We start from the raw sequence: 276,936 nt of genomic DNA, 5'->3' as shown, positions 1-276,936 counted from the left end.
TGAGTCTTGTCAATATGAAACTCATTAATCATGTGGCATCCTGCACAAGCCTTAAGGGTGAAAACAGTCATGATTTATTTGATATTCACAGCCAGGTATTACCCCCAAATACATATTGATCAGTCCTCTTTCAAAGCTCTGGAAAGTTTCCTTTGAAGCGTTTGGCTGTGTTTGAACAGGTTTTTACAGTTTTTCTCGATTGCTAACACACAAAAATGGTATGTGTAAGCCATCCCCACAAAACCCTTTGCCAAATCCCAGCAGAAAGACCATGTACCCCAATCTTTAAACACAATTTACCCTTTTTGACACATTTCTCAGGTTCATTCACACTTCTTTGCAAAAGTCTAAACACACCTCTTACTTTAAGACACAATTATCACCATTATGTCATTCAGAAAACACTGCCATTTGATAAGTAAACCCAAAACAGCGCAATTCAAATACCCTTACCAACCAATTATCCATGTGTAAGCACTAACAAGCAAATATACTCAACAAGCAATCAGGGGTTTGGAATGAATACAAAGGTAAGCTCATCTGTACTTTGAAATCATGGATGAAAATATCAGAAGAAAAGGAAGAATTGTCCAAATGAGAGGAGGTGGACAAGGGAGAGGAAGAGGAAGAGGAAGAAGAACAACAATCTCAAATGAGATCCATGCCACACTATGACAGAAATCCCTATGATGATTTGTTTATTTCCTTGTTTTCTTAGCCTTTGTTCCCCAAATTACAATTTACAGCAATACATTTGTGTTGTTGACTAACAGTACTACTATTTGTATACTGTGACTACTACAGTAACAAGAGCTCAAAATGCAATTGCTGTATAATAGAAAATAAACAGCCTGTAAGAAGGACAATTGCAGTAATTGTGAGTTTTATGATTTACATCATGTCAAACTCATGAGGTGGAACTAAAATTCAGGGACACGTTATAGTCAATGGTTCTTGAAAACCTTTTTATAATAGTGTTTTCAATTCCTCCCAGCAGTGTCTAAAAGGTATTCAGAAGGTTGAATTTATTTGAGGGCTTTGTGTGTATTTTGAATGCAAAGTTAGGTTTATACGACAGATAATATGGTTTTGACTACAGTGTTTGATTTTGGGTCAAAAGTCAAGGGTTTGGCCAAAACAGTGTAAGTATGAAGATGTGTGTTTAGAGTTTGGAGAAAACACAGTACACATTCAAGAAATGTGTCTTAGCAATTGAGAAAAACTGTAAATGGCGTTGAACCCTGTAGACTGAGATACACCACTTACCCTGCTCATGTCCTCAACCTTATCGTCTCAAGAACCTAAGACAGGGGTCCCCAAACCTTTTTCTGCGAGGGCCAGATAATTGTTCAATTTTTGGGACCGGTCGGTCTGTTACAGAAATTACATGGGCCGGAGTGACTACCAGTCTTATTGTGGAGATTTTATTATGATTTTAAATATATTTATTATGCTAGATTAGTTTATTATTTAGTTATGCACCGTACATATCAAGCGATTTGTTTACGTTAATAATTATAGTTAATAACTAAGGGAAATTTGTATAGGTAATAACTAAGGGAAATTTTAGTTTGAAAGCCAACCTTCATTATCAAATACAGATCTATGATTAAAACATATAGGCCTATTTAAAATACAATTTTTAAAATATGTCTCTGGCATTGTTTAGAGGGCCGGTCCAGATGTGTGGGCGGGGAATATTCGGCCGGCAGGCTGTAGTTTGGGGACCCCTGACTCAAGACAACAAAAGTCCTTTATGATTGATTGATAGCCTGACCAACCAGTCCAGGCAAGGTAGCATTATAGAGATTATAGGAATCCAACCCTGCTTTTCACTTGAGAAAAAAAAGAAAAGAAGAAAAATAAATCTTTTTTCATTGATGCCCTTTTGAAATGGAAGCTTTTTGCTCAGGTAAGTCCAATCATGAAAATGTGAACTCAACTTTCTGAAAAGACTTTTGAGGAGAATTCATCTCTTGTTGCATGAAAGCTGTCAAGGGGTTCTGGGTTCAACACAAAACACTTTTTAAACTGCTTGTTTATTGTGACCGTGTCGAATAGCAAAATACCAAATACCAAATCTTAATCTCTTCACTACAGCCTCAAGTGCACAATCAAATACATGTACTCATTTATCTTTGCGCAAACATGATGTACGGTCCCAGCCCTTTGGTTTTTATTATGTGGATGTTTCCAATACTTCAATCATATCTGCATTACTATTGAATTCAAAAGGAACTTGATGGATGTTGACATTTGACAAAGTAAAGTAGTTGGTGGTGGAGCAGATGTTTATTCATTTCAACAAGTAGCCTTGTTCACATCACTCTTTCATCAGTACGACAGATTGCATAATAATAATCCTCTCATGAACAATTTGACTCGACTTGTAATAAAAAAGCTCATTATTTACTTTAGAGAGACATCCATCCATCAGAGGTTATTGACTTTTGGACACAAGCACTATGAGTGTTGTTCTGAATTATTGATATTCAGCTCTCTCTTCACAGAAGGTATCCTGTGGGATCTGCCAGAAGAGAAAGGAAATGATGCTACTGATGAATGCTTAAAAGACCGCAGGAATAACTCCAACAGGACAGCTGTCTAAATGTCACAGTCCACAGTCCAGAACCTGGTCCTCTCGCACTGGGACAGCAGGGACCACATGTGGGAGTTGGAAATGTCAATTATCTCTGACTTTCAGATATTCTTTCCTTGTTTGTTCTCTCTCGCGTCTTCGGACTATCGGGTGTTTCACGCTCGGATTTGGAAAACAGATTCAATAGGCCTACTTGTGGTCTGGATTCTGGTACGCACCTCGTCACCTGTTCTGTTGATCATCTGCAGACTCAAATGAAATCTGAGTCATGTCATGAGTGAAAGTGATTTTAAATATCACCGCACACATGCTCCCCAACCAAGCGTCACAAAACAAAACGCAGCTGAAGTGAATCTCATCTTTATATTGACGGCAGAGTTGCATCCTCAGGATTACCGTACTGGGTCAAATATTACAGTGTTTGAATTATTCCTTGATTTTTGGCCTTTTGTGCTTCTGCATATAGTGTAGTTTTGGAGTTTAATGCTCTTAATGTATTCCCTTTCATGCTTTGATGTGAGAGAAAGCCTTGATCGCATGGTTATTGTTAATGGAGAGATGCTCCTTATTCAAGTCCTAAGACGACGGCACAGGAACAAGGCTGAGCTATTTATCATTTCCCCCCCCCCCCCCCCCCCCCCACACACACACACTTTTGTGTTTGCGGGTAAGCAATTAAAATAAGTGGGTCACGGCTTTATTGAGCTCGCACTTTAACGCAGGAGAGCAGGGGTGCGGTGTGAGATCTGATCTCTGCTGGATCCTGCTTCTCTCGATCCCGCACGAGAGGAAGGGAACCTAATGAGGTGATGACAGAACGAGATCTGATGTTTACTGTTCGGCTAATCCTCACAAACAAGGAAATGAAAGTGTGTAGTTTGCACTTTCGAGGCCTTCTGTGGCTCGGCGTGCACGCCCCTCTGAAAGGCGGGTTTGTTTGCATGTGCTCCCAACGCTGTGTCTAACTAAGTAAACATGTTCAATACATAATTCCGATGGGGAACAGTGATGAAACCAAACTCACGCTGGGATACATAGGATCTAACTAAACTGATCGGAAAATCTATCTAACAAAAAAAACGTGTCAATTGTGCGATCCCTTAATCTTCTGTAACTATGCACGTCACACAGACACGAGCTTAGATACGGAACTCCAACAAATGATTGGCTGTCTGGGCGATTGACAGTCAGTCAGCCCAGTAAAATATCCCCGGATGAGCGGGTTCCCGCCCCCATCAGTTGGAGGACTGTCAATGTTATTGAGAAGCTGTCAAGCTGACTCTAAGTGCCGTCCAAATCAACAGTAAATATTAGTCCTTGCAGGGCCGCTGGGAGCGTTGAACATCCCCTCTTATTAACCTCCTAACCCTGCTGTTTGATGTTAAATAATTACACTCAGCTCTCTGGGGGGACAGAACAGGCCTCGCTCAGTGTCTGGACGGCAGCTTGAGGTCCTCGCCGGAACACACCCACATGACAGGGCTTTCTGGTACATACAGACATGGAGGCCACAGAGTGATTTATGCTTAGCCGTTTTTAATTAAGTCGGCTTGGAGGGGTTTGCACGGCGAACACCGCGAACTCTCAGGTTGATGATGCCGGGTGTGTGATTCATGTATACGGCGGAGTGTGCAGCGGCGTGGAGCGTGTAGCAGGGGGAGGACTGACAGGAGGACTGAAGGGTGGGCGGGGGGGCGAGGGGGGGGGGGGACCCAGCTGTAAACACCAACACGCCTGAATAATTTACAATGTTGGTTATTGTTTCTTCATCCAGCTGGGATATAGAAACAGCCTCGCAGCTGAGGGTGTATGAGGCTGATCCTGCCCTCCTACATACACTGAACACCCTCACACTAATAGCACCCCCAAGAACCCCAGCCAAGGTGTCTGGAGTCCGGGCAGCATCTTCGGCTGATATCCAAACAAACAGGAGCTTACATCCCTCGCCCTGCTTCCTGTCTCACAGCCTTGTTTCCAAGGTAACCGTGTCAGATGAGACGAGGAGGGCTCCGGCTCCCTCCGGAGGGCCAATCCTCTCTCATCCAAAGTTTGTCTCACTTTGGGGTCATGTGACACCTGTTCCCATGACAACCAGGTTGGAGGGCAGTCTGGGTTGTCTCTTTGATCAGGGGAAAACACGGTACATGCCAACGATCCTGCCCAAAGACTAGGAGAAGATGTAGAATCTCAACAGCTGTTCTTTATAGGAGAATGCATTAAGCCTGTGTGAGACACCTGGTCAAATTCATTGTTCACATCAGTGGCAGTATTGCTTTTTTAGCAGGAAAATTTAATTTAATAATTGCACGGAGATTAGAGGGCAACGTAAATCAAATGAATTTTGATCAGAGCTTCAGGTGGAGATTTAACTGGCGGCAGAAGGTGCAGCGTCACCATGGTTACCAGGCAGGGGTGGGCTTTGATGGTCGTTGGAAATGAGGGCTGAACCCCAAAAAAAGAAAAGAGGGTTGTGGGGGTGAAGGGAGGGGAGGGAGAGGAGGGGAGGGGGGGACTGGGTGGGGTTTGGAAGTCGTCTTTCAAAAGTATGTGATCATTATGACATCACCATATTAAGTAGGATTGAGGGGGTGGGGGGGTGGAGTGAGGTGGGGGGTGGAGTGAGGGGGGGTGGAGTGAGGGGGGGTGGAGTGAGGGGGGTGGAGTGAGGGGGGGTGGAGTGAGGGGGGGTGGCGTGGGATGGGGGGTGGAGTGAGGGGGGGTGCTGTGAGGTGGGGGGTCGAAATGAGGGGTGGGGGTCGAATGAGGGGGGGTGGAGTGAGGGGGGGGTGGCGTGAGGTGGGTGTGGTCTCCCTCTCTCGACGCAGTTGATTATCAGCCACGGCCCTGTCACATCACAGATGTTCGCCTGTGACCTTTAAGGCCTTTTGGTCCGTGATTTACATGTGGCCTTTCCAAGCCTTTCAGCCCCTGCAAACAAAGCCCCCTCTGCCAGACCACAGGGACGGAGGTAAACGGCTGACTTTTCCAAGGCTTTTAGCCAGTCCAAAGCTGTTGGAAGGTTTCCATCAGATAAGGGAGCCCCATGGGCATACTCTGGATGAAGAGTGTCTCTGGCATCCACCCATCCCTTCTTCCCTGCTCCTAGGAGCCCCAGACACCTGGCCTGCACTGGGAGGCTCGTCCCTTCTTCCCTGCTCCTAGGAGCCCCAGACACCTGGCCTGCACTGGGAGGCTCGTCCCTTCTTCCCTGCTCCTAGGAGCCCCAGACACCTGGCCTGCACTGGGAGGCTCGTCCCTTCTTCCCTGCTCCTAGGAGCCCCAGACACCTGGCCTGCACTGGGAGGCTCGTCCCTTCTTCCCTGCTCCTAGGAGCCCCAGACACCTGGCCTGCACTGGGAGGCTCGTCCCTTCTTCCCTGCTCCTAGGAGCCCCAGACACCTGGCCTGCACTGGGAGGCTCGTCCCTTCTTCCCTGCTCCTAGGAGCCCCAGACACCTGGCCTGCACTGGGAGGCTCGTCCCTTCTTCCCTGCTCCTAGGAGCCCCAGACACCTGGCCTGCACTGGGAGGCCCGTCCCTTCTTCCCTGCTCCTAGGAGCCCCAGACACCTGGCCTGCACTGGGAGGCTCGTCCCTTCTTCCCTGCTCCTAGGAGCCCCAGACACCTGGCCTGCACTGGGAGGCTCGTCCCTTCTTACATTTTACATTTACATTTAGTCATTTAGCAGACGCTCTTATCCAGAGCGACTTACAGTAAGTACAGGGACATTCCCCCGAGGCAAGTAGGGTGAAGTGCCTTGCCCAAGGACACAACGTCATTTGGCATGACCGGGAATCGAACTGGCAACCTTCGGATTACTAGCCCGACTCCCTCACCGCTCAGCCAACTGACTCCCTGACTCTTCCCTGCACCCGCTCCCCACAGCCATCCGGCACCATTGATCCACTTAGCGACAAGGACACATGTCTGTCTCCCTTTGCCATCGACTGCACTGGGGTCTGCAACCCAATGTCTACTGAAGCTCTATGCTGGAGCGTGAACTATCCAAGGCTTTTACTGACGCCGAGGCAATAATTCTCACCCCGCTTAAACGTAACAGGCACACAGAAACGCTGGCAGAAACACACACACACACACAAACACACACACAAACACTTACTGCAGACTGTGTCGGCCGCAGGTCCATTTATTTATTAAGTAAATAAACAGTGCTCCATGTTACTGCGCACTTATTTGTGATACATAATGTAAGGTGTAATTCATTGTTAAAGAGCTGTTATCCACTCACTTATGGGGACAGTAATACAGTTTGAACTTGCTTGCTCTTCCAGGTAGGTGCAAGAGTGTTAACTGTCAGCACAATTTTACTGGCAAACAAATCACAATACTCCGCAGTTAAAAGCGGATGAATGTAATTTCCTGCATCTTCCAATTTCACATCTAGCCATTGGCTTTGATTTATAATCCACTGAATTCCTGTCGCACCCATCCATAGATCACGAAGATTCACTGCCGGGTTGCTGAGGAGACTTACCTTCCTGGTGGACCGGCGCTGATGACTAGGAATGTGAGGTCACACATAACTCCAGCGTGTGTGTTTACGAGCCCATCCCCTCACCGGGAATCCTGGGTAGAACCCGTCTGATCCATCAGGCGCGGCCCTGACTCAGCACACCTCTCTCCCGAGCAGGGAGCCTGCCGTGGGCTCCCTGGCCCACCTGAGGGACGTGAGATATGGCCGCCACAACATCCCCCGTGAGCTGCCAATCAGGGGAGGTTACCCCGCGCCCCTCTCCCCACCCCCTGTCCCGCCCCCCCCCCCCTCCACCCCCCCTGTCCCCCCCTCCACGCCCCCCCCCACCCCCACGGAACAACAGAGTGCGTGAGTCACGAAGCCCGGCAGATGAAATGGAAATACAAACTGCAGTGTCAGGGCTCGATAAATCTAGGACAGGCCTATTCCTGGTCTGTCTCTCTCTCTGTCCTACTCTGTGATCAGTGTAACCTCCCTGTGGCCTCTCCCACAAGCCTCCCCCCCTCCCCCCCCCTCTCCCTAGCTCCGTCTCTGCATCAGGGACGTGACCCCAGTCTGAGGGGGCAGGTAGGCTGAAATTATATGCTAATCGTCGCACATCTCGCCTGAAATATCACCGTGGGAGAGTGATGCGGCTATTTCGATGGCGGATCATTTGCCTTGGTGATATGAACTCACGAATGTGTGTAGCGGCATGCGATGACAGTATTGTGTAGCCTGTCTGGTTTATGTAAGGTGCATGAATGCTACGTAGCTCTGAAGTAAAGACTGAAGCGATAATTTTTTGGTCCTAGAGCTAGTCTTGTTAACAGGATTGGCAATTTTTTACCCTAATGTCAGTTCTCATGTAAATAATCTTGGTTTCATCATAGACTTGGTGAGGTAAGCAGATTGACTCAGTGGTGAAAACTATTTTTATCAGTTACGACTGATTTCTAAGTTTAAATCCGCATTGTCTTTTAAAGACCTTGAAACTGTTATTCATGTTTTTATCACCTCTCTCCCATCTTCAGATGGTGCAGAATGCTGCTGCCAGAATACTTTCATCCACTAGGAAGTTTGATCACAGTCTTGGCCTCTTTGCACTGGCTTCCTGTCCAGTATAAAATACATTTAAAAATGTTATTGTTTGTTTTTAAAGCTCTTAATGGACAGGCCCCCAATTACACGCACCCATTAGGTCACTGAGGTCTGCGGACAAACTACTTTTATACACTCCTCGGTCACGCTGCATACGTACAGGTGATAGAGCCTTCGGAGTTGCTGGTCCTCAGCTGTGGATTCAACTTCTCCTTTCTATCAGGCAGGCTCCTTCATTGTCTGTTTTTAAATCCGAACTTAAAACACACTTATATGCACTAGCGTTTCGCACTACCTCTTGAGTTGTAATGTTACTTATTTTACTGTTATTGACTGTTTATATTTTGTTTTTACTATGTATTTTATGGTATTTTTTGTGTTTTTCTTTCGGCACCTCGGTCAGCCTTGCTGTGTTAGAGTGCGCTTTATAAATAACATTTACTTACTTACTAGGGAGGGAGTCAGGTGGCTGAGCGGTTAGGGAATCGGGCTAGTAATCTGAAGGTTGCCAGTTCGATTCCCGGCCGTGCCAAATGATGTTGTGTCCTTGGGCAAGGCACTTCACCCTACTTGCCTCAGGGGGAATGTTCCTGTACTTACTGTAAGTCGCTCTGGATAAGAGCGTCTGCTAAATGACTAAATGTAAATGTACTAACTCCATGTAGCCACTACCGCTTTAAAGAGTATTCATATTCAAATGCAAATAGCTTTAGGGCATATTGTGCTCCGATGGGTACTTATCCAATATTTACACCCCCGAAGGAATTAAGAAAGTATGCAACTATGGTTATGGTTCATAAATGAGATATCAGAGAAGGTGTATAAGTGTGAATCAGCATTGCGGTTCATGTGGTATTGCTCTAATGACACAGTGTTGCATCGGTGGAGGTCGTTTTTTTCCACAGTGATTACTGAATGTCCAATGCAGGGATTTGAAATCTGTGTCTTGTGACAGATGCAGCGCTGCAGACTAAGATAGCATTAGAGCTCCCCAGAGGATTAAAAGGAAAGGATTGAATTAGTATCGGACCACACTGTCCGATTCATCAGCATGTCAACCGGTTCTGTATTCATGTTGACAAGTTGAGAATAACATTAAATTAGAGCCGTCAACCTTTTGTTTTGATATCACATCCCCCTGGGCACTGACACATGTTTTTTTTTAAAGAGCTCTTCTATGTAGTGACACCAGTATCATCAGATACTTCAATTGTAAGTTCCTTTGGTGTCAAAGCCTTTAGAGTAGTACAGCATGAGTCCAGGCCGCCTCTCCTAGATGCTATGTTTAAACCAATGAGTGGACGGAAATGTGATCCTCATTGTGTGAGACTGGGGTGTTAATGAGAGAGGCATGAATAATACATCAGCTAACTAATAACCAAGTCATTATTAAGCCCCAAATGTTCATTAGGAAGCGCTCCCGGCCTTGGCGCCAGCAAGGGCTGCTAACGCCGACCCTGAAGGCTGAACCAGAAAGAACACCCACCGAGAACCAAGATGGACGCCCACGCCGGTGCTTGTTTTGTCTGAGACTTTCATACTCTGGCGTTCATCGATCGACAAAGATACTTTTCATCCAAGTCCCCACGTCCACTAATCTCGGGCGTTATTGCGTCTCTGTAAATGTCATACATTTGCTTCTCATCTGAAAGGCTTTTCATCATGAACAAACAGAGAGACTAGAGAGAGGTAATGAAGTTCTTAGGCGAGCATGGCTGAGAGGGGAAGGGGGGTGGGGGGCTGAGGGGGGGGGGGGTGTCTTAGTGCCGTGGAAGAGGAGGCTGGAGACTGCGGGTACAGAGACGGCAGGGTCAGACGACAGTGCGTTGTCTCTGTCTCTGAACTCTAAGATGAATGGCCGTCTCCACCGTCAACTCCCCAGCCTTCTCCCGTGGACACTGGGTATATCTCACCTAACTGGGAATCAATATCCTTCAACATCCAGCACACGAATGGCTATTCATCTTAGCATCAAACAAGTCTGTGGCCTTATGCTCTGCAACACCGCCCAGAGTGGTCTGGAATCCAGGACTAAGACATACCTCCAGTGAGGTGCTCACATAACCCGCTCGCATGCCTCCAGGGCACTGCATTGAAGGTACATTACATGCACATTCAGAATAACAATTGGGCTTGGTTCTAGTCTTCTGGCTGACTCAAACCCACCAGCTTGTCACTGGCATCCCCTGCCTTTCTCTTCCAGATGTCCTGGGTGGGTAGAAAGACTATAGAAATAACGCCTCTGTCGACTCAGCTCATCAAATCAAGAACTGGAATGGAAGGCTGTGAAAAGACAGAGAAGGGAGGGAGGGAGGGAGGGAGGGAGGGAGGGAGGGAGGGAGGGAGGGAGGGAGGGAGGGAGGGAGGGAGGGAGGGAGGGAGGGAGGGAGGGAGGGAGGGAGGGAGGGAGGGAGGGAGGGAGGGAGGGAGGGAGGGAGGGAGGGAGGGAGGGAGGGAGGGAGGTGTTTTCCAAGGCAATCACATTTTTAATTATCTTCAGTGAAGCAAATGTGTAGTCTGCCTTTTTTCCCTGAATTCAGCGAGACTATTTACTAAACACCCTCCGAGGTCGCGGGGGCAGCCCGCTGTCGGAGCTGCGTTTCTGTGAGAGCAGGGTGAGACGCGTGCTCTCTCTCCCCCCTCCCCCCCCCTCCCTCCCCTCCCTCCCCTCCCTCCCCTCCCTCGTCAGGGTGAGACGCTTCCCCCTCCCTCCCCTCCCTCCTACTCCTCCTGCCACCCCCCAGATCCCTGTATAGCTTTCTCCTCTCCATGCAAACAGCTGCATCACTGCCTCGCTCCTGCTAATTACGTCTGCGTCCGTCTGACGAGAGCCGCGGCTGTCAGGCCTCTCCACGCTCTCAATAAATCACCGCTCCGCAGGCCGGCTTTATCTGATTGGACGAGGAGGGGTGCCTGAAACTCCCCTATCTGCAGGACTCAGACACTCTCCCCTGCTCTCGGCTGGCGCGGCTAATCTCTCTCTCTCTCACTCTCTAACTCTCTCTCTCTCTCAAACTCTCTCGCTCTCTGTCTATTCTGCCCGCCGCCATCTCCGGCGGGTCGCGTGTGGCCCCCCCCAATCTGCGACGTCGCCCCAAATTGAATTCTCTGCGGCGGCGGCGGCGGCGGTGGCGGCGAGGTGGTTACCACACAAGCGGTCCCTGAGCCCCTGCTGTGCTGAGCGAGCAGGCGACAGGCCAGCAACACTGCTGCTGCTCTCACCTTAAAGTTCCCTGGAAGTGGGGATTTTATGCATTGTTGAACCTCCCTCTCAGAATAAGACAATGCGCACTTATAGATGCAGGGTTATGGTGTGTGCGTGCGCAGTTCCACGGGCTGGATCACACGCGTGTGTAAGCTGCCAATTCTGTGCATGAGCGTGGAATTTACTGATCTCTCAGATGAGACGTGAGACTTTGCAGAGAAGGTACATTATCTCAATTCATCATAGCGAGGGTTCTGCTGAAACCAGGGAAGAGGAGGTGCGTTCATCATGGGACCAATCAGGACTTTATCGCTAAATAAAGACATGCACTGTTTGCACGTGTGAGTGGTGAATGGTTGTTCTATGATTTCAAACTTCTAGAAAGGTCTTGAACTAATCATTTGGTCATTCCAAACTGAAATGAACTCAGGGAAGCTTGACAGTCCTCTCATTCTATCCCTGGAGATGACCAATCACATATCAGGATAACACAGTCGGGATACATTATTACCGTCTAAAATACAGCAAGATTCAATCTAGATTAGAAATACACGAAGCCAGGATCTGGGATTGTGTTTGGGTTTCATTTCACCCACAGACTCCAGGCTTCTCCAGCAACATGAGACACACAAGAGGCACTGCAGTCGCTGTAAGAAGAGAACAGAGATGCATGGCAGTCTAATAGACACTCTCACAAACACACACACACACAAATATGAGTACATAAACACTACCTCCCCCCACCACCCCCCCCCCCCCTCCCCCACCTCCCCCATCCACCCTCTCACTCTCCCCGCGGCAAAGAACCTTGTTACGAGAGGCTCAGTCATTATTACAGCGGTTTCCATGGCAACCCCGCGGCGCCAGGAGAACAATGCTATTGAATGCCAATCGAAGACCTTTAGAAGAAGTTGGCTCGCATCCCTCTTGGCATGTCAATAAAAACAATTTAAATCATAATCATACATCTATTCTTTGAGAGTTTGGACGAGGAAGGAACCCTCTTGGAACACGGAGGTAATTGCTTTCCCCTAATCTGGATTCTTTTGACACAGTCTTACATTTAATTACAGAGTTTGTATAAGCAAGGTGCCTCTTCACTGTACCAGAGACTCAGAGGATAGCAGTTCATTCAGTTGTAAAGAGAAAGCACGATGTAAATTAAGATTGAGATCGTTCATTGATATGCAAATACGACTACACTGATATCTAACTTGTATTTGTTTGCATGAGCAACTTTGATATGAGGGAGTAAAAGTAAAAAAAAAACAATTGCATGAATGTGTCGAAATTTCAACTTGTATGTATTAGAAAGATCTATATCAACTAACAACATAGCCCTGTGATCTAAACAGGGTCTAGGCTGGAACATGAAACATTTTCCCTTTGGTTAGCTGCACCAGATACTGGATATGTGGGATTAAATCCAAATGTTGAGTAAAGAGGCAGGGACAGAAGACTGACACACTGACCACAGAGGCTCATATTGATCTCCGGTTTGTCCATGACTCGGCTGTCAGTCCGACTCCGTTGCCCCCTCATGCACCCAGATATCCTACCGCAGGGGAGGGCGTCTCCTGGGGTGAGGGCGACGGGCCGAGGACGCTGATCATTTCCCTCGGATGGCCCGGCTCCCCTTCCTCCAGCGGAGCTGAAGAAGCCTGGAAATAACCGCGCCCGCTGAGCCTGCACACAACAACAACAGGAGTGGGATGGGGAGGGGCCGCAGCGATACACCTGCCAATCAAACAGCACGCTTGCCCAGCCCGGATCGAGTTCAGCAAAGCCCGACTCCTCACGCACCCAACGGAAGGCTGCTCCACTGGAGCATGTGATGTGGATTACAAGGCTTTGTTCTATTGAGCAGACTCAGGGTAGGTCTCTACAGGCTAAAACACTTTGGCCTTGGCATGCTTCAACTCCAAAGCACCTCTTGACCTCCTGTAACAAGGCCGGAGCAGCAGCTAAAGGCACGCGGGTTCGGCTGGTACTCTTCCTCCTCTCGGTTTGAGAGGGCAACTCCTCCAAGCCTCAGGTGACGTGTGACTCTCTGTTTCTTTCCCCTCGGTCCCTTCATGCTCTTTTTCCTCTACCGCTGTATCTCTCTCTCTGTTCATCTGTTCTTCTAGCTCTCTTTTCTTTGTCTCCCTCCCTATTTCTCTCATTCCTCTCTCCCTCCTCCTCTCACTGCCTCTCCCTCTCTCTCTCTACCTTACTCCCTTTCTCTCTCTCTCCTGCGTGCATCCTCCATCTCTCCTTAAGAGAGTGTCTGTTTGTTACATCTGTTTTCAGAGCGTGGGAGATCACAGTAACAAGTTGTGTCTGAGCTCAGCTAACCTCCTTTGCCCACACAAGCAGTGGGTGACTGTGAAGTGGCAGGCATGTTGGAGCCAACTGGATGCAGTGTTTATGTTAAACTCACCATGCATGGAGACAGCCACTGTGGAAGAAATTGGATTTTCATGTGCGATTCTGTTAATCATAATGAGTAGAACTAGTCGTTAAATGACTATATACACTCCCTGTTCACTTATACTATTATTTGATCGGTGTCCATTGTACAGGCATGAGAAGTTGCACACAGCTGTCTGAGAAACACCTGGTTTTGGGTGCTAAAATACCTTCTACAAGACCCACTGTGAAGCCTACTTTCCTTCATCACCACCAAACCAAAATATGCCACTGGTCAGTGAGAGAAATCAATATACAGAATGGAAGGATTGAATATTAAAGTTTACTATCAATCAGAGACCAACCTTTCTCATGACACAATGTGTTTTCACATCCACAGTCGGTCCTCATATGAATACTTAATCCCCATTACAATATACGTTCAAGACTAAGAAGGAATGTTTAGGTTCGGTAACTAACTAACTCACTGCTGAATGAGCATTCAAAGCCTTGTCTGGTTGGATTGTGTGAAACTTGTTCAATAGCAGTTCCTCTGGGCATCAATTACAAGCACAGTGATATAGAGCTGGAGCACTGAGTGTCTCTCAAGCAGAAATTCAGTATCTGGGTGAACTGACACTGTTACTATAAAGAACCGCAACACATACATAGAACCCCCCCGGTCCCCCAGAACCTGATGTAAAACCTGTGCACGGTTCTCAACTAATTACTTTGTTGGACATCTAGCAGGCTGCTGCAGTCAGGTGTTCCTTTTCCTATCTAGACCTGTACTGAGATACACTGATAATTGAAAATGTAACTTCCAAATTAATGGTCTGTTTTTCAAATATATTAGCAGGTTACTGGGTTTCATTATAAATGTGTCACTTTTAAATTCACGATCGAAGGAGCGCGTGTCCTCCGCCGAACACCTGCAATTATTCTTCAGCCTTCCTCTTCCTCCTCTTGTCACAAGCTTTTAAGTTATAGTTTGTCAAAGTCGGAGTCAGGTGCATGGGAATAAGTGGCCTGTTTCCCAGGCCCTTAGATCCTACCGCGTGACACGTGACAACTTGTGACAACGCGTCCCCTAGCACTCTTTTGTCATCGAGCGCCAGAAGACAGGACAAAAGAAGAGTTGCGCTGCGATTCGCCTGATGGGAGTGGTAACCTAAGGTAGAACTGCCATTCATTTTACTTGGGGGTATTTGTTGTTGCCCTAGGGAAGACAGAGATGCTGTTTGACGTCTGAGCTACAAAGCAGAGCCACCTCGCCCTCGTTTTAGACTGAGCCTCAAACAGATGAGAATAATCACGTTTTACCTTCCTCTAGATCACACCTGTCCCACACTCTGGCAGAAGGTCCAACCTATTTCCTTCATGAGCCGAGCCAATGAAAAGAGTCGAGGACGGATCCTGGCGGGATTCGCTGCTGACTGAACAAGGGGATCCACTTGACTGTGGTTGATGTGTTCATGTTTTTTCTCCACGCGCTCTTATGCAATCTAGGCGTTTACAAGGTTACAAGAGCCTTGTGCTTCGTGTGGTTAAATAGATCACTCCACAGGAGGGGGGGGGGGGGTTGAGGGAGGAGAGGGTTAGGGATGATTGGCAGCGTGCCAGCAACATACTATATCAAAGACCCACGCAAATGAACCAGGCCTCCGTCTTAGTTCTGGACGGAGGTGGGAGGGTTGAGGACTTTGATATCATGTCTGTGTATACAGTAAGTCCATGATTTCAACTGCAAGTGACCCAGCCCATTGATCATAGGCAGGATTAAGCTGTACAAGGCGGAGGGGAAGATACAGGGGTTTCCTACCCTGAGCAAACATCCCCACCCTACGGCTCTACCCCTCAGAATCTGCCCAAACCCTGCCCAGATCCACACACATCTGAGAGGGGATTATTTGGGGACCTGAGAACAAGGTCAAAGACTTACGGAGGAACACAGAGCAAGTTAAGTTTAACTTCCACTTCATCCCTGAGCCCCTGAAAATACTTGGGAGATAGTTGACGCTGCCGTTGGTGAAAGCTTCCCTGCAGGCACGCAAGGCTTTACTTTTGATGTTAATTCCTTGAAAGCTGTTTCTTTAGCTGGGGATTAGTGAATGGAGAGCTGGGCTTACCATGCTCGGGCTAATAAAGATGACACATCTAACACAGGTACTCTTACCCTTACACCCGCCTGGGAACGCTGCTTATAAAGTTCCTCTAATTATCAGCAACTCACTCTGCTTCAGTAAGAGTAAGAATAGGCAGGCATTTGTACTTTAGAAAAAATTCGGTTCGGTTATTTGACGGTGAAAATCCCTGGTATTCTTCAAACACAAGAATTAGACGTCTTTCGGCTCGTGCATATTCAGATCATGAATGCGCGCTCGGATGGAAACGAACACGTAAGGATTCTGAATCATGCAAGACTTATTCTCCTTCACCCACGCATCATCCAAGTTCATGGCACATTTTTATATAACGCTCTGCGTTCGATCTCCCAGGCCTTACTACCCCTTCACCATATCACGAGAGAGTGACAGTTATGAAGTGTGTCCATTAAAGACCATAAACGTCCATTACAGTTACTGATTAGACTCCTCGAACAAGTTAGCTCCGGGGACTGTTGTAGCTAATGATTCCATGGAAACCTGCATACAGAACTGACATCGCGATTCATCTGCAAGGCCCAAGTCCTTAAGATTAATAGGTATTTCAGTTGAACACTCGCTCCTCTAAATGTTTGAAATGATTCCCCACCATCTTCAATTTCCCAGTAAGGATAGCTAAAGGAGTATCTAATCTAGCTTTACATTCTTCCTCCTTTTCTGTAAAGACTGGGGGGGGATACACCAACTGAATTTCAACCACCTGTTATATTTAGTTTATTGTTGATAAGAACAGTAGCGCATACAGGTCAGGTTAAAGGCTATATGATATGGTTTGATTGGTCTTAATTGTGAAGAGAAAGCCAAAGTCATTTTAATATACCTGTAGTTTCATGGTTTAAAGTTTAAATTCAACAATAAAAAAAAAATACTAGATTTACATACATTTTTCATAGGGTCAACGGGGCAACAATAGTTTTACTAATTTAAAGTTCTAACTCATCAAAATACAACCATAAACACACACAGTAAAAATGGAATTAAAAAAGAATCAGGAGGGGCCAGCTGCCTATATTTCAAATCACCTCAAAATATTCCGATTTAGAAACCACAATTTTTAACCAAAGCCCGATGTGTGGTCTGCCTACGTCAACAAATACTGTGTGAGTTTCAGGACGGAAGGAAGTCGAAGAGAACATGTGCGATTTCTCGCTGCACCATTTCCCTTCTGCTTTCCCTGTGTTGTATAGAAGAATTAAGCACATTGCCAAATGTTGGGTACAATCCAACACAAGGAAGAATGTGATTGTAAAGGTACAATAAGGTAGAGTAAGTATTTCCTGTAGGGCTATATACTGAAGCCAAACACCGAAATAAATCAAAATGACAGCAGTGATGGAAAACAACAGCAATCCGATTTTTAAGCGTTACTATGTTTTTTTTTCCGCCAGTATCAGCAAACTTCTGAAACTTGAATTTTTTGTCAGGGACCCAAAAAGATGAACAATTCCCCATATCAGTCCAGGGCAGCTTAATTGACTAAATCAGCATATAGTGCAGCTGGCTCTGTCCAGCGCTGTCTAACCAGCCAAGTGGAGAGCATGCACTAAAGCTTGGACCTGATCACGTTCTCTCGGTTCCTCCTGGAACCTCCTGATGTCGTGGTGCATTGTGGGTAGAATCCTGAGACAAAGTCCCAGATGCTTGGACCGCAGACGTAGGTGTAACAATCTCAGTTTTCTTTTCCTTTCTGTCCTTTAAATACATTTTCTCCTATTGGGACATTTAGATAGCGTAACTGTAGAAGAGAAGTGAGCTACTTTTACCGACAGGATGTCTGCCTCTAAGAAACGCATGAGATCACATGTGGATTGCAGCTTCCACATTCACTGGACACAGACACAGCACTCATCCCAGTCCAGGTGTAGAGAGCTGGCTAAGGACAGTCCTTAATCTGACAGGATTGACCGGTGTCTCAGTGAAGCATGCTCGATGTTAACAAATGAACCATAGCGCTTAAAGTATCAGCAGAACCACACCAACTATTTGTTCTCAACCACGCGCTGAGGCCAGAGACGATCTAGATCTTTATCAACAGCACTACAAACCGGAATTGCATTTTGCGGGCGTGTAAAGATCAAGTTCGGGTCCCTGTGATTATGGACAAGCTCTAACCCAGTCAACTTCCATAGGAAATGAATTCACTGGGGAGGGGGTTGTGGTCTGCCTGCTAACATGTCACATTTGAGTTACATCACAGCGCCGGTTACCTTGGAGACGGTTCCTACCTGTGTGCTGTTGTGATGTGTCACATCCAATGTGATGAACAACAAATCATATTGTGGTGCTACTGCAACATTGTTATCATTCCACTTGAGACATTCATTGTAAAGAGAGCTTTCTTTTGTAGCTCTGGGTTTAAGACAGCATCTACCAGCTGTAGAGTATGGTCTACCGTTTACTGTAACAAGAATGGGAGAATGTCCCTGTACTTACTGTAAGTCGCTCTGGATAAGAGTGTCTGCTAAATGACTAAATGTAAATGTAAGAAACCCCCAGTACAGTTATAACGATACTGAAGAGGCCATGGGTGTCTCTCAACAAGGTGATATGCCGTGGGCGCAGAGAGAAGAAACTCAAAAGCAATTGTGCATATTCCACACAGTTAAGAGGACCACACGCATAAATTGTTAAGACGTTGAGAAGCACATAAGAGGCCAAAACTAGAACCTTGGGGTTATTGAAACAGGAAGGAAGAGGAGAATGTAGTATCTGTAGCTGCTGAGCTGTTAATAAAGAGCGATCTTGACATAGCACTTTAGGGATTTCTCTTCATTATTTGTATTTTTTTCCAAAGGGTTTAATTCATTGCTCTGTGTTGCATCACATGAGACTAAGCCCCGACCCTGCCCAACACTGCTGCCCCAACCCCCACCGCCCGTTAAAAACAAGAAGAAGAAAACCATACACGAAAGAAAAAAACAAGACTAAACAAACAACAACAAAACAAACAAGTAAGGGTGTTGGGTTACTGGGCGATGTCATCAGATGTGATGCTAGAGAATGCAGCCAGTAGGTAGGGGGTGGAGCAATGAGGGTGGGGAGGAGAGCTTGTGTTACTGGGACATGTCATCAGCAGGCTGGATACAACGGCTCAGGTACCCGCCCCCTTCCTCTCTGCTGGGCCTCTGTGGCCCTTAGGGGCCACGGGGCCCTGATACACATCTGATATGTCCCAACAAAACAAGTTTAATGAGAGACAGACATACACAAGGTCAGCGGTAACGAGACTATCTGCTGAGTTATCGTTCACAGGCTTTTAGAAAATGTGCCGGTGGGGTGGATGTGTGTTTGCGAGTGTGTGGAGGTGTGTGTGTGCGCGTGTGGATGTGTGTGTGCGCGTGTGGAGGTGTGTGTGCGCGTGTGGAGGTGTGTGTGAGGAATTTATCACATAAAAGTATGGTTTTGTGTAAGATTTTACATTCGGATGGGAGACGTTTTATAATTTAATTTCTTACACCGGGTCTAAGTCTCTGGTTGCTGTTTAATTAGCTCATAAATCAATACCAACCTGTGGTTGAACTCCTTGAGGAGTGACACCATACAAAGTGTGCATGTCTATTTACTGAAACACACCGAGTCTGAAGAGTGAAGCTCACCAGAATTGAATTTAGTGTGAAATGACTCAAAATGAAAACACATTAAATGCCTTCCTGCTTCCTGAAAGAGGACTCTAATTAGATTACGATTGTGAATTTGTGGTTTTTCTTAGAAAGGATTATCATGCAGATTCTTACCATCTGTGGGCGGTACCAAGTCATGTCAGGATTACAAGAATAACTGAATTAGCACTACAAATACTTCATAAACAAACACTAATTTCCTAGTTTTAGTAGCAGAATGAAGTTGTTATCACTACACTAAATTGAAATCATGTTTGGTCTGCCTGCTTGTATTCAACCGCAGAGATATTAAAACCTCAACGGTCTGGAAGTCAGATTGAGTGCAATGTCACAGTGCCCTCTGTAGGCTGGTAGTGGTATAATACCAAGATATCTCACATGGCCTGAGAACAAGGCTGTATGTAGGAAGAACATTAATTCCCAATCTTTTAAATCCCGCCCATCAACATCACCACCATTATTTCCACCAACTCTGTCTCCATCTCTATTTATTTCCCATTGCCAGTTCACACACCACTGACATCAATTCTCTCACTGTGTCCCTACCGACCACCATCATTGATTTACTGACCTTCCTTGACCACTCGCAAACCACCTTAAACTGTTCCAATACTCCTCCATCTCAGTCTGCCACAATCACCCTCCCATATGCATAGCAGCACTCAATCCGAACCCCCCCCCCCCAACCCCCTCCCCTCCCCCCCTCCCCTGACCACTTCCACCACCACTGTCGGTTTCCCTTCACCTCATTTTGTCAGCTCATCCTCTGGTTCTCTCTCTTCACCTTATTATCCTCTCCTCTTCACGGTCTATGGAAATGATCCCCTCTCCAACGCCCAACCCCCACTGCTGAAACGATGCCTCGCTGTAGCATCTTCCCAGAGAAGCAGAACCCCACTGTCTGATCTGAAACAGCCCTCTACGGGTGTCTACTATAATGCCATCATTTTTCCGGAGCCCTTAGATTGCATGCTAGCATCTTATTTATAAGCCCCCTCATTTGGTGAATCAATTTTCAATTAACTTTCAAAGCATAATGAGTATGATCATAATGTACCTCCCACTGAGAATGAAATAACAAGCGAGGGAGACAGACAGCGCTGGCCATGGCTGAATGAAGAGTGACAAGGGAGGAAAATAAAAGTGTTTTTCTCAGGGAGAGCAACAGAAAAAGGACAACAACTTAAAAAAAAAAAAAAACTCTTTCAAGACATTAAAGTCTTGACACCAAAGCGTTTACAGAGAGAGGGGGGAGGACTGTCTGGGCGAGACTCGAGCTAGTAGCAGCCAAACACAGACAACAGATACCTCCCACTCCCATGGTCATAGAGTCTGTCACACAATCAACAAACACCCACAGTATCTTCAAAGTGCTGGTATCACACTGAAAGGCAAGTTTAGATGGACATTGTTAGACATAGACACATGTCCCTACCAACTGATCCTCATCTCTCATACACACACTCAAACACATAAGTAAACACACACACACACATAAGCAGACACACACACACACTAAGGTTAACATTTTATCAAAGTAATAAGTGGAAAGCCTAACATTGTTCTTCCTAACACAGAGGTGGTAAACAAAAGGATTAATGTTCATATTTCAGGCAACTACAAACACTAAATTACTAAATTATTCTGTGTTTTGACTGTTGCGTCAACACTTCTGTTGGAATGCCAAAATGAACATAACACATGCTTCAGTGATAATGTCGCATTCTTTCAAAAAACTATTTTCAAATAAAATCCTTCTTCATTGTTACGTTTCGCAGTGATCCCTGTCATTACCAATACAGGTTAACTGGAAAAGTTTCGTAATTACATCTTTCAAACGAGTGTTGGCAAAGCACTCACGTCCTTGCTACTTCTCAGCTTGGTATGGGCTAGAGAGAATCGCACAGACTTGATGAGTTCCTTTGTGTTTTAAATTGCTAGTTTAATATTAAACTATTAATTTGCCATAATAATGTACTCCTCCTCGTAGTCAGTCATGAGAAATGAGATGGTTGTAATAAATCAGGGATGCATTAGTAATATCGCGGCCTGAAATATTGATGAGAAAAGGACAGGCCAGAGAAGGAACCGTTGGAGAGGTGTCATAGCCACTTTCACACAGCCAGACGTGTCCAGGGAAGATCTAGGTTGCTCTGGGAACATGACAACAGGATGTGGGCCTATATAGAGTTAGTTTTACTGTGTATAACCATTTCTGTATGTTATTGTTGTTATTGAGTTTCATATGTAAGCACGTATAGTGGGGATTCTGAATATTTTCCAAATATTTTGTCATATTTATTGTTTACATATTCAGTTTCGTTTACCAATGCCATGTGAGAATGGATCATATAGCAGGTCTTGCGAAGCTGTTTCAACCAGGAAGTTCTCAAGGACATCGTGTTTCAGTGGTATACCGTATTGTGGTTTTTAATGGTGTATATGTTTAGGGTACTGACGATTGCACACACCCTGTTTCTAGGCCACACTGGGCTGGGACTCATCGATTTCACAGGGATTGCTCTTTCCCCTTCTCTGCGAAGGAGAGAAGATAGCAGAAATACGAGCATGCTAGATAGCTGGGAGTGAGTCAAATTGAGCTAGCCATGTAACTGGCTTTCACCCTGTCATCTCTGTAATAGAGCCAAATCATGAGAAGTGCCTTTGATTGATTCAACACTCTTTCTCCCCATGCTTTTGATTTCCCCCATTAGGTGAATAGAGAAGGTGAACCCATTATCCGCAAGCTCACAATTTAAGGATACTTCTCTTATCATACAGGTTGTGGTGCACTATAAGCCAGCAGAGTGTGTGTGTGTGTGGGGGTGGGGGAGGGCACATAAGTAGTGTGCATGAGAAAGAAGTGAATATGGGGCGAGAGAGAGACAGAAAGAGAACAAAACAAAAAGGACTACAGTTCTCAACTGGAAATATCGACAGGCTCCAACGAGAAGGAGCTCGGTCTTGTTAGCCAGCCATGCGCACGCACGCACACACACACTAACACACACACTCTCTTCAGCAGTGACATTTAGGATCGAGCAGTGAATTACGAGTCGTCACCAACTATCTCCGATATTTGGTATTTCAAACTTTAAATCCTACAAACGAGATGCTTAGCATTCTCCAAGAGTGTTATCTGGACTGAGCACTGGTAAAGAGGAGTCTGAATCGTAATCTCTATGCAGTGTCATCAGAGCCCAGAAACAGACCATATGTCACTCCAAGATAAATCAAAGAGTTTCAATTCTGAGCCTCCAACCACAGAAACTCCCGTTTTGTTCACTCGAATGAGAAAGCTAAGCAGGGGGCTATTTCCGAGCACTGGAGACACTGGATGGGGAAGCTGTGAGAAGAAATGTAGTTGGATCTACTTTCAAATCCCACATTTCTCCTTATGATATGTAAATCAGGTAATCTGCAGAATGTGTGAGGTTGTCGGTTTCATCCCTGTTCTAGTACGTTTGAAAGGGACGACTTGACAATCCTGTGAGCGCTTCTCGATGAATTGTTAAATATTCATAAATGTTTCGATCAGTAACCCCTTTTGATGCTAATAACAGCTCTGTCCACGGGGGATTTGCAGAGGGCGTCTTTCTAATGTATCTGTAATACATTTTACTTAAATGAGGGGACTGGAGCAATGAATAACCACAGGGTAGCGTGGATACACACTGACCTCTAGTGTTTCGATTTGTACTAACATTTTTGCAATGGAACGTTGGTAGGAGTGGAGGAGAAAGAACCAACATCAACCGTCAACTTTCGATATACTGGATGGGAGAAGTAACAGCCAGTCTGAAAAATAGTTTTAAAAAGGCTGTTCAGCTGACCTGCTCATGTTACTTTTTCTTTCTTTCTGACACAAGTAGAAGAGTTCAAGGCAGATCAAGATCAGACGAGACGCCTGAGGAGCGAGGCACACGTTTCTGCTGACAAACAGCGAGCCTGACATCTGGACTCGGCCTCCAGAACTGAAAGCTGCAATGAAGGATTTGGGACCAGTGGCACTGGAGCAACGGAGCACAAAACAGAGCTGACAGGTCCCAAATGACTACCCTGGAACTGGGAGGAGAGCGACAGGAGAGCTGTGAGGGTGGGGTGGGGAGAGGGAGAGAGCAAATGGAAAAAAGAGTGGAGGAAAGGAGAAAGAGGATGACAGGATATGGAGAGAATACGTGCGGTGGAGGAGACCTATGTCCACAAGGCTGTTAAGTGTCAGTTACTCTGAATTGAAGACACTGCTGACAGAAATGTTGTCCATGTCTGAGTTAACATTAATGAAAAATCAATTAGAAGTAATGATTTGAGCCAGCTTCGTCAATTGCTTTGGCAGACATTTCTGTATTTTATAATTTAACCAGTTGAGAAATAGTCCAACCTGTGATCAGAGACCATCATTTAACATGATCCATGCGATTAAGACCAGGATTCCCACTTAAGACTTAGGCAAGTATTAGAATAATTGTGGTGGATAAGAACTCAAATTACACTTGAAAACACATTTAGGAACCTCATTAACATTGTACTGATGTTTCCTTGTCGGTAAATGCCTCATTTCAGCAGATTCAATACTTCAGGCTGGTCTAGCCCCCTTTAAAGAACATAGTAAATTTTAGAAAATTAGACTCCTTAATGTCAGAAAGTCAGTCTGGCTGATCCAAATGTCCCCCCTAGTGCCAACAGCAAAACCTCAGATCCACTGCCTGTCTGTTATTCCTACATCTCTCCACCAGAGGTCTCCCTTCAAATGGCTGTCATGCAGTGCATTGAGCACATGTTCTCAAGAGACCATTACAATAACTGAAGTTTATTACAAATAACATTTATTTGGTAATGTTGTCACATTATAGACAAATCTCTTTAGACACGTTAAGCCTCAATTCAGAGGCTTTGATCAGGAACAGCTGCTCAGTGTTCCAAGATAAACGTGTCTTCTCCCATCCTGGAAGAAAACAACATACTGAAGAACAAACCCCAAAATCCCTCAAGGTGAACACAGCAGGGCGAAGCTTTGTTTTCAAATATGGGCAGAACAGTCTTTTTTTTTTTATAACCGAGGATGGCGGCCATTAGATATTTTCTTAAAAGTGAGGGGTCAGATTTGTAATTTCAGTGGAAGTGACATGTCCCCGACATGTGATGAAACCCCCCCACCCCCGACACAGAAACCACCATGTTGATCCAGCCCACCTGGTGCTCTTCCAGTTGTCTGCAGGGCTCAGGGCCATGGAGCGAAGCATCCACAAGGTCTTCAGGACTCTCTTTCCGTCTGGCAGAGGGAAACACTGACCTACCCAGGAGCTGCAGGACCCTGCCCAGAGACATAGACAACCAATTAAAATCACACCGGGAGCCTGTGACCCGCCAGGAACGTCCAGTGAGAACGAATGTCACATTCACTAGGAGGTTTGAGACAGCCATTCCGGAAATAAGTGATTAGTATCACCGTTCTGGTTTGCAGAGTCACAATTTGATGTAAAAATACAGGCAACAGACATTTAATTATCAACTAAAAACACACGCGCTTACCGGTCTCCCATAACACAGAGAATGCAACGGAGGTTTGTTGGTCGTGATGGCTGACAACACCCACTAGTTTGCCCCGTTGGTCTGGCCCCGATTCTTGCGAACTGACCCCTACTTTAGTCTGGTACATACCCGTCAGCTCTGACCCGACAGCCTGGACATGCAATGTCGAGCCCAGCTCATTTTGCCACAGGCCTGTCATATTACACGACTGGACCTGAGGGAAAACATATGCATGAGCTTCTCCTCGCTCATTAACGTACACGTATTCTGCGTTCAGTTATAAAACAACGAATGGGTGATGACTGCTTGTGAGTAAGTTCAGCCAAACGTTTTTCAACCTTACCTGAAGAACAAGAGTAGGCAAAATAAAGGCATAAAAAAAGAGCTTCTTTGTGGTAGAATGCATGATATTTCTAATCTTCTCGAAATGTTGTTTCCTGGAAGATATATGCACTGACCAGCTGTTCGCCTCGTTATTCACTAAACAGAAGCAGGTGGGATAGCCAGTGTTAATTGGTTGATATAGTAGGCCTACTCAAAAAATTAAATATTCACACTTAATAGGAGACATGGCCCTTAAATATCTGTAAAAAGTCTAAATGTAAATTAGTATTTAACACAAATCAGGCGTTGAATTGTAACATCACAAAACTTAAAATTGCACGTAATAGGCCTACGTCATTATATTAATTCCAACATACAGAACATTATCCTCTAGAGGGGGCTGTTTCACTGTGTACCTGCAGACGTCCTCGTGTTCAGGGAGTGGCAACTGTGATTGGCCAACAGCTGCCATTAAATCAACAGAAGAAGAGTTGTCGGTCCCATTTAAAGAAGTCTCTCGGGATAACGGTTTAGTGCCCCCAGATGCACCCCGCCAGGAAAAGCCCCCTCGCGGTAATGCGCTCACAAACTACTCGAAGCAAAAAGTAAACCAAAAAGTTCTTAAACCTTTTGAAACTGTTTTTTATTTAAAAAAAATCAAAAATATGTTTTCAACCTTTCGAAAATATGTTTTCAACCTGATGACAGCTATCAAAATATTCAGGGCTGTGTTGGGCCTTGCCATGAAATGCATCCCCTGCTAACTTTGACTAGGAAAGTGCCAGATGGCTGAAACCTACTGTGGTTACTGTGGTTACTCATAGTCCCCTCAATATACAGTAAAAAGTATTTGATGCTAGGATATACAGAACAGAAATTATAGGGGGAGGGGGGGCACTTTCAGGGCAGGGCTGAATTGGGCCTTCCCACAAAATGTACCGGGACGACAATCAGGTCCAGATGCGGGGAAAAAAGTTTTGAAGAAGAAGTTTCAAAACTTTTGGGGGGAAAATATCTTTAAACATTTTAAAACTGTTTTTTCTAAACTTTCTTTCAAAAATATTTGTTCAACCTTTTTCAACCTGATGACAGCTATCAAAATATGGGCTGTGTTGATCCTTGCCATGAAATGCACCCTCAGCTAACTTTGACTAGGAAAGTTTGAGGTGCCTGAAACCTAGTAGGCCCCTCAATATACAGTAAGAATGATTTGATGATATAGGATATACATACAAAATAAAGTATAAAAATAAAGTATGGAAGATTTATATCACATTTGTATTTTGCCACTGTTGTGTTGGTAGGTCTATTTATCTTTTACTAGAAATAAGACACTGTAGAGCAAGTAATTAAAGTAGATATGGGTAGTGGAGAAAAATAATACATGTATGCTATTCAGATGTGGTGTGTGTATACGTAGTCTACTTCATGCCACCCCTGCAAAAATCAGTGACCCACTTGGGCCACCCCAGTCAAAAAAAGTCTGGACAAGCCACTGCTACAGGGGACAAATGAAATATATTTATTATATTCTCTTCCTATTTTTTGGCCTATATTCTTGCTGAAGTCGAACAAATCCGTCAGTCTGGCGGGTGCAGAAATTCTAATCTAGGTGAAAGGAGGTTTAACTCAGATTAAATCCTCCAAGGCTAGGCTACATCAATTGTTTCCTCACCTCATTTACAGGAGGTGGTTATTTCTGGCAGTTTATCCAATATTAAAATTACTCTTTTGTGAACAGAGTCTAACTTTTCATATTTTTTCATAGGAGACCTAACCGTAGAAATATTTCTAGAGAATAGCCTAGAATGCTAATGTCGCACATTCAGTTGGCCAAACACTTAAAATGTTAATTAATATAGGCTATAGCCTAGGCTACTGTCTAAATGCAAATGTGGAACACCTTGGCGTTATGGTCATACAGATAAAAACCCTCAACAAATTTTAATTACGGCAAACACTGGGCTGTATGCTTTTCTTGTTTACATAAGGTGTGTGTTAGTTATTAGTTTACGCAGGGTAGGCTATGCCACATAGTCCTAGGGAAGGCCTATTCTCTTTCGGTTAGGCCTACTTGTCTGAAACGCATTTACTTAACCGAATGTTATTAATCAAGTTAAAATCGATATTACTTTACTATAAAACTACACGTTTACATATTGTCCAGTAGGCTAGGCGACCTAACAGCATGTGATATTGACCATTAATTCTGTTGAACGCGACTAGCCTGTCCGTTAAGAGTGATGGATTTGGACTAAATGAATGTGCTGCACAAACAGTGAGTCTTGAGTCAGTCAAAGACTGACTCAACAAGTAATCTGTCGCTGTCACAATTTATTTGGAATCATTTAATTTCTTAATAGCAACTCAGATAAGATGCATTGTATGTCAAATAGGGCTATGATGTGTGTGTGCACACGTGTGTGTCAAGGAGCGAGTGAATGAGAATGCAAGGGGAGAACGAAAGAGTGCAGAGAAAGGAAGAACAAAACGATATAATTGTCACCGAGCAGCTTTCACAACAGCAATGGACCTTTTAACAACAACAAAATAAAAAGAAACAAAATAAATGCGCCTTAAATGTTAGCATGTAGTGAATGAAATTCACGCAGTGCAAGTCCTGTCTGTTTTCTTTTGACAGTGAATAGAGGTTGACTGCTTTCAATCAAACACAATTGCGTTAGCTAGAAGATTGCATTGTGTGCAGGCACATTGAATTATCCGAGTCCGAGGCACCTGCACTCAGAGAGAACTCTCATCTTTTTGCTCCTTTGAAGTGGATCAAAGCCGGAAGCAGAGACCAAAGCTGCTCATTTATCACAGAATACTGCCTTCACGTGATTGCTGGGGAAACCACATTTTAATGTGAATGTTTTACAGTGACATGATGGTCTGGTCCGGAAAAGGCGGACCATAAACTATATCATTTGGTGAATGTGTGTGTGTGTGTATCTGAGAGAGAGAGAGACAGAGAGAGAGAGAGAGAGAGAGAGAGAGAGAGAGAGAGAGAGAGAGAGAGAGAGAGAGAGAGAGAGAGAGAGAGAGAGAGGAGGGGGAGAGGGAGAGGGAGAGGGAGAGGGAGAGTCTCATAACTTGTTACGCCTCCTCCCGTGAGAACAGACACAAAGATTTCATGCTTGTGATTCAAGACAGAGTGAACTGGACGATATAGCCGGAGGCTATTTCAAATGCAACATTCGCGATGAGGACAGCTGCCGTTTACTCATCGCCCAGTCGATGTTGCAAAGAAACAGCGCCTGAGGAGTGGGAGACCGAACATCTACCAGCAGAAACATCTGGCTGCGGTAATACGCCACCGTCGTTGGCACGCTCCATGACGATTCCTGATACTTCGTACCGACAACGACAAGGAAATTTGGGGGACGAACGGTATGATCACGCAGTTTACCGCACCGATCCCCGCGGACACAACGGTGCGTTTCAGTCTCAAGAACATATTCCCTGGAACACGGATGATGGAGATGACAATTTCAACAGCCAGTGGGTCCATTCCGAATCTCAGCCGAGCATCTCACCTCAGAAAACGTAAGTGCAACCGTGATATCGATCTTTTACATTGAGGAAATGATTGGAAAACGGCCTTTGTCAACATATTGGCCTGTAGGCTATTCGAAGAAGGTGGCACACATTTTGGTTTGTGCCACAGATTTAGGTGTGAAATAGCCTAGCTTACGGCTTAAGACTTAGTTTATTTTTAATCCTCTATCAATCATTTAAATCTTTCTCATAACGGCATTAAGTTTGATTGCATCACAGTGGTAGACCGAGTGGGACGTGCAATTACAGAAATGGATATTGAAGCTCATATTATAAACATTTAACAAAGACAATTCCCAACTAATGAAAATCTAATTTTAATTAATAATATAATTAGGCCAAACTGGACTAAAGGTGCGGGAACATGAATCCCAAGTTCTTAACTTAATCCTGTTTTCCACTTAAACTTTACCATGTTACCATGTCTCATTTCACTAAACAGTTAAGTAAGGAGCTCTTCAAATGATGAAAGGGTTTCATGTAAATATGGCTGTCAAAATACCCTCTCAGTCATCTTTCGCCCTCTCTCCATCCAGGGTTGAAACCATGCACCACAGACGCGTCACTCTCCGGGAGAAGACCCGCCGGCAAGCTATCCGGGGCCCGGCGTACATGTTCAGCGAGCGGGGTACCAACCTCACTGCAGAGGAGGAGCGCTTCCTGGATGCTGCCGAGTACGGCAACATCCCTGTGGTGCGCAAGATGCTGGAGGAATCCAAGACCCTGAACGTCAACTGTGTGGACTACATGGGCCAGAATGCACTGCAGCTGGCTGTGGGGAACGAGCACCTGGAGGTGACAGAGCTACTGTTGAAGAAGGAGGGGCTGGCGCGAGTGGGCGACGGCCTCCTGCTGGCCATCAGTAAGGGCTACGTCCGCATCGTGGAGGCTATCCTGGCCCACCCCGCGTTCGGGGGCGGGCTGCGCCTCACCCTCAGCCCCCTGGAGCAGGAGCTGCGCGACGACGACTTTTACGCCTACGACGAAGACGGCACCCGCTTCTCTCACGACGTGACCCCCGTCATCCTGGCGGCCCACTGCCAGGAGTACGAGATCGTCCACACACTGCTGATGAAGGGGGCTCGCATCGAGAAGCCTCACGACTACTTCTGCAAGTGCCACGAGTGCGCGGAGAAGCAGTGCAGGGATTCGTTCAGCCACTCCCGCTCCAGGATGAACGCCTACAAAGGCCTGGCCAGCGCTGCCTATCTGTCCCTGTCCAGCGAGGACCCTGTCCTCACGGCCCTGGAGCTCAGCAACGAGCTGGCCCGACTCGCTAACATTGAGACTGAGTTCAAGGTGAGGACCACAGCTGCACAGGCAGGCGGGAGGACAGTGTATGGCGAGGAGAGGATTTTGATGACACACATAGCATTTTCTTGATTGATTGTGCAAAAAAATCCAGCCAGGCATGGTGTATATGCCCACTTCCCCAAATTGCAGTCTGCTTATAATACAGCCTGATAATGGAATGAGTGATTAGCTGTCGGCCGGCTCTTGGTGGAAAATGATTAGGTTTCCGCCCGTCCTGCACAACATTCATCATATTCAATACTGCCTGCAACATAATAATCTATGTTGTTTGTGCTGGATAGATTTTTTTTCCCTTCAGTTTACACAACATGTCCAATTAAGTTGAAAAGAGCATTTAGCATGCCTGATGTTCATTTCTAAATGTCAATCATTTAAATCATGTGCTCTTCTGTGTAAGATAAACAGCCAAACTGCCAAAATAGAACACAGTCTATCACTGAGAGAGAACAAGTATAATCAGGGATTTCCATAACTATTAATATTGTTTGGGTGAGCTTTTAATTGAAAAAGAACTACCCAGGGATTTCTTTGTCTTTGTATTTTCTTATCTTCCAATTAGAGACATCTAAGAGTTTAGTCTGAGACTACAGAAAGAAGCGCACTTAAGAATACACACTGTACCTTTACATGTCCTTCTACCTGTGGTTAGGGTGTGAGGACCATAGATATATATAAAGACTACATGTCTTACGGCGGAGTCTAGAACATCCACACATGGCGGCCATCTTGCTACAGTCAACTCGCTCACCCATAACATTGTGTTGATGCTACATGTACTTTTTAAATGACCATAACTTGCTCAATTTTCAACCGATTTTTAAACGGTTTGGTTTGTTATCAACGTCAGAGATGTCGTTATGCCACTGCGTACTTCTATTCTATATATATATAAAAAAACATAATTATTCATAAGTATGCAGTGGCATACCGACATCTCTGACGTTGATAACAAACCAAACCGTTTCAAAATCTGTTGAAAATTGAGCAAGTTATGGTCATTTATGTTATGGGTGAGCGAGTTGACCGTAACAAGATGGCTGCCATGTGCGGACGTTCGACTCCGTTGTCCGGCAACGCGGACGAGACATCTACCCTTTATATATATCTATGGTGAGGACCATGTTGGTGCTTGAGTGGTTCCCCGTCCTTACACCCTGATTCTCTGACTCTCTCGTCTCCCTGTTGTGTCTGTAAAGAACGACTACAGGAAGCTGTCTATGCAGTGCAAGGACTTTGTGGTTGGGGTCTTGGACTTGTGCAGAGACACAGAGGAGGTGGAGGCCATTTTGAATGGCGACGTGGACCAAGCTCTGCCTGAAGATCCCAGCAGGCCGGGCTTGAGTCGGGTCAAGTTGGCCATTAAGTATGAGGTCAAAAAGGTTAGTCCACTTTCTTGGTTCAGCAGTTTTGGCACACAACTCTGTGTGTATGAGTGTGTGCATACGTGTGTGTGTGTCATAATAACCCAAACAAGCCGAAGGACAAAATGACAAACACTGAAGATTGTTGTTGTCTTCCAAATTCCTCTCCTCTAATAGAACAGAAAAATTTATTGTTCACCGAGATGGAACTTTTCCTGCAATACTTAAAGGGACTTTTATACTATAATTAAAATGAAACATACCTCATTCATCCACAGTATAAATATCTACACACAACAACACAGCACACAGACACTCAGGTCCACTTCAGTTCCTTCCTCTTGCCTCTTTCCACCTTGGTGTTAGTCGTTGTTCTGTTTCCTCTCCAGTTTGTGGCTCATCCTAACTGCCAGCAACAGCTGCTGACCCTTTGGTACGAAAACCTGGCTGGCCTGAGGCAGCAGTCTGTCGGGGTCAAATGCTGGATAGTCCTGGGAGTGACATTTGGTCTTCCTTTCCTTGCCATTGCGTACTGGATAATGCCCTGTAGTAAGGTAGAGTACACACATTTTCTCCCGACTTATTTAATTGCTTAACATAATAATGTATATACAGTATACAGTACAGTTTGAATTTTCAATTCAAGAGAGTAATCAAGATCAAGTCAATATCTTACGTTGTTTTGTTTCCTTCAACAGCTGAGTCGGATTCTCCGCAGTCCCTTCATGAAGTTTGTGGCCCATGCAGTGTCGTTCACCATCTTCCTCGGACTCCTGGTGCTGAATGCTTCTGACCGCTTCGAGGGGGTGAAGAACCTTCCTAACGAGACCATAACTGACCACCCTCACCAGGTGTTCAGGGTGAAAACCACCCAGTTCTCCTGGACGGAGATGCTGATAATGAATTGGGTACTTGGTGAGTCACTTGTGTGATTTTGAAAACAACTTATGTAACTTAACAGACATGTTCCCAGACATGTATTTATTTTGTCCAATTGAGAGGACATCCTTGGGTTGCTAATGATGTCTTAAATGTAAACAACCACAGCAAAAGCCATGTCATTCTAGTTGTTACAGATACATAACTATAACAAATAAGAAAACTGTTCCTTACCTTTTCCTTTTTTTTTTTTTTCCAAAAGTACATGTTATGTAAAAAGTAAACATTCAATTATGTTTGTGTCATCAGGTATGATCTGGTCAGAGTGTAAGGAGATATGGGTGGACGGGCCACGGGAGTACGCCATGCACCTGTGGAACGTTCTGGACTTTGGCATGCTGTCCATCTTCGTGGCTTCGTTCACAGCTCGCCTCATGGCCTTCCTGCAGGCCACCCAGGCCCAGGTGTACGTGGACCTGCACGTGCCCAACACAGACCTGAGCACAGCATCTCTGCCTGCGGACGTAGCCTACTTCACCTACGGTAAGTGTTAGCTGGAGCTGTGAGCAGCTGGGAGTAATTAGATTGGCAGTCGTCTGCCATACTTCCAAAAGGCGCTATTCGTACATCGCTTCGGACGAAAGCGTCTGCTAAATGAATAAAATGTGAACGCGTCCAACCATTCCTGGGAGTCAGGTGGCTGAGCGGTTAGGGAGTCAGGCTAGTAATCTGAAGGTTACCGGTTCGATTCTTGGCTGTGCAAAATGACGTTGTGTCCTTGGGCAAGGCACTTCACCCTACTTGCCTCGGGGGAATGTCCCTGTACTTACTGTAAGTCGCTCTGGATAAGAGCGTCTGCTAAATGACTAAATGTAATTCCTGTGCTCCTTTCCCTCCCAGCCAGGAACAGGTGGCTCCCGTCAGACCCCCAGCTGATATCCGAGGGCTTGTACTCCATCGCCGTGGTGCTCAGTTTCTCCCGCATCGCCTACATCCTGCCCGCCAATGAGAGCTTCGGGCCCCTGCAGATCTCCCTCGGACGCACTGTCAAGGACATCTTCAAATTCATGGTCATCTTCATCATGGTCTTCTTGGCTTTCATGATCGGAATGTTCAACCTGTATTCTTACTACCTTGGAGCCAAGTACAACCCAGCCTTTACTACGTGAGTTTAAAATGTTTGGGACAATTTAACCGTATTGTGTGTGGGCCTGCCTTGTACACAAATCCATGTTTGTGCGTCTGTATTTATGTCCGTTTGTGTTTGTCTGTGTCTACAGGGTGGAGGAGAGCTTTAAGACTCTGTTCTGGTCCATCTTTGGCCTGTCCGAGGTTATTTCTGTTGTTCTGAAATACGACCACAAATTCATTGAGAATATCGGTTATGTTCTGTTTGGAGTCTACAATGTAACCATGGTAATCGTACTGCTAAACATGCTGATTGCAATGATCAACCACTCGTACCAGGAAATTGAGGTGAGCCCAAGAATCAATGAACCACCTGGGGTTGGGTTGAAAATCAATCACTTGTAGCAAAGATCACAGATGAAACAAGGAAAAACAAGACAACATCGCCACACAATCTCTGTTACTCGATTACCTCAACAGGGGTTCAATTTCCCGTTGCTGAACTCATCTTGGCTTCCCCCTCCCTCGTCTTGTTTCCAACAGGAGGATGCAGATGTGGAGTGGAAGTTTGCCCGGTCTAAACTGTGGCTCTCTTACTTTGACGAGGGCAGGACGTTACCACCTCCGTTCAACCTGATCCCCAGCCCCAAATCCTTCTACTACTTGGTCCTGCGCTCCAGGGCCTGCCTCAAGAAGCTGTGCAAGGCCAAAGCACGTCACCACGACAACCAGCGAGAGATGGGCATGATTAACATGCGATTTAAGGTCAGCGAGTTTCTGGGAAAACTTATGGATTTTTTTCAGACTGTGGGTCGTCAGCTCAGCTAACGGGAAGGCTTGCTTGTGTTTCAGTTTAATCAGTACGCCCGAGCACAAGGCGACCCCGCTGTACGAAAGACAATACAACACCCTACTCGATACCAGGTAGACTATACTTTCTCCTAATTAAAAGGTGTCCAGTATTAGATGATTCATTTCATTCATCATGCACACAGTTTTGACTGTCCAATAGACATGGAGATGTTTGATGAATTTGTTGTTACTTTTTGTCTAAAGAAACTAATGAAGAGGCTGATAAAGAGATATGTGCTCAAAGCTCAAGTTGACAGCGAGAACGATGAGATCAACGAAGGTAAGAATGTTTCGCTTTAGAATCAGAAAGAGCCCTTATTCAGTCTCATAGCTAAACGTTTGCGGAAATTGTTTTTGTTTGCTCCATGTGTAACAAATGAATTTGTTCTGATCTTTCCAGGTGAGCTGAAGGAGATTAAACAGGACATTTCCAGTCTGCGCTATGAGCTCTTAGAGGAGAAGTCACAGGCCACTGAGGAACTTGCTGATTTGATACAACAGCTTGGTGACAAGCTCAGCAAGAATGTCAAAAAACCGAGGGATACAGACAAAGATTAGAAGGTTTGTTAAACAATGTGGAATAGGGTTAGTGTATTGATTCTTGAATATTAGGAGACTCCTTTGGTAGATGCCAGTAAACATGCGGCTGCCCATAATTAAATTAAATAACATTTGACTGTGAAACAGTGTAGTTATAGAAATATATTTTATGTGCCAGATTTTTGTTTTTGTCGGGAACTTAATATTTTAGCTTAAAATATATAATGTAATTGATGCTTTGTCCAACAAATAGATAATAAAGAAGTAATATCACATACATGAACTCTATTGTTTTAACTATACATACCCACTGAATTCACATCATCATCCTAAAAATTACGCTCTTGCAAGAAATATGCAATTGTTGGGGCAAGGAAGGCAGAGTTTTCTAAGTTCCACCCATCCAACGTTGTGGCCCAATAGGAAAGTTCCCTGTAGTGTTTCCAGGAAGTAGTTTGTAGCTTGCTTAGCTACCAGCGTGCTAGCGACACTGGCACATTATGAAGGTTTTTTTTTGTTATTAAAAAGATGATCATGTAATGACTAACTTGACAGCTAGCTCTCTCCCCTGCTCTAGTATCAATGTGATTTTTGTCTTAATTTGAACCATTTAACATATGTCGTAAGTTATTTTAGCTAGTCAACTCGTTCTCGCTGTCCATATTTCCATGGCATGGTGCTAACGTTAGCACTAGCTCTAGCTACACTCGAGGTCCACAGCACAGACATAGAAAAAAATGGCGGACGACACCAGCGCAGCAGCGGACAGGAACGTGGAGATATGGAAGATAAAGAAGTTGATCAAAAGTCTGGAAGCAGCCAGAGGGTAGGCATTGAAGTACTGTGATAAGTAATTTGTTTTATCACTGCCAAATAATATATTGTGAAGCCAACATTACCTGTAGTCTGTAGGGAAACGTCAGCTAACCCATCGAGGTCTTAACCGATGTAGTTAAGCTAGCTTCCGTTCAAGCAAGCTAGCTCGGCTCCACATGAATAGTATTGAATCAGCATGCGTCTGTGTGCGCCTACTGACATAAACCGTGTGGAACTTTAAGCTAGCTAGCTAGCTACAGCTAGCCTAAAAGCGCAACACGATGAACACAAAACCCCTTGCTAGCTCTGATTTCACGTCATTTTAAACGTTTCTGTAGGTATCAAAGACACTTGATAGCTGCCTTATTGTAGCATGTCCTTCTGCCTGTACCAAAAGTCAGCTAGCTAGCCAGTTAGCTTGCTAGCTAGTTATCTGATTGAAAGTAGGTCTGATATGATCGCCCCTCGAGGATCGAGAATGACCTCGCAACATTTCCAAGTATAAATGGTTCTCTCGACAGTGTACCCAATTACCACGCTCACCGCGTAAACGTGTGTAGTTTGGCGTGTGCTGCTATTACGCAAGCTAACTTAAATAGCCATACCTTAAAAGTTTGCCCTGGAACTAGCTAGTATCATCCACATGACTTGGCATATATCAAGCACGTCTCGTAGGGAGCGGTACATTAGGCCATGAATGCTTCATCACAGGACTGAATTGCGCCATCAAATTGTACACATCACAGCAGATTTGTTGTAAATCATAAATAATAGTGAAGTGTCAAAAGACCAGCCATCTCCTTGAGATCTCGGTCCTCATACCTAAAGCCATGTCGTTTTTTTAATCTCTTCAGGAATGGCACGAGTATGATTTCCCTTATCATCCCGCCGAAAGACCAGATCTCCAGAGTGGCTAAGATGCTGGCCGATGAGTTTGGCACAGCCTCCAACATCAAGAGCAGAGTCAACCGCCTGTCAGTTCTGGGTGCCATCACGTCTGTCCAGCAGAGACTTAAGCTCTATAACAAAGGTACGTTGTGAGTTTCCTCCATGTTTGTTGACCTTTGCTTTGGATCAAAGGCAACTGTTTGTGCTTTCCTGTTAATGGACCGGGGAAGTTGTTAAAGGGTGGTCGCAAAATGGAGAATTTCTCACTTCATCGTGAAGGTCCTTGTTCGTTCTTTCCCAACAGTGCCTTCCAATGGCTTAGTTGTCTACTGCGGAACTATAGTGACCGAGGAGGGCAAAGAGAAGAAAGTGAATATTGACTTTGAGCCTTTCAAACCTATCAACACCTCACTTTATCTTTGCGACAACAAATTCCATACAGAGGTGAGACTTCGAAATGTGCAAAACCATTCGAATCACTTGTAGGCTTGTGATGTGCAAATATGTTTAGACTACTCAAGTTACACGCTATCAACATAATTATTTTCATATTTTTGTGTGTTTACCTAGGCTCTCACCGCTTTGCTATCAGACGATAGCAAGTTTGGTTTCATTGTAATTGACGGAAGTGGCGCGCTCTTCGGGACCCTACAGGGCAACACCAGAGAAGTGCTCCACAAGTTCACCGTGGACCTACCGAAAAAGCACGGTAATACGCCCTACACACCTGCGAACACTCAAGCTTGAATGAACGTGTATTTTAAAGGGAGGCTGTGAACAATTGTGGGGGGGGGGGGGGGGGGGTCAGATGGCTGAGCGGTTAGGGAATCGAGCTATTAATCAGAAGGTTGCCAGTTCGATTCCCGGCCGTGCCAAATGAGGTGCCCTTGGGCAAGGCACTTCACCCTACTTGCCTCGTGGGGAATGTCCCTGTACTTACTGTAAGTCGCTCTGGATAAGAGCGTCTGCTAAATGTTATGTAAATAGACAAACATTCCCCTTTCCCCACCCAGGCAGAGGAGGCCAGTCCGCCCTGCGTTTTGCTCGCCTGCGCATGGAGAAGAGACACAACTACGTGCGTAAGGTGGCGGAGACTGCAGTCCAGCTCTTTGTCTCTAACGACAAAGTCAACGTAGCCGGCATGGTCCTGGCCGGTTCGGCTGACTTCAAAACAGAGCTCAGCCAGTCGGACATGTTTGACCCGGTAAGTAGCCGGACATGTTAGCCCTGCCCCGGTTGCTAATATTGTGTAGGAGTTGCAAAGCGGTCTGGTGACTGATTGGTATGATCTCATGTGTCCACACAGAGGTTACAAGCAAAGGTGTTGAAGCTCGTGGATATCTCATACGGAGGAGAGAACGGCTTCAACCAGGCCATCGAGTTGTCAGCTGAAGTGCTGTCCAATGTGAAATTCATTCAGGAGAAGAAACTAATAGGTAAGTCCATTTTAGATGGGCTGAATGTGTCGCGTAGGTATTCATTCATCTCCTTTTGTGGGTAATTGTTCCGTTGTAATTCCGTTGTATTTTTTTATTTATTTAAGGACGATACTTTGACGAGATCAGCCAGGACACAGGCAAGTACTGCTTTGGGGTAGAAGACACTCTAAAAGCCCTGGAGATGGGAGCTGTTGAGATTCTCATTGTCTACGAGAACCTGGACACGATGAGATACATCCTTCGCTGCCATGGTGCAGAGGGATTGGCAATGGAAAACGGTATGCCCCCCCCACACACACACAAAAAATAACAACTTTAAAGCAAAGACACAAAGGACATACTTGTTAAGTAACCATTGTGGTTTTAATGGTTTGCATACCTCATATTCTTCTCTCCTAGATGAGAAGACTTTGTATTTAACGCCGGAACAAGAGAAAGACAAATCTCACTTCACAGACAAAGAGGTAAGGGGCAGCTATACTGGTTTATATCCCAACAAAGGGGCAATGAGGGGGCAGTTTATTGCTATTTTCAATGGTAGTTCAGGTCTCATTATAAAGATGTGTGTGTGTGTGTGTGTATACGTGTGTGTGTGTGTACACACTGAAAGTTTATATACAACTTGTTTATATACATGTGCATACTAATGTGTTTTGGAATTACCACATTTCCATAGACAGGACAAGAACATGAGCTGATTGAGAGCATGCCATTGCTCGAGTGGTTTGCCAACAACTATAAGAAGTTTGGAGCTACTCTTGAGATTGTTACAGACAAGAGCCAGGAGGGATCCCAGTTTGTAAAAGGTTTTGGTGGAATTGGAGGTAAGGGTTTGATGGTCTGTTGGTGCCTGATTGTAATTATGATCTAACGTAGAAGTCTAAAATGAAACACAATTAAGCTGAACGTTTTTCCTTATTATTTTTGTAGGGATCTTGCGGTACAGGGTCGATTTTCAAGGCATGGACTATCAAGGAGAGGATGATGAATTGTTTGATTTGGATGACTACTAGGTAGTCAAGACTGACTGTTGGAGGCAAAGAAAAATTAGGAAAATAAAAGCCTTTCACTGACGTGAGAGACTGAGTGGAGAAAAGCAAGGACCAAGCAGGAGGGCCAGAACACCAAGCAAGTGACATTTATGTGAAAATGTACAGTACATGAACATATCCCTTACTCTGAACAGGGACTCTCTCCTGGGCAGTCGAGCATGGCCCTGGCTTGTTGTTCTCACCACATGAATGACACATTAAGTGACTTGACAAATAAATACAAAAAAAAGAAAAACTATTTCTGACTGCTTGACCACTGAAAAAAAATATATTTTTTATCTATGATGTTCCCCTCCTTCCTTCCCCACTTTCGATGTCCCTTTTTTATTGATTCCTGATGCTGTTGAATTCTACGACATACGGATGATGATCATTTGTCTCACTAATCAAACATATGTGGAGAGCTGGATTAATCATTAAATTTCCCGCATACAGTCTACAGCCTCTTGCTCTCCTAATTCCAGATCCATTTACTTTCATTTTGCTGTGTTCTTCACATGAGATGTCATCCTCGCTGTATTTAGTGAGTACACATATAAATTAGGTAAAACATTGTCTGCACTGTAGTGTGTAATAGAAAGTTTACATTTGAGTTACCAACTACGTAATGAGCCGTACCCTCATGCATAATGTTATAAAGTTTCAACCCACAACAGTAAGAAAAACGGCAGGTGGTTTGACTGTGAAGAAAGATTCTAAATGTTGCATAAATTACTAGATGGCTAGTGTTATAAAAAAAAAAATCTTAATAGGGTTTGATGAGAATAGGTGGATGGTAGATGAGCATTATTAAAAGGTTATGTGTTCTTCAGCAATGTGCAAACAGTTGCCATATTGTATGAATTGCACAATGACGTAATCCGCTGTACTTTTTACTATGCACTTCCTGTTACAACCAGTAGGTGAGATAAGGTCGAGGGTTAAAATCATTCAAGTTACAACAATCAAGTTGCTGCTTTGAATATGAAATATGGTTCATGCTGACGATACACTAAGCTACTCTTAGAAAAATCATGCAGCCTGTGAAAAACAACGTGCTTTTGCTGCCAATGCAGGCCAACAACCGTGCACTATCTATGTACCAGACTTGTGATGTTACATTATCTATTCCGTTCTTGAGGTATTGATATAAGGGCGTTGGCAATTGTTCGTTTCATAATTCATGCTTCTTTAATTTGTTATTGATCCTTTTATATGAGACAGTAAATGTGTTACATAAGATGCATGCATTAGAAACATTATTTTACAGTCGAAGTGTTGGGGATGGGCTCTAACAATGGTATAGTATGGACCTGCCTTACTAGAAATATGTACTTTTAATCCATTTTCGGTGCATGGTGGATGGTCGGAATAAAACACCCAAAGAACAGTCAAATTGATGCTCTCAATGTCCTCAAGTCCTATTGTTTTAGAATAGCAACTGGCGACGAGAGTAGATCGCTCCAACCCGAAAATTGAGAGGGCGTTCAGTTCGCCTTAGCAGCAGAAAATAACCAATCGAGGAACAGCAACGGATGACAACAACGGCTTCTTTGTTATTTCTGACCAATCCCAGTGCGTCTGCCGGATTCAGTGGATTTCAGCTCCACCCCCCACTCCCAGTTGTGCCCTGTGACGTCACATCAGCTGCGGCTCGCCGCCGACGCAGGGCTGGGTTTCCATTTTCATAGCGAGCAAGTTTCAGATAGGGAACAACAATATGGAGCCGGAGATGGAGGACAAGACATTGGATCTTATGGTGAGTTTCAGACGAGTACTTTGTTAACGAACGTCTCGGAAAAAGGGTACTCTCGCAATTGAGTCAGGAGATGGATTGAATGAGGACAGAACTGTATTGGTTGACCAGCTACAAAAGCTAGCTAGCAAGCTAAATGCGGTAGGCTAGCGCTGATGTAGACAAATAGCTGGCTAACATTTGTTAGCTTGCTTAGGAGGGCCGTTGTAGCTAGGCTAACTCAATAGCCAGTTAATATGCCAGTTAATTAGATCCTGATTTAACATTAGTGTAATTTTATTCTCGGCAATATTGAGAACTGTAATAGTCCCCGTCTGACTTAATCATGTGGAATCCCTCATGTGGAATATGGCATAAAGAGCCAACTTATGCCAAACCTGCATACTAGCCAAGGCAGCGAGCTAATAGCCGGTCTCTAAGCACGAGCAACGGGCACAACACGGGAAGGGTATGCGCCAATCCGTTTGTTTAGTTCGAGATTATTAGCCTGCTAGACTAGCTAGTTGGTTTGTAATTTAATTTGATCAGACAGTCATCGATATATCCAGCTAGGTACAGTCAGGACGAAGGACGTAATATCGTTGTGTTTAAGTAGCTAGCTAGTCTAGCTGTCTGTGAGGTAAATTAGATCGTAGCCAGTCCTCAAGTGCAGATTTGACTGTTCAAAAAGGCAGCCAGCCCGTATAGCTAGCTATCCAGGCCTAGCGGTTAGCTAACACTTTAACTAGCAATTTAGCAGATAGCTAACGGTGGCTAACTCTCCCATAAGCGAGCTGTTAAATGGCATTTCAATCTGCGTAGAAGGAAGTGGTTCGCTAGCCAGACACTATTTAGCATACCGAGTGTCAGATTTTACACACACACAGGAATGAAAACTGCGGTACTGATTCAAGTGTGTAACCTTAACTAGAAAGTTAAGTTAAGTTAGTTACAAGTAACCAAGCCGGCACTAGCAGGCTAGTCGAGCTAGCAAAACTAGCGTTATATGACACTTTAGTTACACCATAACGTTAGCTAAGCGGTTCAGTGGCAGGGTACGCATTCACATTATTACATGAGCAAAGTTCAGTTAAATCTCTCTCTTCGTGATGATGACATAGTCAGTCATATTCAGAAGTTAGATATTTGATATTGTTTAGTATGCTAATCGTGTAGCTACAGTATTTTCTCTGTGCCTACACAACACCCCCAACACAACTTACACACATACAGTGACCTCCACCTGCTGTGTACGGCAGGGAGACCCAAGACAACTGCTGCATAGCCAAGACCCAACTGTTCACAGTGGACTTTGTCACAGCCTTTACATTTAAGCTGGTACAGGGAAAATTGATCAGTTTTGAACATGTGTTTTGTGTTTAAATTCCAACCTGAAAGACGATGATGGTGGTGTCAGATTGTGGGTGTGCTGGGGGGAGAACAGGCAACTGTTGGAACAGCCATGCCCCCCCACCCCCAAATCCAACTAGCCTATACACTGAAAACAATTGGTTTACTTGACATTACTATTGGCCCAATGTCATTGGTAAATGTAATATTGTGATTGGCATCAGTAAAGTGTGTTGAAACACTGTCTTGGTCTTTTGAATTCTCATCATTGCAGATATTTCTTCTAACTCTCTCGCTTTGGGAAAAAGCATATGCAAAAATGTTTATTTTTTTAACTGCACATTCACTAATGAATGTTCACTCCCTCTTTTCCATCCCCTTCAGAACAACACCTTCATGGATTCGCAAACAGACGAGCTCTCATCAAAGAAGACGACAGTGTTCAAGGTTTGCACCACACAGTCACATAACCCAGTCTTTGAAAAACATGAAAAGAAGTCAGCCCACAAGGTTTATTGACACATTAACACTTTGTTGTGTTCCAGCAGTCGGTTTTGACAGCAATTTCCCTGTCAAAACCGATTACAAATCAAAACATTTGTAAAGTTCATCCAGAAGACTTATTTAAAAGCATGAACCATATATGTTGTCTTAGCCTTGTCAGTCTGTCAATTTTATTGAATATGAAACAAGACATTACGCCACACTATTTAGTAATGTACATACAATATGAAATTGCACAACTTAACTCAACAGTACCACCTAGCTGGATCCACAAACTGTTCACCTCAAGGGCACCTCTACAGCAGGTGATAGCCATGCTGGCTGTTCATGCCAGCAGCTGTGTAATAGATAGTTTGACTGCCCAGGTAAACTGCAGGCTCGGACGTCCTTATCACATTCGATGGTGACCTCATTTGACCCCCCTCCCCCAAACGTCTTCTGCCTTCAGATCACAAACGGTCCGATGACGGGCTCTCGGAAGCGCCCATCGGAAGGGAACTACGACAAGGAGAAGGATGTTTGCATCCAGCTGTTCGACCAGTGGTCCGAGGCTGAGCAGGTGGAGTTTGTGGAGCACCTCATCTCACGTATGTGTCACTACCAACACGGCCACATCAACTCCTACCTTAAACCCATGCTCCAAAGAGACTTCATCACTGCACTGCCAGGTAACTTATTCACACCGTCAGTCTGTAGTATACTTTACTATTTACCAAATATATTTTTGAAATTAAAAAAACGGTGCTTACAAGGTCATCCACTACAAACCAAGGGAAGCCACTCACTCTTGGGGGGGTTAATCTCAGGCCGTGATGTGCCCAGTGGTGTTGATGTGTGGTTGTCGTCCTCTGGACTCCAGCTCAGGGCCTTGACCACATAGCGGAGAACATCCTGTCATTCCTGGACGCGCGGTCGCTGTGTTCGGCCGAGCTGGTGTGTAAGGAGTGGCAGAGGGTGATCTCCGAGGGCATGCTGTGGAAGAAGCTGATCGAGCGCATGGTCCGCACCGACCCCCTGTGGAAGGGCCTGTCGGAGAGGCACCAGTGGTGAGTACCGTCGGAGATCACCCTGGTCCAGGGAGCCCACTCACAGAACCTGCCATAACCCTAGTCCTGATCCAGGGGGCCCACTCACAGAACCTGCCATAACCCTGGTCCTGATCCAGGGGGCCTACTCACAGAACCTGTCATAACCTTATGTTCTGGCATAGAAGACATGCTCGTACGATAAGTCAACCATTTATGAATCTGAAAAAAAAAACCTTGGTCTGGTTATCAACTTTTTCCCCTCCCTGCTTTGACACTAATCTTCACCCGATACAGTGCTTCACCTGATACAGTGCATCCAAGCATGCTGATCTTGGGCTTGAGGAATGATGAGATTGATTTATGTCTTCTCTCTTTAGGGAAAAGTACCTTTTCAAGAATCGAACCACAGAAGTTCCGCCAAACTCCTACTACCGCTCCCTCTACCCCAAAATCATCCAGGACATAGAGGTGGGTAGTCCTCCCCCCAGCCGTCTCTCCAGTTTGATAGATGAATAGATAAGCCGCGTTTCCACTGCAAGTACTGGAACCAGTCAGAAATGTTCTACGCTGTAAGATCCACCCCCAAAGTTACTGTGTTTTGAAAAGTACTACCCCTGGAGTAGACCCGGTTCCTGTGATGGAAATGCGGACAGTTCCAGGGGACAGTTCCTAGCTCCGGGGGAAAGTTCCTGCGATGGAAACGCGGCCATAGACGGGTACTTGACTCATCCCAGAGGGGAAGTTGTGTCACAGTTTGTCGTGGTTTGTCGGCTCATCCTCCTCCTCCTCTCTCTGACGCCAGACCATCGAGGCCAACTGGCGGTGTGGCCGCCACAACCTGCAGAGGATCCAGTGTCGCTCGGAGAACAGCAAGGGGGTTTACTGTCTGCAGTACGACGACGACAAGATCATCAGCGGCCTTCGAGACAACTCCATCAAGGTGGGTCTGAGTCTGCGTGGGAGCCCATGTCATCGCCCCTTCTGTGTGGGGGGGTGTTCTTGACCAGCTGTGTGTGTGTGTGTGTGTGTGTGTGTACAGATCTGGGACAAACAGTCTCTGGAGTGTTTGAAGATCCTTACAGGGCACACGGGCTCGGTGCTGTGTCTGCAGTACGACGAGCGGGTCATCGTCACCGGATCCTCCGACTCCACTGTCAGGTCAGCAGCTGCTCTGCCTCTCCTCCTACCCCTCCCTTCCTCTGGCTCATCTCCACCTCCTCCTTCACCTCCACATTCTGTGGATCTCAAGATGTCTTCGTCTCAGTTGATCGCTATGCAACACAAAGGCTTTTGCTCAGTGCTTATTCTCTCTCTCTCTCTCCCCCTCTGTTTCTCTCTCTCTTTATGTCTCTCTCTCTCTGTCCCTGTCTCTCTCTGTCTCAGGGTGTGGGATGTGAACACAGGCGAGGTGCTGAACACTCTGATCCACCACAACGAGGCGGTGCTCCACCTGCGCTTCTGCAACGGCCTGATGGTCACCTGCTCCAAGGACCGCTCCATCGCCGTGTGGGACATGGCCTCGCCCACGGACATCAGCCTGCGCCGGGTGCTGGTGGGACACAGGGCCGCCGTCAACGTGGTGGACTTCGACGACAAGTACATCGTGTCTGCGTCCGGGGACCGCACCATCAAGGCAAGCTTCCGTCACCGTCTCCTAGAGACCAGTGGTTCCCAACCCTGCTCCTCAGGGAACACCTGTCCTGCATGTTTTCGATGTTTCCCTGCTCCAACACACTTGATTCAAATGAATGGTCATAAGCCAGCTTCTGTGGAGCTGGATAACATCCCATTCATTAGAATCAGGTGTGTTGGAGCAGGGAAACATCTAAAACATGCAGGACAGGTGTTCCCTGAGGATTGGGAACCACTGTCCTAGACTGCTCGTGTGGGTGTCAGTGCGTGAGAGAGCGCGCACGCACGTTGGCCTGTCCCCTTCCGAGACGTCTGTTCGAACGCCCCCCCAGTAGGGAGCAGCACAGAGCGGGTCTTGATCCGAGTCCAGGCCCGGGTGTCAGATGGTCAGCCTGGCCGTCTCCTCACCTCTCCCTGTCCCGGGCCTCTGTCTTCCAGACGCAGGATTTGTGGCTAGCCAGGATTCCAGAAACAAAGCCACCGTAGCCAGCCCACCCATCGTCCTGGGAACAGGGCCAAGGCATTCCGCACCCAGCCGGCTCCTGCACTCTACGCCCCAGTTCTCTGAAAACATTCCCAGAGTAACAAGGGAGGGTCCACAGACGTGTGTGTGTGTGTGTGTGTGAGAGAAAGTCATCGAGTTTGCTCTGGATCCTACATAAATTATGGTTACCATTAGCAGTGCGTGTGTGTCAACGCCGGTGTGTTCACTGGCTCGCAGAAGTGGCACCCTCGAACGCGCGATAGCCTTCAGAACGGATTTATCGTGACCGCGAAGGCTGTTGCCGTAGAAACCTCGCCGCCCCGGTCTAGACGATGATTAATAGTGAGGTGGCTACAGAGAATGGGAAGCAAAGACATTTACGGAATGTTGCATTCATGCCCCCCCTCCCCTGTGGTGTCCTTGCTGACCTCTGTATGTGTGTGTGACCTCTGTGTGTATGTGTGTGTGACCTCTGTGTGTGTGTGTGTGTGACCTCTGTTGACCCCCCAGGTGTGGAGCACCAGCACGTGTGAGTTTGTGCGCACGCTGAACGGACACAAAAGGGGCATCGCTTGTCTGCAGTACCGGGACAGACTGGTGGTCAGTGGTTCCTCGGACAACACTATCCGGTCAGTGTGTGCTCCTGTGAGAGAGAGTGTGTGTGTGTGTGTGTGTGTGAGAGCGAGAGAGAGAAGAGAAGAAAAAGAGGTGGAATTGTATCCCCCCCCCACGTCTTGTTTCAAGCGAGCCACAAATCTCCTCTGACGTTGTGGGTCTTACCCGTGTCTCCCCTCCCAGGCTGTGGGACATAGAGTGCGGGGCGTGTCTGAGGGTGCTGGAAGGCCACGAGGAGCTGGTCCGCTGCATCCGCTTCGACAACAAGAGGATCGTGAGCGGAGCCTACGACGGGTCAGTCTGATCCCTCCTCCCAGGGCTCTGGGGCTTGGCCCGGGCTGGGCCGGGGCTGTGTACCCCCTGATTTGATGACTTGGCTAATGGGGATCTGTCTCCCTGCTAATGTGTTTTATTGGGGACAGATAATCCCATACTTGGGCATGGTTAATTCTTGTTATTCTCTGACTGTTAATCTTGCACTCAGTGTCCGATTCGTAATCCTTGCCTCGGCCCCTTGGTTCGACTTAATCTGTTAGACTGTTAGTCAATCTTGGCCCAGGGGTAAGGGATCCCCGCTTATCCAGTAATGTGATTTCGGACGACGGTTGGTACTAATTGTTGGTGTTGTTTTGTCACTGGTCTATAGTAATACCCCCCCCCCTCTTCCCTGCTGTTTCATTGTAGCAAAATCAAAGTGTGGGACCTCCAGGCTGCTCTGGACCCCCGCGCCCCAGCAAGCACACTCTGTCTGCGCACACTAGTGGTGAGTCTGGCCCCTGGCCTGGAACCCGGCCCCTAACCCTGGAGCTCTCAGAGCACAGGGATGCAGCCATGCTAGCGACAGCGGCTTTTGCTTGATACCGACTCTCCTAACCCCTCTTTCAGGAGCACTCTGGGCGTGTGTTCCGGCTACAGTTTGATGAATTCCAGATCATCAGCAGTTCCCATGACGACACCATCCTCATCTGGGATTTCCTGAACGTGTCCACCAATGGGCAGACAGAGGGCAGGTCGCCCTCCCGCACGTATACCTACATCTCCAGATAGCAGGTACCTACATCTCCAGATGGATATGTATCGATTTAGCTTGCGCTTTTATCCAAAGCGTTGCACAAGGGAGATTTCAACCTTTAGAATTGCAGTCGGATGCTCTTAACCACTAAGCTGTCTTCCGTGTCCTCAGGGTGGAGCCAGTGGAACGTGGCGTGTCTTTGGGGACAGTACCGGTGGCCAAGTCTCTGTGTCAGTGTGTCGGAGTCAGAGGTCGAGGAAAGGACTCCCCCTCTTCTGAGTACTCCACCCTCCTCTCTGTGCCATCTCTCCACCGTTCTCCTGCTGCTGCCCACCCCCTCCCCTCCGCCCAGCGCCTCCAAATCCTCCTCTCAGCACTGGCACCCCCCCCCCTCCTCCTCCCTATACCCCCACAGAACAGTCACACAGAGACCCCCCCCAGTACCTTTTTAATCTGTTCAGCAAAGACAGAGGGGAAAGCATGGACATGAAGGAGCTCAACCAAGTGGATATAGCGAGCGAGTGGAGTTACCCTGAAGAGGGGGTGGGGGTGGAGGAACGGTCCCAGACTCGGTTCTCTCCCCACCCGCCCGTGACCCAGGCCTACTCACCCGGGCCAAAAGACTATCAATCTTGTTCTTATCTCTTTTTTTTCTTTTTATAGTTTTTTCTTTTTTTTTGGTGGCAGAAAAAAAAGAGACTTTGAAAGAGAGGTCAACATGTATATATCCTCCCAGAGGACTGTACTGCATGGATGAATGATGGGATAATATTGTGTGATTGTGACCTATTTCTGTTTTTCTATCTTTTTTTTTTTTAATTTCTTTGTCAGTTTTTATTTTATTTGGGATTGTCTTTTTGTTTCTTTTTTTGGGGGGGGGGTTCATTTGCCCATCTTTGTTACATTGTACTAAAATTGTAGTTTGTTTTTTTTTCTCTCCCAAAACCCCTTTAAACCTGTCTGTCTGTCTGTCTTGTTCAGCCCCTCTTGCTGTCTGCCTGTCTAGGTTCTGAATGAGCTGAAATTAGTTGTAAACAGAAGTGTCTTGTCTAAAATGGTGTTGTATATTGAAATGATTTTTTAAAGAAAAAAAAAAAAACATTATTATTAATAAGAATAAAGTACTTGACTGTGAAGAAGTGTTAAACAGTGGTGTGTGTGTGTGTGTGTGTGTGTGTGTGTGTGTGTGTTACACGGTTCGAAACCCAGCTGGTTGCAATGATGATGCTGATCATGGCACTGGTTTAGAAGCCACCACCCAGATATTTCACCATCTTTTCTCTGGAATTGTCTTCATTCTCTGTAGTCTTTTAGCAGATGCTGTTATCCACGCTTTCGTGGCCGAAGATGTTCATGAAGAGCAACAGTCATGTTGTAGTTCTCTGCATGAGTTAAATGTTACATTTATGTTCAGTGACCACCAGAGGGCATTTGTTCTCCAGAGGAACCCTGTACTGATTTACATAACCTATTCTATTATATGGGAGGACAAAGGTCTCTCAGCACAATTTTGAAAATTGTAAATATGCTTTTTTTTGTTTTGCTTTTGCTGCTCAAAAGCACATAGCCTCTTTATAGAAACAACCGGGTTACAACAACAAGCAAAATAAATAACTTTTAATATCATAATCCATAAGCAACGTAAGATCGTCTGGGTCAGTAAGAAGCTAAGAAATATTACAGATACTGTTCTAGTTTGTACGACAGCCTTACATGTGAAGTGAAAAGTCAGGGGCACAGAAAATGTGGACTTGGTAGTAAAAAGTTGCCACACAAAGTGTAAAGACTGAAAAGAACATGACAAGTTCTCTTTTCTTGATTTCTGTACTAAACATTGTTCAGTTGTCTATGGAAGGGTTTGGAGGTTTTTGAGATCGTGAAATGCAGATCAGATGTCTTTGGAGTATTCATTGTTGAACGAACCTTATATTGTTCGGTTGTCTTGAGTGTTGAAGGACTTAGTGTGTAGATCAATATCAGTTTCTTGTAAGTGTAACTAACATTGCATTTAGTCATCTTGAATTGTACACCACCGTAGTCAGTCTTGGTGTCTATCGACGTGTTCACTAGTTTCTGTCTTCGGAGGGTGTTCTGAATTCTGAATTGGTTAGCTGTAGGGCTCAGAGTCCACTGCTATGAGGGAGACAGAATTTCAGAGGATCTTGGTGTCGGTTTGGGTGTTTCAGCCCTGCTACGAGAAAGCCAGGGTCTCTGAGGAGATGTGTGTCGGTTTGGGTGTTTCAGCCCTGCTACGAGAAAGCCAGGGTCTCTGAGGAGATGTGTGTCGGTTTGGGTGTTTCAGCCCTGCTACGAGAAAGCCAGGGTCTCTGAGGAGATGTGTGTCGGTTTGGGTGTTTCAGCCCTGCTACGAGAAAGCCAGGGTCTCTGAGGAGATGTGTGTCGGTTTGGGTGTTTCAGCTCCAGGTCTTCTCTGCTACGAGGGAGCCAGGGTCTCTGTGGGGCCGGGCGTATGAGTGGGTCTGATCCCTCTCACCTTCTTCCTCTTGCTGACGGGGGTGAAGCGGAACGGCTGAAGGTCTGGCTGCCCCCCCATGGGGGGGCGTTTCAGGAAGTGGACGTCCTGCTGGTTGGGGAGTGTCTGTGACCCGCGCCGGGGCCGACCCCTCTTGGTGAAGCCCACGTACCAGCCGGGGTAGCAAGCTGACAGGAGGGCTGTGTAGTGGTTCTCCAACACCATCTCTATGAAGACGCAGTCGGCACTGCGATTGCTCGCCCTCTGAAACACACAAACAGGAGACGACTTAATAATAATATTTATTTTTTTCAATCAACGGATGCTTTGAACCAAGGGTGGATTTGAACCTGTGACTTCTTGATTTGCTGTCAAACGCACCGGTACTGAGCTATCCCCCGTAGTACCTAACAGATTCACCGGTAAGGGAAAAAACCATTGCAATCACAGCCGAGGAGGGAGTTTGTCAAATTAAAGTCACATTACGTACTGTATGCTAATTTTCTCACCTTTCCAATAAGCTTGCCTCGACGGTTCATGCAGAGGTAGAAGTCGGTCTCTCTTCCACGGATTCTCACCTGGCTACCGAACGTGTCTGCCTCCACAACTAACTGGGCTTCAAAACACCAGCACACAAAAACAAAGGATGAACAGGGGAATCGAAATATTCCACTCAAAGTGTTGATATTGTATAGGGTCATGCCTTGGTGTATGTGTTCTGTATGTATGCCTGGTGAACATGAAATAGATAAATGGATAGAAATACTAGACAGACAGATAGGTTGACAGTGTTAGGTGTCGGGTGCACGGTACCATATTTGTCCCCATCCTCTCCCTCGGCGCTGATCCTCCTCCCCAGAACCTGGACATGTTTCCCGCTGGTCCTGCTGTACAGCTGGTACACCCTGTGGTGACGTCGACTCATCGTGTCTCGCACCCGGGTCTCATTCTCCACGTGGACCCCAAAGTTAACGTTGTCCGCCGCTAACACCTGCAATAAGAAGACCAGGCAGAGCGTGAGACAGTATTAGTCGTTATGTGGGTATATTTGTGTTTATTAATTATAGGCAAGCTAGCCCATTTATGATGTTTGTGTATGTATTCACCTCCAGGGGACTGCAAACCACCCACAAAGCCTGGACAGATCTGAGAACAAGAGAATATTATTCACTACACCTCCTCTATCCATCCATCCACCCCATCCATCCATCCACCACTTCCTCTCTCCTCCATCTTGGTAAACCGTGCACGCACAGCTTCAGTCATGTCCATGAATTAGTAACGCTGAGCCTGGCCCTAGCTAGGGAAAGGGAGAGACTTTGGTTCTATCCAACGTTTCATCTCCACCCCATAGCCTCCTGGCGGTGTGCTCATTAGGGAGGCCTGCCTGGTTCCTACCCCCCGCGCTCTCCAGATGTATGCCTGGAATGTAGCCTACAGCTGGGCCAAAGCAGACACAGATGTCTGCTCTACTTCCACTGCAGTCTACTTCTGTACAGCCTCGGTTTTACCTCTGAGACAAACGTGGTCAAATCAGATGGTGTCTCTGTTGACTAGGATTTGGGGGAGATGGTGAGGAAGGGGAAGCTGGGAACGGGGAAACTTCTCGTAATAAAGCGGTGTTCATTTACCGGCATACCTGCTTCAGGCTTAGCCACGCAGACGTCTGTGGATGCCAAATTAAAAGTGGGGATTTGCATATCACGGAAAGCCAAACATAATCAAAAACAGCTTCAACCTATAAGACTTCTACACAGACTCTTGTCGATTAAATAAACTGCCAACGAATCCGTACACATTGCGAAAGAATAATTATGACATGGATTGACGTCAATGTGAGTCCACCTTTAAGCACATTTTCTCACTTGTAACTTAGACAAAGGCAACAGTAAAGGTATCTAGTATTTTACCACGCAAAAGTTGATATTTTTACGCTCGCTGCTAGTAAATAACTATGTCACCAGAATGCATATGGAATCTGTATAATGTCTGAGCTATACAACGCGCGAGAAACCACACCTGCTGCGCCCACATGGCTACCCTATGGCCCAACTACAAACACATGCGCGCGTCTCACACACAGAACCTCACACGTGGATGATAACGGAACTGCATTTTCATTCGACTTCAACATGCAGATATCATGTAAGTCCAGGGCTAAACTGTAACAGTTTCAAGAAAACTCCACGTGTCGAGTTCCATTAAGGCACATTTCACTTACAACAGGACCAGAGTTGAGAGGATATAAGTCATCGCTTGAGCGTAGCTGCCGTGACCAAGCCGCTATCCAGGCCAGGGAAAGTCAGGCACTTTGACCGGGGATTCCTCCACAGATCCGCTCGTTGAAGGATGGATCGGGGAAGAGCAACAATCCGTGCGGGCATCAGCAGCACACACCGGGCACATTGATCAGGAAGGATGCTGGCGGAGAGGAATGGGTTTAGTGATGTCACTGTAGCCAAAAAGTGAACGCGGATTTATAGACTACACAATGTCCCGAGTCCCGTCCTACTCCGGATGATGTTAATGACGAGGATGAAAAGGTGAGGGGAATTAACGTGCTGGTAGACTAGGCGTTCTCCATCCTGTTTGAGTTTTGAGTTGCTTTTTTGAGGTTAGGCTTTTGGTATTGTCTTATCCTTTCATTCTCTTTCCTTCTCTTGACTTGTAAATGCAGCAGTTGTTTTCCGTGTGCGTTTGTTCAGGCTTCGGGGTGAGATTCAGGTGGAGAAAAGTTACAGGATGCGGTGTCACCTAATCTCAGTCATTTGCAGCGCTAGTTCGAGATAATGAATACGTAAGAAATGATTGAACGTTACTGATATAAAGATATAACTCAATTGGAATGTTGTCTTTCAGTCATGTCTGTGTCTGTCAAATTTGTGCTTAGCCTTACAGAAAGTTTGAGGTTAGAAAAGCGGAGTTCCGTGGAGTTGCGCATGAGGGTATGTGGAAACGTTCACACCCCTATAAACCTACGGTACATGTATGAACCGCAGACGCCCAATGAACCTGCTCTCTGAAGACGGTAGGCTTACATTAATATTTTGCTTTAGGTTCCTACAAGTGACCGTACAAACAAAGTCCTTTCCCCTCTCGCCGGTCGTTTTAGCCCGCCGGACTGTGCCTGTGTGATACGGCCGCCGCCACATCCGATGTGGGTAGTTTGCAGCCGACCTGTGGTCTGTCACATTTGGAATTAGGCGTATGTGTTCCGTTGGCCTTTCCGTTTCACATGTCTGGGTAGTGTTCAGGCAAACTTGAAACGAAACTTCAATTGAGAAGACTAATGAAAAGCGTAAGAGAATGAGACATATAAGGAAATAAGGGAGGGAGTTCGCGTGGTATGTAAGCAGAGACGGGGATCCAAAATGAACATTTTTTGGAGATTCAACAATACCACGAGCTCCCCACTCCTCTCGCCGCCTTGGAACCGCAGACGAACCGGCCAGCCAAAGGCCCCCTCTCTCTCTCTCTCTCTCTCTCTCTCTCTCTCTCTCTCTCTCTCTCTCTCTCTCTCTCTCTCTCTCTCTCTCTCTCTCTCTCTCTCTCTCTCTCTCTCTCTCTCTCTCTCTCTCTCTCTCCCTCCCTCCTTCTCATTCTCTCTCTCCCTCTTTCTCTCCCTCCTACCCTCCAAAACACACAGCATGCCTTATGATAAACTTGATAGATGACCCTCACAGGGAGAGGTCAAATCATTGTCACTGATCGACTTCCTCATCACTGCTGTTTTGCAGGCTATAGGCCCTAACACAGTATAAGGGTGAGCATTGTTAGACAGGGCTAACAGGTTCCATACGAGGCCACTGAACCTGGCCAAAAAGACCTGTTTCACAGTACTGGGCCTGGTACAACAAACCCACACTCTGCCTAACTTCATTTGAGCTTTTGACTTGACGCTTTTGCTGTGATTGGATAACCTCCTGCTCCAGTGAACACAGGATGCCTCTCTCCACTCTGGGTTAAGATGTGAGGAAAAACAGAGTTAAGCTGTGAAGTCCCCCATTTGCAGTGTGGTTCAAGGTTGTAGTCAGTGTGTAAGCACTACTGTGTCTATTGTAAATCTATTCTGCAGAGGCTGTCATGGTGTAAATACAGTAGAACTTGTCGTGAAGGTCTTTTATCATGACTTACATCTTGTCACACAAAACATATCCTAAGAGTTGCTCTCTCCCTCCCCTTCTCTCTCCCTCTCTCACTTGCCCTCCTTCCCCCCTCTCTCTTTCTCTCCCTCTCTCTCTATATATCCCTCTCTCTCTCCCTCTTTCCCCCTCTCCCTCTTTCCCTCTCACCCTCTCTTTCTCTAACTCTCTCTATATATATCCCTCTCTCTCTCTCTCCCTCTCTCTTTCTCTCCCTCTCTCTCTATATATCCCTCTCTCTCTCTCTCCATCTTTCCCTCTCTCCCTCTTTCCCTCTCTCCCTCTCTCTTTCTCTAACTCTCTCTATATATCCTTCTCTCTCTCTCTCTCCCTCTCTCTCTCTCTGACGCTCAGACAGTCAGACAAACAGTCTGTCTTGGCTCATCCTTTGCCTTTCCTGACTTTGAAAGCAGTTCAGACGTAATGTAAGACAGGTCCCCACCACAACAAAAGGTCTAACTTTGAGTTAGAATAAACAATGTATTTCTCTCCCAGGCTCCCACCCTTTCTGTCTGTCTCCCACTCCAATTTTTCCTCTCGCTTTATTATTTCACTCTTGGCGCGAGGAGAAGTATGTGCACTTGTTATGCGCTTTCCACCGTTGCTTTTTCTCTGGAATAGATTATCTGCTGGGAGTGTTGAACAAGTGAGAGAGAAAGAGAGAGAGAGGGACAGGGAGAGAGAGAGAGCAAGAGAAAGGAAGAGAAAGAGAGCGATGGAGAGAGAACAAGAGAAAGAAAGAGGGATAGGGCGAGGGAGCAAGAGAAAGGAAGAGAGAGAGGGGGAGTGAGCAATAGACTGTGTGTGAGAGAAAGACAGGGATAGAGAGCGAGACAGTGTGTGTGTTTGTGTGTGTGAGAGAGACAAGGATAGAGTAAGTGAGAGGTGGAGAAAGAGAGGGAGAGAGAGGGAGAGACATAATGAGGTTAAAGGAGAAGGCTAGAAGAAGTTCACTGACTACTTGTAGTACAGCACACATTGTCCCTAAGTTGTAATAAAAACTAAATTGGTTTAAAGGTTAAAGTTGTGTTGAAGGTAGAATCCACCTTTCCCCTAACTACATACAGATGACATGTTGTTTCTGTGAGAGATATAAAACGTACTGGTTTGGGTGAACTGCATGAGAACATGGGCTGCCAGTGCATGTGCCTCTGAATTAACTATTTGAAGGTTAGTAAACCACAAAGAGCTTGAAGAGATTTTTTAAAACAACAGAACCATATTTAGTGGAAAGACTTGACCTGAATATCGCTGTCGTAGACTGTATTGGAGTAACTTTAGACTAAAACACAGTATTTGTATGGGACACATCAGACAGCCGTGGCCTTCTGCTTGAGCCTCCTGTCACTCATACCAAAGCTGCAACGTGATTGGAGGAAACCTGTCCATTACAGGAAGTTGTCTCCCAGGATTGGCGGTTGTCAGGGACCTGAAGTGTGAGGTTGTGTTGGAGGTCTGTGTTGTGGAACATGGTTTCCCTGAGCCTGTCAGACAGGGTGATGGTGCCGAACCTGGGGTAGAGAGGCTGGAGGGACGCACAGTTGTGTGACAAACACTCCAGTGTCATCGCAGAAGTAAACTAAACGAACGGCGAGAAGGATACACGATGGACTGAGAAGTGCATTGAAATGAGAGTACCAGATCGATCGCCACAATCACAACATTAATTACATTAATAAAGATTGTGGATGAAGAATCAAATAGTTGCAGTGTTATGAATAAATAACACTCACGTATTAATATAGTTTGAACTTTTAGCAGAATAATGCCCCATTATCTGTGTCTCGTGGACTGAAAAAAAACAATGGGGTTTCAGTGTGAATGTACTTATTATTGTACTCATTTCTGTTTCTCACACACGCGCACACACACACACACACACACCTGTTCACACACACACCAAGGTCACCTTTTGATCCTCTGCCACACTTAGCCAAAGGCAGAGAAAGAAAGAGTTGTGTGATGTGTTCGTTTGTGCTGCTCCAGGTGGCAGGCTGGTGTTTGTCCTTGGCTCTGCTAGCTTGACTCAAGCTCTTGTTATCCTCTTATTCACAGATATTGTCTGTATCTCTGGTGTTATCAAGCTACACCTGCATGTGGGGCAGCAGAGCAAACTCAACTGATATGTTACGCAAATGACAACATGCAGCTGTTAGATGTGATGTCGACAGTGCTGCCTCCATGTGGCTCATGGTGGAACTTCACACTGAGTCTTGTTAAGATTCACATCTTACATTTACATTACATTTACATTTAGTCATTTAGCAGACGCTCTTATCCAGAGCGACTTACAGTAAGTACAGGGACATTCCCCCGAGGCAAGTAGGGTGAAGTGCCTTGCCCAAGGACACAACGTCAGTTGGCGTGACCGGGAATCGAACTGGCAACCTTTGGATTACTAGCCCGACTCCCTCACCGCTCAGCCAACTGACTCCCACATCTTGGAGACAGGTTGGTATACCTCAGTCGCAGAACATTTGACTGCAGACCAAGAGGTTGCATATTCAAAAGAATCTCTAGCCCCCCCTCAGTTCCCGTATATCACTGGATAAAAGTTCAGATGAGTGATTTGATTCATTCATTCACCTCTTAAGAGCTTTGTCCTTATTCTTCCATGTCGTATTCATATGTTGGTTGTATCTTCAAGTCTGTGGTTTCTGTAGGTGTTTTGAAACCACGTTTTTTAACATATGTTCTGCGTCCAGGTGCAAGCCAGGACTCTTGACTGCGGCATTTTCCTACTCGGGTCTGTGTTGCTTTTCCGAGGGAATCATGATGTTTACACAGCTGATTAACAGGTGCTGTAGCTGCCACGGTAGTTCTCCTTAGATCCCCTTTCTATCTCTCTCTCTCATTCTCTCCCCCTCTCTATCTGTTTCTCTTGCTCGCTCTCTACCTCTCTCTTCCGCTCTCTCTGTGTCTCACTTTCTGTTTCTCACCCACCCACCCCTCTATCTCTCTCTTCCTGTAGCTCACTCTCTTTTACTCTCTCTCGCTCTCTCCATCTCTCTCGCTCTCTCTATCCTTCCTGTGGCCCACACTGAGTGTGTTTGATTAGTATTTTATCCCCCTGCCGTTGTTTCTCCATTGCATAGACTGGTTGAATCTGCCCTCATCCAGATTGATGGATGTTCCAGACATGCACACAACTCTGCCTGACCTCATACATGTTTGTGTATGCTGTGCTGGGAGGGAGAGATAGAGAGGGAGAAAGAGTGGGAGAGAGATGGAAAGAGAGAGACAGAGAGGAGGAGAGATGGAAATAGAGAGAGGAGAGAGTTGCAGGGAGATAGCATTGAACACATTCCTGGCATTCTGTGTCTGTGGCACCCAGCACCATCTCTGGAAGTCAGGTGGCTGAGCGGTTAGGGAGTCGGACTCGTAATCTGAAGGTTACCGGTTCGATTCCTGGCTGTGCCAAATGACGTTGTGTCCTTGGGCACTTCACCCTACTTGCCTCGGGGGAATGTCCCTGTACTTACTGTAAGTCGCTCTGGATAAGAGCGTCTGCTAAATGACTAAAATGTAAATGTAAAATGGAATGGGAGGAGTGGTTGGTGAACAGGCATTTTGGACAAATGGATAGAGACAAATAGAGACCATAGTTGACTCAGGTAATTCAGGCTAATATTGAGAGTTTGCCTCCCTCTACTGGCACTGTGAAACACTGATAAAAGTTGGTTTTAATCATTTCTTGGCTTTCTCTTCTCATAACCATGGTGGCGTGTAACTTTCACATTTCGTAACGGTTAGCTGATTTAATAGGATACCTGAAATTGCCTCTGCATAAGCCAATGTGGCACGCGTAGGCTATGAAGCTATATCTGGAACCAGGTTAAATCTGATAACTGCCCTATATAATCTACTGTGCCGTATGCACATCTGTCGTTTCACAGCTTTACTTTGGTCTGTAAATAAAACCACGTTCGAATGGATTATGTGGGGCATTTATATAGGCCTATAGTGAATGTGTGTGTGTTGTAATCTCTTTGTATTTTTTATCCGTTAATGTGTTTGTTCTGAAATGACCGGCCACTTAGCAGTCTAGTTATGTTTCCACTTTGGGTTAAATAACGTTGAGAATGCACTTAAGGCGGTTTTTAAGCAGGTCAATGTAACTACCAGCACGTGCATCCCACGGATAGCCACGGGATTATTTCTCACAAAATATCTTAATTCTTCTGTTCGCTATAACGATCCTGGATAAATGCCCTCTAATCCCCACTCCATTAATTAAAAAGAGCACGAGCCCAAGGAGAACCTCGCCATCTGCCGCGATTTCATTCCTATAGACAGATTGTGTTTTGATCTTATTTAAAACAAGGGGATTGGACTGAATTTGACAGCGGTGCAGTGTGATGGAGGGATGAAAGAATGACCTATCCCCGGCGAGGAGACGGAATGTCGAAACCCCGGCCTCTTCCTATAACGAATCCGTCTTAAAATGTGTTTAAAGAAACCTTTTTTTCCTCAGACATGTTGTAAAAGAAAGCTGGATTAATGAAACAGGAGAAAGCTGTGCTGAAAGGAGCCTGTTCCTGTCAACAACAAAAAAATAATGCATTTTATTTTCCTCGTTGGAGGATAGTTTTGTTAATGTGTGGTTTTAGTCTCCTATTTGTAAACGTTTGGCGCTTGTGATGAGTTTGATTTTTGCTAAAAATTACTGTGTTGCAATTGAAATGGGTTTAAGAACAGATGTCGATTTTTGTTTTGGGATGCTGGGATTGAGCCAATAAACACGCACACACGCGCGCTCACACAGACAGAGCACAACAAAGCTAATCAGTGCGAGCCGCCTCCAAACCCTCCCTCGCTCCTCTCCTCTTCACTCACAATGTTCGTAGACATTCACTCGGATGGCACGAGACTGACCACTGCGTCAGCTTCAAGTTTTGGATGCAGTCCGTCCGTCAGATTAGATTCAGTTTAATGTTTGTGTTACATTTACTTTAAATGTATAGACTTCTTGACAGGTTTCTAGAAACGTTATTTTATGGCACTGTTCCAGCATTTGTTTAATTAATCCGGATTTGGCTTTGTGCAAATGGACCTACGAGGTGCGAAGAGACGACTGTCGCGAAAATGGCAGGTGACCTGTCTGGCACTAGCGTGCGTCCTGGATTTAGTTTGGGGACAAATTCGCTACTCAATCCCCGAGGATCTGGAGCACGGGGCTTTTGTTGGAAATATTGCGGAAGACCTGGGCTTAGATGTCGAGAGACTTTCTGCTCGCAGGTTTCGAATTGTGTCAGGTGCAAAAAAACAGTACCTGGAGGTGAATTTAGAAAACGGAGTTTTGTTTGTTAATGAAAGAATAGATCGCGAGGAACTCTGTGAGCAAAGCATTTCGTGCTCCTTTCATCTGCAAGTGGTCATAGAAAACCCTTTAGAACTCTACAGAGTAGAGGTAGAGATTTTAGACGTGAATGACAATTCTCCCAGTTTTCCGTGGGGCGAGTTTAATTTGGACATATCCGAGTCCGCGGTTACCGGATCACGCTTTCCTTTGGAGAGCGCGCAGGACCTGGATGTCGGCAGCAATTCCCTGCGCTCATATTTGTTAAGTGTGAACGAACATTTTGTTTTGGACATTCAGACGCGAAGTGATGGCAGCAAATTTGCGGAATTAGTTCTGGAGAACTCGCTGGACAGAGAGCAGCAGAAAACACACCAGATGGTTCTGACTGCTGTGGACGGAGGCTCGCCCGAGCGCTCTGGAACTGCACAGATCAACATAACAGTGTTGGATGCAAATGACAACGCGCCGGTGTTCGACCAGTCGTTTTACAGAGTGAGGCTTGTGGAAAATGCACCTAAAGGCACAGTGGTGATTAAGCTAAATGCCTCAGATCTTGATGAGGGTCCAAACGCTGATATCACGTACTCATTCAGTGGGCATGCTCCCATGAAGGTGCGCGAGCTTTTCAGCGTTGACTCGGGAACCGGAGAGATCAAAGTCAAAGGACTAATTGATTATGAGAAGGCTCGAATGCACGAGATATATGTTCAAGCTAAAGATAAGGGTCCATCGGCCGTGGCTGTTCACTGTAAAGTGCTGGTTAATATCTTAGACGTGAATGACAACCTTCCCGAGGTGATTTTAACGTCCGTCTCTACACCTGTCCAAGAGGACGCGCCTCCAGGAACGGTCATAGCCGTTATCAGCGTAATGGACAAGGACTCCGGTGAAAATGGGAATGTTGACTGTGAAATTCCGCATCACGTCCCTTTCCAGCTCCATTCCTCTTTTAAGAACTACTACACATTAGTCACTAGTGACTTTCTTGACAGAGAGAGAGTGCCCGAGTATAATATCACACTCACCGCGAGAGACATGGGTGCGCCTCCTCTATTTACAAGGAAAACAATACTCGTCGAAGTGTCAGACATGAATGACAACGCGCCCCGATTCAAGCAGCCTTCCTACACAGTGTATTTGACGGAGAATAACGCACCAGGAGCCTCGATTTGCTCCATAACGGCCATTGATCCAGATTCGGACCAAAACTCATATCTCTCCTACTCTATCCTGGAGGGCGACATACAGGGGATGCCCGTGTCCACCTACGTGTCCATAAACTCTGACAACGGCAACATTTACGCGCTGCGTTCATTCGACCACGAGCAGCTAAGAAACTTTCAGATTTTGGTCAAAGCGCAAGATGCCGGCTTCCCTCCACTGAGCAGCAACGTTACTGTAAACGTGTTTATTCTGGACCAAAATGACAATGTTCCTGTCATCGTATCACCTGTACCAGTAAACGGCACGGCGGCAACTGCAGTGGTGCCCAGAACAGTGGATGCTGGTTACCTTGTGACGAAAATCACTGCGACGGACTCAGACGCAGGTCAAAACTCGCGTCTTTTCTATCAGGTGCTGCAGGCTACAGACCCCAGTTTGTTCAGCGTTGCCCTGTACACGGGTGAAATCAGGACGATTCGCCGTTTGGTTGATAAAGACCCCATAAGGCAAAGGCTGGACATCCTGGTCAAGGACAACGGTCATCCGCCGCTGTCGGCCACAGTTTCCATCATCCTGTCAGTTGTTGACAGCGTGCCAGAATTGCAGCCTGATTTCGGCGACCTCGCGTTGAGCCCCCAGTACCGCTCTAACCTTACTTTGTACTTAATAGTATCCCTGGGCGCCATCTCGTTCACGTTTCTGGTGGCTATTATTGTCCTGGCAACGATAAAGGGTTACAGGGACAGACATTCCATTCGAGGTTACAGTTCGTCTGTCAGCACTTGCTGCGGGTTTCCGTCAGAAGAGTCCGCCACGGACGTGTACAAGAAGTCCAATCTTAACGTGCAGATATCCACAGGCACCAAAGGAAGCACGAAGTGCGTGGAGCCCGGTAGCAGCGGCCCGCTGTCCCAGGCATACTGCTACAAGATGTGTCTGACCCCGGAATCCTCCAAAAGTGATTTCATGTTCCTGAAGCCATGCAGCCCGATAACTGAAGCGCCGCAGAACAACACCAAGACCAGCGAGTACCTCGTCTCTGCATGGAACTTACACGACAGCAGGCAGCTCGTCAACAACGGAGCTACAAGTCCAAACGAGGTAAATGTTACATCAAGGGACCAACGTTTTCAAATATGTTATTATTTTTTGATATGTATTTAAAATGATAATGTCATTATAATACATGAGAATAACTATCAAACTTGTGTTTAGTGTTCGGAATAAAATGAATGCCTTTCACGCCCCATTACGCACGATCGTTTTGCATACAGGACGTCCTATATATAACTAAAACTAGTGCCAATATGAAATAAAATAAAATAACAATTTGAAATAATCGTTGAAATACAAATATAACAGGTCGATGAACGGTATCGTCTCGTATTATGTTATTTGTTTCTTTGTTTTTTTTTACCTCATCCAAATAGGTGCAGCCTGTGCTGTATTCTGTTCGCGCGCCTAAATGCTAAACGATGTAGCCTAAATAATATGGGCTAAATTATTTAACTGTCTACATACTTACATACTTAAAGGGATGCATTCTTTATGTGGCGTTTAAAATTGTACGTTACATCACACCACATGGGGGCAACACAACAATCACAGTGCATTTAGTGAATGATTAGGCTACTGTGGATGAGCTGTCCCTTAATCACATATCTGCTATGTTATTCTATGTCTCATAGTTTTGCCTGTATGCTATTTTTCCAGCTCAAGCAAGCAAACAAGGACTGGACATTGACAAAAAATCAACGGAATTCAGCACACAAGAGGTGAACCCCACCACCACACACACACACACACACACACACACACACACACACACACACACACACACACACACACACACACACACACACACACACACACACACACACACACACACACACACACACACTTCCAGTCGTCGTCGTCCCCACGTGCACAAATACGAGGCCCCCTTGGTGTACATTTTGTAAATGTGCGACTTTTTTCCATTTCCTCTCCAAAGCTTCAGCTCTGTGAACATGGAGCGGACCCTTCCACTGAGGCCCAGGCAGGATCCAGATGGCTTCTCCTGCCCTGCACCCCCTCAGTACTGGACTTGGGGAAGCCACGCCCGGGGTACGTACCACACCACGGACCACCTCCACTTTTTTCGTTTTCCTGCCACTAATAGACAAACCACTGAAAGCCACAGCCCCCTAAATTAATAAACAGTCTTGTAATCATCGCAGAAAATCATCTAATGACGTGATTTGCTATGGTAACAGACTACAAGATGCCCCAGCAAGGAGTCGGGGGGGTCCCAACCCATTCCTGGACCCCGAGGTACACGCAGCCCCCCTCAGCCCAGCCTCCACTGGACTATCAGCACAACGTTTACATACCCGGCACGCCGTCTGGATACTGCACGCTAAAGCCAGCCCTGAGAGGGGAGCTGGACGTCTACAACTCATTCTCCACCTTTGGGAAGAAGAGGAGGCTGGTCTCTCATTACGAGCAGGGTCTGGAGAGAGAGCATGCCCTGATCAACAACCACTTCTTCAAATGAGGGACACTGAACCTTTAGAGACTGAACACTGAACCATTCTACCGTTTGAGAACTCCTTCGACTGTCAGTGGCGATTTATTTATGTCTTCATTCAACCTTCCTGTTGTGTTTGTTTCATGTTTATTCATTCTGTGTTCCCGGTCCAAAATGATCGTACCATTAAAGCTGATTATAAATCTATAATTCATGCTTTTTTTATCACCTGGTGTTGTGTTAGATGTTTTTCATCAACTTAAATTCTTACAAGGTTTGATTTTTTGTCGCCAATTATGGCCTGTAGGCCTCATTAACCAGAACTCATAATTCTTTTTTAAAATAGAAATTTTATTTTCTGTTTTTAGATTTCTTGTTTGGACGAAGTCATGAAACCTTATGACAATCAGACTTACAACATTTCAGAGAGAAAATTTAATTGGTCTGATTCACCAGGAACATAAGAGGAAGGTGTGATTATTAACCCAAAATAGTTATTATCAGTCTATTTCAAAATACCTGATTTCCCGAAGAGAAAGCTAAAACATAGCCTACTGATTTAACCTCATCCATACAGCCGTGTTTGAGATCATTTTGCATCAATTATATATTTTCATTTCATAATTCTGGTTATGCTGCCAATAATAATAGGAGATTTCAAAAATACACACAAAAATATCTGTACTTGTACTTGAGTGAAGGATCCTTGAGTGAAGGATCACACAAGTAGAAGTACAGATAGTCATGTTTAAAAAGACTGGTCAAAGTTGAAGATCTGACTACAATTTTTCACTCAAGTTAAAGTAGGCTGAAGAAATATGGGCTCTGACATACATGTAAAAACTAGTCGTTACTACTTGCTTTTTTAATGTTTTAATACACGTGTCTTAACAGTATTACCACAGTGTAATAACATAACAGTGTAACAACAGGTTAATGTTAAATCAGTTATAGTTTTTGACAAGGCTCGGATTCTTTTTCACTTCAATCTTTTTGTTCTAAATGTAGATGTAAATCTAGATGTGCAACAATTATATTTCAGATTTTTTTTACTTATCACAAGCCTTAGCAGGTAGGCAATTTTTTCCTGACTTTTTGAGCTTAATATATTTTTTGTTGTTTTCCAAAACAAAATTTGTGGGTAGGGTATTGAAATCACTTTTCAATAATTTCAGTAAGCCTAGGCAATTTACAGTTGACTGAAACACGACCTTGCAAACGGCACTATGAGGAGCTGTCTACACTCTGTGGTGCTGATATTGTTGCTTTGATTTTGTGTTGGCTTTACCGACCCTACTTTAAAACACTCTGAACATAACAGTGGTTCATAAAATAAGTGAATTATAGTCAACTTTAAATTTGAATTTGACAAGAGACAGGACTATAGTTTATAGATAAACGTATTATTTATAGATTAATTAATTTGATCAGTGTGGGTCTTTGATTGTGTGAAAATGTCACGGGCCAGTATGAGTGCCCAGATGGCGATGTTAAACTATTTTGAATGGTACAGCAAGTGTATTCCATCGCAAGTGACGACTACAGAAGACGTCATCAAGATTTAGGACACAACGCCTAGGCTACGCTACCTCAGCTGTGCCGCGTGGAGGCTCGACATGAATTTCGCAAGGCGGAAGAGAATGGCTGCGATCGAACAGCATATCGACACCAGTCTACAGATGTGAAGACAACCATTTTTAAGTAAATAGAAACGATTCAAATTTATTTTGCACTATAATCTTTCTATCATGGCGCGAATTATGTCGTTCAAACGGTCAGGGTGGGTCGCGGCTCTCTTTGTGTTCTGTGGGATGTGGGGGGCTGCTTTGTCCGTCACTCGGTACTCCATTCCAGAGGAAATGCAAGAGGGTTCCGTTGTGGCGAACTTGGCTACAGATTTGGGACTTGATGTTCGCAGTCTGGTAAGACGCAAGGCAAAGCTTGATATCATCCACAGTAAAAAATACCTTGATATCAACAAAGAAACCGGCGATCTGTACATTATAGAGAGGATAGACAGAGAAAACATATGTACGAGCAAGACAACATCTTGCTTTTTGAAAATGGATGTCATATTTGAAAACCCTATTCGCATTTTTAATGTTGAACTGGAAATTATGGACATAAATGACAACGCGCCGATTTTTCGAAGGGAGACCATGCAATTGGACATATCAGAATCCACTGCTCCCGGAGAGAGGTTCTCGTTGACAAATGCAGTGGATGCAGATGTTGGTGCAAATTCTATCAAGACGTATTATCTAAGCGAAAGCAAATCTTTTACAATTGATATACAGACAGGAAGCGGTGGCTCTAAATACGTAGATTTAGTTCTCAATAGCCATTTAGACCGAGAAGAACAGGGAATTCACAATCTGATATTAACCGCTGTAGATGGAGGAGTCCCTGCGCGCTCGGGCACAGCCAGCATAATTATTAGGGTTCTGGATATCAATGACAACGCCCCCTTCTTTAATCAGGAGGTATACGCAGTTAATATAAAAGAGAACTCCCCCATTGGAACAGTAGTCATTAAGTTGAACGCAACAGACTTTGACGAAGGCACAAACGCAGAGATAACGTATTCCTACACATTGTACACATCAGAGAAAACGCAAGAAATGTTCTCTCTCAATCCGAACACTGGAGAGATCAAGGTGAAGGGCGTGATTGATTTTGAGGAAAGTCAAAGTTTTGAAATGCACATACAGGCCAAAGACAAAGGCCCAAATGCATTATCAGGAGAATGCAGAGTGATGGTATCTGTTACCGACATGAATGACAACCATCCCGAGATAACCGTCAAATCTTTCAAAAGTACAGTCAAAGAAGATGTCACCGTAGGAACGATAATTGCCGTTATCAGCACCCGCGACAGAGACTCCGGGAGAAACGGAGAAGTTGAGCTTACTTTTAATCAACAAGCACATCTACCCTTTGTTCTCAACAAATCCTCAGATGAGTTCTTTGCACTCCTCGTTTCAAAGCCCCTGGACAGAGAAATGATCCCCCGATATGACATCACTTTTAAAGTCACAGACAGGGGCACGCCTCCTCTTTCTGATAATGAAACCATCACCTTGGAGATTCTTGACGTCAACGACAACGTACCAGTGTTTCCACAGTCTCTCTACACCATCCACGTCATGGAGAACAACGTCCCTGGTGCGCTGTTGACCACCCTCACCGCCTTTGACCCAGACCTCCACGAGAACCAGTATCTGGTCTATTTCATCATGGAGAAAGAGATCCTAAACACCTCCATATCGATGCTGTTCTCCATCAACCCGGAGAACGGCAACCTTTACGCTCTGAAGACCTTCGACTTTGAGAGAGAGAGGGAGTTCCTGTTTCACATCGAGGCCCGGGACTCGGGCGTTCCTGCTCTCAGCAGCAACGTCACGGTCCACATCGTCATCCTGGACCAAAACGACAACACGCCCGCCATCGTGGCGCCGTGGCGCGCCCAGGGTTCCGTCATCGAGGAGGTGATCCCGAGGTCCACCGACAAAGGTCACCTGGTCGCCAAAGTCATCGCCATCGACTCGGACTCGGAGCAGAACGCGCGCGTCACCTACCAGCTCCTGCAGATCAGCGACCCAACGCTTTTCAGCTTGGACCAGTACAACGGCGAGATCCGCACCACCCGGATGTTCAGCTACAGGGACCCTCGCCACCAGCGCCTGGTCGTCGTCGCCAAGGACAACGGAGAGCCGTCCCTCTCCGCCACGGTGACCATCAAGATCACGACGGTAGAGCACATGGTGACGTCGTTCTCCGAGACGACCGAGGAACCCTTCGAGTACGATATGTTCTCCGACCTCAACCTGTACCTGGTCATCGGCCTGGGCTCCGTCTCCTTCCTGCTGCTCATCACCATCCTGGTGATCATCGTGATCAAGTGCCAGAAGCCCAAACCCAAGCCCATGAAGATCCCACCACCCAACAGGAACAGCTACGTCAGCAGGAACAGCTACGTCAGCCAGAGAAGCTCCACCATAGCAGACTCCACTCTGATCTCCAGCGACGCCTACTGGTACAGCCTGTTCTTGGCTGAGACCCGGAAAGGGAAGGTGGTGGTGAGGCAGCCCATTGTGCCCAAGGGAGCCGGGTACTTTGTCTCCAGTATACCCAGGAGCATAGGCCCCACGGAGACCAGCGACTCCAGGGCATCCACACTACAGGTAGGCTGACACCACTCAGACAGACAGTTTTGTCTTTTATTTCCAAACTTTTGCCGTGACTTATTTCTGCTTGTACCTGTGATGCTGCTGGATTGATTTGACAAATGCTGGGGTGGTCTGGTGTTACAAGAGATGAAGGAAGCTATACCTTGTTTAAATAAGTTCTACAGGACAACACATTCCTCAGTCCTCACTTCACTCAGTCGGATTAGATGGCAACATGGCTTGACCATTCGTTTACTAAGCAATACAAATACGGGATCTTGAGGAATGTGGCAGTACGCTGTAAATGGTGTATGATCTTCATTTTCCCCTAATATATAAACTGGCGATGTGACAGTGTGACACACTTTACAATGTCTGCCATCCCTCGAGATCACTGACCTTCCATTTCCTTATGGAAAAATTAAATTCTGCCGGTCATGTCAGACAGGTCAACTACTGGGTAAAACCATAGGCAAAACCATGGGCATTATAACATAAAGAAACGTCAGACTGTGATGTTAACTTAGTCACTTTGTGTGTTATGGCTGGAAATCACTGTGTGGTTATTGAAGACTCCTAGAGCATAAAAACTGTTTGAGTTTCGTTTGCCTTGGAGTCATTCACAGTGTAGGGACTCGCCTTGCCTGGCTGTATTAAATAATCAAGTGAATTCACAGCCGGTTGGATGCCACTTAGACTCTCACAGTGTGCATGCAGAACATGCAATATTGATGACAAAGTGTTTTTTCTAAGAAAGTATGTTTTCATTTGTTATGGATATTACTTCACTAGCTAAGTTATCTTCAACATCCAAGGTGATCCGAGGACAGCAACCCTGACTAATTCTACTACTTGACTTTTCTACCACAAGGTCTTTTTTTGGGCATGATATTTTTTGGTCTTTTTTCTTTCAGGATGCTGTTTCCAAATAAGGATTTATGTTTCTGATGTACCTTATGTCAATGTTTATGTTAAGTTTTTGGGATAGGGGTTATTTAAAAAAAGTAAAATGAATAATTAACATCAATTTACTTTTAATTTGGTTTTTAAATATCATTTCAAAGGTGGGTGTATGTGTGTGTGTTTGTATCTGTGTGCGTGTGGGTTGGTGGGCGTGAAATGACCATTGAAACTGTCTTTTCTTTATTCTTAAGTACTCAAAATGAAAGGAAGTCCATTCTACAACTGGAGGTATGCTGGTTGCTGAATACATGTTATAGGACCGGTGTGATTTGTGTAAAAGAAATTCGCGTTTCTCCTGTTTTTGGTCCAGTTCCATTAGTCCTATTCAAAAAATTGGATTGTTGGAAATTCAAAACCAAAAAGAAACGAGACCTTTGCCTGTGATTACTTAGTTCTAACCCTTTTCTAAGAAAGACTCTTTGCAAGGAGCCCTTATGCAATGGAAGGAGATGCAGAGAGAAAAAAAAAGCATAATTCCCGAGCTCTCTTCTCTCTCAATCTCTCAGTCTCCTCCCCTGACGCACACTGCTCTCTCTCTGACCTTCACCACAGCACTCCTGTGAGCTATGAATATTAGATTGGCAAATCTTTCCACAGAGGAACCAATCTCTCTCAGACAGTTGAGATTAGGCCCGTAGAGTCTGCCAGGTCAGAACAGTAATTGTGACACAGGGTTTGCCTGGGTAGAAGAACAGGGCAAAGGCCTGACACAGATGAAAAAGAGGATTATAGCGTGTCCTGACTGGCCCTCGGTTTGATCACCTGCTTTAAAACAGCAGCTCTCACTGTCAGAAGCACACATTAGACTCATCATTGGTTAGGGAGAGCAGATGGAGAAATAATTGACGATAGACATACTATGGGGATCAGTACTTGGGTACATACATGCATGTACACACACACACACACACAAACCTACCAACTACACACTGCGATGTGCATGTCTCCTGTCTCCTCTTTTTTTTGTTACCCTGGTCTTGTCACTTGTTTAGTTTTATTCAAATTTCAATTGCTTGCTTTTTAATCTGGCCTCAATTCAGGTGATTGAAGCTCTGTGATTCGGCCTACTTACAGTCTTACTGTGGAGAACATTAAAAGGTTCTGAAAGTTCTATCGAATTCACAAAGCAAACCTCCTTTCATAAAACCGAGGCTTGGGATTTACTTACTGTAGAAAGTAAGCAAACCAGCTGAAATCCATCTCTGTTTGACTGATGGTGACAGTAACCAGTCAGGCCCCGGTTGAGGAAACTCTGTCACTGCATGAGTTGTGGCATTGTGGCTGTCGGTCAGGTTCACCTTCCACATTAATGATGCTAACGCTTTATTCTTGTTTCTGTCCAATGGCAGGAGTCCAGCAGTGACCTGCCATGACTTCCCGGACGGGTTGAGAACTTTCTACAACTTCCACAGGACATCAAAGACGTTCAAAGACACAACCACACCCCCCTTCCTCCCACCCCCTAACCCCACCCCCCAGCTCTCTATCAATAAGATCCAACAGTGAGCTCCCTCTGCGGGCATCTCTTGGACCCTTCTTCCCAAACACCAACCTCACACCAGTGACCTCTTCTGATGTAAACTACCTTCAACTCCATCAATCAAGCATGAATCTGCATGGCCACGCTACCAGGTGCTTGAGCTTTATCGTCACGGAGAAGAAGGAGTCTCCGCTGAGGATGCTGGGACTGAATCGGAGCGCTGTCGTTTTTGGGGGATGTTGCTGATGACTTTGAACCTAACGGCAGGTATGGACATTCCATTTCCTGTTCCTCCAGGAAGGATGCGATGCAGGAGATGAAAGTGTTCCACGTGTTCTACTTGGGGTTTTCTGTCATGCTTTGCCATGTCATCACAGGCTTGTTGTATAGTGTGTTAAGATGTTTTTATTTGCTAGTCCAAATAGCCTTTTTTTAAACTAAAAACACTCAGAAAAAAAAGCGTGCATTTTAGATTTGTCATTTTCCATACAACTGTTCAGCAGCTATGATAAACATAAGGCGTAGATTTGAGAATTCTTAACTTTGCAACGATTCACCGTGAAGCATAAAGCACAGATCAACTGCAATAGAGACAACATCCTTCTGAAGGTAGCGTCTCCCTGCTTGAGCAGAGTCTTCAGGTTGTAGCAGACACTGGACCGTCTATGTAGCAGGCCTGTTCCCATGATCAGGATGCCCCGTTGCACCATATCCTGTCTCCAGTCCATCCCAGCTCCCTCAAGCTAACCCTCACAGCCCGGTAACAGGGGCTCACTACCGTGACCATCCACTCAGAAGGCCACTGTGAAAGCTAGGTAAAAACGGGAATTCAAATACAAAAAAAACCTAAAACAAATAAACTGTTGGTGAAAAAAGACCAGACAGTTGTATTCTGTAGAACGATTTGACTATTTTCACTTTAAAGAATAGGACTGTTTATTGGAAAAAAATATATACAAATTATATTTATGTCAGGCATGGTGCAATTCAATACTCTGGCCATGTTTCAAAAGTTGAATTATGATGATTGAATAGAACTTTATGAGATAGTTTTTTTTTTATTCAACCATTTGATATAACTACTCTTATTGCAGCTTTTTTGTGACTTATTCAAGTGCATTTTGTGTTTTATGATATTCGTAGTGCAATACATGATTTGTTCTTTCTTTGATAGTGTACAGACATTCAGATCTAATTCAGCACTGAGTCCACTACTGGATATGAAGCCAAATGGTCGACATCAACACCTCCTAAGCCATTTCAGCAGGGCTCAGATAACTTAACGTCAGGCATTATCTTTCAGAAATGAGAACCAAAAGAGGGATGGAAGAGAAGAGAAGGCACAGACAGAGAGAGAGATATAACCAGATATTTTTAATGACAGGTCGGCTCTTGATTGTATCAATCATGTGCTCACAATTCACTCAGTGTTTTAATTCCAAACAGACCATACCCAAAATTCAAACCCTCTCTCTAAAGACCTTCAACATGTAAAGGGATAAGTAAAGAGGCTCAATCTGTTCATTGTGTATCTGCCAATGGATTCACTATTATTAGATCTATCTCCCTTGAAACCCTCTCTCTACATGTTGCATGACCTCACCTCTCTCTGTGGTCTGATGAGGTTAGCCTTAGCTGCTCTGACACACAAACAAACACACACACACACACACACACACACAGCTGTCTGTGCCACACCCACGATGAAATTCGTGGAGGACATGCCACATGGTCATAGTGTGAGGCGAGCAATATATAATACTTAACCATATACATACTTAACTGTAGGATAATGGTAAAGCAGTGGTATTCTGAGCGGTGCCATATGCATCACCACAAAGCATGTGACTTGGAAAAGAATGAGATAATGGTGCTTAATCCAGATTTTCAAGTCATGATTATTGCCAGGGCTGAGATGCCATCTGGACTGACTTACTTCCCTGACTTTTGACAACCGGTGCCAATCATCGGGTCTGGTGATGTGACCCGGCGTCAAAGTATTACTAGTATTATTTGAACAGATGTGCTGTAAGAACCGTTAAAAAAAAAACAATGGGATGGGTTGAAACCAGGCTTGATATAACTACTTTTTACTTTGTGTGTTTTGATACGATTCTGTACAATTTTGATATCAGTTGTATTCGCTGTGGTGTGTTGGAGGGCACCTTGGAGTGTTCATGCTGCTTGCTTGGTAATGTGTGTTTGTCTGTTTTAGTGTTTAGTGCTTATTCCTGCATTTTACTTCTGCTTTTAGACTGTTTCTTGAGTCCCAGAGATTCTCTCTGTGTGGCTCGTTACCTAACCGACATGGGATGCCCTGTGTTCAGCACCGTCCAGACAGACCGCCCCCCTGGCTGTTAGTTCAGATACAAATGGAGTGAGAGAGAATGGCCTTGCAGATTTTTTTTTTGTGTCTTTTTGCTCTAATGTTCTGCCAGAAGATGCAATCTGAATAAAGTTTGGAGATCTGAGTCCTTGGTTTTAGCTCTGGCGTCTTTTGTGAATGGCTAAATATGTAGATATTATCACTAGTGATAGGATTTCTCCCTCTCTATCTCTCTCCTTCCCTCTCTTTCTATCTCTGTCATTCTCTCTCTCTCTCAATCCACACGCAGACATACACACACGGGTACGCATGCTGACCCAGTTTCCGACTCAACTGTTCCGTGCTAATGCAGGGTGATTGAGCTTTTGTAGAGAGTTGAGTCTGCAGATCACATCACATTGAGCTGGTCCAAACATTCTCCTCCAGGTGGTCTTCTGATCTTGACTGCCTGGTTGCCAGTGATGGATGGCCCCCCGTCAAGACGGCACAGAGCCCTCACCCTGCACTCCGCAGCAGCGACGGGGGGTGGAGGGTGGGGGGTGGGCGGCTCGGCCGACACAAAGTACTCGGCGCCTAGGAAACGGTTGCCGCGGCAACCGCGCCACATTTCCAGGCGAACGTGGAGGAGGGGGGATTACGCCGCCGCTCTCACGTCTTTCACCTTGTTTCCCCGTTGCTCCCTCTCTCCTCAGCTCTGCGGGAGTCCTCTCCATCTCTCTCTACCCCTCTCTCTCTTTCTCTCTCTCTCTCTCTCTCTCTCTCTCTCTCTCTCTCTGTCCCTCTACCAGTCACTGCTGTGGGTGGGGATCCTGTGCACAATCAATCTATCCGTATATTGTTGAAGGGCTTGAATTTGGAATTATAAACCTTCAAGCATCTTAGCATCCTCGTGTGTGTCAGTGTGTGTGTGTGTCAGTGTGTGTGTGTCAGTGTGTGTGTGTCAGTGTGTGTGTGTCAGTGTGTGTGTGTGTCAGTGTGTGTGTGTCAGTGTGTGTGTGTCAGTGTGTGTGTGTCTGTGTGTGTGTCAGTGTGTGTGTGTCAGTGTGTGTGTGTCAGTGTGTGTGTGTGTCAGTGTGTGTGTGGGAAAGACCGATAGCAGGATGTACACGTTTGGATGTGCCTAATAAAGATATGTGTGGGAAGAACTACACAAACAGTCATAAGAGAAGATTCCTAATGTCTTGACAGATGAGGGTGTCAGTAGGGAGGTTGCTGCAGTGTGCTCCAGTTTCACCAGTCTCAGCAACCTCTATTTGCAGAGACAACCCCCGCAACCCTCTCTTATCTCCTGCCCCTCCCTGCCTCATGCCCCTCTCTACCTCCCTGCCTATATCTCTCTCTCTCTTGCTTTCTATATCTCTGTAACTCTCTCTCTCTCTGTCTTGCTTTCTATATCTATGTAACCGTCTCTCTCCCTCTCTTTCTCTCTCTCTATGCTTTTCTCTCTCTCTGTCCCTCTGCTTTTCTCTCTCTCTCTCTCTCTCTCTCTTTCTCTCTCTCTCTCTCTCTCTCTCTCTCTCTCTCTCTCTCTCTCTCTCTCTCCCCCTCCCCCTCCCTCTCTCTCTCTCTCTCTTTCACCCTCTCTTTCTCTCTCTCTCCGCCAGCAGAACGTTTCTCATTGACTAAATCAGTTCTCACTGTTAAGCACGATGGACAGCGACTTGGCTCAGCGCTGTATCGCCATGGAGACGGTCTCCTTTTCTGTAGGCTACAGTACTGCAGTGGAGAGAGCGAGACAACAATACCTGTATGGTCCACTAGAGGGAAGCTTTAATCAAAACCAGGGATTATTACGATGATAGTAATAGCAATACCAGCATTAACATGATTTATTATCATTATTTGTATTATTTCACACAATTACTATTGCTTGATTGTCTTGTATTTTCGTCTACCTAAGTAACGGAAATAGTACCAGGTCATTATTTTATCCAAAGGCATAAACAGGGGGGATTTCAACCTGCAACCTCTTGATCTGCAGTCAAATGCTCCACCTCTGATCTGGACCCATCGCTTAAAAGATAATGAATTCTAAATTATTCTAAATATTTAACGATATTGGGGTAGTTGAGAATTATAGTTGCAGAAGTATTTAATTGAGTAAATCTCAGCATCTGGGATCCTCACGTGGGTACTGAGTGGTTTATAGAGTTAGCGGTGAGGTCGTGATCTCACCAAGGTAGACCACAGGGGAAAAGCAGTTGCACATTTTCAACACCACTCTCTTCTCTGCCTGTAAATTATTCACGTCATCGTACCCTGGCATATGGCTCTTTCATCTGCATCCCCTCCTGTCATTATCAGAGCACTCAGCTGAGAATGCAGTCTGTGCGTGGCAGTCCTGTTTGGAGACGTCAACTAGGTTCAACCACCAGAGGGCGATCTGTAGCTGGAACACACGAGTGCTTAAGGCTTTGCTGTTAATGCTGAACTTAATGTGAGCACATTTCCAGGCTCTCATGCAGGACATTGGGTTATTGAGTTAACTATCGAAGGGCAGTTCACTTAACGTTAATGGGTTGTTGTGAGTTAAAAGGGGGAGAAAAAACTCCCAGTGGTTGATGTGTTGTTCTGGACTGACCTCCCTCTCCTCTGTCACTATTGATGAGTCAGCTCATGACCTGGACGTGTGGAACCCTGGGTGCTGGGAAGGGACGCTTGTGTCCACATTTATGTCGCATTCGCATTTGTCTAGACCATGTCTCTCTCTCTCTCTCTCTCTCTCCTCTCTCTCTCTCTCTCTCTCTCTCTCTCTCTCTCTCTCTCTCTCTCTCTCTCTCTCTCTATCCTCTCTATTTCTCTAATCTCTCTCCTCTTTATCTCTCTCATCTCTTTCTCACTCACCTCTCTATCCTCTCTATCTCTCTCCTCTTTCTTTCACATCTCCCTCTCTCTCTCAATTGTCTCAAATGCCTTCTTTGTTTTTCTTTTTTCTTACTGCCTCTCTCTCTGTCTCTATCATTCTATTCTCTCAGTTTTAATATTCAATTTCAAGTGGCATTGGTAAGAGGTATTTCAAATGTTGCCAAAACAAACATACTGCACAGTATATATACATACACATAGGCTACATGTGCATCTACGTGTACTGTACATATGTACACATATTCATAAACACGGACACTGAACATTAAAATTGTCACTGCATTTTGCCTGTTGTTTCCTAAGTTCTGTCTCCACCTCTCACTGTGGGCGGCGTGCGAGCAGCTTTTCTTCGTTACTGCCTCCCGCCCTCTCCCTCCCTACACGGCTCCCTCTCCCTCCCTACACGGCTCCCTCTCCCTCTCCCTCCGCCTCTCCCTCCTTACACGGCTCCCTCTCCCTCCGTCTCTCCCTCCCTACACGGCTCTCTCTCCCTCCGTCTCTCCCTCTCTCCGCCTCTCTCTGTCTGTGTGCGGGGTTGCCGACTGGCGATGACCTGCTCCGACCGGCAGAAAGGGGAGTTGTCCATGGTGCTGAAATCCTGTTTTTTTCCTCTCTCCGTCTCCCTTTGTGTGTTGAATTTGGAATTCCTATTTCTACCGACATTAGCCACGTATTTTCGTTTCCACCCACTATTTCACATATCAATTATATTTTCACGGTATAAACATTCGTCTCTTGTACCGAATATGTATTCAATTCAGAGCACGCTTATGATATCCGTGACGTAGTATACGTAGCGTCACAAAAAAATGATGCTCTGCATCTGTTCGTGCTATTCTCCACGCGGTGTCACTGTGCACTAACAATACAGGGATCTCGTTTTTATCTCCACCCATGAATATGTAGGCAGACTAAGGCATTCGTCACTATACAATTGAGTAAACTGAGATTGGGTTGCGAACGGGACATGAGGATTATGTGTGTGTTTTCATAGCAGAAACATTGTGGATTGTTTTGCAGACGCATGTTATTTATGTCACAATGCGTGCATTCTAAAAAGGACTTCTGAACAATGGCTGTGTTCGAGAAGCGCATTTGGATTGTAAATCTGTTTTGCCTGTCGCTTTGTCTCCAGGATGTTGCATTTGGACAAATTACCTATTCCGTTTCAGAAGAGGTTCGCCCGGGAACGGTTGTTGGGAATTTAGCAAAGGATTTGAATCTTAAAGTGACTGAACTTGAGACGCGAATGTTCCACATCGAATCAGGATCGTCCAAGAAACATTTTGAGGTAAATTTAAGGACCGGAGCTATCTTCGTTAGCGAGGCTATAGATAGAGAAGAGCTTTGTCCCAACAGCTTGGTTTGCACCGAAAGCTTGGAAGCAATCGTTAATTATCCTTTAAGACTGTACAGTGTTGAGGTAACCATACTTGACGTGAACGACAATGCTCCGGTATTTTCTGAGAAATCACAGATCATTAGTATTGCTGAACATACATCCCCTGGAGCTAAATTCCCTATGCCCTCGGCAGATGATCCAGATGTAGGCAGCAATTCAGTTGACGCGTATAAACTGTCCCCAAATGCTTTCTTCAGACTCGACGTACATAGGCCTTCTGAGCCTGACCGTGGTCCTTCATCAGAGTTAGTGCTACAGAAGCCTTTAGACCGGGAGAAGCAGGCTGTGATCACGCTTATTTTAACGGCAGTTGATGGAGGAAAGCCTCCAAGATCCGGTACGACTGAAATTACTATTAACGTGCTGGATGCGAACGATAACGCCCCTGTCTTTTCCAAGGCTCTATACAAAGCTAAAGTCTCAGAGACTGCGCCGGTTGGCACTACGATATTGAGGATTAACGCCACAGATCTGGATGACGGTCAAAACGCAGAAGTTATTTATTTGTTCAGCCAACAGGGCCAACGGGGAGCCTATGACATATTTGCAATAAATCAGAGTACGGGGGAAATAACGGTGGCGAGGCCGTTGGATTTTGAAACGACGAGTGCCTACGAGATCCGCGTTGAGGCCCAGGATCGAGGCAGCACGCCTTTAGCCTCCCATGCTAAGGTGCTGGTAGAGGTAGTGGATGTAAATGACAACGCTCCTGAAATCAAACTGTCCTCTCTTTCGGAGAGCGTGAGAGAGGACGCCAAAAAGGGCACCGCGATTGCGCTGATCACTGTTCTTGACAAGGACTGGGGTAGAAACGGTCACGTGCGTTGCACCATATCCGAAGGGACGCCGTTTCTGCTGGAGTCATCTCAAGGCAAATATTACTCCCTCGTCCTTGGAGATATGCTCGACAGGGAAATCCACTTCGCGTATAATGTCACTATCATAGCTACTGACGATGGTACTCCTCCCCTCTCCAGCACGAGCGTTTTTACTATTCACGTTTCTGACGTCAATGACAATGCGCCGCAGTTCCCGGAACCTATATTCAACTTGTACCTAAAAGAAAACAGCCCCACGGGATCCTTGATATGTTCTGTGACCGCTTTAGATCCGGACCAGGAGGCAAACGCTCAAATATCATATTCTTTAGAGCCTATAACGACAGCTACAGAGTCATCTGTTGCTGTCAATGTAAATTCTTTAACTGGAGAAATTTACAGTCTGCAGTCGTTTAACTATGAGGAAATGAAACGATTCCAGTTCCAAGTTCAGGCCACAGACGGTGGTGTTCCTCCTCTGAGCAGCAACGTGACTGTGAACGTTTTTATCCTGGATGAGAATGACAACACTCCTGTTATTCTTCCACCCTATTCTGACCAAGGCTCTGTCAACTCTGAGAACATTCCCTACTCTGCTGAAGCGGGCTACTTTGTGGCCAAGATCAGGGCTGTAGACGCAGACTCTGGTTACAATGCGCTGCTCTCTTATCACATCTCTGAGCCAAAGGGGCCGAATCTGTTCAGAATTGGAAGCAGCAATGGAGAGATCAGGACTAAGAGACGCATGAGTGACAATGACTTAAAAACTCACCCGCTGGTCGTAGTGGTGTCTGACAATGGAGACCCTTCCCTGTCTGCCACTGTGTCTATTGATGTTGTGGTGGTTGAAAGTACAGGTGACATGCAGACAGCTTTCAGACAGTTACCAGTGAAGGAGGAGAGTTTCTCAGATCTAAACCTGTATCTGCTCATCTCCATAGCCTCAGTATCAGTGATATTTCTACTGAGCCTCATCAGTTTAATAGCGGTAAAATGCCACAAGACAGACGGCAGTTTCAGCAGGTACAGCGCCCCAATGATAACCACCCACCCTGACGGGAGCTGGTCTTACTCCAAATCTACTCAGCAGTATGACGTGTGTTTTAGCTCAGACACAATGAAGAGTGACGTGGTAGTTTTCCCCACGTCGTTTCCACCTGGTGACGGGGAGCTGATCAGTATCAATGGAGGAGACACTTTCAGTAGGACTCAAACTCTGCCCACCTGCGAAAAGGTAAGGAGATTGCATACTTCTAAAAGAAAATAGCAGAATGCAACGTCAATGCTATTGGGTATAAAACTTATGGTGATTAACGATTGGTAGTGTGTGTTGGTGTCGTGATGAACCTATTTGGGACTGTTTGTTCAAAAAGCGGTAGTTTATTCTTTGCTTCATTGTGATCAACACTGTTGAATATATTATAGAACATATGAACACGTGGTGTCGCTGCAGACCGTGGATATTTTCATCAGATTTCTCTTTATTGTAACTCCTCCTTCTTAAGCGTCTAATATTGATTAACGGTATTGTCAGAAGGGCTCTGGTGAAGCACGGAACGCAGACGACATAGGCCTCAGTAGAAACACGTATTTAGATATTATCTTTGGATAAATGTTATAATTTTTGGGAAGTATCCGATCTCCACAAACTCACGGATATTAAGTGATCCTTGGATAACGATGGATGTTTCCGTGTGGATTCTGTTCCCTCTGCTTTGTTTATGGGAGGTATCATCCGGTCAGATTTCTTACTCGGTCTCAGAGGAGGTGAACAAGGGAACCGCTGTTGGAAATATCGCTAAAGACCTCAATCTCAATGTTCAGGAACTGGAGTCTCGTATGTTTCAGGTTGTATTTGAATCGAGCAAGAAGTATTTTGATGTGAACCTGAAGTCCGGTGTTTTGTTCGTGAATGAGAGAATCGACCGAGAGGAGCTTTGTGGGACCAGTGAGAAATGCTCTCTGAGTGTACAGGCAATTGCGCACAATCCCACGAGCATCTTTCGCATTGAAATTAACATCCTCGATATAAATGACAACGCACCTTTGTTCTCCGTTAATTCACTGATTGTAAATGTTACTGAAATAGCAGCAGCTGGAGAGCGTTTTTTTCTACCGTTAGCCCAAGATACAGATGTAGGCATTAACTCTGTCAAGACCTACAAGCTGAGTCCAAATGAACACTTCTCTCTGGATGTGCAGAGCGGAGGAGAGCAGAGTGTGTCCGCTGAGTTGGTGCTACAGAAACCCTTAGACCGAGAGAAACAGGCTGTGATTCATCTCGTACTGACTGCTGTAGACGGAGGAAAACCTCCCAGATCCGGGACTCTTCAGATCGTAGTGAATGTGTTAGATATAAATGACAATAGCCCGCTTTTTAGCAAATCATTATACAAAGTAAAAGTTGCAGAGAATGCTAAAATTGGATCGAAGATAATAACTCTCTCTGCAACAGATATAGATGAAGGTTTGAATAGTAAAATTCTGTACTCTTTGGTTGGACACCGTAATGCTAAAGAATACGAACTTTTTTCTGTTAATGCTACTTCAGGGGAAATATCAGTGATAGGTGAACTTGATTATGAGCTAAACGTTGGCATTGAGTTGCGCGTGCAAGCGGCCGATCAGGGCCATTATCCTAAAACTACCCAATGCAAAGTTTTAATAGAAGTACTTGATATGAACGATAATGCGCCACAAATATCAACGACGTCAATTATGACCACAGTTAGGGAAGATGCTGAATTAGGGGCTGCGGTAGCGTTAGTAATGTTGTCTGATAAAGATGGCGGTAAAAATGGAGTTGTAAACGGTCACATCAGCGGAACTGTTCCGTTTAAACTTCAGTCGTCTTATAAAAACCAGTACTCTCTGGTAGTGGACGGACCTTTAGATAGAGAGCGTCACCCCCAGTACAACATCACCATCACAGCCGTAGATGAGGGAACCCCCCCTCTCTCTAGCACCAGTGTTGTTACTGTGCACATTTCTGATGTGAACGACAACCCACCTCGCTTCCCAGAGCCCATTGTCAACGTGTATTTAAAAGAAAATAGTCCAGTTGGAAACCTGGTAGTTAGCGTAAATGCGCATGATGCGGATGAAAAAGACAACGCGCATGTATCATATTCTCTGAAAGGTAGTGCTATGGCTTCATCGTTAATCAACATTAATGATTTGACGGGCGAAATACACAGTCTGCAGTCGTTTAACTATGAGGAAATGAAACGATTACAGTTCCAAGTTCAGGCCACAGACGGTGGTGTTCCTCCTCTGAGCAGCAACGTGACTGTGAACGTTTTTATCCTGGATGAGAATGACAACACTCCTGTTATTCTCCCGCCCTATTCTGACCAAGGCTCTGTCAACTCTGAGAACATTCCCTACTCTGCTGAAGCGGGCTACTTTGTGGCCAAGATCAGGGCTGTAGACGCAGACTCTGGTTACAATGCGCTGCTCTCTTATCACATCTCTGAACCAAAGGGGCCAAATCTGTTCAGAATTGGAAGCAGCAATGGAGAGATCAGGACTAAGAGACGCATGAGTGACAATGACTTAAAAACTCACCCGCTGGTCATAGTGGTGTCTGACAATGGAGACCCTTCCCTGTCTGCCACTGTGTCTATTGATGTTGTGGTGGTTGAAAGTACAGGTGACATGCAGACAACGTTCAGACAGCTACCAGTGAAGGAGGAGAGTTTCTCAGATCTGAACCTGTATCTGCTCATCTCCATAGCCTCAGTATCAGTGATATTTCTACTGAGCCTCATCATTTTAATAGCGGTAAAATGCCACAAGACAGACGGCAGTTTCAGCAGGTACAGCGCCCCAATGATAACCACCCACCCTGACGGGAGCTGGTCTTACTCCAAATCTACACAGCAGTATGACGTGTGTTTTAGCTCAGACACAATGAAGAGTGACGTGGTAGTTTTCCCCACGTCGTTTCCACCTGGTGACGGGGAGCTGATCAGTATCAATGGAGGAGACACTTTCAGTAGGACTCAAACTCTGCCCACCTGCGAAAAGGTAAGGAGATTGCATTCTTCTAAAAGAAAATAGCAGAATGCAACGTCAATGTTATTGAGTATAGTTTTTTATTTAATTGTGTTGAGTAACGCTTGGTAGGGTGTGTTGGTGTCGGAATGAACGTATTTGGGACTGTTTGTTCAAAAAGCGGTAGTTTATTATTTTCTGCATTGTGATCAACACTGTTGAATATATTAGAGAAAATATGAACACGTGGTGTCGCTGCAGACCGTGGATATTTTCATCTGATTTCTCTTTATTGTAACTCCTCCTTCTTAAGCGTCTAATATTGTTTATCGGTATTGTCAGAGGGACTCTGGTGAAGCACGGTACGCAGACGACAAAGGCCTCAATAGGAACACGTATTTAGATATTATCTTTGGATAAATGTGCTAATTTTGGGGAAGTAACTGATCTCCACAAACTCACGGATATTAAGTGATACTTGGATAACGATGGATGTTTCCGTGTGGATTCTGTTCCCTCTGCTTTGTTTATGGGAGGTATCATCCGGTCAGATTTCTTACTCGGTCTCAGAGGAGGTGAACAAGGGAACCGCTGTTGGAAATATCGCTAAAGATCTCAATCTCAATGTTCAGGAACTGGAGTCTCGTATGTTTCAGGTTGTATCTGAATCGAGCAAGAAGTATTTTGATGTGAACCTGAAGTCTGGTGTTTTGTTCGTGAACGAGAGAATCGACCGAGAGGATCTTTGTGGGACCAGTGAGAAATGCTCTCTGAGTGTACAGGCTGTGGCGCACAATCCCACGAGCATCTTTCGTGTTGAAATGAATATACTCGATATAAACGACAATGCACCTTCGTTCTCCGTTAGTTCACTAACATTAAATATAACGGAAAACGCAGTGGCAGGAGAACGATTTCTTCTGCCGGTTGCTGAGGACATTGATGTCGGCATTAACTCAGTCAAGACCTACAAGCTGAGTCCAAATGAACACTTCTCTCTGGATGTGCAGAGCGGAGGAGAGCAGAGTGTGTCTGCTGAGTTGGTGCTACAGAAACCTTTAGACCGAGAGAAACAGGCTGTAATTCAACTCGTACTGACTGCTGTAGACGGAGGAAAACCTCCAAGATCCGGTACTTTAGAGATTGTGGTGCATGTCATGGATATCAATGACAATAATCCAGTGTTTAGTAAATCCTTATACAAAGTGAAAGTTGCAGAAAATATTAATATTGGATCTAAAATACTACGTGTCTCCGCAACAGATAAAGATGAAGGTATGAACGGCGAAATTATTTACTCTTTCGTTGGACACGGAAATGCTAAAGGTTATGACATATTCTCTATCGATCCTCATTCAGGTGAAATATCAGTGATAGGTGAACTTGATTATGAGGTAAACGTTGGTATTGAGTTGCGCGTGCAGGCGGCCGATCAAGGCCAGTATCCTAAAACTACCCATTGCAAAGTTTTAGTAGAAGTACTTGACTTGAATGACAATGCGCCACAGATATCTACGACTTCTCTAATGAGCACTGTGAAAGAAAATGCTGAATCTGGTACTGGCATTGCTTTAATAATGTTGTCTGATAAAGATGGCGGTAAAAATGGAGTTGTGAACGGCCACATCAGCGGAACTGTTCCGTTTAAACTGCAGTCGTCTTATAAAAACCAGTACTCTCTGGTAGTGGACGGACCTTTAGATAGAGAGCGTCACCCCCAGTACAACATCACCATCACAGCCGTAGATGAGGGAACCCCCCCTCTCTCTAGCACCAGTGTTGTTACTGTGCACATTTCTGATGTGAACGACAACCCACCCCGCTTCCCAGAGCCCATTGTCAACGTGTATTTAAAAGAAAATAGTCCTGTTGGAGACCTGGTAGTTAGCGTGCATGCACATGATACTGATGAAAACGACAACGCGCGTGTCTCATATTCTGTGAAAAGTACTTCATCGCTAATCAACATTAATGATTTAACGGGCGAAATACACAGTCTGCAGTCGTTTGACTACGAGGAAATGAAACGATTCCAGTTCCAAGTTCAGGCCACAGACGGTGGTGTTCCTCCTCTGGGAAGCAACGTGACCGTGAACGTTTTTATCCTGGATGAGAATGACAACACTCCTGTTATTCTCCCGCCCTATTCTGACCAAGGCTCTGTCAACTCTGAGAACATTCCCTACTCTGCTGAAGCGGGCTACTTTGTGGCCAAGATCAGGGCTGTAGACTCAGACTCTGGTTACAATGCGCTGCTCTCTTATCACATCTCTGAACCAAAGGGGCCGAATCTGTTCAGAATTGGAAGCAGCAATGGAGAGATCAGGACTAAGAGACGCATGAGTGACAATGACTTAAAAACTCACCCGCTGGTCATAGTGGTGTCTGACAATGGAGACCCTTCCCTGTCTGCCACTGTGTCTATTGATGTTGTGGTGGTTGAAAGTACAGGTGACATGCAGACAACTTTCAGACAGCTACCAGTAAAGGAGGAGAGTTTCTCAGATCTAAACCTGTATCTGCTCATCTCCATAGCCTCAGTATCAGTGATATTTCTACTGAGCCTCATCAGTTTAATAGCGGTAAAATGCCACAAGACAGACAGCAGTTTCAGCAGGTACAGCGCCCCAATGATAACCACCCACCCTGACGGGAGCTGGTCTTACTCCAAATCTACTCAGCAGTATGACGTGTGTTTTAGCTCAGACACAATGAAGAGTGACGTGGTAGTTTTCCCCACGTCGTTTCCACCTGGTGACGGGGAGCTGATCAGTATCAATGGAGGAGACACTTTCAGTAGGACTCAAACTCTGCCCACCTGCGAGAAGGTAAGGAGATTTCATACCACTAAAAGGAAATTGCATAATGCAACGTTAATGCCATTGGCTATTGTCTCTTTTCGACTTCAGTTTTTTAAAATTTGTTAACTTTTATTCATTATGGTTGATTACACGGCATTGTATTATTATCAAGTTAGCGTTCAGCACCGCTGAACTGGACAGCGAAACTGCAAAATTGTTATTCCCCTCTTTGAATTCACAATTATGTCTGGAATTGTAGTTTAATAAAAATAAAAATAATTTTTCTGGCACTTGTAGATCTTTAGGATTCCTCTATGAATATTAGGTATAGTGAGAGCTGTCAGGGACCTAACTTTAAGTTCTAGAAACTGGATTGAAGAGTGCGCTCTCACTTCTGTAGACACAAGGCGTCGCTATAGACCAAGATTTAAAACGCAGTCTGATCACTAATCTATTATTACAAACTCCTCCTTTCTCTCCTGGCCTCCATTGCGCGTATTGCTTTGTCAGTGTTGCACGATACCATACCTCTGAGGAACACGTATTACGAAGATTATGCTTGCATTTGAAACAACTGTGCTTATTTTTTTTTTAAGTAACTGATCGCCACAAACTCACGGATATTTAATAATCCTTGGATAACGATGGATGTTTCCGTGTGGATTCTGTTCCCTCTGCTTTGTTTATGGGAGGTATCATCCGGTCAGATTTCTTACTCCGTCTCAGAGGAGGTGAACAAGGGAACCGCTGTTGGAAATATCGCTAAAGATCTCAATCTCAATGTTCAGGAACTGGAGTCTCGTATGTTTCAGGTTGTATCTGAATCGAGCAAAAAGTATTTTGATGTGAATCTGAAATCCGGTGTTTTGTTCGTGAACGAGAGAATCGACCGAGAGGATCTTTGTGGGACCAGTGAGAAATGCTCTCTGAGTGTAGAGGCTGTGGCGCACAATCCCATGAGCATCTTTCGTGTTGAAATGAATATACTCGATATAAACGACAATGCACCTTCGTTCTCCGTTAGTTCACTAACATTAAACATAACGGAAATCGCAGCAGCGGGAGAACGATTTCTTCTTCCGGTTGCTGAGGACATTGATGTCGGCATTAACTCAGTCAAGACCTACAAGCTGAGTCCAAATGAACATTTCTCTCTGGATGTGCAGAGCGGAGGAGAGCAGAGTGTGTCTGCTGAGTTGGTGCTACAGAAACCTTTGGACCGAGAGAAACAGGCTGTGATTCACCTCGTACTGACTGCTGTAGACGGAGGAAAACCTAATAGATCCGGTACTTTAGAGATTGTGGTGCATGTCATGGACATCAATGACAATAATCCAGTGTTTAGTAAATCCTTATATAAAGTGAAAGTTGCAGAAAATATCAATATTGGATCTAAAATACTACTTGTCTCAGCAACAGATAAAGATGAAGGTATGAACGGTGATATTATTTACTCTTTCGTTGGACACGGAAATGCTAAAGGTTATGACATATTCTCTATCGATCCTCATTCAGGGGAAATATCAGTGATAGGTGATCTTGATTATGAGGTAAACGTTGGTATTGAGTTGCGAGTTCAGGCGGCCGATCAAGGACAGTATCCTAAAACCACCCATTGCAAAGTTTTAGTAGAAGTTCTTGACTTGAATGACAATGCTCCTCAAATATCAACGACTTCACTTCTGAGCACAGTTAGAGAGGATTCTGAATCAAATACTGCGGTTGCATTGATAAGACTCTCTGATAAAGATGGTGGTAAAAATGGAATTGTGAACGGCCACATCAGCGGAACTGTTCCGTTTAAACTGCAGTCGTCTTATAAAAACCAATACTCTCTGGTAGTGGACGGACCTTTAGATAGAGAGCGTCACCCCCAGTACAACATCACCATCACAGCCGTAGATGAGGGAACCCCCCCTCTCTCTAGCACCAGTGTTGTTACTGTGCACATTTCCGATGTGAACGACAACCCACCTCGCTTCCCAGAGCCCATTGTCAACGTGTATTTAAAAGAAAATAGTCCAGTTGGAGACCTGGTAGTAAGCGTGCATGCGCATGATACTGATGAAAACGACAACGCGCATGTCTCATATTCTCTGAAAAGTACTTCATCGCAAATCAACATTAACGATTTGACGGGCGAAATATACAGCCTGCAGTCGTTTAACTACGAAGAAACTAAACGATTCCAGTTCCAAGTTCAGGCCACAGACGGTGGTGTTCCTCCTCTGAGCAGCAACGTGACTGTGAACGTTTTTATCCTGGATGAGAATGACAACACTCCTGTTATTCTCCCGCCCTATTCTGACCAAGGATCTGTCAACTCTGAGAACATTCCCTACTCTGCTGAAGCGGGCTACTTTGTGGCCAAGATCAGGGCTGTAGACGCAGACTCTGGTTACAATGCGCTGCTGTCTTATCACATCGCTGAACCAAATGGGCCGAATCTGTTCAGAATTGGAAGCAGCAATGGAGAGATCAGGACTAAGAGGCGCATGAGTGACAATGACTTAAAAACTCACCCGCTGGTCATAGTGGTGTCTGACAATGGAGACCCTTCCCTGTCTGCCACTGTGTCCATTGATGTTGTGGTGGTTGAAAGTACAGGTGACATGCAGACAACTTTCAGGCAACTACCAGTGAAGGAGGACAGTTTCTCCGATCTAAACCTGTATTTGCTCATCTCCATAGCCTCAGTATCAGTAATATTTCTACTGAGCCTCATCAGTTTAATAGCGGTAAAGTGCCACAAGACAGACGGCAGTTTCAGCAGGTACAGCGCCCCAATGATAACCACCCACCCTGACGGGAGCTGGTCTTACTCCAAATCTACTCAGCAGTATGACGTGTGTTTTAGCTCAGACACAATGAAGAGTGACGTAGTAGTTTTCCCCACGTCGTTTCCACCTGGTGACGGGGAGCTGATCAGTATCAATGGAGGAGACACTTTCAGTAGGACTCAAACTCTGCCCACCTGCGAGAAGGTAAGGAGATTGCATACTTCTAAAGGAAAATTGCAGAATGCAACGTCAATGCTATTGGGTATAGTTTATTTTTGACTTGTGGTTATTATTAATAATCAACGATTGTTGACAATGGTTGATCAAGCTGCATTGCAATGGTATGAAGTTCGTGTTCAGCACCGTTGTGCTGGACAGCGACATCTCAAATTAGGTACTCCCCTCTTTGAAACAATCATGACTGGAATTATAGTTTAACAAGAGGAAAATAAATATTGCTGGAATGCTTAGATTTGCAGGATGCCTCTTTAAATATCACTACGACTTATAAGGAACCATTCTTTACTTTAAGTCCTAGAACCTGGATATAAGAGTGCGCTCTCACTTCTGTGGACACAGGGCGTCGCTATAGACCGTGATTTGAAACGCAGTGTGTTCACTAATCTATTATTACAAACTCCTCCTTTCTCTACTGGCCTCCATTGCGCGTATAGTGCTTTGTTAGTGTCGCACGATATCAAATGTGTTGGGAAGGTCTTTGAAAAAAAGAGGTGGCGTATATTTTTGTATGCCGTCTTTCATTGACGCCATCAAGGTTTTTACTATCTGTGGATAGCGATGGGTCTCTCTATCCTCGGATGCTTCTGCTGTGGTGCTCTGCTGTTGCTTTGTTTGGTGGATTTATCTTCATGTCAGATCGTCTATTCAGTCTCAGAGGAAGTGAACAAGGGAACCGTAGTTGGAAATATCGCCAAAGATCTAAATCTTAATGTTCAGGAACTGGAATCCCGCATGTTTCAGATTGTGTCTGGATCCAAGACGAAATATTTCGAGGTAAATCGTAAAACGGGCGCCCTTTTTGTCAGTGAAAGAATCGACAGAGAGGAGATGTGTGGGACTAGCAAGAAATGTTCCTTAAATGTAGAGGCAATGGCACAAAATCCCCATAGTCTTTATCGGATTGAAATAGATATACTAGACATTAACGATAATGTTCCGTTTTTCTCAGTGAACAAACTGACCCTGAATATAACAGAGATCGCTATTGCAGGAGACAAGTTTCTCTTGCCCGTCGCCAAAGATCCGGATATGGGCAGTAACTCAGTGAAAGCCTACAAGCTGAGTCCAAATGAACACTTCTCTCTGGATGTGCAAAGCGGAGGAGAGCAGAGTGTGTCTGCTGAGTTGGTGCTACAGAAACCTTTAGACCGAGAGAAACAGGCTGTGATTCAGCTCGTACTGACTGCTGTGGATGGAGGAAAACCTCCCAGATCCGGTACCCTCCAGATCGTAGTGAATGTTATGGATATAAATGACAATTTTCCCGTTTTCAGTCAGACTCTATACAAAGTCAAAATTAAAGAGAATACGGCAAAAGATACTAAGATCGTTTCAGTTCTAGCAACGGATTTAGATGAAGGAGTGAACGGTGAAATAACATATTCTTTAGTAAGAGACGGCACCGAAGATGGGCCAGATTTATTCACCATTAATCCCGAGACAGGAGTCATTGAGGTAACGGGACTTATTGACCATGAAGAAACTCCTGCAATTGAGCTAAGAGTCCAAGCTAAAGATAGAGGTGTTCCTCCCAGAAGCACCCATTGTAAAGTTTTAGTTGAAGTTGTCGATGAAAATGACAACGCGCCTGCCATCTCAGTAACGTCCCTCATAGACACAGTACAGGAGGACGTGAAAGCGGGCACCGCTGTAGCTTTGGTCACCGTGACCGATGGCGACGGAGGTAAAAACGGAGCGGTGCAGTGTAGCATTGCTACAGCTGTTCCCTTCAAGCTGCAGCCATCATACAAAAACTATTACTCGCTTGTGGTCGACGGGCCGTTGGACAAGGAACTAGCATCCCAGTATAATGTGACAATTCTAGCCGTGGATGAAGGGACTCCACCTCTCTCTAGCTCCAGTGTCGTTACCGTTCTCATCTCTGATGTGAACGACAATTCACCTCGTTTTTCAGACGGCGTCATAAGCGTTTATTTGAAAGAGAATAGTCCCGTGGGGTTTCCTATTGCCACGCTGACTGCGCATGATTCTGACATGAATGAAAATGCACAGATTTCTTATTCATTGATTGAAGAAGGGAATACCACACCGGTATCCAAAATGGTAAATATGAACTCTTTAACTGGGGAACTATACACCTTGCAGTCGTTTAACTACGAGGAAATGAAACGATTCCAGTTCCAAGTTCAGGCCACAGACGGTGGTGTTCCACCTCTGAGCAGCAACGTGACTGTGAACGTTTTCATCCTGGATGAGAATGACAACACTCCTGTTATTCTCCAGCCCTATTCTGACCAAGGCTCTGTCAACTCTGAGAACATTCCCTACTCTGCTGAAGCGGGCTACTTTGTGACCAAGATCAGGGCTGTAGATGCAGACTCTGGTTACAATGCGCTGCTCTCTTATCACATCTCTGAACCAAAGGGGCCGAATCTGTTCAGAATTGGAAGCAGCAATGGAGAGATCAGGACTAAGAGACGCATGAGTGACAATGACTTAAAAACTCACCCGCTGGTCATAGTGGTGTCTGACAATGGAGACCCTTCCCTGTCTGCCACTGTGTCTATTGATGTTGTGGTGGTTGAAAATACAGGTGACATGCAGACAACTTTCAGACAGCTACCAGTAAAGGAGGAGAGTTTCTCAGATCTAAACCTGTATCTGCTCATCTCCATAGCCTCAGTATCAGTGATATTTCTACTGAGCCTCATCAGTTTAATAGCGGTAAAGTGCCACAAGACAGACGGCAGTTTCAGCAGGTACAGCGCCCCAATGATAACCACCCACCCTGACGGGAGCTGGTCTTACTCCAAATCTACTCAGCAGTATGACGTGTGTTTTAGCTCAGACACAATGAAGAGTGACGTAGTAGTTTTCCCCACGTCGTTTCCACCTGGTGACGGGGAGTTGATCAGTATCAATGGAGGAGACACTTTCAGTAGGACTCAAACTCTGCCCCCCTGCGAAAAGGTAAGGAGATCGCATACTTCTAAAATAAAATAGCAGAATGCAACGTCAATGCTATTCTGTATAGTTTTATTTTGACTTGTGGTGATTAACGATTGGTAGGTTGTGTTGTTGTCGGGATGAACGTATTTGGGACTGTTTGTTCAAAAAGCGGTAGTTTATTCTTTGCTGCATTGTGATCAACACTGTTGAATATATTAGAGAAAATATGAACACGTGGTGTCGCTGCAGACCGTGGATATTTTCATGTTATTTGTCTTTATTGTAACTCCTCCTTCTTAAGCGTCTAATATTGTTTGACGGTATTGTTAGAAGGGCTGTGGTGAAGCACGGAACGCAGACGACATAGGCCTCAGTAGAAACACGTATTTAGATATTATCTTTGGATAAATGTTATAATTTTTGGGAAGTATCCGATCTCCACAAACTCACGGATATTAAGTGATCCGTGGATAACGATGGATGTTTCCGTGTGGATTCTGTTCCCTCTGCTTTGTTTATGGGAGGTATCATCCGGTCAGATTTCTTACTCCGTCTCTGAGGAGGTGAACAAGGGAACCGCTGTTGGAAATATCGCTAAAGATCTCAATCTCAATGTTCAGGAACTGGAGTCTCGTATGTTTCAGGTTGTATCTGAATCGAGCAAAAAGTATTTTGATGTGAATCTGAAGTCCGGTGTTTTGTTCGTGAATGAGAGAATCGACCGAGAGGAGCTTTGTGGGACCAATGAGAAATGCTCTCTGAGTGTACAGGCTGTGGCGCACAATCCCATGAGCATCTTTCGTGTGGAAATAACTGTAATGGATATAAATGACAATGGTCCCGTTTTTACAGCTAAATCCCTCACTTTAAATGTTTATGAAAACGCGGCCGTGGGAGAACGTTTTCTTCTGCCGGTGGCTAAGGACGCGGATGTGGGCAGTAACTCAGTGAAAGCCTACAAGCTGAGTCAGAATGAACACTTCTCTCTGGATGTGCAGAGCGGAGGAGAGCAGAGTGTGTCTACTGAGTTGGTGCTACAGAAACCTTTAGACCGAGAGAAACAGGCTGTGATTCAGCTCGTACTGACTGCTCTAGACGGAGGAAAACCTCCCAGATCAGGGACGTTACAGATAATTATACATGTTATGGATATTAATGACAATAACCCCGTTTTTAGCAAGCCTCTTTACAAAGTGAAAGTTGCAGAGAATGTTAAGATGGGTACCAAAATAATATCTCTCACGGCAACAGATATAGATGAAGGGGTGAACAGTAACATTCTGTACTCGTTTGTCGGACATGATCATGCCAAAGAATTAGAGCTATTCTCTATTGACGCTGAATTAGGGGAAATATCAGTTATAGGTGATCTGGACTATGAAGAAAATGTCGGAGTTGAGTTGCGCGTGCAGGCAGCCGATCAAGGCCATCCTCCGAAAACCACACACTGCAAAGTTTTGGTAGAAATAATTGATATAAATGATAATGCGCCACAAATATCAATTATGTCACTAATGAGCACAGTTAGAGAGGATTCTGAATCAGGTGCTGCGGTTGCATTGATAACATTTTCTGATAAAGATGGCGGTAAAAATGGAGTTGTGAACGGTCACATCAGCGGAACTGTCCCGTTTAAATTGCAGTCGTCTTATAAGAACCAGTACTCTCTGGTAGTGGACGGACCTTTAGATAGAGAGCGTCACCCCCAGTACAACATCACCATCACAGCCGTAGATGAGGGAACCCCCCCTCTCTCTAGCACCAGTGTTGTTACTGTGCACATTTCTGATGTGAACGACAACCCACCCCGCTTCCCAGAGCCCATTGTCAACGTGTATTTAAAAGAAAATAGTCCAGTTGGAGACCTGATAGTTAGCATAAATGCACATGATGCGGATAAAAACGACAACGCGCATATATCTTATTCTCTGAAAGGTAGTGCTATGGCTTCATCGTTAATCAACATTAATGATTTGACGGGCGAAATACACAGTCTGCAGTCGTTTAACTACGAGGAAATAAAACGATTCCAGTTCCAAGTTCAGGCCACAGACGGTGGTGTTCCGCCTATGAGCAGCAACGTGACTGTGAACGTTTTTATCCTGGATGAGAATGACAACACTCCTGTTATTCTTCCTCCCTATTCTGACCAAGGCTCTGTCAACTCTGAGAACATTCCCTACTCTGCTGAAGCGGGCTACTTTGTGGCCAAGATCAGGGCCGTAGACGCAGACTCTGGTTACAATGCGCTGCTCTCTTATCACATCTCTGAACCAAAGGGGCCGAATCTGTTCAGAATTGGAAGCAGCAATGGAGAGATCAGGACTAAGAGACGCATGAGTGACAATGACTTAAAAACTCACCCGCTGGTCATAGTGGTGTCTGACAATGGAGACCCTTCCCTGTCTGCCACTGTGTCTATTGATGTTGTGGTGGTTGAAAGTACAGGTGACATGCAGACAACGTTCAGACAGCTACCAGTAAAGGAGGAGAGTTTCTCAGATCTAAACCTGTATCTGCTCATCTCCATAGCCTCAGTATCAGTGATATTTCTACTGAGCCTCATCAGTTTAATAGCGGTAAAGTGCCACAAGACAGACGGCAGTTTCAGCAGGTACAGCGCCCCAATGATAACCACCCACCCTGACGGGAGCTGGTCTTACTCCAAATCTACTCAGCAGTATGACGTGTGTTTTAGCTCAGACACAATGAAGAGTGACGTGGTAGTTTTCCCCACGTCGTTTCCACCTGGTGACGGGGAGCTGATCAGTATCAATGGAGGAGACACTTTCAGTAGGACTCAAACTCTGCCCACTTGCGAAAAGGTAAGGAGATCACATACTTCTAAAAGAAAATTGCAGAATCCAACGTCAATGCTCTAATTTATTTTTTACTTGTGATTTTTATGGTTGCTGCATATGGTATGAAGTTCATGTTCAGCACCACTGGGCTGGACAGCGACATCGAAAAGTTCTTATTCCCCTCTTTGAAATCACAACTATGTCTGGAATTGTAGTTTAAAACAATTTATATTAAATGCCGGCAATCGTAGATCTTTAGGATTCTACTATGAATATTAGTGCGAGCTGTAAGGGACCATACTTTAAGTTGTAGAACCTGGATTGAAGAGTGCGCTCTCACTTCTCTAGACACAAGGCGTCGCTATAGACCATGATTTAAAACGCAGTGTGTACACTAATCTTATATTACAAACTCCTCCTTTCTCTCCTGGCCTCCATTGCGCTTATAGTGCTTTGTCAGTGTTGCACGATATACAATGTGTTGGGAAGGTCTTTGAAAAAAGAGGTGGCGTATATTTTTTTATGCCGTCTTTTATTGACGCCATCAAGGTTTTTACAATCTGTGGATAGCGATGGGTCTCTCTATCCTCGGATGCTTCTGCTGTGGTACTCTGCTGTTGCTTTGTTTGGTGGATTTATCTTCCTGTCAGATCGTCTATTCCGTCTCAGAGGAGGTGAACAAGGGAACCGTAGTTGGAAATATCGCAAAGGATCTCAATCTTAATGTTCAGGAACTGGAATCCCGTATGTTTCAGATTGTGTCTGGATCCAAGACGAAATATTTCGAGGTAAATCGTAAAACGGGCGCCCTTTTTGTCAGTGAAAGAATCGACAGAGAGGACATTTGTGGGACTAGCAAGAAATGTTCCTTAAATGTAGAGGCCATGGCACAAAATCCCCATAGTCTTTATCGGATTGAAATAGACATACTAGACATGAACGATAACGCGCCGTTCTTCTCAGTGAATAAACTGACGCTAAATATAACAGAGAATGTTATTGCAGGGGACAAGTTTCTCTTGCCCATCGCCAAAGATCCGGATGTGGGCAGTAACTCGGTGAAAGCCTACAAGCTTAGTTCAAATGAATTTTTCTCTCTGGATGTGCAGAGCGGAGGACAGAGTGTGTCTGCTGAGTTGGTGCTACAGAAACCTTTAGACCGAGAGAAACAGGCTGTGATTCAGCTCGTACTGACTGCTGTAGACGGAGGAAAACCTCCCAAATCCGGTACCCTCCAGATCGTAGTGAATGTTATGGATATTAATGACAATTTTCCCGTGTTCAGTCAGACTCTATACAAAGTCAAAGTTAAAGAGAATACGCCAAAAGAGACTAAGATCGTTTCAGTTATAGCAACGGATTTAGATGAAGGAGCGAACGGTGAAATAACATATTCTTTAGTGCGAGATGGCACTGAAAATGGGCCAGACTTATTCACCATTAATCCCGAGACAGGAGTCATTGAGGTAACGGGACTTATTGACCATGAAGAAACTCCTGCAATTGAGCTAAGAGTCCAAGCTAAAGATAGAGGTGTTCCTCCCAGAAGCACCCATTGTAAAGTTTTAGTTGAAGTTGTCGATGAAAATGACAACGCACCTGCCATCTCAGTAACGTCCCTCATAGACACAGTACAGGAGGACGTGAAAGCGGGCACCGCTGTAGCTTTGGTCACCGTGACCGATGGCGACGGAGGTAAAAACGGAGCAGTGCAGTGTAGCATTGCTACAGCTGTTCCCTTCAAACTGCAGCCATCATACAAAAACTATTATACGCTTGTGGTCGACGGGCCGTTGGACAGGGAACTAGCATCCCAGTATAATGTGACAATTCTAGCCGTGGATGAAGGGACTCCACCTCTCTCTAGCTCCAGAGTCGTTACCGTTCTCATCTCTGATGTGAACGACAATTCACCTCGTTTTTCAAACCGCGTCTTAAGCGTTTATTTGAAAGAGAATAGTCCCGTGGGTTTCCTTATTGCCACACTGACTGCGCATGATTCTGACATGAATGAAAATGCACAGATTTCTTATTCATTGATTGAAGAAGGGAATACCACACCGGTATCCAAAATGGTAAATATGAACTCTTTAACTGGGGAACTATACACCTTGCAGTCGTTTAACTACGAGGAAATGAAACAATTCCAGTTCCAAGTTCAGGCCACAGACGGTGGTGTTCCTCCTCTGAGCAGCAACGTGACTGTGAACGTGTTTATCCTGGATGAGAATGACAACACTCCTGTTATTCTCCCGCCCTATTCTGACCAAGGCTCTGTAAACTCTGAGAACATTCCCTACTCTGCTGAAGCGGGCTACTTTGTGGCCAAGATCAGGGCTGTAGACGCAGACTCTGGTTACAATGCGCTGCTCTCTTATCACATCTCTGAACCAAAGGGGCCGAATTTGTTCAGAATTGGAAGCAGCAATGGAGAGATCAGGACTAAGAGACGCATGAGTGACAATGACTTAAAAACTCACCCGCTGGTCATAGTGGTGTCTGACAATGGAGACCCTTCCCTGTCTGCCACTGTGTCTATTGATGTTGTGGTGGTTGAAAGTACAGGTGACATGCAGACAACTTTCAGACAACTACCAGTAAAGGAGGAGAGTTTCTCAGATCTAAACCTGTATCTGCTTATCTCCATAGCCTCAGTATCTGTGATATTTCTACTGAGCCTCATCAGTTTAATAGCGGTAAAATGCCACAAGACAGACGGCAGTTTCAGCAGGTACAGCGCCCCAATGATAACCACCCACCCTGACGGGAGCTGGTCTTACTCCAAATCTACTCAGCAGTATGACGTGTGTTTTAGCTCAGACACAATGAAGAGTGACGTGGTAGTTTTCCCCACGTCGTTTCCACCTGGTGACGGGGAGCTGATCAGTATCAATGGAGGAGACACTTTCAGTAGGACTCAAACTCTGCCCACCTGCGAAAAGGTAAGGAGATCGCATACTTCTAAAAGAAAATTGCAGAATCCAACGTCAATGCTCTAATTTATTTTTTACTTGTGATTTTTATGGTTGCTGCATATGGTATGAAGTTCATGTTCAGCACCACTGTGCTGGACAGCGACATCGCAAAGTTGGTACTCCCTTCTTTGAAATCCCAACTATGTCTGGAATTGTAGTTTAATACAATTACAATTAAATGCCGGCAATTGTAGATCTTTAGGATTACACTATGAATATTAGTGTGAGCAGTAAGGGACCTAACTTTAAGTTACAGAAACTGGATTGAAGAGTGCGCTCTCACTTCTGTAGACACAAGGCGTCGCTATAGACCGTGATTTCAAACACAGTATGAACACTAATCTATTATTACAAACTCCTCCTTTCTCTCCTGGCCTCCATTGCGCTTATAGGGCTTTGTCAACGTCGCACGATATCAAATGTCTTGGGAAGGTCTTTGAAAAAAAGAGGTGGCGGATATTTTTGTATGCCGTCTTTCATTGACGCCATCAAGGTTTTTACTATCTGTGGATAGCGATGGGTCTCTCTATCCTCGGATGCTTCTGCTGTGGTGCTCTGCTGTTGCTTTGTTTGGTGGATTTATCTTCATGTCAGATCGTCTATTCAGTCTCAGAGGAGGTGAACAAGGGAACCGTAGTTGGAAATATCGCCAAGGATCTCAATCTTAATGTTCAGGAACTGGAGTCTCGTATGTTTCAGGTTGTATCTGAATCAAGCAAGAAGTATTTTGATGTAAATCTGAAGTCAGGTGTTTTGTTCGTGAACGAGAGAATCGACCGAGAGGAGATTTGTGTAACCAGTGAAAAATGTTCTTTGAGTGTTGAGGCTGTGGCGCACAATCCTATGAGCATCTTTCGTGTTGAAATAACTGTAATGGATATAAATGACAATGGTCCCGTTTTTACAACTAAATCCCTCACCTTGAATGTTTATGAAAACGCGGCCGTGGGAGAACGTTTTCTTCTGCCGGTGGCTAAGGACGCGGATGTGGGCAATAACTCGGTGAAGACCTATAAGCTGAGTCCAAATGAACACTTCTCTCTGGATGTGCAGAGCGGAGGAGAGCAGAGTGTGTCTGCTGAGTTGGTGCTACAGAAACCTTTAGACCGAGAGAAACAGGCTGTGATTCAGCTCGTACTGACTGCTGTAGACGGAGGAAAACCTCCTAGATCAGGGATTATACATATAATTATACATGTTATAGATATTAATGACAATAACCCCGTTTTCAGCAAACCTCTTTACAAAGTGAAAGTGGCAGAGAATGTTAAGATGGGTACCAAAATAATATCTCTCACGGCAACAGATATAGATGAAGGGGTGAACAGTAAAGTTCTTTACTCGTTTGTTGGACATGATCATTCAAAAAAATATGAACTGTTCTCTATTGATCCTGAATCTGGAGAGATATCAGTAATAGGTGATCTGGACTATGAAGAAAATGTTGGTGTTGAGCTACGTGTGCAGGCAGCCGATCAAGGCCATCCTCCGAAAACCACAAACTGCAAAGTTTTGGTAGAAATAATCGATATAAATGATAATGCTCCACAAATATCAATTATGTCACTTGTGAGCACAGTTAGAGAAGATTCTGAATCAGGTGCAGCGGTTGCATTAATAAGACTCTCTGATAAAGATGGTGGTAAAAATGGAGTTGTAAACGGTCACATCAGCGGAACTGTTCCGTTTAAACTGCAGTCGTCTTATAAAAACCAGTACTCTCTGGTAGTGGACGGACCTTTAGATAGAGAGCGTCACCCCCAGTACAACATCACCATCACAGCCGTAGATGAGGGAACCCCCCCTCTCTCTAGCACCAGTGTTGTTACTGTGCAAATCTCTGATGTGAACGACAACCCACCACGCTTCCCAGAGCCCATTGTCAACGTGTATTTAAAAGAAAATAGTCCAGTTGGAAACCTGGTAGTTAGCGTAAATGCACATGATGCGGATGAAAAAGACAACGCGCATGTATCATATTCTCTGAAAGGTAGTGCTATGGCTTCATCGTTAATCAACATTAATGATTTGACGGGTGAAATACACAGTCTGCAGTCGTTTAACTATGAGGAAATGAAACGATTACAGTTCCAAGTTCAGGCCACAGACGGTGGTGTTCCTCCTCTGAGCAGCAACGTGACTGTGAACGTTTTTATCCTGGATGAGAATGACAACACTCCTGTTATTCTCCCGCCCTATTCTGACCAAGGCTCTGTAAACTCTGAGAACATTCCCTACTCTGCTGAAGCGGGCTACTTTGTGGCCAAGATCAGGGCCGTAGACGCAGACTCTGGTTACAATGCGCTGCTCTCTTATCACATCTCTGAACCAAAGGGGCCGAATCTGTTCAGAATTGGAAGCAGCAATGGAGAGATAAGGACTAAGAGACGCATGAGTGACAATGACTTAAAAACTCACCCGCTGGTCATAGTGGTGTCTGACAATGGAGACCCTTCCCTGTCTGCCACTGTGTCCATTGATGTTGTGGTGGTTGAAAGTACAGGTGACATGCAGACAACTTTCAGACAGCTACCAGTAAAGGAGGAGAGTTTCTCAGATCTAAACCTGTATCTGCTCATCTCCATAGCCTCAGTATCCGTGATATTTCTACTGAGCCTCATCAGTTTAATAGCGGTAAAGTGCCACAAAACAGACGGCAGTTTCAGCAGGTACAGCGCCCCAATGATAACCACCCACCCTGACGGGAGCTGGTCTTACTCCAAATCTACTCAGCAGTATGACGTGTGTTTTAGCTCAGACACAATGAAGAGTGACGTAGTGGTTTTCCCCACGTCGTTTCCACCTGGTGACGGGGAGCTGATCAGTATTAATGGAGGAGACACTTTCAGTAGGACTCAAACTCTGCCAACCTGCGAAAAGGTAAGGAGATTAAATACTTCTAAAAGAAAATAGCAGAATGCAACGTCAATGCTATTGGGTATAGGTTATTTTTTTACTCATGGTGATTAACGATTGGTAGTGTTGGTGTTGTGATGAACGTATTTGGGACTGTTTGTTCAAAAAGCGGTAGCTTATTCTTTGCTGCATTGTGATCAAAACTGTTGAATATATAAGAGAAAATATGAACACGTGGTGTCGCTGCAGACCGTGGATATTTTCATCTGATTTCTATTTATTGTAACTCCTCCTTTTTAAGCGTCTAATATTGTTTGACGGTATTGTTAGAAGGGCTCTGGTGAAGCACGGAACGCAGACGACATAGGCCTCAGTAGAAACACGTATTTATATATTATCTTTGGATAAATGTGCTTATTTTGGGGAAGTAACTGATCTCCACAAACTCACGGATATTAAGTGATCCTTGGATAACGATGGATGTTTCCGTGTGGATTCTGTTCCCTCTGCTTTGTTTGTGGGAGGTATCATCCGGTCAGATTTCTTACTCCGTTTCAGAGGAGGTGAACAAGGGAACCGCTGTTGGAAATATCGCTAAAGATCTCAATCTCAATGTTCAGGAACTGGAGTCTCGTATGTTTCAGGTTGTATCTGAATCGAGCAAGAAGTATTTTGATGTGAACCTGAAGTCCGGTGTTTTGTTCGTGAATGAGAGAATCGACCGAGAGGATCTTTGTGGGACCAGTGAGAAATGCTCTCTGAGTGTACAGGCAATAGCACACAATCCCATGAGTATCTTTCGTGTTGAAATTGTTATCCTCGATATAAATGACAACGCACCTTCTTTTTCCGTTAATTCACTAACTTTAAATTTAACAGAAAACATAGTTACTGGAGAGCGATTTCTTCTGCCGGTGGCTAAGGACGTGGATGTGGGCAGTAACTCAGTGAAAGCCTACAAGCTGAGTCCAAATGAACACTTCTCTCTGGATGTGCAGAGCGGAGGAGAGCAGAGTGTCTCTGCTGAGTTGGTGCTACAGAAACCTTTAGACCGAGAGAAACAGGCTGTGATTCAGCTCGTACTGACTGCTGTAGACGGAGGAAAACCTCCCAGATCCGGTACACTAAGGATTATCATACATGTCATGGATATCAATGACAATAGTCCAATTTTCAGCAAATCCTTGTACAAAGTAAAAGTTGCAGAGAATGTTAAAATTGGATATAAATTAATACGTGTCGAAGCAACCGATATAGATGAAGGTATGAACGGTGAAATTGTTTACTCTTTCGTTGGCCATGGTAATAATAAAGAATATGATATATTTTCTATTGATCCTCATTCAGGGGAAATATCAGTAATAGGTGATCTTAATTATGAAGCAAACGTTGGCATTGAGTTGCGCGTGCAGGCGGCTGATCAAGGACAATATCCTAAAACTACCCATTGCAAAGTTTTAGTAGAAGTAATCGACATGAATGACAATGCGCCACAGATATCAGTGACGTCACTCATGAGCACAGTTAGGGAAGATTCTGAGTCTGGGGCTGCGGTAGCGTTAGTAATGCTGTCTGATAAAGATGGCGGTAAAAATGGAGTTGTGAACGGCCACATCAGCGGAACTGTTCCGTTTAAACTGCAGTCGTCTTATAAAAACCAGTACTCTCTGGTAGTGGACGGACCTTTAGATAGAGAGCGTCACCCCCAGTACAACATCACCATCACAGCCGTAGATGAGGGAACCCCCCCTCTCTCTAGCACCAGTGTTGTTACTGTGCACATTTCTGATGTGAACGACAACCCACCCTGCTTCCCAGAGCCCATTGTCAACGTGTATTTAAGAGAAAATAGTCCAGTTGGAGACCTGGTGGTTAGCGTGATTGCTCATGACGCGGACGAAAACGACAACGCGCATGTATCTTATTCTCTGAAAGGTAATGCTATGGCTTCATCGCTAATCAACATCAATGATTTGACGGGCGAAATATACAGTCTGCAGTCGTTTAACTACGAAGAAACTAAACGATTCCAGTTCCAAGTTCAGGCCACAGACTGTGGTGTTCCTCCTCTGAGCAGCAACGTGACTGTGAACGTTTTTATCCTGGATGAGAATGACAACACTCCTGTTATTCTCCCGCCCTATTCTGACCAAGGCTCTGTCAACTCTGAGAACATTCCCTACTCTGCTGAAGCGGGCTACTTTGTGGCCAAGATCAGGGCTGTAGATGCAGACTCTGGTTACAATGCGCTGCTCTCTTATCACTTTTCTGAACCAAAAGGGCCGAATCTGTTCAGAATTGGAAGCAGCAATGGAGAGATCAGGACTAAGAGACGCATGAGTGACAATGACTTAAAAACTCACCCGCTGGTCATAGTGGTGTCTGACAATGGAGACCCTTCCCTGTCTGCCACTGTGTCTATTGATGTTGTGGTGGTTGAAAGTACAGGTGACATGCAGACAACTTTCAGACAGCTACCAGTAAAGGAGGAGAGTTTCTCAGATCTAAACCTGTATCTGCTCATCTCCATAGCCTCAGTATCAGTGATATTTCTACTGAGCCTCATCAGTTTAATAGCGGTAAAATGCCACAAGACAGACGGCGGTTTCAGCAGGTACAGCGCCCCAATGATAACCACCCACCCTGACGGGAGCTGGTCTTACTCCAAATCTACTCAGCAGTATGACGTGTGTTTTAGCTCAGACACAATGAAGAGTGACGTCGTGGTTTTCCCCACGTCGTTTCCACCTGGTGACGGGGAGCTGATCAGTATCAATGGAGGAGACACTTTCAGTAGGACTCAAACTCTGCCCACCTGTGAAAAGGTATGTACATGCTACCTGTTGTCCAAAACTGATTCCCTTCTTTCAGATTTGGCTATTATCATGTCTCGAGTCATCTGTTTGATTCCTATAGCTGTAAAATGCGGCTTATTATTTATTGTCTTATGATGTATTTCAGTTCCATGCCCTTACAAGCTTACTGCAGTGGTAAAAAGTGAAATTTGTGCATCATTACGTAACTGAATAAGCTACACAAGTTAGTTCCGCTCGAATTTGTCCCGTTAGTAGCAAAAAAAAAAAAATCGCTTTATAAACTGCTCTGTGTTCAGATTCAGCACCACTGTCTTGGACAGCGACACGTGCCTCTCTATGCTCTGGCTTGATATATGAGGATTCTCTTTGCTTCATATTTTGTTTTACATTTTTAAACGATATTGCTACCATTTTTCATTCTAATAGTATGACGTTATTCACATGCCACTTGTTATAGGTTGCAATGTCACCATCCGTTTGAGTTTTTCCTGGAGTTGGGCAATAGGCCCATCGTGGCTGATGGTTTTCGAATACTTCCAGAGCAGGTGTCGTAGCCTCAAATATTATTATTTATTACGTATTTTAGCTACATGCCATTACAATTTTACTGTAGTTGTAAAAGGTAACTTTTGTTTACCCTTGCGTCATTACGCATGTCCAATCTTGGTTTGCAAGAGCGTCCAACATGTACGGGCTACATTACATGTTTAGTATTTATTGTTTACTTCTACACTGACTATATACAGTATTATCCCAAATTATCCGTTTCATAAAAGCGAATATTGATATGATTCCAGATGAACCAACGGTCTCGGTTTATTGCTCACCCATTTATGAATAAACACAGGATGTCGCTGTTGACCGTGAAAGTTATTATTGCTGACAGACTGTTGGGCTCCTCCTTCTTTTATGGTGTAATATGATTCGATTTGTCTTTGCGAGGAGAGAAACGAGGAGTGTTCCGATACCGAATGAGGAGTACAGAGATATATTTCAGTCGAATGGGACTATTCCTCTATCTGTTTTCAGTTGAAGTCCATTCTATTATTTTGATTTGCGCGTGCCTGTAAAGCGATGGCTCTCGAGCGAAGTCCGGTGTTGTTTTGGATATGGTGTCTGATGCTTTGTTCATGTGGATTTTCTGCTGGTCAGTTGTTGTATTCTGTTTCCGAGGAGGTGGATAAAGGAACGTTTGTTGGAAATATCGCCAAAGATCTACATGTAAATATACAGGAACTGGAATCGAGGGAAGTTCAAATTCTAACCGATTCCAAAAGGAAGTATTTTGACTTTGACACAAAGACGGGTGCTATTTTTGTAAATGAAAGAATTGACAGAGAGACACTGTGCCAGAATTCAGTCAAATGTTCTGTCGATGTAGAGGTGGTTTTTAATAATCCTGTGCAAATCCATCGTGTAGAAATAAACATCGTAGACGTGAATGACAATGCGCCCTTATTTGAAGAGCGTTATCATATGATAAATGTTTCAGAATCTGCCTCCGCTGGCGATAGATTTCCTTTGCCGTCTGCAAGTGATCCTGACGTCGGTAGTAATGCTGTAAAAGCCTATAAACTGAGTCCTAATGAATACTTCTCTTTGGATGTGCAGAGCGGAGGAGAGCAGAGTGTGTCTGCTGAGTTGGTGTTACAGAAACCCTTAGACCGAGAGAAACAGGCTGTGATTCAGCTCGTACTGACTGCTGTCGACGGAGGAAAACCTCCCAGAACTGGAACATTAAAGACAGTAGTGAATGTACTAGATACTAACGACAACGCTCCATCTTTCAGTAAGACTCTTTATAAAGTTGCCGTGGCAGAAAATACCTCTCTTGGGACCTTAGTTCTAACGGTGAACGCAACAGACGCAGACGCAGGGGCAAACAGCGAGATAGAATATTCATTCACCGGTCAAGGCGGCTTGAAAGACGTGTTTGCGATTAACAAACACACAGGTGAAATCACGGTCAAAATAGATCTAGACCACGAGGAGAACTCAGCGTTTGAAATCCGCGTACAAGCAAAAGATAAGGGTGTTCCACCTAGAAGTGCGCACTCTAAAGTACTAATTGAGATACTTGACGTGAACGACAACGCACCAGAGATAATACTGACATCTCTCCCGGGCGCTGTGAAGGAAGACGCTAAGAAAGGAACAGTTGTAGCTTCAATAAATGTGCGTGACAAAGATAGTGGTAAAAACGGCCAAGTAGCGGCAAAGATTATAGGATCTACTCCATTTAAATTACAGTCATCTTACAAGAATTATTATTCTTTGGTTGTCGATGGGCCTCTTGACAGAGAAAGTATATCGTTGTATAATATAACAATAAGAGCCACAGACGAAGGTTTACCTCCTCTCTCGACGAGCAGTGTAATCACTGTTCACGTGTCTGACGTGAATGACAACACGCCTCGGTTTACAGAGCCGGTAGTTAACGTGTATTTGAAAGAGAACAGTCCAGTAGGTGAACGCGTTGGAAGTGTGACTGCGAATGATCCTGATGACAGTGCAAATTCTCAACTGACGTATGCTTTATTAGGCAACACAGGTGATGCTCGTCTGTCCACATTTTTTAATCTGAACTCTTTAACTGGTGAACTATACAGCCTGCAGTCGTTTAACTATGAAGAAACTAAACGATTCCAGTTCCAAGTTCAGGCCACAGACTGCGGTGTTCCTCCTCTGAGCAGCAACGTGACTGTGAACGTTTTTATCCTGGATGAGAATGACAACACTCCTGTTATTCTCCCGCCCTATTCTGACCAAGGCTCTGTCAACTCTGAGAACATTCCCTACTCTGCTGATGCGGGCTACTTTGTGGCCAAGATCAGGGCTGTAGACGCAGACTCTGGTTACAATGCGCTGCTCTCTTATCACATCTCTGAACCAAAGGGGCCGAATTTGTTCAGAATTGGAAGCAGCAATGGAGAGATCAGGACTAAGAGACGCATGAGTGACAATGACTTAAAAACTCACCCGCTGGTCATAGTGGTGTCTGACAATGGAGACCCTTCCCTGTCTGCCACTGTGTCTATTGATGTTGTGGTGGTTGAAAGTACAGGTGACATGCAGACAACGTTCAGACAGCTACCAGTAAAGGAGGAGAGTTTCTCAGATCTAAACCTGTATCTGCTCATCTCCATAGCCTCAGTATCAGTGATATTTCTGCTGAGCCTCATCAGTTTAATAGCGGTAAAATGCCACAAGACAGACGGCCGTTTCAGCAGGTACAGCGCCCCAATGATAACCACCCACCCTGACGGGAGCTGGTCTTACTCCAAATCTACTCAGCAGTATGACGTGTGTTTTAGCTCAGACACAATGAAGAGTGACGTAGTAGTTTTCCCCACGTCGTTTCCACCTGGTGACGGGGAGCTGATCAGTATCAATGGAGGAGACACTTTCAGTAGGACTCAAACTCTGCCCACCTGCGAGAAGGTAAGCCGATAGTGAAAACGTTTTGATATTGAATGGTGTGGAATTTTAAGGATATTTTGCAATATGTAGCTAGGTTTGTTTTCTGGACTTTATCTACTTCACAGCCCTATTGGATTTGTTCATTGTCATTATCATTGTATTATTTATGTAAACAATGTAATAATAATAGTTATTTGAATGTAAGCGAGAATAAGCCACTATTTCAGCTTTGTTTAAGTGTCAGCCTTCCACAAAGTAGACAAAATCCTGTTGAGGACTTTCAGTGTGATCAAATTCAGCACCACTGAGTTGGACAGCAACATGTGTCTCCAGAGTTTCTGGCATGTTTGAAGTTGGTTTCTTTCAGTAACTTTAGAGTTATTTTTATTTAGTCAGAACGGCTATTTCATTATTTTCACTGGCGTTCCAAATATCTCAAACTCAACTATTTAAAGCGGTATCTTATTTCATTTACCCTTCTAGTCAACAAAGTATTGTTGAATACATGAGTGAAGGGTATGAACACGTGGTGTCGCTGCAGACCGTGGATATTTTCATCTGATTTATCAATTTAGTAACTCCTCCTTCTTACGCGTCTATTGCTGTTTAAGGTTTTTGTCAGAAGGGTTGTGGTGAAACACGGAACGCAGACGAGATTTCTATGATTTAGGCGATTATACTTGCATTTGAAACAAATATATATAACTGATCACAATAGCCTCACGGATATTAAGTGATCCTTGGATAACGATGGATGTGTCCGTGTGGATTCTGTTCCCTCTGCTTTGTTTATGGGAGGTATCATCCGGTCAGATTTCTTACTCCGTCTCAGAGGAGGTGAACAAGGGAACCGCTGTTGGAAATATCGCTAAAGATCTCAATCTCAATGTTCAGGAACTGGAGTCTCGTATGTTTCAGGTTGTATCTGAATCGAACAAGAAGTATTTTAATGTTAATCTAAAGTCCGGTGTTTTGTTTATGAATGAAAGAATCGACCGAGAGGATCTTTGTGGGACCAGTGAGAAATGCTCTCTGAGTGTACAGGCTGTGGCGCACAATCCCATGAGCATCTTTCGCGTTGAAATAACCATTTTGGATATAAATGACAATAGGCCCATTTTTACTGTCAATTCTGTCACGTTGAATGTTTCTGAAAACGCAGCGGCGGGTGAACGTTTTCTTCTACCTTTAGCTGAGGACGCGGATGTGGGCAGTAACTCAGTGAAAGCCTACAAACTGAGTCCAAATGAACACTTCAATCTAGATGTGCAGAGCGGAGGAGAGCAGAGTGTGTCTGCTGAGTTAGTGCTACAGAAACCTTTAGACCGAGAGAAACAGGCTGTGATTCAGCTCGTACTGACTGCTGTAGACGGAGGAAAACCTCCCAGATCAGGGACTGTACAGATTTTGGTGAATGTACTGGATATCAACGATAATAATCCCGTTTTTAGCAAGCCTCTTTTGAAAGTGAAAGTGGCAGAGAATGTTAAGATAGGTACCAAAATAATATCTCTAACCGCAACAGATTTAGACGAAGGTATGAATAGTAAAATTATCTATTCGTTTGTGGGACACGGTAATGCCAAACAATATGACTTATTCTCTATCGATCCTAATTCCGGGGAAATATTATTGAAAGGTGATCTGGACTATGAAAACAATGTAGGTGTAGAACTGCGAGTTCAGGCTGCCGATCAAGGCCATCCTCCAAAAACCACACACTGCAAAGTTTTGGTAGAAATTATTGATATAAATGACAATGCTCCTCAGATATCAACGACTTCTCTCATGAGCACAGTTAGGGAAGATTCTGAGTCTGGGGCTGCGGTAGCGTTAGTAATGCTGTCTGATAAAGATGGCGGTAAAAATGGAGTTGTGAACGGTCACATCAGCGGAACGGTCCCTTTTAAACTGCAGTTGTCTTATAAAAACCAGTACTCTCTGGTAGTGGACGGACCTTTAGATAGAGAGCGTCACCCCCAGTACAACATCACCATCACAGCAGTAGATGAGGGAACCCCCCCTCTCTCTAGCACCAGTGTTGTTACTGTGCACATTTCTGATGTGAACGACAACCCTCCCCGCTTCCCAGAGCCCATTGTCAACGTGTATTTAAAAGAAAATAGTCCAGTTGGAAATCTAGTAGTTATCGTAAATGCGCACGATGCAGATGAAAACGACAACGCGCGTGTCTCATATTCTCTGAAAAGTACTTCATCGCTTATCAACGTTAATGATTTGACAGGCGAAATACACAGTCTGCAGTCGTTTAACTACGAGGAAATGAAACGATTCCAGTTCCAAGTTCAGGCCACAGACGGTGGTGTTCCTCCTCTGGGAAGCAACGTGACTGTGAACGTTTTTATCCTGGATGAGAATGACAACACTCCTGTTATTCTCCCGCCCTATTCTGACCAAGGCTCTGTCAACTCTGAGAACATTCCCTACTCTGCTGAAGCGGGCTACTTTGTCGCCAAGATCAGGGCTGTAGACGCAGACTCTGGTTACAATGCGCTGCTCTCTTATCACATCTCTGAACCAAAGGGGCCGAATCTGTTCAGAATTGGAAGCAGCAATGGAGAGATCAGGACCAAGAGACGCATGAGTGACAATGACTTAAAAACTCACCCGCTGGTCATAGTGGCATCTGACAATGGAGACCCTTCCCTGTCTGCCACTGTGTCTATTGATGTTGTGGTGGTTGAAAGTACAGGTGACATGCAGACAACTTTCAGACAGCTACCAGTGAAGGAGGAGAGTTTTTCAGATCTAAACCTGTATCTGCTCATCTCCATAGCCTCAGTATCAGTGATATTTCTACTGAGCCTCATCAGTTTAATAGCAGTAAAATGCCACAAGACAGACGGCAGTTTCAGCAGGTACAGCGCCCCAATGATAACCACCCACCCTGACGGGAGCTGGTCTTACTCCAAATCTACTCAGCAGTATGACGTGTGTTTTAGCTCAGACACAATGAAGAGTGACGTAGTAGTTTTCCCCACGTCGTTTCCACCTGGTGACGGGGAGCTGATCAGTATCAATGGAGGAGACACTTTCAGTAGGACTCAAACTCTGCCCACATGTGAAAAGGTATGTACATGCTACCTGTTGTCCAAAACTGATTCCCTTTTTTCGGATTTGGCTATTATCATGTCTAGAGTAATCTGTTTGATTTCGTATAGCTGCAAAATGCGGCTTATCATTTATTGTCTTTTGATGTATTTCAATTCCATGCCCTTACAAGCTTACTGCAGTGGTAAAACGTGTATTTTGTGAATCATTACGTAACTGAATAGGCTACACAATTTAGTTCCGCTCGAATTTGTCCCGTCAGTAGCAACAAAAAAAAATCGCTTTATAAACTGCTCAGTGTTCAGATTCAGCACCACTGTCTCGGACAGCTACACGTGCCTCTCTATGCTCTGGCTTGATATATGAGGATTCTCTTTGCTTCATATTTGTATTTTATTTCTTAAAACCTTTAAGAAATAAAATAAAAATAAAAAATCCTTAGTCATTTAAATTCAACGTTCTTGGAACCATTTGTCATTCTAGTAGGGCAATAGGCCCATCGTGGCTGATGGTTTTCACATACTTCCAGAGCAGGTGTCGTAGCCTCCAATATTCTTATTTATTACGTATTTTAGCTACATGCCATTACAATTTTACTGTAGTTGTAAAAGGTAACTTTTGTTTACCCTTGCGTCATTACGCATGTCCAATCTTGGTTTGCAAGAGCGTCCAACATGTACGGGCTACATTACATGTTTAGTATTTATTGTTTCTTCTACACGGACTATATACAGTATTATCTCGAACTATCCGTTTCATAAAAGCGAATATTGATATGATTCCAGATGAACCAACGCTCTCGGTTTATTGCTCACCCATTTATGAATAAACACAGGATGTCGCTGTTGACCGTGAAAGTTATTATATCTGACAGACTGTTGGGCTCCTCCTTCTTTTATGGTGTAATATGATTCGATTTGTCTTTGCGAGGAGAAAAACGAGGAGTGTTCCGATACCGAATGAGGAGTACAGAGATATATTTCAGTCGAATGGGACTATTCCTCTATCTGTTTTCAGTTGAAGTCCATTCTATTATTTTGATTTGCACATGCCTGTGAAGCGATGGCTCTCGAGCGAAGAAGTCCGGTGTTGTTTTGGATATGGTGTCTGATGCTTTGTTCATGTGGATTTTCCTCTGGACAGTTGTTGTATTCTGTTTCCGAGGAGGTGGATAAAGGAACGTTTGTTGGAAACATCGCCAAAGATCTACATGTAAATATACAGGAACTGGAATCAAGGGAAGTTCAAATTATAACCGATTCCCAAAGGAAGTATTTTGACTTTGACACAAAGACGGGTGCTATTTTTGTAAATGAAAGAATTGACAGAGAGACACTGTGCCAGAATTCAGTCAAATGTTCTGTCGATGTAGAGGTGGTGTTTAATAAACCTGTGCAAATCCATCGTTTAGAAATCAACATCGTAGACGTAAATGACAACGCACCCTTATTTGAAGAGCGTTTTCATATGATAAATGTTTCAGAATCTGCCTCTGCAGGCGATAGATTTCCCTTACCGTCTGCCAGTGATCCTGACGTCAGTAGCAACGCTGTAAAAGCCTATAAACTGAGTCCAAATGAACACTTCTCTTTGGATGTCCAGAAAGGAGAGGAGCAGAGTGTGTCCGCTGAGTTGGTGCTACAGAAACATTTAGACAGAGAGAAACAGGCTGAAATTAGGCTTATTCTCACAGCTGTAGACGGAGGAAAACCTCCCAGATCAGGGACGTTACAGATAGTTATTAATTTGATTGATGTGAACGACAACACTCCAACTTTCAATAAGCCACTTTATAAAGCTGTTGTGGCAGAAAATGCTGCTATTGGGATATCAGTTCTCACATTGAACGCAACCGATGCAGATGCAGGGGCAAATGGCGAGATAGAATATTCGTTTACTGGTCAAGGTGGTTTGAATGATAAGTTTGCGGTTAACAAACACACCGGTGAAATAACAGTTAAAACGGATCTGGACCACGAGGAGAACTCAGCGTTTGAAATCCGCGTACAAGCAAAAGATAAGGGTGTTCCACCTAGAAGTGCGCACTCTAAAGTATTAATTGAAATACTGGACGTGAACGACAACGCACCAGAGATAATACTGACATCTCTCCCAGGCGCTGTGAAGGAAGACGCTAAAAAAGGAACAGTTGTAGCTTCAATAAATGTGCGTGACAAAGATAGTGGTAAAAACGGCCAAGTCGCGGCAAAGATTATAGGATCTACCCCATTTACATTACAGTCGTCTTACAAGAATTATTATTCTTTGGTTGTCGATGGGCCTCTTGACAGAGAAAGTATCTCGTTGTATAATATAACAATAAAAGCCACGGACGAAGGTTTGCCTCCTCTCTCCACCAGCAGTGTAATCACTGTTCACGTGTCTGACGTGAATGACAACGCGCCTCGGTTTACAGAGCCGGTAGTTAACGTGTATTTGAAAGAGAACAGTCCAGTAGGTGAACGCGTTGGAAGTGTGACTGCGAATGATCCTGATGACAGTGCAAATTCTCAACTGACGTATGCTTTATTAGGCAACACAGGTGATGCTCGTCTGTCCACATTTTTAAATCTGAACTCTTTAACTGGTGAACTATACAGCCTGCAGTCGTTTAACTACGAAGAAACTAAACGATTCCAGTTCCAAGTTCAGGCCACAGACGGTGGTGTTCCTCCTCTGAGCAGCAACGTGACTGTGAACGTTTTTATCCTGGATGAGAATGACAACACTCCTGTTATTCTCCCACCCTATTCTGACCGAGGCTCTGTCAACTCTGAGAACATTCCCTACTCTGCTGAAGCGGGCTACTTTGTGGCCAAGATCAGGGCTGTAGACGCAGACTCTGGTTACAATGCGCTGCTCTCTTATCACATCTCTGAACCAAAGGGGCCGAATCTGTTCAGAATTGGAAGCAGCAATGGAGAGATCAGGACTAAGAGACGCATGAGTGACAATGACTTAAAAACTCACCCGCTGGTCATAGTGGTGTCTGACAATGGAGACCCTTCCCTGTCTGCCACTGTGTCTATTGATGTTGTGGTGGTTGAAAGTACAGGTGACATGCAGACAACATTCAGACAGCTACCAGTAAAGGAGGAGAGTTTCTCAGATCTAAACCTGTATCTGCTCATCTCCATAGCCTCAGTATCAGTGATATTTCTACTGAGCCTCATCAGTTTAATAGCAGTAAAGTGCCACAAGACAGACGGCAGTTTCAGCAGGTACAGCGCCCCAATGATAACCACCCACCCTGACGGGAGCTGGTCTTACTCCAAATCTACTCAGCAGTATGACGTGTGTTTTAGCTCAGACACAATGAAGAGTGACGTAGTAGTTTTCCCCACGGCGTTTCCACCTGGTGACGGGGAGCTGATCAGTATCAATGGAGGAGACACTTTCAGTAGGACTCAAACTCTGCCCACCTGCGAGAAGGTAAGCCGATAGTGAAAACGTTTTGATATTGAATGGTGTGGAATTTTAAGGATATTTTGCAATATGTAGCTAGGTTTGTTTTCTGGACTTTATCTACTTCACAGCCCTATTGGATTTGTTCATTGTCATTATCATTGTATTATTTATGTAAACAATGTAATAATAATAGTTATTTGAATGTAAGCGAGAATAAGCCACTATTTCAGCTTTGTTTAAGTGTCAGCCTTCCACAAAGTAGACAAAATCCTGTTGAGGACTTTCAGAGTGATCAAATTCAGCACCACTGAGTTGGACAGCAACATGTCTCCAGAGTTTCTGGCATGTTTGAGGTTTGTTTCTTTCAGTAACTTTAGAGTTATTTTTATTTAGTCAGAACGGCTATTTCATTCTTTTCACTGACGTTCCAAATATCTCAAACTCAACTATTTAAAGCGGTATCTTATTTCATTTACCCTTCTAGTCAACAAAGTATTGTTGAATACATGAGTGAAGGGTATGAACACGTAGTGTCGCTGCAGACCGTGGATATTTTCATCTGATTTATCTGTTTAGTAACTCCTCCTTCTTACGCGTCTATTGCTGTTTAAGGTTATTGTCAGAAGGGTTGTGGTGAAACACGGAACGCAGACGAGATTTCGATGATTTAGGCAATTATGCTTACATTTGAAACAAATATATATAACTGATCACAATAGCCTCACGGATATTAAGTTATCCTTTGATAACGATGGATGTTTCCGTGTGGATTCTGTTCCCTCTGCTTTGTTTGTGGGAGGTATCATCCGGTCAGATTTCTTACTCCGTTTCAGAGGAGGTGAACAAGGGAACCGCTGTTGGAAATATCGCTAAAGATCTCAATCTCAATGTTCAGGAACTGGAGTCTCGTATGTTTCAGGTTGTATCTGAATCGAGCAAGAAGTATTTTGATGTGAATCTGAAGTCCGGTGTTTTGTTCGTGAATGAAAGAATTGACCGAGAGGATCTTTGCGGGACCAGTGAGAAATGTTCTCTTCGTGTAGAGGCTGTGGCGCACAATCCCATGAGCATCTTTCGCGTTGAAGTAACGATTTTGGATATAAATGACAACGGTCCCACTTTTACTGTACAATCCCTCACTTTGAATGTTTATGAAAACGCAGCGGCGGGTGAGCGTTTTCTTCTACCTTTAGCTGAGGACGCGGATGTGGGCAGTAACTCAGTGAAAGCCTACAAACTGAGTCCAAATGAATTCTTCTCTCTGGATGTGCAAAGCGGAGGAGAGCAGAGTGTGTCTGCTGAGTTGATGCTACAGAAACCTTTAGACCGAGAGAAACAGGCTGTGATTCAGCTTGTACTGACTGCTGTAGACGGAGGAAAACCTCCTAGATCAGGGACGGTACAGATTATGGTGAATGTACTGGATATAAACGATAATAACCCCGTTTTTAGCAAGCCTCTTTACAAAGTGAAAGTTGCAGAGAATATTAAGATAGGTAGCAAAATAATATCTCTAACTGCAACAGATGTAGATGAAGGTATGAATAGTAAAATTATCTATTCTTTTGTTAGACACGGTAATGCTAAGCAATATGACTTATTCTCTATCGAACCTAATTCCGGGGAAATATTATTGAAAGGTGATCTGGACTATGAAGACAATGTAGGTGTAGAACTGCGAGTTCAGGCTGCCGATCAAGGCCATCCTCCAAAAACCACACACTGCAAAGTTTTGGTGGAAATTATTGATATAAATGACAATGCTCCTCAGATATCAACGACTTCTCTCATGAGCACAGTTAGAGAGGATTCTGAATCAGGTGCTGCGGTTGCATTGATAAGACTCTCTGATAAAGATGGCGGTAAAAATGGAGTTGTGAACGGCCATATCAGCGGAACTGTGCCGTTTAAACTGCAGTCGGCTTATAAAAACCAGTACTCTCTGGTAGTGGACGGACGTTTAGATAGAGAGCGTCACCCCCAGTACAACATCACCATCACAGCCGTAGATGAGGGAACCCCCCCTCTCTCTAGCACCAGTGTTGTTACTGTGCACATTTCTGATGTGAACGACAACCCTCCCCGCTTCCCAGAGCCCATTGTCAACGTGTATTTAAAAGAAAATAGTCCAGTTGGAAATCTAGTAGTTATCGTAAATGCGCAGGATGCAGATGAAAACGACAACGCGCGTGTCTCATATTCTCTGAAAAGTACTTCATCGCTTATCAACATTAATGATTTGACTGGCGAAATACACAGTATGCAGTCGTTTAACTACGAAGAAATGAAACGATTCCAGTTCCAAGTTCAGGCCACAGACGGTGGTGTTCCTCCTCTGGGAAGCAACGTGACCGTGAACGTTTTTATCCTGGATGAGAATGACAACACTCCTGTTATTCTCCCGCCCTATTCTGACCAAGGCTCTGTCAACTCTGAGAACATTCCCTACTTTGCTGAAGCGGGCTACTTTGTGGCCAAGATCAGGGCTGTAGATGCAGACTCTGGTTACAATGCGCTGCTCTCTTATCACATCTCTGAACCAAAGGGGCCGAATCTGTTCAGAATTGGAAGCAGCAATGGAGAGATCAGGACTAAGAGACGCATGAGTGACAATGACTTAAAAAGTCACCCGCTGGTCATAGTGGTATCTGACAATGGAGACCCTTCCCTGTCTGCCACTGTGTCTATTGATGTTGTGGTGGTTGAAAGTACAGGTGACATGCAGACAACTTTCAGACAACTACCAGTGAAGGAGGATAGTTTCTCAGATCTAAACCTGTATCTGCTCATCTCCATAGCCTCAGTATCAGTGATATTTCTACTGAGCCTCATCAGTTTAATAGCGGTAAAATGCCACAAGACAGACGGCAGTTTCAGCAGGTACAGCGCCCCAATGATAACCACCCACCCTGACGGGAGCTGGTCTTACTCCAAATCTACTCAGCAGTATGACGTGTGTTTTAGCTCAGACACAATGAAGAGTGACGTAGTAGTTTTCCCCACGGCGTTTCCACCTGGTGACGGGGAGCTGATCAGTATCAATGGAGGAGACACTTTCAGTAGGACTCAAACTCTGCCCACCTGCGAGAAGGTAAGCCAATAGTGAAAACGTTTTGATATTGAATGGTATGGAATTTTAAGGATCTTTTGCAATATGTAGCTAGGTCTGTTTTCTGGATTTGATCTACTTCAAAGCCCTATTGGATTTGTTCATTGTCATTACCATTGTATTATTTATGTAAACAATGTAGTAGTAATAGTTATTTGAATGTAAGCGAGAATAAGCCACTATTTCAGCTTTGTTTAAGTGTCAGCCTTCCACAAAGTAGACAAAATCCTGTTGAGGACTTTCAGTGTGATCAAATTCAGCACCACTGAGTTGGACAGCAACATGTGTCTCCAGAGTTTCTGGCATGTTTGAGGTTGGTTTCTTTTAGTAACTTTAGAGTTTTTGTATTTAGTCAGAACGGCTATTTCATTCTTTTCACTGACGTTGCTAATATCTCAAACTCAAATGTGTAAAGCGGTAGCTTTTTCCATTCACCATTCTAATCAACAAAGTATTGTTGAATACATGAGTGCAGGGTTTGAACACGTGGTGTCGCTGTAGACCGTGGATATTTTCATCTGATTTATCTTTACAGTAACTCCTCCTTCTTACGCATCTATTGCTGTTAAAGGTTATTGTCAGAAGGGTTGTGGTGAAACACGGAACGCAGACGAGATTTCGATGATTTAGGCGATTATGCTTGCATTTGAAACAAATAGAAATACTTGATCACATTAGCCTCACGGGTATTAAGTGATTCTTGGATAACGATGGATGTTTCTGTGTGGATTCTGTTCCTTCTGCTTTGTTTATGGGAGGTATCATCCGGTCAGATTTCTTACTCCGTCTCAGAGGAGGTGAACAAGGGAACCGTAGTTGGAAATATCGCAAAGGATCTCAATCTCAATGTTCAGGAACTGGAGTCTCGTATGTTTCAGGTTGTATCTGAATCGAGCAAGAAGTATTTTGATGTGAATCTGAAGTCCGGTGTTCTGTTCGTGAATGAGAGAATCGACCGAGAGGAGCTTTGTGGGACCAGTGAGAAATGCTCTCTGAGTGTACAGGCAATTGCGCACAATCCCACGAGCATCTTTCGCATTGAAATTAATATCCTCGATATAAATGACAACGCACCTTTGTTCTCGGCTAGATCACTAACACTAAATATAACGGAAAATGCTATTTCCGGGGAACGTTTCTTTCTTCCGGTGGCTAAGGACGCGGATGTGGGCAGTAACTCAGTCAAGACCTACAAACTGAGTCCAAATGAACACTTCTCTCTGGATGTGCAGAGCGGAGGAGAGCAGAGTGTGTCTGCTGAGTTGGTGCTACAGAAACCTTTAGACCGAGAGAAACAGGCTGTGATTCATCTCGTACTGACTGCTGTGGACGGAGGAAAACCTCCAAGATCCGGTACTTTAGAGATTGTGATACATGTCATGGATATTAATGACAATAACCCTGTTTTCAGCAAGCCTCTTTACAAAGTGAAAGTGGCAGAGAATGTTAAGACAGGTACCAAAATACTATCTCTTACTGCAACAGATATAGACGATGGTGTAAACAGTAAAATTCTGTACTCGTTTGTTGGACATGATAATGCAAAAGAATACGAACTCTTCTCTATTGATCCTGTATCTGGGGAAATATCCGTTATAGGTGATCTGGACTATGAAAAAAATGTTGGGTTTGAATTGCGTGTTCAGGCAGCAGATCAAGGCCAACCGCCAAAAACCACTCAGTGCAAAGTTTTAGTAGAAGTCATCGATGTTAATGACAATGCACCACAGATGTCAGTGACGTCACTCATGAGCACAGTTAGGGAAGATTCTGAGTCCGGGGCTGCGGTAGCGTTAGTAATGCTGTCTGATAAAGATGGTGGTAAAAATGGAGTTGTGAAAGGCCACATCAGCGGAACTGTTCCGTTTAAACTGCAGTCTTCTTATAAAAACCAATACTCTCTGGTAGTGGACGGACCTTTAGATAGAGAGCGTCACCCCCAGTACAACATCACCATCACAGCCGTAGATGAGGGAACCCCCCCTCTCTCTAGCACCAGTGTTGTGACTGTGCACATTTCTGATGTGAACGACAACCCACCCCGCTTCCAAGAGCCCATTGTCAACGTGTATTTAAAAGAAAATAGTCCAGTTGGAGCCCTGGTATTTAGCGTGCATGCGTATGATACTGATGAAAACGACAACGCGCATGTATCATATTCTCTGAAAAGTAGTTCATCGTTAATCAACATTAATGATTTGACGGGCGAAATATCCACTCTGAAGTCATTTAACTACGAGGAAATGAAACGATTCCAATTCCAAGTTCAGGCCACAGACTGTGGTGTTCCTCCTCTGAGCAGCAACGTGACTGTGAACGTTTTTATCCTGGATGAGAATGACAACACTCCTGTTATTCTCCCGCCCTATTCTGACCAAGGCTCTGTCAACTCTGAGAACATTCCCTACTCTGCTGAAGCAGGATACTTTGTGGCCAAGATCAGGGCTGTAGACGCAGACTCTGGTTACAATGCGCTGCTCTCTTATCACATCTCTGAACCAAAGGGGCCGAATCTGTTCAGAATTGGAAGCAGCAATGGAGAGATCAGGACTAAGAGACGCATGAGTGACAATGACTTAAAAACTCACCCACTGGTCATAGTGGTGTCTGACAATGGAGACCCTTCCCTGTCTGCCACTGTGTCTATTGATGTTGTGGTGGTTGAAAGTACAGGTGACATGCAGACAACTTTCAGACAGCTACCAGTAAAGGAAGAGAGTTTCTCAGATCTAAACCTGTATCTGCTCATCTCCATAGCCTCAGTATCAGTGATATTTCTACTGAGCCTCATCAGTTTAATAGCGGTGAAATGCCACAAGACAGACGGCAGCTTCAGCAGGTACAGCGCCCCAATGATAACAACCCACCCTGACGGGAGCTGGTCTTACTCCAAATCTACTCAGCAGTATGACGTGTGTTTTAGCTCAGACACAATGAAGAGTGACGTAGTGGTTTTCCCCACGTCGTTTCCACCTGGTGACGGGGAGCTGATCAGTATCAATGGAGGAGACACTTTCAGTAGGACTCAAACGCTGCCCACTTGCGAGAAGGTAAGCATGATCAATCCCCAGCATAACTGCAACCTTGTATGTATACTGCATACTAGGTAATCTTGCTTTTTTTAATCCCTATTTCTAAATAACTGGTTTTAATTCAATGACATGACGTCTTCAGTTTCGGTTTTGCGCATTCAAAGTAGCCACGTTTTGAGTGTGAAGCAACACATGCCTCCTCACTCGGTGTGTCATGAGAATGTTCTACTCATTTAGGCTAGTTTTATATTCTCACGGTTTGCTCAGTAGACATCTGTTTTTGCTTCGGGTTGAATGGTCTGAATTCGTTTTAGATGGAAGAGCGGCATTGAAACGTCAGGAGTTAATTTAGGAATGTTCTCATGTGACAATTTCGTTTTTATCCTCGTTCCACTCCTTTGATATCGTTCACCACTGTTTAAATGCTATTCAATGTTAGAAAAGCTTTATTCTGGTATGTTATTGGGTTTGAACAGTCTGTAGATTCACTCCAAACATGAGCCATGACAGTTCAGAACCACATTATGGACAGCGACTCGCAACGTTCTTAAGCTAATAAACAAGAACCAACACGTGGTGTCGCTGCAGACCGCGGTAATATTTTAATAATCTCTTAACGGGAACTCCTCCTTCTTCTCTAGATTTTGCTGTTGAGGCTATTGTAAGACGGGCTGTATTGAAACGAAGATCGAGTAAGGCCTCTGTAACACGCATGTAGACTGTTTGGGAGATCATATGATAAAACCATTGTTTCCTAGTCTTGTATATTTTACACAAGGTTTACCTGATTTTCCTTGGATAACGATGGATGTTTCCGTGTGGATTCTGTTCCCTCTGCTTTGTTTATGGGAGGTATCATCCGGTCAGATTTCTTACTCCGTCTCAGAGGAGGTGAACAAGGGAACCGCTGTTGGAAATATCGCTAAAGATCTCAATCTCAATGTTCAGGAACTGGAGTCTCGTATGTTTCAGGTTGTATCTGAATCGAACAAGAAGTATTTTGATGTGAATCTGAAGTCCGGTGTTTTGTTCGTGAATGAAAGAATCGACCGAGAGGAGATTTGTGGGACCAGTGAGAAATGCTCCCTGAGTGTACAGGCTGTGGCGCACAATCCCACGAGCATCTTTCGTGTTGAAATTAACATCCGCGATATAAATGACAACGCACCTTTGTTCTCGGCTAGATCACTAACACTAAATATAACGGAAAATGCTATTTCCGGGGAACGTTTTTTTCTTCCGGTGGCTAAGGACGCGGATGTGGGCAGTAACTCAGTCAAGACCTACAAACTGAGTCCAAATGAACACTTCTCTCTGGATGTGCAGAGCGGAGGAGAGCAGAGTGTGTCTATTGAGTTGGTGCTACAGAAACCTTTAGACCGAGAGAAACAGGCTGTGATTCAGCTCGTACTGACTGCTGTAGACGGAGGAAAACCTCCCAGAACCGGGACTCTTCAGATCGTAGTGAATGTATTGGATAACAATGATAATAAACCAGTTTTTAGCAAATCGTTGTACAAATTAAAAGTTAAAGAGAATACTAAAATCGGATCAAACATAATATCTCTAACTGCAACAGATATAGATGAAGGCATTAATAGTAAAATTGTGTACTCGTTTGTTCGGCACGGCAATGCAAAAGATTATGAACTCTTCTCTATTGACCGTCATTCTGGGGAAATATCAGTAACAGGTAATCTGGACTATGAAGAAAATGTTGGGGTGGAATTATTTGTTCAGGCTGCAGATCAAGGCCAACCTCCAAAAACCACTCAGTGCAAAGTTTTAGTAGAAGTCATCGACATGAATGACAATGCGCCACAGATATCAGTGACGTCACTCATGAGCACAGTTAGAGAGGATTCTGAATCCGGTGCAGCGGTAGCGTTAGTAATGTTGTCTGATAAAGATGGCGGTAAAAATGGAGTTGTGAACGGCCACATCAGTGGAACTGTTCCGTTTAAACTGCAGTCGTCTTATAAAAACCAGTACTCTCTGGTAGTGGACGGACCTTTAGATAGAGAGCGTCACCCCCAGTACAACATCACCATCACAGCCGTAGATGAGGGAACCCCCCCTCTCTCTAGCACCAGTGTTGTTACTGTGCACATTTCTGATGTGAACGACAACCCACCTCGCTTCCCAGAGCCCATTGTCAACGTGTATTTAAAAGAGAATAGTCCAGTTGGAAACCTGGTTGTTAGCGTAAATGCGCATGATGCGGATGAAAACGACAACGCGCATATATCATATTCTCTGAAAGGTGCTATGGCTTCATCGTTAATCAACATTAATGATATGACGGGCGAAATATACAGTCTGCAGTCGTTTAACTACGAAGAAACTAAACGATTCCAGTTCCAAGTTCAGGCCACTGACGGTGGTGTTCCTCCTCTGAGCAGCAACGTGACTGTGAACGTTTTTATCCTGGATGAGAATGACAACACTCCTGTTATTCTCCCGCCCTATTCTGACCAAGGCTCTGTCAACTCTGAGAACATTCCCTACTCTACTGAAGCGGGCTACTTTGTGGCCAAGATCAGGGCTGTAGACGCAGACTCTGGTTACAATGCACTGCTGTCTTATCACATCGCTGAACCAAAGGGGCCGAATCTGTTCAGAATTGGAAGCAGCAATGGAGAGATCAGAACTAAGAGACGCATGAGTGACAATGACTTAAAAACTCACCCGCTGGTCATAGTGGTGTCTGACAATGGAGACCCTTCCCTGTCTGCCACTGTGTCTATTGATGTTGTGGTGGTTGAAAGTACAGGTGACATGCAGACAACTTTCAGACAGCTACCATTAAAGGAGGAGAGTTTCTCAGATCTGAACCTGTATCTGCTCATCTCCATAGCCTCAGTATCAGTGATATTTCTACTGAGCCTCATCAGTTTAATAGCGGTGAAATGCCACAAGACAGACGGCAGTTTCAGCAGGTACAGCGCCCCAATGATAACCACCCACCCTGACGGGAGCTGGTCTTACTCCAAATCTACTCAGCAGTATGACGTGTGTTTTAGTTCAGACACAATGAAGAGTGACGTAGTCGTTTTCCCAACGTCGTTTCCACCTGGTGACGGGGAGCTGATCAGTATCAATGGAGGAGACACTTTCAGTAGGACTCAAACTCTGCCCACCTGCGAAAAGGTGAGATACTTTTCTAAAACTCTGTCATAAATCGCATAAATCGGAGATGAATCATCATAATTTATTCTTATTTGTTGGGACATATAATCTGGTTTAAATTGCTCCCTGACTCACTCTTTTATTGTCGAGGCTATAGGTTGGTACTTGAAAACGAAACCATTGAATGTGGGCTGGTGACTGCTGTTGCTGTGTGCAGTGTAAAGTCACGAAAACGAAATCTCTTTCAGCACCTCGGACAGCGGCACACTTTTAAGGCAATTCGCTATACGAAGCTCATTCATGGCAGAGTTGCCCTTCTTTATCTTACAATGGTGTTAGTTTGATTATTTTTCCAACAAGTACCACACGTAGAGACACTTTACAAAACTAAACTTTCATTTATTTATTTGTTCATTATTAATTTTGAGAAATTGCTGGGAATGTACGCTCTGGAAGCCTAGAATCGGTAGAATGGAACGCAACCCAATACTTCTAAAGCCTCATGAAGGTTATTGGTCGAAATGGTTCTAATACTGCCGTCACTTAGTCAGTTGGATCCTCCTTAAACTTTCTACTGTTTAAATTGAAAAACCCACAAAAAATGTATCTTGGAGACAATGAATAATGTAATATTTGAGATATTTTGGGGCCTGAAAACCAGTCCTATAGTAATATTCCTTTGAATTGACTTTGTGTTCACGTTTTTAAATGCTTTTTTTCTTCTGAATGCCAACTACAATTGTAGATTTTCATTGACATCCAGATAATATACTACATTAATTTAGCTACTGCGTTATGTTTTCTTTCATGGCCAGACCAACCCACACGGTGTCACTGCAGACCATGCATTTGCTTTCAAACAATAGTACGTAAATGTAGTCCGTGTTTTACAGGATATCATCTTGCAAGCTCAGATGCCTCTTGAAAGGACTAGAAGCCAGAGAGTTCCAAGAGAACTGTTTGCAGATGCAGCTAGGTTGTAATATCGGTTCCTCTTTGATCATATTTTATATTTTGTATTTTGCTTGATAGCAAAGAGCACGACGATGGCTACCGTGACGTCTTTTGATTTCGCTTGGATTTATTTTAACCTGGTTTTGTTATGTTTCAACGGGCGTGCTGCCTGCGAACAAATAACGTACTCCATTTCCGAAGAGGTGAACACGGGAACGGTGGTTGGGAATTTGGCAAAGGATTTGAGTTTAAGTGTACAGGACATGGAGTCACGAATGTTTCAACTCGTTCATGCTTCGAAGAACAGGTTCTTCGACGTGGATTTGAAAACAGGGATGTTGTATGTGAGCGAGAGAATTGACCGGGAGGAGCTTTGCCCCAACACGCCCGTGTGCTCTTTACAACTACAGGCCATTGTCAACCATCCCTTAAGTCTTCATCGAGTGGACATAACGGTTCTTGATATTAACGACAACCCACCCGACTTCCCCGTTAAAGAACAGATATTTGACATATCTGAGTCCGTTGTTACCGGAGCTAGGTTCTCGTTGATGAACGCAGTGGATCCTGATGTTGGAATAAATGGTGTGAAAACCTACAAGCTGAGTCCAAATGAACACTTCTCTCTGGATGTGCAGAGCGGAGGAGAGCAAAGTGTGTCCGCTGAGTTGATGCTACAGAAACCGTTAGACCGAGAGAAACAGGCTGTGATTCAGCTCGTACTGACTGCTGTAGACGGGGGTAAACCCACCCAAACAGGAACATCTGAGATTGTGATTAATGTCCTTGATAACAATGATAACAGCCCGGTTTTCAGCAATCCTCTTTATAAAGTCCGTGTGCAAGAAAATGCCGTTCAAGGAACTACCATTTTAAAACTTAACGCGACCGATGTAGATGAGGGTCCCAATGGCGAGGTTTTGTATTTATTTAGCAGACATGGACAAGAAAAAAATTCAGACACATTTGATATTCACCCAGAATCTGGAGACATCACAATAAAGGGTGTCTTAGATTTTGAGGAAACATCGTTTTATGAGATCAGGGTCGAGGCACGTGATAAAGGCCATACTCCTATGGGTTCACATTGTAAGGTGCTCGTGGAGGTTGTTGACGTTAACGATAACGTGCCAGAAATTAGTGTTACCTCACTGTTACCTACGGTGAAGGAAGACGTTCGAACCGGCACTGCTATCGCACTCGTGACCGTCTCAGATAAAGATGGAGGCAACAATGGCAAGGTTAGCTGTAGATTAATCGGCGAATCACCCTTCAAGCTTCAGACTTCTTATAAGAATCAATATTCTATTGTTGTCAATGGAGCTTTGGACAGAGAATATGCGTCCCAGTATAATGTTACTATCGTGGCAACAGATGAAGGGAGCCCGCCTCTATCTTCCACTGCCGTCACAAATATTCTTATTGCAGATGTAAATGATAACGCTCCGCAATTTACAGAGAAAGTTCTTAACGTTTATGTCAAAGAAAATTCCCCTCACGGAGCGCTGATGTATACAGCTTCCGCTAATGATCCCGATTCTTTAGAAAACGCTCAAGTCTCGTATTCAATTTTGGACAACAGGAAGGGTGATAGTAGCGTTCATTTAATAAACGTCAACTCTATAACGGGCGAAATACACAGTCTGCAGTCGTTTAACTACGAGGAGATGAAACGATTCCAGTTCCAAGTTCAGGCCACAGACGGTGGTGTTCCTCCTCTGAGCAGCAACGTGACTGTGAACGTTTTTATCCTGGATGAGAATGACAACACTCCTGTTATTCTCCAGCCCTATTCTGACCATGGCTCTGTCAACTCTGAGAACATTCCCTACTCTGCTGAAGCGGGCTACTTTGTGGCCAAGATCAGGGCTGTAGACGCAGACTCTGGTTACAATGCGCTGCTCTCTTATCACATCGCTGAACCAAAGGGGCCAAATCTGTTCAGAATTGGAAGCAGCAATGGAGAGATCAGGACTAAGAGACGCATGAGTGACAATGACTTAAAAACTCACCCGCTGGTCATAGTGGTGTCTGACAATGGAGACCCTTCCCTGTCTGCCACTGTGTCTATCGATGTTGTGGTGGTTGAAAGTACAGGTGACATGCAGACAACTTTCAGACAGCTACCAGTAAAGGAGGACAGTTTCTCCGATCTAAACCTGTATCTGCTCATCTCCATAGCCTCAGTATCCGTGATATTTCTACTGAGCCTCATCAGTTTAATAGCGGTAAAGTGCCACAAGACAGACGGCAGCTTCAGCAGGTACAGCGCCCCAATGATAACCACCCACCCTGACGGGAGCTGGTCTTACTCCAAATCTACTCAGCAGTATGACGTGTGTTTTAGCTCAGACACAATGAAGAGTGACGTGGTAGTTTTCCCCACGTCGTTTCCACCTGGTGACGGGGAGCTGATCAGTATCAATGGAGGAGACACTTTCAGTAGGACTCAAACTCTGCCCACCTGCGAAAAGGTGAGAGTATTTCAGCTTCCATCACATTTAAAGAGGCTATTGAGTGTTTGTGTTCCATGCCAGTTCAATAAGTGTTAAATCAACCCTCTGAAATGAGCTCAGCTGTTAGCCGGGAGCTGATGCGTATTACAGGGTCACTCCATGGGGAGGGTGAACAGGAAGTGAGGCGGTGTGTGAGGGTCACTGGAGCTTGTGATGCTGCTGATGATCTTTATTCTGCCCGTCACACACCAGCAGCTCCGCCTGCATCTGCTCTGAGGACGGGGCCTTGGGCTCTGTGTCATTGTATTTTGGTCCTACTAACACATATTATCTTTTCCAGGCTGTGGTTGCAAATACGATTTCAATTGAAGACTTGCCTGGTCAAATAAAGGTGAAAAAATAAATTTAAAATAAAGGGACTTTGATTTGTTTTGGGGTAATGTTTGCGACATACAGGATGTATGTTAGAATGTGGTGATGCTGGGGTGGAGGGTTAGGGAGTCAGACCCCACAGACCTCTTTGATCTAGTGATGCAGGGAGCGTCTCCTAGCAACAGCGTGTGAGGCTGAGTGTTCTGGTGTGTCTGTGTCTCTGCAACATCGCACTGGAAATCTGCGTGCGTGGTGACATCATCAGGATAGATCGCTGTTTGTGCTAGAATGACTGCATGTGCCTGCTGTTCGTATCAGTGAGCAGAGATAGCCTCCTGCAGCTGACTGTTTAGTGTTGAAATGTCACAGGCCACAAGAACATTTCCGAATCTCATATTTGACAGGACATGCATAACAGACCTATAAACATACCGCATTGAGTGTTTAAATGGTGATTGCCAAAACAGCAATAATCTCTCAGCATTTCCTGACTCTGCCTTTCAGCTGTTTAAGCAGGCCGGTGTTGCATGCATAGCCGGTGGAGTTAGTGCGTCACGGTTTTCGGCCTTTCTGTGGCTGACTCTGAGGCCTCGGTGGTGATAGCATGACAGGGTAATGCCTTCCCTCCCTGGGTCAGCTGTGCTCCTTCTCTGGTGGAGGACAGGGATCAGTCCAGCTGTAAGTGGGTCAGGACTGTGGTTCTGCCGGGCCTATCTGGCCCTGCGGATACATGGATTAGGGCCATGTTGGGTGTGCAGGTCTTAGTGCTGGAGCAATCCCACCTGCTTTATGTGGGGATGGATTGGGATGCTGTAAGGCTGTACTGGGAGGAGACTGCAGCCTCACTCTCCGGAGATGGGCCTGGGCGAGAGACCCTCTCTTCCCTTCTCTCTCTCTCTCTCTCTCTCTCTCTCTCTCTCTCTCTCTCTCTCTCTCTCTCTCTCTCTCTCTCTCTCTCTCTCTCTCTCTCTCTCTCTCGCTCGCTCACCCCTCTCTCCTCTCTCGCTCTCACTCACTCTCTGTGTCTTTCCTCATTATTTTTTCTCTCTCTTCTCCCCTCTCTCTCTCCTCTCTCTCTCTCTCTCTCTCTCTCTCTCTCCTCTCTCTCTCTCTCTCTCTCTCTCCTCTCTCTCTCTCTCTCTCTCTCTCTCTCTCCTCTCTCTCTCTCTCTCTCTCTCTCTCTCTCTCTCTCCCGCACACATTCTCTTCTATGTTCTTTTTGTCTGGGCTCTCTGAGGTTTTAAGATTTCACAGTGTACTGTATCTCTGCATTACAGCAGGCTGGCATTTTACATTGTATTAAACCGGCATGCTTCTGCTTAATAGGATTTCCAGATTTCCTCTGTAACTTGTGTGTCCTCTGTGTCACTTTGTAAAACCTAAAGAGAATCCACACTCACTTTGCTGTCAGTTCAGAAACCTCCTCCCCAGACAGAAAACTGAATATCCTCTGATGTCTGATTGTGTTTATTTGGCTAATAAGTTAATTTGTTTTTACTGGTTGGACAGAATAGACCGGGTTTATGTTTGGGAAGTTGGGAACCCCCCGCGATGAAGCGGATTCTCCCTCCTGCCTGTGCTTCTCCTTCTGGGCTGTTTCTCCTGATTGCATCTTGCCTTTGCATCCCCTGCCCTAGAGCTACTGTTCTCCTTGAGCCGTTCTCTAGCTCCCCTAGTCTGGCCTGATGGTCCTTCTCTCCTGCACCGTCTGTCTCTATCTGTGATCGTCAGTGCTGTATCCCCCAGCGGAAATCATTTAGCCACAGGCGACCACACATGCACACGCATACTGTACGAACACGCACACATGCTGTACACGCACAGGCAAGCATTCACGTATGCACTTACACAAAAACACACACACATGCCCACATGCAGCCATCTTTAGCTCTCGGTCTCCCTGTCTCTCTCTCTCTCTCTCTTTCTCTCTCTCACTCTTTCACATCCCTCCCTCTCTCATCCAGTCTTACCTAATCAGAACTCCTGTTCAGAACTTAGTTTCTCTAGTACTCAGGCAGCAAGTGAATTGAAACTTTAACTATCTTCAGTTAGTCAGCTGCAGGGGCTTCTCAGGAGGAGGCCTGATCAGCTCCCTGCAGTGCAGCAAACCCAGAGGAGAGGACAGGATGGAGCGAGGGGGAGAGGAGAGACAGGATGTCCTTTCATGTCCTCCTCTCCTCTGTTCATACCTACAGCACGCCTGCTCCTCTCTATGCCAGAGGGAATTCAGGAAGAGATGTTCCGTTCTTAATAATGGATTAATTTATTTGGGATTATCTTTAGTTTTTATGCAGGCATCTGTTGATGAGGAGGAAGGGAAATCTGCAGTCAGTCTCTCTCTCTCTCTCTCTCTCTCTCTCTCTCTCTCTCCTCTCTACTCTCTCTCTCTCTCCTCCTCTCTCTCTCTCTCTCTCTCTCTCTCTCTCTCTCTCTCTCCTCTCTCTCTCTCTCTCTCTCTCTCTCTCTCTACTCTCCCTCTCTCTCTCTCTCTCTCTCTCTCTCTCTACTCTCATCTCTCTCTCCTCTCTCTCTCTCTCTCTCTCATCTCCTCTCTCTCTCTCTCTCTCTCTCACTTTCCACACGCACGCACGCACTTTGGCACACACAGCTTCTAGGGAGGGGCTGGATGTCTGCCAGTAAAATTCCACTCTGTATTTCTCTGCTGCAGAAGAGCTGGGGCTCTGACTGTGAAAGGGTGTGGTCCTTCCACCACGCTGCCCCAACACCCTCTCTCATGCCTTATCCTGTCCTCCATCTTTCTCCCATCACTGTTTTTACTCCCCAGGCATCCATTTTCTCTCTTTCTTATTGTCTCTGTTCTCTCTCCGTCACACCACACCCACTTGTCACCGGTTGGCCGGCCGCATAATGGACGTCCCCCTCTGTGACGGCCATGTTTTTCATCTTCTCATTCATTATTCAGGAAGGCTAGCAGGGTTGCGGCTCTGATTAACCAGGTCAGGAATCCTGATGTCACAGTCTCACGGTCACAGGCAATTGTTCCTACAGTATACCACACGTTCTAGTTGGGAATGTCGTCAGGGTTAAGGACTGGCTGTATGTTATATATTCTATTCTATGCATTGCATGTATAGTATCTGTGTTTCTCCCAATTTGCACTGTCTAGCTGCTGTGCAGTCAGCCAGTCTGGCTGTCTCTCAATGTTTCGTATTGCCTGTGAGCGTAAGTGGCTCCTGCCAGTACAATTCTTATTAGTCATCCATCTGCCCAATGTTACATTACACCAACACACGCAGGCTATCAGGCAGGATTCACCCACTCTACAGTCTACTACATACATGGTGGAGAGAGAAAGACAGAGAGATAGAGAGAGATAGAGAGAGATGGAGAGATAAAGAGAGATGGAGAGAGATGGAGAGAGATGGAGAGAGATGGAGAGATAAAGAGAGATGGAGAGATATAGAGAGAGATAGAGAGAGATGGAGAGATAAAGAGAGATGGAGAGAGATGGAGAGAGAAGTTGAAAGAAATGTGGAGAGCGAAAGAGAGAGGTGGAGAAATATACATTACATTTACATTTAGTAATTTAGCAGATGCTCTTATCCAGAGCGACTTACAGTGAGTACAGGGACATTCCCACCTGAGGCAAGTAGGGTGAAGTGCCTTGCCCAAGGACACAACGTCATTTGGCACAGCCGGGAATCGAACTGGCAACCTTCTGATTACTAGCCCGATTCCCTCACCGCTCAGCCATCTGACTCCCCACAATATAGAGAGAGAAATATATAGAGAGAAATAAGTGAGAGAGAGAAATAGAGAGAGGTTTAGAAAGAATAGAGCCACACCTGACTGCAGTGCTAGTAAACCACAAGCTACGTGTGATTGTCATCTTCTGATATTGTAGCTAACGAGGGTACGGCATATGGAAATAGTTGCGGAACCCAGTGTGGTACCTCAAGATGTTTGTTTGGAGGGCAGGGTTGGCAGAGTACGGTGGAGCTTTGTGGGGTCTGTATAAAACAACCCCCTGCTCTCTGCTGCCCTCTGCCTGCGTAACAGTGCCCATGGAGGCTGGCAGGCTACACTGTAGCTGTCGTATTCAGTACAAGCTCATCTGAAGATTTTACCTGGAATAGTTGAATGTTTTTTATTAGGTGTGCCTCAATGTGTCATATTATCATTTGAATCCAGTGCACATCTATCCACAAAGTGGACAGATGTGCACTTGCAGACACACACATCACACACACCTTACCTCTGAGTGTACTGTACCTTACATCTTCTCTCTCTCTTATTAATCCTGACACCTATTTTTCTCAAACACACATCTATTTTTATAGGCAGAAAATGAGATGCTTTCATGGGACCAAAATCCCAACAGATCGGGTCACTAGAGCCCTGCAGCTGCCTATCTAGTCTGGTGTAGAAACTGTGTTCCTCAAGGAACTGTTACTGTTCTCTCACTGATCCTGTCAGCCACTATGTCAGTGTGTGAGACAGCGGGCACAGAACACTGACCCAGTTGGACAACTGAGTCACAGACTGGAGCGAGGATACACTGCTTGGACCTGATGAACAATGAGGTCATCACTCGTCGCCTGCAGCCCTCTGATTCCACCCCTACCATGCTAGGGAGGGGTGGTGAGGTCATCAGCCCGCGCCCAGAGCTCTGGTAGTGGGAGGGTGTGTACATGGTGGAGTGTTTAGGGTCAGGGTTTGTAGATGGGGGCCCTGGGTCTCTGAGGAGGCGCACAGATGTGTAGAGGCCTGGCAAAGCAGCACTGCAACATACACACACAACGCACACACACATAAACAGTCACTGACTCTCTGACTCAATGTGGCACCACACACAAACACACACATACACAAACAATCCCTGACTCCCTGGCCTACAGTTACACTGGTACTCAACACAAACAGTTGCCATTGTCATTGACGTCAATGACATTCTGGAAAAATCTGGCCCTGTTTAAGATACCCGATCTCTGTACTGCATGTGTAGGGATCTCTGTACTGCAGGGGCGTCAGGTGGCTGAGCGGTGAGGGAAGCGGGCTAGTAATCTGAAGGTTGCCAGTTTCGATTCCCGGCCGTGCAAAATTACGTTGTGTCCTTGGGCAAGGCACTTCACCCTACTTGCCTCGGGGAGAATGTCCCTGTAGTTACTGTAAGTCGCTCTGGATAAGAGCGTCTGCTAAATGACTAAATGTAATGTGTTCTCTGCATGCTCTGTGCTCTCTTTCTTTTACTATGAACCAGTCGCTTCTGAACCTTAATCTTCTGCTGTGCTTTCTACATGCATTATTTGTACATCGCTGTGGATAAATCGTCTGCGAAATGAATGAAACGTCTGGTAAAATGTAATGGACACTAGAGGGCAGCCACTGTCAGCTGTAGCAGCATTGCTACGGCTATCTCTCTCCCCAGCATCAGGCTTCAGCTAGACTGACTCCCAGCTGCACCACACAGGAGGAGCTGGGGTTTAGGTGGAATGCCTTCCTGATCAGAGTAGTCCATGATGGAGAGGGATGTGGCTGAGGAGAGAGAAGGAGAAAAAGGGAGAGTGGGGAGGGAGAGAAGGAGAGACAGGGAGGGAGAAAAATGGAGGGTGGGGAGGGAGACATAGAGACAGAGGGAGATAAAGAAAGAGAGAGAGAGTCTTCAGTGATATTTGTGTCTGTGGATGGCCTTGCTGAGGGCACTGTTACACTGTGTTCTGCCCCAGTGTGTGGGGGTTGTGTTAGAGGCTGTGTCAGGGCCGTGTAAGAGGCTGTGTTAGAGGCTGTAAGAGGATGTGTTTGGGGTTTGTATTTGGGGGTGTGTACGAGGCTATGTTGGGGCTATGACAGGGGTTGTGTTGGGGCTATGACAGGGGTTGTGTTGGGGCTATGTTAGGGGTTATGTTGAGGCTATGACAGGGGTTATGTTGGGGCTATTGCAGGGGTTGTGTTGTGGCTGCTCTCTCAGATGACTGCATCTTAACTGGAATGCGGAGCGTTACATAAGCAAGGTCAGGGCCAGGACAGATGGTGCTGTATTTAATTTGGACTGTCACTGGATGATTTAAGAAAATATTTTTTGACTCAATGTAGCTGACAAATTTCTGATATAAACGATAAAAATAGACCAAATTCCATAAAGCACCAAATGTTTCTCTCTCTTTTTCGCTCACACACACACACGCATACACAGACACTCAAACACACATTTCTATTTTAGGCTTCCCTTTGTACAAGATACAGTGTACCGTATATTTTGGCGATCTCTGGAGAGAGGTTCCCCTGCTGATTATAAGTAAACTTGGCACACATTTGAAGTTTCTCAAGACCAAAAACACAACAGAACAAGTTGACCTTTTTTTCTTCATCTTAGTTACACACTCTCTCACTTTCTCTTTCTCTCGCTCTCTTTCACTGTCTCCATTTTTCTGTCCCCCCCCCTTCTTTTTTCTATCTTCTGCGTTCTCAGACGGTTTGCTTCAAGGTCCAAGATTCTAAAATACTTTGTGATGATAGAAAAGTCATCTTAGGTAAGGGACTTACAAAACACTGATTTAGAGCAGTGGTTTCACCTCAGTGGGAACGTGTTTGTTTAGAGAGACGGCTTAATCAGGGCCCGCCAGGGGACCGCAGAACCTGGACAACAGATGGGACAGCATCATGATGTATTTATTAGAACCTCTAAGTGACTGGTGTTATATTTTTTACAGAACCAGCAAGGACACTCAATGTGCTTGCTCGAAGCTGGTTTACCCAGGTGGGATAAGGTGGTCTTCTCTGTCAAGTAGATTAGGATCAATGTGCTTCGTGATGCAGGTCAGATTAATGACTAGCACACCACAGACAATTAACATTCTGTTATTTGTTCCAGCAGATATTTAAGATTCCATCTTGGGATAGTTTATGAACTCTACTGACAGGAAACATGAATTGCGACTGTGTAACCATCATTTCAATACATTTATTAGGATGGATGTGCAGTTCATTTTGCAATCTTTATAATTTTTTAAATGTGCATGCTAAATGTGGCGTAAGCACAGCAGTAGGTTCCTGCAGGGAATAGTGCAATGCGGATGTGGATGTTCACTGCTCAGTGAATCACTGGTCTGCAGTCTCCTGCTGGGATCATTCACCCCCGTGTCAGGGTGCTCTGGTTCACTGTGAGGGAATCAGGCTGATGCATGGCCAACGTTTACATTGACTGGTCACTGGGCCGGAGACTGAGATGACAGGGCTGGATTCCTGCATCTCTCTCTCTCTCTCTCTCTCTCTCTCTCTCTCTCTCTCTCTCTCTCTCTCTCTCTCTCTCTCTCTCTCTCTCTCTCTCTCTCTCTCTCTCTCTCTCTCTGTGTTTCTCTCTCTCTCCCTCTTTCTCTCTGTCTCTCTGTGTGTGTGTGTGTGTGTGTGTGTGTGTGTGTGTGTGTGTGTAAATCCATTAACAGGCAAAATTTATTCTGATTGATCTCACTGCTGGCCACTCAAATTACAAAGGGGGGCTGACATCATTCTGCTGATGTAGCAGAAGCCACATCACATGACCTTTGTAATCTGATCTCTCTCCTGGTGTCTAATGACCTTGGGTACCACAAGACCAGAAATGTGGCTCCTGTCCATCTAAAGTCAGTGGGTTGTTGTTTATCTGGACCAACACTGTCAAATTCCTTCTCTTCGCTCTAAATCAGAGAGAGGATCCGGCAACAGGTAGGTTACCAGTGGTACATATCACTTTTAATTGTCATCAGTGTTAACTCATTCTGAATACACTATGACAGCCATTTCAGCGTGACAGACACAGTTGCTCCAATTTTGTTGACGGATGCACAGAGCGTGCGCCACAGGCATGCACGCCCCAGTGACCAAGCACTGGCTGTCTCAATCTTACATGTTGACCGACGATGATGATGAGGGTGATGATGATCGGGGTCATGTGGTACACTGAGGTGAACGGAATGGGTAATTGGGTGGTTACGGTAATGTAAGAAAGCACGTCTGATCTTGCGCTTATTGGTGGCACGCAGAGAGGATGAGACGTCTGGTTTATCGGGGCCACCACGGGCGTCTTTAGATGTGGTTATTTGAGCTGACACATGGGGGTCTCGCGCTGACACGGTCCCTGTGTCAGAGCAGGCTGTGAATGTCTGGGCAACGCGCGCCATCGGCCTGCTTTCATGCCCTGGCCACATGTGGAGGCGCAGTGAGTGTGTAGGCTATGCTCGAGCTGCGGAGTTGCTAGGGGAAGGAAGCCGCCGTAGTTCAAACAGGATATTAAAATTAAATCGCCCCCAAAAAAGCAGACGTGCCTTGTTTGAGAAATCAATTGTAAATTTCTCTGCGGGGTTTTCGCAGTTTTGTAGTTAAAATAGTAGAACCTTTAATAAAAAAACTGACATATCTGATAAGGAAAGAGGAGTATCAACATGACATGATTATAAGGTGTCCTATCAATTTCATTCAAATAATTGGTTGATTAAACCGAAGATTGTTTTGCATCCATCTGGCTGTTTTCCATCGCACAGCGCTATCCGTGTATGTGTGTGTGTGTATGTGTGTGTGTGAGTGTGTGTGTGTGTGAGAGAGATACCCATAGGTTGCAACCGCTCGAAAAAGGTGTCGGTTTTGTTGGGTTGTTCATTCGCTCGTAAGGTGCTGAAATACGGCCAGCCTTCTTAAGCACACAGCCCCTTCCCCCGCTCGGCACCGACACCATTACACAGAGAGAGCAATGAAGGGAAGGAGAGAAGGGAGGGATGTGGAGGGGGCGGTGGCGCCAGTGGGGACTGAGAAGAGGAGAGCGAGCGTGTGCGCGCACGAGTGAGATGCGCAGCACCAGTGGCAGGGAAACACACCCGCCAGCCGCGCGCGGAGGAGAGAAAAAAGGCTGCACGGACAAAGGAAACATGGATGCAATAGAAGGGTATACCTTCAAACAGATAACGGAATGGATCTGCCGCTCCTCTTGCATCTCAAAACCAACCAATTAGCCTATTTTAATGTGGTGGTGGGAGGCGAGATTCTGCAAGCTGAAAAGGCGGAAAGCTTTGTTTAATCCGTCTGCGGATCATATGAGCTTGCGATGGCTGTTACAGGGATATGTAAGAGTTTAGGGAACAATGTGCCTCTATTTTGTGTTGTATTTTTCTTATTTTGTGGCCTTTCATTTGGACAATTACGTTACACCATTTCTGAGGAATTAGAAAATGGAGCGCTGGTTGGTGATCTCGTGCAGGACCTGGGGTTGGATATCCGAACGCTCTCAACCCGAAAGATAAAGGTAACATCCAACAGCGGAAAGCGATATGTGGATGTCAACCCCAAAAACGGGAAATTACTTGTTAATGACAGAATCGACAGAGAGACTCTGTGTGATTTGAGCAACACCTGTTTTTTAAATTTTGAGGTGCTTGTTGAAAACCCCTCGGAGGTGCACAATGTCGAGGTGGAGATTGTGGATGCCAATGACAATGAGCCGCAGTTCCCTAGAGACGAATACCAACTGGAAATTAAAGAATCGTTGTTACCAGGGTCTCGTTTTCCTATCGAAACTGCACAGGATCCGGACATGGGATCGAATTCTATTCGTCAATATAGACTCAGCCCAAACGAACATTTTATATTGGATTCCAACAAACCCTTGCCAAACAGCAAACACATCGAGCTCGTGCTTAAAAAGCCCCTTGATCGTGAACAGACACCTTACCACCAATTAATTTTGACGGCTGTGGACGGCGGAACACCAGCAAAAACCGGTACGTCTAAAATCAACGTGCGAGTCGAGGATGCAAACGATAACGTCCCCTTGTTCGACAGTTCCGTTTACAAGGTGAAATTATATGAAAATTCCCCGAAAGACACACTGGTCATCAAGTTGAACGCCACGGACCTGGACGAGGGCACCAACGGAGAGGTGTACTACTCTTTCGGTAGCTACACCAACGAGAGAGTCAGGCAGATGTTCTCCATGGACACCAACACAGGTGAAATCAGAGTGAAGCGCAACGTGGACTACGAGGAGACCAACACGTACGAGATGTACATCCAGGCCATGGATAAGGGACCCGGGGCAGTGGCCGCCCACTGTAAGGTGGTGGTGGAAGTGGTGGACGTGAACGACAACGTCCCAGAGATCGTGTTGTCATCTCTGTCCAGCCCGGTGAGGGAGGACGCCCGCGCCGACACAGTCGTAGCCCTGATTAGCGTGACCGACAAGGACTCCGGGCCTAACAAGCAGGTCAGCCTGGAGATCCCCCCTGGCCTTCCTTTCAAGATCAAGTCCTTCAGGAACTACTACATGCTCGTCACCTCCGCCTTCCTGGACCGCGAGACCGTCGCCGCCTACAACGTCACGCTCAGCGCCACGGACGCCGGCACCCCACCCCTCTCCTCCCAGAAGACGATCCAGGTGGACGTGGCCGACGTGAACGACAACCCGCCGCGCTTCCAGCAGACGTCCTACACGGTGTATGTGACGGAGAACAACGCCCCCGGCGCCTCGCTGTGCACCGTCAAGGCCCAGGACTCGGACGTCAACGAGAACGCTCGCATCACCTACACGGTCCTCAACGACAACAACCACGGCATCCCAGTCACGTCGTACGTGTCCGTGAAGGCCGACACGGGCGAGGCGTACGCCCTGCGCGCCTTCGACTACGAGTCTCTCAGGGAGTTCCACTTCCAGGTCAAAGCTCAGGACGGGGGAATCCCGCCTCTCAGCCGCGTGGCCACTGTTTACATCTACATCATGGACCAGAACGACCACGTCCCTGAGATCGTCAATCCCCGGGGCAACGGCACGCGCGCCATCGAGACGGTGCTGAAGAACGCCGAGCCGGGCGCCCTGGTGACCAAGGTGGTGGCGTACGACGCGGACGCGGGACCTAACGCCTGGCTGGTGTACGTCCTGGATCAGGCGTCCGACCTGGACCTGTTCAAGGTGCATGAGCACACCGGGGAGATCCGAACCACGCGCCGCGTCCTGGAGGAAAACTCCACCTCCTTCAGCCTGACCGTGCTGGTCCGTGACCACGGCCAGCCGGTGCTCTCCTCCACCGCCACCATCAACGTAGCCGTCATGGAGGTCCTCCCCAAGATGACCCCTGACCCCAAGAGGGTGATCCGACCCCACAGCACGCTGCTTTTATCCAACGTGACGCTCTACCTGATCGTGGCGCTCAGCGCCACCACCTTCGTGTTCCTGGTCACGGTGGTCGTCCTGGCGATCGTGCGTTGCCACGCCTACTGCACCCAGCCGGGCTCCTGCTCCCCGTGCTGCGTATCCCAGAAGCCCCCTCCGGACGGCGGCGCCAGCTGCATCGCGGCCAGCGGGGGAGGGGGCGGCGGGGGTGGGCCGCAACCCGACAACAACGTGGTCCTGCGGAGAGACCTCAAAGTGGAGCCGCACTACATCGAGGTGCGAGGCAACGGCTCGCTGACCAAAACGTACTGCTACAAGACGTGCCTGACCGCCACGTCGGGCAGCGACACCTTCATGTTCTACAACACGGGCCGGCCGATGAGCGGGACCTGGGGCTCCGAGCGTTTCTTCACCGGCGGCAGCGGCTTCGTACGGAGGCTGAGCATGCCCGACGCCTCCCTGCAAGTCTGTCCTGAGGTGTGTCGATTTTCTCTCCTAACCCCTTTACTTCCGCAAACACTACCACAGACCAACACCATCTCGCGCCATCTCGTCATGAAACTGTGCACGGTGTTTGTTGCAGCGGGTGTTTGGCGTTAGTTTCTACCCAGTTCTGTAACATCCCGTTATTTTAGGCCACAGCACACGCTTCAAGTTGCAGTGTATCTTCAAGGGAAATTAATCTTTCTCTCTTGTCGTACTCTGCGTTCGTTTCTTCGGCGGTACATTCGGAAAGCATGTCGGCGTTGACAAGTTCCTTTGATGACCCTGTCCGAGGAGTGTTTAGGAGCTGGCGCACAACCCTTTTTGTTCTTGTCCCAGTGGATCCGCGCGTCTTTTCCACCCTGCTCAGCAGTCACACTGCATTACCGTCAGACCCTGGAACTTTCTGGAGTCCTGGCGTATTTCTGATGATTCAGGAATTTGTCCCCGAGTTTGATGTTGTCATCAAACAGTCACATCGGAGCAGGGTCGGTCACTGGTGCGCTCTCTGTCCGAGTGGGTTTGTCTTTGTTGTCATATCTCAACGTCTCAGGGAGAGGACCCGCTTTTTCCGAGCCCGTCGGCAGTAGATGTATCCCATTGTATTGTTTTGCACTGGTGTGTATGTGTGTGCTTGAGTGTGTGTGTGTGTGTGTGTTTCGACTTCTCTTTTCAAGTCTGCCCTTGAATAGCTACTTTGTCTTTCAGCTGTATTTCCCTGGTGTCTCCTTAGCCGAGTCCCTCCAGTACAGCAGTGTTGTGCCCTGGGAAAGCGCTGGCATTCATGTTAGATCACAACTTGGCAAGTCAAGGCTGAGTGCTACAGGAAACGATTAACAAAAAAGCCAGTGTAGTAATATGTGAGGAATGGAAATGTAGTCGTAAATGAAGTTGGTGCAGAGATGTCCTCCACGGAGGGTTTTACCGCTTTAGCTGGTCTTTTTGTTCACCTTGGTGTCTCATTATCATCTGAATAGGAGACAGGAGCTCACCGATTTATCACCTGCTAACTGAGATGCGTTTACTTTACGATCCGGCTAGTAAATACAGACCTGTTCCTTGACTCTGACCACCTAATACTGTAGAAATTCACACTTTTGATCCTTGATCTTTTACTGCAAATCCTAACGCTAAATCGACTAGTTGTGCGTTGCTCCGGATAAAAGCGCCTGCTACATGAATGAAATGTTAATGTGGTTTAATGTTCCTGGAGAGAATTTCACTGATCCGTAGGGACCTCTTTCATACCCATATGTGTCCCACATTTCGACTGCGTTTTAATGCCTGTTTACTATTTGTTGTATTTTCTGTGCTTGTTTAATTTCCGTGAACTCATGCTTACTCCAACGAGTGGAGATCTGGGTTGGACTCCCTGATAGGCTCACCTTCAAAAGGATGACTTCCTGATCCATCACTGTAGGGGGCAAATTGGTTGACGGCCAGGGCGGTGTTGTCACAACGTCGTTTACAGGTCACAGGGGTCTCCTGGAAGGAGGGGGGTGGTGTCTGTGCGTGGGTGACTGTGGCCATGGTAACAGTCCAACCCAGCAGCCAGTGAGTGGTCCAGGAGTAATAAACAGAGCCTGGACAAGATAACAGTGACAGTGGAAATCAGATTAACCTCCAGACCCTGTTTCTCGGCCCCACAAATTAGATTCACTCAGACAGGCTGTGTCTCAGAGCAGAAGATCTTCCCCCCTGAATAGAGCTGATTAAAGAACAAATTTCCGTGAACTCATGCTTACTCCAACGAGTGGAGATCTGGGTTGGACGCTTTGATAGGCTCATCTTCAAAAGGATGACTTCCTGATCCATCACTGTAGGGGGCTGATTGGTTGACGGCCAGGGTGTACCATCGGTAATTGGGGCATTCGCTTCAGTTGAAGCTCTGGTGCGCAGATCAAGGTCTCGGACCATCTTTCCTCCCATGAAACTGGTGACAGATCGTACCCATGTTACCCATAACTCCTATCAATACCACTTCAGGGCTCTCTGAGGTTGCGCCACTTGCTGTAATGTGAAAATTGACTGCAGTGCAGGTGTAGCCGACTGAGGTGTGGAGAAAAAACACCCGCTCTCCATCCCAGTCCTAACGTGAACAGGGGTGCAAAGGATGCGGTTGCCGTGGTTACGTAGGCTCTGTCTGATTGGATTACCCTTAAAGCCCAGCTGCAGTGTGACTGATGAGGCAGTGATTTAGCTGAGAGCTACAGTACAGGGAGCAAAAGCCCTCTCGAGTGTACCACACTTCTCAGTTTCCTCAGAACCAACACCCCTACACACACACACTCCTACATAAGCATTCACAATATCACAGAAGGCATCAATCAGTGTGTTGTTCAATGTCATTGCTGTGATAAAGGGGGTGTGTGTGTGAGTGACACTGTCTTAAGGAACTGCAGTGTTCCTATCAGGATGCATAGCTGGGATGTGCCCCATGATTAATTTATGGGGCCATATCTGGCATGAGCTCAATGCATGAGATCAAACTAACCTCTCTCTCCCTCTCTCCCTCTCTCTCTCTCTCTCTCTCTCTCTCTCCATCTCTCTCCCTCTCTCTCTTCTCTTCACAGCCAAAAGCCCCAAATGCTGACTGGCGATACTCTGCATCTTTGAGGGCAGGCATGCAGAGGTAAGCGCTTCATCTTTTCCACCCTCTCATGACCTCTGACCTTGCCACAAGGAGACCCGAGACACACCCCTGGGTTGTCCTCAGGCACACGCACACACGCTGTGTTTCGCACTCCCTCTCTGTCACATACCCACACATTCACTGTCTCACACACACCCTGACTGAAGAGATCTGTAGTGCTCGACAGCCCTGATGCTCTGCAGTGCGATAGTGTATGTAGGTCATCTATACGGTATGTGGGTCATCTCCTTTACCAGCCTCTCCCTGTAACACCACACACAGTCCTTCAGCAGTAGCTGTGAAGGACAAACAAGCTGATGAACTAAGTATGGGCTTGCTCAGTTACAGATCACCACACACACATGTACACACACGCACTGTGCAGGCAGGGTAGCAGACCTTTTCTTCACTTAGACAGATGTGTTAATCAGCGAGCCCTCTGGGCCTGGCCTGGGTGGGTGAGGGTGTGAACGTACACTGCAGAGGACATGTTAGATGAATAACAGCCAGGCTGTGAAAACGGATGAAGATTCCCCTACAGGGCCAAAGGTTTTCCACTCATGCTTCCTTGCTTGAGGAGGTCTGCGGCGTCGTGTTAAGACGTCCTCCAGCCCTGTGCTGTTGAGCAGGAGAAGATGTTGACAGATTTATTTTTCGCGTTTCACTTTTACATTTACATCTTATTCAGAGCGACTTACAGTCAGTATGGGGACATTCCCCCAAGACAAGTAGGGCGAAGTGCCTTGCCCAAGGACACAACGTCATTTTTCACGGCCAGTAATCAAACCGGCAACCGTCTGATTAATAGCCCGATTCCCTAACCGCTCAGCCATCTGCCTCCCTTTTCTCACTTTTCGTGAACAGACGCTTTTATCCGAAGCGACATGCAAGTAGAGCATGTAGAATGTTCAGCCGAGAATAAAGGATGGAAAATGCAAGGTTGTAATAATATTGTGGTGGTCAGAGTTAAGGAAAGTAAAACGTAACTCGACCACAGTGCAATAATAACATCTCAACAACATGAATATATAATAGAGTGCAACAAAATCAGGGTGTAGAGTGATGGTTTGATGGTCTGTTGTGCAAACACGGTTTATCACAAATCATTTACAACCACTATTAAAATGTGTTACTGCTCTGTTTAAGATGGCAGTACCTGTAACACACACACACACACACACACACAATCACTCAATAACTCACTCGCCACTGACCCACATTCTAAATCCAGACACCAGTTCGGGCCTCATTCCACCCAATCGCAGTGCACCCACTACACGTCGCACCATCTGTACACTTTTTCCAACACATTCTCTCAACTTCCCCCTCTCCCGTATAACACGCAGATCGCACCCTAACCCATTTACCCAAATACATATACTTCTGGAGCAGGCATACAGCCAAACACAAACACACACACATAGGTGTGTGTATCTTTTTGTCTGAGCTCTCAATGCTCTTTAAGACTGTTTCATCCGTACAGATACTCAAATACTCAATACAACACATCCTGGGAAGGTCCTTCTCCTGAATGCTCTCCAGTTTCTACGTGTTTGAGTCTGGAACTAATGACAGGGAATTAGAAAAGCACAAATAAATGGGCCGATGAATAATTGATTGTCATTCATAGGAGTTTCTAAGAGTGTATAAATAGTTCTAAATTTATAAATATTCGTTCCACTTCCTTTCCCTGTAATGTTGTTCTAGCTTCTTTATTCTTCTTCTCTGGTTTTGACCTAAGTCGTTATCTCTGTCGCCTGGCCTCCCAGTTAACACACGCCTTAGAGGGTGAAGTCAGGCAACAAACAAACCACTACGACCATGAGCAACTCAACGCCGTCTTACAGTAAATACTGTAGACCAAGCAATTCCTTCATTCCATTTGAAACACACACACACTCAGTAAGTCAGGGTGGACAACTTCATGTTTTCTAATCACTTCCAGCTAACCGAGGAGTCACATGAGAAACATCCACTAAATTAGCTGCCGCTGGGTTTTCTTAATAAAGACGTGTTAAAAGCTGCCTGACATCCTGGTGGGATTAATCAGAGCTGTGGATGAGGAGGTGTGACTGCAGTCCACATCTCAGCTATTTGATGTGTGGAAAGTAACAACAACTGCATTTGGAAACGTTTAGGTCGATTTACTTCAAAACAATCAAAGCTGTCAACAGTATGTTTTTAGCACAGTGACTTTTACATTACATTTAGTCATTTAGCAGACGCTCTTATCCAGAGCGACTTACAGTAAGTACAGGGACATTCCCCCCGAGGCAAGTAGGGTAAAGTGCCTTGCCCAAGTACACAATGTCAGTTTGCATGACCGGGAATCGAACCAACAACCTTCTGATTAATATCCCGACTCCCTAACCGCTCAGCCATCTGACCACCTTTTAAGGAACAAATGTTTGTCTGGGTGTCTGATGAGTGCTGCTGTGTGTTTTCAGCTCGGTCCACATGGAGGAGTCGTCGGTGATGCAGGGAGCTCAGGGCATGCTGGTCCAGAACTGGCCCACCGTGTCCAGTGCTGCAGGTGAGGGTGTGTGGCTGTGTGTGTGAGTGGGGGGTTAGGTCTGTGGTGTGTGTGTGTGTGTGGGGGGGGTGATTAGGTCTGTGGTGTGTGTGTCTGTGTGTGTGGGGGGAGTTAGGTCTGTGGTGTGTGTGTGTGTGTGGGGGGGTGATTAGGTCTGTGGTGTGTGTGTGTGTGTGTGTGGGGTTAGGTCTGTTGTGTGTGTGTGTTGGGGGGGAGGAGGTCTATCAGTGTTTGTTCTGAAAGCACTCGCGAAGGATAGCAAATAAACAGGAATCATTTGGGCTCTATTGTAAACATGCAAGTGTCCTTTTAAAATTACATTTACATTTACTCATTTAGCAGACGCTCTTATCCAGAGCGACTTACAGTAAGTACAGGGACATTTCCCAGAGGCAAGTAGGGTGAAGTGCCTTGCCCAAGGACACAACGTCAGTTGGCATGACCGGGAATCAAACTGACAACCTTCGGATTACTAGCCCGATTCCCTCACCGCTCAGCCAACTGACTCCAATACAATTCCCCCTCATCCTCCTCACTTGGGGGAACACTGCAACAGCCAGGCCTCCAGAGGCAGGTTTCTGGAGATACTGGACACAGGCCAGTAGCAAACAACCCACAGTCTTCCAGGAGAGGAGCCAGAAAGTAACATACTGCCAGATATGGGCCATAGTATCTACATTTATATGGAGCAGATTTGAATGAATGTGGTTGGTGAACAGCATGAACTCTGCGTTGAGACGGGTTTGCTCATGGAGTCGAGTTATTTTGACTGCCTACTGGAAATAGAGTTAAGATAAAAAAGTTTAATCCCTACTGCATGTTCAGTATTCGGGAATTTACCTTTGAAGATTATTAGAAATCAGACTGTACAAGGAGAATCAGTGAAGAGAGAGAGGGGGGGGGTTATAGAAACAGAGAGAGAGAGAGAGAGAGAGAGAGAGAGAGAGAAGGAGAGAGACATTGAGTGAAAGAGACAGAGTGAGAAAGAAAGAAAGAAGCGAGAGATATAGACAGAGTGAGAAAGAGAAAGAGAGAGGGAGACAGTGGGATGTGATGCTGGCTGACTGCTATGCTCTTGTGGCTGTGTTCCGAGGTTGTGTCAGAATGCCTGGGCGGCAGTTGGCTCTTCCTGTCAGTCGTCCGTTTCCCCCCCCCCCCCCCTCCTTTCCCCCCTGCTGTCAGGGCAGGCTGAGATCACATCGATTTACTGTCCAACCAGAGGAGTGGGAGCAAGGTGTGGGACCACATGGTGGGTGATTGAGGTAGCGTCACTGTGACACAATATCAAGGAGTCAGGTGGCTGAGCGGTGAGGGAATCGGGCTGGTAATCCGAAGGTTGCCAGTTCGATTCCCAGGCGTGCCAACTGACGTTGTGTCCTTGGACAAGGCACTTCACCCTACTTGCCTCGGGGGAATGTCCCTGTACTTACTGTAAGTCGTTCTGGATAAGAGCGTCTGCTAAATGACTAAATGTAAATGTAAAGTGTTTTTGTGTGTCAATGTGTGTGTGTGTATGCGCGCGTCGAGAAGTTGGGTTACCAGGGTAGACCGACAGAGGCGGTAAGGAAAGGGAGAGAGAGATGGAGAGATGGAGATGGAGAGCTAGAAGGCATGCATCATCTCTATTGATTTTTCTACCTGACTGCAGTTTTGTGGAGCGGATGGAAAACTTCCACTCTCTGCTCGAGAGAATCCAATACAGTCTGGAGGCATAGGACACGCAGAGAGCACTGCAGGGAAGCGCTCAGAGCAGAAGGGCAGTCTCTTGCTGGGTTAGGAGTGGCTCTCTGGCCAATATGGTGCAGGGGAGGCAGTTATGAGGCAGAGGTACTATCTTTGTTCATTGTGGTGCAGGGGAGGCAGTTATGAGGCAGGAGTACAGTAACAGATGCGAGACTTAGTGAGTGAACATGCTGGTTCAGGTGAATCTTTACCAATTCTATTTTGCACGGGTTATCTTGACACAGTTAATTTTAAATTGGTGTTGATATCCTCTTAACCTTCTCAATTTGATTGTGTCTTTGTGAGCGGCAAGTAAAGAGGGAAGGAGAGAGAGAGAGAAGAAGATCTTGTCATATTTAGCCTGATGGAGGAGAGAGAAGGACAGGGAAGGATAGGGATGATGGAGGAGGAGGAGAGATCTGGGGGGGATGGAGGAACTGAGAGGTTCAGGAATGGCAGTGGCCCTGCGGTAAGTGTTGTTGCTAGGGAACGCCATGTGACTTGTTGCTAAGCAACGCTGTCTAACTGAGAGATTGCTGCAGCACCGCTGCCCTCCATCAGCAGGGAGTGGGCGAAGGCAGTTTCCACGGCAACCCTTTATACCCTGAATAGATGATTAGGGTAAAGGAAAGATACTGGTGTGTGTGTGTGTGTGTGGGGGGGGGGGGGGGCTACATCTGGCTACCATGGAAACCTTGTGACAGAAATCCAGGGTAACCTGCTTACAAGCGGCTCCAGAGTGTGGCATTATGGGATGTTAGCAGGCAGAAATGTGCTATAATCAGGGTAGGGGGATGGGGGTGGGGGGTGAGCGGTAAGTAACTCTGCTTATTTGGAGAGAGCAGTGGGGTCGCTGCGACTGTCACAACCCCTCCCCTGGGCACCATGCTGAGACTTCCACTCTCAAACGCCACCGCAGCGCAGAGGCGTTTAGTCAAACCAAACAGCTTTTTTTCTCCCCTCGCACACCACAGACCGATAGGCAGATGAGAAGGCTGAGATGGAGAGGGAGAGAGAGAGAGAGTGGGAGTGAGTTATTGGTGAACGGAAAGACAACGCACAATATGATTAGAGGAAAGGCACAAAATGATTAAAGAGGTGTGTGCTGATTAATTGTAAACATCGCCTTAATCTGTTTAGGGTGGGGGGTAGAGATGTGAGCTCAAATTAAGAAACGTAATTTACTTAACATAATTAGCTTGATTAAGAAACTAAACGTAGAAGTTTACAGATCAAAAGCATTTCCCACACACACTCAGAGCAGGGAAGTGCTTCATCCCCGGACCTGTGAAAGGTGTGCCTCACCTGCTGCAGTATAGATGACCCTTCCCAGCCTTCCTGTGCACATCCTGGTTCAGAGAGGGGAGTCAGGTGGCTAAACGGTTAGGGAATCGGGCTAGTAATCTGAAGGTTGCCAGTTCGATTCCCGGCCGTGCAAAATGATGTTGTGTCCTTGGGCAAGGCACTTCACCCTACTTGCCTCGGGGGAATGTCCCTGTACTTACTGTAAGTCGCTCTGGATAAGAGCGTCTGCTAAATGACTAAATGTAAATGTAGAGAGCCAACTAAGACCCTGCCCTCTTTCTGAACCGTATGAAATGTGTTACAGCCCATGGAGGGCTGTAACACAGTGGTACAGCCACTGTCGACCATCTGCACATCAAAAACAACCTGGAAAAGCCTTTCCAGGGCTGGAGCTAAATAAAAGGAGGGAGGGGAAAGTAGGTCAGACTGGGGAGGTACCGATGTGGGACTGAGAGGGCCGGCACAGCTAGCAGGGCTTCACCTCTCACTTTATACATTCTTGTTTATCTCACTCTCACTCTCACTCTCACTCTCACTCTCACTCTCACTCTCACTCTCACTCTCTCTCTCTCTCTCTCTCTCTCTCACACTCTCACACTCTCACACTCTCACTCGCTCACTCTCTCACTCTCTCACTCTCTCACTCTCTCACTCTCTCTCTCTCACACTCTCACTCTCTCACTCTCTCACTCTCTCACTCTCTCTCTCTCTCTCTCTCTCTCTCTCTCTCTCTCAGTCTCACTCTCACTCTGTCTCTCTCCCTCTCTATCTCTTTCTTGATATCTCTCTGTTTTACACTCTCTAACTCTCTCTCTCTATCTCTAACTCTCTCACTCTGTCCGACTCTCTATCTCTCTCTATCTCTCTGACTCTCTTTCTCACTCCTTTTCTCTCTTTTGTCCATTCCTTCACCAGCGTTCTTCGTGTTTCTCAGATTCTCTAGTTTGCTCAACTGTGCTGCCCTGTATATACGCATCTCTACAAATCCCCTGGCCTGTAGCACCTTCTCTTCCAGTTTAATCTTTCCTATTCTCCCTGTCACCTTCCTTTCACGCTCGTGATTTGAGATCTCTCTGACTCCACCTAGCGCTGTTGGGAGTAGGTCGGCCATGGGGTTTCACTGTTCCTGTCATCTGAAAACTGCACATTCCTGCCGCAGAGAGATGTTAGACCTCCCAGCCCCTCTGTTCTAAGAGGGCACCCGTCTCCGACTGGCTGGGTTCCTGGCAGGTCCTGTCTGCAGCCCTGGATCCTTTCCAGCTGCACTGACGTGCCTCTGACTCAAACTTTTAGTACCGCTTTGACAGCTTCGCAAAGACTCGCAGTGAATTTATTTAGCACCTACTGGGAGGTGAAAGAAAGCATGATGATGGTTTGGGGGCAATGAATAAAAAAATGACACCTTTGTTCTATTTTTCTCCCTCTTTTTCTCTCGAATCCTTTCCCCTGTCTATCCCTCTTCTCATGTCCTTCTCTCTCTCTCTCTCCCTCTCTCTCTCTTCCTCTTTCTCTTTCTCTCTGTCTCTCTCTCTTTCTCTGTCTCTCTCTCTCTGTCTCTCTCTCTGTCTCTCTCCCTCTCTCTCTCTCTCTCCCTCTCTCTCTCTTCCTCTTTCTCTTTCTCTCTGTCTCTCTCTCTTTCTCTGTCTCTCTCTCTGTCTCTCTCTCTCTGTCTCTGTCTCTCTCCCTCTCTCTCTCTCTCCCTCTCTCTCTCTCCCTCTCTCTCTCTTCCTCTTTCTCTTTCTCTCTGTCTCTCTCTCTTTCTCTGTCTCTCTCTCTGTCTCTGTCTCTCTCCCTCTCTCTCTCTCTCCCTCTCTCTCTCTCCCTCTCTCTCTCTTCCTCTTTCTCTTTCTCTCTGTCTCTCTCTCTCTCTCTCTCTCTCTCTCTCTCTCTCTCTCTCTGTCTCTGTCTCTCTCCCTCTCTCCCTCTCTCTCTCTCTCTCTCTGCCCCTTGTAGATGGGGAGGGGGGCGAGCTGTCCCCCCCAGTGGGCGCAGGCATCGACAGTAACAGCTGGCACTTCCGCTACGGAGCAGGGCCGGGCTACGGGCCACCCCATGCCCTGAAACCTGGAGAGATCCCCCCTGAGGCCTTCATCATCCCCGGCTCCCCCGCCATCATCTCCATACGCCAAGACCCCGGAGCCGCCGACGACAAGAGCGACTTCATCACCTTCGGCAAGAAGGAGGAGGCCAAGAAGAAGAAGAAGAAGAAGAAGGAGAAGAAAGACAAGAAGGATAAAGGGAAGGATGACGGGGAGGAGTAGAGGAGAGTGGAGTGGAGGGGTGGGGGGGGGGGTTATAAAACAGAGCTACCAACAAAAGTCCAAACGACAGAGCCCGAAAAAGCCAAATGTATATTTTAGAAGCAGGGAGGCCTCCTTGTGGTGTTTCTGCATATGTAAGTGTCCCCAGGCCAGCGTAGCTACCATTAACCGAGGTCTGTCCTCTGTACGGCATGTAAACATGCCACACTAGCCTTTTCTGGCAGCACGGCCTTGTCTGGCTCTGACTACCCCCGAGGCCTGGGGAGCTTGCTAATAGCTCTCTCTAGTCAGCCATTTGCTGAATGGAAGAAAAAAAAAAACGGTTCCAAATGTATCAACGAAAAAAATAGAATATTATTTTACGTCAATATTACTGCCCTGCTTGTACAGAAAATATAGAAAGTGAGATTTCTGACACACCATCACTTTGAAATGGTGATTCAAATGCACAGCCTAATCTCCCCTGCCTCTCCCTGCCTCTAGCTTCCCCCTACCTCCTTCCTCTGCCTCCCCCTGCCTCTCCCTGCCTCTAGCTTCCCCCTACCTCCTTCCTCTGCCTCCCCCTGCCTCTCCCTGCCTCTATGGTCCCCCTACCTCCTTCCTCTGCCTCCCCCCTGCCCAAACTGACCTCACAGAGGCACTGATCTCGTTCTGGCCAGCCCATGTTGGCATCTCTGTATTTACTTGGCCCCCGGCCTCCTCTGATGTCCTGATTGGAGGGGTGGAGGAGCTGGCTCTCACTAAATTACACACAGGCTTTATAGGGACATGGTTGAAACGCTGTTGCTTTTTTATATATATATATAAAATAATATAAAAAGAAAAAAGAAAAAAGTGACAAAACACCTTATATGTGTGTGCGTGTGCAGGGTACAGCAAGCTGGCTGGAGATCAGGTGGGGCTGACGTTAGGCAGTGGAGACTCTGTGTGTCTGAAACAGAAGGTAACACCTACTGTTACAGTCTGCAGGGCAGACCACAGTGACGGGGCTGAGGAACCAGGCACTACAGACTGAGAAAACACACACACACACACAGTCAACCAGGCCGTACCAGCACCCTCATAAAGATCTCTGCTTCCGTTCCAAGACAGAGGCCTACAGTGACAGCTTCTGTCCTGGTAGTGTGTAATATAGGGCAAGAATGTTGCTTGTTGCTTCATTTCTGTTCAAGCCTGACCCCCCCCCCCCCCCTCCCCCCTGCTTCTGTTGTTGAATGTTCAATAGGCCTAGTTGTTCTCAAAGCCCTTCCCTGATGCCTCAACTGCTTTGGCGCTTGTCGTCTTCGCTCGCTCGCACTGCGTGCCCCCCGTGTCCACCACAGACCAGGGGGGGGGGGGGGCTTCCCAAAGTAACTCTGGTGACCCAGTCCCTGTGTCAACCCTGCAACAGTACTGTTATCCTGGCGTCACCGACACCCACAGAGACACACAGACGAACACGTCTTCAGTTAGCTTTAACTAAGCCTCGGGACTGAGGTCAATGGCTCCACAATCACTTCTCTGAGTGTGTTTTGCGGTAATCTCCTTCACAAGTTCCCACGTCACATCACAGGGATTCCCGACCGATTGACAGGGGTACATATGGACACAGAGAACCTGGATGTGGGTGATTGGTGGATTTCCGAGCCGAGGATCAAGTAACTCGGCAACCCTGACGTTGTTTCATGTTGTCAAACACCTTCATCACTTTGTGGTGTTGTACAACACAGCATAATGTCTGGAGATGAGTTTAGTGAGGTTAGTTTGCATAGATTCATCGTGATGGATACATGCTGGCTGATATCTGACCAATCAGAAGGGGCATGTGGGTGATATCAGCGCTGCTATTGGACAGTTCCCCTCGTGAACATGACGGCTCCCCTTCAGGTGTAAATCAGTATTGTCAGATCACTAAGTGGCCGTTTGCATGTTGTAAGCAGATGAAACAGATACTATATAGATATATATAGATAGATATGTTTTTCATTTCTTTCAGGCATTTATCACTTATCCCAGAGTATTTTCTCTGTTGAAATATATGTAGATTCAACATACTCTTAAATACAAACACTCGCTCTCAATCAGACAAACAGCAGCACCTACACACAGATACAAACATTCATACTTATAAGTCATGGAATAAACAAGCAGGAGTCACATTTTATATCCTGTTGAAGTTAAATTGAACTAACCTTCTAGTTATACGTAAATGCTGTAGTGTTGATCTCTGAAATACCTTTTACTTTATGCTCCTTATGATTTTGTAAGAATTGCTAAATGAATTCTGTACCTTGTGTTAAACTTTGAAATGATCAAGCCAACACTGTAACGTAAATCTGACTCATATATTCACCGTCCATATCTATTCCTTACCCATTTGAAAATATAAAAAAATAAAAAAATAATAAAAAAAATATATAAAACGCTCAAAAAAGAGAGAACATTTCTACAAAAAAAATTATACTGAAAAAAATATGAAAAGTTGATGTACTCTGCTTGTGTGTAGTGAATGTCTCCCTGGAAAGTGTGTGCTGGCTGGCACTGATAAGGCTTGGACATCACCTAGGGTCCTACAGATCTGTTGACAACCTTTTTGTACACCTGCTCATCAGTGTAACGGTGATAATAGTGATTCTTCATTTTTATCATTTAATGAATCTGGTAATGTGTTTTGTTTATAAATCACAAAATAAAGTTTTCTTTCTTAAATATCTGAACATTGGTTTTATTTTGTCTGGATTTAAAATATGGACGCTCACATGAGTTCACATACAGAAGGAAGGACTGAAATGCATCTTAACCATCCAGTGGGTTCCTGGAGGGACCTACAAGAAAGAGAGAGAGAGAGAGAGAGAGGGAGAGAGAGAGAGGGGGGGGGAAGGGAGAGAGAGAGAGAGAGAGAGAGGGGGGGGGGGAGAGGGAGGGAGGGAGGGAGGGAGGGAGGGAGGGAGGGAGGGAGGGAGGGAGGGAGGGAGGGAGGGAGGGAGGGAGGGAGGGAGGGGGAAAGAGGAAGCAAAATATACAGAGAAAGAGGTATTGGGACAAACTTGATTTGTGTGTGGTTTAACAGAGAAGATATAGAAGCCTTTCGCTGTCTGTGCCTCGTAAACAGGCCCTGTTTAGCTGCCCAGAGATGTGCCTGAATGATTCCTCTCTGCTGCTTTTCTCTGCTGGCCGAGCGAGAGGGTTTTCTAAGGCTCGAGTGAACTGAGCTGCTGTTTTTTGCTCTCTCCCCGAGGCAGGTCTGGCTGTACAGCCAACCATGCTGTCTGGGGGCCGCATCATTCACAGACTGCTTCACTTGCATGGACTGAGCTGGGAGAAAATAACGCTAATGCGTTGCAGAGCATAAGTGGGGAACTCGCGCGTGCTCGTACAAACAAACACACACAGACACACACACGCATACAGGCATTCATAAATGTATCCATGGGGTTTGTCAAAATGTGTAGTTTATAGGTTAGTCGAAGGGAGATATATTGAAAATGTCCTTCGCTTTAGCGGTTAAGCAGGCGACGGTCGCTGTCCACGGTGCTGGACCGGTATGCGCTACGAAAGATAGTCTAAGCATCCTGTTTGCGTACGGTAAAACTTAGAACATGTATACAAGTGCTCAAAATACGAATTTATCTGACAAATACTCTGCAGCGCGGCCACCTTATGTTCATATGTGATTTAAAGCTTCTGTCATGTTGTCTTCCAAAGCCTCACGGTGTCGCTATTCACTAAACGGTGGACTCAGTTTGAGAACACTCCCATTCTTTCCCATATCATTATGTCATTAGAGCTGTAGAAGAGACATCTACAGTCGTCGCATTGCAAAGACTAGAGCTGAAGAGCTTATAAATTGTTCTTTTACATTTTTACAAACGTTGAGCGCTTTCCCTTGCAGGAAGACTGCTCGCTAACAGAATTCGGTTTTTGATTCTCTTTTTTAAATTAAGATGTCGAAGGTGTGCTCATCCTGCGGATTAAAATGGCGAATCGAGTTGTGTCTGTTTTTGCTCAAAATGATGCAGACCGTCGCAACAGACATTCACTATTCTGTCCCTGAAGAGACTAAAACAAAACAAGTTATCGGAAGCTTAAGTAAGGACCTCGATTTGGAATTTCGACGACTGAAGATTCGCAAGGCCCGTGTTGACTTCCAGGGCGAAAAACGCTATTGTGGAATAGACTTGGACACTGGGAATCTCATTGTTCTTGAGCGCATCGACCGGGAGGTGCTTTGTGAGGCTACGACTCCCTGTCTCTTACACTTTGAGTTTATTCTCGAGAATCCACTGGAGCTGCACAATATTGCCGTGGAGATTCTCGACGTTAATGACAACGTACCTGTGTTCCCCAAAGATTTGATCAAATTGGAAATAAGTGAATTAGCAACGACAGGAAGCCGATATAAAATAGCATCTGCCCGTGATGCAGATGTCAGTGTTAATTCCGTCCAGAGTTACTTACTCGATCAAAATGACTATTTTGTTTTAGATGGTAAGACTAGTAAAGAGAGATATGTGGAAATCGTTTTGAAAAACAGTCTTGACCGGGAGATAAAAGGGGAACATTCCATGATATTAACAGCAATTGACGGAGGTAATCCTCTTCGCTCAGGTAGTGTAACAATACATATTAACGTCATAGATATAAATGATAACAGTCCAGTATTCTCACAAGCTCTCTACAAAGTAAACGTGTTTGAAAATACACCGCAAGGTACCTCCTTACTGAAAGTCATCGCAACTGATAAAGACGAGGGTGCAAATAGTGTGATAACGTACTATATCAACCATGTGTCCGATAACACTAAACGTTTATTCCAAATTGATCAAAATAGCGGGGAAATGACTGTAATAGGAGAACTTGACCATGAAAAGGCTTCTTCTTACGAGGTGGAGATACAGGCAGAGGATGGCGGGGGACAGGCAGGTCACTGCAAAGTGCTGGTAGAGATTTCGGACATCAATGACAATGCCCCTACTATAACTGTTAAATCAGTTAACAATCCAATCCCCGAGGACGTTCCAACCGGCACTGAAATAGCCATAATCAACGTAAAAGATCAGGACTATGGTGAAAACAGTAGAGTGAAGTGTGTCGTTTCAGAATCTCTACCGTTTAAACTTCAGTCTTCTATCAAAAACTATTTTACGTTAGTCAGTAGCGGCCCACTTGACAGGGAGCGCGTGTCTGAGTATAATGTCACCATAACGGCATCAGATGAAGGATCACCATCCTTATCCTCGAGCGCTCTGTTGAGGTTTCAAATATCTGATATTAATGACAACCATCCTGAATTTGAAGAACCATCCTACAGCGTTTATGTGAGTGAAAATAACAAGCCTGGCTCCTCCATATGTTCTGTTACTGCCAGAGACCCAGACTGGAGACAGAACGGAACAGTGGTCTATTCTCTAGTGCCCAGTGAGGTCAACGGTGTCCCCGTGTCTTCATATGTATCCGTTAATGGAGACACGGGGGTGATCCATGCCGTGAGAGCATTTGATTATGAACAGTTTAGGAGCTTCAAGGTCCAGGTTGTAGCCAGAGACAACGGTTCTCCTCCACTCAGCAGTAACGTGACTGTGAGCATCTTCGTAGCAGATGAGAATGACAACTCTCCCCAGATATTATACCCTGCTCCAGCAGGGAACTCCTTGATGACTGAGATGGTCCCCAAAGCTGCTCTGGCAGGGTCCCTGGTTTCCAAGGTGATAGCTGTGGATGCTGACTCTGGCCAGAACGCCTGGCTTTCCTATCAGATTGTGAAATCCACCGATCCGGGACTTTTCACTATCGGTCTCCACAGTGGAGAGATCAGGGCCCAGCGGGACATTTCTGATTCTGACGGTATGAAGCAGAACCTTGTGATATCTGTGAAAGATAACGGACAGCCCTCTATGTCTACAACCTGTGCTGTTTACCTACTGATATCAGATAACCTGGCTGAGGTTCCAGAGCTGAAAGACATGTCTTACGAGGGGAAGGATTCCAAACTAACTTCCTACTTGATCATCGCTCTGGTGTCCGTCTCCACCTTTTTCCTGACTTTCATCATTCTCATCCTGGCCGTGAGGTTTTGCCGCAGGAGGAAACCTAGACTGTTGTTTGATGGAGCTGTGGCCATTCCCAGCGCGTATTTCCCTCCTAACTATGCAGAGGTGGATGGAACAGGAACGCTGCGGAGTTCTTACAATTATGACGCTTACCTGACAACGGGCTCACGCACCAGTGACTTCAAGTTTGTCAGATCTTACAACGACAACACGCTGCCAGCTGAAATGACACTAAAAAAGAGTCCAGATCATTTTCTGGAAGGAAGTATCACCACACTGAACACAGCAGGAGAATCTAACGAGGTAAGAACCCTTCAGGGAGATTCTGTATATGGTGGATAAAATTAGGATGTACTGCTTTCTGCTCTGTTCTTCTCTACTGTATGTTTGTTAAGGAAACTTGTTCTGGTTTCAGCACCTCAACATAGGGACAGCTCCTTTGTGATTCTATCAACATAGTGAATGCAATGTGGTACCTTACTTGCCTTGAACAGAGGTTTTGCTAAATAACGTCTGTAACCGTCTTTGGGGAAAAAAAACATAGTGATGAAAAGTCATACTGCTTCGCTTATTATTAGCCTTGTTTCTAGCAACCAATTCCTCAATCTTAACTCAGTCCGCAATCCGGAGTTCCTAACTGTTTGAATCTTACTCGGTACAAATGCATCTGAAAAATTACTTGGAATTAGAGTATTAATTTGCATGAATCATTTATCTAATGTTAGACTTCTAATTAGTTAATTTTGGCTTGAATGCAGTTCATGCGACACTTTCAGTGTGTCAGGCCTACCACTTTCTGTGAGTGCGGTAGTCGATCACGTTTTTATGCAGTTTTAGGAAAGTACACAGAGTGTCGCTATCTACCAGCAAGTGATGTTTCACGTTTCTCTCCACCCACTTATGGGCGCAGACTTCGTGTACGTCGTGATTAAGAACAGTGGTGTTTTTTTCATTTAGACGACGAGGTGGAGTGTATATTTTTGCCTGGATGAACCCGAATAAGAGCAATAACTAGAGAAATTGTCTACATCTTTCTGGAGAATGGAATACCTGGGCCTCTCTGTCTCTGCACCGATGTTTTGGCTGGCTTTGTTTCCTCTGCTCTTGTGCAGCAGCTATGGAGATGTGACCTATTCTATTCCTGAGGAAATGAAACGCGGGTCGGTGATAGGAAATATAGCCAAGGACCTCGGACTTGATACTAAAGGACTATTATCACGGAAAGCTCGCTTGGATGTTGATCGTAGAAGCAAACGGTATTGTGACATTAATCTGAACACCGGTGACTTGATCGTCGCTGAAATGATAGACAGGGAGCAGCTTTGCGGCCGGAGGCTTTCCTGTTCTCTGAAATATGAAATGGTCCTGGAGAACCCGTTAGAATCACATAACATCGTGTTGCAGATACAAGATATCAACGATAATGCTCCACAATTCGTGCAAGAGGTTGTTAAATTCGAGATCAGAGAATCTGCAGACAAAGGCGCTCGCTTTGCTGTAAATCAGGCACTTGACGCAGACATAGGCGTTAATGGGGTCCAAAGCTACACATTACAAAAAAACGAACACTTTAGTTTAGCGGTTCATACTAATCCAAGGGGGGGAAAGCATGGGGAACTTGTTTTAGAAAATGAATTAGATCGCGAAAAAGAGCAAGAATTGACGTTACTGCTAACAGCTGTTGATGGAGGAACTCCACCGAGATCCGGCACTGTCATTGTACACGTCACTGTGCTAGATGCTAACGATAACAAACCAGTATTTAGTGAGAGTGAATATAAAGTCAGTCTGCCTGAGAATTCCCCCGTAGGTTTACTTGTAATTACTGTGTCTGCCACAGACGCAGACGAGGGGTTGAACGGGGAAGTGACGTACGAATTTGGTCCAATTACAGACGATGTTAAGAAATTATTTTCTCTCAACAGTAAAACAGGTGAAATAAGCGTAGTCGGACGGATGGATTTCGAAAAGGAGTCCATTTATGATTTCAGTATACAAGCTAAAGATACCTCTGGTCTGACTTCGTTTACCAATGTTGTAGTTGAAATAACAGATGTCAATGACAATGCTCCACTTATCTCTATTAAATCTCTGACCAATCCCATCCCTGAGAATGTGTTGCCAGGCACAGAGGTGGGCATCATTAATGTACAGGATGAAGACTCTGGTGTTAATAAACAGGTCCGCTGCTCCATCCAGCAGAATGTTCCTTTCAAACTAAACCCCTCCATTAAAAACTACTATTCCTTAGTAACTACCAGTGAATTGGACCGTGAGCTGATATCAGATTATAACATAACTATCACTGCTACTGACGAGGGGTCTCCACCTTTATCCTCCTCAAAGACTATTCAGTTATCTGTCTCTGACGTCAATGACAACCCTCCTGTGTTTGAAGAACAATCCTACAGCGCCTATGTGAGTGAAAATAACCAGCCTGGCTCCTCCATATGTTCTGTTACTGCCAGAGACCCAGACTGGAGACAGAACGGCACAGTGGTCTATTCTCTAGTGCCCAGTGAGGTCAACGGTGTCCCTGTGTCTTCATATGTATCCGTTAACGGAGACACGGGGGTGATCCATGCCGTGAGAGCATTTGATTATGAACAGTTTAGGAGCTTCAAGGTCCAGGTTGTAGCCAGAGACAACGGTTCTCCTCCGCTCAGCAGTAACGTGACTGTGAGTGTCTTCGTAGCAGATGAGAATGACAACTCTCCCCAGATATTATACCCTGCTCCAGCAGGGAACTCCTTGATGACTGAGATGGTCCCCAAAGCTGCTCTGGCAGGGTCCCTGGTTTCCAAGGTGATAGCTGTGGATGCTGACTCTGGCCAGAACGCCTGGCTTTCCTATCAGATTGTGAAATCCACCGATCCGGGACTTTTCACTATCGGTCTCCACAGTGGAGAAATCAGGGCCCAGCGGGACATTTCTGATTCTGACGGTATGAAGCAGAACCTTGTGATATCTGTGAAAGATAACGGACAGCCCTCTATGTCTACAACCTGTGCTGTTTACCTACTGATATCAGATAACCTGGCTGAGGTTCCAGAGCTGAAAGACATGTCTTACGAGGGGAAGGATTCAAAACTGACTTCCTACTTGATCATCGCTCTGGTGTCCGTCTCCACCTTTTTCCTGACTTTCATCATTCTCATCCTGGCCGTGAGGTTTTGCCGCAGGAGGAAACCTAGACTGTTGTTTGATGGAGCTGTGGCCATTCCCAGCGCGTATTTCCCTCCTAACTATGCAGAGGTGGATGGAACAGGAACGCTGCGGAGTTCTTACAATTATGACGCTTACTTGACAACGGGCTCACGCACCAGTGACTTCAAGTTTGTCAGATCTTACAACGACAACACGCTGCCAGCTGAAATGACACTAAAAAAGAGTCCAGATCATTTTCTGGAAGGAAGTATCACCACACTAAACACAGAAGGAGAATCTAACGAGGTAAGAACCCTTCATGGAGATCCTGTCTGTGGTGAATAAAATGAGCTGGGATGCAGTTGCACATTCTGTCCAACCTCATAACATTGATCTCTATATCAGATGAGGAGGGCAATAAAATAAACAAGAAAAAAACATATTTCAAGACCTTATTGACAAAGGTCATATCTAGTTTTTTTTGATACAGTAGAAAAAACATTCAACATGTTCATGTAACATATAACCATGATCACTATAAGTAATTTAATTTTACATCAAAAGGAAGAATTCCGCATTGCCCAATCACACAAAGAAAAGGTTAAAAAAAAAAAGTCATTATATGAATACGATAACGGCCTATTATAATCCTACCATTTTCAAAAGTGAACATAGCCTCATTATTTGTTTCTGAAATCTTACTGTGTAGTTTCTACAAAGATTTACTTTTTTAAATGTTATTGTGTCTCGTTATTTTTCAAATGCTATTGTCAGCAGCTGTGCTCTTACAAGCGTCTTCGTATCGTCTTTTGAGATTCATGCCAGTTTCAGAACCATGGCTTGTGGACAGCTCCCGTGTGTCTCTTTCATCCCAGTGAACATCATGTGATGCTTATTTGAAATAGAGAAAGTACTGAAGTGTGTGTGCGTTATACGTAGCGTTTTGTAGATTATTAATTCAGAGTTACATCGATTATCTTAATTTAATGACTTGCGTTTAAAATACAAGAGAGAAATGCAAGGCACTTTCAACGTGGTACGTCTTACCATGTAGTGTGTGAGTTTTGCACGCAGATTTCTGCAGTTTTCGTAAAGTACACAGAGTGTCGCTATCTACCAGCAAGTGATGTTTCACGTTTCTCTCCACCCACTTATGGGCGCAGACTTCGTGTACGTCGTCATAAAGAACAGTGGTGTTTTTGTCAATTAGACGTCGAGATAGAGAGTACGTTTTTGCCTGGATAAACCTGTATAGAAGGATCATATTCAGGAATTGTCTAAATATTTCTGGAGAATGGAATACCTGTGTCTCTCTGTCTCTGCACCGATGTTTTGGCTGGCTTTGTTTTCTCTGCTCTTGCGCAGCAGCTATGGAGATGTGACCTATTCTATTCCTGAGGAGATGAAACGCGGGTCGGTTATAGGAAATATAGCCAAGGATCTCGGGCTTGATGCTAAAGGACTGTTGTCTCGGAAAGCTCGCTTGGACATGGATAGTGGAAGCAAACGGTATTGTGATATTAACCTGAACACAGGTGAATTGATCGTCGCTGAAATGATAGACAGGGAGCAGCTATGCGGCAAGAGACTTTCTTGTTCGCTAAAATATGAAATTATCTTAGAGAACCCGTTAGAATCACAAAACATAAATTTGCAAATACAAGATGTAAATGACAACGCGCCGGGATTTGAGGAAGACATTGTAGAATTTCAGATTAGAGAGTCAGCAGACAAAGGCGCCCGATTTTCTTTAAATGAAGCACTTGACGCAGATATAGGCCTGAATGCCGTGCAAGACTACAAATTACAAAGGAATGATCACTTTAGTTTGGCTGTTCACAGTAATCCTGGAGGTGGGAAACAGAGTGAACTAGTTTTAGAGAAAGAATTAGATCGTGAACAACAGCAAGAAGTAACGTTACTACTGACTGCTGTTGACGGAGGGACACCGCAGAGATCCGGTACTGTAGTTATACACGTTACCGTGCTTGATGCAAACGATAATAAACCAGTATTTAGTCAGAATCTCTATGAGGTGAATCTGTATGAGAACTCCCCTATAGGTTCTGTTGCAATTATTGTGTCTGCTACTGACGCAGATGAGGGAGCAAACGGGGAAGTGACGTACGGATTTGGTCCCATAACAGACGACGTAAAGAAATTATTTTCTGTCAATCCCAAAATGGGTGAAGTAATCGTAATAGGGGAGATTGATTTTGAAAAAGAGTCATTTTATGAATTCAGTATCCGAGCTAAAGACAACTCGGGACTAAGCTCATCTGCTAACGTTAAAGTTGATATTTTAGACGTTAACGATAACGCCCCATTTATTTCTCTTAAATCCCTGACCAATCCCATCCCTGAAAATCTGTTACCAGGAACAGAGGTGGGCATCATAAATGTGCAGGATAAAGACTCTGGTGTCAATAAACAGGTCCGCTGCTCCATCCAGCAGAATGTTCCTTTCAAACTAAACCCCTCCATTAAAAACTACTATTCCTTAGTAACTACCAGTGAATTAGACCGTGAGCTGATATCAGATTATAACATAACTATCACTGCTACTGACGAGGGCTCTCCACCTTTATCCTCCTCAAAGACTATTCATTTATCTGTCTCTGACGTCAATGACAACCCTCCTGTGTTTGAAGAACAATCCTACAGCGCCTATGTGAGTGAAAATAACAAGCCTGGCTCCTCCATATGTTCTGTTACTGCCAGAGACCCAGACTGGAGACAGAACGGCACAGTGGTCTATTCTCTAGTGCCCAGTGAGGTCAACGGTGTCCCCGTGTCTTCATATGTATCCATTAACGGAGACACGGGGGTGATCCATGCTGTGAGAGCATTTGATTATGAACAGTTTAGGAGCTTCAAGGTCCAGGTTGTAGCCAGAGACAACGGTTCTCCTCCACTCAGCAGTAACGTGACTGTGAGCGTCTTCGTAGCAGATGAGAATGACAACTCTCCCCAGATATTATACCCTGCTCCAGCAGGGAACTCCTTGATGACTGAGATGGTCCCCAAAGCTGCTTTGGCAGGGTCCCTGGTTTCCAAGGTGATAGCTGTGGATGCTGACTCTGGCCAGAACGCCTGGCTTTCCTATCAGATTGTGAAATCCACCGATCCGGGACTTTTCACTATCGGTCTCCACAGTGGAGAGATCAGGGCCCAGCGGGACATTTCTGATTCTGACGGTATGAAGCAGAACCTTGTGATATCTGTGAAAGATAACGGACATCCCTCTATGTCTACAACCTGTGCTGTTTACCTCCTGATATCAGATAACCTGGCTGAGGTCCCAGAGCTGAAAGACATGTCTTACGAGGGGAAGGATTCTAAACTGACTTCCTACTTGATCATCGCTCTGGTGTCCGTCTCCACCTTTTTCCTGACTTTCATCATTCTCATCCTGGCTGTGAGGTTTTGCCGCAGGAGGAAACCTAGACTGTTGTTTGATGGAGCTGTGGCCATTCCCAGCGCATATTTCCCTCCTAACTATGCAGAGGTGGATGGAACAGGAACGCTGCGGAGTTCTTACAATTATGACGCTTACCTGACAACGGGCTCACGCACCAGTGACTTCAAGTTTGTCAGATCTTACAACGACAACACGCTGCCAGCTGAAATGACACTAAAAAAGAGTCCAGATCATTTTCTGGAAGGAAGTATCACCACACTGAACACAGCAGGAGAATCTAGCGAGGTAAGAACCCTTCATTAGGATCCTGTCTGTGGTGATTAAAATGAGGAGCATAAATGCAGCTGCATATTTTGTATAACCTCATAACAATCAGCTAAAAGTAATAGAAAAACTATCTATTTGGCGGACTGCATATTGAATAGATTGAGGACAGTTTTTTACACATGAACATGATACATTTAACTTTTTATAAAATTGCATGTAAGAACAAGAGGTTTTAGCTTGTCTGAATTACAACTTGGTGGTCTACACGAATAGAGGCATGGATTTTTTGTATGGGAAAACAATTTCAACTTATACAATATTTTATTCGTTTTCGTTGTCATGCAGATAGGATTTATCAAACCTACTTCATGGTTTTTGTACCGAATGCTTTTGTATGCCACTGTGCCACTTGCATTGTCGTTACATTCGTCAGGGAAACGTTTGCCGTTTTCAGCACCACAACAACCGCTCAGCTACCGTATGTTTCTATTAGTGTATTCAAACGAACTTGGCACTGTGCTTGTCCTGAAATGAAGCTAGAATGAATAGCATGTCTGTTATTGTTGTCTTAAAGTCTCATGAAGTCTTAATTATCTTAATGATAGGCATGTTTCGTGTGTAATACTACTTGATTATTTATCGACCACAACCGAGTTGCAATTTAGAGTTGGTAAGTCTGTATAATTGAACTAAAATACATACTTACTGGACATTAAAGCATAGATGTAAATGTGCATCCATGATAAAAATTACTTTAGATCTCAGAGTCGTTGATCTCAGTTAAATTGTATTTACGCCACTTTCATCTTGGTAGCCTTGCCAACGAGTCTCTGAGTGTGGTATGCATACTCTTTTCTGCAGTTTTAGTAAAGTACACAGAGTGTCGCTATCTACCAGCTAGTGATGTTTCACGTTTCTCTCCACCCACTTATGGGCGCAGACTTCGTGTACGTCGTCATAAAGAACAGTGGTGTTTTTGTGATTTAGACGTCGAAGTAGTGTACGTTTTTGCCTGGATAAACCTCTATAGGACGGTTATATTCAGGAATTGTCTAATTATTTCTGGAGAATGGAATACCTGGGTCTCTCTGTCTCTGCACCGATGTTTTGGCTGGCTTTGTTTCCTCTGCTCTTGTGCAGAAGCTATGGAGATGTGACCTATTCTATTCCTGAGGAGATGAAACGCGGGTCCGTAATAGGAAATATAGCCAAGGATCTGGGACTTGATGCTAAAGGACTATTGTCTCGAAAAGCTCGCTTGGATGCTGATGGTGGAAGTAAACGGTATTGTGATATTAATCAGAACACAGGTGAATTGATCGTCGCTGAAGTAATAGACAGGGAGGAGCTCTGCGGTAGTATGCTTTCTTGCAACCTAAAATATGAAATGATCTTGGAAAATCCTCTCGAATTACACAATATAATTTTGCAAGTACAAGACATCAATGATCATGCTCCACAATTTGGGGAAGACGTTATCACAATTGAAATAGGAGAATCAGCATACAAAGGCGCCCGTTTTTCTCTGAACCAGGCACTTGACGAAGACGTTGGCCTGAATGCTGTCCAAAGTTACGCCTTACAAAGAAACGATCATTTCAGTTTGTCAGTACAAACAAATTCCGCTGGCGGAAAACATGGTGAACTGGTTTTAGAGAAAGAATTAGATCGTGAAGTAGAGCAGGAGGTGACGTTGCTACTTACCGCTGTTGACGGAGGGACTCCGAAGAGATCCGGTACTGTGGTTATACACGTCACCGTGCTTGATGCTAACGATAATAAACCGGTATTTACTCAGAATGTCTATAATGTTAATTTGCCTGAAAACTCCCCTATAGGATATGTTGTATTTACTGTGTCTGCTACAGATGCAGACGAGGGGTCAAACGGGGAAGTGACGTATGGATTTGGCCCTATATCTGACGATGTAAAAAAATTGTTTTCCCTTAATCCCAAAACCGGAGTCATTAGTGCAGTTGGAGACGTGGATTTTGAAAAGAAGACTGTTTATGAATTTAGCATTCAAGCTAAAGACAATGCTGGACTTACATCCTTTGCAAACGTTAAAATCGATATTATTGACGTGAATGATAATGCCCCAGTTATATCTTTAAAATCTATGACCAATCCCATCCCTGAGAATGTGTTACCAGGCACAGAGGTGGGCATCATTAATGTTCAGGATAAAGACTCTGGTGTCAATAAACAGGTCCGCTGCTCCATTCAGCAGAATGTTCCTTTCAAACTCAACCCTTCCATTAAAAACTACTATTCCTTAGTAACTACCAGTGAATTAGACCGTGAGCTGATATCAGATTATAACATAACTATCACTGCTACTGACGAGGGCTCTCCACCTTTATCCTCCTCAAAGACTATTCATTTATCTGTCTCTGACGTCAATGACAACCCTCCTGTGTTTGAAGAACAATCCTACAGCGCCTATGTGAGTGAAAATAACAAGCCTGGCTCCTCCATATGTTCTGTTACTGCCAGAGACCCAGACTGGAGACAGAACGGCACAGTGGTCTATTCTCTAGTGCCCAGTGAGGTCAACGGTGTCCCTGTGTCTTCATATGTATCCATTAACGGAGACACGGGGGTGATCCATGGCGTGAGAGCATTTGATTATGAACAGTTTAGGAGCTTCAAGGTCCAGGTTGTAGCCAGAGACAACGGTTCTCCTCCACTCAGCAGTAACGTGACTGTGAGCGTCTTCGTAGCAGATGAGAATGACAACTCTCCCCAGATATTATACCCTGCTCCAGCAGGGAACTCCTTGATGACTGAGATGGTCCCCAAAGCTGCTCTGGCAGGGTCCCTGGTTTCCAAGGTGATAGCTGTGGATGCTGACTCTGGCCAGAACGCCTGGCTTTCCTATCAGATTGTGAAATCCACCGATCCGGGACTTTTCACTATCGGTCTCCACAGTGGAGAGATCAGGGCCCAGCGGGACATTTCTGATTCAGACGGTATGAAGCAGAACCTTGTGATATCTGTGAAAGATAACGGACAGCCCTCTATGTCTACAACCTGTGCTGTTTACCTACTGATATCAGATAACCTGGCTGAGGTTCCAGAGCTGAAAGACATGTCTTACGAGGGGAAGGATTCTAAACTGACTTCCTACTTGATCATCGCTCTGGTGTCCGTCTCCACCTTTTTCCTGACATTCATCATTCTCATCCTGGCCGTGAGGTTTTGCCGCAGGAGGAAACCGAGACTGTTGTTTGATGGAGCTGTGGCCATTCCCAGCACGTATTTCCCTCCTAACTATGCAGAGGTGGATGGAACAGGAACGCTGCGGAGTTCTTACAATTATGACGCTTACTTGACAACGGGCTCACGCACCAGTGACTTCAAGTTTGTCAGATCTTACAACGACAACACGCTGCCAGCCGAAATGACACTAAAAAAGAGTCCAGATCATTTTCTGGAAGGAAGTATCACCACACTGAACACAGCAGGAGAATCTAACGAGGTAAGAACCCTTCATGGAAATTCTGTCTGTGGTTATTAAAATGAGCAGGATGTACTGCTGTCTGTTCTGTTCTCCTGCACTGGAAACACGTTCCTGTTTCAGCACCTCAATGTAGGGACAGCTCTCTTGTGTTAATGTCAGAGTAGTGAATGCAATGTAGCTCTGTACTGGCCTTGAACAGAGGCTGTGCTGAACAATTCCTGTAAACCTTTTATATTTTAATGAAAAGTCAGAAGGCTTTGACTTATAATAGTCTTGTTTCGTAAGATACACTAGCCACTAATTCCTCAATTATAACCCAAGCTTCAATTCGGAGTTCTTAGTTGTTTATTTCTTTCCTCAGTAGAAATGCATATGAAACATTACTTGACAACAAAAGCTTAAATTTGCATACAATATCAAACTGGCGTTAGACTTCAGACTAACTTGAATTCAGTAAGAATGTAGGCTATTAGCCTCTTGCTTGACTGTTCATTGGGTCTGTGACTGCAGTAGTGGTGCACGTTTTCATGCAGTTTTAGTAAAGTACACAGAGTGTCGCTATCTACCAGCAAGTGATGTTTCACGTTTCTCTCCACCCACTTATGGGCGCAGACTTCGTGTACGTCGAAATAAAGAACAGTGGTGTTTTTGTCATTAACACGTCGAGGAAGAGTGCATTTTATTTACCGGGATAATTCTGTATCGGAGCAACACATGCAGGAACTTTCTACATCTTTCGGGAGAATGGAATACCTTGGTCTCTCTGTCTCTGCACCGATGTTTTGGCTGGCTTTGTTTCCTCTGCTCTTGCGCGGCAGCTATGGAGATGTGACCTATTCTATTCCTGAGGAGATGAAACGCGGGTCGGTAATTGGAAATATAGCCAAGGATCTGGGACTTGATGCTAAAGGACTATTGTCTCGTAAAGCTCGCTTGGATGTTGACGGTAGAAGCAAACGGTATTGTGATATTAATCTGAACACGGGTGAATTGATTGTCGCAGAAGTAATTGACCGAGAAAGGCTTTGCGGCAGGAGGCTTACATGCGCACTAAAATATGAAATTATCTTGGAGAATCCTTTAGAGTCACATAACATCCTCTTGCAAATACAAGATGTTAATGATAATCCTCCGAAATTTGGGGAAGACGTTGTTAAATTTGAGATTCAAGAGTCAGCAGTAAAAGGCGCTCGCTTTTCTCTTAATCAGGCACACGACGCAGACATAGGCCTGAACGCTGTCCAAAGCTACACATTGCAGAGGAACGATCATTTTAATTTAGCTGTTCATACTAATCCTGCAGGTGGAAAACAGAGTGAGCTGGTTTTAGAGAAAGAATTAGATCGAGAGGTAGAGCAGGAGGTGACGTTACTTCTTACTGCTGTTGACGGAGGGACTCCGCAGAGATCCGGTACTGTAGTTATACACGTCACTGTGCTTGATGCTAACGATAACAAACCCGTGTTTAGACAAAATGTCTACAAGGTTAATTTGCCTGAAAACTCACCTATAGGCTCGGTTGTAATTGCTGTGTCTGCTACAGATGCAGATGAGGGGGTAAACGGGGAAGTGACGTACGGATTTGGCCACATTTCAGACGATGCCACCCAATTATTTTCCCTTAATCCCAAAACTGGTGAAGTAATCGTAAAAGGAGATATTGATTTTGAAACAGAATCATTTCATGAATTCAGTATCCAAGCCAAAGATAGCTCTGGGCTAAATTCTTTTGCCAACATCAAGGTTGATATTACAGATGAAAATGACAATGCCCCAACTATCTCTCTTAAATCCCTGACCAATCCCATCCCTGAGAATGTGTTGCCAGGCACAGAGGTGGGCATCATTAATGTACAGGACGAAGACTCTGGTGTCAATAAACAGGTCCGATGCTCCATCCAGCAGAATGTTCCTTTCAAACTAAACCCCTCCATTAAAAACTACTATTCCTTAGTAACTACCAGTGAATTAGACCGTGAGCTGATATCAGATTATAACATAACTATCACTGCTACTGACGAGGGCTCTCCACCTTTATCCTCCTCGAAGACTATTCATTTATCTGTCTCTGACGTCAATGACAACCCTCCTGTGTTTGAAGAACAATCCTACAGCGCCTATGTGAGTGAAAATAACAAGCCTGGCTCCTCCATATGTTCTGTTACTGCCAGAGACCCAGACTGGAGACAGAACGGCACAGTGGTCTATTCTCTAGTGCCCAGTGAGGTCAACGGTGTCCCTGTGTCTTCATATGTATCCATTAACGGAGACACGGGGGTGATCCATGCCTTGAGAGCATTTGATTATGAACAGTTTAGGAGCTTCAAGGTCCAGGTTGTAGCCAGAGACAACGGTTCTCCTCCACTCAGCAGTAACGTGACTGTGAGCGTCTTCGTAGCAGATGAGAATGACAACTCTCCCCAGATATTATACCCTGCTCCAGCAGGGAACTCCTTGATGACTGAGATGGTCCCCAAAGCTGCTCTGGCAGGGTCCCTGGTTTCCAAGGTGATAGCTGTGGATGCTGACTCTGGCCAGAACGCCTGGCTTTCCTATCAGATTGTGAAATCCACCGATCCGGGACTTTTCACTATCGGTCTCCACAGTGGAGAGATCAGGGCCCAGCGGGACATTTCTGATTCTGACGGTATGAAGCAGAACCTTGTGATATCTGTGAAAGATAACGGACAGCCCTCTATGTCTACAACCTGTGCTGTTTACCTACTGATATCAGATAACCTGGCTGAGGTTCCAGAGCTGAAAGACATGTCTTACGAGGGGAAGGATTCAAAACTGACTTCCTACTTGATCATCGCTCTGGTGTCCGTCTCCACCTTTTTCCTGACTTTCATCATTCTCATCCTGGCCGTGAGGTTTTGCCGCAGGAGGAAACCTAGACTGTTGTTTGATGGAGCTGTGGCCATTCCCAGCGCGTATTTCCCTCCTAACTATGCAGAGGTGGATGGAACAGGAACGCTGCGGAGTTCTTACAATTATGACGCTTACCTGACAACGGGCTCACGCACCAGTGACTTCAAGTTTGTCAGATCTTACAACGACAACACGCTGCCAGCCGAAATGACACTAAAAAAGAGTCCAGACCATTTTCTGGAAGGAAGTATCACCACACTGAACACAGCAGGAGAATCTAATGAGGTAAGAACCCTTCATAGAGATCCTGTATGTGGTGGATAAAATTAGCTGGGATGTACTGCTGTCTGTGCTGTTCCACTACACAGTAGGTTTGTGAAGGAAACGCGTTTCGGTTTCAGCACCTCAACGTAGGGACAGCTCCCTTGTGTTTATGTCAGAGTAGTGAATGCAATGTAGCTCTTTACTGGCCTTGAACGCGGAGGCTGTGCTGAACAATGTCTGTAAAAGTTTTAAAAAAAATATTTATGAAAAGTCAAAAGGCTTCGACTAATAATAGACTTGTTTCGTACGTAATACTAGCAACCAATTCCTCAATCATAACGTAAACCGCAATTTGGATATTTTCACTGTTAATTTCTTCCTTCAGTAGAAATGCATTTGAAACATTGCTTGACAACGAAAGCTTTAATTTTCATAAAATATTAAGCTGGCGTTAGACTTCAGACTAGTTGATGTCGCTGAAAATGCAAGCTTTGAGCCTCTTGACAGATCTACTATCATTGAGTCTGTGACTGCAGTAGTGGTTTACGTTTTTTATGCAGTTTTAGTAAAGTACACAGAGTGTCGCTATCTACCAGCAAGTGATGTTTCACGTTTCTCTCCACCCACTTATGGGCGCAGACTTCGTGTACGTCGTGATTAAGAATAGTGGTGTTTTTGTCAGTTAGACGACGAGGTGGAGTGTATATTTTGCCTGAATAAACCCGTATAAGAGCAATAACTAGAACAATTGTCTACATCTTTCTGTAGAATGGAATACCTGGGCCTCTCTGTCTCTTCACCGATGTTTTGGCTGGCTTTGTTTCCTCTGCTCTTGCGCAGCAGCTATGGAGATGTGACTTATTCTATACCTGAGGAGATGAAACGCGGGTCGGTAATAGGAAATATAGCCAAGGATCTGGGACTTGATGCTAAAGGACTATTGTCTCGGAAAGCTCGTTTGGATGTTGATGGTGGAAGCAAAAGGTATTGTGATATTAATCTGAACACGGGAGAATTGATTGTCGCTGAAATTATCGACAGAGAGAAGCTTTGCGGCACGAGGCTTTCATGCACATTTAAATTTGAAATTATCTTGGAAAATCCTTTAGAATCACGCAACATAGTTTTGCAAATTCTAGATATTAACGATAATGCTCCACAATTTGGAGAAGACATTGTGAAATTTGAGATACACGAGCTAGCAGTCAAAGGCGCCCGATTTCCATTAAATCAGGCACATGACGCAGACATAGGCCTGAATGGTGTCCAAAGCTACACATTACAAAGGAACGATCACTTTAGTTTAGCTGTTCGTAATAATCCAGGAGGTGAAAAACAGAGCCAACTGGTTTTAGAGAAAGAATTAGATCGTGAGGTTGAACAAGAAGTGTCGTTACTACTGACTGCTGTTGATGGAGGGACTCCACAGAGATCCGGTACTGTAGTTATACACGTCACCGTGCTTGATGCTAACGATAATACACCAGTGTTTAGTCAGAATGTCTATACTGTGAATCTGCCTGAAAACTCCCCTATAGGCTTTGTTGTAATGACTGTGTCTGCTACTGACGCAGATGAGGGGGCAAACGGGGAAGTGACGTACGGATTTGGTCAAATCACAGAGGACGCTAAGCAAATATTTTCCCTTGATCCCAAAACAGGTGAGGTAATTATTATTGCAAAAGTTGATTCTGAAACAGAGTCCTTTTATGAATTCAGTATCCAAGCCAAAGATAACTCGGGATTAAGTTCTTTAGCTAAAGTTAAAGTCGATATTACAGATGTAAATGATAATGCCCCTGTTATTTCTCTAAAATCTCTGACCAATCTCATCCCTGAGAATGTGTTACCAGGCACAGAGGTGGGCATCATTAATGTACAGGATAAAGACTCTGGTGTCAATAAACAGGTCCGCTGCTCCATCCAGCAGAATGTTCCTTTCAAACTAAACCCCTCCATTAAAAACTATTATTCCTTAGTTACTACCAGTGAATTAGACCGTGAGCTGATATCAGATTATAACATAACTATCACTGCTACTGACGAGGGGTCTCCACCTTTATCCTCCTCAAAGACTATTCATTTATCTGTCTCTGACGTCAATGACAACCCTCCTGTGTTTGAAGAACAATCCTACAGCGCCTATGTGAGTGAAAATAACAAGCCTGGCTCCTCCATATGTTCTGTTACTGCCAGAGACCCAGACTGGAGACAGAACGGCACAGTGGTCTATTCTCTAGTGCCCAGTGAGGTCAACGGTGTCCCCGTGTCTTCATATGTATCCATTAACGGAGACACGGGGGTGATCCATGCCGTGAGAGCATTTGATTATGAACAGTTTAGGAGCTTCAAGGTCCAAGTTGTAGCCAGAGACAACGGTTCTCCTCCACTCAGCAGTAACGTGACTGTGAGCGTCTTCGTAGCAGATGAGAATGACAACTCTCCTCAGATATTATACCCTGCTCCAGCAGGGAACTCCTTGATGACTGAGATGGTCCCCAAAGCTGCTCTGGCAGGGTCCCTGGTTTCCAAGGTGATAGCTGTGGATGCTGACTCTGGCCAGAACGCCTGGCTTTCCTATCAGATTGTGAAATCCACCGATCCGGGACTTTTCACTATCGGTCTCCACAGTGGAGAGATCAGGGCTCAGCGGGACATTTCTGATTCTGACGGTATGAAGCAGAACCTTGTGATATCTGTGAAAGATAACGGACAACCCTCTATGTCTACAACCTGTGCTGTTTACCTACTGATATCAGATAACCTGGCTGAGGTCCCAGAGCTGAAAGACATGTCTTACGAGGGGAAGGATTCAAAACTGACTTCCTACTTGATCATCGCTCTGGTGTCCGTCTCCACCTTTTTCCTGACTTTCATCATTCTCATCCTGGCCGTGAGGTTTTGCCGCAGGAGGAAACCTAGACTGTTGTTTGATGGAGCTGTGGCCATTCCCAGCGCGTATTTCCCTCCTAACTATGCAGAGGTGGATGGAACAGGAACGCTGCGGAGTTCTTACAATTATGACGCTTACCTGACAACGGGCTCACGCACCAGTGACTTCAAGTTTGTCAGATCTTACAACGACAACACGCTGCCAGCCGAAATGACACTAAAAAAGAGTCCAGACCATTTTCTGGAAGGAAGTATCACCACACTGAACACAGCAGGAGAATCTAGCGAGGTAAGAACCCTTCATGGAGATCCTGTCTGTGGTACATAAAATGAGCAGAGATGCAGCTGCACAGTCTGTCTAACCTCATAACATTGATCTCAATATCAGATGAGGAGGGCAATACAATAAACAACAATAAACATATAAGACCTTATTGACAAAGGCCATTTCTAGTTTTCTGGATACAGTAGTAAACCCAGTTAACATGTTCATGTAACATATCACCATGATCATTATAAGTAATCTTCCATCAAAATAAAGAATTCCGCATTGCCCAATCGCAGAAAAAGAAAAGGTTAACATTATTAAATGTCCTTTTATAAATATGATAAATGCCTATCATTATCCTATCCTTTTCAGAAGAGAACATAGTGTCATTATTTGTTCACACAATCTTAATGTTTTGTCTCTTCAAAGATTTGCTGTTTAAAATGTTAGTCTGTGTCGTTATTTTTCAAATGCTATTGTCAGCATCTGTGCTATTACAAGCGTCTTCGTATTGTCTTTTGAGATTGATGCCAGTTTCAGAACCATGGCTTGTGGACAGCTCCCGTGTCTCTTTCATCCCAGTGAACATCATGTGATGCTTATTTGAACTAGAGAAAATATTAAAGTGTGTGTGCGTTATTCGAAGCGTGTAGTAGTGATTATGAATTAAGAGTTACATCAATTAACTCAATTATATGACTTGGGTTCAAAATACAAGAGAGAACTGCAAGGCACGTTCAACGTGGTACTCATACATCTTACCATGTAGTGCGTGAGTTTTGCACGCAGTTTTCTGCAGTTTTAGTAAAGTACACAGAGTGTCGCTATCTACCAGCAAGTGATGTTTCACGTTTCTCTCCACCCACTTATGGGGGCAGACTTCGTGTACGTCGTGCTAAAGAACAGTGGTGTTTTTGGCATTTAGACGTCGAGATAGAGAGTACGTGTTTGCCAGGATAAATCTGCAAAGGACGGATGTATTCAGGAATGATCTAAATCTTTCTGGAGAATGGAATACCTGAGCCTTTCTGTCTCTGCACCGATGTTTTGGCTGGCTTTGTTTTCTCTGCTCTTGCGCAGCAGCTATGGAGATGTGACCTATTCTATTCCTGAGGAGATGAAACGCGGGTCGGTAATAGGAAATATAGCCAAGGATCTGGGACTTGATGCTAAAGGACTGTTGTCTCGGAAAGCTCGCTTGGATGTTGATGGTGGAAGCAAACGGTATTGTGATATTAATCTGAACACGGGGGAATTGATCGTAGCTGAAATAATAGACAGAGAAGAGCTTTGCGGCACGAGGCTTTCATGTGCCCTAAAATATGAAATGGTCCTACACAATCCGTTAGAATTGCAGAACATAATCTTGCAGATACAAGATGTAAATGATAATTCTCCACAATTTGGGGAAGACGTTGTGAAATTTGAGATTCGAGAATCAGCAGTGAAAGGCTCTCGATTTCCTCTAAATCAGGCACATGACGCAGACATAGGCCTGAATTCTGTGCAAAGCTACACATTACAAAGGAACGATCACTTTAGTTTGGCAGTTCATAGTATTACTGGAGGAGAAAAGCAGAGTGAACTGGTTTTAGAGAAAGAATTAGATCGTGAGGTCGAGCAGGAGGTAACGTTACTACTTACTGCTGTTGACGGAGGGACTCCGCAGAGATCCGGTACTGTAGTTATACACGTCACCGTGCTTGATGCTAACGACAATAAACCTGTGTTTAGTCAGAATAGCTACACGGTGAATATACCTGAAAACACGCCCATAGGTTCTGTCTTAATGACTGTGTCTGCTACAGACGCAGATGAGGGGGCAAACGGGGAAGTGACATACGGATTTGGTCCAATCTCAAACAGCGCGAAGCAAATATTTTCCCTTAATCCCAAAACAAGTGAAGTAATCATAATAGGACGGATAGATTTCGAAACGGAGTCATTTTATGAATTCAGTATTCATGCCAAAGATAACTCAGGCCTAAGTTCTGTAGCTAAAGTTAAGGTCGATATTACAGATGTTAATGACAATACCCCAGTTATTTCTCTACAATCTCTGACAAATCCCATCCCTGAAAATGTGTTGCCAGGCACAGAGGTGGGCATCATTAATGTGCAGGATAAAGACTCTGGTGTCAATAAACAGGTCCGCTGCTCCATCCAGCAGAATGTTCCTTTCAAACTAAACCCCTCCATTAAAAACTACTATTCCTTAGTAACTACCAGTGAATTAGACCGTGAGCTGATATCAGATTATAACATAACTATCACTGCTACTGACGAGGGCTCTCCACCTTTATCCTCCTCGAAGACTATTCATTTATCTGTCTCTGACGTCAATGACAACCCTCCTGTTTTTGAAGAACAATCCTACAGCGCCTATGTGGGTGAAAATAACAAGCCTGGCTCCTCCATATGTTCTGTTACTGCCAGAGACCCAGACTGGAGACAGAACGGCACAGTGGTCTATTCTCTAGTGCCCAGTGAGGTCAACGGTGTCCCTGTGTCTTCATATGTATCCATTAACGGAGACACGGGGGTGATCCATGCCTTGAGAGCATTTGATTATGAACAGTTTAGGAGCTTCAAGGTCCAGGTTGTAGCCAGAGACAACGGTTCTCCTCCACTCAGCAGTAACGTGACTGTGAGCGTCTTCGTAGCAGATGAGAATGACAACTCTCCTCAGATATTATATCCTGCTCCAGCAGGGAACTCCTTGATGACTGAGATGGTCCCCAAAGCTGCTCTGGCAGGGTCCCTGGTTTCCAAGGTGATAGCTGTGGATGCTGACTCTGGCCAGAACGCCTGGCTTTCATATCAGATTGTGAAATCCACCGATCCGGGACTTTTCTCTATCGGTCTCCACAGTGGAGAGATCAGGGCCCAGCGGGACATTTCTGATTCTGACGGTATGAAGCAGAACCTTGTGATATCTGTGAAAGATAACGGACAGCCCTCTATGTCTACAACCTGTGCTGTTTACCTACTGATATCAGATAACCTGGCTGAGGTCCCAGAGCTGAAAGACATGTCTTACGAGGGGAAGGATTCTAAACTAACTTCCTACTTGATTATAGCTCTGGTGTCCGTCTCCACCTTTTTCCTGACTTTCATCATTCTCATCCTGGCCGTGAGGTTTTGCCGCAGGAGGAAACCTAGACTGTTGTTTGATGGAGCTGTGGCCATTCCCAGCGCGTATTTCCCTCCTAACTATGCAGAGGTGGATGGAACAGGAACGCTGCGGAGTTCTTACAATTATGATGCTTACCTGACAACGGGCTCACGCACCAGTGACTTCAAGTTTGTCAGATCTTACAACGACAACACGCTGCCAGCCGAAATGACACTAAAAAAGAGTCCAGACCATTTTCTGGAAGGAAGTATCACCACACTGAACACAGCAGGGGAATCTAACGAGGTAAGCACCCTTCATGGATATCCTGTATATGGTGGATACAATTAGGATGTACTGCTTTCTGCTCTGTTCTTCTCTACTGTATGTTTGTTAAGGCAACGCGTTCTGGTTTCAGCACCTCAACATAGGGACAGCTCCTATGTGACTCTGTCAACGTATATAGTGAATGCAATGTGGTACTTTACTTGCCTTGAACAGAGGTTTTTCTAAATAACGTCTGTAACCGTCTTTGGGGAAAAAAACATATTGATGAAAAGTCATACTTCTTCGTTTAATATTAGCCTTGTTTCTAACAACCAATTCCTCAATCTTAACTCAGTCTGCAATTCGGAGTTCCTAACTGTTTGAATCTTCCTCGGTAGAAATGCATCTGAAAAATTACTTGGGATTAAAGTATTCATTTGCATGAATCATTTATCTAATGTTAGACTTCTGATTACTTAATTTTGGCTTGAATGCAGTTAATGCGACACTTTCATTGTGTCAGGCCTACCACTTTCTGTGAGTGTGGTAGTCGATCACGTTTTTATGCAGTTTTAGGAAAGTACACAGAGTGTCGCTATCTACCAGCAAGTGATGTTTTACGTTTCTCTCCACCCACTTATGGGCGCAGACTTCTTGTACGCCGTGATAGAGAACATTGTTGTTTTCGTCATTTAAAAGCCGAGGTAGTGTATGTATTTTTTTGCCTGGATAAACCTGTATAGAAGGATCATATTCAGGAATCGTCTACATCTTTCTGGAGAATGGAATACCTGGGTCTCTCTGTCTCTGCACCGATGTTTTGGCTGGCTTTGTTTCCTCTGCTCTTGCGCAGCAGCTATGGAGATGTGACCTATTCTATTCCTGAGGAGATGAAACGCGGGTCGGTAATTGGAAATATAGCCAAGGATCTGGGACTTGATGCTAAAGGACTTTTGTCTCGGAAAGCACGCTTGGATGTTGACGGTAGAAGCAAACGGTATTGTGATATTAATCTTAACACGGGTGAATTGATTGTCGCTGAAATTATCGACAGAGAGAAGCTTTGCGGAAGGAGGCCGTCATGCACCCTGAAATATGAAATTATCTTGGAGGATCCGTTAGAATCACAAAACATTGTTCTGCAAATACAAGATGTCAATGATAATGCTCCACAATTCAGCGAAGACGTTGTCAAATTTGAAATCCACGAGTTGGCAGTCAAAGGCACTCGCTTTCCTCTAAATCAGGCACATGACGCAGACATAGGCCTGAATGCTGTCCAAAGCTACACATTACAAAGGAACGATTATTTTAGTTTAGCTGTTCATAGTATTACTGGAGGTGGGAAACAGAGTGAACTAGTTTTAGACAAAGAATTAGATCGTGAACAACAACAAGATCTGACGTTACTACTTACTGCTGTTGACGGAGGGACTCCACAGAGATCTGGTACTGTAGTTATACACGTCACCGTGCTTGATGCTAACGATAATAAACCCGTGTTTAGTCAGAATATCTATAACGTGAATCTTCCTGAAAACTCCCCTATAGATTATGTTGTAATAACTGTGTCTGCCACTGATGCAGATGAGGGGGCCAACGGGGAAGTGATGTACGGATTTGGACCAATTTCAGACAATGCAAAGGAATTATTTTCACTTAATCCCAAAACAGGTGAAGTAAGTGTAAAAGGAGAGATTGATTTTGAAACAGAGTCATTTTATGAATTCAGTATCCAAGCCAAAGATAATTCAGGGCTGAGTTCTTTCGCCAACGTCAAGGTTGATATTACAGATGTAAATGATAATGCCCCAGTTATCTCTCTCAAATCCCTGACCAATCCCATCCCTGAGAATGTGTTACCAGGCACAGAAGTTGGCATCATTAATGTACAGGACGAAGACTATGGTGTCAATAAACAGGTCTGCTGCTCCATCCAGCAGAATGTTCCTTTTAAACTAAACCCCTCCATTAAAAACTACTATTCCTTAGTAACTACCAGTGAATTAGACCGTGAGCTGATATCAGATTATAACATAACTATCACTGCTACTGACGAGGGGTCTCCACCTTTATCCTCTTCAAAGACTATTCATTTATCTGTCTCTGACGTCAATGACAACCCTCCTGTGTTTGAAGAACAATCCTACAGCGCCTATGTGAGTGAAAATAACAAGCCTGGCTCCTCCATATGTTCTGTTACTGCCAGAGACCCAGACTGGAGACAGAACGGCACAGTGGTCTATTCTCTAGTGCCCAGTGAGGTCAACGGTGTCCCCGTGTCTTCATATGTATCCATTAACGGAGACACGGGGGTGATCCATGCCGTGAGAGCATTTGATTATGAACAGTTTAGGAGCTTCAAGGTCCAGGTTGTAGCCAGAGACAACGGTTCTCCTCCACTCAGCAGTAACGTGACTGTGAGCGTCTTCGTAGCAGATGAGAATGACAACTCTCCCCAGATATTATACCCTGCTCCAGCAGGGAACTCCTTGATGACTGAGATGGTCCCCAAAGCTGCTCTGGCAGGGTCCCTGGTTTCCAAGGTGATAGCTGTGGATGCTGACTCTGGCCAGAACGCCTGGCTTTCCTATCAGATTGTGAAATCCACAGATCCGGGACTTTTCACTATCGGTCTCCACAGTGGAGAGATCAGGGCCCAGCGGGACATTTCTGATTCTGACGGTATGAAGCAGAACCTTGTGATATCTGTGAAAGATAACGGACAGCCCTCTATGTCTACAACCTGTGCTGTTTACCTACTGATATCAGATAACCTGGCTGAGGTTCCAGAGCTGAAAGACATGTCTTACGAGGGGAAGGATTCTAAACTCACTTCCTACTTGATCATCGCTCTGGTGTCCGTCTCCACCTTTTTTCTGACTTTCATCATTCTCATCCTGGCCGTGAGGTTTTGCCGCAGGAGGAAACCTAGACTGTTGTTTGATGGAGCTGTGGCCATTCCCAGCGCGTATTTCCCTCCTAACTATGCAGAGGTGGATGGAACAGGAACGCTACGGAGTTCTTACAATTATGACGCCTACCTGACAACGGGCTCACGCACCAGTGACTTCAAGTTTGTCAGATCTTACAACGACAACACGCTGCCAGCCGAAATGACACTAAAAAAGAGTCCAGACCATTTTCTGGAAGGAAGTATCACCACACTGAACACAGCAGGAGAATCTAACGAGGTAAGAACCCTTCATGGATATCCTGTCTACGGTGGATAAAATTAGGATGTACTGCTTTCTGCTCTGTTCTTCTCTACTGTATGTTTGTTAAGGCAACGCGTTCTGGTTTCAGCACCTCAACATAGGGACAGCTCCTTTGTGAATCTGTCAACGTAGTGAATGCAATGTGGTACCTTACTTGCCTTGAACAGAGGTTTTGCTAAATAACGTCTGTAACCGTCTTTGGGGAAAAAAACATTGGTGAAAAGTCATATTTCTTCGTTTAATAGTAGCCTTGTTTCTAACAACCAATTCCTCAATCTTAACTCAGTCTGCAATCCGGAGTTCCTTACTGTTTGAATCTTCCTCGGTAGAAATGCATCTGAAAAATTACTTGTAATTAAAGTATTCATTTGCATTAATCATTTATCTAATGTTAGACTTCTGATTACTTAATGTTGGCTTGAATGCAGTTAATGTGACACTGTCGTTGTGTCAGGCCTACCACTTTCTGTGAGAGCGGTAGTCGATCACGTTTTTATGCAGTTTTAGGAAAGTACACAGAGTGTCGCTATCTACCAGCAAGTGATGTTTTACGTTTCTCTCCACCCACTTATGGGCGCAGACTTCGTCTACGTCGTGATTAAGAACAGTGGTGTTTTTGTCATTTAGACGACGAGGTGGAGTGTATATTTTTTCCTGGATAAACCCGGATAAGGGCAATAACTAGAGAAATTGTCTACATCTTCCTGCAGAATGGAATACCTGGGCCTCTCTGTCTCTTCACCGATGTTTTGGCTGGCTTTGTTTCCTCTGCTCTTTCGCAGCAGCTATGGAGATGTGACCTATTCTATTCCTGAGGAGATGAAACGCGGGTCGGTAATAGGAAATATAGCCAAGGATCTGGGACTTGATGCTAAAGGACTGTTGTCTCGGAAAGCTCGCTTGGATGTTGATCGTAGAAGCAAACGGTATTGTGAAATTAATCTGAACACGGGTGAACTGACTGTCGCTGAAATTATCGACAGAGAGAAGCTTTGTGGCAGGAGACTTTCATGCACTTTAAAATATGAAATGATCCTGGAGAACCCTTTAGAATCACATAACATTGTTTTGCAATTACAAGATGTCAATGATAATGCTCCAAAATTCGGGGAAGACGATGTGAAATTTGAAATCACCGAGTCGGCAGTCAAAGGCGCTCGCTTTCCTTTAAATCAGGCACATGACGCAGACATAGGACTGAATGCTGTCCAAAGCTACACATTACAAAGGAACGATCACTTTAGTTTAGCAGTTCATAGTATTACAGGAGGTGAAAAACAGAGTGAACTGGTTTTAGAGAAAGAATTAGATCGTGAGGTTGAACAAGAAGTGACATTACTACTTACTGCTGTTGACGGAGGGACTCCGCAGAGATCCGGTACTGTTGTTATACACGTCACCGTGCTTGATGCTAACGATAATAAACCCGTGTTTAGTCAGAATGTCTATAAGGTTAATCTGCCTGAGAACTCACCTATAGATTCTGTTGTCATTACTGTATCTGCTACAGACGCAGATGAGGGGGCAAACGGGGAAGTGACGTACGGATTTGGTCCAATCTCTGACGATGCAAAGCAATTATTTTCCCTTAATCCAAAAACAGGTGAAGTAATCGTAATTGCAGTGATCGATTCTGAAACTGAGTCATTTTATGAATTCAGTATCCAAGCCAAAGATAACTCGGGATTAAGTTCTTTAGCTAAAGTTAACATTGATATAATAGATGTTAATGACAATGCCCCGGTTATTTCTATTAAGTCTCTGACCAATCCAATCCCTGAGGATATGTTACCAGGCACAGAGGTTGGCATCATTAATGTACAGGATGAAGACTCTGGTGTCAATAAACAGGTCCGCTGCTCCATCCAGCAGAATGTTCCTTTCAAACTAAACCCTTCCATTAAAAACTACTATTCCTTACTAACTACCAGTGAATTAGACCGTGAGCTGATATCAGATTATAACATAACTATCACTGCTACTGACGAGGGCTCTCCACCTTTATCCTCTTCAAAGACTATTCATTTATCTGTCTCTGACGTCAATGACAACCCTCCTGTGTTTGAAGAACAATCCTACAGCGCCTATGTGAGTGAAAATAACAAGCCTGGCTCCTCCATATGTTCTGTTACTGCCAGAGACCCAGACTGGAGACAGAACGGCACAGTGGTCTATTCTCTAGTGCCCAGTGAGGTCAACGGTGTCCCCGTGTCTTCATATGTATCCATTAACGGAGACACGGGGGTGATCCATGCCGTGAGAGCATTTGATTATGAACAGTTTAGGAGCTTCAAGGTCCAGGTTGTAGCCAGAGACAACGGTTCTCCTCCACTCAGCAGTAACGTGACGGTGAGCGTCTTCGTAGCAGATGAGAATGACAACTCTCCCCAGATATTATACCCTGCTCCAGCAGGGAACTCCTTGATGACTGAGATGGTCCCCAAAGCTGCTCTGGCAGGGTCCCTGGTTTCCAAGGTGATAGCTGTGGATGCTGACTCTGGCCAGAACGCCTGGCTTTCCTATCAGATTGTGAAATCCACCGATCCGGGACTTTTCAATATCGGTCTCCACAGTGGAGAGATCAGGGCCCAGCGGGACATTTCTGATTCTGACGGTATGAAGCAGAACCTTGTGATATCTGTGAAAGATAACGGACAGCCCTCTATGTCAACAACCTGTGCTGTTTACCTACTGATATCAGATAACCTGGCGGAGGTTCCAGAGCTGAAAGACATGTCTTACGAGGGGAAAGATTCTAAACTAACTTCCTACTTGATCATCGCTCTGGTGTCCGTCTCCACCTTTTTCCTGACTTTCATCATTCTCATCCTGGCCGTGAGGTTTTGCCGCAGGAGGAAACCTAGACTGTTGTTTGATGGAGCTGTGGCCATTCCCAGCGCGTATTTCCCTCCTAACTATGCAGAGGTGGATGGAACAGGAACGCTGCGGAGTTCTTACAATTATGACGCTTACCTGACAACGGGCTCACGCACTAGTGACTTCAAGTTTGTCAGATCTTACAACGACAACACGCTGCCAGCTGAAATGACACTAAAAAAGAGTCCAGATCATTTTCTGGAAGGAAGTATCACCACACTGAACACAGCAGGAGAACCTAACGAGGTAAGAACGCTTCATGGAGATCCTGTATATGTTGGATAAAATGAGCAGAGATTCAGCTGCACATTTTGTCTATCTTCATAACAACCAGCTAAAAGTAATACTCTTATTTCATGTAGTTGGTGAAATCCATATTGAATGATATGAGGGAACTTTATTCTATGTCACCATGCTATATTGATTTACTTATTTAAACTGTTCATGTAAGAAGAAGAGGTTTTAGCCTCTAAACTTGAACGTGGTGGAATAAACTAATGAAGGCATGGATTACTGTGTGCTAAAAAAAATCAACTTATTTTATTTTTTTCGTTTCGTTTTCCTTGTCATGCATATAGAATTGATCACAACTTCATAATTTTCTCCACTGAATGCTTTTTCTGTCCATTGCCTTGTTGTTACGTTCGAAAGGGAAACTTGTGCCGTTTTCAGCACCACAACAACCGAACAGCTACCGTATGTTTCTGTCAGTCTGTTCAAAGCGACTTGGCATTGTGCTCTTCTTGAAATGAATCTGGAATGAATAACATGTCTGTTATTGTAAGCGCCTTTCACACCTTAATTATGAAAAGTCTTAATGATTTTAATGATAGGCATGTTTCGAGTGTAATACTAGTTCATTGTGTATCGACCACAATCGAGTTGCAATTCGGAGTTGGTAAATTTCGATATTTAAATTAAAATACATACGTATGAAACATTACTTGACATGAAATCATAGATCTATACTTGCATCCATAATAAAAATAACGTTAGACCTCAGAGTCGTTGATCTCAGTTAAATAGTGTTTACGCCACTTTTATCTTGGTAGACTTACCACCGACCATTGAGTCTGTGAAAGTGGCATGGTGCATACCGTCTTCTGCAGTTTTAGTAAAGTACACAGAGTGTCGCTATCTACCAGCAAGTGATGTTTCACGTTTCTCTCCACCCACTTATGGGCGCAGACTTCGTGTACGTCGTGATAAGGAACAGTGGTGTTTTTGTGATTTAAAAGTCGAGGTCGCTGTATTTTCTTTGCCGGAATAATCCTGTGTAGGAGGGTCACATGCAGGAATTGTCTACATCTTCCTGGAGAATGGAATACCTCGGTCTCTCTGTCTCTGCACCGATGTTTTGGCTGGCTTTGTTTCCTCTGCTCTTGCGCAGCAGCTATGGAGATGTGACCTATTCTATTCCTGAGGAGATGAAACGCGGGTCTGTAATAGGAAATATAGCCAAGGATCTGGGACTTGATGCTAAAGGATTGTTGTCTCGGAAAGCTCGTTTGGATGTTGATGGTGACAACAAGCGGTATTGTGATATTAATATGAACACAGGAGAACTGATCGTCGCTGAAAAAATAGATAGAGAGGAGCTTTGCGACAGGAGAATCTCCTGTTCCCTGAAATATGAAATTATATTGGAGAGACCGTTAGAGTCCCATAACATTGTTTTGCAAATACAAGATATAAACGATAATGCTCCACAATTTGGCGAAGATATTGTCAAATTTGAGATCCGCGAGTCAGCAGATAAAGGCGCTCGCTTTCCTCTAAACCAGGCACACGACGCAGACATAGGACTGAATGCTGTCCAAAGCTACATGTTACAAAGGAACGATCACTTTAGTTTGGCCGTTCTTACTAATACAAGAGGAGGAAAACATGGTGAACTGGTTTTAGAGAAAGAATTAGATCGTGAGGTAGAGCAGGAGGTGACGTTACTACTTACTGCAGTTGACGGTGGAACTCCACCGAGATCCGGCACTATCGTTATACACGTCACCGTGCTTGATGCCAACGATAATAAACCTGTTTTTAGTCAGAATGAATATAAGGTCAATCTGTCGGAAAACTCTCCCGTAAATTCTGTTGTGATTACTGTGTCTGCAACAGACGCAGATGAGGGGGCAAACGGTGAAGTGACGTACGGATTTGGACCCATTTCAGACGATGCTAAGAAATTGTTTGCTCTTAATATTAAAACGGGTGAACTAACAATTGTTGGACGGATAGATTTTGAAAAAGAGTCAATTTATGAATTCAGTATTCAAGCCAAAGATGATGCAGGGCTCACTTCTTTTGCAAACGTTAAAATTGATATAACTGATGTAAATGATAATGCCCCAGTTATATCTGTCAAATCTCTGACAAATCCTATCCCTGAGAATGTGTTGCCAGGCACAGAAGTTGGCATCATTAATGTACAGGATAAAGACTCTGGCTTCAATAAACAGGTCCGCTGCTCCATCCAGCAGAATGTTCCTTTCAAACTAAACCCCTCCATTAAAAACTACTATTCCTTAGTAACTACCAGTGAATTAGACCGTGAGCTGATATCAGATTATAACATAACTATCACTGCTACTGACGAAGGGTCTCCACCTTTATCCTCCTCAAAGACTATTCATTTATCTGTCTCTGACGTCAATGACAACCCTCCTGTGTTTGAAGAACAATCCTACAGCGCCTATGTGAGTGAAAATAACAAGCCTGGCTCCTCCATATGTTCTGTTACTGCCAGAGACCCAGACTGGAGACAGAACGGCACAGTGGTCTATTCTCTAGTGCCCAGTGAGGTCAACGGTGTCCCTGTGTCTTCATATGTATCCGTTAACGGAGACACGGGGGTGATCCATGCCGTGAGAGCATTTGATTATGAACAGTTTAGGAGCTTCAAGGTCCAGGTTGTAGCCAGAGACAACGGTTCTCCTCCACTCAGCAGTAACGTGACTGTGAGCGTCTTTGTAGCAGATGAGAATGACAACTCTCCTCAGATATTATACCCTGCTCCAGCAGGGAACTCCTTGATGACTGAGATGGTCCCCAAAGCTGCTCTGGCAGGGTCCCTGGTTTCCAAGGTGATAGCTGTGGATGCTGACTCTGGCCAGAACGCCTGGCTTTCCTATCAGATCGTGAAATCCACCGATCCGGGACTTTTCAGTATCGGTCTCCACAGTGGAGAGATCAGGGCCCAGCGGGACATTTCTGATTCTGACGGTATGAAGCAGAACCTTGTGATATCTGTGAAAGATAACGGACAGCCCTCTATGTCAACAACCTGTGCTGTTTACCTACTGATATCAGATAACCTGGCTGAGGTTCCAGAGCTGAAAGACATGTCTTACGACGGGAAGGATTCTAAACTAACTTCGTACTTGATCATCGCTCTGGTGTCCGTCTCCACCTTTTTCCTGACTTTCATCATTCTCATCCTGGCCGTGAGGTTTTGCCGCAGGAGGAAACCGAGACTGTTGTTTGATGGAGCTGTGGCCATTCCCAGCGCGTATTTCCCTCCTAACTATGCAGAGGTGGATGGAACAGGAACGCTGCGGAGTTCTTACAATTATGACGCTTACCTGACAACGGGCTCACGCACCAGTGACTTCAAGTTTGTCAGATCTTACAACGACAACACGCTGCCAGCTGAAATGACACTACAAAAGAGTCCAGATCATTTTCTGGAAGGAAGTATCACGACACTGAACACAGCAGGAGAATCTAACGAGGTAAGAACCCTTCATGGAGATCCTGTATATGGTGAATAAAATGAGCAGGATGTACTGCACAGTCTTCTAAAACAAATAATCACCTAATAGTCATTTTTCAATCCAATTGGTGAAATTCATATTGAACGGACACGTTTATTCTATGTCAACATTTTTTTGATTTACTCATTTCAACTTTTCATAAAGAACAAGAGGTGTTAGTCTGTCTTAATTTCAACGTGGCGATCTAAACTATGAAGGCATGGCTTTTCTGTGTGAGAAAAAAAGGCAACTTTTAATTAGTATTATTTTTGTTTCATATTCTTTGTCATATAGATAGAATTAATCACAACTACCTCTTGATTTTCTCTGACGAATGCCTTTGTGTGCCACCGTGCCCCTAAGGTTGTCGTTACATTCGTCAGAGAAACTTGTACCGTTTTCAGCACCACAACAACCGGAAAGCTACCGTATGTTTCTGTCCGTCTATTCAAAGTAACTTGACACAGTGCTCTTCTTGAAGTGAAGCTGTAATGTACAACGTGTTTGTTGTTGTAAGCGTCTTTCACACATTCGTCATGAATAGTCTCACTAAGTATCTTAATGACAGGCACGTTTTGTGCGTAGTAACAAGTTGCTAATTCACCGAACACAACCGAGTTGTAAGTTGGAGTTGATACATTAATACTTATGAAACATTACTCGACATGAAAGCATAAATCTTGCTTTTGTATCTAAAATAAATATAACATTAGACCACAGAGTCATGGATCTCAGTTAAATAGAAGATTTGGCACAACTTTCATCTTGATAGACTGTGGTGATTGTGGTATGGTTCACACTGTTTCTGCAGTTTTAGTAAAGTACACAGAGTGTCGCTATCTACCAGCAAGTGATGTTTCACGTTTCTCTCCACCCACTTATGGGCGCAGACTTCGTGTACGTCGTGATAAAGGATAGTGGTGTTTTGGTCATTTAGACGACGAGGTGGAGTGTGTATTTTTTCCCTGGATAAACCTGTGTAGGAGCAATAACTAGAGGAATTGTCTACATCTTTCTGGAGAATGGAATACCTGGGCCTCTCTGTCTCTGCACCGATGTTTTGGCTGGCTTTGTTTCCTCTGCTCTTGCGCAGCAGCTATGGAGATGTGACCTATTCTATTCCCGAGGAGATGAAAAGCGGGTCGGTAATAGGAAATATAGCCAAGGATCTCGGACTTGATTCTAAAGGTCTATTGTCTCGGAAAGCTCGCTTGGATGTTGATGGTGGAAGCAAAAGGTATTGTGATATTAATCTGAACACGGGTGATTTGATTGTCGCTGAAATTATCGACAGAGAGAAGCTTTGCGGAAGGAGGCTTTCCTGCACCTTAAAGTACGAAATTATCTTCGAGAATCCCTTAGAGTCACATAACATCGTTTTGCAAGTACAAGATATCAATGATAATGCTCCACAATTTGGCGAGGACGTTGTCAATTTTGAGATTCGAGAATCTGCAGTCAAAGGCGCCCGCTTTGCTCTAAATCAGGCACACGACGCAGACATAGGCCTGAATGCTGTGCAGAGCTACACATTGCAGAGGAATGAACACTTTAGTTTAGCTGTTCACAGTAATCCTGGAGGTGGAAAACAGAGTGAACTTGTTTTAGAGAAAGAATTAGATCGTGAACAACAGCAAGAATTGACATTACTGCTTACTGCTGTTGACGGAGGGACTCCGCAGAGATCCGGTACTGTAGTTATACACGTCACCGTGCTGGATGCCAACGACAATAAGCCCGTTTTTAGTCAGAATCTCTATAAAGTGAATTTACCTGAGAACTCTCCTATAGGTTCTCTTGTAATTTCTGTGTCTGCTACAGACGCAGATGAGGGGGCAAACGGGGAAGTGACGTACGGTTTTGGACCCATTTCAAATGATGCAAAACAATTATTTTCCATTAATCCCAAAACAGGTGAAGTAACCATAAAAGGAGAGATTGATTTTGAAACGGAGTCATTTTATGAATTCAGTATCCAAGCCAAAGACAACTCAGGGCAGAGTTCATTTGCCAACGTCAAGGTTGATATTGTAGATGTTAATGACAATGCTCCAGTAATTTCACTTAAATCTCTGACCAATCCCATCCCTGAGAATGTGTTGCCAGGCACAGAGGTGGGCATCATTAATGTTCAGGATAAAGACTCTGGTGTCAATAAACGGGTGCGCTGCTCCATCCAGCAGAATGTTCCTTTCAAACTAAATCCCTCCATTAAAAACTACTATTCCTTAGTAACTACCAGTGAATTAGACCGTGAGCTGATATCAGATTATAACATAACTATCACTGCTACTGACGAGGGGTCTCCACCTTTATCCTCCTCAAAGACTATTCATTTATCCGTCTCTGACGTCAATGACAACCCTCCTGTGTTTGAAGAACAATCCTACAGCGCCTATGTGAGTGAAAATAACAAGCCTGGCTCCTCCATATGTTCTGTTACTGCCAGAGACCCAGACTGGAGACAGAACGGCACAGTGGTCTATTCTCTAGTGCCCAGTGAGGTCAACGGTGTCCCCGTGTCTTCATATGTATCCATTAACGGAGACACGGGGGTGATCCATGCCGTGAGAGCATTTGATTATGAACAGTTTAGGAGCTTCATGGTCCAGGTTGTAGCCAGAGACAACGGTTCTCCTCCACTCAGCAGTAACGTGACGGTGAGCGTCTTCGTAGCAGATGAGAATGACAACTCTCCTCAGATATTATACCCTGCTCCAGCAGGGAACTCCTTGATGACTGAGATGGTCCCCAAAGCTGCTCTGGCAGGGTCCCTGGTTTCCAAGGTGATAGCTGTGGATGCTGACTCTGGCCAGAACGCCTGGCTTTCGTATCAGATTGTGAAATCCACCGATTCGGGACTTTTCACAATCGGTCTCCACAGTGGAGAGATCAGGGCCCAGCGGGACATTTCTGATTCTGACGGTATGAAGCAGAACCTTGTGATATCTGTGAAAGATAACGGACAGCCCTCTATGTCTACAACCTGTGCTGTTTACCTACTGATATCAGATAACCTGGCTGAGGTTCCAGAGCTGAAAGACATGTCTTACGAGGGGAAGGATTCTAAACTAACTTCCTACTTGATCATCGCTCTGGTGTCCGTCTCCACCTTTTTCCTGACTTTCATCATTCTCATCCTGGCCGTGAGGTTTTGCCGCAGGAGGAAACCTAGACTGTTGTTTGATGGAGCTGTGGCCATTCCCAGCGCGTATTTCCCTCCTAACTATGCAGAGGTGGATGGAACAGGAACGCTGCGGAGTTCTTACAATTATGACGCTTACCTGACAACGGGCTCACGCACTAGTGACTTCAAGTTTGTCAGATCTTACAACGACAACACGCTGCCAGCCGAAATGACACTAAAAAAGAGTCCAGAACATTTTCTGGAAGGAAGTATCACCACACTGAACACAGCAGGAGAATCTAACGAGGTAAGAACCCTTCATGGAGATCCTGTCTGTGGTGAATAACCATATAACAATAATGATGCTTGTTTGATTAGGATGAAAAATAACAATAGTGACTAGGGATAAATGTTTTATTTCTTTGACAAAGTCCACATTGAATGGTTTTAAGAAAGTTCACTCAACGTCAACATGAGATATTGAAATGCATCTTTCAACTATTCACAAAAGAACGAGATGTTGCAGCCTGTATTAAATTCACCGTGGTCGTGTATACAACTGTAGACCTGGGTATTTTGAGAATAGTTCTGAATTATTTTTAATTTTCTTTTTATAATTTTTACTTTTAGTTTTCATGTTGCAGATAAGCTTCATCAACATACTTAATCATTTTCTCTACAGAATACTGTTGTCTACCGCTGTGATACATGCGTTGTTGTTGGTTATATTCGTCAAAGACACTTTTGCCGGTTTCAGCACCACAACAAACGGACAGCTACCGTATGTTTCTGTCAGGCTATACAATGAAGTCCTTGACGTGGCACCATGCTCTTCTTGAAATAAGGCTGCATTGAACAGCGTGTCTGTTATTCTAAGCATCTTTCACATACTAGTTATGCAAATAGTACTGGTACACCTAATGAGACGCTCATATCGTATGTAATAGCCAAACACTTATCGACCACATCCAAGTTACAATTCGGAGTTGATAAATATTTATATTGTAATCAAAATACATATTTATGCAATATTACTTAATTTGAAATCATATATAAATATTTACATCGATAAGAAACAGAACTTCCGACTAGTTGATCAGTTAAATAGAAGGCAATGTGCCACTTTTGTCTTGACATATTACTACTGATAATTGAGTCTCTAAGTGTGTTATGGTACATACTGTTTTCTGCAGTTTTAGTAAAGTACACAGAGTGTCGCTATCTACCAGCAATTGATGTTTCACGTTTCTCTCCACCCACTTATGGGCGCAGACTTCGTGTACGTCGTGATTAGAACAGTGGTGTTTTTGTGATTTAGACGACGAGCTGGAGTGTATATTTTGCCTGAATAAACCTGTAAAAGAGCAATAGCTAGAGGAATTGTCTACATCTTTCTGGAGAATGGAATACCTGGGTCTCTCTGTCTCTGCATCGATGTTTTGGCTGGCTTTGTTTCCTCTGCTCTTGCACAGCAGCTATGGAGATGTGACCTATTCTATTCCCGAGGAGATGAAACGCGGTTCTGTAATAGGAAATATAGCCAAGGATTTGGGACTTGATGCTAAAGGACTGTTGTCTCGGAAAGCTCGCTTGGATGTTGATCGTAGAAGCAAAAGGTATTGTGATATTAATCTGAACACGGGTGAATTGATTGTCGCTGAAAAAATTGACAGAGAGGAGCTTTGCGGCACGAGGCTTTCATGCTCCCTAAAATATGAAATGATCCTAGAGAACCCATTAGAATCACATAATATAATTTTGCAAATACAAGATGTCAATGACAATATTCCACAATTTAGCGAAGATTTTGTGAAATTTGAGATCAGAGAGTCAGCAGTAAAAGGCGCTCGCTTTCCTCTAAATCAGGCACACGACGCAGATATAGGCCTGAATTCTGTGCAAAGCTACATATTACAAAGGAACGATCACTTTAGTTTAGCTGTTCATAGTATTGTTGGAGGTGAAAAGCAGAGTGAACTGGTTTTAGAGAAAGAGTTAGATCGAGAGGTAGAGCAGGAGGTGACGTTACTACTAACTGCTGTTGACGGAGGGACTCCGCAGAGATCCGGTACTGTAGTTATACATGTCACCGTGCTTGACGCTAACGATAATAAGCCCATGTTTAGTCAGAATACCTATACGGTTAATCTGCCTGAAAATTCCCCCATAGGTTCAGTCTTAATGACTGTGTCTGCTACAGACGCAGATGAGGGGCCAAACGGGGAAGTGACGTACGGATTTGGTCCAATCTCAAACAATGTGAAACAATTATTTTCCCTTAATCCCAAAACAGGTGAAGTGATCATAATAGGAGAGATCGATTTTGAAATTGAGTCATTTTATGAATTCAGTGTCCAAGCCAAAGACAATTCAGGCCTAAGTTCTTTAGCTAAAGTTAAGATCGATATTACAGACGTAAATGATAACGCACCAGTTATTTCTCTAAAATCCTTGACCAATCCCATCCCTGAGAATGTGTTGCCAGGCACAGAGGTGGGCATCATTAATGTACAGGATGAAGACTCTGGTGTCAACAAACAGGTCCGCTGCTCCATCCAGCAGAATGTTCCTTTCAAACTAAACCCCTCCATTAAAAACTACTATTCCTTAGTAACTACCAGTGAATTAGACCGTGAGCTGATATCAGATTATAACATAACTATAACTGCTACTGACGAGGGCTCTCCACCTTTATCCTCTTCGAAGACTATTCATTTATCTGTCTCTGACGTCAATGACAACCCTCCTGTGTTTGAAGAACAATCCTACAGCGCCTATGTGAGTGAAAATAACAAGCCTGGCTCCTCCATATGTTCTGTTACTGCCAGAGACCCAGACTGGAGACAGAACGGCACAGTGGTCTATTCTCTAGTGCCCAGTGAGGTCAACGGTGTCCCTGTGTCTTCATATGTATCCATTAATGGAGACACGGGGGTGATCCATGCTGTGAGAGCATTTGATTATGAACAGTTTAGGAGCTTCAAGGTCCAGGTTGTAGCCAGAGACAACGGTTCTCCTCCACTCAGCAGTAACGTGACGGTGAGCGTCTTCGTAGCAGATGAGAATGACAACTCTCCTCAGATATTATACCCTGCTCCAGCAGGGAACTCCTTGATGACTGAGATGGTCCCCAAAGCTGCTCTGGCAGGGTCCCTGGTTTCCAAGGTGATAGCTGTGGATGCTGACTCTGGCCAGAACGCCTGGCTTTCCTATCAGATTGTGAAATCCACTGATTCGGGACTTTTCACTATCGGTCTCCACAGTGGAGAGATCAGGGCCCAGCGGGACATTTCTGATTCTGACGGTATGAAGCAGAACCTTGTGATATCTGTGAAAGATAACGGACAGCCCTCTATGTCTACAACCTGTGCTGTTTACCTACTGATATCAGATAACCTGGCTGAGGTTCCAGAGCTGAAAGACATGTCTTACGAGGGGAAGGATTCTAAACTAACTTCCTACTTGATCATCGCTCTTGTGTCCGTCTCCACCTTTTTCCTGACTTTCATCATTCTCATCCTGGCCGTGAGGTTTTGCCGCAGGAGGAAACCTAGACTGTTGTTTGATGGAGCTGTGGCCATTCCCAGTGCGTATTTCCCTCCTAACTATGCAGAGGTGGATGGAACAGGAACGCTGCGGAGTTCTTACAATTACGACGCTTACCTGACAACGGGCTCACGCACCAGTGACTTCAAGTTTGTCAGATCTTACAACGACAACACGCTGCCAGCTGAAATGACACTAAAAAAGAGTCCAGATCATTTTCTGGAAGGAAGTATCACCACACTGAACACAGCAGGAGAATCTAACGAGGTAAGAACCTTTCCTTAGGATCCTGTCTGTGGTGGATAAAATTAGCAGGATGTGCTGTTGTCTGTTATGTTCTATCGCTCTGTAGGTATGTTATTAAGGAAACACGTTCCGGTTTCAGCACCTTAACATAGGGACAGCTCCCTTGTGATTCTGTCAGGGTAGTGACTGCAATATGGCACTCAACTTGACTTGAATATAGGTTGTGCTAAATAACGTGTGTAATCGTTTTTGGGGATAAAAAAATAAATAAAATTCATACTGCTTTGCTTTATATTAGCCTAGTTTCTAGGGACCACTTCCTTAATCATTACCCAATCTGCAATACGGAGTTCTTGATTGTTTATGTCTTCCTCAGTATAAACGCATATGAAATCTTACTTTACAATAAAGTATCAATTTGCATGCATCATTGATCTAACGTTAGGCTTCAGACAAGTTGATATCGGTTAGAATGCAGTTTTTGTGCCACTTTCATCTTGGCAGACTCATATCTTTTATTGAGTCTGTGACTGCAGTAGTGGTTCACGTTTTTTCTGCAGTTTTAGTAAAGTACACAGAGTGTCGCTATCTACCAGCAAGTGATGTTGCACGTTTCTCTCCACCCACTTATGGGCGCAGACTTCGTGTATGTCGTGATAAAGAATAGTGGTGTTTTGGTCATTTGGACGTCGAGTTGCAGTGTATATTTTTGCCTGGATAAACCCGTATTAGAGCATCAAATGCAGGAATAATCTAAATCTTTCTGTAGAATGGAATACCTGGGCCTCTCTGTCTCTGCACCGATGTTTTGGCTGGCTTTGTTTCCTCTGCTCTTGCGCAGCAGCTATGGAGATGTGACCTATTCTATTCCTGAGGAGATGAAACGCGGGTCAGTAATAGGAAATATAGCCAAGGATCTCGGACTTGATTCTAAAGGTCTATTGTCTCGGAAAGCTCGCTTGGATGTTGATGGTGGAAGCAAAAGGTATTGTGATATTAATCTGAACACGGGTGATTTGATTGTCGCTGAAATTATCGACAGAGAGAAGCTTTGCGGAAGGAGGATTTCATGCGCGCTGAAATATGAAATTGTCTTGGAGAATCCGTTAGAATCACAAAACATTGTTTTGCAAATACAAGATGTCAACGATAATGCTCCACTATTCAGCGAAGACGTTGTGAAATTTGAAATCCACGAATCAGCAGTCAAAGGCGCTCGCTTTGCACTAAATCAGGCACATGATGCAGACATAGGCCTGAATGCTGTCCAAAGCTACACATTACAAAGGAACGATCACTTTAGTTTGGCAGTTCATACTAATACAAGAGGAGGAAAACATGGCGAACTGGTTTTAGAGAAAGAATTGGATCGTGAGGTAGAACATGAGGTGACGTTATTACTTACGGCTGTTGACGGAGGGACTCCGCAGAGATCCGGTACTGTAGTCATACACGTCACCGTGCTTGATGCTAACGACAATAAACCTGTGTTTAATCAGAATGACTATAAAGTCAGTCTAGCGGAAAATTCTCCCATAAATGCAGTTGTAATGACAGTGTCTGCTACAGACGCAGATGAGGGGGCCAACGGGGATGTGACGTATGCATTTGGTCCCATTGCAGAGGAAGCCATACAATTATTTTCCCTTAATCCTAAAACAGGTGAAATAATCGTAATAGGAGACATCGATTTTGAAACAGAGTCATTTCATGAATTCAGTGTCCAAGCCAAAGACAATGCAGGACTCACTTCATTTGCCAACGTTAAAATTGATATTACTGATATTAATGATAATGCTCCTGTTATTTCTCTCAAATCTGTGACCAATCCCATCCCTGAGAACGTGTTACCAGGCACAGAAGTGGGCATCATTAATGTTCAGGATAAAGACTCTGGTGTCAATAAACAGGTCCGTTGCTCCATCCAGCAGAAGGTTCCTTTCAAACTAAACCCCTCCATTAAAAACTACTATTCCTTAGTAACTACCAGTGAATTAGACCGTGAGCTGATATCAGATTATAACATAACTATCACTGCTACTGACGAGGGGTCTCCACCTTTATCCTCCTCAAAGACTATTCATTTATCTGTCTCTGACGTCAATGACAACCCTCCTGTGTTTGAAGAACAGTCCTACAGCGCCTATGTGAGTGAAAATAACAAGCCTGGCTCCTCCATATGTTCTGTTACTGCCAGAGACCCAGACTGGAGACAGAACGGCACAGTGGTCTATTCTCTAGTGCCCAGTGAGGTCAACGGTGTCCCCGTGTCTTCATATGTATCCATTAACGGAGACACAGGGGTGATCCATGCTGTGAGAGCATTTGATTATGAACAGTTTAGGAGCTTCAAGGTCCAGGTTGTAGCCAGAGACAACGGTTCTCCTCCACTCAGCAGTAACGTGACTGTGAGCGTCTTCGTAGCAGATGAGAATGACAACTCTCCTCAGATATTATACCCTGCTCCAGCAGGGAACGCCTTGATGACTGAGATGGTCCCCAAAGCTGCTCTGGCAGGGTCCCTGGTTTCCAAGGTGATAGCTGTGGATGCTGACTCTGGCCAGAATGCCTGGCTTTCGTATCAAATTATGAAATCCACCGACCCGGGACTTTTCACAATCGGTCTCCACAGTGGAGAGATCAGGGCCCAGCGGGACATTTCTGATTCTGACGGTATGAAGCAGAACCTTGTGATATCTGTGAAAGATAACGGACAGCCCTCTATGTTTACAACCTGTGCTGTTTACCTACTGATATCAGATAACCTGGCTGAGGTTCCAGAGCTGAAAGACATGTCTTACGAGGGGAAGGATTCTAAACTCACTTCCTACTTAATCATCGCTCTGGTGTCCGTCTCCACCTTTTTCCTGACTTTCATCATTCTCATCCTGGCCGTGAGGTTTTGCCGCAGGAGGAAACCTAGACTGTTGTTTGATGGAGCTGTGGCCATTCCCAGCGCGTATTTCCCTCCTAACTATGCAGAGGTGGATGGAACAGGAACGCTGCAGAGTTCTTACAATTATGACGCTTACCTGACAACGGGCTCACGCACAAGTGACTTCAAGTTTGTCAGATCTTACAACGACAACACGCTGCCAGCTGAAATGACACTAAAAAAGAGTCCAGATCATTTTCTGGAAGGAAGTATCACCACACTGAACACAGCAGGAGAATCTAACGAGGTAAGAACCCTTCATTAGGATCCTGTCTGTGGTGATTAAAATGAGCATCAATGCAGCTGCATATTTTGTATAAACTCATAACAATCAGCTAAAAGTAATAGAAAAACTATCTATTTGGCGGACTGCATATTGAATAGATTGAGGACATTTTTTACACTTCAACATGACACATTTAAATTTTTATAACATTCCATGTAAAAACAAGAGGTTTTAGCTTGTCTGAATTTCAACTTGGTGGTCTACACGAATAGAGGCATGGATTTTTTGTATGGGAAAACAATTTCAATTTATACAATATTTTTTTCGTTTTCGTTGTCATGCAGATAGGATTTATCAAACCTACTTCATGGTTTTTGTACCGAATGCTTTTGTATGCCACTGTGCCACTTGCGTTGTCTTTACATTCGTCAAGGAAACGTTTGCCGTTTTCAGCACCACAACAACCGGACAGCTACCGTATGTTTGTATCAGTGTATTCAAACGAACTTGGCACTGTGCTTGTCTTGAAATGAAGCTAGAATGAATAGCATGTCTGTTATTGTTGTCTTAAAGTCTTAATTATCTTAATGGTTGGCATGTTTCGTGTGTTATACTACTTGATTATTTATCGCCCACAACCGAGTTGTAATTTAGAGTTGGTAAATTTGTATAATTGAACTAAAATACATACTTACTGGACATTAAAGCGTAGATGTAAATGTGCATCCATAATAAACATAACGTTAGAACTCAGAGTCATTGATCTCAGTTAAATTGTATTTACGCCACTTTCATCTTGGTAGCCTTGCCAACGAGTCTCTGAGTGTGGTATGCATACTGTTTTCTGCAGTTTTAGTAAAGTACACAGAGTGTCGCTATCTACCAGCAAGTGATGTTTCACGTTTCTCTCCACCCACTTATGGGCGAAGACTTCGTGTACGTCGTGATAAAGAACAGTGGTGTTTTTGTGATTTAGACGTCGATGTAGAGTGTACGTTTTTGCCTGGATAAACCCGTATAAGAGCAATACATACAGGAATTGTCTAAATCTTTCCCGAGAATGGAATACCTTGGTCTCTCTGTCTCTGCACCGATGTTTTGGCTGGCTTTGTTTCCTCTGCTCTTGCGCAGCAGCTATGGAGATGTGACCTATTCTATTCCTGAGGAGATGAAACGCGGGTCGGTAATAGGAAATATAGCCAAGGATCTGGGACTTGATGCTAAAGGACTGTTGTCTCGGAAAGCTCGCTTGGATGTTGACGGTGGAAGCAAACGGTATTGTGATATTAATCTAAACACGGGTGAATTGATCGTCGCTGAAATAATTGACAGAGAGCAGCTTTGCGACAGGAGGCTTTTATGTTCCCTTAAATATGAAATTATATTGGAGAATCCGTTAGAGTCCCAAAACATTGTTTTGCAAATACAAGATATAAATGATAACGCTCCGCAATTCGGCGAAGAGGTTGTCAAATTTGAAATCCACGAGTTGGCAGTCAAGGGCGCTCGCTTTTCTCTAAATCAGGCACATGACGCAGACATAGGCCTGAATGCTGTGCAAAGCTACACATTACAAAGGAACGATCACTTTAATTTGGCCGTTCATACTAATCCAAGAGGAGGAAAATACGGTGAACTTGTTTTAGAGAAAGAATTAGATCGAGAGGTAGAGCAGGAGGTGACGTTACTACTTACTGCTGTTGACGGTGGGATTCCGCAGAGATCCGGTACTGTAGTTATACAAGTCACGGTGCTTGATGCTAATGATAACAAACCAGTGTTTAGTCAGACTGAATATAAAGTAAGTCTGCCGGAAAACTCTCCCGTAAATCATGTCTTTATTACCGTGTCTGCTACAGACGCAGATGAGGGGGCAAACGGGGAAGTGACGTACGGATTCGGTCCAATTTCAGACGATGCAAAGAAATTATTTGCTCTGAATAGCAAAACGGGTGAAATAACTATTGTTGGACAGATAGACTTTGAAAAGGAGTCAATATATGAATTCAGTATTCAAGCAAAAGACAATGCAGGACTCACTTCATTTGCCAACGTTAAAATCGATATTACTGATGTTAATGATAATGCCCCAGTTATTTCACTTAAATCCCTGACAAATCCCATCCCTGAAAATGTGTTACCCGGCACCGAGGTGGGCATCATTAATGTACAGGACAAAGACTTTGGTGTCAATAAACAGGTCCGCTGCTCCATCCAGCAGAATGTTCCTTTCAAATTAAACCCCTCCATTAAAAACTATTATTCCTTAGTAACTACCAGTGAATTAGACCGTGAGCTGATATCAGATTATAACATAACTATCACAGCTACTGACGAGGGGTCTCCACCTTTATCCTCCTCAAAGACTATTCATTTATCTGTCTCTGACGTCAATGACAACCCTCCTGTGTTTGAAGAACAATCCTACAGCGCCTATGTGAGTGAAAATAACAAGCCTGGCTCCTCCATATGTTCTGTTACTGCCAGAGACCCAGACTGGAGACAGAACGGCACAGTGGTCTATTCTCTAGTGCCCAGTGAGGTCAACGGTGTCCCCGTGTCTTCATATGTATCCATTAACGGAGACACAGGGGTGATCCATGCCGTGAGAGCATTTGATTATGAACAGTTTAGGAGCTTCAAGGTCCAGGTTGTAGCCAGAGACAACGGTTCTCCTCCACTCAGCAGTAACGTGACTGTGAGCGTCTTCGTAGCAGATGAGAATGACAACTCTCCCCAGATATTATACCCTGCTCCAGCAGGGAACTCCTTGATGACTGAGATGGTCCCCAAAGCTGCTCTGGCAGGGTCCCTGGTTTCCAAGGTGATAGCTGTGGATGCTGACTCTGGCCAGAACGCCTGGCTTTCCTATCAGATTGTGAAATCCACCGATCCGGGACTTTTCACTATCGGTCTCCACAGTGGAGAGATCAGGGCCCAGCGGGACATTTCTGATTCTGACGGTATGAAGCAGAACCTTGTGATATCTGTGAAAGATAACGGACAGCCCTCTATGTCTACAACCTGTGCTGTTTACCTACTGATATCAGATAACCTGGCTGAGGTTCCAGAGCTGAAAGACATGTCTTACGAGGGGAAGGATTCTAAACTGACTTCCTACTTGATCATCGCTCTGGTGTCCGTCTCCACCTTTTTCCTGACATTCATCATTCTCATCCTGGCCGTGAGGTTTTGCCGCAGGAGGAAACCTAGACTGTTGTTTGATGGAGCTGTGGCCATTCCCAGCGCGTATTTCCCTCCTAACTATGCAGAGGTGGATGGAACAGGAACGCTGCGGAGTTCTTACAATTATGACGCTTACCTGACAACGGGCTCACGCACCAGTGACTTCAAGTTTGTCAGGTCTTACAACGACAACACGCTGCCAGCCGAAATGACACTAAAAAAGAGTCCAGAACATTTTCTGCAAGGAAGTATCACCACACTGAACACAGCAGGAGAATCTAACGAGGTAAGAACCCTTCATTAGGATCCTGTCTGTGGTGATTAAAATGAGCATAAATGCAGCTGCATATTTTGTATAACCTCATAACAATCAGCTAAAAGTAATAGAAAAACTATCTATTTGGCGGACTGCATATTGAATAGATTGAGGACAGTTTTTTTTACACGTGAACATGATACATTTAACTTTTTATAACATTTCATGTAAGAACAAGAGGTTTTAGCTTGTCTGAATTTCAACTTGGTGGTCTACATGAATAGAGGCATGGATTTGTATGGGAAAACAATTTCAACTTATACAATATTCTTTTCGTTTACGTTGGATTTATCAAACCTACTTCATGGTTTTTGTACCGAATGCTTTTGTATGCCACTTTGCCACTTGCGTTGTCTTTACATTCGTCAAGGAAACGTTTGCCGTTTTCAGCACCACAACAACCGGACAGCTACCGTATGTTTCTATTAGTGTATTCAAACGAACTTGGCACTGTGCTTGTCTTGAAATGAAGCTAGAATGAATAGCATGTCTGTTATTGTTGTCTTAAAGTCTTAATTATCTTAATGGTAGGCATGTTTCGTGTGTTATACTACTTGATTATTTATCGCCCACAACCGAGTTGTAATTTAGAGTTGGTAAATGTGTATGATTGAACTAAAATACATACTTACTGGACATTAAAGCATAGATGTAAATGTGCATCCATAATAAACATAACGTTAGACCTCAGAGTCATTGATCTCAGTTAAATTGTATTTACGCCACTTTCATCTTGGTAGCCTTGCCAACGAGTCTCTGAGTGTGGTATGCATACTGTTTTCTGCAGTTTTAGTAAAGTACACAGAGTGTCGCTATCTACCAGCAAGTGATGTTTCACATTTCTCTCCACCCACTTATGGGCGCAGACTTAGTGTACGTCGTGATACAGAACAGTCGTGTTTTTGTCATTTATAAGTCGAGGTAGAGTGGGTATTTTTGCTTGGATAAAACTGTATTAGAGCATCACATGCAGGAATTGTCTACATCTTTCTGGAGAATGGAATACCTGGGCCTGTCTGTCTCTGCACCGATGTTTTGGCTGGCTTTGTTTCCTCTGCTCTTGCGCAGCAGCTATGGAGATGTGACCTATTCTATTCCTGAGGAGATGAAACGCGGGTCGGTAATAGGAAATATTGCCAAGGACCTCGGACTTGATGCTAAAGGACTATTGTCTCGGAAAGCTCGCTTGGATGTTGATCGTAGAAGCAAACGGTATTGTGATATTAATCTGAACACGGGTGAATTGATCGTAGCTGAAATTATAGACAGAGAGAAACTCTGTGGTACGAGGCTTTCATGCACCTTAAAATATGAAATGATTCTAGAGAACCCTTTAGAATCACATAACATCGTTTTGCAAATACAAGATGTCAATGATAATGCTCCGAAATTCGGGGAAGACATTGTCAAATTTGAGATCAGAGAGTCAGCAGACAAAGGCGCTCGTTTTCCTCTAAATCAGGCACATGACGCAGACATAGGCCTGAATGCTGTCCAAAGCTACACATTACAAAGGAACGATCATTTTAGTTTAGCTGTTCATAGCAATCCTGGAGGTGGGAAACAGAGTGAACTAGTTTTAGAGAAAGAATTAGATCGTGAACAACAGCAAGAATTGACGTTACTACTTACTGCTGTTGACGGGGGAATTCCACAGAGATCCGGTACTGTAGTTATACACGTCACCGTGCTTGATGCTAATGATAATAAACCCGTATTTAGTCAGAATATCTATCAAGTGAATCTGCCTGAAAACTCCCCTATAGATTCTGTTGTTATTACTGTGTCTGCCACTGATGCAGATGAGGGGGCGAACGGGGAAGTGACGTACGGATTCGGACCAATTTCAGACGATGCGAAGGAACTATTTTCCCTTAATCCCAAAACAGGTGAAGTAAGTGTAATAGGAGAGATTGATTTTGAAACAGAGTCATTTTATGAATTCAGTATCCAAGCCAAAGACAATTCAGGGCTAAGTTCATTTGCAAACGTCAAGGTTGATATTACAGATGTTAATGATAATGCTCCAGCTCTCTCTCTTAAATCTCTGACCAATCCCATTCCTGAGAATGTGTTACCAGGCACAGAAGTGGGCATCATTAATGTACAGGACGAAGACTCTGGTGTTAATAAACAGGTCCGCTGCTCCATCCAGCAGAATGTTCCTTTCAAATTAAATCCCTCCATTAAAAACTACTATTCCTTAGTAACTACCAGTGAATTAGACCGTGAGCTGATATCAGATTATAACATAACTATCACTGCTACTGACGAGGGGTCTCCACCTTTATCCTCCTCAAAGACTATTCATTTATCTGTCTCTGACGTCAATGACAACCCTCCTGTGTTTGAAGAACAGTCCTACAGCGCCTATGTGAGTGAAAATAACAAGCCTGGCTCCTCCATATGTTCTGTTACTGCCAGAGACCCAGACTGGAGACAGAACGGCACAGTGGTCTATTCTCTAGTGCCCAGTGAGGTCAACGGTGTCCCCGTGTCTTCATATGTATCCATTAACGGAGACTCGGGGGTGATCCATGCCGTGAGAGCATTTGATTATGAACAGTTTAGGAGCTTCAAGGTCCAGGTTGTAGCCAGAGACAACGGTTCTCCTCCACTCAGCAGTAATGTGACTGTGAGCGTCTTCGTAGCAGATGAGAATGACAACTCTCCCCAGATATTATACCCTGCTCCAGCAGGGAACTCCTTGATGACTGAGATGGTCCCCAAAGCTGCTCTGGCAGGGTCCCTGGTTTCCAAGGTGATAGCTGTGGATGCTGACTCTGGCCAGAACGCCTGGCTTTCCTATCAGATTGTGAAATCCACCGATCCGGGACTTTTCACAATCGGTCTCCACAGTGGAGAGATCAGGGCCCAGCGGGACATTTCTGATTCTGACGGTATGAAGCAGAACCTTGTGATATCTGTGAAAGATAACGGACAGCCCTCTATGTCTACAACCTGTGCTGTTTACCTACTGATATCAGATAACCTGGCTGAGGTTCCAGAGCTGAAAGACATGTCTTACGAGGGGAAGGATTCTAAACTAACTTCCTACTTGATCATCGCTCTGGTGTCGGTCTCCACCTTTTTCCTGACTTTCATCATTCTCATCCTGGCCGTGAGGTTTTGCCGCAGGAGGAAACCTAGACTGTTGTTTGATGGAGCTGTGGCCATTCCCAGCGCGTATTTCCCTCCTAACTATGCAGAGGTGGATGGAACAGGAACACTGCGGAGTTCTTACAATTATGACACTTACCTGACAACGGGCTCACGCACCAGTGACTTCAAGTTTGTCAGATCTTACAACGACAACACGCTGCCAGCCGAAATGACACTAAAAAAGAGTCCAGATCATTTTCTGGATGGAAGTATCACCACACTGAACACAGAAGGAGAATCTAACGAGGTAAGATCACTTCATGGAGATCCTGTCTGGGTGAATAAAATTAGCAGAGATTCAGCTGCACTTTCTGACCAACTTCAAAACAACCTAAAAGTAATAATTGTATTTCATGTAATTGGTGAAATCCATATTGAACGGCAAATGTATTCTCTGTCAAAACTATATATTGACTTACTTATTTGAACTTTTTATGTAAGAACAAGAGGTTTTAGCTTGTCTTAATTTGAACATGGTGGTCTAATTTACTGTAGGCCTTGATTTTCTTCGTGAAAAGTTTACCTATTGTTCATTTATTTTTCGTTTTCCTTGTCACACAGATAGCTATATCAAACCTTACTTCCTGATTGTATCTTCTGAATACTTTTGTTTACCGCTGTGCCACTTCCGAAACGTGCAGGTTTCAGCACCACAACAACCGGACAGCTACCGTGTGGTTCTGTCAGTCTGTTCAAAGTAGCCTAACTTGGCACTGTGCTCTTTTTGAAGCTGTAATGGACAGCGTGTCTGTCACTGTAAGTGTCTTTCACACATTACTTATGAATAATCTGTATAATTATCTTCATGACAGGCATGTTTCATGTGTAAAAATAGTTAATAATTCATCGACCACAATCGATTTGCAATTCGGAGTTGATATATTAATACTTATGAAACATTACTCAACATGAAAGCATAGATCTATATTTGCATCCATAATAAATAAAACATTACACCTTAGAGTCGTTGATCTCAGTTAAATAGAAGGCTTTGCACCATTTTCATCTTGGTAGACTTAACAGTGATTATTGTGTAGGTGAGTGTTGTATGGTACACTGTGTTATGCAGTTTTAGTAAAGTACACAGAGTGTCGCTATCTACCAGCAAGTGATGTTTCACGTTTCTCTCCACCCACTTATGGGCGCAGACTTCGTGTACGTCGTGATAAAGGATAGTGGTGTTTTGGTCATTTGGACGTCGAGTTGCAGTGTATATTTTTGCCTGGATAAACCCGTATTAGAGCATCACATGCAGGAATTGTCTACATCTTTCTGGAGAATGGAATACCTGGGTCTCTCTGTTTCTGCACCGATGTTTTGGCTGGCTTTGTTTCCTCTGCTCTGGCGCAGCAGCTATGGAGATGTGACCTATTCTATTCCTGAGGAGATGAAACGCGGGTCGGTCATAGGAAATATAGCCAAGGATCTGGGACTTGATACTAAAGGACTTTTGTCTCGGAAAGCTCGCTTGGATGTTGATGGTGGCAATAAACGGTATTGTGACATTAATCTAAACACGGGTGAATTGATCGTCGCTGAAATGATAGACAGAGAGAAGCTTTGCGGCAGGAGGCTTTCCTGTTCATTGAAATATGAAATGATCATGGAGAACCCTTTAGAATCACAAAACATCGTCTTGCAAATACAAGATATTAATGATAACCCGCCTCAATTCGGGGAAGACGTTGTGAAATTTGAGATTAGAGAGTCAGCAGTCAAAGGAGCTCGATTTGCTCTTAATCAAGCACATGACGCAGACATAGGCCTGAATGCTGTCCAAAGCTACACATTACAAAGGAACGATCACTTTAATTTAGCTGTTCATACTAATACAAGGGGTGGAAAAAACTGCGAACTGATTTTAGAGAAAGAATTAGATCGTGAACAACAGCAAGAAGTAACGTTGCTACTTACGGCTGATGACGGAGGGACTCCGCAGAGATCCGGTACTGTAGTTATCCACGTCACCGTGCTTGATGCGAACGATAATGAACCAGTATTTAGTCAAAATGAATACAAAGTCAGTCTGCCTGAAAACTCCCCCATAGGTTCTGTTGTCATTATTGTGTCTGCTACAGACGTTGATGAGGGGGCAAACGGTGAATTGACGTACGGATTTGGTCACATTTTAGACGATGCCAAGAAACTATTTGCTCTCAATAGCAAAACTGGTGAAATAAGCATTGTTGGACAAATGGATTTCGAAAAGGAGTCAATGTATGAATTCAGCATTCAAGCCAAAGACAATGGAGGATTGACTTCGTTTTCCAACGTTTTATTCGAAATCACAGATGTGAATGATAATGTACCAGTTATCTCTCTTAAATCATTGACCAATCCCATTCCTGAGAATGTGTTACCAGGCACAGAGGTGGGCATCATTAATGTTCAGGATAAAGACTCTGGTGTTAATAAACAGGTCCGCTGCTCCATCCAGCAGAATGTTCCTTTCAAACTAAACCCCTCCATTAAAAACTACTATTCCTTAGTAACTACCAGTGAATTAGACCGTGAGCTAATATCAGATTATAACATAACTATCACTGCTACTGACGAGGGCTCTCCACCTTTATCCTCTTCAAAGACTATTCATTTATCTGTCTCTGACGTCAATGACAACCCTCCTGTGTTTGAAGAACAATCCTACAGCGCCTATGTGAGTGAAAATAACAAGCCTGGCTCCTCCATATGTTCTGTTACTGCCAGAGACCCAGACTGGAGACAGAACGGCACAGTGGTCTATTCTCTAGTGCCCAGTGAGGTCAACGGTGTCCCCGTGTCTTCATATGTATCCATTAACGGAGACACGGGGGTGATCCATGCCGTGAGAGCATTTGATTATGAACAGTTTAGGAGCTTCAAGGTCCAGGTTGTAGCCAGAGACAACGGTTCTCCTCCACTCAGCAGTAACGTGACTGTGAGCGTCTTCGTAGCAGATGAGAATGACAACTCTCCTCAGATATTATACCCTGCTCCATCAGGGAACTCCTTGATGACTGAGATGGTCCCCAAAGCTGCTCTGGCAGGGTCCCTGGTTTCCAAGGTGATAGCTGTGGATGCTGACTCTGGCCAGAACGCCTGGCTTTCGTATCAGATTGTGAAATCCACCGATCCGGGACTTTTCACTATCGGTCTCCACAGTGGAGAGATCAGGGCCCAGCGGGACATTTCTGATTCTGACGGTATGAAGCAGAACCTTGTGATATCTGTGAAAGATAACGGACAGCCCTCTATGTCTACAACCTGTGCTGTTTACCTCCTGATATCAGATAACCTGGCTGAGGTTCCAGAGCTGAAAGACATGTCTTACGAGGGGAAGGATTCTAAACTGACTTCCTACTTGATCATCGCTCTGGTGTCCGTCTCCACCTTTTTCCTGACTTTCATCATTCTCATCCTGGCCGTGAGGTTTTGCCGCAGGAGGAAACCTAGACTGTTGTTTGATGGAGCTGTGGCCATTCCCAGCGCGTATTTCCCTCCTAACTATGCAGAGGTGGATGGAACAGGAACGCTGCGGAGTTCTTACAATTATGACGCTTACCTGACAACGGGCTCACGCACCAGTGACTTCAAGTTTGTCAGATCTTACAACGACAACACGCTGCCAGCTGAAATGACACTAAAAAAGAGTCCAGATCACTTTCTGGAAGGAAGTATCACCACACTGAACACAGCAGGAGAATCTAACGAGGTAAGAACCCTTCATGGAGGTCCTGTCTGTGGTTGATAAAATGAGCAGGATGTGCTGTTGTCTGTTATGTTCTATTGCTCTGTAGGCTTGTTATTAAGGAAACACGTTCCGGTTTCAGCACCTTAACATAGGGACAGCTCCCTTGTGATTCTGTCAGGGTAGTGACTGCAATGTGGCACTCAACTTGCCTTGAATAGAGGTTGTGCTAAATAACGTGTGTAATCGTTTTTGGGGATAAAAAATAAAATAAAATCCATACTGATTCCCTTTATATTAGCCTCATTTCTAGCGACCACTTCCTTAATCATTACCCAATCTGCAATCCGGAGTTCTTGATTGTTTATGTCTTCCTCAGTAGAACCGCATATGAAATCTTACTTTACAATAAAGTATCAATCTGCTTGCATTATTGATCTAACGTTAGGCTTCAGACTACTTGATTTCGGTTAGAATGCAGTTTTTGCCCCACTTTCATCTTGGCAGACTCATATCTTTCATTGAGCCTGCGAGTGCGGTTGTGGTTCGCGTTTTTTCTGCAGTTTTAGTAAGGTACACAGAGTGTCGCTATCTACCAGCAAGTGATGTTTGACGTTTCTCTCCACCCACTTATGGGCGCAGACTTCGTGCACGTCGTGATGAAGAACATTGTTGTTTTTGTAATTTCAACGTCGAGATAGTGTGTATATATTTGCAGGATAAACCTGGATAAGAGCATCACATACAGGAATTGTCTACATCTATCTGGAGAATGGAATACCTGGGCCTCTCTGTCTCTGCACCGATGTTTTGGCTGGCTTTGTTTCCTCTGCTCTTGCGCAGCAGCTATGGAGATGTGACCTATTCTATTCCTGAGGAGATGAAACGCGGGTCTGTTATAGGAAATATAGCCAAGGATCTCAGACTTGATGCTAAAGGACTTTTGTCTCGCAAAGCTCGCCTGGACGTTGATGGTGATAACAAACGGTATTGTGATTTTAATTTGAACACGGGTGACTTGATCGTTGCTGAAATAATAGACAGAGAGCAGCTTTGCGGCAGGAGGCTGTCATGTTCGCTAAAATATGAAATGATCTTAGAGAACCCGTTAGAATCACATAATATCATTTTGCAAATACAAGATGTCAATGATAATGCTCCACAATTCGGTGAAGACGTTATGAATTTTGAGATTCAGGAATCAGCAGTGAAAGGCGCTCGCTTTCCTCTAAACCAGGCACATGACGCAGACATAGGCCTGAATGCTGTCCAAAGCTACAAATTACAAAGAAACGAACACTTTAGTTTAGCTGTCCATAGTAACTCTGGAGTTGAAAAACACGGCGAACTGGTTTTAGAAAAAGAATTAGATCGTGAGGTAGAGCAGGAGGTGACATTACTTCTTACTGCTGTTGACGGAGGGACTCCACAGAGATCCGGTACTGTAGTTATACACGTCACCGTGCTTGATGCTAACGATAATAAACCAGTGTTTAGTCAGAATGTCTATGAAGTGAATCTGTCTGAGAACTCCCCTATAGGTTATGTTGTAATTACTGTGTCTGCAACAGACGCAGATGAGGGGGCAAACGGTGAAGTGACGTACGGATTTGGACCCATTTCAGATGATGTGAAGAAATTATTTTCGCTTAATCCCAAAACGGGTGAAGTAATCACAATAGGAGAGATCGATTTTGAAAAAGAGTCATTTTATGAATTCAGTATCCGAGCTAAAGACAACTCAGGACTCAGCTCATCTGCTAACGTTAAAGTCAGTATTGCTGACATAAACGATAACGCTCCATTTATATCTCTCAAATCCTTGACCAATCCCATCCCTGAGAATATGGCTTTAGGCACAGAGGTGGGCATCATTAATGTTCAGGACAAAGACTCCGGTGTCAATAAACAGGTCCGCTGCTCCATCCAGCAGAATGTTCCTTTCAAACTAAACCCCTCCATTAAAAACTACTATTCCTTAGTAACTACCAGTGAATTAGACCGTGAGCTGATATCAGATTATAACATAACTATCACTGCTACTGACGAGGGGTCTCCACCTTTATCCTCCTCAAAGACTATTCATTTATCTGTCTCTGACGTCAATGACAACCCTCCTGTGTTTGAAGAACAATCCTACAGCGCCTATGTGAGTGAAAATAACAAGCCTGGCTCCTCCATATGTTCTGTTACTGCCAGAGACCCAGACTGGAGACAGAACGGCACAGTGGTCTATTCTCTAGTGCCCAGTGAGGTCAACGGTGTCCCCGTGTCTTCATATGTATCCATTAACGGAGACACGGGGGTGATCCATGCCGTGAGAGCATTTGATTATGAACAGTTTAGGAGCTTCAAGGTCCAGGTTGTAGCCAGAGACAACGGTTCTCCTCCACTCAGCAGTAACGTGACTGTGAGCGTCTTTGTAGCAGATGAGAATGACAACTCTCCCCAGATATTATACCCTGCTCCAGCAGGGAACTCCTTGATGACTGAGATGGTCCCCAAAGCTGCTCTGGCAGGGTCCTTGGTTTCCAAGGTGATAGCTGTGGATGCTGACTCTGGCCAGAACGCCTGGCTTTCCTATCAGATTGTGAAATCCACTGATCCGGGACTTTTCACTATTGGTCTCCACAGTGGAGAGATCAGGGCCCAGCGGGACATTTCTGATTCTGATGGTATGAAGCAGAACCTTGTGATATCTGTGAAAGATAACGGACAGCCCTCTATGTCTACAACCTGTGCTGTTTACCTACTGATATCAGATAACCTGGCGGAGGTTCCAGAGCTGAAAGACATGTCTTACGAGGGGAAGGATTCTAAACTAACTTCCTACTTGATCATCGCTCTTGTGTCCGTCTCCACCTTTTTCCTGACTTTCATCATTCTCATCCTGGCCGTGAGGTTTTGCCGCAGGAGGAAACCTAGACTGTTGTTTGATGGAGCTGTGGCCATTCCCAGCGCGTATTTCCCTCCTAACTATGCAGAGGTGGATGGAACAGGAACGCTGCGGAGTTCTTACAATTATGACGCTTACCTGACAACGGGCTCACGCACTAGTGACTTCAAGTTTGTCAGATCTTACAACGACAACACGCTGCCAGCCGAAATGACACTAAAAAAGAGTCCAGAACATTTTCTGGAAGGAAGTATCACCACACTGAACACAGCAGGAGAATCTAACGAGGTAAGAACCCTTCATGGAGATCCTGTCTGTGGTAGATAAAATTAGAAGATTCAGCTGCATTTTCTGCCTAACTTCATAACAACCAGCTAAAAGTAATATTTGTATTTCATGTAGTTGGTGAAATCCATATTGAATGGCAAATGTATTTTATGTCAAAACGATATATTGACTTATTTATTTGAACTTTTTATGTAAGAACAACAGGTTTTAGCTTGTCTTAATTTGAACGTGGTGGTCTAAAGTGCTGTAGGCCTTGACTTTCTTTGTGAAAAAAGTCACCTATTATTCATTTATTATTCGTTTTCATTGTCACACAGATAGATATATCAAACCTTACTTCCTGATTGTATCTTCTGAATACTTTTGTATACCGCTGTGCCACTTCCGAAACGTGCAGTTTTCAGCACAACAACAACCGGACAGCTACCGTGTGGTTCTGTCAGTCTATTCAAAGTAGCCTAACTTGGCACTGTGCTCCTTTTGAAGCTGTAATGGACAGCGTGTCTGTCACTTTAAGTGTCTTTCACACGTTTTTTATGAATGATCTTGATAGTTATCTTAATGACAGGCATGTTTCATGTGTTATAATAGTTATTACAATAGTAACCACAATCGAGTTGCAATTCGGAGTTGATAAAGTAATACTTAAGAAACATTACTCAACACGAAAGCATAGACCTACATTTGCATCCATAATGAATAAAACATTACACCTTAGAGTCATTGATCTCGGTTAAATAGAAGGCTTTGCAACATTTTCATCTTGGTAGACTTAACAGTGATTATTTTGTAGGTGATTGTGATATGGTTCACACTGTTTCTGCAGTTTTAGTAAAGTACACAGAGTGTCGCTATCTACCAGCAAGTGATGTTTCACGATTCTCTCCACCCACTTATGGGCGCAGACTTCGTGTACGTCGTGATTAAGAACAGTGGTGTTTTGGTCATTTAGACGACGAGGTAGAGTGTATATTTTTTCCCTGGATAAACCTGTGTAGGAGCAATACCTAGAGGAATTGTCTACATCTTTCTGGAGAATGGAATACCTGGGTCTATCTGTTTCTGCACCGATGTTTTGGCTGGCTTTGTTTCCTCTGCTCTTGCGCAGCAGCTATGGAGATGTGACCTATTCTATTCCTGAGGAGATGAAACGCGGGTCGGTTATAGGAAATATAGCCAAGGATCTCGGACTCGATGCCAAAGGACTATTGTCTCGGAAAGCTCGCTTGGATGTTGATCGTAGAAGCAAACGGTATTGTGATATTAATCTGAACACGGGGGAATTGATCGTCGCTGAAATGATAGACAGGGAGCAGCTTTGCAGCAGGAGACTTTCCTGTTCTTTGAAATATGAAATGGTCCTGGAGAACCCCTTAGAGTCACATAACATCGTTTTGCAAATACAAGATGTCAATGATAATGCTCCACAATTCAGCGAAGACGTTGTCAAATTTGAAATCCACGAGTTGGCAGTCAAAGGCACTCGCTTTCCTGTAAATGAAGCACTTGACGCAGACATAGGCCTGAATGCCGTCCAAGACTACAAATTACAAAGGAATGATCACTTTAGTTTAGCTGTTCACAGTAATCCTGGAGGTGGGAAACAGAGTGAACTAGTTTTAGAGAAAGAATTAGATCGTGAACAACAGCAAGAATTGACGTTACTACTTACTGCTGTAGATGGAGGGAATCCGCAAAGATCCGGTACTGTTGTTATACACGTCACCGTGCTTGATGCTAACGATAATAAACCAATATTTAGTCAGAATATCTATCAGGTGAATCTGTATGAGAACTCCCCTATAGGTTATGTTGCTACTATTGTGTCTGCTACTGACGCAGATGAAGGGGCAAACGGGGAAGTGACGTATGCATTTGGTCCCATAACAGACGACGTGAATACATTATTTTCTGTGAATCCCAAAACGGGTGAAGTAATCGTAATCGGTGAGATTGATTTTGAAAAAGAGTCATTTTATGAATTCAGCATCCGAGCTAAAGACAATTCAGGACTCAGCTCATCTGCTAACGTTAAAGTTGATATTTTAGATGTTAACGATAATGCTCCATTTATTTCTCTCAAATCCCTGACCAATCCCATCCCTGAGAATGTGTTACCAGGCACAGAAGTTGGCATCATTAATGTACAGGACGAAGACTATGGTGTCAATAAACAGGTCCGCTGCTCCATCCAGCAGAATGTTCCTTTCAAACTAAACCCCTCCATTAAAAACTACTATTCCTTAGTAAGTACCAGTGAATTAGACCGTGAGCTGATATCAGATTATAACATAACTATCACTGCTACTGACGAGGGGTCTCCACCTTTATCCTCCTCAAAGACGATTCATTTATCTGTCTCTGACGTCAATGACAACCCTCCTGTGTTTGAAGAACAATCCTACAGCGCCTATGTGAGTGAAAATAACAAGCCTGGCTCCTCCATATGTTCTGTTACTGCCAGAGACCCAGACTGGAGACAGAACGGCACAGTGGTCTATTCTCTAGTGCCCAGTGAGGTCAACGGTGTCCCCGTGTCTTCATATGTATCCATTAACGGAGACACGGGGGTGATCCATGCCGTGAGAGCATTTGATTATGAACAGTTTAGGAGCTTCAAGGTCCAGGTTGTAGCCAGAGACAACGGTTCTCCTCCACTCAGCAGTAACGTGACTGTGAGCGTCTTCGTAGCAGATGAGAATGACAACTCTCCCCAGATATTATACCCTGCTCCAGCAGGGAACTCCTTGATGACTGAGATGGTCCCCAAAGCTGCTCTGGCAGGGTCCCTGGTTTCCAAGGTGATAGCTGTGGATGCTGACTCTGGCCAGAACGCCTGGCTTTCTTATCAGATTGTGAAATCCACCGATCCGGGACTTTTCACAATCGGTCTCCACAGTGGAGAGATCAGGGCCCAGCGGGACATTTCTGATTCTGACGGTATGAAGCAGAACCTTGTGATATCTGTGAAAGATAACGGACAGCCCTCTATGTCTACAACCTGTGCTGTTTACCTACTGATATCAGATAACCTGGCTGAGGTTCCAGAGCTGAAAGACATGTCTTACGAGGGGAAGGATTCTAAACTAACTTCCTACTTGATCATCGCTCTGGTGTCGGTCTCCACCTTTTTCCTGACTTTCATCATTCTCATCCTGGCCGTGAGGTTTTGCCGCAGGAGGAAACCTAGACTGTTGTTTGATGGAGCTGTGGCCATTCCCAGCGCGTATTTCCCTCCTAACTATGCAGAGGTGGATGGAACAGGAACGCTGCGGAGTTCTTACAATTATGACGCTTACCTGACAACGGGATCACGCACCAGTGACTTCAAGTTTGTCAGATCTTACAACGACAACACGCTGCCAGCCGAAATGACACTAAAAATGAGTCCAGATCATTTTTTGGAAGGAAGTATGACCACACTGAACACAGCAGGAGAATCTAACGAGGTAAGAACCCTTCATGGAGATTCTGTCTGTGGTGGATAAAATTAGCAGGATCTGCTGATGTCTGTTCTGTTCTACTGCACTGTAGGTTTGTTAAGGAAACGCGTTCCTGTTTCAGCACCTCAACATAGGGACAGCTCCCTTGTGATTCGGTCAGCGTAGTGACTGCAATGTGGCCCTCTACTTGCCTTGAACAGAGGTTGTGCTAAATAACGTGTGTAACCGTCTTGGGGTAAAAAAAATAAAAATAAAAGTCATACTGCTTCACTTAATATTAGCCTTGTTTCTATCGACCAGCTCCTCAATCATAAACCAGTCTGCAATCAGTAGTTCTCAATTGTATATATCTTCCTCAGTAGAAATGCATATGACATCTTACTTTACAATAAAGTATCAAATGGCATGTATCATTGATCTAACGTTAGACTTCAGACTACTTGATTTCAGTTATTATGAAGGTTTTGCGCCACTTTCATCTTGGCAGACCCATGTCTTTCATGGAACCTGTGAGTGCGGTTGTGGTTCACGTTTTTATGCAGTTTTAGTAAAGTACACAGAGTGTCGCTATCTACCAGCAAGTGATGTTTCACGTTTCTCTCCACCCACTTATGTGCGCAGACTTCGTGTACGTCGTGATTAAACTATTGGTGTTTTTGTCATTTCAACGTCGAGGTAGTGTGTACATTTTTGCAGGATAAACCAGGATAAGAGCATCACATGCAGTATTTGTCTACATATTTCTGGAGAATGGAATACCTGGGCCTCTCTGTCTCTTCACCGATGTTTTGGCTGGCTTTGTTTCCTCTGCTCTTGCGCAGCAGCTATGGCGATGTGACCTATTCTATTCCTGAGGAGATGAAACGCGGGTCGGTAATAGGAAATATAGCCAAGGATCTGGGACTTGATGCTAAAGGACTGTTGTCTCGGAAAGCTCGCCTGGATGTCGATGGTGAAAGTAAACGGTATTGTGATATTAACCTGAACACGGGGGAATTGATCGTCGCTGAAATGATAGACAGGGAGCAGTTTTGTGGCAGGAGGCTTTCCTGTTCCCTTAAATATGAAATTATCCTGGAGAACCCGTTAGAATCACATAACATCGTGTTGCAGATTCAAGATATCAATGATAATGCTCCACAATTCGTGCAAGAGGTTGTGAAATTCGAGATCAGAGAATCTGCAATCAAAGGCGCTCGCTTTGCGGTAAATCAGGCACTTGACGCGGACATAGGCGTTAACGGAGTCCAAAGCTACACATTACAAAGAAACGATCACTTTAGTTTAGCTGTTCATACTAATCCAAGGGGGGGAAAGCATGGGGAACTTGTTTTAGAAAACGAATTAGATCGCGAACAACAGCAAGAATTGACGTTACTGCTGTCAGCTGTTGATGGAGGAACTCCACCGAGATCCGGCACTGTCATTATACACGTTACTGTGCTAGATGCTAACGATAACAAACCAGTATTTAGTGAGAGTGAATATAAAGTCAGCTTGCCTGAAAACTCCCCAATAGGTTATGTAGTAACTACTGTGTCTGCCACAGACGCAGACGAGGGGTTGAACGGGGAAGTGACGTACGAATTTGGTCCAATCACAGACGATGTAAAGAAATTATTTTCTCTCAATAGCAAAACTGGTGAAATTAGTGTTGTCGGAAAGATGAATTTCGAAAAGGAGTCAATATATGATTTCAGTATACAAGCTAAAGATAACTCTGGTCTGACTTCTTTTACCAATGTGATAGTCGAAATAACAGATGTAAATGACAATGCTCCACTTATCTCTATTAAATCTCTGACCAATCCCATCCCTGAGAATGTGTTGCCAGGCACAGAGGTGGGCATCATTAATGTGCAGGATAAAGACTCTGGTGTCAATAAACAGGTCCGCTGCTCCATCCAGCAGAATGTTCCTTTCAAACTAACCCCCTCCATTAAAAACTACTATTCCTTAGTAACTACCAGTGAATTAGACCGTGAGCTGATATCAGATTATAACATAACTATCACTGCTACTGACGAGGGGTCTCCACCTTTATCCTCCTCAAAGACTATTCATTTATCTGTCTCTGACGTCAATGACAACCCTCCTGTGTTTGAAGAACAATCCTACAGCGCCTATGTGAGTGAAAATAACAAGCCTGGCTCCTCCATATGTTCTGTTACTGCCAGAGACCCAGACTGGAGACAGAACGGCACAGTGGTCTATTCTCTAGTGCCCAGTGAGGTCAACGGTGTCCCCGTGTCTTCATATGTATCCATTAACGGAGACACGGGGGTGATCCATGCCGTGAGAGCATTTGATTATGAACAGTTTAGGAGCTTCAAGGTCCAGGTTGTAGCCAGAGACAACGGTTCTCCTCCACTCAGCAGTAATGTGACTGTGAGCGTCTTCGTAGCAGATGAGAATGACAACTCTCCTCAGATATTATACCCTGCTCCAGCAGGGAACTCCTTGATGACTGAGATGGTCCCCAAAGCTGTTCTGGCAGGGTCCTTGGTTTCCAAGGTGATAGCTGTGGATGCTGACTCTGGCCAGAACGCCTGGCTTTCGTATCAAGTTATGAAATCCACTGACCCGGGACTTTTCACAATCGGTCTCCACAGTGGAGAGATCAGGGCCCAGCGGGACATTTCTGATTCTGACGGTATGAAGCAGAACCTTGTGATATCTGTGAAAGATAACGGACAGCCCTCTATGTCTACAACCTGTGCTGTTTACCTACTGATATCAGATAACCTGGCTGAGGTTCCAGAGCTGAAAGACATGTCTTACGAGGGGAAGGATTCTAAACTAACTTCCTACTTGATCATCGCTCTGGTGTCCGTCTCCACCTTTTTCCTGACTTTCATCATTCTCATCCTGGCCGTGAGGTTTTGCCGCAGGAGGAAACCTAGACTGTTGTTTGATGGAGCTGTGGCCATTCCCAGCACGTATTTCCCTCCTAACTATGCAGAGGTGGATGGAACAGGAACACTGCAGAGTTCTTACAATTATGACGCTTACCTGACAACGGGCTCACGCACCAGTGACTTCAAGTTTGTCAGATCTTACAATGACAACACGCTGCAGGCTGATTCAACTTTGAGGAAGAGCCTTGGGGAGACCAGTGAATCTGTTGAAACTGGATCCCAATATTCAACAATGGTATTATCTCAAAATCATGTTGTTTTCTAAACATCCTTCCTACCGAGTCGTGTTGATGTTTTCTAAACAGATCTGAAAAGTAATTTGTGCCATCTGATTACTTTCATCCTTTATTTGTGTTTGTTTCCAGACAATATCGTTCAAACATGTCTTCCTGGAAGAAACCAAAGCCATGGATTGCAGATGATTTTAGTTACTAAATTAGAAAAGAGAGAGATTGTATATATTTGTGCCAATCACTAATTTGTCTTTTCTTCTCTTCTTTTTTGATGCACTCTTGATGGGCAATCGTGTGGCTCTATGAAGGTAAGATAGTTGTTTCCTTACCTAAAGACACTCAACAACTACCCTCTCTGTGCAGTGTATACACACACACACAGCTGAAGCACAAAGCTCAGTTCTTTGGTGCTAATGGACACTCATCTTTAAATAAACAAGTTATTGGTTTGTTTTGAGTGTTTTGTTCAGAACTTAAATGAGATATTACTATATTGTAGTCATATCAGCCTGTGTGGCTCAATGTTCATAACGAGGTGCATAAATCAGGTCTGGGGAATAAAGATAAGTGTTCCGTTTCGTGTGGAGTGTCATTTCAGCACTTCGGACAGCGTCTGTGACGTAGTCTGTTCTGACACACTGCATCTCATTCTGAGGTCGTTTTGAAGAATTTGCGGATGCAATGGAAACCATTTTAATAAGTTTGCTTGACAGATATTAACAACGCAATTGTGACTAGTCGTAATTGAGTATCTTTTTATTTATTTTTGATTTGTAATATAGATATATTAAATTAGAGCTTTGACAAAGCAAAATGACGTTGCAGATATCAGTCAAGCAGATAGGCATATCAGAGACAAGTCTAGCTAATACATGTTAAAACGGCTAATACGGAACATGCGTGTTCTTGAGCTGAAAAGGTGCCCTTTTTGGTGCAATATATATTGCCATTAGTAATAGGCCTATTTGTTGTATTTGATAGATTCAGCAATAGTGAACATCCTACAAGTTTCATGTTTTGGGTGTATTTCTTGACTTTGAACTGCAAGGGCCGCTGTTGATCAGGGAAGGGAATTGATAAATATGATGACAGGATATTGCCTGTAGTTAAATGCGCGAGGGCGGAGGAGTGTGTGTGTGTGAGTAAAGGAGAAGGGAAAGCTATTATTTGAAAAACAAATCTCGACAACTGTATTTCTCTGAGGCATTTTAAGACGACATCTTTGGTCAGTATATATTTTCGGTGATAATCCTCATGGAATATAAAGAGTTAGTCACCGCGAATACGTCTGCATATCGGATAATACAATGGCTGGTGATCTGGATGACCGTTGTGTTCATCGCCCCGTACACACGCGCACAGATGCGTTACTCGATCCCGGAGGAAATGAGGAAAGGGGCTCTGATTGGCAACATTGCCAGCGACCTCGGCATCGATGTGAAGCGACTGAGAGCAGGCCGTGCTCGTATCGTGACCGGAGATGGCACACAACATGCTGAGCTGAAAACGGACAAAGGAACTCTAGTCGTCGGTGAAGTGATAGACAGAGAAGAGCTCTGCGGTGAGACGATCCCGTGTAGCTTTAGTTTCGAAATCATCCTTGATAATCCCATGGAGCTGCATCACGTTACGGTAGAGATAGTGGACGTTAACGACCACTCACCCGAGTTTCAGAAAAAAGAAATAAGTCTGGAGATCAGTGAATCTGCAGTACCGGGCGCGCGTTTTTTATTAGGGAGCGCAGACGACCCTGATGTTGGAATAAACGCTCTGCAGAATTATGTGTTGTCTAGTAATGATAATTTTGTACTGAAGCAGCACTCTCGTCCAGATGGGGTGAAATACGCAGAGTTGGTGCTTCAGACGCCGTTAGACAGAGAAAAGCAGCCTCGTATCTCTCTGACGTTAACGGCTGTTGATGGTGGGAATCCACCAAGATCTGGCTCGGTGAAAATTGAGGTTACAGTTTTAGATGCCAATGACAATGCGCCCTTGTTTAACCAGTCTGTATATAGAGTGTCTGTCATGGAAAACGCACCAAAGGGCACATATATTGCTACCGTTAATGCCAGTGATGCAGATAGTGGATCATATGGAGAAATAACTTACAGCTTCGCGAATCTTAAAGGTAACATAGCTGATATATTTACAATAGACGAACAAACTGGCGTGATATATGTCAATGGTGAGATCGACTATGAAAAAGCTAAGAAATTTGAAATAGGCATAGAAGCCAAAGACCAGGGAGGTCTAGGAGACTCAAGTAAAGTTATAGTTGAGGTCATAGACGTGAATGACAATTCGCCTGCTATTAGTGTGATGTCATTTTCCAGTCCTGTGGCAGAAGACGCACCACCCGGTACAACTATAGCCATCCTTAACGTAAAAGATCTGGATGCAGGAAACAATGGCCAGGTGAGCTGTTCCATTGACGACAATGTACAATTCAAAATAAAGTCATCCTTACGAAATTATTATACGCTCGTAACGGATGCAACACTAGACAGAGAGAGAATCTCTGAATACAACATCACCATCATAGCGATGGATTCCGGGTCCCCTCCGCTTTCTAGTCGCAGAACTTTACACCTTAAAGTGTCTGACGTCAATGACAACAGCCCCATGTTCCCACAAGTTGAGTATACCGCGCATGTACTTGAAAATATCTCTCCAGGAACGTCCATATTTAGAATTAGTGCTGAAGACGTAGATTGGAATCAGAACGCACGGATATCCTATTTCATTGAAGACACATTAGTCGCTGGATCTCCTATGTCCTCTTTTATTTCAGTCAACGCCGAGACTGGTGTCATTTATGCAGTGCGTTCATTCGACTACGAACAAATGAAAAATATCACAATTCGTGTCAGAGCACAAGACAGCGGTTCTCCACCTCTGAGCTCAAATGTAACACTAAACATTCTCATTGACGACGAGAATGACAACGCGCCCCAAGTCCTCTACCCGGTCCAGAGTGGCAGTTCTGTGGTGGCAGAGATGGTGCCTCGTTCAGCAGATGTGGGATATCTGGTCACTAAGGTGGTGGCTGTTGACCTGGACTCTGGGCAGAACGCCTGGCTGTCATACAAGCTCCAGAAAGCGGCAGACAGGGCGCTGTTTGAAGTGGGTCTCCAGAATGGAGAGATCAGGACCGTACGTCAGGTGACTGACAAAGATGTCGTGAAGCAAAAGCTGACCGTTATAGTGGAGGACAACGGGCAGCCGTCTCGTTCAGCTGCAGTGGTTGTGAACGTGGTTGTGGCTGACAGCTTCCCGGAAGTGCTCTCCGAATTCACTGACTTTACGCACGACAAAACCTTTAACGACAACCTGACATTTTACCTAATTCTGGCTTTGGCCGTGGTGTCGATTCTCTTCATATTTTCGGTCATCTCCATCATCTCTGTGAAGATCTACAGATGGAGACAGAGCAGGCTGTTTTACAAATCAGCAGCCAACCTCCCTGTTATCCCCTATTACCCTCCCGTCTTCCCAGAAGGGACCCTGCAGCGCGTGTACAACTATGAGATGTGTGGGACCACAGACTCTAGGATGAGTGATGTGAAGTTCGCAAGGCCTTACAGTCAGGGCACGCTGGTGGATGTGAGTCACATGGGGACTATGCAGAGAGAACACACAGAGCAGGATCATGGAGACTTCACTGGAGAGGTGAGATGAAGCAATCATATTGCAGACGAAATATACGTTCTTCTCTCTCTTTCTATTAATCTCTCTCACTAACTCTCTCTCTCACACACACACACACACACACACACACTCCAGCCCCCGTAACCCCTCCACACCACCCCTACCACCACCACCACCATCACACCCCACACACACAAACTCGCTTTGTTTATATGTGGCCAGATATCACTGAAGTTACATTTTTATATAGAATTTCTTTGTTGTTTCTTCACTAAGTAGTGCAGTACTTTATATGAACTCTAAGTGCCGCTGTTGATTGCATCTAATCATAATCGCGGACAGGGCTACTCCTTTAATAATTCAGTCAGGAACGCGCAAATACCTAGTTGCTGTTCTACGTAACGTTCAGCTTGCATTTGGTCCATCATTGCTAGTGCCATTTCCGCAACGGCAACTGGAATATTGAGAGAAATGTATTTGTTTTGTCGCTGGCACGCGGGGTGGCCTTTGTGCGTTTTCGTGTTTTGGATGTATTCTATTGACCCTGTGGTCGGCCAGGTCCGCTACTCCATCCCGGAGGAAATGTCCGTGGGCTCCTTTGTGGGCAATCTAGCGAAGGACTTGGGACTTGATACTCAGCGACTGGTATCCGGGAGAGCCCGTGTGTTCACAGCTGGGGACAGTGAGTACGTGTTACTAGACAGAGAGAAAGGACAGTTGTTGGTTAAGGAGAGAATAGATCGTGAAGTACTCTGTGGGGACATTTCGGCGTGCAGCTTCGGTTTTAATGTTATTTTAGAGAATCCCATGGAACTCTTTAGAATTACAGTGGAAATACAAGATATAAATGACAATAGTCCCGTATTTTCGAAGAAGGAAATCGAAATGGAAATTAGGGAGTCTGTTGCGCCTGGTGCGCGTTTCTCAGTCGAGAGCGCTGTTGACAAAGACGTGGGGAAAAATACACTCCAAAAATACATATTGAGCCCTACGGATCCTTTTATTATAAAGAGCGAAGGCCGTTTGGACGATAGTGAACATATAGAGCTGATACTTCAACAACCCCTCGACAGAGAAAAGAAAACGCGTCATCTTTTAACGTTAACTGCTGTCGATGGCGGAGACCCTCAGAGAACAGGATCCGTCAGAATTAATGTAATTGTTCTAGACGCGAACGACAATGCCCCAATATTTAGTCAACCTGCTTACAAAGCATCAGTTTCAGAAAATTCCGCAAAGGGTACACTGGTTACAACAGTAATTGCTACAGATGCAGACGAGGGCTCTGGTGCAGTTGTAGAATATTTATTTGAGCATTCCACCAGTTCTATACGAGATATTTTCGCAATCGATTCTATCTCTGGTGAGATTCGAGTAACTGGAGATATAGATTATGAAAAAAACAAACAATTCAGGATCAAAGTAACAGCAAAGGACCAAGGTGGATTAACGGACTCGTGTGGAATCGTTATTGATGTAATAGACGTGAATGATAACGTTCCTAAGATAACAGTCATGTCCTTCTCCAGTGCCTTGCCCGAGGACTCCGTCATGGGCACTGTTGTTGCCATGATTACCGTGCAGGACCTAGATCAGGGAGACAACGCTAAAGTAACCTGTTCCATTGATCGCAGTCTCCCTTTCAAATTAGAATCTACAATAGCGAACTACTACAATCTGGTGACTGAATCCACTTTGGATAGGGAGCAGATAGCAGAATATAATATAACAGTCAGTGCTGTAGATGGAGGGAAGCCAGCTCTCTCAAGTGAGCAAACGCTAACCTTGAAGATATCAGATGTAAATGACCATGCCCCCCAGTTTGAATTAGAAAGCTACGATGCCCATATTACAGAAAACAACCCGCTATCGCTATCCTTCTTCTCATTGAGAGCTACGGATGATGACGAGGGACAAAATGCACGAGTATCCTACTTTATCCAGGACGGCAGCCTGAACGGTGCCCCTCTCACCTCATACGTGTCAATAAACGCAGACAGTGGTGCGCTGTACGCAAGGAAACACTTTGACTACGAACAAATCAAATCCTTCAGCGTCCTAGTGAAAGCTCAAGACGGAGGGTCTCCTCCGCTGAGCAGCAACGCCACCATCCACATCTCCATCAGAGACCAGAATGACAACGCGCCCCAGGTCCTGTACCCGGTCCAGAGTGGCGGTTCTGTGGTGGCAGAGATGGTTCCTCGTTCAGCAGATGTGGGATATCTGGTCACTAAAGTGGTGGCTGTTGACCTGGACTCTGGGCAGAACGCCTGGCTGTCCTACAAGCTCCAGAAAGCGGCAGACAGGGCGCTGTTTGAAGTGGGTCTCCAGAATGGAGAGATCAGGACCGTACGTCAGGTGACTGACAAAGATGTCGTGAAGCAAAAGCTGACCGTTATAGTGGAGGACAACGGGCAGCCGTCTCGTTCAGCTGCAGTGGTTGTGAACGTGGTTGTGGCTGACAGCTTCCCGGAAGTGCTCTCCGAATTCACTGACTTTACGCACGACAAAACCTTTAACGACAACCTGACATTTTATCTAATCCTGGCTTTGGCCGTGGTGTCGATTCTCTTCATATTTTCGGTCATCTCCATCATCTCTGTGAAGATCTACAGATGGAGACAGAGCAGGCTGTTTTACAAATCAGCAGCCAACCTCCCTGTTATCCCCTATTACCCTCCCGTCTTCCCAGAAGGGACCCTGCAGCGCGTGTACAACTATGAGATGTGTGGGACCACAGACTCTAGGATGAGTGATGTGAAGTTCGCAAGGCCTTACAGTCAGGGCACGCTGGTGGATGTGAGTCACATGGGGACTATGCAGAGAGAACACGCAGAGCAGGATCATGGAGACTTCACTGGAGAGGTGAGATGAAGCAATCACACAGTGACGTGTAGAAGCAGAACTGGAGCGCTTCGGCAGAGAACTGTGTGTGTGTGTGTGTGTGTCAGCAGGTGTAGCAGTACTGTGAGTCTAAAGAACATTAGGGATGACAGATGGCTTCTTATCTTTTATATCGCTTCTTCAGTAACTGCAGCTAATGTGTGAGTTGTAGCTACACACACAGTGTTGCATTGTGATGAAACTCCCACTGCCCTATCTTCTCTACACACACACTTGCACTCACATGCACTTACATCAGGCCCGACAATAAATGGCTGCCATCATATCCGTTTTGGCTCCACCAAAGTAACTGGTCCGAGCTGCACTGTGTCAGTTACTCATTCTATAAAGTAAACATCCTCCAGAGTGTGGCCCTTTATGACATCACTTCCTTTTTAGTGCTCTCATCGTGTTTTATAAAATCAATTTCTCATCTTTCTGTCTCTCTCACCCTCTCCTCCTCCCTCTCTCTGCCTGTGTGCAGAACAGCACAGAGCTTGGGTAGACTGACCTAGTTTCTCTCTCACACACTGGCCCAGTATTGTGTGTTTCTGTGCTGCAATAATGTGCTTATGTGTTTCTCCCACTAAACATGGGGTTTGATTCCACTTCTGGGTTAGACTTGTGCTGGTATGGAGAACTGCTCTGTTATCTGGAACCCCTCTTACAAACAGTCCCTCCCCCTTCCTCTCCCCCTCCCCCAATCTCTCTCTCTCCCCTTCCATCTCCCTTCTTCTCTCTCCCTTTCAATCGATCTCCCCCTCTCTCCACCTCTCTCCCCCTCTCTCCCCTTCCATCTATCTCTCCCCCTCTGCTACAGTACGTTATACATGTTGATGTTCACAAAAGGACAGCACCCATCACACCGGGTCTGAGACCTTGTCCAGGGTGTTGTGCTGATCCCAATAGCGTCCCAAAGCCTCCCAGGCCTTCTGACTGTGAGGGCTTTATTTATGAATGTAGTAACACATGGTGCAGCCCAGAGTGCTGATCAGGACAAAACATCCACATCTGCCCGGAGACAGTACGCATCACTTCCTCTCGGGTTGTTTAGCCAGTAAAGCACTGCATAGTTACGGAAGGACGTATACTGCCAACACGCATACGGTACTTGTTTAATTATGAATGTGCCCTTGTACCCTTGGCTTCCTGTTTACATTTGAACCTAATTTTCCAGGGTAGATTTGTTCGTATCCTAGGTGTTTTATAGGGTTTAGGTAGATATTCACTGTAAGGGCGGGGGGGGATCTGGATTTAAGGTCGGACGGTTGTGCTTCACTGAAGTCTCAGGGATGCGGTTTCTAATCGTGCCGTTCTCCGGCTCCCCTGGGACAATCGCTCCCCGGTCATGTGAGGTTGCTATGGTAACGCCTCATCAGACACACAGCTCTGTACCGTGGTGGCAGCGGGCCAGTGGTGTGATTGTCGACTTGGAAAACGATAACGTTGTTATTTCTGGACTTGTTTTCAAACGATTTGTGTATCTGATTGCGCCCTGTGTTTGTAGCACGTCGCAGGGTTTGAGCGATGTGAATGCGAGGATATGTGCAGCCATGTTCTCATCTAACACCAAAACACTCTCCCCTCCCGTCACATAGAGAAGTCAAGACTGTATCTGTGTGTGTGTGTGAAGGCTAGTAAGTCAGGGTATGTGAATATCTCATGTGTATGTGTTTGTTGTGTTCAAACGGATTGAGTTATGTAGAGAGAATGTGTGCAGGGGGCTATATTAGAGTAAACCAGCCTATGTATTGTGTAGTGTACGTTCCTAGTTATATCTATGCAAACACAAATGACACAGTGGAGTGATTGAACTTCCGGTGAACACTGAGGAGGACAGAGGGAGCAGGGGAGGTGTCACACACACACACACGCCATTGCACCAGCAGAGGAGAGGAACACAGAGATGGAGGTTTATGGGTGTGTGTGTGTGTGTGGTGCGGGGGTTGTTGCCACGACGACTGGTTGAATCACAGTAAGGACTGCACCAATCCCGTGGAAGAAGGGGCGTCAGCTGAGCAGGGTTAGGCTTGTGGTTTACAGTGCAGAGACACAGGAGAGTGCCACCTGGTGGATGTGTTTCAGCCCTCCCTCACACACACACACAGACAGACCTGCAGGAGGGCAGCGCTGAGCCGGGGGGAAGGGAGAGCTGTGTGCGTGTGCATACTTGTAAGCCTGTGTGTGTGTGTGTGCTTTTACATAATGTGTGTGTTTGTGTAGGTGCATGTGTGTGTGGTGGCCCACATTTTTTCTGACATCTTATTTGCAATTGGAGGCATCTGGATGTTTATGACCTTTTGTTCCATCATCATACAACTGCAAATACTTCAGCATGTCACAGATCTGAGAAATAACTGAACATGATATGTGCTTCATGTTAACAAAACTGTTCTTACTTTCTTTTCCATGTGTGTCTGCCCCCTGTGTTGCTGTCACTGCAATAGGTAAGAGAATACATTTAGATATATCTTTATTTTCCCCTCTCTACCTCCTAATCTATCTCTGTTTCTTGATTTCTCCCTGTCTTTCTCTCTGTGAATCTCTTTCACCAAAACACACACACACAGCTGCCTGCACATCAGCAGTAGTGCTGTTCTAAATAAATCAAAGCATTACGAAATGGTGGCCATCGAGAGGGTAGTCATGTGATATAGGTTACGCGGGTGGGGTGTGCCTGGAATAATTTCCCCGATGAAAATAATCTGTTATTTCGCTACACTCGAATATATACTAACTCATCACAATGAACTTTGTTGTGAATCTCAAATAATTACTATCTAGTGGGCGCCGAATGGCATTCATATTGCCATTACATCTGTTTTTGTTCGTAAATGACATCCATTTGAGCCTCTCGGGAGATTGTTGTCTGCTCTCTTGCTTACGTAGCTCTCAGACACGCGCTGACGTCACTCGTGTGTGGCGCATGCACTAGCACAGGCTCTCCGCCTGTGTGGCGCTGTCCACCTGCGTGGTGCTGAAACGCTCCGCTCGGCGCAGTGCTGAGAGGCTGAGAGGCTGAGAGCTGGTTAGAGCGCTTGATCTTACGTCTCACTCATGGTGCGTTGTCCTTCAGGGCTTGGTCTCTTGCCACGAAATTGGGTCATGATGTGTCACTTGTTTTTCGCACAGAATCATGATGTTTTGATGAGTGGTCAACGTGAAAGAAAAATAAAATTTCTTAAAAGTTCTTGTACATTTGTATTTTTTGTATTTTTTGTAGTATTTTTTGTAATATTTGTATTTTTGTATTTTTATATTGTAATTTACGGCAACTTATATTTATCCCACTTAGTACTGCTAGTTTATGTACCCTTAGTATAGTTAGTCCACATATTTAAATTTTAGGTATATGTTTATTGTATGCACCTTCCTGCCAAAGCAAATTCCTTGTCTGTGCAAACTTTCATGGCGAATAAATCCCTTTCTGATTCTGGTTCTGATTCTGATAAAATGCATACAAATATTATGCATCAGGCTATTTTGTTTTGGTTTAATGGAAGTGTGATTTTGTATTTTGGCAGTTCTCTGTAATGTGTGTTATATGCACAAGGCTACGTATATGTGAAATGAAGTTGGCAGTTGTTATTGTGTTGCCGTATTGGAATTATTTTCAGATTAGAGTAAAAAATCTATTTAATCTATAAACGTCACCTCTTTAACGTCATGCGCACCGTCGCTCCCCCCTCCCACCCTTTCTTTCCTTCTCCAGTTCTCGCCCCCTCCTGTGTGTGATATCAGGACTCTGAGTCTCTCCTCACGCGCTGCGCACACACAGACTGCGCTTCCACCTCACTGCCACGCGACGGCAGAAACAATATACAGCAGGATTAGGGCTTGATAGTCACACTGTACCATGTACTGTAGGTCTACATAATAATTGGTTGTATTCCTTTTTATTATGGTTATGATTTTCAATACGTATATTCATCATTTTTAATTAGTATCACTGTTGTTATTAGTATGTGTGAAGAATATGTTCTATTAGCAGAAGCAGTTCATACTGTTTTTTTTTCTTCATCTTTTTTAAGCATCACAAGTGTAGTCCAAAGGAAATGCAGGACGTACAATGTGCTGGATGCGGTCAAAGCATCTAAATAGAAGCAACCATAGACCATTGTTTTACATTGTGTAGGTGGCCGGGGTGTCCACTAAACAATCCAACCTGAGTCGAGCCAATGCAACCCACTAGTGAAATAGTACTCTGTGTCTTTAAGGCAATGCGAGTGTGTGATTGGTTAGAAAAGGGGCTTCTCTCTGCCAATGCAGTACAGATCAGTAGTGAGGGATCTACTCCCTCCCCTCAGCAACAGCATCGCTACCCAGACCATGCTCAGAGCTGGGAGCTCAGCTGCCAACGACTGGAGACAAAAGATGATCTGTTTCCATGTCTTCGATATGTGTGATGAAAGCAAGACGGTGGATCTAGACGTGTTTCATGCTGTGTGTGGTGAGAATCTGCAGTGAAAAGGAGAATGGAAGAAACCACCATCAGGATTCGATGCCATTGGAGGTGGCACGTTCTGTGGATGTATATTTTTCTTCTTCTCATGGATACAACGGAGGCGCAAATTCGTTACACCGTTCCAGAGGAGTTAAACCAAGGCTCTGTGGTTGGAAATTTAGCTAAAGATCTGGGTTTAAGCATCTCTGATATATATGACCGTAAACTGCGGATTGCTTCAGAAAGTGGGAAGCAGTATTTCAGCGTGGATTTGGGAAAGGGTGAATTGGTTGTCAGTGACAGGATAGACAGAGAGGGTTTGTGTGGAGAAAATGTCCAGTGCTTGTTACCGTTGGAGGTCGTCGTTGAAAATCCTTTACAATTACACCAGGTTGAAATCGAAATTCAAGACATAAACGATAATTCACCCAGTTTCCTTACAACTGAAAGAATTCTAAAAATTGCAGAGTCGACTAATCCAGGTGCAAAATTCCCGCTGGAGAGCGCAAGTGATCCTGACGTTGCTTCTAACACTTTGCGGTCTTACAGTATAAATGAAAATGCACATTTTGTATTGAACATTAAGACACAAGACGGTACAAAAATCCCCGAGCTGGTCTTAAAGACACAACTAGACCGAGAGAAGCAGGCAGTTCATCAGCTTGTGCTAACAGCTGTAGACGGAGGGAATCCAACACGTTCTGGCACCTCTGAAGTCACTGTTGTGGTTTTGGATAACAACGATAACGAGCCACTGTTTGAGAAAGCTTTTTATGAATTATCCGTTCCTGAGAATACACAAATTGGCACATTGATAGTAAACGTAAAAGCAATAGATTCCGATGAAGGATTGAACAGTGAAGTGGAGTATTACTTTAGAGATCAGACACCAGAAATAACAATGGCCTTGTTTGACGTTAACTCAGAAACCGGGGACATCACTGTCAAAGGACCGCTTGACTATGAACATTCGACCCTGCATAAATTTGACATTATGGCAAAAGATAAAGGTAATCCACCGATGGCCGGACATTGTAGTGTGAAAATTAATATTTTAGATGTTAATGATAATGCTCCCGAAATTATAATAACGTCCCTAAGTAGCCCAATACCTGAGGACTCAGCCCCTGGTATGGTCATTGCACTTATCAGCGCAAAAGACCTAGACGTTGGTAAAAACGGTAAAGTTACGTTGAGTATGATGCCAGGCCCACCATTCACACTGAAGGCCTCTGTCTCCAACCGTTACGCACTGGTGACGAATGGTCATTTGGATCGTGAATCTCACAGAGAATATGAAGTTGTTCTAAACGCAGTTGATTTAGGTTCACCGTCATTGACTGCGAAGAAAATAGTAAAGGTTGAAATTTTAGATGTGAATGACAACGCTCCCGTTTTCTCCCAGCCGTTATATACGGTGTATGTGAAAGAAAACGGAACCCCGGGATCGATATTGTGTTCAGTAACTGCCTCTGATCCAGATACAGGAGAAAATGCCAAGATATCATACTCTATACTAGACACTAAAGTGCAGGACGTTTCTGCCTCGTCTTATGCTTACATCAACTCAGACAACGGCAGCATCTACAGCATGCACTCGTTTGATTATGAGAAGCTAAAGGTGTTTCAGATGAAAGTGCAGGCAAAGGACCACGGCTCTCCTTCTCTGAGCAGCAACGTCACGGTTCATGTTTTTATCCTGGACCAGAACGACAATGCCCCTTCTGTTATTTACCCTTTCGCCGTCATGGGCTCTGTCTCCCACCAGAAGATGCCCCGGTTCTCTAAAGCAGGCCACCTCGTCACCAAAGTAACGGCAGTGGACGCTGACTCGGGCCATAACGCCTGGGTTTCCTATAGACTGGCGGAGGCCACAGACGCCTCTCTGTTCAGCGTGAATCTATACACAGGGGAGGTGAGGACTAAACGCGCTGTTTCAGAGCAGGATGACTCCTCTCAGAGGCTGCTTATAGAGATAAAGGACAACGGGGAACCGGTCCAGTCCGCCACAGTCACTGTCAACATAATGGTAGAGGACGGGCTTCACGAGCCCATGTCAGACTTTCACTTCAAAACTTCAGAGCCCAGCAAACGGAACAGTAAAATCACTTTTTATCTGATCGTGTCTCTGGCCTCCGTGTCAGTGTTGTCTTTGTTGACTTTCCTCATATTAGTGGTGAAGTGCGCTAAAAACAGTCGGAGCAACTCGAGTTGCTGTATCAGACGGGCTGACTCTGACGGATACAAGAATCCCAACAGAAACCTGCAGATCCAGCTCAACAGTGACGGGCCTATTAAGTATGTGGAGGTCCTGGGAGGAGACATGTTGTCTCAGAGCCAGTCCTTCAGGTCGTGTATGTCTCCGATGTCAGAGTTCAGTGATTTCACCATGGTTAAGCCCAGCAGCACCACTGACTTTAAGGACATGATAAACGTGCTTGACGCATCACTTCCTGACAGCGCGTGGACGTTCGAGAGTCAGCAGGTGAGCTCAGAAATTCTTTGTTTTCTTGGGTTTGTTGTGCTTGACCAAATAGTTTTTTTTCCTTCTTCTATTGTGCAAGGAGGAACGTTATATATTTTCGATTAATGTAATGTGTTTTTTTTTATTCATTTCACATGGTATGCTGTTTCATATGAGGTGTAAATCTTAAACATTTACGATAGGCCTAGGCTACTTGTTATCGGAAATGTGGAGCTGTCCAGAATCGTGGACCTGAAATGGCAACAGCGTTTAATTATGGTGACAGCTATAGCAGTAAAACTTTAGTAGGCTATCACGTTGCTATTGCTTCCATGTATTTTAGGGCTTTTGGTGTATTGTGCCTTTCAAGACCAATTAACTTCATGAGCAAACATCCATGTATTACTGTGTCAAACCTATAGTGATATACATATTTGCATTATCGATTTACATAAGAATGTGAAAGAACAGCCTTGTCTCCACATGCTACTAAATCAGCTGCACTCTGTACTGTGCTGTCTCTTTATGGTGGAGCTGCTCCCATTCAGACTCTATTGGAGCGCTGTGAACCAATCATGTGCTGAACTGTACAAAGAGATCTAGTCCCTCCTCCTCCACCCAATCCACAACATAATGCTTATAGAGCTGGAGGAGACGGAGCTTCACTCGGATACAGAAATATAGGAGAGATATAGGAGATATATCTTTACTGAAAATAATAGCTTTAATTTGGCTGCGTCGTCCTGCAATGCATTGGAATATAAAACCTTTGCCTAATCTAAGGATACGTTGGTGGAAATGGAAACTTTAATGAAGATAAGGGTGTTACTGTGGTGCGCGTTGCCGCTGTCCTCGCTGCTATGGAATACAATAGAGGCGCAGACGCGCTACACCGTTCCCGAGGAGCTAGATATGGGATCCGTTGTTGGGAACATTGCGAAAGATCTTGGTTTGCAAATCTCGGAGATTTCTGATCGTAAACTGAGAATTACCTCTGAGGGCGGTAAGCAGTATTTCACTGTGGACATGGGGAAAGGCGAGCTCATTGTTAATGAAAGGATAGACAGAGAGAGCCTATGTGGACAAAGCGCCGGTTGTCTGTTGCCTTTAGAAGCTATCGTAGAAAACCCACTGCAGATGTATCGTGCTGAGATCGAGATACAGGACATAAACGATAATTCACCAGTTTTTCTAAACAGTCAAAACGTTCTAAATATTCCCGAGTCTAAAATGCCGGGTGCAAGATTCCGTTTAGAGTCAGCCCAAGACCCAGATGTTGGCTCCAATTCATTACGTTCATACACCATCAGTAAAAATGAACATTTCGTTTTAGATATTAAAACAAAGAAAGATGGATCCAAAGTCCCAGAACTAGTTTTAGAAAAAGCGTTGGATAGAGAAAAACAGGCCATGCACCGCTTACGGCTCACAGCCGTAGATGGCGGAATACCAGCGAAATCAGGGACAGCAGAAATAACTATTCACGTGTTGGATAGTAATGACAATGCACCTGTTTTTGATGAAAGTACATATGACGTCAAATTAGCTGAAAACGCTACACCAGGTACTGTAGTTGTCATTACCAAAGCAGTAGACCCTGATGAAGGCGTCAACAGTGAGATAGAGTATTCATTTGGACCTCATACGGAGGAATCACTACAGAATCTAATCAGTATTGACCCCCAAACCGGTGAAGTAAAGGTGAAGGGAGAGATAGACTTTGAGACGAGGCGTTCTTTTAAGTTTGACATACTTGCAACAGACAAGGGTGTACCCCCAATGCAGGGCATTTGTAGTGTAAATATAGACGTTACGGATTTGAACGACAATGCCCCCGAAATCGTTTTGAAATCCCAGCCCAGTCCAGTTAAGGAAGATGCTCCTGTTGGAACTGTTGTTGCGTTGATCAGCGCCAAAGACATAGACTCTGGGAGCAATGGTAAAGTTAGCATCAGTTTACCGTCTGGTTTACCATTTACTTTAAAACCATCCATATCTAATAACTATGCTTTGGTGACCAATGCAGTTCTAGACCGGGAAACTAATTCAGAGTATGCCGTTGAGATTAGAGCATCCGATGAAGGGACGCCGTCTCTCAGCTCAGAGAAAACAATTAGAGTTCGTATCTTAGACGTAAACGATAACTCGCCTGTTTTTAATCAGCCGTCATACACTATTTACGTGAAGGAAAATCTCACTCCGGGGTCTATACTCTGCTCTGTGTCTGCATCAGATCCAGATACAGGAGAAAATGCCAAGATATCATACTCTATACTAAGCACGAAAGTACAAGACGTCTCGACCTCATCTTATTTTTACGTAAACTCAGACAACGGCAGCATCTACAGTATGCACTCGTTTGACTATGAGAAGCTGAAAGTGTTTCAGATTAAGGTGCAGGCAAAGGACCACGGCTCTCCGTCTCTGAGCAGTAACGTCACGGTTCATGTTTTTATCTTGGACCAGAACGACAATGCCCCTACTGTTATCTATCCCTCCGCTGTCATGGGCTCTGTCTCCCACCAGAAGATGCCCCGGTTCTCTAAAGCAGGCCACCTCGTCACCAAAGTAACGGCAGTGGACGCTGACTCGGGCCATAACGCCTGGGTTTCCTATAGACTGGCGGAGGCCACAGACGCCTCTCTGTTCAGCGTGAATCTGTACACAGGGGAGGTGAGGACTAAACGCGCTGTTTCAGAGCAGGATGACTCCTCTCAGAGGCTGCTTATAGAGATAAAGGACAACGGGGAACCGGTCCAGTCCGCCACAGTCACTGTCAACATACTTGTAGAGGACGGGCTTCACGAGCCCATCTCAGACTTTCACCTCAAAACTTCAGAGCCCAGCAAACGGAACAGTAAAATCACTTTTTATCTGATCGTCTCTCTGGCCTCCGTGTCAGTGTTGTCTTTGTTGACTTTCCTCATCTTAGTGGTGAAGTGCGCTAAAAACAGTCGGAGCAACTCGAGTTGCTGTATCAGACGGGCTGACTCTGACGGATACAAGAATCCCAACAGAAACCTGCAGATCCAGCTCAACAGTGACGGGCCTATTAAGTATGTGGAGGTCCTGGGAGGAGACATGTTGTCTCAGAGCCAGTCGTTCAGGTCGTGTATGTCTCCGATGTCAGAGTTCAGTGATTTCACCATGGTCAAGCCCAGCAGCACCACTGACTTTAAGGACATGATAAACGTGCTTGACGCATCACTTCCTGACAGCGCGTGGACATTCGAGAGTCAACAGGTGAGCTCGGCACAAAATTTGTATTTGTTCTCGTCTGCTTGGTGACTAAGTCATCGTTAATTCGATATATTTTTATTTGTAATGCGGTTTGACGTTTTTGAGCCTAATATCAGAGGTAGCATATTCATCCTTTTCTTTCAACTTATTTTCTTGTCAGCTTGGGTCCATTGCATTTGATAAAACTGGGCTCTTCTCTTACTCTTTTTACGTTTTCGGTTAGTAACACGAATAATTAAAAGGACTACCCTTCATCCTAAATGTTATAAGTTATTTTTGCACTTGAGGAAACGAGGGTATTTTGAGGGGCTGTGCTCTTCGCTCGCCCTCAGGCCTAGATTGTGGCGCTGTCCATGGTTCTGATTTCCTCTTCCTCGTATTTTGACTTCTGTGTCATCATAATATTAATCCTATAACATGTTAACCGGAAACCCATATAGATTTTTCAATTATGAAGTGTTTTACATATGACAGTTATAATCTTAATATACATGTCTGAAGGATATGACCTTCATTGGTTGTGCTGAAATATAATTAGCAATTAGATTCTGTTTGATACTGTTTGTTTCTTGATGCTGATTACACTGTATAATAATAACTTCCACGGCTTTTATGGTAAATATAGTCTTGAAAAGCCGTTCACTGCTTTCACATGGCATATTTTTTGTATCTTGGATTTAATTTGAATCATTCTTAGTGTTAGACGTAATCAAACAAATACTATTGTAAAACTTTACGTCGATATAACTTTCCGTAACACTTTGAGCTTCTCATTATGCCTCACATACTGTACTGTGTGTTTAAGGAGCAGCACTGCTCACAGTCCATTGGAGCACTAGAGCACCAATAGCATACCGAGATGCACAAAGAGATCTGCTCCCTCCCTAGGCTACAGCACCATAATCGTGAAATGACTAGGGCTGAGAAGGACGGAGCTGCAACTGCAGAATGGAAATTACAAACCGTCTGTGCAGCGATGATCAGTAAGATCTCTTGACCGTTATTACATGTACTGGCAATGTCTTACAAATTAAGACATCTGGCAACTGTTCTTTTTCTCAAGCATGGGAATCCTATTTGGAACGATGTTTTTACATTTGCGGACGGTGATATTGCTCTCTCTCATGTGGAATATAACCGAGGCGCAGACTCGCTACTCAATTCCCGAGGAGATGAACGTGGGATCCGTTGTTGGAAATTTAGCTAAAGATCTGGGATTGGAAATTTCGGAGGTTTATGACCGTGAACTACGAATAGACTCAGAGGGCGGTAAGCAGTATTTCACTGTGGACTTGGCGAAAGGCGAGCTCATTGTTAATGAGAGGATAGACAGAGAGAGCCTATGTGGACAAAGCGCCGGTTGTCTGTTGCCTTTAGAAGCTATCGTAGAAAACCCACTTCAGATGCATCGTGTTGAAATTGAGATAAATGACATAAATGACAATTCACCTGTTTTTCAAAGCAACCAGAATGTCTTGAGCGTTGCTGAGTCTACGGTACCGGGTGTAAAGTTTCGTTTAGATTCCGCACAAGACCCGGACGTGGGCTCGAATTCCATACGCTCATATACACTCAGTAAAAATGGACATTTTAATTTGAATGTCAAAACTAATAAGGATGGTACAAAAGTTCCCGAGTTAGTTTTAGATAAAATGTTAGACAGAGAGCAATTAGCAACACACACTCTTTATCTAACAGCTGTAGATGGTGGAAATCCAGCGAGATCTGGAACAACAGAAATAATCGTTCGAGTTCTAGATCATAATGACAACGCACCTTCATTTGAAAAGTCACTTTATGACGCAAAACTGCAAGAAAACATCCAGATTGGAACCATTATTCTAACAGTGAAGGCTATAGATATAGACGAAGGTGTCAATGGCGAAATATTTTATACTTTTGAGCCACACACTCCTGAATTCATTCAAAATATGTTTACAATTGATTCTGAAACAGGAGAAATCGCTGTCCGTGGAAAGCTAAATTTTGAAAATGCAAGCTTTCATAAATTTGATATTCTAGCAACTGATAAAGGGCCCTTAGCAATGCATGGACTGTGTACTGTTGAAATAGACGTAATAGATGTGAACGATAATGACCCCGAAATCATTTTGAAATCGAAACCTAACCCTGTCAAGGAAGACGCACCAATCGGCACTGTTGTAGCCCTCCTAAGAACAAAAGATTTAGATTCCGGCGATAACGGTAAAGTTAGTCTAACTTTACCACCCGGCATACCATTTAAATTAAAACAATCAATGTCTAACAATTACGCTTTGCTTACTGATGTCATGCTAGACAGGGAATCAAATGCAGAGTACAGAATAGAGATAACAGCAGAGGATTCTGGGACACCCCCTCTATCATCAAGGCAGATCATTACGGTTAGAGTTCTTGACGTTAACGATAATCCCCCGGTTTTCTCTCAGCCGTTATATACAGTGTATGTGAAAGAAAACGGAACCCCGGGATCGATATTGTGTTCAGTAACCGCCTCTGATCCAGATACAGGAGAAAATGCTAAGATATCATACTCTATACTAGACACTAAAGTGCAGGACGTTTCTGCCTCGTCTTATGTTTACATCAACTCAGACAACGGCAGCATCTACAGTATGCACTCGTTTGACTATGAGAAGCTGAAGGTGTTTCAGATTAAGGTGCAGGCAAAGGACCACGGCTCTCCGTCTCTGAGCAGCAACGTCACGGTTCATGTTTTTATCCTGGACCAGAACGACAATGCCCCTTCTGTTATTTACCCTTTCGCCGTCATGGGCTCTGTCTCCCACCAGAAGATGCCCCGGTTCTCTAAAGCAGGCCACCTCGTCACCAAAGTAACGGCAGTGGACGCTGACTCGGGCCATAACGCCTGGGTTTCCTATAGACTGGCGGAGGCCACAGACGCCTCTCTGTTCAGCGTGAATCTGTACACAGGGGAGGTGAGGACTAAACGCGCTGTTTCAGAGCAGGATGACTCCTCTCAGAGGCTGCTTATAGAGATAAAGGACAACGGGGAACCGGTCCAGTCCGCCACAGTCACTGTCAACATAATGGTTGAGGACGGGCTTCACGAGCCCATCTCAGACTTTCACCTCAAAACTTCAGAGCCCAGCAAACGGAACAGTAAAATCACTTTTTATCTGATCGTGTCTCTGGCCTCCGTGTCAGTGTTGTCTTTGTTGACTTTCCTCATCTTAGTGGTGAAGTGCGCTAAAAACAGTCGGAGCAACTCGAGTTGCTGTATCAGACGGGCTGACTCTGACGGATACAAGAATCCCAACAGAAACCTGCAGATCCAGCTCAACAGTGACGGGCCTATTAAGTATGTGGAGGTCCTGGGAGGAGACATGTTGTCTCAGAGCCAGTCCTTCAGGTCGTGTATGTCTCCGATGTCAGAGTTCAGTGATTTCACCATGGTTAAGCCCAGCAGCACCACTGACTTTAAGGACATGATAAACGTGCTTGACGCATCACTTCCTGACAGCGCGTGGACGTTCGAGAGTCAGCAGGTGAGCTTTTTAATGAACATATTTCACTTTTTGTTCCAACAGTTTGTTTGTTTGTTGGCAGAACTTTATGGCTTGCGTCTGTTTCGTTAATAATAATAATAATATGAATAAAATAATACATTAAAAACATTCCAGTTCCTAACAGGCCGCTGGCTACATTTACTCAGATTGTCCACCTATTTATTTGGCCACTGTGTAGTCTACTCGTCACACAGTTATCGTTCATTTTCGTTAATTACTTGAATTGGATATTGTGTGTGCCATAGCTTACAAAAAACAACAACACTTGAATCACTACGAATAATTGTGCTCTTTCCTTTCAAACACGCTCATCGCCGTTTCATTTCAGCACCATAGCTGTGGTCAGCGACTGTCTCCACAGGCTAAGTCTAATGCTCGCCATTCTAATGTGGCTCATTACACATGATGTAGCCTGCATTGATGCAGCACAATAGGGGAATTAATATTGATTGAATGAATCACTATCATTAATAAACGCTAGACAATGGATTATAACCACAAAGCCCCATTCAAAGATCAGATAGTGTATGCATTTGCTTGGTATACAGCGTCCTGTACCTTTAAGTTTCCTCCTCATAGCTATTGGTTTGTGCATGTTTTCGGTGTCCACCAATAGCGTGCAGAGCTGCACAAAGAGATCTTTTCCCAACCCCCGTAGCATCGTCTACACTGATCAGTGGTGGGCGAGGTGTCTTTCCTGTGTGATCATTATGTCAGTCCATACAACGGAATATTCGTCCCTGCGGTGGAATATCTAACATGGTTTATGTCGTCTTTTTATGATCTTAGTCTCATTGATGGGACACTTTGTTCAGGGAAATGAGAAGCCGGAGGAATAAACTGCTTTCGGGATGGCTCGCGCCCTTGCTTTTCTATTTCGTCTCGTGGAATACAATAGCGGCACAGATTCGGTACAACATACCCGAGGAGCTGAAAGAGGGTTCAGTCGTTGGAAATCTAGCAAAAGATCTGGGTTTGGATCTTTCTGAGATCTATGAGCGTAATTTGCGGATAGCATCATCTCAAGATGGGAAGCAGTACTTCACTGTGGATTTAGGTAAAGGTGAGCTCGTAATAAATGAGAGAATTGACCGAGAGACGCTTTGCGGACAAAACAGTGCTTGTCTGATGCCCGTACAAGTAGTGATTGAAAACCCCTTACAGTTGCATCGTGTGGAAATTGAACTGCAAGATATAAATGACAATGCGCCTAGTTTTCACACAAAAGAAAGCATACTGAGTATAGCAGAATCCAGCACGTCGGGGGCTCGTTTTCCTCTGGAAAGCGCAGAAGATCCCGATGTTGGAAGCAACGGCTTGCAGTCATATGAGATTAATAAGAATAACTATTTTAAACTGAACGTTAAAACTCTTAAAAACGGAAACAGGGTGCCAGAGTTAATATTAGACAAAGCTTTAGACAGAGAGAAGCAGTCTGTCCATCAGATTGTTTTGACAGCATTAGATGGAGGGAATCCGGTCAGATCAGGCACAACAGTAATTCATGTTAATGTTAAAGATACTAATGACAATGAACCACTATTTGAACAAGCTAATTACAAAATTCAGGTTCATGAAAATGCTGTCCATGGCGTTAGCGTTCTAAGTGTTAAAGCCACCGACCTAGATGATGGTCTGAATGGTGAAATTGAATATGGCTTTGGGGCACATACATCTGATACGGTGAAAAAAGCGTTTGCCATTAACCGTGAGTCTGGAGAAGTTACAGTCGTGGGAACTCTCGATTATGAAACGAGTAAATCGTACACATTTGATGTGCGCGCAAAAGACAAAGGCAATCCGGAACAAGAAGGACACGCGTCTGTGGAAGTAGATATATTAGATGAAAATGATAACGCACCAGCTGTTATTCTAACGTCACTGCCTAGTCCTGTGAAAGAAAACGCACCTCTTGGGACAGTGATAGCTTTGATAAATGTACAAGATTCAGACTCAGGTAAAAATGGCCATGTAAACGTACAAATCCCTACTGGGTACCCATTCGAGTTAAAACCTTCGTTTGATAATCACTATTCTTTAGTAACAAAATCCGTTTTAGACCGTGAAGTTAACCCCGAATATGAGATTGAAATAGTAGCTACTGACGAGGGCACACCGCCTCTTAAAATTACAAAGACTGTCAATGTTAAAGTACTAGATGTTAATGACAACTATCCAATATTCTCTCAGACTTCATATGACGTGTATATCAAAGAAAACAATGCGGCAGGTGCGTCTTTATTTTCAGTTAGTGCCTCTGATAAGGACCAGGATAAGAATGCGTTGCTCTCTTATTCCATCGTAGACTCCACATTTCAAAATATCCCAGCGTCGTCATACTTCTACATCAATTCAGACAACGGCACTATCTACAGTATGAGCTCATTTGATTACGAAAAAGTTCAACGTTTCCAGATAACGGTTCAAGTGAAGGACCAGGGTTCTCCGTCTCTGAGCAGCAACGTCACGGTTCATGTTTTTATCCTGGACCAGAACGACAATGCCCCTTCTGTTATCTACCCCTCCGCCATTATGGGCTCTGTCTCCCACCAGAAGATGCCCCGGTCCGCTAAAGCAGGCCACCTCGTCACCAAAGTAACGGCAGTGGACGCTGACTCGGGCCATAACGCCTGGGTTTCCTATAGACTGGCGGAGGCCACAGACGCCTCCCTGTTCAGCGTGAATCTGTACACAGGAGAGGTGAGGACTAAACGCGCTGTTTCAGAGCAGGATGACTCCTCTCAGAGGCTGCTTATAGAGATAAAGGACAATGGGGAACCGGTCCAGTCCGCCACAGTCACTATCAACATAATGTTAGAGGACGGGTTTCACGAGCCCATCTCAGACTTTCACCTCAAAACAACAGAGCCCAGCAAACGGAACAGTAAAATCACTTTTTATCTGATCGTCTCTCTGGCCTCCGTGTCAGTGTTGTCTTTGTTGACTTTCCTCATCTTAGTGGTGAAGTGCGCTAGAAACAGTCGGAGCAACTCGAGTTGCTGCATCAGACGGGCTGACTCTGACGGATACAAGAATCCCAACAGAAACCTGCAGATCCAGCTCAACAGTGACGGGCCTATTAAGTATGTGGAGGTCCTGGGAGGAGACATGTTGTCTCAGAGCCAGTCGTTCAGGTCGTGTATGTCTCCGATGTCAGAGTTCAGTGATTTCACCATGGTCAAGCCCAGCAGCACCACTGACTTTAAGGACATGATAAACGTGCTTGACGCATCACTTCCTGACAGCGCGTGGACGTTCGAGAGTCAACAGGTGAGCTCGGCACAAAATGTGTATTTGTTCTCGTCTGCTTGGTGACTAAGTCATCGTTAATTCGATATATTTTTATTTGTAATGCGGTTTGACGTTTTTGAGCCTAATATCAGAGGTAGCATATTCATCTTTTTCTTTCAACTTATTTTCTTGTCAGCCTGGGTCCATTGCATTTGATAAAACTGGGCTCTTCTCACTCTTTTTACGTTTTCGGTTATTAACACGAATAATTAGAAGGACTACCCTTCATCCTAAATGTTATAAGTTATTTTTGCACTTGAGGAAACGAGGGTATTTTGAGGGGCTGTGCTCTTCGCTCGCCCTCAGGCCTAGATTGTGGCGCTGTCCATGGTTCTGATTTCCTCTTCCTCGTATTTTGACTTCTGTGTCATCATAATATTAAGCCTATAACATGTTAACCGGAAACCCATATAGATTTTTCAATTATGAAGTGTTTTACATATGACAGTTATAATCTTAATATACATGTCTGAAAGATATGACCTTCATTGGTTGTGCTGAAATATAATTAGCAATTAGATTCTGTTTGATACTGTTTGTTTCTTGATGCTGATTACACTGTATAATAATAACTTCCACGGCTTTTATGGTAAATATAGTTTTGAAAAGCCGTTCACTGCTTTCACATGGCATATTTTTTGTATCTTGGATTTAATTTGAATCATTCTTAGTGTTAGACGTAATCAAACAAATACTATTGTAAAACTTTACGTCGATATAACTTTCCGTAACACTTTGAGCTTCACATTATGCCTCACATACTGTACTGTGTGTTTAAGGAGCAGCACTGCTCACAGTCCATTGGAGCACTAGAGCACCAATAGCATACCGAGATGCACAAAGAGATCTGCTCCCTCCCTAGGCTACAGCACCATAATCGTGCAATGACTAGGGCTGAGAAGGACGGAGCTGCAACTGCAGAATGGAAATTACAAACCGTCTGTGCAGCGATGATCAGTAAGATCTCTTGACCGTTATTACATGTACTGGCAATGTCTTACAAATTAAGACATCTGGCAACTGTTCTTTTTCTCAAGCATGGGAATCCTATTTGGAACGATGTTTTTACATTTGCGGACGGTGATATTTCTCTCTCTCATGTGGAATATAACCGAGGCGCAGACTCGCTACTCCATTCCCGAGGAGATGAACGTGGGATCCGTTGTTGGAAATTTAGCTAAAGATCTGGGATTGGAAATTTCGGAGGTTTATGACCGTGAACTACGAATAGACTCAGAGGGCGGTAAGCAGTATTTCACTGTGGACTTGGCGAAAGGCGAGCTCATTGTTAATGAGAGGATAGACAGAGAGAGCCTATGTGGACAAAGCGCCGGTTGTCTGTTGCCTTTAGAAGCTATCGTAGAAAACCCACTTCAGATGCATCGTGTTGAAATTGAGATAAATGACATAAATGACAATTCGCCTGTTTTTCAAAGCAACCAGAATGTCTTGAGTGTGGCAGAGTCTACGGTGCCGGGTGTGAAGTTTCGTTTAGATTCAGCTCAAGACCCGGACGTTGGCTCAAATACAGTACGCTCATATACACTCAGTAAAAACGAACATTTTACTTTAAATATTAAAACTAAGGATGGGAATAAAGTTCCCGAGTTAGTTTTAGATAAAACGTTAGACAGGGAGCAAATAGCAACACACACACTATATCTGACGGCCGTGGATGGCGGAAATCCAGCAAGATCCGGCACAACAGAAATAATTGTTCGAGTTCTAGATCAGAATGACAACGCACCAACATTTGAAAAGTCAATTTATGACGCAAAACTTCTCGAAAACACCCAAGTTGGAACCATTATTCTAACCGTTAAAGCTTTAGATCAAGACGAAGGTGTCAATGGCGAAATACTTTATTCTTTTGAGCCACACACGTCTGAATTAATTCAGAATCTGTTCTCTATTGATTCTGAAACGGGGGAAATTGCTGTCCGTGGCAAACTAGATTTTGAAACTTCAGGTGTTCATAAATTTGATATTCTAGCAACAGACAAAGGAACTCTTACAATGCAAGGAATGTGTACAGTTGAAATATACGTAATAGATGTAAACGACAATGTCCCTGAGGTCATTTTGAAATCTAAACCCAACCCTGTCAGGGAAGACGCACCAATCGGCACTGTTGTAGCTCTCCTACGAGCAAAGGATTTAGATTCAGGCGATAACGGTAAAGTTAGTCTAACTTTACCAACCGGCATACCATTTAAATTAAAGCAATCAACGACTAACAATTACGCTTTGCTTACTGATCTCGCGCTGGACAGGGAATCAAATGCAGAATACAGAATAGAGATAGTAGCAGAGGATTCTGGGACACCCCCTCTATCATCAAGGCAGATCATTACGGTTAGAGTTCTCGACGTTAACGATAATCCCCCAGTATTCTCTCAGCTGTTATATACGGTGTATGTGAAAGAAAACGGAACCCCGGGATCGATACTGTGTTCAGTAACCGCCTCTGATCCAGATACAGGAGAAAATTCCAAGATATCATACTCTATACTAGACACTAAAGTGCAGGACGTTTCTGCCTCGTCTTATGTTTACATCAACTCAGACAACGGCAGCATCTACAGTATGCACTCGTTTGACTACGAGAAGCTGAAGGTGTTTCAGATTAAGGTGCAGGCAAAGGACCACGGCTCTCCGTCTCTGAGCAGTAACGTCACGGTTCATGTTTTTATCCTGGACCAGAACGACAATGCCCCTTCTGTTATTTACCCTTTCGCCGTCATGGGCTCTGTCTCCCACCAGAAGATGCCCCGGTTCTCTAAAGCAGGCCACCTCGTCACCAAAGTAACGGCAGTGGACGCTGACTCGGGCCATAACGCCTGGGTTTCCTATAGACTGGCGGAGGCCACAGACGCCTCTCTGTTCAGCGTGAATCTGTACACAGGGGAGGTGAGGACTAAACGCGCTGTTTCAGAGCAGGATGACTCCTCTCAGAGGCTGCTTATAGAGATAAAGGACAACGGGGAACTGGTTCAGTCAACAACAGTCACTGTCAACATACTTGTAGAGGACGGGCTTCACGAGCCCATCTCAGACTTTCACTTCAAAACTTCAGAGCCCAGCAAACGGAACAGTAAAATCACTTTTTATCTGATCGTCTCTCTGGCCTCCGTGTCAGTGTTGTCTTTGTTGACTTTCCTCATCTTAGTGGTGAAGTGCGCTAAAAACAGTCGGAGCAACTCGAGTTGCTGTATCAGACGGGCTGACTCTGACGGATACAAGAATCCCAACAGAAACCTGCAGATCCAGCTCAACAGTGACGGGCCTATTAAGTATGTGGAGGTCCTGGGAGGAGACATGTTGTCTCAGAGCCAGTCCTTCAGGTCGTGTATGTCTCCGATGTCAGAGTTCAGTGATTTCACCATGGTTAAGCCCAGCAGCACCACTGACTTTAAGGACATGATAAACGTGCTTGACGCATCACTTCCTGACAGCGCGTGGACGTTCGAAAGCCAACAGGTGAGGTTTTGCAAGTTTTAAGAAAACAGTTGTCAGCCACTGATCTTCTTTATACATTCTGATTTTATATGTTGTTGGGCACACGTATGCTTCTAGCAATTACCTTAATTCTTCCAAAGCATCATCCGCCTTTACTGTTAATACACTAGCTCAGCATAAAATAGCGATCATATACATTGGTTACCCTCTATTCTTCTGTCCATCAAATACTAATGTTCACCCACCCAGAATCGAACAACCCCAAAGCCAAATCAAATTAATGTAATTCTTGCCTTTTTGCGACTCGAAACTCCACAGCGGTGCTGTCCAATGTTCTGAAATGCAGCGCTTTGTCCACTTCGTTCCTCTTTCTGTAGTCTTCTGCTCGACTCCCGGTGTGGAACAGTAACTGTGGGAGAGTATGGAAAACATGTTTGCTGAATTGAAACATGCAGTATTTTTCCAACAACAACGAACAATGGGCACAGATATTTTATACAGGATTCGAATGCAAAGGTAAAAAATATATAGATTTATATATTTTGAAACTAAAAAAAGAAACGTTGTTCGGTTGTCAGACCACTACAAGCCAAACCTACCTCTTGTTTAATCTATGGAATTCGCTTGATTTTGTGTAAAGGTGACTGGTTATCATATGTTGTGCAATTTAGTCATTCAAACGCTTCTTGGGGTTGACAATGTTACTGTTTCTCTTGGAAACAGGAAAATGTATTTCAGAAAGCAAAATGACGAATTTCAAGAGGCACACAAAACACACACATTTGAAAAAATATGTTCAGTGAATGTTAGAGTAATCTGTTTACTTGTCTTGTGGTCACTTTACCACCATATCATTGAAGATTGAGCCTTATACTCTATCTATTTAAACACTGATGTTCATTTAATTGACCTGTAGTTTCTTATAAAGAAAAACACACACAAAACCACATATGCCTCTGACATTGTATTCAAATAAGCCTCTGATATGTAACTCCTGTGAAGGTAAATATGTATTTTTTTATAGAACAGTTGCTATGGGTCTATAGAGACCATTGTGAAATTGCCAAATGTATTATGTATTTAGTACACTGCTGCTTTAAGACAGCTAGGCTCCCAGTCGATTGCTATTGGAGCTCCATGCACCAATAGCCTGCTGCCTCTTACAAAGGGATCTTCTCTCTCCCTCTTCACAGCATCATATACATCACTATGCTGGTCAGAAACCCAATCTGCGCTCACAGTGATTGTGTATCACATCACTGCTTGAATAAACGGTACCGGACTATCCCCCTGTTTATATAAAGTGCAATGTATTATGGAATAAGGACGTCGTTTGAATGGAGCAGGCATCTTCCCTCGAAATGGATACTTTAGTTGGGAGAATGTTTGTTCCTAAGCGATCGCTATGGCTGCTGCTTCTGCTGTGGAATACAGTAGAAGCACAGATCCGCTACACCATCCCAGAGGAGTTGAAGGAAGGATCCGTAGTGGGGAATATAGCTAAGGATCTTGGTTTGGGCGCACCTGAGATTTTTACTCGAAAACTGAGGATAGCCACCGATGGTAGCAAACAGTTTTTCAACGTGGATTCGGGAAAGGGTGAGCTCGTGGTTAGTGAACGAATAGACAGAGAGAGCTTGTGTGGACAAAGCGCCAAATGCGTGTTGCCACTGCAGATTATAATCGAGGACCCTCTTCAACTCCACCGTGTTGAGGTTGAAATCCAGGATATAAATGATAACGGCCCGAGCTTTCTCTCTACTGAGCGAGTTCTTAATATCGCTGAGTCCACAGCAACGGGAGCACGGTTTCCTTTGAAAGGAGCGCAGGACCCAGACGTAGGTGGAAATTCGATCAGCTCTTACAAACTGAACCAAAATGATTTTTTTACTTTAAAGATGAAAACGAATAGAGACGGTACAAAAATACCTGAATTGGTTTTACAAAAAACGCTAGACAGAGAGATGCAGGCCGTTCATCAGCTTATACTTACAGCTGTAGACGGGGGCAACCCTGCCCGATCAGGTACAACAGAGATCACAGTTCAAGTTTTAGATAACAATGACAATGCACCTATTTTTGAAAAATCAATGTATGACTCGTCATTACGAGAAAATGTACCTGCAGGCACTGTCGTTTTGGAAGTAAAAGCCACTGATGTTGACGAGGGCGCCAATGGAGATATCGAGTATTCTTTTGCAGAACAAACTCCAGACTTTATACAGAACATGTTCTCTGTTGATTCTAAGTCGGGTCAAATCACGGTGACAGGCGTCTTGGATTATGAAAACAGGCAAATGTATGAGTTTGACATCCGTGCAGCAGACAAAGGCGCCCCCGTCATGGACCGCCATTGTTCTGTCCAGGTAGAAATCTTAGATGTAAATGACAACACGCCCGAAATAGTTCTCACCTCTTTACCTAACTCAGTGAAGGAAGACGCTCCGTTGGGAACAGTAGTTGCATTGATCGGCGCAAAAGACCTGGATTCGTTGGACAACGGGAAGGTCAGACTAAGTTTACCGGCGGAATATCCCTTCAAACTGCAACCATCGTTTTCAGATAATTACGCTATCGTGACAGACGCTAAACTCGACCGAGAGGAGTTTCCTGAATATAAAATAAACATTTTCGCGTCAGATTTGGGTTCACCTCCTCTCTCGACGCAAAAAGAAATCATTGTAAAAATTGTGGACGTTAATGACAACCCTCCCATTTTCTCTCAACCGTCATATACGGTTTATATAAAAGAGAACGGAGTGGCTGGATCAATCATATATTCAGTGTCCGCCTCTGATCTTGACTTGGGAGATAATGCTAAGATATCATACTCTATACTAGACACTAAAGTGCAGGACGTTTCTGCCTCTTCTTATGTTTATATCAACTCAGACAACGGCAGCATCTACAGCATGCACTCGTTTGACTATGAGAAGCTGAAGGTGTTTCAGATTAAGGTGCAGGCAAAGGACCACGGCTCTCCGTCTCTGAGCAGTAACGTCACGGTTCATGTTTTTATCCTGGACCAGAACGACAATGCCCCTACTGTTATCTATCCCTCCGCTGTCATGGGCTCTGTCTCCCACCAGAAGATGCCCCGGTTCGCTAAAGCAGGCCACCTCGTCACCAAAGTAACGGCAGTGGACGCTGACTCGGGCCATAACGCCTGGGTTTCCTATAGACTGGCGGAGGCCACAGACGCCTCTCTGTTCAGCGTGAATCTGTACACAGGGGAGGTGAGGACTAAACGCGCTGTTTCAGAGCAGGATGACTCCTCTCAGAGGCTGCTTATAGAGATAAAGGACAACGGGGAATCGGTCCAGTCCGCCACAGTCACGGTCAACATAATGGTTGAGGACGGGTTTCACGAGCCCATCTCAAACTTTCACCTCAAAACTTCAGAGCCCAGCAAACGGAACAGTAAAATCACTTTTTATCTGATCGGCTCTCTGGCCTCCGTGTCAGTGTTGTCTTTGTTGACTTTCCTCATCTTAGTGGTGAAGTGCGCTAGAAACAGTCGGAGCAACTCGAGTTGCTGTATCAGACGGGCTGACTCTGACGGATACAAGAATCCCAACAGAAACCTGCAGATCCAGCTCAACAGTGACGGGCCTATTAAGTATGTGGAGGTCCTGGGAGGAGACATGTTGTCTCAGAGCCAGTCGTTCAGGTCGTGTATGTCTCCGATGTCAGAGTTCAGTGATTTCACCATGGTTAAGCCCAGCAGTACCACTGACTTTAAGGACATGATAAACGTGCTTGACGCATCACTTCCTGACAGCGCTTGGACGTTCGAGAGTCAACAGGTGAGCTCATAGTAAAAACTTGGTAAATACATGTTTTCACATTGTATTCAAATCATATTTAAATGTATTCACAATTGAAGAATAACTTGCTTTCCCTGCAACGTTGTTTTGAGACATTTCCTGTCAAACGTTGCCTAGCGCGTTTCGATTATGAAAATCAGGGAGGTGCACGTATATTTTCAGTTTTATTGACTGCGATTTTAATTTCACATATTAAATATACTTAATACACAATAACATACTTGTTTGTGTTTCGAGGGGAAGTATTGGTCACAGATAGTCGTTCGTGGAGGCATCCGTAGGCCTGTGTGTGTGTTGAACATTTGAACATTTACATTTAGTCATTTAGCAGACGCTCTTATCCAGAGCGACTTACAGTAAGTACAGGGACATTCTCCCCGAGGCAAGTAGGGTGAAGTGCCTTGCCCAAGGACATAACGTCATTTTTCACGGCTTGGATTCGATCTGGCAACCTTCAGATTACTAGCCCGACTCCCTCACCACTCAGCCACCTGACTCCCTCGTGTTGAACTGTTTCAGCACCACCCGAGTGGACAGAGACATCTCCGCTCTCTGGGCTCTAAGCGGCTGTGAAGCCCGTGGTTACTATGGTGTGTGCACGTGATTTGTAGACGACATTGCTTCTCTCCAAATTACATTTAAATGTATCTGATCGAAGACTGAACGGTTGAAACATCTATCAAGCCTCCTTCTAGGTCTATGATTATAACATATTAATTTGTATTCTCAAAACAAATGGTTTCGTTTAAAATGGTTAATAATTCAGATGTTTTGTAACACAGTAAAAAGGCATCGACATTATGTTGTGATCTCCAGCTTCATCTCGCCCTCAAATGCGCCTGAGAAAAATGACTGTGACTTTAAGAGACAATCTGTTTTCCATTGGCTTACCCGTTGCTCTATGTGCACCAATAGCGTTCAGAACTGTACAAAGAGATCTACTCCCTCCCCCTCTTTATCACAGCATAACCAACAATGCAGAGAGCTGGGAGACACGGTAGTGAACGAGCCTTTCGTCTCCAAAATGGATTTAGATACCTGGACAATATGGGGAGGTGATCTTCATAGATGTATGGCTTTATTATGAATATATTTTCAGGATTTGACGGTGTTTGAGCATATTAATATGAAGCGGTTGGGACCGGAGAGGAACATGTTCCTGAGAGGCTGGAGAGGACAAGGGCTTTGGCTGCTCGGTGTGTTTTTGTCTTGGAATACAGTTGCAGCGCAAATTCGCTATGTCGTTCCAGAGGAGCTAAGCGTGGGCTCCGTGGTGGGAAATATAGCCAAAGATCTCAATCTGGAAGTGACTGAGATTTCCACGCGGGATTTGAGGATAGCATCCGTAGCGGGTAAACAGTATTTCAGTGTGGATTTGGGGAAAGGTGAGATCATTGTAAGCGACAGAATCGACAGAGAGACTCTGTGTGGACAAAGCTTGAAGTGTCTGCTCCCATTAGAAGTGATTATTGAGAATCCTCTTCAGCTTCACAGAGTAGAGGTGGAAATTCAGGATATTAACGACAATGCTCCGCATTTTCAGTCGGCTGAGCGCACGTTGAAAATAGCAGAGTCCACCGCCCCGGGTGTGCGCTTTTCGTTAGAGAGCGCGCAGGATCCGGATGTTGGAGATAATTCTTTGAAATCGTATACACTCAGCAAAAACGAACATTTCAGTTTGAAAGTCAAGGGTACTGGTGATGGACGCAAAGTTCCTGAATTAGTTCTGGAAAAATCTCTGGACCGAGAGAATAAAGCGACACATCAGCTGCTATTAACGGCCTTGGATGGTGGCTCTCCAGTAAGATCTGGGACTGTACAGATCATAATATCCGTCCTTGATAACAATGATAATATCCCTGTATTTGAAAGATCCATATATGAAGTTACTTTATTCGAAAATACCCCGCAAGGCACATCTTTTCTTAAAGTTGAGGCAAATGATGTTGACGATGGCCTAAATGGAGAGATAGAATACTCTTTAGGTGATCACACATCAGAAATAATACGGGATTTATTTAATATTGATCCACAAACTGGGGAAATGTTTTTAAAAACATCTCTGGATTATGAAATCACTCCCTCCTATAGAATAGAGATTATAGCTAAAGACAAAGGGCTCCCTCAGATGGAAGGACAATGTAACGTTCAAATTGATGTTGTAGACATTAATGACAACCCACCTGAAATAAGCCTCACCTCTAAACCTAGCCCAGTCCGCGAGGACGCACCAAGGGGCACGGTAGTTGCGTTAATTAGTACACGAGATCCTGATTCCGGTGACAATGGAAAAATTACACTACAAATGCCACCCGATTATCCTTTTACGCTCAAACCATCTTTTTCCAACCATTACGAATTGGTCACAAACGGTGGTTTGGACCGCGAGACATTTCCTGAGTACGTTATAGAGATTACGGCAACTGACGCAGGCTCACCACCTCTGAGTAGCAAGAAAAGGATTCCAGTCCAGATTGTGGACGTAAATGATAACCCACCCAGGTTTACTGAAGCGGCCTACAGTGTTTATGTAAAAGAAAACAACACACCTGGATCGATTATCTGCTCCGTGTCTGCAGCGGACGTGGACTTTGGAAACAATGCTAAAATATCATATTCTGTGTTAGACTCTAAAGTTCAAGACGTTCCTGTCTCGTCCTATATTTACATCAACTCAGACAACGGCAGCATCTACAGCATGCACTCGTTTGACTACGAGAAGCTGAAGGTGTTTCAGATTCAGGTGCAGGCAAAGGACCACGGCTCTCCTTCTCTGAGCAGCAACGTCACGGTTCATGTTTTTATCCTGGACCAGAACGACAATGCCCCTACTGTTATCTATCCCTCCGCTGTCATGGGCTCTGTCTCCCACCAGAAGATGCCCCGGTCCGCTAAAGCAGGCCACCTTGTCACCAAAGTAACGGCAGTGGACGCTGACTCGGGCCATAACGCCTGGGTTTCCTATAGACTGGCGGAGGCCACAGACGCCTCTCTGTTCAGCGTGAATCTGTACACAGGGGAGGTGAGGACTAAACGCGCTGTTTCAGAGCAGGATGACTCCTCTCAGAGGCTGCTTATAGAGATAAAGGACAACGGGGAACCGGTCCAGTCCGCCACAGTCACTGTCAACATAATGGTTGAGGACGGGTTTCACGAGCCCATCTCAGACTTTCACCTCAAAACTTCAGAGCCCAGCAAACGGAACAGTAAAATCACTTTTTATCTGATCGTGTCTCTGGCCTCCGTGTCAGTGTTGTCTTTGTTAACTTTCCTCATCTTAGTGGTGAAGTGCGCTAGAAACAGTCGGAGCAACTCGAGTTGTTGTATCAGACGGGCTGACTCTGACGGATACAAGAATCCCAACAGAAACCTGCAGATCCAGCTCAACAGTGACGGGCCTATTAAGTATGTGGAGGTCCTGGGAGGAGACATGTTGTCTCAGAGCCAGTCCTTCAGGTCGTGTATGTCTCCGATGTCAGAGTTCAGTGATTTCACCATGGTGAAGCCCAGCAGCACCAGTGACTTTAAGGACATGATAAACGTGCTTGACGCATCACTTCCTGACAGCGCGTGGACGTTCGAGAGTCAACAGGTGAGAGAAAACTGTGAAACATGGACTGATTGACAAGACAGATTCACATGCTGGCATTAAAACACACTTGCCTGGATAAAAGTCACTCATTTCTTTAAATTACGTCTTGTTGTTTAGGAACAACAGCAGGTGCTTGTCTTTACATATGGTGCAACAAATGGCTATACATTATCTGTGTGCGCTCGTGTGTGCGTGAGAGAGAAAGAAAGTGTGCATGCTCGGGAGGGGGAATGAAAGAGAGCGCACGCACGCTCTCGTCTGGCAGATGTGACCATGAAAAGACGCCGTTATTGTCTTTGATTGGAGAGTTTCGCTTCCTTTGTTAAAGGGACTTTAAAACGCACCTCCTTCCACAGAAAAGTTAGATCAGTGTAAGTAAGCCATCATCGTCTGTGGAGCAACACGGATTTACTTTTTCCTTTCTTGTCGACTATTTTCTCCAGTTGTAGTTAAATGTAACGTGGTAGCTCTGTTGAGTTTTAACTGAACTGAACCAACTATTTTAGCGGAACGAGTTAGGAATGGGAACGTTTCTTACTAAAGGCATGACAAGTTGAACAATGAGAGTCTGGGACATTAGACAAGGAGCGGAGGGTTGGCCCGCGCTCTGGCTACTTTTCTCGGTATTCTGCCAGTCATCCTTCTCCGCCGAATTATCCTATTCCGTATTGGAAGAGTTAAAACCGGGAGCATTTGTTGGAGATATTATGAAATCATTGGGCTTAGCCATATCGACGTTATCGAGGAGAAACCCTCGAGTTGTGTCGGAATCTAATGCAAAGTACTTTGACGTGAACGCGAGTGGAGTATTTGTTACCAAAGAAGTTATGGACAGAGAGAGTCTTTGTGGATTAAAGTCAATGTGTTCTCTTAGCGTGCAACTTGTGCTTGAAAACCCACTGGAATTACACCGAGTCGTTGTGGAGATAGTTGACGTGAATGACAATTCGCCTCAGTTTCCGGGTCAAGCTATTTCAATGGAAGTTTCCGAGGCGGCTGCACCGGGCACCCGATTTCGTTTAGACAGCGCGAATGATCTGGATGTAGATGCTAATGCTCTACGCACATACTTTCTTAGTCCCAACGATTGTTTCGTGTTGAAAGTAGAATCGAAAAGGGATGGTAGTAAATTCCCAGAATTATTGTTAGAGAAACCTCTAGACAGGGAAAAGCAATCTGTATTTAACTTAGTACTCACCGCCGTAGATGGCGGGCATCCAGAAAAGACTGGCACTACGTCGGTTCTTCTTCGAGTCATGGACGTCAATGATAACGCGCCGGTATTTGACCAGCCAATCAAAACAGTTAGTTTGTTAGAAAACTCCTCTCTGGGCACCCTGGTGACGAGACTCAACGCATCAGACGCGGATGACCATCTTAACGGGAAGATATCATTCCACTTTAGTAAATATACTTCAGAGTCTGTAGTTAAACTTTTTAGCCTGAATCCCCAAACAGGTGAAATCCTAGTGAAAGGGGAGGTGGATTATGAGGTGGCAGATATCTATGAAATCACAGTGCAGGCCAGGGACAGAGGAACGCCAGCTCTGGAGGGCTCCTGCCACATCAAAGTTCAAATCATTGACGTCAACGACAACAGTCCAGTCATAAGCATAAACTCAGTGACCAAGATCATCCAGGAGGATGTGGACTCAGGAACTGTAGTGGCGCTGATTAGCATTAGGGATGAGGATGCTGGTCAAAATGGCGAAGTGATTGTCCAAATTCCCCCTGGGTTGCCATTTAGATTGATATCCCCCTTCGAGGGTCACTATACCCTGGTGACAGACGGGCCTTTAGACAGAGAGACTGAGTCTGAATACACTATCACAGTGACGGCCTCTGACGCAGGCTCTCCCCCTCGCTCTGCGCAGGAGTCTTTTGTGGTCAGTCTTTCAGATGTTAATGACAACGCCCCCCTCTTCTCAAAGTCCTCCTACTCTGTTGACATAGCAGAGAACAATGCTCCAGGGGCTCTCCTCCTGACCGTGTCCGCGTCCGACCGGGACTCGGGCCAGAACGCCCGTCTCTCCTTCTCCCTCCTGGACAGCGAGGTCGGCGACGGCGCCCCCGTGTCCTCGCTCGTTTACGTCAACTCCGATAACGGGAACCTCTTCGCCATGCGGGCGCTCGACTACGAGCGCGTGAACGTGTTCCGGGTGGAGGTGCAGGTGAGGGACGGTGGCACGCCGGCGCAGAGCTCCAACGTGACCGTGCACGTGTTCGTGGTCGACGTGAACGACCACCCCCCTGCTCTCGTCCACCCGGCCCTGCCCGCGGACGGGGTTCTCCAGCTGTCCGTGCCGCGCTCCGCCGCGGTGGGGCACCTGGTCAACCGGGTGGTGTGCGTGGACCCGGACAGCGGCCACAACGCCTGGCTGTTCTACAGTGTGTCGGGGCGGGACGCTGGGTTCTTCCATGTGGGGGCTCACACCGGGGAGGTGCGAACGGCCCGAAGTTTTGAGGAGGGCGACGCCACCTTCTCCATCCTGGTTCTGGTGCAGGACAACGGCACGCCCACGCTCTCCACCAGCGTGACGGTCAACATCACCGTGTCCGAGAAGGGCGCGGCCCCCCTGCTCCGCAGGGCCCCTCCACGCCAGGGCGATGGCGGTGGTGCCACTGGTGTCACCCTAACCCTGATCAGCTCTCTGGCCTGCATCTCTGTGGTGTGCCTCCTGGCTATCGCCGGGATGGCCGTGCGCTGGTTGACACACAGGGGCCACCTGGTGTGTTTGGGGCTAGGCCCCCGGAAGGCCCCCCACTCTCACAGGGACCCCCACCTGCAGCTCAACACAGAGGGCCCGCTGCGCTACGTGGAGGTGGTGGGGGGGACCCGCGACCCGGCTACCTGCCGGCGCTTCTATCCCACTCTCTCCAGCAGCGTGAAGGACTTTGTGTTTGTTAAGAGCCCCGGGTTAGGACAGAACCAGAACACTCTGAAGCTGACCCTTTCCAACAAACACCTGACCAAATCAGCCAATGAGGTGAGGCCTCTGTCCACTGGCAAATAGCTGAGCCCATTGGCTCGTGATGAGAACTCAGTCGAACATGGATGAGCGTGGTTTTTTAAGTGTGTGGATGTGTGTGTATATGCGAGAACAAGTCACTGGAAGGTTAACTGTAAATTTAAGCAGACAGAGATTTGTGTTTCAGTGCTTAAATCACAGCAGTGTCTCTCTGCCTGGGAGAAAGTTAAATATTTCATATGGCTGCAGGGGTAATCTCACAGAGTGAGATACAAAACGAAGACAAAAAATGTCACTCAACATGTGATTCTTTCTATTCAACATCTGTGAGAGGGAGAGATGTGGGGATGATTAGACACTGGTCGGTTAGTCATGTCACCAGATGGTTGGGCTCTAAAGATAGTTTTTTGCTGTCTCAGAAAGACATCAGGATTTCACTGTTCTCTATTAAACCAGGCGAGGTTAAGAGATAAGGTGAATGTCTGTGCTGTTCCTCACCCTTGGTGACCTGTACATGCTTGGTACATCTCTGGCACTGTCTGCTGGTGTGTGACTCATCCCCTGTAGCCACTCTGAGAGCAACTCTATGAAAGACCTCTATGAAAATCTCTAACCTTTTACTGGATGCATATCTAATCATAGCTATATACATCGTATGGCTAGAACCAGGAAAACCTTTTCTTTCATCACTAGAGAGTGGACCAGAGGGTGTCCTGCCATGGATGGATGGGTGGCCCATTGTGGCTAAGGGCTGGTGGGTGGGGGTCTGGGAGCTGGAGAATGTGTTTGGGAGCTGGAGAATGGTGCTGAGGGGCTGGGGGACTGAGAAATGGGGGCTGGTGGGTTGGGACTGGGGGCTGGGGAAACGTGGGTGGTGCTTGTGCACTGGTGGTTAGGGTCTGGGGGACTGAGGACTGGTGGCTGGGAGCTGGTGGTGGGGGCTGGTGGTTAGGGGCTGGGGGACTGAGGACTGGTGGCTGGTGGGTGGGGGCTGGTGGTTAGGGTCTGGGGGAATGAGGACTGGGGGCTGGTGGTTAGGGTCTGGGGGACTGAGGACTGAGGACTGGGGGCTGGTGGGTGGCGGCCGATGGCTGGTCAACTCCACGCTGCAGCTCTCTCTGCCTTGGCGTAATCCAGCCTGGGTTTTAGTGGATCAGTGGAGCAGGGCTGCAGATTACCTCCCCACTGCCTGGCAGGCTGGCAGCCTGCAGGGCCTGGCCTGGGTCAGAGCAGCTCCCCACAGAGGGAGCTGGGCCAAAAGGCTGCTGACTCGGGCTTTTGATGACCTATATTTTCTGGAGCTGAAGATGCATGTGTCGATAGAAATGGTTTCGTGAAAGATTTAGCGTTATTAAGCTTCGCCCCACGGTCTAGCGATTGTGATTTTGTGTCGTGGGGTCTATTCTTTTCACTGGAGCCGTTCAAGCATGCCAGTGACAGAATAGACTGTTCAATAATTCACACACTTTCCCCTGCACTACATATATCTTGGCTCTCTCTCTTTTTCTCTTCGGTTTCTCCCTCCCCTTCTCTCCATCTGCCTCTCTCTTCTTCTCTCTCTCCCCTGATGGGCCTGTGACGTTTTATCCTCTTTTGGGGAACTGAAACACAAAATGGCGTCCTCAGCCGAGGAGTCAAGATGACACTCATCCATATGGCTTCACCAGAGGAACAGCGTGTGTGTGTGTGTGTGCTTTTGAGTTCTAACGGTGTGTCTCTCCTTTTTCTGCAGCAAAAACCACCCAATGACTGGAGAATTACCCAGAATCAGAGACCTGGACCTAGTGGGTGAGTATCTAGCCTCTTTGTGACACACACACACATGCACATACACACACACACACACAAAGACAAATCCATCCTCGTGAGCATACACATGCAATCTCTTTAAGGTATATCTCAGTGATCGGAATAAAATCATCTGCTAACTGAACACATTATTAGTATGCTTATTATTACATATACCTTCCATGCAGATGACCAAGCCAGATTTGTGTGGACAGAATGTCCACAGTTACTTACATACTTACACACACATTTCTGTATCAATGGGAAGTCTAGGCCTGCTGCATTCTGGGTAACTGGACGGCAGTTCCAGATGCAGTTATCAGTGAGGGCGTCAGTCTGATAGCTTCAGTTCAACCAAGGTTTGGCCGTGACGAGAAGATCGAGGTCATGAAGAAGAAAGAGGAGGTGTGAAGACAGAGATGTGTGTGTTAGTGTGGGTGAGGATCAGTTTGAGCTTAGCCAGTTGAGGGAGTGTATCAGGAGTGTGTTAGTCTTCGACGATGACTGCAGTGTTTTGCCATTTACTATGAGGTAGATTCAGCTTGTTTCGACTGAGGTTTGCGTCCTCATTCACTCTACACGTAAGATACATGAGCATGTACCGTAGTGGAAGACAGATGGTTGTTGCTTTAGTGCCCTCAACAAAAGGCATAACGATCCAACATCAAGATACAGCATTATGCACATCCTCCTAGCAAAGTCCCTAGCATGTTGAACGAGATGGCTCGAGTGGTCCATGTGACCGACATAAGAGCTGAGGGAGTGTGTGTGAGGTGTGTGTGTGTGTGTGTGTGCGATGGTCAGAACTCTGCTACTGTGTTTCAGCACGTACAGGTACCACACCACTACCCAGCAGAGGTGGACTCCGTACGGGAAGGCGAGGTAGAGTGGTGGAGGCAGAGCAGGCTGGGCTCTGTGTGCTAGTGGGGACTGCTCTGACGCACGCTCTAGGCTTTGTAGAGCTGTGTGTGTTTGTGAGTGAGTGTGCGTGGTCTAGCCTGCCGTCCAGCTGCTGGTGTTTGTGTAGCAGAGGTGTGCTATGATCTGTACATGCTGTTGTGGGCAGGATCAGAGATGGTACGTGTTCTGCGTAGGATGTGCTTAGCTCAGCACTGTTCCCTAGTCTCTGCATCTATAAATGGGTTTGTAGGCTTCACTGCTTAGCCATGTTTGTTGGTTTTGTCCTTATTTGTGTGTAGCGTAGATTCAGATGTTACTTTGGATATTGATGTGTAGAAGGGTATTTTGTTTCTGTGTGTGTATTTGTGTGTGTCCAACCCAGTCTCCCTCATGCATTATTTTTGAACATTCATTTCCCCCTCTTTAAAACAGAGGAAAATTGATTGAAACCAGCCATTTTCAACCACACGCAGATTTTCCAAACGGTCAAACAATCTCTCTTCCTCTCTTTTCCTCTTTCCCCATCCCCCCTCTCCTCCCTGTCAGTCTGTCTCTCACCCGCTCTCCCACTAGTCCCCACACAGCATGCAAAACGGCACACAAAGCATTGAATAAGCTCAGTCATTTGCTACTCTGCAAGCCTGTGTGTCTCTGTGTGTGTGTATGTGTGTACTGTATGTGAGTGTGTGTGTGTGAAGGTGTACCGTATGTGTGTGTGTGTGTACTATCACATATTGAGAGGCTGTCTTGACTCCTCCTGCTTCCTCGTGTCCTCCAGCCTCCATATTCTCTGTGCTCTGTGATGCTTTTGGCACCTACACAAAATGGCTGCTGGAAGCTGGCTCTTGCAGTGCTTGAAAAAAACATTAGACAGATTGGTTCGACTGATGTGCGCCTGTTTGTGATAAAAGTAGTGAGCTAATGCCTGTGTGTAGAAGATTGTGTGTTATAGATGCTTAGCGGGTGTATATGTATAGGAGGAGAGTGTGTGTGTGTGTGTGTATAGGGGAGAGCTCAGTGTGAGCTCATGTGAGAGGGTTTTATAGATGGTCTGTGTCTTTCTCTGTGTGTGTATAGGATAAACGTATTTGTGTGTGAGTAGGATCAGTGTGTCTGTGTTTGTGAATGTCAACCTCAGTGTGTGTACATAGAATGGAAATCCCTCTGTGTGTGAAGAAGGGAGGTTAGTGTGTGTGTGTGTGTGTGTGTGTTTGATTCTGACGGTGGTTTCCTGTCTCCAGAGCTGGGGCTCGTCCGGAGGAGGGAGGTGCTGTCGCTGGTACCGGACCCTGGCCCAACCCCCCCACCGAGGCAGAACAGCTCCAGGCTCTGATGGCTGCCGCCAACGGTGAGCCTACATTTCCCAGAATCCCCCTCTCCTCCCTTTTTGTCTGGCTGTGTCTCTCTCTCCTTTCTCTCTCTCTTTCTCTGTCTCTCTTGCGCGCATGCGCACACTCCCTCTCTCTCTCTCTCTCTCTCTCTCTCTCTCTCTCTCTCTCTCGCGCACTCCCTCTCTCTTTCCTCTCCCTTGATCTCTCTCTCTCTCTTCATCCACAAGGTCACATCCCCTCAGCTAAAAGGGGACATGCAGAGAATGTGTGAGCGAGCACAGGAGCGATATAGATCGGCTCTGACTGGTGAGGGTGCAGAATGTGTTCTCCAGAGACTACTTGCAGAAGGCGAGAGACAGACAGACTTTTCTAACATCTATCTGGAAAGCTACCAAAGAACCACAAGCCAGTCCCATGTTTCTTTAGTATTTCCCATGGGGCGTTCATGGCTAAAACACATCAAAATGAACGTAGTCTGAAAAGAGGCAAACACCAGTTTGACTACCAGAAAAAAACTCTCTAAACACTCTGAATAACGATTGGCAGGAGAGAGAGAGAGACAGAGAGACAGAGAGAGAGAGAGAGACAGAGAGAGACAGAGAGAGACAGAGAGAGACAGAGAGAGAGTCCACAGTGCCCATGCATTAGCACGCTAACAGACCAGCCTGGGGGATACAGGGCTCTTTGTTCCAATGATCCACAGCTGCAGTTCCTGACTTCACCCTGCCTCCCCTGTCTCATCAACCATTCTGTCCCTGAGCTGAGGGGAACGTACGGATGTATCTCTTGCGTTTAGTGTTTACCTCCGAGGACGTTGGTGTGGGTGCGATGGGGGACTGTGTGTGTGTGTGGGGGGGGGAGGGTGGCTGGGGGGAGGGATGGAGGGGGGGCTAAGCCGCAGCTGCATTGCAGTGGAGCTGTGGAGCTGTGACCCTATGTGAGTAACGAGCACAACACCAAGCTATAACACTCTCTTCTCTCTCCTCTCCTCCCCTCCCATCCCCACCCTCCTTCCTCTCTCCCCTATTCCCCCCAGAAGTGAGTGAGGCGACCGCCACCCTCGGCCCGCGCTACAACGCCCAGTTCCCCATGCAGCACGTGCCTGACTACCGCCAGAACGTCTACATCCCCGGCAGCACCGCCACCCTGACGGCCAACCCCCAGCAGGCCCCCCAGCAGGCCCCCCAGCAGGCCCTGCCCCCCGCCCAGGCCATGCCGCAGGTCGACGCCCCCAAGGCCGCACAGACGCCCGGCACCAAGAAGAAGTCCTCCAAGAAGGAGAAGAAGTAAGGCCCTGCGAGGAGGGCACCCCCCACCCACCCACCCAGCCACCCACCGCCACGCCCGTCACCATGGAAACCGCAAGAACGCAACCAACCCCCCCCGACCCTCCCCCTCCCTCAGTCTAGCCGTCTACTTCCTGTCGCGGGATACAAGTCCTTTTGATCTCATTCCTCCATTTCCGTCTGGTGTCCCCTGTGTGTGGGCAGGGGTGTGCATGAGTCACGTCACGTACGTGCAATGACTTCACTTCCTGCTTCATGATCTTTACAGCTAGTGTCAGCGTGTGGGGAGGCTTGAGGAGTTGTACAGTAAATGTGTTTTGGATCCAAAATGTATTTCAGGAGTATGGAGTTTTTACAGGGACCTTGCTCTGTAATATAGTGTTAAATGAAAAAAAAAATGAAAAAAATCAACAACAAAAATTGATAACTGATTTTTGGATTGAAATGTTTGATGCTTCTTCGACGTGCTTGGTAGTTGCTTCTCATGGTGACTCTGATTCCACTTTATTTGCCTACTTGCTTTAGAGATCTTGCTTTAGCTCTTTAAGGACTGAAATAGACAATGTTGCATGACCCTTCCTAACGATTTAAGATCCTGTGAGGATGAGCTTCACACACGCACACATTTGTATTAAGAGGCTAGCTCCAACTAATCACAATGTTATGGCAGAATGCGTATAGTAGCATTACTATTTAAATGCCTGTAAGACTTCTTTTAGCTGTCTGAGTAGTAAGCATAAGAACAGTTCTAATGACTGACGACTGATGAATAACTTTGCTTCGCGGTGGCCCTCTAAGTATTTCAGCTGCCTATGAAGGCTTGAGTGGTTATTTTCACCCTGTAGGCCACAATGTCATCTCTGGCCATCTCTTCCACTGGTATTCAAAGCCACAACTCAATCTCCAAACTCTGTCTTGATTAACATAAACATTGTGTAACAACAGACCAGAGTTTTTTTTTTTTTTCTATACCAGCATCGTTTGGATCTTGTATCTGCATCGTAGCAATGAGTCAGTGTTGTGGAAAGATGGGCCAGTGTGATTGGCCGAGCACTGTGTTCTCAGGCTCGCCAGGGCTCCCAGGATGAGCCCTGTCACGCCCAGAGGTGTGGATGTGTCCCGGGGCCATGGGGAGAAGGAGGCTGGTTAGTCCCTCTGGAGCCTAATATCTGCTCCTCTTCCATCACCTGGAAACTAGCGTCAACACAGCAGGTTCTCATGTCCTCTAACCCCCCCGACACTACAGTTTAACCCTTGTGTTATCTTCGGGTCATTCTGACCCATCAGTCATTGTGACCCACCGTCGTATTGCGACAAATTTACCTCATACAAAAATAAAGTGAAGCATTTTCTTTTAACTGTCGGGCTGTCTCAGACCCCCCACATTGGATTGGTTAAAAAAAAATATTTTTATTTGTTTTTGTATTGGGTAAAATTGGGTAAACACAACGATGGTTCGTTATGAACCTTTGGGTCATGTGACCCGAAGGCAGCACGAGGGTTAATTAAGGATCCAGGCCGTGTTTGATATCTTACTCACTGGACGCTTTCCAGGAGTTTGTAAGGTTCTGATTGTGGTGTTTAGAAGCTATGTCAGGACCATGGACAGAGACTAATTTCTCCCGTCAACCTCTCCTCTCTCTCCGCCTCGCCTGTTCTGGAACTTAGAGAATGTTCTGGAACTTAGAGAATGTTCCCAGTCCATCCTTTATCGTGCTGGTGCTACGCGTGCTAGCAAGCAACCCCAATGTAAATATGACACGTTACAAGTCTGTAGAGATCCAGGTGAGCTCTCTCTCTCTCTAGCCAAAAACATGGCTGTTACCGGAATGTTTGGACTATTTTTCTGATATAAAAAAAGTTAAAGAAAGGAAAAAAAAAAAAGGAATACAAAAAACGTCTTCAGATAAAGTGTAGTAGTGTAGTGACTAAGCATCGAGCTCACTGACTTAACCAAGCTGTATATAAAAACAAAACTTTCAAAAGACTCATAGTCGTAGTTAGAGGCTTGTGAATTTGTTGTGCATATTTTCGTGTTTTTTTCTTTCTCTTTCTGCTTTCTCTGTGGTCAACTTTAATAAGTATCACACACCACTAAATGTCTGTGATTTCATCTACCTGAACCCTTTTTCTGTGTTTGTGATTTTAATCAAATCATTTATGCTACTGGAATGCTGCCCTTGCTCATGAGTGTAAACATATGTGTCTGCTGCTGGAATAACCCTTGATATTCGTCTGTAATATCTTTACGTGTTAAATTGTTTAGCTCTTTCTCCTTGTTATACACTCTTATTTTATATGCTAATATTTATATTGCTGTTTTATTTGTTTATGTTTTTGTTTACTCTCTTAACACTGACATTTCAAAATAAAATTTCCTCTGAAATCCCGTTGGTGATTGAGCTTCTGTTTAACAGAGATGTTGGGGGAGGAGACAGATGGATAGCCGCTTGGATGTCATTACATTTACATTTAGCAGACGCTCTTATCCAGAGCAACTTACAGTAAGTACAGGGACATTCCCCCCGAGGCAAGTAGGGTGAAGTGCCTTGCCCAAGGACACATCGTCCTTTTTGCACGGCCGGGAATCGAACCGGCAACCTTCTGATTAATAGCCTGATTCCCTAACCGCTTAGCCATCTGAACCCCATCATTGAAGGGTGTGAGGTGGGGGCTTCCAATAGCAGAGCTGGCATGAAGGTGGGGGTGAAAGGGAAAACTGTGACAGAGGAGCTGGCTGGATGATGGGACAGACCTGGAGACTCAAACACGTCATCTCTGATGTCTGTAATCCACTCTTTGTTCATCCCAGTTCACCCACGGACGATGGAGAAGAGAGGTGGGGGGGTGCTTTTGTCTGTACCCCAACACCCAGCCCTCCACCCTGGCTTTCCAAACCCCCCCTACACAGCCTCTCAGTAGACCACCCCAGTCTGTAGAGTGTACTGAAACACCATAGTAGCCCTGCATCCGATTCATCTACAGTCCAACGCTCAACCTAGCTATACCCATCTCCCCCGTCCCCAGTAGAGCACCCTGGTGTGTACAAAACACAGAGGAACCACAGCAGCCTGTTAACATTGCTGCACTTCGTCCCAGCTGTAACTGCACAGCTCTGAGCTCTGCTCCACAGCGGGCGTGTCCTACTGGGGAGCAGCTTGCTTCACGGCCCCTCTCCTCCTCTCAGATCAGCAGTTCCGCGGAGCCGTCAAACCAGCACATATAGCTTCGAATCAGACCTGACCCATTTTCCAGCCCACATTCAGGCGACTGGGGAGCGCGAGGGAGGAGAGACGTCAGAGACACGTCGAGCACAGCTCTGCGGGGATTCGCCAAGTAGGACACAAACTCTCTTTTCTCTGACACGACGCCGTTTATAGACCTGCTATACCGAGCGCGGACCTGTCGCCTACGGAGGGGGGAGGGCGATGGGGCCAGGGCTTTGGATGCACACATCAGGCGATACACGATCTTCCATGTCAGAAAGACAGAAAACTTTAGCGTGTCTCTGAGTAAAGAGTGAGTGTGAACTACAGAGTGAAATACAGAGTAAAATACAAAATGATTTGACGAGAATCGTCCTCAGAACACAGATTTGAACACAGTCGCTCAGCCCAAGTCAGAGGTGAAGGGGAATGCAACCCACAGCAACGCCGAGGGGATGTCTAAATATAGCAACAGGAAACGCTGCAGTGGAAGACCCCACTCTCTCTGAATCACTGGGAGTGACATAACACGATCGTCTCCACTCCACAAACACCTCACAGCAGCCAGACATCTAGACTTTCATAACAACTTACAGTGTGGAGGGGGTGTGCAAGGATTGATTTGAATTGGGAATTACTTTAGGAAAACAATGCAGCTTTTGAGATTATACTAAAATGTTGACAATGTTATACATTTTTAAGGTATCCAACCAGATAAAATAATCTCAAACCATGTCAGTATTGTACACAGACAGACAGACAGACAGACAGACAGACAGACAGACAACATATCTCACAAGATATTATGATGCTTTAAACCTTTTCATCTTTTGTAGGGGTGTATGGATATAGAGTACCATCTTTACTTGTAATTTGAATTATACATAACTCATTCAGGAAACAAATGCATCCATTTCCTTATAGCTTAACAGAGCTGCACACAAGCGAGCTACACTTTCTTGCTGCAGATACAAAATGGCCGCCACCTGACACAAGCTAGAATTATAGCAGAGCTGCTTCGGTTGCCAAGGTGATGAGAGAAATACTGGGATTCAATGATGCTGATCACCATATCAACAGCTGCTCCCGAGGCAGCTAACAAAGAAAGCAAGACAAGACTTGACAGAATGAATAACATTAGCTTGACACGACAACTTGATTGAAAATAAAAATAGAAGATTGATTTAGATGTATCGGAGTATGGATAGTAACCTCAAGACACAATTTAGATTTCAAAAGTAGGCTGAAAAGAGGCAGATGTTACTGAAATTGAAGTTCGACCCCTACACTGTAGCTGTGTGGACAGGTGTTTGTCACAAAACGAACAGCACAGAGAATGACACGACATCTGGAGAGGAGAAACACAGGATTAGCGGTTGATACTTCTCTGCCCAACTATAGAAGCAGCCTCTGAATGTTTTGGTTTCTCTCTCAATCCCCCTCTCCAGATCTTCCTTTCTCCTCCTCAGTCTCTTAAGTCCCCAAACACCTCACCACAGGGGCCTTGGAATCCATCAGCAAGACCCTGCACCCCCAACCACCACCCACCCCTACGCCCACCGCCCTCCCCCCCAAGCCCCCCACCGCCACCCATCCCTACCCCCACCGCCCTCCCCCCCTAAACCCCTTCATCCTGCTCTCCATGTAAACCCATTAACTACCTCCCTCATCAGAGGATTGTGGGTGGGGGGAGGAGGCCCGGAGGGCAGGGGGGAGGGGGGGGGGAGTAGCTAATCCCAGAATGAGGAAGCTACCCCCTTTCCCTCCGCCCCTCCGCCCCTCTGCCCCCCACACCCTTGACGCTCTTCTCTTTCACGATATGGAGACAAAGACCCAAGCTGACGTCGGAAAACACGTGGAGCAGTAAAGCTACCGGGGAGACAGGATGACAGGAAGTGGGAGGCAGGAAGTGGGAGGCAGGAAATGCCTGGCGAGCCGTCGGCGTGATGACAACCAGGTTGTTCCACAGGCTGAAGCCATTACAGCGGCCGAACCGTGTGAATCTGTCTGAGGAGGAGGAATCAGACAGGTAGTCTCTGTGCAGAGGAGCTTCCTGCTTCTCCAGACGGGCTTCAGGGCTCCATCCTTAAAGAAGCTTTAGGGCGAGTGGTCAGAAGGGAGCTGGGAGAGAGAGGTGTGACAGGGCCGAGGAGAGTGGACCTCTCCTGGAGCTACACCGTCTCCCGGCTCCGCTCCCTGCCCAGGCTAAGCTCCTTACCGGGGGAAGGAGAGACTGAGCTGGCCTGCATTAAAGGATCAGGCCAGACTAACAGACTGACAGCTCGCACTGCCAGCAGCTGCTGCTGCCAGGCTAAGCCACCCATTCACACGGTCAGACCCTTCTAATCAGCCAATCAGGGAGCCCGGTGTTCACACACTCCTTTCGTCTAATGTATGGAAGACGATGGATGCAGCGTTTGTATAAACACTCTCTCAAAGGAGAGCTTCCAGGACGGGTGGAGGGAGGGAGGGATGATTTGCAGTCGTTTGGTTCAATGTTTCTGTCTGGCTCAGTCTCTCTCTTCCAGGCCTCCCTCTCTCTTCTGCACCCCCCACCCCTGTCTCAGAAGTGTGCCCAGTCTCCTGTCTGTTACCAGGCAGATCTCCAACTTCTTTTGTCAACAAAGAAGTGCCACTTCATTGGCCACTGCCTGGTGTCCTTGGCAACCGCTCGGTGATGTCACGCCCCACCCTCTCCCTAGTCTCCTGGAGCAGATGTCCTTTTTAGATGCCTATGGTTTATAACCACCGGTCAATTGCCCTCCTTCTTAGAAAAGGTCAGCCAGTTAATTTCCTCCTGGTTGTTATTCAGAGGAAAGGCCAACTGACCAGTAGCTCCATTGGATCAGTTTGTCATCCCAGGGTGAATGTGCTCTGGTCAGATCATTCAGCAACACTTTACATCCACTACCGTCTAATAGCAAAATCTACACAGCAACATTGCAGTTCCATGGGAACTGCTATGTGGACACACCTCATCACAAATGAGTCAATCAACGCACATAGATGCACCGGCTTTAGGGTTTCCTGTTTCCTGTATCTGATGGATAGCCATCGAATCCAGTCACTGAGTGTGTGGGTGTAGAAGCGAGTAACACATGAATCCAACTTGTTGTCTCTGTGTGACATTAGCAAGCACGAAAAGGACTGTATGAATAAAGCCAGGATAGTGAAGGTCTGCATGAAGGTAACTTGGATAGTGAAGGTCTGTATTAAGATATCCAGGCTAGTGTAGGTGGTCCGTATGAAGGTAGCTAAGCTGGTGAATTCAGGTAGCTGTGTGTTGGGACGCAGGCTGCTGAAGGAGGCTGTAACAGCAGCAGGGTTAACTGACAGTGTCGCTCTGGCTCTGTGTTCGGTGAGGCTGTGCTGGAGTCACTCGTGGTGAACGGGGTCCGGGGACAGAGCTGTTCTGGTGGAATGAAAGACTCCATCGAGTGACAGGGAGAGGGTGCGGGAGGGAGGGAGAGGGGGAGGGAGATGATGAGGGCAAGGGAGTGGAAGGGAGAGAGAGAGGAAGAGGGAGAGGGGGAGAAAAAGAGGGAGAGGGAGAGAGACAAGGAGAGAGAGCATGAACATCAACAAGCCCACCCCCTCCTCCGACCCCTCCTCCCACCACTTCCCCAGTCTCACAGGGAACTGCCTTCCCTGCACGGATGCGAATAACCCCACTGCAGCTGCCGTTGTCATGGAAACAGAGGGCTGTGTTGCCGGCGGAGGAAGGGTGGAGGGTGGCTGACCATCCTACAGAATCGGGGAACACACATCTGTTCGTTCACCTACAGTGCATCCGTGGTTGGTGTGGTGTGTTTGTTGTGTTGCGTGTGTGTGTCTGTGTGTGTTTGTGTGTCTGTATGAACACACTGGTCATGTAATGTGTCTGTTAGTGTTACATCAGCCCTGATTCAGTTTGGCTGTGGAAGCTGAACACCTCTTGCACCTGTATTCATATCAAATAAACCAATAAACACATCTCAATAACCGACCCATATCCCATGTACCTTAACGACTTCATCCTATATACTGAACATTCCTCCACATAGTCAATGCTACCCTCCCTCCCTTCCTTCCTTCCTTCCTTCCTTCCTTCCTTCGTTCCTTCCTTCTCTCTCTCTTTCTTTCTCTCTTTCTCTCTTTCTCTCTTTCTCTCTCTCTCTCTTTCTTTCTCTCTCTCTCTCTCTCTCTCTCTCTCTCTCTCTCTCTCTCTCTTTCTCTCAGCCTCCCTCTGTCACACTATGTCTGTATCCCTTTCTTCTCTCTCATTCCCTCTCTCTCTCTCCATCTCTCTGCACCAAGACTTCATTCCTATGTAATATTTATGGAGCCTGGAGGATCTGCAGAAAAGGGGGGAAAATGATGTAGCTTATGCAGCATCCGTGCCCGTTCCCCACCCACCCCCCACACACACTCCCTCCCACCCCTCCGTTGCCACGGCAACCCATCATCCCTCAACCTACATTCGGATTTGTTGTCGATGACCGAGACTAGTAGCTGCCTTTGTTCCCAGCAAAGCTGCCTCGGTAAACAAAGAGAGGAAGGGAGGGGAGGAGGAGGGAGGGAGGGATAGGAGAAAGACCTGATGCTACACCTGTGAATATCTATTTTAACAACCACATTTCACAAATCATCCCTCCACACTAACACTACGCAAATTCAAGTCATGATCAGGTTTTCTCTTTCTTCTCTCGACCGCCCACTGATCTCACGGTCTCTCCCCCGCTTCTCTCTCTCTCTCTGACAGGAACAATGAAAACACTGCCCTGTTTAATAAGATTACCCTCTTTATCCACCCCCACCTCAACCCCCACCCCCACACCCCTCCACACCTCTCACAGCATCCTGACTCTGTAACACTGCTGACAGGTACAGTGTTCGCAGTACACCAACACAAAGACAGACACGACACAGTCGCAGGATGCAGACACAAGGGTTCGACACGCTCTCATTGGTCGGTTTCTGTGCAGCGAGAACACATGCGCCCGCCCTTGGGCAGGGTGGGGTTGGAGGGAGGGGTGGGGTGGGTGGGGGGGGGGGGTTGTGGGGGAGGGGGGCAGAGGGGGGGATGTGGAGCTCCGTCAGAACCAGGTAACCATGGCAACAGACACAGTGGGAATATGTCATGCCTCCTGATTGACTGCGAACCATGTGCGGATTAAACCGGGAAACGAGAGGGGGAGGAGTGTGCCTCCAAAATGATGTCATGTTTGCATATGTTATATTCATAAAGTCATAAGAAATTCTTCAGGGAATGAAACGTCCCGAAATGGAGGACATTTGTGATGCCATATTTCACATGACTAGCGTTTTACTAATTCACAGAGATTTAATATGAATATAAATCCTTAAAACAAATGGATGAAAAGCAGGCTGGTATACCAGACCTCATTAAACCAGATAATATCATTTCATTATACAAGCCCTCATTATTTGATCATGTTATAATTATTGAAAACATTTACGAGCAATGAATGATGACAGATCTATGAAAACATCTTTAAACAAAAGTGTATCATGGTGTTGTAGTCCATATTTAAAAGGCATGCCTTCCTATTTTGGGGTTGATAGTTTTGGCTGGAAGCCCTATGTTGTTTGTGTTGCTTGATCTGTAGACAGAGATGTGGATAGTGGCTGTGAGTGATGAGAATGGTGTTCCAGGTCATGTTTGTAGCCTGGCAGTGTGTTTCAGATGGGGCGTGGTGTGTTTGCTCTGAATTGAACAGATGTGAGGGGAGAACAGGGCTAAGAGGATGAGGAGGTCAGTAATTCAGCAGATAATCACTCTCAGACGCTAAATAAAAGGGTTGTTGTTTATCCCCCAGCCCCAGCCCCAGCCTCTGCCCCAACCCCAGCCTCTGCCTCTGCCCCAGCCTCTGCCCCAGCCCCAAACCCAGCCTCTGCCCCAGCCTCTGCCCCAGCCCCAGCCTCTGCCCCAGCCCCAGCCCCAACCCCAGCCTCTGGACATAAACAACCGCCCCAGCCTCTGCCCCAGCCTCTGCCTCTGCCCCAGCCCCAACCCCAGCCTCTGGACATAAACAACCGCCCCAGCCTCACCCCACACCCAGTCTGAACCCCAATGCCGTAGTCAAGACACGAGAGCTGCTGCTCTCAGCGCCCCAGAGAGGCCAGACAGTAGACTCCCAGACACACACACCAGAGTAAGGAGGATTTCTGGCTCCAGGGCTCTGGGCCTGACCAGACCCAGCACCGTGACCCATACCAGTGTCACATCAATAACGTCAGCTAGGGCAACAGGCATGACGGCTGCCCCAGATAAACACTGACCGATCTGACAGAGCTTGGATTCCTAGAGGGAGAGAGAGACAGAGACAGAGAGAGAGAGAGAGAGAGAGAGAGAGAGAGAGAGAGAGAGAGAGAGAGAGAGAGAGAGAGAGAGAGACAGAAGGAGAGAGAGAGAGAGAGAGACAGACAGAAGGAGAGAGATAGACACAGAGTGAGATATATAGAGAGAGAGACAGAGAGAGACAGACAGACAGAGACAGAGAGAGAAAGAGAGAGAGAGAGAGAGAGAGAGAGAGAGAGAGAGAGAGAGAGAGAGAGAGAGAGAGAGAGAGAGAGAGAGAGGGAGTGGGGAGGGAGAGGGTGGAAAAGAAGAGACGAGGAATAGAGGAGAAGGGAGAAGGGAGAGAGGGAAAAATGGAGGAGGGAAGTGGGAGGGGATTCAGCCGGTGAGAAAAACAATGAGGGGATTTGTAAACAGACACACAAGTTTTAGACTCATTGTTCCTCACATACATTAACATCCAACTCGAAACACACACACACAGTCCTATACACAACATTAGATGTTTTACACACAGTGTTGTATTAGTGTTTATTTCTGCTGCATGGGTGTGTACTGGATGTGTGTGAAGAGTGTGTGTGTGTGTGTGTGGGATCAAATGTGAGTGTGCAGTGTGTGTATTCTATTGTGTGTGTGTGTGAGGTGCAGGGCTCAGTGTGATCTCAGGATTGGACCGAGGCTAGATTGAGGTGTCACATTGACTGCTGAGTGACACCCTGGTCTGCCTGTCTTAACAAGCATGGCCCTGTGATTCCACACAGCGCGTGTTCTACATGCCACCATGTAATCTCTGGCATATGCGCAACATTACAAAATTACACCCTTAATCACTAACGAGCAGGAAATGAACAGGGAGGTCTCAGTCGGAGGCGAGGTCATCCCTCGTTAAGGACCGATGACAACAGAGGAAGAGAGTTTCCGTGCTGTGAAAACTCCGACCCCCCCCAAATTTTTTTACAGGGATAGTTAAATAAGCCCCTCCCCCCGATGTGGGGGGGGGAAATACTGTCCTTGCACACACACACAAACCACACACACGCACACATCAAACACACACATTTCTTCAAATGTTGTCTATAAATATGAGAGCATGAAAAGGTGAAGGTGCTTGTTGATCTGAGGGAAGCTCTTTGTTGTGAGTCTGATACCTCCTATCTCAGCCGGCCTCAACCCTGCGCAGTCATTCTGCTCTGCTGGCTAGCTGTAATGGAGGCTATAATTCAGACAGGGGAGGGGGGAAGGGGAAGGGGGGGACAAAATGGAGATTATGACTCCCTCAGGGGGAAGCCTGTTCTACCTGGAAACAGAACACACCCTTGTCCAATCAGAGAACAGAGAAGCCAAGCACCTCTCCTTGATAGGTTGACACAGCCCAATGGCTCGTTGCAGTATTGATGTGAGGTGCTGGGGGGAGGGGTTGGTCTGTGTGTGTGTGTGTGTGTGTGTGTATGTGTGTGTGTATGTGTGTGTGTATGTGTGTGTGTGTGTGTGGGAGTGTGTGTGTGTGTGTGTGTATGTGTGTGTGTGTGTATGTGTGTGTGTATGTGTGTGTGTGTGTGTGTGGGAGTGTGTGTGTGTGTGTGTGTGTGTGTGTATGTGTGTGTGTGTGTATGTGTGTGTGTGTGTGTATGTGTGTGTGTGTGTGTGTGTGTGTGTGTGTGTGTGTGTGTGTGTGTGTGCGTGTCTGTGTGTGTGTGTGTGGGAGTGTGCTCCAGATCTGACCTGTTTTGTTTTTTTAACGAGAACCAATTATCTTGTTATCTGCTGACAGTTCTGGATGGTCTGTATTGACTTGATGTGATAAACAAAACGGACCATGCCTGGATCTGGCACACAGACCTCCAGACAGCCACAGCCCCAGTACCCCAGCACATTTACATTTACATGTATTCATTTAGCAGACGCTTTTATCCAAAGCTACTTCCAAGAGAGAGCTTTACAAAATGCATAGGTCACTGATAATAACAACAAGATAGCCCCAAAAACATTGCAAGTAGCCAAAACATGAAGCACATATTGTGAACAACCAAAATAAGTGCCAAAGGGAAGAACCATAAGAGCATGTAGTTAAACAAGTTACAATTAAACAACATGAACCGCTATAAGTGCAAGTGTACCTGTAGAAAAACAAGCAACAATAATAAAAACAATATATCACAGCGAGTACAAAAATCTGTTAAATCAGTTACCACTAACCACAAGAGCAACAAGTCTGTAAGCAAGAGTCATTGTGATCCTTGAGGAAACTAACATCGGGTCAAGCAAACCATTCCTAAGTACCGTTGTACTCCCGGAACCTCAGTACCCCAGTACCCCAGTACTCCAGTACCCCAGTACCCCAGTACTCCAGTACCCCAGTACCCCAGTACCCCAGTACCCCAGTACTCCAGTACCCCAGTACCCCAGTACCCCAGTACCCCAGTACCCCAGTACTCCAGTACCCCAGTACCCCAGTACCCCAGTACTCCAGTACCCCAGTACTCCAGTACCCCAGTACCCCAGTACCCCAGTACCCCAGTACTCCAGTACTCCAGAAACCTAGACACAGTACCCCAGCCCCAGCCCCAACCCTAACCCCAGCCCTAACCCCAGTACCCCAGCCCCAGCCTCAACCCTAACCCCAGCCCTAACCCCAGTACCCCAGCCCCAGCCCACGCCTCAGCCTCAGTCCCAGCCCTAACCCTGGCCCCTGCCTCTGTCTTAGTCCCACACTGAGGCCAGTCTGCCTTCCTCACTGGCACCAGAGCAGCGCTCTATCAGTCATCTGATTCCAATCGACCCGTTTCTGAAGTGTGACCGGTTCATTTCACATCGTCCCGCATGCATGACCCTGACACCTGGGAGGCCCAGGCCAGGCGTTGCCATGGGAACACAAGGTCGTGCGCGGAGCTCGCTCTCAAAGTGACGGTGAATCATGTTTACGACCGAGGAGAGGTGACAACTCTCTGATCACCGCGGCGACGCGTCTCGGCGACCTCTCTCCACAAGGTCAGGGACGACTGTTATTGTGTGAGGAAATGCACATGCACACACACACACGCTTACATGCACACATTAACACACACACAAACATACACATGTTCTGTTGTGTGGTATGTTCTGGTGTTTTATGTCATGTTTGTACGATTAATATGAAATGTCTAATGTCTTCTCTCTCAAAGTAATCAACAACCTTTATTGAGAATATAGATCAAACTGTTCTTTTCAACATCACGACTGTCTCTCTCTCTCTCTCTCTCTCTCTCTCTCTCTCTCTCTCTTTCTCTCTCTACACAGCAACTCCACTAAAGCTCCCTATTTATCTCTGCCAGAATAGACTCCTAATAGAACCCTTACTGTGTTTACACCCAGCTCTTTCAGACACACTGTAGGGGCTGACCCTGTTTCAGCCAGGCCCTAATCCCATCCCCTTCAATCTTAGCCTCTACAAGATCAGTCAATTAGATTACAGGTACACTGGCGAGCTCAGTGTAGATATCCCATGAGGAGCAGTAAGCTGGGAGAGCAAACTTTACGCCTGCTTAGTGTGGAAACAGATTCTCCAATGCCTGTGATTGAATAATGCCTGGATAGAGGGCTCTCTTTGGGTTTCATGTCTCTGTGAATGTAGTATGTGCAAGGGTGGGAGTTGTGAGAATGGCCAGGGTGAGTGTGGGCCAGGAGAGGTGGAGATCTAGGGTGAGCCAGGGTGAGTGTGGGCCAGGAGAGGTGGAGATCTAGGGTGAGCCAGGGTGAGTGTGGGCCAGGAGAGGTGGAGATCTAGGGTGAGCCAGGGTGAGTGTGGGCCAGGAGAGGTGGAGATCTAGGGTGAGCCAGGGTGAGTGTGGGCCAGGAGAGGTGGAGATCTAGGGTGAGCCAGGGTGAGTGTGGGCCAGGAGAGGTGGAGATCTAGGGTGAGCCAGGGTGATTGGCCAGGAGAGGTGGAGATCTAGGGTGAGCCAGGGTGATTGGCCAGGAGAGGTGGAGATCTAGGGTGAGCCAGGGTGAGTGTGGGCCAGGAGAGGTGGAGATCTAGGTCTGGCACACATCTGCGCTCCTTCTCTGTGCTTCGGAACTCACGTGTCCGTCAGACAAAGCCCATACTCCTGCCTGATCACGCCTAAGCTCAGTGACACGTTATTAGAGAGACGCTCATCCTCCCTCTCTCTCTCTCTCTCTCTCTCTCTCTCTCTCTCTCTCTCTCTCTCTCTCTCTCTCTCTCTCTCTCTCTCTCTCTCTCTCTCTCTCTCTCTCTCTCTCTCTCTCACACACACACACAAATACACGCAAACACACACACACACCTCCCCACACTGGGACATTCATTGAGGACAGCAACCCCGCTGTTTAGTTACACACCAACACACACACAGGTGCACAAACACACACTGCCACAAACAGATGACAGCTTTGTTACTTTCATCACCCACACATAAAATCTGAGGAAAACGATTCAGTGTGGACATGTTGATCAAGCAGGAACAGAGCATGTTGAGTGAAGGGAGAGGGCTGCTGATTCCGAAAGGGGACAATCCTGTTGCGTCAGTGGGTGTGACAGGACGAGGAGAGAAGAAGAAAGGGATCTCAAGCCTCCAGTCTTCCTCTGTGACAGCATGGCGGCCATGTTGGATTATGTAGGTCACAATATAATGTATGGAGATTCTTTGAGGGCAGGCACACATCCTTAACTCTTTCAGTGCTGCTGTGTGTGGACGTTGTATAAAAATTAGCCCACAGCAGTATCGTACATGAAAGATTGAGCTGAAGTGGTGATGATGAAGATGATGAAGATGACGATGAGATTTGAAACACAGACACACATAAATGCAAACACACACAAGCACACGTACACAATACAATGCACATTTATGAACACATTATGATACACATAAAAAAAAACACACTCGAACACACATCTGCCTCATCACAAGTGTCCTGGGAATGATGTTCATGTGTACTTATACAACATTAATAAACGTCATGTTCTCTTTAAACAACAGTGAGTGTATTTTTTTATAAGTCTATTAAGATCAGAGGGATTATCAGTGAAGCGTGAACCATTAGACAGCATTGTGCTGTGTGGGAACCTGGACTGGGTTTTATGGTTTTAATGGTTTTAATGAGCCTGGTCCGGTTTGGGTAGCAGCATATGTGTTTCCTCCTGTGAGAGTGGAAGGATGTGCTTCCGTGGTGATTACCAGCGAGCCAGATGTAGCTGCTGCAGGGGGTGGAAGGACTTTGTTATCCCGCTTTACCAGACTCCTCCTGGGGGAAGGAAGGGGAGAGGTGAGGCTCCAGGACTGAGACGCCCAGGCCTGTCTGTGTTGTGGCTGCCATGGCATCGCCTCTTCATCTGGCTGAAGACACACTTTCCCGTGTCGGCATCAGGTGCAGCGGTCTGACAAACGCACACGCTCGAACCAGGATCCAAAAACAGGAGGGGATGAAGAGAGAGAATGTGTGTGTGTGTGACTCTGTTCCGATGACATCACCACCCACGCACCTACCGCAAGGTACACGGAGAGGGACTCTGGGGTGGGTTGCCCACTAGTGGCCGACGAGCAGATTGCACAAGCTCGCCAGCTCGTTCAGTGTGTGCGACCTGTGTGTGAGAGAGAAAGAAAGAAGCCTTGTTCAGTGCCGTCGCTATATATAGATAGCGGTATTCACAGTGCTGTTAGACACAAACAAAGCCCTCTAATGGACTATCCTGCCTGGAGAGACCAGAGAGAAGACGCCTTGTTCCTGGGAAGAAGAGAGAGAGAGAGAGCTGGGATAATGGACCCTGCTTGAACACTATCTGTTAGTGTGTTCACTATGTCACTACAACATCTGTATCCCCAGTCATTGTGAGGTCTATAAAACTGGTCTTTATGACTGGTCCATGTAACTGGTCTATTTATCTTGTCTCTATAACTAGGCTAGGCCCGTTACTCTGAGTTCTTTATAACCAGTCTCTGTATTAATGATCTTCATTACTGGTCTCTGGAACTGGTCTCTAGAACTGGTCTCTATAACCCGACACAGGCTGGTTTGTGTGAGGTCCGGCCGAAAGTGACTGCAGCTGAGATTCTACTGTAGCAGCTGGTAGTCACACAGTCCCATTAAAACAAACCTCTGGTGAGAGTTCACACTTCTTCACTTCTGAAGAAAACCAATTAAAAGCTGAGGAAATGTCCTCATCTGGGGCCAGCGTGAGATGCCAGGCCCAGATACAAGCACCTTCAAACAACGGGTAACGTACACATGAATAAATTCACAGATATAATAAAGATAGATAAAAACAAGATTGCATTTTAATCCCTGGTATTGCACTCGACTAACACAAATACACCCTGACCCACTTTCTCTCTGCTAAGTGAGGACTGTTCAGACAGAGGCCAAGCCATCTCTGCCCTCAGCACCCAGGGACCGAGCAGCTGGTCTGCTCAGCTGGTTCTAGGTCAACTGGTCCCAGTTCAACTGGTCCCGGTTCAACTGGTTCCAGTGAAGTTGGTGATAGTGAAGCTGGGGCTAGTTCAGTGCTTAGTCTTCAGATGCAGTAGGAAGCCACAGGGGAGTTCAGTCTCTACAGATGGATCCTTTGTTGGTTTTGACTTGAAGTGTGTGTGTGTGTGTGTGTGTTTGAGAGAGAGAGAGAGAGAGAGAGAGAGAGAGGGAGAGAGGGAGAGAGAGAGAGAGAGAGGGAGATAGAGAGGGAGAGAGAGGGAGAGAGGGAGAGAGGGGGGGCAGGGAGAGGGACAGAGAGTGAGAAAGAGACAGAGAAAGAAAGAGAAAGAGACAAAAACAGATAGAGTGTGTGTGTGTGTGGGGGGGGTGCATGCTGCCAGGCCCTCTGCCTTCATTCCACCACATCAGCAGGACCAGCATTATTTAGCAGGCGCCGCACGCTCCACCATTGTCCCCACCCTCAATGGCCCCTGTTGGGGGGGACTGGGGGCCGGTGGATGGGGCCGGGGACAGGGGCCTGGGGGCTGGGGGCAGGGGGCTGGGGGCTGGGGTAGTGAGAGGGGACTAAAAGGTTCTTTGTTTGGGCGAGTGTCAGACTGGGGGATGTGTTGGTCTGTCTTTAGAGCCGCCTGTTGACTACTGTGTCTTTTTACCATGATTAAACACCCTCCTCCCAAACACACACACACTCGTTCCAATGGAGGCATCTGCTCAACCAGAGGATGGAGGTCAGAGGTCGTCTTATGTGGAACGTGGTGAGCTGCATGTCCTCATTGAAAGCCCCAGTTTACTGCACGTACTGGGATTTGCTAAAGTTGTTCAAGGATTGATTTTGCAGCCGTGGTGCGTAATAGTATACGTTTTTATTGATTCCCATGAGAACTGATGAAGGGAGATTGAAGATTTTTGACTGGGTCAGTTGTCCGAACAAACATGATGGAAAAAAAATCCTGCCATCATCCTATCACAGCCATCCGCTGGTTTTGTCTTTTAATCAGATAAGCTGGTTTGGGAGTCTGGCATCGTTTAGTCAGGCCTGTGTTCCAGATGCCAGAGGAGAGGACACAGTCACCCAGCTACTGCAAACAAACACAGCGATTAAGCATCCTGTTTCTGCCCAGCAGAGAGGACAAGGAGGAGTGGAGGAGAGGGAGGAAGAGAGGTAGGAGAAAATGGAAGAGAAGAGGGAGGAGGAGAGGGAGGGAGGAAGAAGAGGGGATGGATGAGGAGAGGACGGAGATGGAGGAGGAGCAGTGGAGGGAGGAAGGGAGATTAAAAGGAGAGGGCGAGGAGGAGTTGGCCTGATGAAGCTGGATGCCACACACATGACCTTAGCATCGCAGTAAAGGGTTTATGGTGTGCCCGCCCTCCCGCCCGCGGGCAGGGGCAGGGTGGCAGAGCTTAGGTTTCCATGGCACCAGTACCCACTGCCTCATCGCGTCTTATAAGTGGTAGCTACTCTCTAGTTAAACAGTGTCCCCAGGGTGCCCCACAACATCACTGGTCCTAGTCCTACTTGGGAGTCAGGTGGCTGAGCGGTTAGAGAATCGGGCTATTAATCAGAAGGTTGCCGGTTCGATTTCCGGCCGTGCAGAAATGACGTTGTGTCCTTGGGCAAGGCACTTCACCCTACTTGTCTCAGGGGAATGTCCCTGTACTTACTGTAAGTCGCTCTGGATAAGAGCGTCTGCTAAATGACTAAATGTAAATGTAGTTCTGGAGCTCCTCTCCCTGGACGAGTGCCTCTCCCTGGACGAGTGCCTCTCCCTGGACGAGTGCCTTTCCCTGGATGAGTGCCTCTCCCTGGATGAGTGCTTCCCACTGGGCCTGCCGGGTCCAAATGGTCTAGAACGTTTATCTGATGTAGTAACACTCCAGTCCAGCGGGGGATGCAGATAAGGCTGTTTAGACACAACACAGGATGTGACCCATATACAGGGAAATGGATGCTTCCTGTTTTCTACGAAGGACATACGCACACACACAGACACATAATCAAATGTTAATCTCTGGATTCTGCATAATCCTCTTGATTCCTGGAAGGGAAACATCTGATCCTATGACGGCTATGGTTTCTCATCCACCGAGGACAACAGTGATCAGGATCTGCAATCACTCCTCCTAACAAAACTACACTATAACTAGTCATAGTTGTGGGGAAAAATATTTCCTTCCATTCTCCTCTCAGTAGCTCACCTGATGATGTCACAGTTCCTGCTAATGTCACTGAGACAAACAGCATCACATGGCTCACCTATGCCTCGCAATGGCTCAACCACGGAACTTCAGACAGGCTTATAACCAGAAGTGCATTGAAGCTTAAGAATATCATAATATATGAGGCATTTAAACGTGTAATTTAATTGTAAATGTATTTAGTATGTGTGAGTTAAGACTAAATTGTTGTCGTTGCAGTGGTGCAAAGACATTTGGTCAACAGTACGAACATCGAAACAAATTACAATGATAATTTCCCAAGAATTATTCTGTGATAGTGAGGGTTTTTTTTTAAGGACCCAGACTGCATGATCTTCAATCAGTCTCCTCACCTGTGCCTAGTTAACTGCTGTACTGTGGAGTCCCACAGCCAGCACACAGCTGAACTGTATTCCCTCACAGCCAGCACACAGCTGTACTGTGGAGTCCCACAGCCAGCACACAGCTGAACTGTATTCCCTCACAGCCAGCACACAGCTGAACTGTATTCCCTCACAGCCACAGCTTCATGGAGTGGTGTGGTGGAGCCCTCTAGCCGGCACACAGAGCCAGTTCACCAGGGAGGGATGGAGGATGTGGGTTAGTGTGACAGTGGAGCTGCTCCCCTCTCCCCTCCTGTGATTAGAGCTCCATCTGGCAGGAGAGAGAGAGAGAGAGAGAGAGATAGCTAGAGAGAGAGAGAGAGAGAGAGAGAGAGAGAGAGAGAGAGAGAGAGAGATAGATAGAAAGAAAGAAAGAGACGGAGAGAGGAGGCACAGTTCTATAATCCCACTTAGGTGCCGCTCCCTCCCTCTCTCTCTCTTTCTCTCTCTCTCAGAGCTTTACTCTGCACCAACACTGACTCCCTCAGTCCAGAAACGGCAAATGCAACTGACCCACATGTGTCACTCAGATATGTGGGTGCTGTCCCTTTAAATCCTCACCTCAGCATCACGCACGGCCACGCCTGCGCAGGGTCAGTTTGATGCCCAGACGCTTATTTCTGCAACACTGTTCCCTGCTGTTGAAGACAGGGCACTGCAGATCACCGAGCTGTGTGTGTGCGTGTATGTGTGTGTGTATGCGTGTTTGTGCGAGTGTGTGTGAATGTGTCTTTGTGCTGAGGAGAAGACCCATCAAAGCTCCAGTGATGTGGCAACAACACACCAGCTGTCTGTTTGTTTGGTGTACACAACTGTGAATTTATCACAGTAGGGGCAATATCTGAGTCATTAAATGTGTTGTATATACAGAGAGAAGTTGTTTCTATCTAAAGGGGTTTTCATAGAAGATGATGATGCATGAGGTCACATTTGTGCAGGCAGGCAGGCAGGCGGTCAGACAGGCAGACAGACAGACAGACAGACAGGCAGACAGACAGGCAGACAGGCAGACAAGCAGGCAGACAGACAGACAGACAGGCAGACAAGCAGGCAGACAGACAGACAGACAGACAGACACGGCCTCCTGGTCTGTCCCAGAAACAGGAAACAGTGGGGAATGCAGAGTCTGATCAATAACAGATGTTGAAAACTATGAAACCTGATCCACTCAGAAACACAGATCTGCAGAGCACACTCTGTACCAGTGCAGCAGAGGAATGATCTCTCTTTCTACGTCTCCCTCATGCTCTCTCTCTGTCTTTCTCTCTTTCTGTCTCGGTCTCTTTGTCTCTCTTTCTCTGTCTCTCTTTCGTGTCTCTCTCTCCCTCTCTCTCCTGTAGTGTGAGTAGTATAAGTGGATCACCAGTCGTCCTGAATTCTGGATTACAGGATTATCAGGATTTACCTCCTTTCACCAGAGAATCCTCAGTTCCTGAACCGTGTCGACTCTTCCTGTACCCCTCCCAGAGTGCCCTGAACACTCTCTCTCTCTCTGTCTCTGTCTCTCTGTCTGTCTCTTTTTACAGTCTCTCTTTCTCTGTGTCTCAGTGTCTCTGTCTTCTCTCTCTCTCTCTCTCTCTCTCTCTCTCTCTCTCTCTCTCTCTCTCTCTCTCTGTCTCTCTCTCCTCTCTCTCTCTCTCTCTCTCTCTCTCTCTCTCTCTCTCTCTCCCTCTCTCTCTCTCTCTCTCTCTCTGCCTTTGAGCCTCACACATCCTACCCCCTGCCCTCTACCCCTTATTCCCTCCCCCTTTCACTCAATCTAACTTTTCTCATCAGGCTACAAAGTTTCCACCCTGGGCTCCATGAAATATATTCCATCCTCTCTTTAACTCCCAGTGCTGGACCTTCAGAGGATACTCTGTGGTAATATCCTGGTCCAACATGCTTGTGGAGCCCCGTGAAGGAGAGGGAGGGCAGATGTACCCCACCGGGGTGTGTCGTCCCGGGGTGTAATGCTTCAAGCCTAGGCCCTCTGCCTGGAGGGAGGCCTGTAATCACATAAAGACCCCTGGACCAAACATCCCCAGCTTCTCAGCTCACGCTGTCCTGCTACGATAAGAGGCTTTACCAGCTTTACCTTTCTCTGTCTCTGTCTCTCTCTCTGTCTCTCTCCATCTCTCTCTCTCTCTCTCTCTCTCTCTCTGTCTCCATCTCTCTCTTTCTCTCTGCTTTTGTGTTCTGTTTGTGTAACGAAAGATATGCCTCCTCCTGTGGATTCCGGCGAGCATGCCTCCATGTGACCTTAAACTGTGCAGAATGAGTGTCAGCGCTGATAAGGAATGTGCTTACTTCAAGGTTTTTCCCAGCGTGCAGCATTCCTCCTGTGTGTGCATGCTGGGAGTGAGCGCCGGAGAGGTGTTCTGTGGGCTTAGAGCGCCCCCAACTGGATCTCTGAGAGACCGTGTCCACAACAATAACCAGCCCACACATGCAAACACACAACTCACAGAGAAAAGACTGTTTGTGGGCCTAAGCAAACATTGGCAATGATTTGCAAGTCGTCGTGTCGATTTGCAAGCTGAGCCGTGTATGATGCAAATGATGAACTCCCACCACTTCCCAAGAACAGTGTGTTTTGTCCTTGTGTGAAAGTAGCTCTAAATGTGTGTGTGTGTGTGTATGATGTGTGCGTGCGTGAAAGACGCTGAGAGCATGTGAGTAAGAGTGTATAATGATCCTCTACTTTAGGAGAGTATATGACTCATCTGTCTGACTGAATGATTCTTTGTTGTCTGTACACGGGAGTGACCTTGATTCTCACAGTCTCTCTGGAGACAGCACAGTGTCCTGCACCGATCAGTGATTCATTCTAGGATCACTGAGACAAACAAGAAAGGGTGGAGTGGGTGCAGCTCTTGAAGGTGCTCATTCAGAGTGTGTGTGTGTGTGTGTGTGAGTGAGTGTGTGTGGCTGGTTGATCAGGGCCTAAGAATAGAGCCTCTTCCTCCTCACCCCCAGATCTCTCCTTCCTTTTCCAGCTTCCTTCCTCTCATATCCCCTCCACACACACACACACACACAAACACACAAACACATACATACAAACAGACACGCACAAAACATAGCAGCTGGCTCGTCTGGTCGGTTCTTTCAGCCTTCTCTGGACATGCGAGCAGCTGGGAGCTTTTCAGAGGGTACAGACCTCCCTGCTTTCTCAGTGGCACAGGCCGCTCTCAGTCCCTCAACACTGGGGGGTGGGGGGGGGGGGGGGGCTGCCACCAGAGGAATGCCTCCTGTTGAATGCAGCTGTTGCTAAAGCAACAGTACTTCTGGCTCCTTCTAACGAGACACTAGTTTCATTAGAGAATCTACAAGGTTCTGCTTGCTCCATGATCCTTTGTTTCACCCTGTGAGTCCAGACAGATTTGTGTCAGGGCCGGGGGTGG

The 276,936-nt window shown here is 45.3% G+C and overlaps 45 protein-coding genes and 3 pseudogenes across 45 annotated transcripts; 46 read left to right on the top strand and 2 right to left on the bottom strand.

Annotated features, from left to right (window-relative positions):
- Nucleotides 1-24,362: 24,362 nt before the first annotated feature.
- Nucleotides 24,363-25,574, bottom strand: LOC136963488 (avidin-like). The gene is made up of 4 exons (XM_067257639.1): nt 25,429-25,574; nt 25,086-25,299; nt 24,747-24,867; nt 24,363-24,498 (listed from the first exon to the last, which is right to left on the bottom strand). The coding sequence occupies exons 1-4, from the start codon at nt 25,489-25,491 to the stop codon at nt 24,465-24,467; spliced, it is 432 nt and encodes a 143-aa protein (XP_067113740.1). The 5' UTR covers nt 25,492-25,574; the 3' UTR covers nt 24,363-24,464.
- Nucleotides 25,575-28,594: 3,020 nt separating this feature from the next.
- Nucleotides 28,595-35,317, top strand: LOC136962919 (short transient receptor potential channel 7-like). Its single transcript, XM_067256833.1, has 12 exons — nt 28,595-28,955; nt 29,504-30,266; nt 31,478-31,660; nt 32,032-32,196; nt 32,341-32,557; nt 32,831-33,064; nt 33,422-33,686; nt 33,802-33,997; nt 34,193-34,414; nt 34,502-34,573; nt 34,706-34,781; nt 34,902-35,317. The coding sequence occupies exons 1-12, from the start codon at nt 28,612-28,614 to the stop codon at nt 35,057-35,059; spliced, it is 2,895 nt and encodes a 964-aa protein (XP_067112934.1). The 5' UTR covers nt 28,595-28,611; the 3' UTR covers nt 35,060-35,317.
- Nucleotides 35,318-35,514: 197 nt separating this feature from the next.
- On the top strand, nt 35,515-39,673 carry LOC136962918 (eukaryotic peptide chain release factor subunit 1-like). The gene is made up of 10 exons (XM_067256832.1): nt 35,515-35,867; nt 36,712-36,887; nt 37,050-37,189; nt 37,316-37,454; nt 37,759-37,949; nt 38,052-38,181; nt 38,289-38,462; nt 38,584-38,648; nt 38,861-39,008; nt 39,115-39,673. The coding sequence occupies exons 1-10, from the start codon at nt 35,779-35,781 to the stop codon at nt 39,195-39,197; spliced, it is 1,335 nt and encodes a 444-aa protein (XP_067112933.1). The 5' UTR covers nt 35,515-35,778; the 3' UTR covers nt 39,198-39,673.
- A 1,216-nt stretch (nt 39,674-40,889) lies between these two features.
- Nucleotides 40,890-48,716, top strand: LOC136963056 (F-box and WD repeat domain-containing 11-B). The gene is made up of 13 exons (XM_067257048.1): nt 40,890-40,974; nt 42,685-42,747; nt 43,253-43,472; nt 43,664-43,850; nt 44,210-44,300; nt 44,635-44,772; nt 44,872-44,990; nt 45,216-45,465; nt 46,459-46,577; nt 46,747-46,857; nt 47,248-47,326; nt 47,449-47,613; nt 47,747-48,716. Exons 1-12 carry the CDS (start codon nt 40,936-40,938, stop codon nt 47,608-47,610), a joined length of 1,578 nt encoding a protein of 525 aa, XP_067113149.1. The 5' UTR covers nt 40,890-40,935; the 3' UTR covers nt 47,611-47,613; nt 47,747-48,716.
- A 1,293-nt stretch (nt 48,717-50,009) lies between these two features.
- LOC136963057 (fibroblast growth factor 18-like) lies at nt 50,010-52,301 on the bottom strand. The gene is made up of 5 exons (XM_067257049.1): nt 52,270-52,301; nt 51,155-51,194; nt 50,862-51,039; nt 50,558-50,664; nt 50,010-50,312 (listed from the first exon to the last, which is right to left on the bottom strand). Exons 1-5 carry the CDS (start codon nt 52,299-52,301, stop codon nt 50,010-50,012), a joined length of 660 nt encoding a protein of 219 aa, XP_067113150.1.
- Nucleotides 52,302-59,237: 6,936 nt separating this feature from the next.
- On the top strand, nt 59,238-63,192 carry LOC136962868 (protocadherin alpha-C2-like). Its single transcript, XM_067256765.1, has 4 exons — nt 59,238-61,757; nt 62,370-62,431; nt 62,650-62,762; nt 62,912-63,192. The coding sequence occupies exons 1-4, from the start codon at nt 59,238-59,240 to the stop codon at nt 63,190-63,192; spliced, it is 2,976 nt and encodes a 991-aa protein (XP_067112866.1).
- Nucleotides 63,193-64,925: 1,733 nt separating this feature from the next.
- Nucleotides 64,926-69,777, top strand: LOC136962867 (protocadherin alpha-C2-like). Its single transcript, XM_067256763.1, has 2 exons — nt 64,926-67,349; nt 69,647-69,777. Exons 1-2 carry the CDS (start codon nt 64,926-64,928, stop codon nt 69,668-69,670), a joined length of 2,448 nt encoding a protein of 815 aa, XP_067112864.1. The 3' UTR covers nt 69,671-69,777.
- A 6,263-nt stretch (nt 69,778-76,040) lies between these two features.
- Nucleotides 76,041-78,455, top strand: LOC136962866 (protocadherin alpha-8-like). The gene has a single exon (XM_067256762.1). It carries the CDS (start codon nt 76,041-76,043, stop codon nt 78,453-78,455), a length of 2,415 nt encoding a protein of 804 aa, XP_067112863.1.
- A 413-nt stretch (nt 78,456-78,868) lies between these two features.
- Nucleotides 78,869-81,250, top strand: LOC136962865 (protocadherin alpha-8-like). The gene has a single exon (XM_067256761.1). The coding sequence runs from the start codon at nt 78,869-78,871 to the stop codon at nt 81,248-81,250; it is 2,382 nt and encodes a 793-aa protein (XP_067112862.1).
- Nucleotides 81,251-81,672: 422 nt separating this feature from the next.
- On the top strand, nt 81,673-84,519 carry LOC136962863 (protocadherin alpha-2-like). Its single transcript, XM_067256760.1, has 2 exons — nt 81,673-84,012; nt 84,496-84,519. Exons 1-2 carry the CDS (start codon nt 81,673-81,675, stop codon nt 84,517-84,519), a joined length of 2,364 nt encoding a protein of 787 aa, XP_067112861.1.
- A 110-nt stretch (nt 84,520-84,629) lies between these two features.
- On the top strand, nt 84,630-87,369 carry LOC136962862 (protocadherin alpha-11-like). Its single transcript, XM_067256759.1, has 2 exons — nt 84,630-86,969; nt 87,358-87,369. The coding sequence occupies exons 1-2, from the start codon at nt 84,630-84,632 to the stop codon at nt 87,367-87,369; spliced, it is 2,352 nt and encodes a 783-aa protein (XP_067112860.1).
- A 194-nt stretch (nt 87,370-87,563) lies between these two features.
- Nucleotides 87,564-90,056, top strand: LOC136962861 (protocadherin alpha-2-like). Its single transcript, XM_067256758.1, has 2 exons — nt 87,564-89,936; nt 90,036-90,056. The coding sequence occupies exons 1-2, from the start codon at nt 87,564-87,566 to the stop codon at nt 90,054-90,056; spliced, it is 2,394 nt and encodes a 797-aa protein (XP_067112859.1).
- Nucleotides 90,057-90,391: 335 nt separating this feature from the next.
- LOC136962860 (protocadherin alpha-2-like) lies at nt 90,392-93,041 on the top strand. Its single transcript, XM_067256757.1, has 2 exons — nt 90,392-92,740; nt 93,030-93,041. Exons 1-2 carry the CDS (start codon nt 90,392-90,394, stop codon nt 93,039-93,041), a joined length of 2,361 nt encoding a protein of 786 aa, XP_067112858.1.
- A 247-nt stretch (nt 93,042-93,288) lies between these two features.
- LOC136962859 (uncharacterized) lies at nt 93,289-98,817 on the top strand. The gene is made up of 4 exons (XM_067256756.1): nt 93,289-95,658; nt 95,983-96,019; nt 96,206-98,571; nt 98,797-98,817. The coding sequence occupies exons 1-4, from the start codon at nt 93,289-93,291 to the stop codon at nt 98,815-98,817; spliced, it is 4,794 nt and encodes a 1,597-aa protein (XP_067112857.1).
- A 206-nt stretch (nt 98,818-99,023) lies between these two features.
- Nucleotides 99,024-101,469, top strand: LOC136962858 (protocadherin alpha-8-like). Its single transcript, XM_067256755.1, has 2 exons — nt 99,024-101,372; nt 101,464-101,469. Exons 1-2 carry the CDS (start codon nt 99,024-99,026, stop codon nt 101,467-101,469), a joined length of 2,355 nt encoding a protein of 784 aa, XP_067112856.1.
- Nucleotides 101,470-102,437: 968 nt separating this feature from the next.
- On the top strand, nt 102,438-104,816 carry LOC136962857 (protocadherin alpha-8-like). The gene has a single exon (XM_067256754.1). It carries the CDS (start codon nt 102,438-102,440, stop codon nt 104,814-104,816), a length of 2,379 nt encoding a protein of 792 aa, XP_067112855.1.
- Nucleotides 104,817-105,533: 717 nt separating this feature from the next.
- On the top strand, nt 105,534-108,214 carry LOC136962856 (protocadherin alpha-8-like). Its single transcript, XM_067256752.1, has 2 exons — nt 105,534-107,873; nt 108,185-108,214. The coding sequence occupies exons 1-2, from the start codon at nt 105,534-105,536 to the stop codon at nt 108,212-108,214; spliced, it is 2,370 nt and encodes a 789-aa protein (XP_067112853.1).
- Nucleotides 108,215-108,917: 703 nt separating this feature from the next.
- On the top strand, nt 108,918-111,299 carry LOC136962855 (protocadherin alpha-1 pseudogene; annotated as a pseudogene).
- A 715-nt stretch (nt 111,300-112,014) lies between these two features.
- Nucleotides 112,015-114,366, top strand: LOC136962854 (protocadherin alpha-8-like). The gene has a single exon (XM_067256751.1). The coding sequence runs from the start codon at nt 112,015-112,017 to the stop codon at nt 114,364-114,366; it is 2,352 nt and encodes a 783-aa protein (XP_067112852.1).
- A 716-nt stretch (nt 114,367-115,082) lies between these two features.
- LOC136962852 (protocadherin alpha-2-like) lies at nt 115,083-118,069 on the top strand. The gene is made up of 2 exons (XM_067256750.1): nt 115,083-117,422; nt 118,046-118,069. The coding sequence occupies exons 1-2, from the start codon at nt 115,083-115,085 to the stop codon at nt 118,067-118,069; spliced, it is 2,364 nt and encodes a 787-aa protein (XP_067112851.1).
- A 139-nt stretch (nt 118,070-118,208) lies between these two features.
- Nucleotides 118,209-124,126, top strand: LOC136962851 (protocadherin alpha-2-like). The gene is made up of 3 exons (XM_067256749.1): nt 118,209-120,554; nt 123,137-123,961; nt 124,094-124,126. Exons 1-3 carry the CDS (start codon nt 118,209-118,211, stop codon nt 124,124-124,126), a joined length of 3,204 nt encoding a protein of 1,067 aa, XP_067112850.1.
- A 9,091-nt stretch (nt 124,127-133,217) lies between these two features.
- Nucleotides 133,218-146,343, top strand: LOC136962989 (protocadherin alpha-C2-like). The gene is made up of 4 exons (XM_067256940.1): nt 133,218-135,884; nt 138,464-138,522; nt 140,970-141,055; nt 146,036-146,343. The coding sequence occupies exons 1-4, from the start codon at nt 133,350-133,352 to the stop codon at nt 146,341-146,343; spliced, it is 2,988 nt and encodes a 995-aa protein (XP_067113041.1). The 5' UTR covers nt 133,218-133,349.
- Nucleotides 146,344-150,266: 3,923 nt separating this feature from the next.
- On the top strand, nt 150,267-152,817 carry LOC136962850 (protocadherin gamma-A11-like). Its single transcript, XM_067256748.1, has 2 exons — nt 150,267-152,675; nt 152,788-152,817. Exons 1-2 carry the CDS (start codon nt 150,267-150,269, stop codon nt 152,815-152,817), a joined length of 2,439 nt encoding a protein of 812 aa, XP_067112849.1.
- A 629-nt stretch (nt 152,818-153,446) lies between these two features.
- Nucleotides 153,447-156,408, top strand: LOC136962849 (protocadherin gamma-A11-like). The gene is made up of 2 exons (XM_067256747.1): nt 153,447-155,787; nt 156,395-156,408. Exons 1-2 carry the CDS (start codon nt 153,447-153,449, stop codon nt 156,406-156,408), a joined length of 2,355 nt encoding a protein of 784 aa, XP_067112848.1.
- Nucleotides 156,409-156,846: 438 nt separating this feature from the next.
- On the top strand, nt 156,847-159,243 carry LOC136962848 (protocadherin gamma-A4-like). Its single transcript, XM_067256746.1, has one exon. The coding sequence runs from the start codon at nt 156,847-156,849 to the stop codon at nt 159,241-159,243; it is 2,397 nt and encodes a 798-aa protein (XP_067112847.1).
- Nucleotides 159,244-160,137: 894 nt separating this feature from the next.
- On the top strand, nt 160,138-162,865 carry LOC136962847 (protocadherin gamma-A11-like). The gene is made up of 3 exons (XM_067256745.1): nt 160,138-160,154; nt 160,348-162,688; nt 162,830-162,865. Exons 1-3 carry the CDS (start codon nt 160,138-160,140, stop codon nt 162,863-162,865), a joined length of 2,394 nt encoding a protein of 797 aa, XP_067112846.1.
- A 582-nt stretch (nt 162,866-163,447) lies between these two features.
- LOC136962846 (protocadherin gamma-A11-like) lies at nt 163,448-166,017 on the top strand. The gene is made up of 2 exons (XM_067256744.1): nt 163,448-165,826; nt 165,982-166,017. Exons 1-2 carry the CDS (start codon nt 163,448-163,450, stop codon nt 166,015-166,017), a joined length of 2,415 nt encoding a protein of 804 aa, XP_067112845.1.
- Nucleotides 166,018-166,607: 590 nt separating this feature from the next.
- LOC136962845 (protocadherin gamma-A11-like) lies at nt 166,608-169,025 on the top strand. The gene has a single exon (XM_067256742.1). It carries the CDS (start codon nt 166,608-166,610, stop codon nt 169,023-169,025), a length of 2,418 nt encoding a protein of 805 aa, XP_067112843.1.
- A 982-nt stretch (nt 169,026-170,007) lies between these two features.
- Nucleotides 170,008-172,528, top strand: LOC136962844 (protocadherin gamma-A11-like). The gene is made up of 2 exons (XM_067256741.1): nt 170,008-172,386; nt 172,499-172,528. Exons 1-2 carry the CDS (start codon nt 170,008-170,010, stop codon nt 172,526-172,528), a joined length of 2,409 nt encoding a protein of 802 aa, XP_067112842.1.
- A 634-nt stretch (nt 172,529-173,162) lies between these two features.
- LOC136962843 (protocadherin gamma-A11-like) lies at nt 173,163-175,683 on the top strand. The gene is made up of 2 exons (XM_067256740.1): nt 173,163-175,541; nt 175,654-175,683. The coding sequence occupies exons 1-2, from the start codon at nt 173,163-173,165 to the stop codon at nt 175,681-175,683; spliced, it is 2,409 nt and encodes an 802-aa protein (XP_067112841.1).
- A 626-nt stretch (nt 175,684-176,309) lies between these two features.
- LOC136962842 (protocadherin gamma-A11-like) lies at nt 176,310-178,727 on the top strand. The gene has a single exon (XM_067256739.1). It carries the CDS (start codon nt 176,310-176,312, stop codon nt 178,725-178,727), a length of 2,418 nt encoding a protein of 805 aa, XP_067112840.1.
- Nucleotides 178,728-179,794: 1,067 nt separating this feature from the next.
- LOC136962841 (protocadherin gamma-A4-like) lies at nt 179,795-182,212 on the top strand. Its single transcript, XM_067256738.1, has one exon. It carries the CDS (start codon nt 179,795-179,797, stop codon nt 182,210-182,212), a length of 2,418 nt encoding a protein of 805 aa, XP_067112839.1.
- A 1,037-nt stretch (nt 182,213-183,249) lies between these two features.
- On the top strand, nt 183,250-185,667 carry LOC136962840 (protocadherin gamma-A11-like). The gene has a single exon (XM_067256737.1). The coding sequence runs from the start codon at nt 183,250-183,252 to the stop codon at nt 185,665-185,667; it is 2,418 nt and encodes an 805-aa protein (XP_067112838.1).
- Nucleotides 185,668-186,755: 1,088 nt separating this feature from the next.
- LOC136962839 (protocadherin beta-16-like) lies at nt 186,756-193,262 on the top strand. Its single transcript, XM_067256736.1, has 3 exons — nt 186,756-189,134; nt 191,246-192,295; nt 193,251-193,262. Exons 1-3 carry the CDS (start codon nt 186,756-186,758, stop codon nt 193,260-193,262), a joined length of 3,441 nt encoding a protein of 1,146 aa, XP_067112837.1.
- Nucleotides 193,263-193,367: 105 nt separating this feature from the next.
- LOC136962838 (protocadherin gamma-A4-like) lies at nt 193,368-195,764 on the top strand. Its single transcript, XM_067256734.1, has one exon. The coding sequence runs from the start codon at nt 193,368-193,370 to the stop codon at nt 195,762-195,764; it is 2,397 nt and encodes a 798-aa protein (XP_067112835.1).
- A 1,042-nt stretch (nt 195,765-196,806) lies between these two features.
- LOC136962837 (protocadherin gamma-A11-like) lies at nt 196,807-199,639 on the top strand. The gene is made up of 2 exons (XM_067256733.1): nt 196,807-199,185; nt 199,580-199,639. Exons 1-2 carry the CDS (start codon nt 196,807-196,809, stop codon nt 199,637-199,639), a joined length of 2,439 nt encoding a protein of 812 aa, XP_067112834.1.
- Nucleotides 199,640-200,250: 611 nt separating this feature from the next.
- LOC136962836 (protocadherin gamma-A11-like) lies at nt 200,251-202,822 on the top strand. Its single transcript, XM_067256732.1, has 2 exons — nt 200,251-202,629; nt 202,787-202,822. Exons 1-2 carry the CDS (start codon nt 200,251-200,253, stop codon nt 202,820-202,822), a joined length of 2,415 nt encoding a protein of 804 aa, XP_067112833.1.
- A 1,629-nt stretch (nt 202,823-204,451) lies between these two features.
- On the top strand, nt 204,452-209,428 carry LOC136962835 (protocadherin beta-9-like). Its single transcript, XM_067256730.1, has 4 exons — nt 204,452-204,608; nt 204,735-205,661; nt 208,184-209,238; nt 209,393-209,428. The coding sequence occupies exons 1-4, from the start codon at nt 204,452-204,454 to the stop codon at nt 209,426-209,428; spliced, it is 2,175 nt and encodes a 724-aa protein (XP_067112831.1).
- A 587-nt stretch (nt 209,429-210,015) lies between these two features.
- LOC136962834 (protocadherin gamma-A11-like) lies at nt 210,016-213,007 on the top strand. Its single transcript, XM_067256729.1, has 2 exons — nt 210,016-212,347; nt 212,982-213,007. Exons 1-2 carry the CDS (start codon nt 210,016-210,018, stop codon nt 213,005-213,007), a joined length of 2,358 nt encoding a protein of 785 aa, XP_067112830.1.
- A 738-nt stretch (nt 213,008-213,745) lies between these two features.
- On the top strand, nt 213,746-221,936 carry LOC136962833 (protocadherin beta-3-like). The gene is made up of 4 exons (XM_067256728.1): nt 213,746-216,052; nt 216,590-216,713; nt 217,926-218,896; nt 221,850-221,936. Exons 1-4 carry the CDS (start codon nt 213,746-213,748, stop codon nt 221,934-221,936), a joined length of 3,489 nt encoding a protein of 1,162 aa, XP_067112829.1.
- A 1,453-nt stretch (nt 221,937-223,389) lies between these two features.
- On the top strand, nt 223,390-226,406 carry pcdh1g22 (protocadherin 1 gamma 22). Its single transcript, XM_067256726.1, has 2 exons — nt 223,390-225,843; nt 226,371-226,406. The coding sequence occupies exons 1-2, from the start codon at nt 223,390-223,392 to the stop codon at nt 226,404-226,406; spliced, it is 2,490 nt and encodes an 829-aa protein (XP_067112827.1).
- Nucleotides 226,407-226,588: 182 nt separating this feature from the next.
- On the top strand, nt 226,589-229,400 carry LOC136962831 (protocadherin gamma-C5-like). Its single transcript, XM_067256725.1, has 2 exons — nt 226,589-229,065; nt 229,395-229,400. Exons 1-2 carry the CDS (start codon nt 226,621-226,623, stop codon nt 229,398-229,400), a joined length of 2,451 nt encoding a protein of 816 aa, XP_067112826.1. The 5' UTR covers nt 226,589-226,620.
- A 747-nt stretch (nt 229,401-230,147) lies between these two features.
- On the top strand, nt 230,148-233,250 carry LOC136962830 (protocadherin gamma-C5 pseudogene; annotated as a pseudogene).
- A 161-nt stretch (nt 233,251-233,411) lies between these two features.
- LOC136962829 (protocadherin gamma-C5 pseudogene) lies at nt 233,412-235,907 on the top strand (annotated as a pseudogene).
- A 1,035-nt stretch (nt 235,908-236,942) lies between these two features.
- Nucleotides 236,943-239,384, top strand: LOC136962828 (protocadherin gamma-C5-like). Its single transcript, XM_067256724.1, has one exon. It carries the CDS (start codon nt 236,943-236,945, stop codon nt 239,382-239,384), a length of 2,442 nt encoding a protein of 813 aa, XP_067112825.1.
- A 1,319-nt stretch (nt 239,385-240,703) lies between these two features.
- On the top strand, nt 240,704-243,160 carry LOC136962827 (protocadherin gamma-C5-like). Its single transcript, XM_067256723.1, has one exon. The coding sequence runs from the start codon at nt 240,704-240,706 to the stop codon at nt 243,158-243,160; it is 2,457 nt and encodes an 818-aa protein (XP_067112824.1).
- Nucleotides 243,161-244,295: 1,135 nt separating this feature from the next.
- Nucleotides 244,296-246,794, top strand: LOC136962826 (protocadherin gamma-C5-like). The gene has a single exon (XM_067256722.1). It carries the CDS (start codon nt 244,296-244,298, stop codon nt 246,792-246,794), a length of 2,499 nt encoding a protein of 832 aa, XP_067112823.1.
- A 527-nt stretch (nt 246,795-247,321) lies between these two features.
- pcdh1g32 (protocadherin 1 gamma 32) lies at nt 247,322-257,421 on the top strand. Its single transcript, XM_067256720.1, has 5 exons — nt 247,322-249,748; nt 251,463-251,518; nt 252,344-252,400; nt 253,660-253,766; nt 254,789-257,421. The coding sequence occupies exons 1-5, from the start codon at nt 247,322-247,324 to the stop codon at nt 255,037-255,039; spliced, it is 2,898 nt and encodes a 965-aa protein (XP_067112821.1). The 3' UTR covers nt 255,040-257,421.
- The last annotated feature ends 19,515 nt before the right edge of the window (nt 257,422-276,936 follow it).

This window comes from Osmerus mordax, chromosome 19 (assembly GCF_038355195.1).
Source record: "Osmerus mordax isolate fOsmMor3 chromosome 19, fOsmMor3.pri, whole genome shotgun sequence".
Lineage (NCBI taxonomy): Eukaryota > Metazoa > Chordata > Actinopteri > Osmeriformes > Osmeridae > Osmerus > Osmerus mordax.
Note: the sequence above shows the minus strand (reverse complement) of the source record. Positions and strands in the feature narration are given on the sequence as shown.

Excerpts from the sequence above, each read along its gene's own strand:
- LOC136963488 (XM_067257639.1), bottom strand. The coding sequence starts at position 25,491 with ATGCATTCTACCACAAAGAAGCTCTTTTTTTATGCCTTTATTTTGCCT. Across the intron at positions 24,868-25,085 it reads CTCTGTGTTATGGGAGACCG|GGTCCTGCAGCTCCTGGGTA; the intron begins GTAAGCGCGTGT and ends GTCTCTGGGCAG. Across the intron at positions 24,499-24,746 it reads GACAACTGGAAGAGCACCAG|GATGGGAGAAGACACGTTTA; the intron begins GTGGGCTGGATC and ends GTTTTCTTCCAG.
- LOC136962919 (XM_067256833.1), top strand. The coding sequence starts at position 28,612 with ATGAGGACAGCTGCCGTTTACTCATCGCCCAGTCGATGTTGCAAAGAA. Across the intron at positions 31,661-32,031 it reads TTAAGTATGAGGTCAAAAAG|TTTGTGGCTCATCCTAACTG; the intron begins GTTAGTCCACTT and ends TTTCCTCTCCAG. Across the intron at positions 32,558-32,830 it reads GATAATGAATTGGGTACTTG|GTATGATCTGGTCAGAGTGT; the intron begins GTGAGTCACTTG and ends TTGTGTCATCAG.
- LOC136962918 (XM_067256832.1), top strand. The coding sequence starts at position 35,779 with ATGGCGGACGACACCAGCGCAGCAGCGGACAGGAACGTGGAGATATGG. Across the intron at positions 38,463-38,583 it reads GGGATTGGCAATGGAAAACG|ATGAGAAGACTTTGTATTTA; the intron begins GTATGCCCCCCC and ends CTTCTCTCCTAG. Across the intron at positions 39,009-39,114 it reads AGGTTTTGGTGGAATTGGAG|GGATCTTGCGGTACAGGGTC; the intron begins GTAAGGGTTTGA and ends TTATTTTTGTAG.
- LOC136963056 (XM_067257048.1), top strand. The coding sequence starts at position 40,936 with ATGGAGCCGGAGATGGAGGACAAGACATTGGATCTTATG. Across the intron at positions 45,466-46,458 it reads CCGGGGACCGCACCATCAAG|GTGTGGAGCACCAGCACGTG; the intron begins GCAAGCTTCCGT and ends TTGACCCCCCAG. Across the intron at positions 47,327-47,448 it reads TCTGTCTGCGCACACTAGTG|GAGCACTCTGGGCGTGTGTT; the intron begins GTGAGTCTGGCC and ends CCCCTCTTTCAG.
- LOC136963057 (XM_067257049.1), bottom strand. The coding sequence starts at position 52,301 with ATGACTTATATCCTCTCAACTCTGGTCCTGTT. Across the intron at positions 51,195-52,269 it reads CTCTCAACTCTGGTCCTGTT|ATCTGTCCAGGCTTTGTGGG; the intron begins GTAAGTGAAATG and ends TCTTGTTCTCAG. Across the intron at positions 50,665-50,861 it reads AGAGGATGGGGACAAATATG|CCCAGTTAGTTGTGGAGGCA; the intron begins GTACCGTGCACC and ends GGTGTTTTGAAG.
- LOC136962868 (XM_067256765.1), top strand. The coding sequence starts at position 59,238 with ATGGACCTACGAGGTGCGAAGAGACGACTGTCGCGAAAATGGCAGGTG. Across the intron at positions 61,758-62,369 it reads GAGCTACAAGTCCAAACGAG|CTCAAGCAAGCAAACAAGGA; the intron begins GTAAATGTTACA and ends CTATTTTTCCAG. Across the intron at positions 62,763-62,911 it reads TTGGGGAAGCCACGCCCGGG|ACTACAAGATGCCCCAGCAA; the intron begins GTACGTACCACA and ends CTATGGTAACAG.
- LOC136962867 (XM_067256763.1), top strand. The coding sequence starts at position 64,926 with ATGTCGTTCAAACGGTCAGGGTGGGTCGCGGCTCTCTTTGTGTTCTGT. Across the intron at positions 67,350-69,646 it reads CCAGGGCATCCACACTACAG|GAGTCCAGCAGTGACCTGCC; the intron begins GTAGGCTGACAC and ends GTCCAATGGCAG.
- LOC136962866 (XM_067256762.1), top strand. The coding sequence starts at position 76,041 with ATGGCTGTGTTCGAGAAGCGCATTTGGATTGTAAATCTGTTTTGCCTG.
- LOC136962865 (XM_067256761.1), top strand. The coding sequence starts at position 78,869 with ATGGATGTTTCCGTGTGGATTCTGTTCCCTCTGCTTTGTTTATGGGAG.
- LOC136962863 (XM_067256760.1), top strand. The coding sequence starts at position 81,673 with ATGGATGTTTCCGTGTGGATTCTGTTCCCTCTGCTTTGTTTATGGGAG. Across the intron at positions 84,013-84,495 it reads CTCTGCCCACCTGCGAGAAG|TGTTGCACGATACCATACCT; the intron begins GTAAGGAGATTT and ends TTGCTTTGTCAG.
- LOC136962862 (XM_067256759.1), top strand. The coding sequence starts at position 84,630 with ATGGATGTTTCCGTGTGGATTCTGTTCCCTCTGCTTTGTTTATGGGAG.
- LOC136962861 (XM_067256758.1), top strand. The coding sequence starts at position 87,564 with ATGGGTCTCTCTATCCTCGGATGCTTCTGCTGTGGTGCTCTGCTGTTG. Across the intron at positions 89,937-90,035 it reads CTCTGCCCCCCTGCGAAAAG|GTTGTGTTGTTGTCGGGATG; the intron begins GTAAGGAGATCG and ends AACGATTGGTAG.
- LOC136962860 (XM_067256757.1), top strand. The coding sequence starts at position 90,392 with ATGGATGTTTCCGTGTGGATTCTGTTCCCTCTGCTTTGTTTATGGGAG.
- LOC136962859 (XM_067256756.1), top strand. The coding sequence starts at position 93,289 with ATGGGTCTCTCTATCCTCGGATGCTTCTGCTGTGGTACTCTGCTGTTG. Across the intron at positions 95,659-95,982 it reads CTCTGCCCACCTGCGAAAAG|ACACAAGGCGTCGCTATAGA; the intron begins GTAAGGAGATCG and ends TCACTTCTGTAG. Across the intron at positions 98,572-98,796 it reads CTCTGCCAACCTGCGAAAAG|ACCGTGGATATTTTCATCTG; the intron begins GTAAGGAGATTA and ends GTGTCGCTGCAG.
- LOC136962858 (XM_067256755.1), top strand. The coding sequence starts at position 99,024 with ATGGATGTTTCCGTGTGGATTCTGTTCCCTCTGCTTTGTTTGTGGGAG.
- LOC136962857 (XM_067256754.1), top strand. The coding sequence starts at position 102,438 with ATGGCTCTCGAGCGAAGTCCGGTGTTGTTTTGGATATGGTGTCTGATG.
- LOC136962856 (XM_067256752.1), top strand. The coding sequence starts at position 105,534 with ATGGATGTGTCCGTGTGGATTCTGTTCCCTCTGCTTTGTTTATGGGAG. Across the intron at positions 107,874-108,184 it reads CTCTGCCCACATGTGAAAAG|CTACACGTGCCTCTCTATGC; the intron begins GTATGTACATGC and ends TGTCTCGGACAG.
- LOC136962854 (XM_067256751.1), top strand. The coding sequence starts at position 112,015 with ATGGATGTTTCCGTGTGGATTCTGTTCCCTCTGCTTTGTTTGTGGGAG.
- LOC136962852 (XM_067256750.1), top strand. The coding sequence starts at position 115,083 with ATGGATGTTTCTGTGTGGATTCTGTTCCTTCTGCTTTGTTTATGGGAG. Across the intron at positions 117,423-118,045 it reads CGCTGCCCACTTGCGAGAAG|ATTTTGCTGTTGAGGCTATT; the intron begins GTAAGCATGATC and ends CTTCTTCTCTAG.
- LOC136962851 (XM_067256749.1), top strand. The coding sequence starts at position 118,209 with ATGGATGTTTCCGTGTGGATTCTGTTCCCTCTGCTTTGTTTATGGGAG. Across the intron at positions 120,555-123,136 it reads CTCTGCCCACCTGCGAAAAG|TCGTTTAACTACGAGGAGAT; the intron begins GTGAGATACTTT and ends CACAGTCTGCAG. Across the intron at positions 123,962-124,093 it reads CTCTGCCCACCTGCGAAAAG|GGTCACTCCATGGGGAGGGT; the intron begins GTGAGAGTATTT and ends TGCGTATTACAG.
- LOC136962989 (XM_067256940.1), top strand. The coding sequence starts at position 133,350 with ATGGCTGTTACAGGGATATGTAAGAGTTTAGGGAACAATGTGCCTCTA. Across the intron at positions 135,885-138,463 it reads CCCTGCAAGTCTGTCCTGAG|CCAAAAGCCCCAAATGCTGA; the intron begins GTGTGTCGATTT and ends TTCTCTTCACAG. Across the intron at positions 141,056-146,035 it reads CACCGTGTCCAGTGCTGCAG|ATGGGGAGGGGGGCGAGCTG; the intron begins GTGAGGGTGTGT and ends TGCCCCTTGTAG.
- LOC136962850 (XM_067256748.1), top strand. The coding sequence starts at position 150,267 with ATGTCGAAGGTGTGCTCATCCTGCGGATTAAAATGGCGAATCGAGTTG. Across the intron at positions 152,676-152,787 it reads CAGCAGGAGAATCTAACGAG|CACCTCAACATAGGGACAGC; the intron begins GTAAGAACCCTT and ends TTCTGGTTTCAG.
- LOC136962849 (XM_067256747.1), top strand. The coding sequence starts at position 153,447 with ATGTTTTGGCTGGCTTTGTTTCCTCTGCTCTTGTGCAGCAGCTATGGA.
- LOC136962848 (XM_067256746.1), top strand. The coding sequence starts at position 156,847 with ATGTTTTGGCTGGCTTTGTTTTCTCTGCTCTTGCGCAGCAGCTATGGA.
- LOC136962847 (XM_067256745.1), top strand. Across the intron at positions 162,689-162,829 it reads CAGCAGGAGAATCTAACGAG|AGTAGTGAATGCAATGTAGC; the intron begins GTAAGAACCCTT and ends TGTTAATGTCAG.
- LOC136962846 (XM_067256744.1), top strand. The coding sequence starts at position 163,448 with ATGTTTTGGCTGGCTTTGTTTCCTCTGCTCTTGCGCGGCAGCTATGGA. Across the intron at positions 165,827-165,981 it reads CAGCAGGAGAATCTAATGAG|AGTAGTGAATGCAATGTAGC; the intron begins GTAAGAACCCTT and ends TGTTTATGTCAG.
- LOC136962845 (XM_067256742.1), top strand. The coding sequence starts at position 166,608 with ATGTTTTGGCTGGCTTTGTTTCCTCTGCTCTTGCGCAGCAGCTATGGA.
- LOC136962844 (XM_067256741.1), top strand. The coding sequence starts at position 170,008 with ATGTTTTGGCTGGCTTTGTTTTCTCTGCTCTTGCGCAGCAGCTATGGA. Across the intron at positions 172,387-172,498 it reads CAGCAGGGGAATCTAACGAG|CACCTCAACATAGGGACAGC; the intron begins GTAAGCACCCTT and ends TTCTGGTTTCAG.
- LOC136962843 (XM_067256740.1), top strand. The coding sequence starts at position 173,163 with ATGTTTTGGCTGGCTTTGTTTCCTCTGCTCTTGCGCAGCAGCTATGGA. Across the intron at positions 175,542-175,653 it reads CAGCAGGAGAATCTAACGAG|CACCTCAACATAGGGACAGC; the intron begins GTAAGAACCCTT and ends TTCTGGTTTCAG.
- LOC136962842 (XM_067256739.1), top strand. The coding sequence starts at position 176,310 with ATGTTTTGGCTGGCTTTGTTTCCTCTGCTCTTTCGCAGCAGCTATGGA.
- LOC136962841 (XM_067256738.1), top strand. The coding sequence starts at position 179,795 with ATGTTTTGGCTGGCTTTGTTTCCTCTGCTCTTGCGCAGCAGCTATGGA.
- LOC136962840 (XM_067256737.1), top strand. The coding sequence starts at position 183,250 with ATGTTTTGGCTGGCTTTGTTTCCTCTGCTCTTGCGCAGCAGCTATGGA.
- LOC136962839 (XM_067256736.1), top strand. The coding sequence starts at position 186,756 with ATGTTTTGGCTGGCTTTGTTTCCTCTGCTCTTGCACAGCAGCTATGGA. Across the intron at positions 189,135-191,245 it reads CAGCAGGAGAATCTAACGAG|TCCTACAGCGCCTATGTGAG; the intron begins GTAAGAACCTTT and ends TTTGAAGAACAG.
- LOC136962838 (XM_067256734.1), top strand. The coding sequence starts at position 193,368 with ATGTTTTGGCTGGCTTTGTTTCCTCTGCTCTTGCGCAGCAGCTATGGA.
- LOC136962837 (XM_067256733.1), top strand. The coding sequence starts at position 196,807 with ATGTTTTGGCTGGCTTTGTTTCCTCTGCTCTTGCGCAGCAGCTATGGA. Across the intron at positions 199,186-199,579 it reads CAGAAGGAGAATCTAACGAG|GTTTCAGCACCACAACAACC; the intron begins GTAAGATCACTT and ends CGAAACGTGCAG.
- LOC136962836 (XM_067256732.1), top strand. The coding sequence starts at position 200,251 with ATGTTTTGGCTGGCTTTGTTTCCTCTGCTCTGGCGCAGCAGCTATGGA. Across the intron at positions 202,630-202,786 it reads CAGCAGGAGAATCTAACGAG|GGTAGTGACTGCAATGTGGC; the intron begins GTAAGAACCCTT and ends TGATTCTGTCAG.
- LOC136962835 (XM_067256730.1), top strand. The coding sequence starts at position 204,452 with ATGGCTTTAGGCACAGAGGTGGGCATCATTAATGTTCAGGACAAAGAC. Across the intron at positions 204,609-204,734 it reads AACTACCAGTGAATTAGACC|AACAATCCTACAGCGCCTAT; the intron begins GTGAGCTGATAT and ends CTGTGTTTGAAG. Across the intron at positions 205,662-208,183 it reads GACAACGGGCTCACGCACTA|AACAATCCTACAGCGCCTAT; the intron begins GTGACTTCAAGT and ends CTGTGTTTGAAG.
- LOC136962834 (XM_067256729.1), top strand. The coding sequence starts at position 210,016 with ATGTTTTGGCTGGCTTTGTTTCCTCTGCTCTTGCGCAGCAGCTATGGC. Across the intron at positions 212,348-212,981 it reads GAAGAGCCTTGGGGAGACCA|CACTTCGGACAGCGTCTGTG; the intron begins GTGAATCTGTTG and ends GTGTCATTTCAG.
- LOC136962833 (XM_067256728.1), top strand. The coding sequence starts at position 213,746 with ATGCGTTACTCGATCCCGGAGGAAATGAGGAAAGGGGCTCTGATTGGC. Across the intron at positions 216,714-217,925 it reads TGTGTTCACAGCTGGGGACA|CTACGGATGATGACGAGGGA; the intron begins GTGAGTACGTGT and ends TCTCATTGAGAG. Across the intron at positions 218,897-221,849 it reads ATGGAGACTTCACTGGAGAG|CACAGGCTCTCCGCCTGTGT; the intron begins GTGAGATGAAGC and ends CGCATGCACTAG.
- pcdh1g22 (XM_067256726.1), top strand. The coding sequence starts at position 223,390 with ATGGAAGAAACCACCATCAGGATTCGATGCCATTGGAGGTGGCACGTT. Across the intron at positions 225,844-226,370 it reads GGACGTTCGAGAGTCAGCAG|ACTCTATTGGAGCGCTGTGA; the intron begins GTGAGCTCAGAA and ends GCTCCCATTCAG.
- LOC136962831 (XM_067256725.1), top strand. The coding sequence starts at position 226,621 with ATGGAAACTTTAATGAAGATAAGGGTGTTACTGTGGTGCGCGTTGCCG.
- LOC136962828 (XM_067256724.1), top strand. The coding sequence starts at position 236,943 with ATGTTTTTACATTTGCGGACGGTGATATTTCTCTCTCTCATGTGGAAT.
- LOC136962827 (XM_067256723.1), top strand. The coding sequence starts at position 240,704 with ATGGATACTTTAGTTGGGAGAATGTTTGTTCCTAAGCGATCGCTATGG.
- LOC136962826 (XM_067256722.1), top strand. The coding sequence starts at position 244,296 with ATGAAGCGGTTGGGACCGGAGAGGAACATGTTCCTGAGAGGCTGGAGA.
- pcdh1g32 (XM_067256720.1), top strand. The coding sequence starts at position 247,322 with ATGAGAGTCTGGGACATTAGACAAGGAGCGGAGGGTTGGCCCGCGCTC. Across the intron at positions 252,401-253,659 it reads ACTCCGTACGGGAAGGCGAG|AGCTGGGGCTCGTCCGGAGG; the intron begins GTAGAGTGGTGG and ends TCCTGTCTCCAG. Across the intron at positions 253,767-254,788 it reads TCTGATGGCTGCCGCCAACG|TGAGTGAGGCGACCGCCACC; the intron begins GTGAGCCTACAT and ends TCCCCCCAGAAG.